We start from the raw sequence: 288,358 nt of genomic DNA on the forward strand, positions 1-288,358 counted from the left end.
TAGTCAAGTTTGATGATCTGATGTCTAAGATTGATCATGGGAAATGTGATCAAGGAGATTAAGCGGTTATAAATTGCTTATAAATAAGGAATTGTTGATAAACAATGAATGCAAGCAAATGCATGCACAATGATGCTACAGTAATGTTTACCGAGCACATAAGCTTGAAGATCTGATTGAAGAACATATTGAGTAGCCCAGCAAGCCCACCAAGGGACAAGATAAGTCTTATGACAAGATTGTTTTGAGCATATAGAATCTGCTTTAGCATTTCAGATGTGAAGTTGCAGATATATTTTATTACTGTTATTTATTTTGTAAGTGACAGGAAATCTCTTAACTGAGTGGACTTAAAAGTCTTATTTGTAAACCCTCTAGCAAGGTAACATTCTAAATGAGTGTTTGAAATCCTTTGACAAGGTCACTTCTAACAAAGTGCAAGACTCTAACAAGTCTGAGGGAAATTCCTTAACCGGGTCACATCTAGCAATGTGTTTGTAATCTTTAACAGGATTAGCTTTTAATCGAGCATACTCTACAAGGGTATATTTCTTAGTGGGTCCGAAATCCCACAGTGGTTTTTCCCTATTTGGGTTTCCACGTTAAATCTGGTGTTAAATGTGTTATGATGTTTTAAGTGTATCTGTTTATGAGTATTGAATGATTTGCAGTCATAGTTGCATATCAGTAAAGGCTACTGAGGTTGAATCTGGTGAATATATTGCATATTGAAGTTTTTATGATCCCCCCCCCTCTCATCTTAACTAACAAGACACATCACTTTTTATCTCACTTCCTTATGTATCAATCTTCCCAGTGCTTCCTTCTTTATTTGACATCCATCTAGATTAAATGAAAGATTGTAGCCCTTATCACACACTTGACTTACACTTAGAAGGTTGTGTTTTAGACCTTCTAAATACATAAAATCATGTCTTAGTCTTTTCACCATCAAGACTCAAGGTACCCTTTCAAAAAAACTTTGCAATTGACTTGTTACCAAGTCATATTGGTCCACCATTCCATTAAAAAAAAACTAAATTTTATTTTATTAGCACTCATGTGATTAGAACATTTGCTATCAATAATCCATGAATTTTTGTCACTTTGAACATGAAATTTGGTTTGTGCAATCATTAATTATTCAAATCTCTAATCTTCTTGTTTTCTTTTCTACACCTTTTTATATTCATTCTTATGATCAACTACAAGTGTTTTCTTTCTTATCTAGCTTAGAGGGCTTCATATAAACTCACTTCTCTAATGTTTTGCATTATGTCCAAAATTGTTGCACTTCTGACATATGATATTAAAATCAAGAAAAATCTGAAAATGTATTTCTTCTTAGAAAGTTATCTTTCCTTGTAGGGAACCTTCTACTATCTACTTCCTTATGACCAAATTGGTTGCAATTAAAATATTAATACAAAAAAGAATAATTGAACCTAGTATAATATGCATGATGTCTTCTTGATATTTGTCTTAAATGGATTTCGTCTTCTCCCTACTAACTTAAATAGAGACATCATCTTCCTCCTTACTATTAGGTCCCGGAGACAACTGAGAGGGGGGAGGTGAATCAATTGTCAAATAAATTCAAACCAAAAACAACTTAACCAACTTAATGCTTAATACCGGTAAACCAGTTCAATATGCCAGTAGACAGTTTTAACAATTAATTGCTATACTGGTAAGGATTAGTGCATCAAACATAAAGACAAAGTCATCCACAACACATAACACCAATATTTGTACGTGGAAACCCTGTAAGGGGAAAAACCACGGTGGGAAACCTTACCCACAATCAAATGATACTACTGCAGATAGTAAGTGTACATAAATGGGGTCTGCACATGCAAAAAGGCCAAGCGCCTAGAGCTCACTGCTCAATCACAAAATGGGAGTCACACTGACTACAATTGGATGGTTAAATCCAATAAGAATGTACTGCTAAAATTAGCATCTTCATATGTTGGATTTAGTATCAGTGTAGTTCTGATTGTCTTCACAAAACCCTCCTTCAATCTTCAAATGATGTTTGTGTGTATAGCTCTGCTTATTCTCGCATATACCTTCACACAATCCTTTTCCGCATTCCACACTTGATCTTACAAATAAGATCTTATATTTATACCATAACCTAAGACCAATTTTAGTAGGTCGTCTCTACAAGATATTACAATAAAATAAATTTACATATCAATTAATACCCGATGCAATAACCGATTCAATATGTCAGCTTAATGCATTTACAACAATAATAAGTCATCTCCATAGCATGTCATGCTGATCTAGAAAAGATAAACCTGTCGGTGTAACCTGGACCTATTTGCCGGTAACAGCAAATATACAAATGCTAATGTGCCAATAAACAAAACTCCAAGACAAAGTATCCACATAATGTCTTCGACATAACAAAGTGTTTTCCATATCATTCCAAGTGTCGATGATCATTATATCTTGCTGGTGTACCAGATACTAGTGACTGTGCATGAGTCACTTGCTTGCCGGTAAATGTTGTTGATTCTCCAAAGTGCCAGAGTTGATAAGTGTTTAGTAGGTGTTGATATCAATGACAAAACCATACCAAAATACCAACAATCTCCCTCTTTGGCATTGATGGCAACACAAGATGGAAAACCCATCAAAGTGCCATAACAGAAATGTCAAATACCCAAAAACTAACAAACTCTAAAATCAAAATACAGATACAGAGAGTAATAATCTCTCTCAAACAACAATCTCTCCCCCTGGGAGCAACATGTGTTATCCTTGTGTTTTTTCATACCAATCTCTCCCCCTTTGACATCAAATGCCAAAGTTCTTACCAAGCCAAGTTCATATATAAAATACCAACCAATTTAGTATACCAACTACTCCCCCTGAGAAGTAGCTTCCCATCAAAGCCGGAATAAAAGATTTCTCTGTTAATTCTGTCGGTTGATGACAATCATCAACTTCCTAAGTCTCTACCGGTGGGGGTATGACCCCGAGCCGATTTCTGAGATATTCAAAAGTCTCCTTAGGCAGAGGTTTAGTAAAGATGTCTACAATCTGCTCTTTAGTATTCACATAAACCAGTTTTATTTCCTTTGCTTCAACATTTTCCCTTAGAAAATTCAGTTTGATAGAAACATGTTTGGTTTTGGAATGTAATATCGGATTCTTAGATATATCAATTGTTGTAGTGTTATCACAATAGATAGTAATAGGTTCCTTGCATTTTACCTTTATGTCTTTCAACATTTTCTTAAGCCATAGTACCTGTGTACAATTAGTTGTTGTTGCAACATATTTTGATTCTGCTGTTGATAAAGATGTACAACTTTTTTTCTTACTCAACCAAGAAACTAGTCTGTTTCCAAGAAAGAATGCTCCGCTGGTGGTTCTTTTTCTATCATCCACATCTCCTGCCCAATTTGCATTTGTGTATGCACATAATTCAAAGTTTTCATCTCTAGGATACCATAATCCAAGATTTATAGTACCTTGTAAGTACTGAAAAATCCTTTTTATTGTTGATTCATGATTTTCTCTAGGATTACTTTGAAATCTTGAAACAATACATACTACATTCATAATATCAGGTCTGATTTGTGTCAAATACAATAAACCTCCTATCATAGATTTGTATCTAGTTGGATTAACAGGAGTAGATCCATCCCTTAGTGATAATTTGTCATTTGTGGTCATAGGTGTGCTTACCGGTTAGAGTTCTCCATCCCAAAATTCTTTAGTAACTCTTTTAAGTACTTGGATTGACTCAAGAATATACCTTTATCAGTCTGTGAAATCTGCAATCCTAAAAAGAATTTTATTTCTCCAATCATAGACATTTCAAATTCTTGTTGCATTTTAATAGAAAATTCTTTACATAATCCATCTTCTCCTCCAAAGATTATATCATCAACAAATACTTCTATAACTAGGATGTCATCATTAGTCACTTTATAGTATAGATTGTTGTCTGCATTACCTTTAGAAAAACCAATCTTCAAAAGATACTTATCCAATCTTGCATACCAAGCTCTTGGAGCTTGCTTCAATCCATACAAAACTTTTCTTAACCTGCAAACCATATCTTTGTTATCTGTCAAAGAAAATCCATCAGGTTGTTCAATGTAAACTTCTTCTTCAAGATCTCCATTAAAAAATGCACATTTAATATCCATTTGATATACTTTGTAGTTCTTATGTGCTGCAAAAGCCAAAAATAATCTGACTGCCTCAATTCTAGCTACCGGTGCAAAGGTTTCATTGTAATCAATTCCTTCTTTCTGAGAATATCCCTTACACACTAGTCTTGCTTTATTTCTGATAACCTTACCATCTTCATTAAGTTTGTTTCTGAATACCCATTTGGTTCCAATTACATTTTTATCTTTATGTTGGGGAACTAATGTCCAAGTGTTATTTTTCTCAATTTGTTCTAATTCTTCTTCCATAGCTTTAATCCAAAACTTATCTTCACATGCCTTATTAACTGATGATGGTTCAATTTGAGAAATAAGACATACCTCTTCATTTGCCAATCTTCCTCTTGTCATAACTCCTTTAAACTTGTTTCCAATTATCTGATCTTCAGAGTGATTCAATCTTACATACCAGGGTGTCTTTGTTTGTTGTTGTTCCTTAGTTACTATGGAATTCTCAAATGATACCGGGGTAACTGGATCTTCATTCTGTACCGATGGATTCAGAGTAGGTTCATTTGTCAAAAATTTTGTTCCCGGTTCAGAGTCTATATACCTTGAAGTTCCTCTAAATTGTTCATCAATCTTTACATTTGTACTTTCAACAATTTTCTGCAATCTTTTGTTAAAACATCTATATGCCTTGCTTTTAGATGAATAACCAAGAAATATTCCTTCATCACTTCTAGGATCAAATTTGCCAATATACTCATCTCTTCTGATATAACATTTACTTCCAAAAATTCTGAAATATTTAAGAGTAGGAGTAATACTAAACCATAGTTCATGAGGGGTCTTACCGGTTTCACCTTTGATGTGAACTTTGTTGAATGTATAGACTGTTGTACTAACTGCCTCTCTCCAATATACATGTGGTAGGTTTGCTTCTGATAACATACTTCTTGCTGCATCCAAGATAGTTATGTTTTTCCTTTCAACAACTCCATTCTGTTGTGGTGTCTGAGGTGCTGATAGTTGTCTTCTGATTCCATTTACTTAATAGAATGTATTAAATTCCTTAGATGTAAATTCTCCTCCTTCATCTAATCTTAGACATTTAATTTTCTTACCAGTTTCATTTTCTACCATTGCTTTGAACAGTTTGAACTTTCCCAGTGCTTCTGATTTTTCTCTGAGAAAAGTAACCCAACACATTATAGAATAGTCATCAATGATTAGCATGAAATATCTATCACCTTGTAAGCTTTTAGTTCTAGCTGGACCACATAAATCAGTGTGAATTAAATCAAGAGCATTATTGGATTTTTCTGGAATACTTTTGAAACTAGCTCTAACTTGTTTTCCAAATTGGCATTCCTTACATACTATATTGTGAGGTTTGACAAGTTTAAGTAAATCTCTAACTGCCTTAATAGTACTGATTTTCACCATGCAATCAAAGTTTACATGACAGAGTCTCTTATGCCATAACCAACTTTCATCAATATGTGCAATTAAGCATGTCTTTTCTTTGCTATTCAAATGAAAGATATTACCTCTAGTCTAATTACCGGTTGCAATTTCCAAACCAATTCTATTCCTGATTTTGCATTTTTCATTTTTGAATTGTAACTAAAATCCTTTCTCAACTAATTGACCAACACTCAAAAGATTATGCTTTAATCCTTCAACATAGTAAACATTGTCAGTGTTATGCTTACCATCAAGAGATATTGTACCCTTACCTTTGATCAAACAAGCTTTGTCATCTCCAAATCTCACTAAGCCTCCATTGTATTCTTGAAAGTTCAAGAATTTACCTTTATCTCCTGTCATATGATGTGAGCATCATGAATCAATGATCCATTCATCTTTTACTTCAACTTTAGCTATCAAGGCATGTTCTACTGGTTGAGCAGTAGGTGTCGGTTGATCTTCTGTTATAGCAACAAAAACCCATCCATTGTCTATCGGATCCTCATTAGAATCATCAGTCACACCTTCATCAGCAATGTAATAATATTTGTCTTTATTCTTCTTTCTGAACCTCCGATATTCAGGGTTAGGCTTGTATGTTCTTCTAACTTCTTCTCTTAGTCTAGCATGTCTATCAGGGCATCTTGAAGCCATATGACCAATCTTATTGCAATTAAAACATTTAAAGGGTGCTTTACCTTCATACTTACTTCCAACTGGACCTTTAGGCATTTTCCTTGCAAATAGTGCTTCAAGTTCTTCAAGTTCTTCATTTTCTTTCCTGCTTTCTTCAAGTACTCTTGCATAAAAGGCTTTCCAATCAGATTTGTCAAATGATGGAGCAGATGATGTTGATGCCTTAAAGGCCAAATCTGTCTTTATAGTAGCAACAGGACCAAATTCTTCAATTTCAAAAGCTGAAAGTTTCCCAATCAATGTATCCCTAGTTACTGATGTTTTAGGCATTGTTCTTAACTCATTTATAGCAGTGACTTTCATTTTATATGCCGGTGGCAATCCTCTTAAAACTTTTGAAACAATTTAATCCTCACTTAAGGTTCCTCCACAACATTTAATACCCAAAACAATCTCATTTACTCTTTCCATAAAAGCAGAAATCCTTTCATCTTCTTCCATTTTCAGATGTTCATACCTGACCCAGAAGCTTTCAAGTTTTGCAATTTTGATTGTGGAATCTCCTTCATTCAGTGTTTCCAAATGATCCCAAATAGCTTTAGCAGTAGACCTATCTGATAGTCCCATGATTTGTTGATCAGATAATGTGCTCAAAAGTGCTTCTCTTGCTTTGTAATCATTTTCCTCATCTTTAGTCAAGTTGGGTGGATTAGGCTGACTCTGAGTAGGAGTAGTGTAACCATTCTTTGTAACATCCCAGATGTCCTTTCCAATGCAATTTAGATGTGTCTCCATTCTGATCTTCCATATGCCATAGTTGGTTCCATCAAGTTTAGGATTGTCCTTCCTAAAATAGTTAGTAGACATTGGATCTCCTCAAGCTGTTAAACTTCTACAAAAGAGGACTAGGCTTTGATACCAATTGTTAGGTCCCGGAGACAACTGAGAGGGGGGGGTGAATTAGTTGTCAAATAAATTCAAACCAAAAACAACTTAACCAACTTAATGCTTAATACCGGTAAACCAGTTCAATATGCCAGTAGACAGTTTTAACAGTTAATTGCTATATCGGTAAGGATTAGTACATGAAACATAAAGACAAAGTCATCCACAACACATAACACCAATATTTGTACGTGGAAACCCTGTAAGGGGAAAAACTACAGTGGGAAACCTTACCCACAATCAGATGATACTATTGTAGATAGTAAGTGTACATAAATGGGGTCTGCACATGCAGAAAGGCCAAGCACCTAGAGCTCACTGCTCAATCACAAAATGGGAGTCACACTGACTACAATTGGACGGTTAAATCCAATAAGAATGTACTGCTAAAACTAGCATCTTCATATGCTGGATTCAGTACCGGTGTGGTTCTAATTGTCTTCACAAAACCCTCCTTCAATCTTCAAATGATGTCTGTGTGTATAGCTCTGCTTATTCTCAAATATACCTTCACACAATCCTTTTCCACATTCCACACTTGATCTTACAAATAAGATCTTACATTTATACCATAACCTAAGACCAATTTTAGTAGGTCGGCTCTACAAGATATTACAATAAAATAAATTTACATATTAATTAATACCTGATGCAATAACCGATTCAATATGTCGGCTTAATGCATTTACAACAATAATAAGTCATCTCCATAGCGTGCCATGCTGATCTAGAAAAGATAAACCTGTCGGTGTAACCTGGACCTATTTGCCGGTAACAGCAAATATGCAAATGCTAATGTGCCAATAAACAAAACTCCAAGACAAAGTGTCCACACAATATCTTCGACATAACAAAGTGTTTTCCATATCATTCCAAGTGTCGGTGATCATTATATCTTGTCGGTGTACCAGATACCGGTGACTGTGCATGAATCACTTGCTTGCCGGTGAATGTTGTTGATTCTCCAAAGTGCCAGAGTTGATAAGTGTTTAGTAGGTGTTGACATCAATGACAAAACCATACCAAAATACCAACACTTACTATCCTCGGTCTTCATAGATTGATCAAATCTTGAACTTCTAGAGTCATTCTCTTCTAGATTATTTGTAATTGTTTTCAAGGGGTGCTCAATAAACTTCATACTCTTATTCTTATCAAATACAATGTCATTTTGGTGTGGGGTGACTTCTAACTATTAATAATCTCATTCAAAATCTCTATGCTTTTTCTTAACTTCAAATTCTTATTTTTTTAACTATTTGCTTTCTCCAATTCCTTTCTCAAGGATACTATACTTGCTTCAAGGTTTTGGCAATCCTTTTCTTTTGCCTTCTATTTTGTTTTCATGGAATCTTTTATCCTTTTGGCCTCTTTTATATGAACTTTTATATCTATGATCAACTAGGGTAGATATTTGCTCTCCTTTTAAATCGACTTCAATTTTTTCTTCTTCATCTCTAGATTCACTTTTTCTACATCACTACCTAATATTTCAATTTCCATAAATAAATCATCTTTTCTTTTATTATCACTCTTGGAGGTGCAATGATCTTAATCATTAGATGTTTAACTATCCTCCTTAGAGTAGAAAAAAAATATTATGCTTCTAAATATTGTTCTTATTATGCTTTCACTTCTTAAAGTTCTTCTAATAAAATTTCTACTCTTTTTCTTCATCATTGCTTACTTTGTAGGAATATTTAGAAGAAAAAAAAATGACATATATTACCACAATTGAAACATTTGAACAGTAACTTACCTTTATATCTATTTTTAACTTCCTTACAAAGTTTTCTTTTTCTCAATCTGATTCATCACTAGGATCAAAATCTTCAAATATTCTTTGAAGCCTTGAAAGATGCCTCTTTTCTTGAGGATCATATCACTAATAATCCTCATCTCATATATAGTTAGTATTCCATGTAATTCATCCATAGTTAAATACTAAGTATCTAGATCTTTAGCTTATTCAACTGCAAAAACTTTTGAATCAAACCTTGGAGGAAGAGATCTGAGCACTATTTTTACAATCATTACTTCTTTCACTTCTTCACCAAGTCCTTTGATGATGTTGACAATTCCATCAACCTAGAGAAGTTATGCAACAATACTATATTCTTCCTTCCTTTTTAGACTTCCAAACTATCCTTGGAAGGTCTTAAGTTCTTCTTGCTTGACCTTGTCATCACCTTCATAGATGTTATGCAACTTTTCCTAAATCTCCTTTGTGGTCCTATAATACATTAACTTGACAAATTTAGAGTTAGATAAAACACATAAAATAGTATTTGTTTCCCTTGAATTATTTCCATAATATTTCTTTTTGAATCTCTTGGAATATTCTTTGGAATTTCATAACCATCTACAACAACTTGCCAAAAATCAAACCTTGGAACCATCAAATTGTTAGTGTAGGTTTTTTTATAGTCATTTTTCCTACACATTATTAAGCATACTTAGGTTATATTAGGATGGTTTATATCCTACATTTACATGTGACATTCACACCCACATTTGGGTGGTTGAATGTCACACCCTCTTTCGGACTCATTTGTCACCTCCCCATAACCATTTGTTTGTCCCTACCTAAGTTGATTTACCACATGTTTGGCATTTGACAAGTAGGTACAACTCCCACCTAATTTTATTATTTGAGAGTTATTATTCTTCTTGGAATTATGTGCCCACATTTTGGTATATAAACAGCACTCACCTCTCCCTTATGAGCTAACTTAGATGAGTTCATATTAGCTCGATCTGTATAAGGGAGTGTTGATCCATATTGTATCTTTTAGAGTGTGATAATATCATCATTATGTTATTGCACCATATTTTATCATTTCATCCTCTCTCTTGCTCTTGTGTAGAAGGTTGATCTTGTTTTTGTAGGTGATCCTAGGAGATTGATTCCATTAGTGACTCTGACATGGTATTCGAGCTTCCAGATCTACAAGCCCCTTTGCGAATTTGAGAGAAATTCAACATTGAGTTTTTGTTGGGTGCAACATTAGCCGAAAATGACATCACGATCGAGTCTAGGAGGTTGAACGAACGAATTTTGATATAAGATACTCCATATTTTGGTGAAAGCAATTTTTTTATAGGTCCCCACTTGCATAATTATGAGTACGTAGGTCCTTGTTGGCCCCATACCGCAAGGTACACTACGTGGTACCCAAGGTACTTACTCTGTAGGCCTTGGGCCTACCGTAGCCCTCTTGGCTCTTGTGCAGGCTCAAAGCCCACGCTACCTTTAAAGGTCATGGAACCCCTGCGTGGGAAAGCGGTGTGACTTCATGCCCCCTCCAATAAAATTCAATTTTTTTAATTTTAAAATTAGGAAAAAAAAACAAAAAAAACACAAATTCATACCTACAAGAATTATTCTCTGTGCTTTTTTTTTGGCTCCCCCACTAAATTTGGTGATTTTGGTGATGTGCCAAATTTGGTTGTAATACTAAACTGCTAGTGGACTTCTAAAATTGGCGGAGTTCATGGCAAACAACTTTTTTGGCAGTACCTTCAAATTTAGCAGCATCCAGCTAAATTTAGTGAAGGTAGTATTTTTGCAAGCTTGTACCCCTCTCCATTGGAGTTTTGCATTTGACACCTCAACTTTAGAGAACAATATCTCGTTCATATAGAGGTATTTTTCTAAGCAATTTTTTATTTATTTAGGGTAGAATCTCACAAGACTTGCAATGAAGGAATTATATTTTTCACGAGTGATCCTATTTTTCCAGAAATCAACATTTCTCCACAAATTTGAAGGACAATCTCATTTTTTTCAACTTCAAACAACTATAAATTTCACATACGACCTCAGATCAATGTGTTTCTTTTTTTGGAAGTTAATAGTTTTCTTAGAACTATCCATTGGTGCTATTTTGAGGTTGTATTTTTGATATTTTATTGTATCTTCTGTATTTGGGTCTAATTTTGGACATTGTAAAACTTTGGAAATCAACTCCAACATTGTAAATGCACTGATTTATAAAGTGCCACCATCATATTTTCCTGGGGGGATCATTGATTGAGTGAATTTGGGGGGGTGATCTTTTTTTGTTTTCTTGTGTTGTGTGATACTACAATGGAGAAAGCTCAAATTGAACTCCTAACTCCATATAATTATGAAACATGAAAAAAATCAGTATGGAATTAAATCTAAGGGAAAAAGGTTGCACAGACTATGTCAAAGAAACTATTCCTACATCTACTAATGTTAATGCTCTTCAAGCATGGGAGATCAATATTGAGAGAGTTCTTAGCTACAATTGTTCACTAGTCTCTTTTGATTTACAATTTCATCTTGAATCATGCCAGACACCTAAGGAGGATTGGGATACTCTTGAAAATTTGTATGGTAAAACTGATAAGATTAGGGGTTATCAGATTGATAATGATTTGATGAAGCTTGATCCAAAAAGTTTCAACAACATCCAAGACTATATCTCCAAGTTAAAGCTACTAAGAACACAATTAACATATTGCAAGATTACTAAGGAGGATTTACAATTGATTTTGAATGTGTTATCCAAACTTGGTCCTGAGTATTCTCTGTTTGTTTATGGCTTTCATACCAACAAGGTTTCTATGGGAACTACATGTGTTCAATGCACTTTTGATGCATTTTCAGATCTTCTAATCTAAGAGGAAGTGAAGCTCATTCAAATGGGCATCATCAAGACTTCCAAGTCACAAGCATTGATTGCGAGTGAACCCAAGGTACAGAAAAAATCAAGGTATCTTGATTAGAAACGAAAGAACAAAAAGAACAAGTCATGGAAAGAATCTAAATCCTCTTCCTAAATAGGGGAATCATCTAAAAAGGAGTATCTCACTTGTGCATATTGCAATAAATCTGAGCATGATGAATATCAATGCTATTTAAAACAAAATATTGATGAGTTGAAACATCTTTTGACAAAGAATAAAATCAATTTACCTTCAACTATGTTGAAGGACTCGTCATCTTCATCTAATTCTAAGTTAGAGAAACAAAAGGGGAAAGCACTGGTTGCAATTGTAGATTCAGAGCAGGGAGATGGATCATTGATTATGGAGCTTCTTATCATATAGCTTCATCACAAGATATGCTCTCTTCATTTGAAACTTGTATGTCACCAAACATTCTAATAGCTAATAATACATATATGTGTTTGTGGGAAAGGCTCTATTGACATAGATGAAGGATCATTCAATGATGTCCTTTGTGTGCCCTCATTGTCAACAAATATCTTTCCTATCTATTAGATCACACATGGTGGTGAAGGGAAAAGTGTTGAGTTCACTCCATATTCTGTGATTATTTGGGATTTGCATAGCAGAGATATTGTTGCAGTTGGGGAGGTAGATCATCAATCTTGATTATACACCTTCTCACATTTTTCCTCTAGTGTTCCTTCAATGGATATACACACTTAGGAATCTAGTGTGGGCACTTTTGAGGAGATTCAATATGCTCAAGTTAATCTTGGTATTCTTTCATCTGAGATTCAAGAGACATGTGTTGATACTTCATCTCCTACATCAGCTTTGTTTCTAACAATACTAGTACTGCTACATCCATGGCTCTTATTGATTCAGAAAAATAGGATATTCATTGTCTTCTAGACACAGCTACTTGGGATGGTTGGTTGACATACATTGCAAGTTTTTTTTTGAGTCATATCTTGCAGACTTGGAGGACACTATTGAGTACATACATATTCTCTTTGATGAAGTCACTTTGTCTTCTTCAGATGTTGAGGGGGAACCTTTTGACCCTCTTATTCTTTACCCACATGATCATTCCTCATAGTTTCACATGACTGTGGCCACTACTGAGCAACATTTGTTGGAGGCACCTTTGTTTTCAAAGGAGATACCTTTATCTCTGGATTTTATTCTACACCCATCTCCACTAGGCTACGGATTGTCATCTTCTGCAATGTGGCCAAGAACACTTGATTTTATGATGACAACTTTAGACATCAACATGGGGACAACTGAGCAGAGTTTAGAGACTTCATATATTTTAGACTTTCTTCCTTCCTTTCAGGAATGGGAAGATAGTCTTCATGCACCTTTAGTTTTGTTTATTCCTAAGGGTAGGAACGTTGTTCGAAGATCATGGTCCATCATCTACATCCAATTTGGGGCATCAACCATTGGTACTGATTACTACTTATGGGAAGGCTACATAGTCTATCTTATCCTTTCTATTTCAAAGGGGATTTCTTCCTTGAATGGGATTCTTCTAGTGTTGGGAAACTTGTTTCTTTTCTTTATTTTGGGGAGGAGTTTTTCCCCACTGGTTTTTCTCCTTTACTCTATTTGTGAGAAATTATTTTGTACATGGGTACCTAACATGGTCTTGTAGTTGGGACCCATATTTGCATCTTTGCATCTTTTCACCCACCTAAGCTATTCTTAAGGGGGGGTGTTAGTGTAGGTTTTTTTATATTTATTTTTCCTATATATTATTAAGCATAATTAGGTTATATTAGAATGGTTTATATTAGGATGAGTGGCATAGTCCTACATTTACATGTGCCATTCACACCCACATTTGTATCGTTGAATGTCACACCCTCTTTTGGACTCATTTTCCACCTCCCCATAACCAATTGTTTGTCCCTACCTGAGTTGGTTTGCCACATGTTTGGCATTTTCCAAGTAGGCGCAACTCCCACCTAATTTGGTTATTTGGGAGTTATTATTCCTCTTGGAATTATGTGCCCACATTTTGCTATATAATTAGCACTCACTTCTCCCTTATGAGCTAATTCAAAGATAACTCAGATGAGTTCATATCAGCAACAAAGAGGATGAAATGTTGAAAAATGGTTGATCTTAGTTTTGTAGGCAATTCTAGGAGATTGAGTCCATTAGTGACTCTGACACAAATAGGCTTCCATCCTTACAATCCAAAAAGAATAATTTGATCCTTCAAACAATGGTGCATTTTTTGAAGAGATGCCTTCTTAAGTTGTTGTGTGTGTCATTCTAGATCTACCTCATTTTGTTAACTTCACCAAGGAACTCAACTCTGATACCAATTGTTATATGCACAAATATATCAAGGAGGTGAATTAATATATACCAATTTTAACTTCAAAGCCTAATGTAACATGAATACCATTACTACATATTGAGAAAAAATCAAAAGAACTATGCAAGTGATAAGCACGCCCATCCAACAACACAAGGGAATACTAGATCTATAGGGAAACCCAAAAGAGAAAAACCATGGTGAAAATTACTGCTCTGATATATTGCCAAAATATAGCCTCACAAAATAATAATTAACTTATAATAATTTTGTATGTATCAATCCACAGGAATTACAACAAATGCTAATTAATTATATTGTTCTATTTGCAAAGAATGGGACTTCCACTCATTTGAGTAGCTTATCAGCCTCTAGTCTAAAATGGGCTAAGCCATTGCAATCAAGGATGTCATAGACATAATTGCAATGCAGATGAAAGGAACGTGAATAATGTGAAGGGCACACAATATACAGAGAGGGGGGGAGGGGTGAATTAGTATATCTAGTTTTCACTTAAATTAATAACCATTAATAATTTCTCTAAGTAAAGATCAAAAATCGCCAAATTAACATAATACAAATTTCATAATGTTGTAACAATTAAACAACATAAGAAAAAAAACATTCTCACAATGAACACTAGATATACATGGAAATCCAAAATGGGAAAAACCATGGTGGGAAAAACTACTTGGATCTACTTCCCAGATCCAACCTCACAAAATGATGAATCACTTACAATCATGAAGCAGGCACCAACCTATTGGAGACACCAATCTCCTATTGAATTTGCAAGCAACAACCCATTGGAGACACTAATCCCAAATACAGAGATTTGAGTAACAACTTAGAGGTGAAACATTAATTCAATCATAATACAAAGAAATAGATTGTGGACCTTCAAATTAAAAAACTTAACTTCCATTGGATCTAGTCAACCTCTAGACATTCTCCTACACAAAAAATGATGTTTTGATAAAGGCACACATAGATCAAGATGCTACACACAAAATCGTCCTCCAATTCACATGATATGAACTTTTATCCTTAGAAGCATACATAGAAATGAATCTAAGATACTTGTATATATGTTACAATTACAATTACACTCATATGTCAACCCAAAATATAAAAATAACATCCACAAGTCGGCAACACAAACACTTTTTAAACAAACGTGTAATAAGTCAAGTTTAATAGCCCACACGCTACACCAAAGATAAGAAAATACCACATAGATCCCTATGTACCCTTATTAGTTCCAATAGTCATCTACATGCTACTTTTGGAGGGTACAAATTGCAAGTTGCTACCACATCAAGTTGGAACTGCAAGTGGTAAAATTACTGGCACAATCCAACTCTTTTCCCCCTTCAAAAATGAATAACACTACATCCCAACTCTAAAAATTATAGGAAATGATGAAATACGTGTAGACATACTCTCCTTTTAAACAGTAGGACATAACTCACAACCATGAAGTAATGTGGATCATCATAAAGTTACCAAAACAAGCTCACTGTCTACAGATGTTCAAAACAATTCCACCAACATGAATGAATGCATAGATATTTTTAATTTAATTCACTATCATAGCTATCAAATGTATTACGTCAACTCAAAATACTCTGATATGACATGACAACAAAATACTATCTTCAACCTTCTAGATGCCACAAAAGTAACCAACATGTCTGAAACTCAAATGAGAACATATGTTCAACAATCTCCCTTAGTGACAACATCCCTTTGACATCAATGATAACATATGTCCAACATAAATGAGGCTATAGATAACCCCCTTAAAGGGATAACAAAATGTGTGTGCCATACAACTCATAATAGGATTATATTGAGGATAATCAACAATCCAATTATAGAGGAGGTAGAGGTTGAGGCAAAAACAACCAAAGGAGGAATGATACCACATTTTAATTACGAAAAATTTGGTCATTATGCAACTAAGGGTTGGGGTTCATAACAAAAAATCAAATACCCCTTTTACAGAGATGAAACCCATGATTTATATACAAATGTGAAAATACAAGATAATTTATTCAAAATGTAGGGACACCTTCTAGGAATGATGACTTACAAATAGGAGCTCGAGGGATCAAAAGAGTGCCACCATAAGGAGTAAGACACTACCAAAGGATGAAAATATGGTCCTCTAATACATATAATGAGGAGTATTTTGGGGAATAATAGGTAATAAAAATAAAGAAAATAAAAAGTGTTGTATATAGAAGAATGAAAAATCCTTACAAGACAAGGGATTGATACTAGAAGGCAAAAACATAGGAAAACTGAAGACAAATATGAGGATTCTAGTTTGAAAGAATGAGATCAGAAATACTTTCAATTATGATAGTGGAAAAAGCTAAATAACATATCTTTTAGCAACAACAAGATGAAGTAGCTTGACTATAACCTACTCCATGAGTTGGAACACACAGAGACATCATATTTTGAGGCACAAGCAACATATAACCATCATGAATTTGAAACAAGGGTTCTTGAGATCACAATTGACTTAGGAAATGTAATATCATGGATTTGAACCTAGTTATATTTCATCATGCATGTGATTGAGCAAGATAGTTAAATTCCACACACATCTCACCATGTGCCTCTTATTGGCTTAAACCTATAATTTTACACTTAATCTACCTATTAAATATTATTGAATAATGGTAGCTAAAGCAACAATAATAAAATTAAAAAGTTCACCAACATAAAAGACATTTATCTATATTGATCTCAAATGTTGTGTGGAATTTATTTCAATCAAACACATGAGATAATCAAACATGTTAACATCATGTTCACCAATAAACTCGCAAAAAACTCACGATATTAATATAATACTACACAAAAAATGGATAAATCTAAATTCATGAAAATTACTAGTTAAACAAATCAATACCATCATATAAAATAATGGCAATTAAATCATGATCGAATATATCCATCTATATCATCTCAAAACATTGCATAAGAAAATAATGCCATGAAATCATATATATTCATTATGTAGAAAGAGTATTACAAAGTCATAGAATGGTTGGGTCTTACAATATTTTTATGTGCCTTAGTCAATTTTATAACTTTTCACTCATCTAGAAACTTCACTACATTTGTCTTAATTGACGTGTTAGAGAATATTTGTTTAATTAAGTGAAGATATTGATTAGAGCATAAAAATATGTCATTGATGAGCATGAAAAATGATTGGACAATGAATTAAAAATTATGAATGATAAGGATTTGACATTAAAAAATTATTAGAGGCAAAAACATTCATATAAGTATCATATTACAGAATTACTATATTTTTCATGCTCACTTGCAAACATTTCCCCCTCATTTCTTGTTATTTTTGACAAATTTGACAAATTTAAAATTTTGTGAAAACAAAAATATTCATACTTATTAAACTCATACCTCTCTTGTCCCCACATACTCTTATTGGTGCAACATTCTCTTTAAACTCAAATAACATGAAAATGGAAGGTTAAAATGAAAATTACCGAATACCTAATACCTTTTTCTAATTCCATTTTTATACCTTTTTTCTTATTTTCATTTTAATTTTTTTATATTTAAATTTTCGTTGCTCCTCTTTTGATATAATGATATCCTTTAATCTTTTCTTATCCATAATACACTTTCCTTATTCACTTTTTAAAGTTTTGCATCCTTTCCCTATCTACTTTTCTTGCATTGTTTCCCCTTTTTACACACTCAACACTTTATATTTTTCTATTTTTCTTTTCTTTTATTTTCCCTAGTATTATTCTTGTTTTCACTTTCTTCTCCATTTAGAATTGGGGTAATGGATTGGAAGAAAGACTTCATTCTTTCCCTATTTATTACATTCTCACATTCTTGCTTTCTCCTTTATCACTCATTATTTTTCCCTCTCTAGTCATAATTAATTAGCAGGGAGCATATAATCTTCCTATCATTGTTAATTTTGTTGATATCACATCATAGCCATACTCAATCTTACTCATGTATGCTCCCAATATCTAGCTTACTTGTTTAGATTCCTATCTAACCACATACTAGTCCATTTATGCAATCTTTGTAACCATATCTTGTGTTATTCCCAGTTTAAATTATCCTTCATGAATCCCATATAATCCATTTCTTATGTTATATGTTATAGAGATAACGCCACTTCCAACTTAATGACTCTCTTTGGCTTGATGGCAATTTGAAATTGAGCACTATAGACATGTGAATTTAATTGCAAAACTTCTCATGATGTATTTTATTTTATTCTTATTATGTGTATTTTGCATATTTGGAGATTTTTCTTGAATATAGATAAATAAATGACATCCAATAAAACTTTTTAGTATCATTTTATTAGTGTCTTCTTATAGAGTATATTACATTTAACTACTTTTTGCTTTAGCATTCTTGATTTGTTCTAGATCACACATATGTTAAAGTAGGGTTAAAATGTAGAGATGAAAAATACATACTTCACACATTTGGGTGCTTACAAGAATTTGAGTCTACTTTTTGGTCAAAAAGTGAAGATGTTTCCCTGTTTTTTAGAATTCATCCTGTTTGACCTAAAAATTTGAAGCACTTAAAGAATGAATCTTGAAAAACGTCAGTAATAGAAAATGTAGTGCTCGAAGTCTACTTTCCACATAATTAATTTATTTTAATACCCAGATCTTAAAAATTAAGGTTGAATAGACACTACTAAAACCTATAGTTTAAAAGTCACTTTTTTCAGGACCATACCATGCCCGTGTACAACAAGCATAATTTGACCTAAATGAAAGTATTTTTTTGAATATTTTTTTTCTGCATATTTTTCTTTTGTTAATTTTCTATTGGGCATAATCATTGTTTTGAAAAATCCTAATGTACGACAAGCATAATTTGACCTAAACTTAACTTTTTTTATTTTTTTTCTTTAAACTTTATAGAATTGTCTCTAGTTTGATGCCATATAAAAAAAATTCATACAAATTAAAGACAAAAATATTATTAAAAAACTAAAAAACCCTGTTATTTCAAGTTTACGAGACTCTTTCATTAGAAATTATTTTAAAAATAAAAGTTTGATCCATTTTTTAAAAAATTACATATTTGGAATCTAGATAGTCTGTACTGTAATGGGTTTTCGTTGTTTAAAAAAATTCTAAAAATTTGGTGTTCATATATATTTTTGAAGTTATTATTTTGTATGCAGATTGATTTGGCCTTCAAGTTGCAAGTCAAACCAGGTTGAAGCCAAAGGGTTGACACTCCAAGCCATTTCCCTAGCCAAAATCTGAAGGAAAAACCAGGCCAAAATTCAAATTTTTTTAGAAACGGGATCTCATTTCAAAAACAAAACATGATCTTGTTTCTTTTAATATTGTTTTTTTAAATATATTAATCTAATAACACATATACATGAAATATAACATTTAAGTATAAGTCACATTTCTCTTCGTCTTTTTCCTTTCTTATATTTTAATTATATTTCATGTATATATTGGCATGATGTTTGAGAGTGGTTTCAGATCTCTAGGAGTTATAATGCAAGTTCTAAATTTTAGAAGGTCTTATAAATTTTCAGACAGTCAAATTCCAGCAATCAACAGGCTCCTATCAAGATTTTCTCACTCTCTCCTTATCTCCCTCGAGCCCAAGACCTGTCTCTCTCTATATTACTCTTCTCTATCCCCTCTCTATATTTCTCTATCTCTCTCCTCTCTCTCCCAAAATCTAGATATATCTCTCTACCTCTCTCTCACATCGTTAACTATCTACACTCTCTCTCTCTCTCTCTCTCTCTCTCTCTCTCTCTCTCTCTCTCTATATATATATATATATATATATATATATATATATATATCTTCCACCCTCTCTCTCTCCTACCCTCTTCTTTCCACTTATTTCCATCTCTCTCTCTCTACATCTTGATCCCTCCCTCTTTCCCTCTCTCCCAATCCCTACCTCTCCATCTCTTTGTATCTCTCTCTCTCACTCTCTCTCTCTCTCTCTCTCCATCTAACTCCCCACCCACTCTATCTTTATAAAATTAGAGAAGGGGGGAGGAAGAGGTGGGTAGAGTGCATGGGAGGTGAGATAAAGAGAGTGATTGGGTACATAGATAGATAGAAAGAGAGGGATATGGGAGATAGATATAAGTAGAGAGAGATTGATAGGTAGATAGGGGGAGAGAGAGAGAGAGAGAGAGAGAGAGAGAGTCAAATTCCAGCAATCAATAGGCTCCTATCAAGATTTTCTCACTCTCTCTTTATCTCCCTCGAGCTCAAGACCTGTCTCTCTCTATATTACTCTTCTCTATCCCCTCTCTATATTTCTCTATCTCTCTCCTCTCTCTCCCAAAATCTAGATATATCTCTCTACCTCTCTCTCACATCGTTAACTATCTACTCTTTATGTCCTCTCTCTCTCTCTCTCTCTCTCTCTCTCTCTCTCTCTCTATATATATATATATATATATATATCTCTTCCACCCTCTCTCTCTCCTACCCTCTTCTTTCCACTTATTTCCATCTCTCTCTCTCTACATCTTGATCCCTCCCTCTTTCCCTCTCTCCCAATCCCTACCTCTCTCTCTCTCTCTCTCTCTCTCTCTCTCTCTCTCTCTCTCTCTCTCTCTCTCTCTCTCTCTCTCTCTCTCTCTCTCTCTCCATCTAACTCCCCACCCACTCTATCTTTATAAAATTAGAGAAGGGGGGAGGAAGAGGTGGGTAGAGTGCATGGGAGGCGAGATAAAGAGAGTGATTGGGTACATAGATAAATAGAAAGAGAGGGATATGGGAGATAGATATAAGTAGAGAGAGATTGATAGGTAGATAGGGAGAGAGAGAGAGAGAGAGAGATAAGGATGTAAGAGAGAGGTAGATATATAGGTCTAGATTTTGGGAGTTAGAGGAGAGAGTGGATTAGAGATTTAGAGAAAGGATAGAGGTCAGATAAAAGTAGAGATGGGGGAGGGATAGGTAGGTAGAGAGAGAGAGAGAGAGAGGGGAGATAAAGAGTATTTGGGAGATAGATGGATAGAAAGAGAGGGAGAGGGGGATAGAAAGAAGTAGAGAGAGATGGATAGGTAGAGAACCAAAGAGAGGGAATGAGGGAGGGGTGGTGAGGTAGAGATGGAGAGAGAGAGGATGGAAGAGAGATGTATGTAGAGAAAGATAAGTTGGTAGAGGGTGGGAGAAAGGTATGTATAGATAGATAGAGATGTATATGTAGAGAAATAGAGGTAGGTAGGGAGTGAGTGGAGGTGTGTCTAGAGAGAAAGGAGACAAAGAGTAGAGACTTAAGGATGTGAGAAGGAGAGGTTGAGAGATAAGTCTAGATTTTAGTAAAGAGAGGAGAGAGTGAGATAGAGAGGTAGAGATGGGATAGAGGGGAGATAAAAAAGGTTACAGATCTATGTTACACTCGGGGCCAACTAAATAGATCTGACTGAAACATCATAAGATATCATAGGACACCTTAATACATCTTTTCACCCTGTAAGACACCTAGGATCCCTTAGTACATCCTAGGACCTCTTAAGACATCATAGGACACCTTAATACAACCTAGGACATATTTTTACCCCATAAGATACCTTGGACCCCTTAATACATCCTACTATGTATCCTTGAACCCTTTTTGACCCCAATGCTACATATGTTTAAATGTTATACATACATGTATAGTTAGATGTTTAAAAGTTTAAATGTTATGTATATGTTCTATATGTTTTCAATGTCCTGTATAAATGTTATACATGTATAGTTAGATGTTAAAATGTTATCCTGGGACCCCTTAGTACATCCTAGGACCTCTTAAGACACCTTGGGCCTCTTAAGATACTTAGGACCCCTTAGTATATCCTAGGACCTTTTAAGACATTATAGGACCCCTTAGTACATGCTAAGACATATTTTGACCCCTTAAGACACCTAGGACCCCTTACTACATCCTGGGACCTCTTAAGACATCATACGACCCCTTAGTACATTGTAGGAGCTATTAAGACTCATATGAACCTTTAGTACATCCTAGGACAACTTTTGACCCCTTAAGACACCTAGGACCACAAGTAGTACATCTTAAGACATCATATCACCCTTTACAACATCTTGGTACATCTTGAACCCCTTAAGACACCTAAGACCCCTTAGTACATCTCAAGACCTATCAAGACAGATCATATGACCCCTCAGTACATCCTAGGGCCCCTTAAGGCATCCTATGACATAAGACGAGCCCTTAGTAGGACCTATTATGACATTATATCCCTTAGTAGGACCTCTTAAGGGGTACTTTGTCATAATAGGTCCACTTAGAGGTATTGTGACCTAATGGGACCTATTATGACATAAGATCACACAATAGGACCAATTATGGCATGAGACCCCACAATAGGACCTATTATGACATAAGACGGGCCTTAAAATGGCCAATTATAATATAAGACCCCTGGTACTTGACTACTATGACATAAGACCCTTTAAGATGACCTTATATGTCATAATAGGTCCTATTATGTCATAAGACCCCTTAGGAGGACCTATTATGCCATAATACCCCTTAAGAGGACCTATTATGTCATAAGACCCCTTAAGAGGACCTATTATGACATAAGACCAGTTAAGAGGACCTATTATGACATTATACCCCTTAGTAGGACCTGTTAAGGGGTATTATGACATAATAGGACCAATTATGACATTATACCCCTTAGTAGAACCTGTTAAGGGGTATTATATCATAATAACACCTATTATGATATAATAGAATCGATTGTCACATAATAGGACCTATTATGACATAATAGGATGGATTATGTCATAATTAGTCCTATTATGTCATAAAACCCCTTAAGAGGACCTATTATGACATTATACCCCTTAGTAGGACCTGTTAAGGGGTAGTATGACATAATAGGTCCTATTATGTCATAAGACCCCTTAAGAGGACCCTTATTTGGTGTGCACCAAATATGTACCTTATTTGGTGTGCACCAAATAAGGCACATACCAAATGGATTTTTGAATTTTTTTTCATTTGGCGCACGCCAAATTTGGCATGTGCCAAATGTACTGCCTTGGAAAACACCAAGCCAAAGGCTTGGATGCCTTTCTTAGGCTTGAGACGTGTTTTCTAGCAACTATTGAAAATTATCTTTTTTGTTCATTCTATCCTTAGGTTTGCACATGTTTCAATGCAATAAAAAAAACCACCATACAATCGTCAAGCTCTCTCTTAGCTATCCAACCATATAATTCTTTTCAAATTTTGATAATGTTAAGGTCTTCATCCATAATTTCTTTTGTTAGTGTGTTTGTTTTTTGTCAAAAACCAACATGTAGTATTTCAGCCATATATTTTTACTCGTTTATCGAATTTTGGAAAAAAAATACTTTTTTAGAAACTAGACTCCATTCTACACAATTTAAAAAAAAAATTGATTAGTTTTCATTAAGTTTTAGGGGGAGCACGCTCAAATTTATGTTTTTCAAGATGTGCCACTTCAAAAATTAGTAAAAAATCATATATTCATTAAAAAATTATCAAAAAAGTATGGCATAAACTCCTTAGTAGGACCTATTACGGGGTATTATGTCATAATAGGACCTATTGTGACATAATAGGACCAGTTATGACATAATAGAACCGATTATGTAATAAGACACCTAAAGATGATCTATTATGACATTATACCCCTTAGTAGGACGTGCTAAGGGGTATAATGTCATAATAGGACCTATTATGACACAATAGGACCTATTATGTCATAATAACCCTTAAGAGGATGTATTATGACATTATACCCCTTAGTAGGACCTATTATGACATAAGACCCCTTAGTAGGACCTATTATGTCATGTAATAGGACCAATTATGACATAATAGGACCAATTATGACATAATAGGACCTATTATGACATATGTAGAGAAAGATAAGCTGGTAGGGAGAGAGAGATAGAGAGGTATATATAGATAAATATAGGTAGGTAGGGGGTGAAGGGAGGTTTGTAGAGAGAGAGGAGATAAAGAGTAAAGAGTTAAGGATGTGAGAGAGAGGTAGAGACATGGTTTTAGATTTTGTGAGAGAGGGGACAAAGTGAGATAGAGGTAGATAAGGGATAAAATTAGAGAGAGAGAGAGATGTTGGTAGGTAGGGAATGAGGGTAAGTGTAGAGAGAGATGATATAGAGTGTAGAGAGTTGAGGATGTGAAAGAGAGGTAGATATATATCTAGATTTTGGGAGAGAAAGGAGAGAGTGAGATAAAGAGGTAGAGAGGAGATAGAGGGGAGATAAAAGTAGAGAGGGAAGGAGAGAGAGAGAGAGGAGAGAGAGAGAGAGAGAGAGAGAGAGAGAGAGAGAGAGAGAGAGAGAGAGAGGTATAAGTGTAGAGAAATAGAGGTAGGTAGGGAGTGAGGGGAGGTGTGTAGAGAGATAGGAGACATAAAGTAGAGAGTCAGGGATGTGAGATGGGGAGAGATAAGGAGATAGGTCTAGATTTCAGGATAGAGAGAGAGAGAGAGAGAGAGAGAGAGAGAGAGAGAGAGAGAGAGAGAGAGAGAGAGAGAGAGGGGGTATAGAGGAAGAGTGCTATGGAGAGAGATGAGTCTAGAGCTCAACAAAGATAAAGAGAGATAGAAAATACTGATAGAAGCTTTTTGATTACTGAAATGCTGATAGAAGTCTAAAACTTTATAAGATCTTCTAAAATCTAGAATTTGCATTATAACTCTTAGAGATTTCAAACCACTTTCAAACATCTTTCCATTGTAGATATGGAAGAGATGAGTCTAGAACTCAAGGAATATAAAGAGATTGAGATAAAGAGAGCTAGAAAATGCTAAACTGCTGATAACTAGAATTTGACCAAGTCTGAAAATTTATAAGATCTAAAATTTAGAATTTGCATTATAAATCCTAAATATCTGAAACCACTCTCAAACATACTGCCAATATACATGAAATATAACTTAAAGTTTAAGTCATACTTAAATGTTATATTTCATGTATATATATATGTTATTTTCAATATATTAAAAAAATAAAAATTAAAAGAAATAGGATCCCATTTTGATTTGAAATGGGATCCCATTTATTGAACAGGATCCTATTTTGTCTTTGAAACGGGATCCCATTTCGTAGATTTAGGCTTAGGACCTTGTTGCAAAATGGGATCTTGTTTCAAATTTTGGAGCCATAATAGACGTGTACCATCATGTTAGGGTTAGAGACCACACGGGACGCGTGTATGCTAGCTCCAAAAAGCCTTATGTCACGACTCCCGACTAACAAGCGATGGTAGTCGGTCGACCCTTTTGAACTGTAGGTTTTTGCATTATGTGCCATAATAGACAGTCCTGGTTCATTTTGAAGCCATAATAGACGCAGTCGTTGATTGGTTCATTTTGAAGCCAGGTTGTCTACGAATCAGCGAAGGTGCAAAAACACGTGATGTTAATCTAATTCGCTGTTTCACGAGGCCATAGAAAAAGGCGAACATGCAATCCATGAATCAGCGAAGGTTCATAACACGCTATGTTAGATGCTTTCGCCGTTTCACAAGGCCAAAGAAAATCTTTGTAACCGTAGATTTTTGATTAGACAGCTAGGATTGGGTTAGAAGTCGCCCCACAGTTAGAAGTTGTGTTAGGTTTTTGCGTTAGGGTTAGAAGTCACGTTAGGGTTAGCCACATTAAGGTTAGAAGTCACATTAGGGTTAGTTGTGTTAAGGTTAGTCATGTTAGGGTTAGTCGCGCTAGGGTTAGAAGTCGGGTTAGGGTTAGCCACATTAGGGTTAGAAGTCGTGTTAGATTTTCGATTGGTCACGTTAGGGTTAGAAGCCACGAACACAAGTCGTGCGTGAATGTGTGAAATCATTTAACATGGTGTGTTAGGCCCGTGGCTATTCTGGCTCCAAAACGGACCTTTCGTACAACGTGATAGCGATGTGTTAGTCAATCACAGTCGTTTATTGTAAAATCAACGATGTAAAACGTGTGACTAACACACGTATTAGTCAATCCGTACTGCCATTTTTTAGCTAGAAGAGACGTGTCCCAATCGCTAGTCAACAGATGGCATTCACCTATGAAGTTGCGACATTGCGAAAGCGCATTACACGCAGTGTTAGTCTTCATCGTTGCTTCACAGTAGTAGGGAATGCATTGAAGGGGTCATGCGTGAAATTGCGAAAGCGCATAATGTGCCCTATTAGTTGATATCAAAATGAAATTTCCTATTAGTTGTGTACATCATATGAATCCAAGGTCTTCGTAGGATAGCATGGATATGTGTAAGTATACAATCACGTCCACAAACTATGATGTAGAATACAAGTACTTAGATTCTAGAATAACATGGAACTTGTGGTAGATGAATTTAGTTATTAGAAAGCACTAAAAAATTAATGCATAGGTTGATAAAAATTGAAATAATTTATAGACGTCATTGTTTGTCTGACAGATTCACATGTTCGTTTTGGAATTACAAGTATCTTGAATTGAAATATGGAGGCCAAATTTTCTTTAGAGACAAGCAAAACACGCGTTGCATTTTGGGGAGGAATAAACGATGATAGGTTGATGAACCCGTTCATCTATGAAGACAACACATTCCTTTCCGCGGTGAAGTTAATCCTTGGACCTGAGTATCTAGGTGGTGGATGGAAGTACAAAACGAATTCAGACATAGTGTCTATGTTTATGGCATGGTGTCTGGAGCTTCGACCTGTTGTGAAAGTCATAGAAATCATGTACAGGTGTGTCAAGAAGGAATGGCTAGGGGGAATGGAAGGTTTATTAGGTTTGGCATGAGACATGGACGACTTTGATAGTGTGGACGGAGCATGGATTCATGTAAGTGAATTCACTCCTCCCTTGCGACTGTTCTTGCTCTAGAGCGCCACATTCGATATGTTGGCATTCTAATGTAGTTTTGTATGACCGGTGAATGGTATGGTTGTCATTGTGGGCAACATCATCTCTTAAGTCTTCACAATCCATCGGTAGTAAGTAGACTAGGATACTGAGGTCAACCGGCTAAGCAATAAGTAAACACGATAAATAGTGAGTAGATCGGGTAGCGGTGAGTAGATTGGCACATAAGAGATCCACCAGCTAAGCAAAGAATAGACCGGTATACAGGAGGAAACCAGCTAGATAGATTTCAATCGGTAAACCGAAAGAGTCTGTAACCAACAGACTAGTAATGTTTAGTTAACATCCAGTTAAATCGGGAGTGATCTCCAGTCAACCGACGGACTTATCGGCATGTTCGACTGTCTTGACAGAGATTCCTGCAATGATTTCAGAGGCATGATTTAAGGCATGATAATAAAATTTTGAAAGGGATGTTTTGGAGGGAAAGTTGATGATAGACTGGGGGGTCAATAAATTCACATATCTCATTCTTTAGATGGTTGTTGTCAAGGTGAATTGAGGTAATGTGAAAGTGTACACAGGGGGAGTTCAAGAGAGTGTAGAGCCAAGTGATAGAGGATTGGTAGAGTGGAGTTCAACAGAGTGGTGACCTAAGTGATAGAGGACCAACAGTGTGGAATCCAAGGATTAGCAAATCGGTAGAGGGCAGAGTTGAAGGTGCATTCAGGAAATCCGTTTTGTGCAGAACAGACACAACCGATGCAGACATAGTGTGATTCTTCAGTGTGATCTAATCAAGCTAATGAGTAGCCACTCTAGCAGATCATCTTTATGTTGCTCTCTAACCATTGCAACTAAAATCCCTTAATAGGGTGGACTTTAATAGGTCCCATTGTAAAAATCCCTTAACCGGGTATCATCTTAATTGATGATTTTAAGGCCTTTGACAAGGCTACCTTTAATAGGGTAAAGGCCCATCATTTTGAACTTTCAGTGGCCCAATGATTATGAAGTTTACCAATAGGAAGTGACTCATCTGAATGTGCCTGCAAACCGATAACAAAGATTGTCAGGCGTGGAATCCGAGAGTTGCAATCGTCTTCAAATTTTTATTTCTCATTACTCTCATTTCTCCATTATGTCAATTAGTTATGAAGAGGTGTCTTGTAATAGTCTGAAGCTTGTTGATTCTCCCAATTTTGTATAAAAGGGAGAAACCAAGACCAATAGAAAATAGAGTAGATCTTCTGAGAATACCGTAATAGTATGTTGTACCTCATTTCAGTGGCGAAATCAATAGAAGAATCCAAAAACTTCTCTGCTCATTTGAAGTGTTAGTTTCAATTTCATTTTGTTTGTTTCAAGAATACAAGTATAACTAACCTGCGTGTTATACTTCATCTTATTCGTGTGGTAAAGCTTAAATAGTTAAATACTCATTTATCTATATTTAATATTTACTTTGGTATGACTTTATAGCACACATCTTTGTCTTCCTAACTAATATACTTTGTATTTCCTTGATTGAAAAATTTTGTGATCCTGTCTAATATATATTGTCCCTACTCTTCTCTAACCCTGTCAAACAACCCTCTTCTCTAACCCTATCACAGAGGGTTTTAAGGCAGTTAATTCACATCCAAGACAATGTTAATTCAATCTGACACACATCCCAATTGAGTTTTATGTTCATTTCATCGAATTACTCATTGAAAATGCACATGGAAGCACTGCCAACGTGACTTAGGTCTCACGATGCTCACCCTGACCATCCATTGCTCTCTGGGTTAGTGTCACCTAATGATGAATATTTTATCAATTATATTAAGGTACACTTCCTGTAACAACAATAGAATAAGAAGGGGACATCACATAATATACTCGATTCTAGTGAAATCAACTAAAGTAAGTTTAGAACACATTCCCAACATATATATGAAAGCAAAGACATTTGAGAAAGCCACATATATCTATTCTTCATATGAAAAACATATATAACCCTATAACCAATTGAAGAGTCACACATCACCTCGTTCAACCATTCATCATACAAGACGTGTAGAAAAGCCACATATAACTATTCAGAAAGCATGAAAAAGTGTACAAGAAACTAGTCATTAACCATTGAAGTTGTTTAAGTGAAGTCAATCACATTTATTGAAAATAACCATTCATGAAGCATATAGAGTGTTTTCTTAAATGAAAGAATTGGATAAAATACCAATATGTCTGATTACAAACAATCTGCACCATTGTTGTCATTTTATTCAACAGGGTTTAGCAATATACATCTAGAAAAGTTTTGTAATAGTACAATCCTCTTATGGAGGCAAAGGTTGAGTATTTAAATCACTTTTGTTTTCCCCAGTGGTTGGAGTAAGGGGAGGCACATCCTTCCCATCATCTTCATCAGTTATGAAGGCAGACACCTCCTCGAACCTCTATTTCTAGTACTGAGCGCGTTGCACACAAACATCTAGCATGCTCTACATCTGGTCACTTATGATTTTGCTTCTTTTAGCGCATGCCTCACGCACTACCTCCTATCTCTCATTCACCATCTACAGTCTACGCACTTCTAGCTCAAGGTCTGTATTCTTATCGTCGAAGTCTATGACCTTGTTATTGAGTTCCATGCATTTCTTACTGAGTTCAGTGCATCTCCTTTTCAGTTCAATGAATCTCCATTCAAGGTCAGAAACAATCCCCTTCAGCCTTTCATTTTCAGCGTGGGCCATTTTGACCTTCTGCATTAGTAGTTCTACACGCATCGCGTCAAACTTCATTTTGTCCATCCCATCGTTCTATTCTGCAAAGGGTGGTGGTGGTTGTCTTCCAAACTTCCCTAAACTGTCGTCAGAGGTGAGAGCAACGAGCATCCCATTCACCTGTGAAGTCATAGCAGACGTTCCGTTCTCCAGAATAGATGTTTCAACGCCCTTTATTTTTCCTGTCCCTACTCTTCCCATTGCCATCCCTACAAACAATTCCAAAAAAGAAGTATCAGTACATAGATAGGGAAGACAACATGAAAAATACATAAAACAATAGTTTATGCCAACACGAAACGAACATGTATCTATTGCATTTTTGCATGAATAACATTATGTAGAATACAAAAGTTAACATGTTCACTAAACTAACAAGTGGGATGACACTTGGGTGGCAGGTTACCTGCCAATTGGGAATCCATGTTTTGGGAAGATAACTCCGTCACTCACCACTCGTCATCCTGCATCCAACTTATTACACATCTGCCATGAAACTATAACACAAGTCTGTTGTACTTTTTAATTGATTTTTTTTGTTATTTTTGTTGTTGTTAATTCATTTCAAATTCAGTGTTCAAAAACAAACAATAACACTGGTATATTGAACTGTCGTAAGCTACAGTGGAAAGAGCACATGGTTCACAATTTCAATCAAACATTCAACTTGATCTATATATGTAAAAGAGCTGCAACAACCCTATTTCTATGCAATAACAAAACCTATGCATATGCAATAAGTAAGATACCTTGAACAAAACTTGAACAATAAACGACTATCATCGAATTTATTCTACCATCCATTATTATTATTAAAATGTTGCGCACCAAAGACAGGTTTCTGAAGTTATTAAAGGGTAGTTCATGGTGTAGGATCACCATGAAACACTCCAACAAATCAAGCCTTTATAGTTATGTTGATTAAAATAGAAGGAAAGGTTGAAAATAAAATACAATTCATTTAAAACAAAAACAATAATTGTGAGGGTTTAAACTATGGTAAGGTACAAGCCATCTCAATATAACATCTCCAAATCCCATCTGAATAGTCTATCAAAACTGAGCTTCCAACACAACATCTTGTTGTAAATATTAGGAAAGAGGAACAACAACACAGATCAAAAAATATTATCGCCTTCGTTGTCTGGTTTGCGCAATGGAGTTGATAGCACTGTAAAATGCTTTATGCTTCTTCTCATGCTTATGCAACTCAGGAGGGGTGATGTCAAGTGATAGTAGCCTCCGACTTACCCATCTGATCATAGGGTCGTGTTTAACATCCTCTTTTTGTGGCTCGACACTTTTGCCAACTTTATCCTGCCACATACAAACGACATCATATGAGTGCTGCCTATTTCATTCCATTGGAATAAGATAAATGATGGAATGAGAAGACAGAGGAAGGGATCTTGTCATCTTCGAAACTTACCGTGGGTGGGGAACAAACCAGGTCTTCAATATGCCACACCACCCACGAGTTTAGGGAATCCGACAAGACATCGATGAAAGGACCTGGGTAAGGCAGTTGGGCATTTGCATCAAAGACTTTCACAATGCAAACTTTAGCACAATCTCGTGGGACTGGAATAGTATGAAAAATTACACCCTCCCCCAGCCCATCAACAATGCCTTCCCAAACCACTGCCCCATCCACTAGTAGCTGGACTTCAACTCCAACAACAATAGCGAAATAGTTGTCTGTCCCAGCCCGTTGCCCCCATCACGATCATGGTCTGCATTTGTACATCCATCATCATTTCCCCCAAAATCTTTCTCAATGCTTCCATCTATCGAATTATGCTGCAAAACGTGACACACTGTACAGGAGTGTAAGTACACATTAAACCCATACGCCTACGAACACTACTGGAACAAGGCTGATGAATTTTACATGACTAAGGCAATAACAAGAACACAAATAATGGACACAAAGGTCACAACAACAACAAAAAAATCTCTGCAGTATAACATTGCCTCTCATCGCCTGTTATGCACAATAAGAGCCCAATACCTGTTCATCTCTGCTCTTATCCTCCAATGTCTACCCCAATTCACTAGATTCCTTTGCAATCTTCTCGCCACTACATGCACTCAAATTTCCATTCAACGTCTCCTTCAACTTCTCCCTCCAAACAAAATTCTGAGGTTTCTCATCCAATACTGCAGCCGACTGCATACAAGAAAGAGTTACTCTATAGTATAACACACCATGTGATGATATAGCACTACATGTCATGCACAATGACATCGCATTACTTGTTCATCTTTGCACCTATCCTCCAACCTCTGGCCCAATTCAGGAGACTGCTCTGCAATTGTCTTGCCATTGCATGCACTCGGTTTTTCAATCGTCATCTCGTTCACCTTCTTCCTCCTAACAGACGTCGGATATTTGGAAGTGGTTTTTGGGAAGCACTACACACGGTGTCATCAGGAAACTGCATCGACTGTTCTTTGCTCCTATCGTCCATCGTCTGCTCCAATTCAGGAGACTGCTTCACAATCTTCTCACCACTATATGCACCCAATTTTTCATTTGATGTCTCCTTCACCTTCTTCATCCAAACAGACAGATACCTAATAGACAACTGAGGTTTTCAACTTGCTTTTTCGGGCACACTACATTCCGTGTCATCCAATACCACTGGACACTCCATGCTCCCTCCACGGACCCCATCAAAATCAACCTACAATGACATGGATGAAATAGTCAACATACTACACAGTGGAGTGCAAAGCATACCATGCAATGAAAACACACATATGGACAGGCCAACAGACAGTCACCTTCGATGAAAAATGTGTGGCCTCATCTGAAGTCGGCCTTGTTTTTTCTGTGACATTCTTCTTTTCTTGCTTCCTCGACAAATCAGATGCAGGCTCATTGACTGGAACGTTTGTTTCAGGATCTATAGTCGACCTTCTTTTTTCCGCAACATTCTTCTTTTTTTGCTTCCATGACAAAACAGATGCACCCTCATTTGTTTTAGGATCTCAAGTTGTCCTTGTTTTTTCCACAACATTCTTTTTTTTTTTGCTTCCCCAATGAAACAGATGTAGCCTCATTCACTGGCATGTTTGTTTCATGATTAGCCTTCGATGCCAGAACCTCCTCGCCATGGCCTGCACTGTCACTTAAACTCTGGGCAGCAAGATAGGATAGCTCAATAAGACATTCTTCAGATGTTTAAAGTAATTTAGTAAACTGTAAAACAATACGATCACTAAAAATTACCTCTGTTCCAATATTCTTTATTTCTGGCAACTCTAAAACCTTCTTCCTTCTCACCTCCCTAATCGGACTACTGTCGTACACTCGCATTGCTTCCTTTATCTCTTCCTTCCCTTTGGTAGGAAGCTCATCATGTTTTTTCTTGCCATATTTCATGCACACCGGTTCAATGACACGTTTTTTTTTGCATACTATGTCGTACACCTATTTGCTATTCGATATTAGACTCCCTCTTTTTCAAGTACATCTATGATTTCTTTGTATGATCCGCGATACGTTCTCCACTACCACACGGTTCACGTCTGCATCGTGCAACCCCCAATAATGGAAGTTGATATTCTCTAGCTCTGTGTAGATTAAGCCTCCCCAAATCCCAAAACTTACGGCCTCAATTGTAGGAACAATGACGAAAGAGACAAAAGTAGTGCAACCTACTATTAATATGTTCTTTTTTGTGATCGGCCTGTTGTTGCGCACAACCAACAGAGACAAAGCGTCACATTCAATTTTGCACTAATTAAGCATTATAAAGATAATCCAAAATATAATGACTAATAGTGGACCTCCTCGTTACTCGCCCCTCCTCCTTGTTCCTATTTGTGAGCGTTGACATAATCACCTTGCCTTTCAGTCTCCTGCTCTATGCTCACCTCGTGCTTGCTACGAACATCCCCTTTTTTGACTCTCACCGCCTGGAGCATCAATATAATCGCCCTCATCTACATTACCAATGGCCTCATCTTCCTCACTAGCAGAGCCACTATCATAATGCTGTTAAACAAAATAGCACACATCATCGATGCTTTTTATGCCCATATATATATATATATATATATATATATATATATATATATATATATATATATATATATATATATATATATATATACATTTCCACTTATAAGTCCCAACTTCCAGCAACCATGTCATGCAATGATGGAAAAAAATATAATGCAATGATAAATAATTACTAGTGTGGTTGTACAATCACTTAGAAGCCGACTTGACAGTGGGTTCAAAATTGGAGACCCGACTCCTGACTCATTCAAATTTGAATCCCCAACTAGTCCCTGACCTGAAAGCCCATCTCTTGATTCTTTCAGATTTGGATCCCCAACTAGTCTCGCATCTGAAAGCCCAACTCCTGACTCTTTCAGATTTGAATCCTCAACTAGTCCTAGATGTGAAAGCCCAACTCCTGAATCTTTCAGATTTGAATCCCCAACTGGTTGCGCATCTGAAAGCCCAACTCCAGACTCTTTCAGATTTGAATCCTCAACTAGTCCTGGATGTGAAAGCCCAACTCCTGAATCTTTCAGATTTGAATCCCCAACTGGTCACACATCTGAAAGCACAACTCCTAACTCTTTCAAATTTGAATCCTCAACTACTCCCGGATGTGAAAGCCCAACTCTCTCCTAGGTATACAAATTGGATCTCCAGTCACAAGCATTAAATAGTGACAACACCAAGGAATACTACATGTTGCATAATCCATTAAAACTACTTAGCTTACAAGTAGGCCGATGTCATGTGTCACTAGGAAGCGAACACGACCAACTCCTAGGAGATTATCTGTCTTTAGCTCCAGTAAACCATAATCAAGATCAATAGTTTCCCTCAACCTTTTTCTCAACGCAATTGACATGATTGAACTAAAAAAGAAGAAGATGCAATGAATATTCTTCACACTATCAATAACCACACATTCACCACAAATGACACAGTCAACACACGACCGATTATTCCCACATTACAATATAAAGTCAACATGTTGTTGTGTTATGTACAACCCAACTAACGGTTTAGCTATAAAATATTCATGACATTCCGTTGTAGAACGTATCTCGTTGCAATTGCAACAAAATAATGACTATGATCCATCGCCAACATTGTCAAAAAGGCTTCATGTGTTCGCCCCATCCAAAATACAACACAAAAACTAGACTTTGTTAAGGATTGATGTAGAAGGATGCAGAACACGCTTAACACATCGGTTGCTTCTATTCTGGCTCCAAAACGGACCTTTCGTACAGCATGTTAGTGACTGGTTAGTCAATCGCAACCATTAATTGCAAAATTGATGGTGTAAAATGAGTGTGCAACAATTAAGATGGTCACTCTATGTCACACAATACATAGGGATTCATTACCATTAAGAAAGTCTTTGAAAATAATTAATGGGTACAAAGACCTCCAATTCATTATTCGGAAGACACATGTCTTTTGAAATGAGTATCTATTCTAAAGGTTCCATCTCTTTGTTGATATGAGAATATTATTAATAACCTAGTCTTAAGTTCCCAAAAGAAAAAAAAAACACTGTGAAGGATAGACACATGAGGAATTCGTCATGCCAACCAGAGACATTTGAAACAAAACCCCAAATAACATTTCAAATTAGAGTTGGATCGTCAAACACATGTAGTTCTCAAACATCACGAACATCGATAATCTAGATATACAAATACACTGGGATGAACATAAACACTCTCATGCAAATTAACAGAATATATACAAATTTATAACACATAGTTGGCAAGAATAAGGATTTCAGGTTTATATATTCAACACTGGTTTCATGACTCAAAGATCTATAAATAATAATCATACTGCATTCAGGTTGGAAAATAATATCTTATTGTCTAATATGGTGCATCTATAGCATAGAATATAAGGCATCATCCAATTGCATTGTTCATTTTCATCATTATCAAATTCAGTAAAAGTAAGGACATTAATATTACATGATCAAGAACTGAAATTTATACATACATTTCTATTGCATAAAAAAATTATATACAACAAACTATATATATATATATATATATATATATATATATATATATATATATATATATATATATATATATATATATATATATATATATATATATATATATATATATATATAACAAGCCCCTTTCAAAAAGTTGCACAAGCCCAAAGATTATTAATAAGGAGACATTACAGTGCAAGTAGTATTAAAGAAGGGAGAGAGAGCAACAACCTGGTAACATCTGGACATTTGCAGGGGGACTGCTCAATAGTCCTTGAAAATCAACAACTTGCATGGATAACTAATGTTAGTGGTAGTCTACATTGGGAAGTAAATGCATTTCAAAAGACATAAAAGGAACCTACATGTTCATATATGAAAATGCAGGTTAACATTCAATATAAACTACCACTAAGTAATATATATCACCTAAATTATGTGTTAATTTGCCATAGTGCCAGAGCTGTGTATATCAACCACCTATTTTGGTACTGTTGTTATGCGCTCAAGGACAAACGCCTCTATTCCGACTCGAAATCAACACTATGGTGCGACTAACATGCAACTTAGTCACACGTTTTACACAATATATTTTACATTCAATGACTGCGATTGAATAACATGTCACTAACACGCAGTAGGATTTGTCTATTCTCGAGCCTTGTTATTGACTAACTCCAAATCCAACACCAATTGGCTTTACCTGCCCAACAAGCCTTGTTATTGTAAATTGCATCGCGTGTTAGCCTTTGTCTTTACCGCTATTAGCTACATCAAATCACAAACCGTACATGATCAATGGTCTGAGAGGTTGTGTCTATTTTGGCTCTAAAATAGATAAATTGTACAGACTGGCAATGCCGTGTTAGACAAAAGCAACCATCAAATGCAAAACCTACGATTAAAAACCTACCACAAACATGGGGTGTTAGTCGCCCCATACTGTTTTTTGTAGCCACAATAGAGGTCTCTCGCTGCGAGACTAACTTGAGTTTCGTGTTAGTCTTTTCTCTGACAAACGTACCAAGTTTTGAAGCCCGTGGCCTCTTCTTCCTATCGAGATGTCGTCCGAACGTGGTTCCTTCATTCGCAAGCTTTTAATGTGCGTGTTATGCACAATAAACTGCCGATAACCACGAAGCATGCCGTGACCATCCTCTGACATGTTCACATAATTTCGCATGGGCCTCGAGGAGGGAAATCGACAACTCAACAACAACTCCACATCACATATCGTGGGTCTAAGCGCCACGACAAGTTGGCATGGTATGCATGTCTTGGAAATGTATGTTGATGCATGTCATTGGTATGATAGGTCCATTGTCGAGCCACAATACACGTAGCTATTAGGTGCCTCCCACATATATTTGCACATATGTTTATTCTACAGTTTTCAAGTGAGATTAGGTGCGTCCAACTTGTGTCGAACATGTCTATTCTGGCTTCAAAATGCGATTATACCAATGACATGCATCGACATATATGAGATGCGTCTATCCTGGCTCCAAAATGGACCTATCATACCAACGACATGCATCAACATACATGTCCGAGAATAAATATACATGCAAATACATGTGGAAGGCACCTAATAGCTACACGAAAGAGAAAGTCATGTAAAATGTTCTGTTTCAAATTGAGCTTCTTTTCGTGGTCTTGACCTCATTTACATGTTATGGTTTGCATTTTGTGTTTAAAATCATTATGGTTTGCCTTTTGATGCAAATAGACTCCTGAAAATTAGGTTGTTGATTGGTTGATGCAATCATTCCTTGATTGTGCGTGACTTGCTCTTGTTTAGGAGTTGATCTGCTGTTTGCTGACAATTAGGAGTTGATCTGTTGTTTGTTTGACGATAGCAAACATGGCACCTTTTTTATCAGCCTAACATGAAAAAGGAAGACTAATGCGCGAACAAAAACATTATTGTTGAAGGGCTCCTTGTTGAAGCAGCCAACGTCTATTTGGCTCATTGTTGAAGGGGAGTTTCTGGGACTGCAGTTTTCTGTGTCATGTTGCGGCTTGGGGTATGTTGAAATCTGCCTCTATAACTCATATTTTTCCTGTTTCGGTTTGGATTTTGTTTAAAATCATCAGGGTTTGCATTGTTTGTTTGTGTTTCTTGTTTGCCTCTATATGTAGCCAGAATAGCTTCAACCTATGTCAAATATTTTCCTGTTTTAGAGCCAGAATAGACGCATACCGTCACGTTAGGGTTAGAGACCGCTAGGGTTAGGTTTTCTTTTTTTGATCTAACGAGTAGCTGAAAATAATGGAAACAGAGCATAATATTTCCATAGTTTCTTTTGTCTATGTTTTATTCTGTCTTTTTCCTCTGTATTGCAGAGGACATGTTTGTTGAATTGCAAGGTCAGAGGATCATCTGCATTACCTTTTCTATATATATGTGTGTGTGTGGGTATTGCTCTGCAAACAAACAATGCAAACCTTGATCATTTTAAACAAAATCCAAACAAAAATAGGAAAAGTACGAGTTATAGAGGCAGATTTTAACATACCTCACGCCCACCACGACACAAAAAACTGCAGTCCCATAAATCTGCCCTCAACAATGAGCCTTCAACAATCAAGCCTTCAACAATCAGACGACCTTCAACAATGAGCCAAATTATACACAGCTTGCCAAACCCCTATATATATATGTGAATATGAAGCAATATACACACAAACACACACACATGCCGACAATTTTTTTTTTCTTTTTTCTGGCTTTTAATGTGCGTGTATAAGAACGAGTATTTCATCTTTAACAACTCTACTCACTATGGAAAACTGACACATATAATTATGGCAATATACATACCTTTCAAATCTTCTAGATCTTCTTCACTCCGCCAACCCACAAATAGCGAACCTTGGTATCCTGACACGACCATGCTACAAAATGATGCCTAATTTTCATAGACAGAACACAAAATGACACAAGATTTTTTTTTTTTTTATTGAATGTCTTTGGGTTTCAAATTACCATAGCCGCCTAAACCTCCACCCAAATCATTGTCCTCTTGACACCTCCCAAGGGCACACTCACAACCACCTCTGTGATACAAAAATGATAAGAAAATTTGCAATCGAAAACACAAGGTTGAGGAAGGAATTATAAAACTATCATTATCTGTTAGGGTTTGAATTTACCGATGCCGCCATAACCCTACACAACAATCTTCAAACATCCCACCCACCTGTGCGCTACGATACCTCCTCCCTGCACATGAAAAAACCCACATGTTAACAGGGGATAACAATATACCCATACAACTCGCGTTATGCATGCGATCGACTTTTGTCCTCCCCTTTGGAGCCACATATATTTTGACAATGCATACCTATAACTCCAATGGAAGTGCAACTCCTTCGCTCAGTGATTCAACCAGGGACATTGTGATGCCATGATCTCATTGGATTTCTTCGAATATTTTCCTCTCCTTTGCGTTAAGAGTTCTACATGCAGCTCCCGTACGAAATATATCCAAAAATTTCGTGAAATCAAGTTTTCATTCAAAATTTTAAAAAATAAAATTGAAAATTGTGCCCATAACACGTGACCGCCGATGTTAGTCACCTCGTGGACGCAAAAATGCTGGTTATCAAAAATGTTAACCGCATGGCCGCCATAATGTTAACCACTTCGCCCGATGTAACCGTCGCATCGCCGTGACATCGATCGGAAAAATGTTAACCGTGAGCAAGTTTTTCCATCAAACACAAAAAAGGCAACATCATCCATGTCATCGCCGCCGCAAATACCTCCATGTCATCGGTTGATCCCAGAAACATCAGTCTCATAGACATTTCGTACTTGAATGGCATGCCTTGGCATCATGTAGTGACATGCCGTTTTGGAGCCACAATAGCTACACCCGTAGCAAAAGAACTCTAGCAAAGTATGTGTATTTTATGTATTAAAATGTATCCATAATTATCGATGCTTTCATTGAAACGTATCTCATGTGAGGTCCTCAGCGTGCAACATCCTCCCACTAACCATGGTCTCTTAATGGAAATGTCTATTTCAAAATTAAATTTCATGGCGCATAATATCTCCACCCAGAAGTCTGTCATTCACTAACCAGGAAATGAAGATGCTAGTTATAGAGAGTGGGTTTCATTCTCCATCCATGACTGCTACTGTTGCTCACTCTGCAATTCGGACAAATACAGCAACACCCACCACCTCTAATTACGTCAATCCTTTCCAAAAGTGGAGCAGTGGAAGATATACAGCACTTTCACAATGCAAGTCCGGGGCAATAGCCTTTGGCATCGGCAGCCATAAACCAAGGACAACGAGAAAGATAACTATGGCCTGGCAAGACAGCACGTATGCTTCTTTCTCTGTCACTCTCTAATGCTCAAACTGGATCTATATCAGATGTATACTTACCTCAGGAAACAGTCTATAATTATTTCAGATTTATATTAAATCATGTACTTCGTGTATAAGCTCTGTATTGGCAATTATATGTGTTTTTAGTGGAATCCGCGTAGCATGGCGGACAATGCACCAGGTCTGTTTTTAAAGTATTGTAGAATTGATATTTGTTCATTTTTAGGTAATGTGATTTCCAATGTTTGATTTTGTTTGTTACCCTCTGAAGAAGTATCTGCAGAGAAATAAATCAATAACTTTTACATATTAGGGAAGGCTTGCCATCCTGTGGCGCTTACACAAGTTTCATAACTAAGATAATGGCCCCTGCCTATACTGGGATCTTTTTTCAGATGTGAACCACTGATTGGATTGGGGAAAACGCTTGTGCTTTTATCATTCACAGAGCGGGGGAGTTACTACTAGGATTACGTATAATTTATTTGAAAGTGTAATTGTCCCTTGTTTGACACTCCAGTAACCAGTTTATACCTTGTGCTTGAACATTGAGATCAGGTGCTTATCAGGTATTTGAGCCCTGATCTTTACATTGTAGACTAATAAAAATAAAATTCCCTGAGTTTGTGTGCCTGTTCACTTGTGCAGTTTTTGTTCTGTAGCTCAAAATCTGCGTTTTAAGCTTCTTCTTGTGAACGATCTAACAAAGTAGGCAGGCTTCATGTTTAAGAGAACAAATCCATTAGGTCATTGAGATTACTTCAGGAAGTTCGATACAAGATACTTAGGCTACCACAGTGAATGGCTTGCGTAGAACTTTATTTACAGGGGCATGACTGCACTGCCATAAATGCATTGGTTTAAAAATGAGCTAAATAATGGAAACTAATCTAGAAAGTATGCTGAACCAACCATTTGATGCGCAGGAACTGCATTTTTGTCACTTCTGTCCCTCGATAGTTCCTACAAAATCTTCAAAGATAAATTGTGTTATTTTGCATGCAATTTCATTATTACTTTCCAGATTTTATATCCCTTCATTACTTGCCTAACCTGTTTTAAAACTTGCATGTTGAAAACCACCTTACTGATCATTTTGACCTCGACTATATTGTGCTAAGTACTCTAAGCAATGAACAATTTATTCCATGACATGGCAGATCCTAGCATGTGTTTATGCTTAGGCCTTGTTACTTTGAATGTTTAATGCATAATGTTGTAATATGGTGGAATTCCTATAATAGTTGTCAATTGTGATTGAGATGCTCGAATTAATCAATGCAACTTTGACTACTTTAAAAAAGTTTAAAATCTATTAAGCTTAATTAATAAAAAGGCTTGGTGCTTTTCTTTAACAATAACATGTAACCAAAAAAAAAAATGGATATGAGGATACAAACAATAACATGTAACAAAAAAAAAATAGTTTAAGATTTATCATTTTAAAATCAATTCCTAGGTTGTGGGGAAACAAAAAACTGATCAATGCCTATTCTGGGTTACTACGACATACATATTCATTTCATAACACATCAATAGACTTAAATGGTCACTCAGGAATCATCAGTTTGTAATAATTCGACCTATAGTGGTAATAGTGTAATCCTACTTCAAAATTCATTTCTAACAGTGAAAACAATACACATGCAACAAATTTGCATCGATAGAGTTCACAATTCTTGATTATTATTTCTAAAGAATTGTTGTATCACACAGTGGAAACAACACACACTGAAAGCATGTATTCATATACGCTTCGGATCAAAGCATGTAGTGTTATTATAGAAAATTGCATAAATGGACTGTTATCTCCTAGAAATAAATACAAAACAACCCCCAAAATCCTCTTAGATTCCTTATATAATTTTTTCAGGTATCCTACAAAATGACTTTGATTCCTCTTTTAAAGGAAAGAATAAAATTGCATGTCATTAGGAGGAGAAGTCGCCTTTAGATCCATCGAACAATAGCTTTGCATGCAATTCCACATGATAACTAGGTGTTTTTATCAGCAACAACATGCCACAGTTCATTTTTGTAATAAATTTGGAGATATTCTCGATTATATCTTCTCATGCAAGTGATATTTCCTATCATGGCATGAAAGTAATGCGTTCCCCACTTCAATTGACGATCAAATACATGTTTTTGAAGTTTTGCAGAAACCCATGGTAGATAGTGATCTTGGCGGAAATTCAGGGGTAAAGTGGTTGTCGCAGGGATTTGAGGGTGAAGTGGATGTTGTGGGGATTTTGGGGTGAAGTGGATGTTTCCCACGAGGGGTCAAAGTTTCACAAAGGAGGTTCTGGCAAAAAAAATGAAGGGAGAAGGATATGGTGGAGATTCAAGGACTTATAGGATACATCCTAAATGGGTTAGTTCTGCAAAAGGTAAATTTGGCTGAATTTGAAAGAAAGAAGGAATGAGTTGGAAGTTTGAAGGATTATAGGACGTGTCCTAGATAAGTTTGAAGTTCCACAAAACCTAAATATACTAAAAGGGGATAACTTTTGCAAAGCAATAACCTTTTTAATTTCAGCCCAATTTCCTTCAAACTTAAAATGGAGATACCTAGTTGAGCATTCTATAAGATGGGAACCTTGGCAACTCTCATACTTGACAAATTTTTGGCTTTTCCATTTGGGTATCTAGATCGGAATGGGGGTATGAAAACTACAAGACCTAATAGTGGTTCTTGTTCGGAGATGCATGTTCCAATGAAAATGGTGAGGATCTAGAGACTTCCAGGACGTAGACCAAAACAAACACAAACAAACCAAATAGGAAGTAAACACACTAAACTATGAGTCAAAGACAATCACAATTGCACAAGACCAAACAAGGGAAAAGACTTAACAAATGTGCATGGAAAAGAGAGCAGATCTCAAGAGAAGTAATGCTTTAGGAATTCCTAATGCTCTGGCAATTCTAGAAACTATCCATTCACATTCTCCAAAAAATAAGAATTTTTCTTATGTGTTCATGACAATATATGGACCTCATCATAATGGATTGCCATGTTTACCTTTGTCTTGAGACCTTGCATTCCACGTCAATACCAAATCACCAACCTGAAATTTCCTAGGAGATTCTTTTTGTCAAAAAGGTATTTGACTTGCTGTTGCTTCCTCAAATTGATTGCCTGAGCTTGCCTCCTCGATTCATCCAATTCAATGAGCTGGTTGATTCTGCATGACATTGTGTCTTCAACATCTTCATCATGTTCCTGAATAAATTTGTAAATTGGCAATAGGTTATTCATTGGTATCATTACATCCAAGCCATATATCAACTCATAGGGTGACTTTCTGTAATGTCCCAATCCAGGTTATTCATTGGTATCATTACATTCAAACCATGTATTAGCTCATAGGGTGACTTTCTGGAATGTCTCAATTCAGGTTATTCATTGGTATCGTTGCATCCAAGCCATATATCAGCTCATAGGGTGACTTTATGTAATGCCCCAATTTTGAGTAGAATTGATTTATGAGCATTTAGCTCAATTTTTCGAGTTTTCCCTTCTTGGTGAGTTAGGGAGAACTCCAAACTTCTTGGAGTGCTTAGCGGTAACCATTGACTTTGGTTCTTGGAAATGAGCTCTATAGACAGTGTGGATTAGTATGACATCTTCAGAAGTGAATTCCGACTTTTGGTGGCATCTCTAAAATCCTTGGAGAAGAAGTCTCTTGTGACGTTTTCACACATCGCCCCATTGCAAATGGGGACCCCCACTTTTTCTGCTTTCTAGGTTAGTTGTGGCATCTTTAGCTATTAACCTTTCACTTGAGGAGGTGTAGTATCTTAGAATGCTAGGAAATGATCAGGTCATATGTCCTGCTTTAGGATTAATTAAGGTCAATTAGTTCTCAAGGCTTAGGAAATGAACGATTTCATGATGATTATTCCATTTGATCATCATCGTTGGCTTGCAAAATCAGAGATGAAGTGCGAAGTTTGATTATGGAGAATTGTCAAAGGAGAATGGAATGCTTGAAAGGAAGATTGGTTAAGGCCTAAATAATCATGAATTGGCTTAAAACATGGCAATTGGAGGAGCAAAATTTAACATTTGATATCACTTCCTTTGACCCCTTAAAAGCCCGATCAGGCTTAGGGTCATTGTCATTGCCCCCTTGACAGTCTGACCAGCTCTTACTCACTTCCTTTGACCCCTTGAAAGCCCGATCAATGAAGGATGCCTTTTGAATTTTGATTGAGGTTGAGTGTTTGATGTTTTTGCAGCGATTTGGGAAGGCCTTGAACTTAGGTGAGCAAAGGTGATATTCCTCATGAGCATTTCTTTTTTCCTCCTAAATCCCTGACCTACCTTATGAGCATTTCCTTTGCCCTCCTAAATCCCCGACCTTCCTCATGAGCATTTCCTCTGTCCTCCTAAATCCCCGACCTTCCTCATGAGCATTTCCTTTGCCCTCCTAAATCCTCGACCTACCTCATGAGTACTTCCTTTGCTCCCTCAAAAGCCCGAACTTCCTTTGCCTAGTCAAAAGCTTGATCCTGCATAAAATCAGAAACAGTGAGAAATCAGACATATAAAATTGAGAAATCAAACATAAATCAGGCCCAAGACACAAAATCAGGCTTTGAAATGTGAAATCAGAGGTCAAGTAAAGGGAATTTATTTCAGATTTTAAGATCGATATGGTTCTCTTTTACATTATGATCAAGGCTTGTTTGCTTTTCAGGTTATGGGTGCAAGGAAGAATGAACTTCATCATGTGAAGAGGATGAGGACATGGAAGGAATCAGCTCCAAGATGAAGGCTCATCAGCTCACATACAACATCAAGATCACACTGTTTGAGAATTCAGCATATGAAGGAGGATCCAAACCATTGCAGCACTCCAAGTCTCAAGGCTCACACAGGGCAGTGGATAGGGTGACTTCCATCATCAAGGAAAACACTGTAAAGCAAGTATAGGGCGTAGCATCAAAGGAAGCCAACACATATGCTTTGCTTTTTCAACATTACACTTCAAGCTAAGGAGGTATATGCAACGCAAGGATGTCAACTTGCTTCATGAAAAGAGAGATTTCATCACATAGAAGTGTGTTGTGCGGATTGCACACCCATCCCCGTCCTTTTGACAGGGACCCCCGTTTTTGTGTGGTCTGCCCGATAGAGAAAGTAAAAGAGGAAGGAACTATACCTAATGCATTGGAATGTAAAAATATGACGCATTGTGTTAGATCTGATGGATCTGCTTGTGAAACCAGGAGAACACCGTGGTGTGGTAAGGATGATCGAGAGTCAGTACGCTTAGATATAAGCTTTGAATCACCATCACACACCGGACTAAAAACTGCTTATCTGGTTAGGGAGCTTGTTGGTCGGTTTCCTGCAGTTGTACCTCTGGCTTTAATATTGAAACAATTCCTAACGGACAGAAGTTTGGATCATTCCTATTCTAGTGGTTTGAGCTCATACTGTCTGGTCTTGTTGATCACAAGGTTTATTCAACATGAACACCATGCTGGTCGAGCAATAAATCAGAACCTTGGGAGCTTATTTATGGATTTTCTATACTTTTTTGGTTGTGTGTTTGACCCACGCCAAATGCGTGTTTCAATTTATGGGAGTGGCATGCATGTGAATAGAGATCGTGGTCAGAGTATCGATCCACTACATATTGATGATCCTATACACGATCCTCTACATCAAGCAAACAATGTTGGGCGTAACTGTCTTCGTATACATCATTGCATTAAGGAATTTTCAGATGTGCATTCTGTTCTGGAAAAGGAAGTTGTCCATCTTCCGAATGTTTCAGATTCAAATGAAGAGGCGTGTGGAAAAGTTCTTCCAAAAATCACACCAAACCTTCCAAAATCGCGCCTCACATTCGCGGAAGCTCCAAAGTTCAAATTGTGCGAAAAGTCTTCAAAGACCGAGAACATTAAGTTTGCAAGATAACCTCATTTGGCCCAAAATCCAAAATTTCAAAGGCTCACAAAATCGGCTTTTAGGCCGAAAATCATTGAAATATAGTCGCACAAAACAACTTCATTGAGCCGAAAATGTCACCCAAACAAGTCGCACAAAAGGCTCATTTGGCTGAAAACCACAAGCAAGCCTAAAGAGCCAAAAATGAAGTAAAAGAAAATTATAGACCATTTGCAACATTGACCCTCATTTGCCCGAAAACCACTTAAAGCTCTCAAATCAGCCTCTTGGGCCGAAATTTGAAACAAAGTTGGCAAATCGTCCAATGGACCCAAAAATGAAAGGCTTTTAAAACTCTTGGAATTAGCAAATTTCACAAAGTCGACTCATAAGCCGAAAAGGAGAGAATGAAAATCGCGAAAGGGAAGCTCTAAACTGAAAACTAAAAAAGGAAGGGACTGATTTCATGTGATAACCCAACAGGCCGAAAAGCTTCCAAGGGCTCAAGTTACCGCAATCAGACCGATAAACTAGTAATGTCTAAATCCGCACAACACGTCCTCATTTGCCCGAAAGTGAAATAGAGGTGCAAACTCACAAATCGGCTAAGTAGGCCAAAATGCAAACTAAAGGCTCACAAATCGGCTAATTATCACTCCATTGCTATGCTTCACCGAGGGTATCTATGCTTGTAGTGGTGATTTGAAAATCATAAGCTCTCCCTTGAAGATTGAACTAAACTTTGTGAAGTTCCTGCTTTACATGGCAAAGCAAAGTCTTCTTGATTTTCACCAAAGATTGTCATCGCTCTTACATTCTTTGAGTTAGAATAGCTTTCTAAACTCTTTATCCCTTTTTCCTTTTTTAAATCAAGTAAATTTCCACCTTCCAACAATATTCAAGCATTCAAGGTTCAACGTAAGTCCCATTGTGATTCCAACAATATCACATCTAACAACTAAGTCTATTTAAGAGCATGTCAAGACTTGACATTCAAAACCTTGGAGTCATCCCATTTGATTACACAGTTTAGCTCTTGGGAGGATTTTGTTCAAGAGAGGATAGAGTACTTAGCATTTTATTCTGTGTTGCATAGTGCATAAAAAACACATCAACACAATCCATTTTTATTCTGTGTTGTATAGTGCATAAAAAACACATTAACAGAATCCATTCTTAATAAGTCACTTAATTGGCTTTGATTATCATCCGACATCTTCAGCACTATCTCAGTGTGATTAGAGTTTGATTTTGATGCCGTTTCAATGCTTTCCACAACTTGGGTAAGATATTGAGTTATTATATAATTAATTCATTTAAGTTGTCCAATATTTGGAAATATTAAAAGGAGAACTTAGTGTAATAGCTTGTTGGAAAGGTGTTAAGTTGTATTTTAAATTGGGCACCTAAGCTTGAGGGTCTTTTTCATGAAAAGTAATAGTTAATTCTTCAAAAAGGTCTTTTTGAGGTAAAAAATGAATTATTATAATTTTCAATTGATTATTTCCCTCTGAAAAGCTAGATAAGGAGGTGTTGGGGCTCATTTTGACATAGACTTGTGAATGATATTGTTATGCAGCTGGAATGAACTTGAGTTCTTCCAAGCTTCTTGAGGACAAAAACCCTCTTGGAGTTGTTGGTTTCAGGGACAAAAACCTTCTAGCTAACCAAGTGATTTTATATAGGGAACACCATTGTGCTTCAAATCAGAGTACCAAATATTGAGTCGCAGATTACAAAATCATTTGTGGATATTTTGTTGAAGTTTTTATGTGAAATAGGAGCGGTTGAAGATTTTTCTTGTCGACCAAACATTTTCAAACAGGCCGTACATTCCATGCTTGACCATACAAGTTCCATTGCAGGTATAAGGGTTTTGATAACTTCATAATTGTTGTTTGGGCACCAATGTTATGTCTTTTCAGGGTGTTCAAGTTGAAGAGGATCAAATGAAGAAATCGCTGGCCCTACCATTTGGTATAGGTCATACCAAATTAAAGAGGAGCGTGTGGGAAAGAGCCAATTGAAGCACCTATGTTTTGGGGCACATTCCTCCTAACTTGGGGTCGCCTTGACTTTATTTGAAGAATCCATGTAATTTTTGAGTGGAGAAGTCAACATATGATGAGATATGTTGATTTTGTGCTTGCTAATCCTCCAACATCAGCAATAGTAATGTTCAGTTTCAGACTTGTTATGCCTGTTCTGTTATATCAGATTGAAATATCTCTTCTTCCAGTGTGTTGAGTTGAAGTTAGGATGTGTCTTGAGTTGTCTTTCAGTTTATAAATGTTTGGTGGTGTGTTGGGTGTGAGTTTGCTGTGATTTTTTAGCGTTTTTACCTTTGTTGCCAGTTTTGGTTCAAACGCAGGTTTGGGCTCTAGGGTTTGGTTTGTGGGTTCGGTCAAATTTTTTAAGGGGGTTGGGTTTGTCTGTACAAAAAAATAAAAAAAATAAAAAATATACACGTGCAGCAGTAATTATCCAAATGTCATAGATTGGTCTCACTCCATTCACTTTTCATTTGACAATTGATGGGTTATTTTCGGCCATTATACTCGTTTATCCATCTTGGTTTGCTTACTTGCTTTCTTAAGTGTTTCCTTTTTCTTGAATTGTTTTTAGTGTGTTTGGGATTCATGTTTGCTGTTTTAATCTTTTTCACCAAATAATTTTCATAGCTCACTTTGATCTGGTTTTGCATGTTTCCTCAATTTGTATAATTTTCTATTGTATGATCTCTTCAACTTCAACAGCAATATCTTTAAACAATATTTGCTCATGGGTTTCAATTGGAAATAGAGATTGCATTGAAAGTGTTAAAGAGTGTTTTAGATCGGTTGATCTTCATATTGTTCTACAAAATAAATAAGAAGAAAACTTAGTTTGTTGTTTGCTTATTCACTGTTTTATTAATTTAAATTTCATTTCAAACAGCTAGATTACAATTGAGGTGGCATCTCTACTCTAAGAGCGAGAAACTTTTACGTTTGATTTCATGGTTTTTTAGCCCATATCCCCTTTAGCCTGTTTTTCTATTGGGATTACCTTAGATTGTATGCACTTTTGTTCTTGCCTCTACCTCCTTGTTATTTAATGACATTCTCAAGGTTGGATCAGCCCCATAGAGCTGGGATGATCCCCCAAGTTTTGCAACCAGGGTTTGTAGCCTTCAACCTAAACATTGCTGACAACATAATTGTCAACTTGTTCTTCAATCTATCCCATCTGCTTGTTTGCTTCTTGCACAGTTTGATGCCCTTAATATCCATTTCTAGGTTGCTGAGGAATTTTGGGGAACAAAAAGCTTGTGAGAAAAGACAATTTCTCTGTTAACAGGCCCAACAAGAAGTCCGATAGGCTAACGCCACCATAGAAAAGCCCTCGAGGACAATTCTGTGGTTTTCAGCTGTATCAATCCATCCTTGGGTATTAAGAACACAACGATTTCTCATGTAGTATTCCTTGCAAACAGTTTCCAAATTGTCTCCTTCAAAGGGGATGTTTTGGGGATGTCTTCTCATCATTCCCATTCCTTAGGGGACAGAGTCATTGGGGTGTGCCTCTGTAGAACTTAAATACATTCTTGTATTCTGTTCAATTATTTTACATCTGTTTATATTTCATTAAATTCAATGTAACAAATAATGCTATGTAGGTCAAGATGGTTCCGATAGAGGTAAAAGATGGTAAATGTTACAACATGATGAACATTGTAAGAGATTTGACCTGTAAATTCATGAATTTCTAAGTTACACCAAATGGTGCAGAGCAATTGATTTAAGTAGTGTTGCAAACAATCTCATTGGGAATAATTGCCAAAGATTCACATAGAACTGACTGTCACTTGTGTAAAGCCTATAGGACAGTTCCATATTCACAAATACAATTTCATTAAATGGTGAACTCTTCATTAGAAAATATGGATGCTTCTAAAGACCATAATTATTTCATATTTTTGGAAGTTATAGTGTGTAGATGATGAAAAATGATGACTCCATGAATTTACTTCGATTACATACAACTAAGAAAGTTCAATGCAGGGTTCGTGCCGAGGTTGATGTCCCACTTTCAGTGGCCTGGGAATTGTGGTCTGACAGGGAAGGCTTGAACCGTTGGATGCCCTGGATTGCTTCCATTAAGGTACTGAGAGCTCATCTACTTTATATAATATTTATCCCAGCTTTTGTTTCTGTACAGTCCAGGTGAGCATCTGCATAATAACTATTGCTGACTGGTTTCCCTTTAATGTGGGACAGATGAAATGAAAGGAACAAGATTGATTATAATATTAAAATTTGTATTGATAAATCCATCTTTCAACTAAAAGACAATCCATATTCCATGTACATCTGTGTGTGCACTTGCAATTTCTTGTGATGAGTGATTAAAGATTTCACCTTACGCATGGCTGAAATCTTTGAAAAAGGTTCAAGTCAGCTAGACACAAACAAATTTAAATGATAATGGACATTTAAATTACTTCAAAACCCCTGAGTTGTAAGTTGAACAATGAAGAAGCTTACTTGTGATTTTGATTGTGTTCCAGTCCAATTGAGCACACAGGCTATTGTTGGTTCTCTCATAGCTTAGAGCACTGTTGATGGTGACTGAAGAATATAAGCTCTGTTCAGAATTTATCTGACATCATTTGTTGTCATGATCGGATTTACTTTGCAAGTGAGTTGAACCAGTTTTAGATAAAAACATACTGAATTACTTTCTGTTGGAAGCCTGTGAAGTCCAATTGTGTTGTACTAAACATTTCTCTTATTTTTATCTTTTATGAATTCATTACAAAAACAGGGAGGATTGTCTTCAATACTAATCTTAATGGACATTATGACTTTTGTACTGTTTGTGTAGGTTATGGTATAATGTTTCTTTAAATTTCTTTTTGCTACTCTTCATGTTTGAAATCTTCCATGTACCTGAACTAGACCAGAATTTTTGATAGATAAATAAATTGTTTAAGGAGCCACTTGTATCCCTGATTGCAAACAAAGAAAACCCTATGCTTTGCAAACATTTTTTCATTGACTGTAATTACTAGGACTGAATCTTTTTTTGTGATATAATAAAAATAAAAAACATATATATTGTAAACAGAGTTGAATATTTTGATGAGAGCTGATAAAAATAAAAATCATATATATTGTTGTAATGGCACCAAAATGTAATGGTGGGTGAAAAATGTGTGAATGAGAGATCAAGAGGAAAGCTACCCTTTCCCTCCAAGGAGAGATGAGAGTTTCACTATGGATTTCCCTTCAAACACTTTTCACGCATTACATTGGAAGAGGGGGGGAGGAATTCACTAGATTCAACCTCCAAAAAAGAAGATAGAATTCTGAATGAAATGGGAATGATAAGTTAATCCCCTTTTCTATTTGGAATGGAAAGGAATCGATTGAATTATGTATTAAGACTAAGTGAAAATAGACGAAGAACTGATAATAACTCAAGATCGGAGTGTGGGATGAAGCTGTGCACCTGGATTTGGCAATAATATGTCGAGTCGAAGCCGCCCTGCGAATTTGAGGAAAAGTTGCTCGGACTGTGGCGAAAGTGTACACGGTCCTCTGAAAAAATCCGCGAAACAAAAACGGTTTTCCACCTCTGCAAATAAAGTCCAAATCCGAAAGTATAGCTGTGCACCTGCAACCTACACACGGAAAAGAGAGGAAAATGGGTTGGGATTAGGGGTTTGCCTTCAAGTCAACCCCAGTTTTGGAATTAACCAAATGATGAAAGAGAGTACTTGCAAGTAAATGTAAATGAAAGACTGAAATGTAAGTCACCTCAAGGGAGGTTGTAGATAGAATGTAGATAGATTTTCTTGTGTGGAATTGAATGTTGGAATGAATCTCCTCTTCAATGGTTGAATCCTTGACTTGAATGCAACACCTAGGCTTGAAGGGAGACTTGAGAATGCTCAATGCTAGAAAGGAATGCTTGAATGCTCTTGAATGCTTGATCTCATGTAAACTTCCCACTCATTCCACTTATGTCAATTAGGGTTAATGAAACTGATTTTCGTCATAGGCCGACATCGGGGAAGTTTTCCCGCTCACTGCAGAACCTTCTATGCAAGCTTAGGAAAGGTCCTGCCCCAAAATAGGGCAAGGACGGGGGCGTCATGCCCCTATCTAGGGGGAACAGGGGCGTGGTGTCCCTGTCCTACCCTTTTCTCCAGGGCAGAGTGCAGATAGGGTGGTGCGAAGGGCAAGGGAGAAGCAGTTTTCAAGGGTTGAGCAGTCTTCGGTCTTTGATCAGGCTAGGGGATTCGATTTCGCATGCGGGAGGACCCTAATGTAGTCGAAAATTGCTAGGGTCGCAATTTTATGACACTACAATTGTAAACAGAGCAGTTTAATGCAATGTAACATAATCACTTTGTGCATTGTTGAATGGTAATTTTCTACAACAATTTTTCCATTCTTTTCTTCATGTTTATATTCATTAATACAACAAAAGAGTAAGATGTTGCAATCTTGAGGGTGAACATCTAATTACAAGCCTTACTTTATTGTACACATTTTTATTGATGACAAGTTCTATATGTTACAAATTCCAGATGAAGCAATTTTGTTAAATCAAAATAAATATTAGCGATTCAATCTTCCAAAGTCTAAAGTTTTGAATGAAAGCTTTTGGGGCAACTTTGTCGAGAAGTAAAGAAATCATCTTTTCATAAGAAATTCTCTCAAGAATTTGAAAATGATTCCACTTCTTAGATGGATATCCAAATATGGTCATGATAGATAGAATTTTGTTGTGATAAATCATTGTGCTTGGTAGAGCTAGAGTATCATGGATGCAATCAATACCTTGTGCATGACTTTTATTGTAAATTTGACATACAAGAATGATAAGTATGACTAGTAGTTGAAAAAATATCGATTATCTTTATTTTATCACTAGTGATATACCTATGCATGATACAAACATTATAGTGGATATTCTTACTTCACTCATCCATGATCATGTGTTGCATACTTCTTACATAAAGAGTGATAGTAGGCTAAATCAATAGAAACAAGATTTGAAAGGAAAGGGAGTGGAGGTGCAAGATTTGAATTGGATGAGGATGAGTGCAATGGAGAAGGGGATGTAGAAGATGAAAATAGAGACTTCCCTTGGGATAACAGTGATGATGATGAGCTTCTACTGGGCATTCTTCTTGAGGCACAATTGTTGGGTTTTTCCCTTGTTTCCCATGAGCCTTTTGGTCGAGTGCTAGTTGTAGAATAGCCTCTATTCTCTTTTGACTTTGGCCTGTAAAAGGGGTTTCTTCCTTAGGTGGTGGCTAGTTTCTCTCCTTCTGTGTAGGTTGCTTTGTCAAATGTTAGGGCTAGATCCATCCTTGCTTAGGGTTGAGCCGAGTTCTCCTTGGTAGGGCGTGAGTCTCTTGGAATGTTGTGATGGGGCTATTGTTGATCCTAGGTCCAAATCTCAAACTTTTTACATTCTGTTTTGTCTTCCCCTATTCTGGTCTCAAATCCTTTACCACCTTGTTTTATGGTTGTGGCCGGTTCATTTTCAGCATTGGCTTGAGTAATAAGGGATTCCTACCTGTTGTGACCTATTTCACACATTGCCCCATTAGAGATTGGGACTTGTGCGGATCACACACCCATCCCCGTCCTTTTGACAGGGACCCCTGTTTTTGTGTGGTCTGCCTGTAAGAGAAAGAGAAAGAGGAAGGAACTATACCTAATACATTGGAATGTAAAAATATGATGCATTGTGTTAGATCTGATGGATCTGCTTGTGAAACCAAGAGAACACCGTGGTGTGGTAAGGATGATCGAGAGTCAGTAAGCTTTGAATCAACATCACACACCGGACTAAAAACTGCTAATCTGGTTAGGGAGCTTGTTGGTCGGTTTCCTGCAGTTGTACCTCTGGCTTTAATATTGAAACAATTTCTATCAGACAAAAGTTTGGATCATTCCTATTCTAGTGGTTTGAGCTCATACTGTCTAGCCTTGTTGATCACAAGGTTTATTCAACATGAACACCATGCTGGTCGAGCAATAAATCAGAACCTTGGGAGCTTATTTATGGATTTTCTCTACTTTTTTGGATGTGTGTTTGACCCATGCCAAATGCGTGTTTCAAGTTATGGGAGTGGCATGCATGTGAATAGAGATCGTGGTTAGAGTATCGATCCACTGCATATTGATGATCCTATACATGATCCTCTACATCAAGCAAACAATGTTGGGCGTAATTGTTTTCGTATACATCAGTGCATTAAGGCATTTTCAGATGCGCATTTTGTTCTGGAAAAGGAACTTGTCCATCTTGCCAATGTTTCAGATTCAAATGAAGAGGCGTGTGAAAAAGTTCTTCCAAAAATCATACCAAACCTTCCAAAATCGCGCCTCACATTCGCGGAAGCTCCAAAGTTCAAATCTTGCGAAAAGTCTTCAAAGACTGAGAACATTAAGTTCGCAAGATAACCTCATTTGGCCCAAAATCCAAAATTCCAAAGGCTCACAAAATCGGCTTTTAGGCCGAAAATCATTGAAATATAGTCGCACAAAACAACTTCATTGAGCCGAAAATGTCACCCAAACAAGTCGCACAAAAGGCAAACAAGTCGCACAAAAGGCTCATTTGGCTGAAAACCACAAGCAAGCCTAAAGAGCCGAAAATGAAGTAAAAGAAATTTATAGACCATTTGCAACATTGACCCTCATTTGGTCGAAAACCACTTAAAGCTCTCAAATCAGCCTCTTGGGCCGAAATTTGAAACAAAGTTGGCAAATCGTCCAATGGACCCAAAAATGAAAGGCTTTTAAAACTCTTGGAATTAGCGAATTTCACAAAGTCGACTCATAAGCCGAAAAGGAGAGAATGAAAATCGCGAAAGGGAAGCTCTAAACCGAAAACTAAAAAAGGAAGGGACTGATTTCAGGTGATAACCCAACAGGCCGAAAAGCTTCCAAGGGCTCAAGTTACCACAATCAGGTCGATAAACCAGTAAAGTCTAAATTTGCACAACACGTCCTCATTTGCTCAAAAGTGAAATAGAGGTGCAAACTCACAAATTGGCGAAGTAGGCCGAAATGCAAGCAAAAGCTCACAAAATCTCCTTGGAGGCCGAAAATGAACACCAAGTCTAAATCGCGCGATTTGATCAGTATGCCAGAGTTTTTTGCATTAGGGGGAGGGCAAAGTCAAAACGTTAAAATCGCGCATTTCCTCTATTATGCCTTAAGTTCACTTGCAGAAAGGGGCCAATAAAAATCATTCATTTCACACTAAATACCCGAGCTTGCAAAAGGGTCTTCATCGCCTGAAAATTGTCAGGCTTGCAAAACAGCTCAATAAACCGAAAACTGAAGGAGGTAAGAATCGTGCAAAGTCCTCATCTGATTTGAAAATCTTCCAAAATATAAGTCCCACGATTTGTAGAGGACAAATGAAAATCACACTTTTTCCTCAAATAGGCCGAAAATGAAGAGCTAGTCGTTTAGAATAAACTCTAAGTTGTGCCAAACCCTCAGGTAGCCCGAAAATCTTTAAGTTCGGTGAAATCAAGTAGAAGTCTAAACTCCATGCAAAATTGTCTTTTTAAGCGAAAACTTAAATGGATCAAAATCTCGCAAAAAGGACTACAAAGTCCGAAAACTCAAAGGAGCTGGGCATTTTAAAATTTCTCCCAAAAACGTTGAGAGGCCCGAAATCCGACTTTGAGAGCAAGTAAAACATGAAATCAAGTCTCTCAAGACACCAGAGTTGGCCGAAAGTGAAGGCGAAGACATTTTATAAACTTAGAAACATCTCGCAGTTCATCTCTCAGGCTTGAATTTCGTCTAAGTTGGAGAGTGAATCAAGACGAAGGATCGAATTTCACATTTGAAGAGATACATTTCACAAAGAGCTTCTCAAGCCTGAACCCCACAAGACAAAGCCCGATGTCGTTTAAAATTTAGTATTTGTCAAATTAAATTAACTAATTTTTCAAATTGATTGATTAAAGGTGAAATTGATTGTTCACAAGTCGAAGGCGTTGTCAGGAAGAACTAGGAGAGCCTAAAACATCGAGGAGCCTTGATCGCGAGCGAAACCAGGAAGCAAGGATGCAGAGCGCAAAACCAAGCATTGGGAAGCGTGCCGCTGGACCCCAAATTGAAGTCCACCTACCAGACTAAAGACCAAGAACACAGAATGCTACCAAATGTGCATCCTCAGAAGAATACACTGCTGGATTTAATTCCAGAATTTCAGTTTCTAAAGACTGAAACTGTTTTATTGTAAAGAGCTGCCTATGGGTCCCGCTCAAGATATTTTAAAACAAAGGGACATAGGCCAGTTATGTTCAACTATTGGATAGACCCAAATTGAAGCCAAATAGTGGTAGGTAGTTGAGATGGTGGTTGAAGGGATAACTGAGAATTGAGTGGGCATGGGTTAAAGCTGCCATGCTTATGGAGGGCAGATTGCAGCCCTTGGATGCAGTCAATCTTGCCTCTGGTTCAATATGTAAATTTTATAAAAGGCAGGATGCCTCTCATTGTAAAGGGTTAGACTCTAGTTAGATAGTTAGATTATTGTTAGATTTTTAGGCAGTTAGAATAGGTTAGATTGTAGAAAGTTAGTAGTATAGAAATGCTGCAGAAATTGTTGTAATAGGCAGCTAAAATCAATATAATGGGCATTGATTTGGTGTTTATCGTCTTGGTTTTCTTCTGTTTGCATGGTTTCTTTCAACAATTTAGATAGATCTTTCTGTTTTGGGTGTGCAGTTATTTGATGGATTCAGGCTCATACCATTGAGGATATGCTAATTGTGTATCCTTGTGGATGGTTAGCCTGAGCGTTTAATTGCGTTTAGTTCAATTGCAGGTGTTCGTCTGAGCTGTGCCAAAATTGGGTGCTTAGCCATTCTCCCGCAGTCTGAAAATATTCCAAGTCCCCTTGAAGATTGCATCGTTCCAACGAGGTTGTGAGTTATCCTGGCCAAGCAGGGATTGGTTATGTTGAATCCGTCTACCCGCATACCAATCTTATTAATTTTAAGTTTCCTAAACCCTTCTCTTTTTCTTTTATTTCCTAGTTCGAGAATCAAATTTTGACCAGCTTGGTGCAAAACGTAAGTCCCCTTGTGCTCTCAGTAAAACACATCAGTCATTGAGTTATCCCGTAGTCAAGAACTGACATTTGGAACCTTGAGGTTGCCCTCTTTGATCAACTAAAACAGCATTAGGGCTTCCTTATACAAGAGAGGATACGATACTCAACGAGATCATTCTATTCTGTGTTGGCTGTATAGAGTTGCAACGATGCGTCTTGAACCACATCAATAGGATCCCCAGTAGTTTGCTTTTTTGGGTTTTGTCTTATCTTTGCAATTTCGTAAATCTATCTTTTCTGGGAGTTTTTGAGTCAGAATTTTTGAGAAGTCATCCCGAGCCAAGTAGAGAGTTCATGTTCAGAACAGTGTTTGAACGTTGTCAAAGTGCTTAGAAGGTTTGAAGGACGAGGATTGCAATTGCTTTGAGTCATTTCTGACAACTTTCTATTTTTAGGAATTTTTGCTTTTTTGCTTTTTTGTTAAATTTAGAATGTTTTGTTTTTGGCACTTTGGGCCCAATCCGGGAAGCAACTTTTTTGGGTTGCTTTTTGCTTTTTTCTGCTTTTTTGAAAGTAGAATTAGGGTTTTGTTCCTTAGGTCATATGATTAGTGCCCATGTTGTCAGAATGGAAAAACTATGTCTCCTAGTACAAAAAGCAAGGTAGAAACCCTAATTAGGTTTTTGTTCTAGATAAACATGGCATGAACATGGTTGATCAAGCATAAAGGTGATGATGGAAGTATGCACATGGCTGTCCAGAGCCAAAGTCCACCCAAATTGGAAGACATGAAGCAAACATTGCAAGAAGCAAGATGGCATGGTACTCTTCCAGTTCGCCCAAGCACATGTAAAGTTGGCAAACAAGCACTAAACTCCGATCTGCAGTTAAAAGGGATGGAAAAGGTTACGCAAACTTCTACATATAGTTAAGCTTAAGTCAAGCATGAGAGACATGGCCGAGTATATGCTGAGTCCACCTTGGCATGAAGACTTCCAACTCAGCCCTGTCCAAAGATTGGCAAACTCCGCCTAGGAACATTGAAGATGGCAGATAGAGCATGAAGTCTGCCCTGTCTAAAAGTTTGGAAGTTGGCACATAAAAAGCAATGTCCAAGCCTCCTAAACTCCGCCCTACCTTGGCACAAGCAGCATCAATTCCGCCCAGCATATTAGAGGCTGTCCAAGAGACCTCTCAAGTTCACCCAAGTTGGAAAGGATAAAAGCATGATCAAATATTCTTCAAGTCCGCCTTGTCCAACAAGACATAAAGTCTGCCATATAGAAAAGCAAGAAATGTTATAATGTAGAAAAGCATGAAAAAGGTATGTCTAAGGAGAGCCTAAGTCCGCCTAGCCAAGAGAGAAAGAAATTTGTCCAAGAGTCTTCCAAATCCACCCATGGCAAAGACACATCAAATGCTGCCCAAGTGTGGAAGCAAAACATGTCAAGACTTCCTTGAACTCCGCCCTAGCAAAGATATTATGGCTAAAACTTTCTCAAGTCCGCCTTGGCATCAAATGCTCAAGGTCCGCCAAGCATATGCCTAAAACATGTGGCAATGATGAAGGTGAAATCAAAGGTGGCAGTTAATGATCAAAGTCCGCCCAAGTGAAGCTAGGAAAATGGCGAATAGAAGACAAACTCCGCCTTCCTAAAGCACATGGCGAGTTGCCTATCAAGTCCGCCAAAAGAAAGCATGGTAAAAGCACAAGGATAACATGAAGTTAGGATGGAGACAAACTCCGCCTTCCTAAAGCACATGGTGAGTTGCCTATCAAGTCCGCCAAAAGAAAGCATGGTAAAAGCACAAGGATAACATGAAGTTGGCGGACTTGATAGGCAACTCGCCATGTGCTTTAGGAAGGCGGAGTTTGTCTTCTATTCGCCAAGGTAGGGTGGAGTTTAGGAGAGCTTAAAGATAATGGTCTTTAACTTGCAGAGCACATGAAAGCTCAAGATGGAGTTCACCAGCAAAAGATTGCAGCCAGAATCAAAGATCAAATCCAAGTGGAAGAATGTCATAGATACTGACCTTGGGAATGTGGATTTCGAAGACTTTAAAAAGAGAATGTATGGCCACAATGGGTAATTGCCAACACCCATTGCTTGCCGGATGATGAGGAATGGCATCGTCCAAGCAGCTGGATTTCCACCAGCTAAAGAATGTGCTGAGCTGATGGTTGAGTGTGCTATGCACCATGATGCACAAGAAAGAGTGATCATTGCACCTGATAGAAGGTTATTAGCTAATCTTTCAGAGTTAGCCGTTCAGGAAGTGTTTGGAATACCAAACTACAATAAAACCTCATACAAAACTAAAGAAGATACCCAAAATTTCTATGATGATCAGTCTGAACTCTGTGCAGTGAATATTAACAAGTCATGGTTGGAAAAGACAAGACCTCAAAAGAAAATGCCAAAGAAGCTGCTACGCCCATACTTCAAAGAGGAATATGGTGACATTATCCTACTGTTGAATAGAGTAATAAGCAACCCTTAGGGTACGCCATTGAAACATGGATGTACTACTTCATTCATGAAATCACCTCGGGAGTCAAGATATTCAATTGGTCCCGCATAATCAGTAACAATCTTCATGAACAATTGACAAATTTAGAAAAGACAGTCATTTTACATGAGCTCTTACATTGTCTACCTGTTGGCCATAAATTATAGATATTCTGGACTGATTTGTAGAGGCATAATTGGCAATGGTGAAAATGAATTCAAGTCTTATGACTATTACCCTTAGTTACAACTTAGTGAAAAGAGCCATTTCAAGCAAGTGAATGATGCATTCCTAATGCATATTACAAGGACACTACAAGGGGAACTCATCAAAGGCTATCTTCTGAATCTAAGAGTTTAATCAACAAGTATGGATTCTGGTTTATCCAATTTCTGAAATTCACATACATAAGAGTTCAAGGTTTTGCCGGTCGTCCTTACCAACTTCCGATCTATCCCACCAACAAAATGGTCCTACTAGAAGTACTTAGACAGTTGGAGACATATCAAGGCTTCAAAAGAATAAGGCAGAAGGCAGCTATTTCCTTCCCATTCTTTATTGGAAATATGCTGGAGTCTTGTCCAATGGCATAGGCAGCTAAAAGTGCCAGGCTAGAGATGCAATGGTATCCCTTCACATTCTATCGGTCCAGAGCTAACTATGATCCTCACGGCAATATTGGGACAGTAAATGGCGAGAGATATAGGCATAGAGTGGACTTAGAAGATTTTATGGGCAGATGCTGCAGATGAATTTGACATCAGGAAGAGACTATGGTTCAGACTACCAGTAAGCTTGATCAGAATAACTCAACTTTTCCGTGTGCCTGATCAGTTGGAAGATAATACTGAATACACTTTGCCACGCTTTGGCGAGAATACACCTCTTCCACCTGTCAGATGGTTAGAACTTGAGCATGCAGACTTGGCTACTTTGATGCGGCCAGTTGTGAAGTATTCTCATTGGTGGATCGATCAACAAATTCATTTGCTAAGATGGAGAAATCTAACCTTGACTTATGACCTAATGGGTGAAGCAGAAGAATGTTCTTGAAATTCAGAAGCATCTCAAAGTGCCAAACTGATTGAAAGTGCGAAAAAGAAAGGAGTAGGAAGCTCTTCAAGAACAAAAGGGAAGACAGTTGTAAATGAAGGAGCCACTCAGAAGAAACAAAGGATAGAACCATCTCGTTCTGCCACATCAGGGAACATAATTGATACATTGGCAGATATGGAGATTCCTTCCCCAGTTCATGGTGGAAATGTAGAGTCAGTCCATCAAGAAGAAGATGAAGAGCCCCGTCTCCTACAGGCACAAAAATATTGGAGTTAGATAATGAAATGGATATTCTGGGCAATGAATTTTGGGAGGGAATGATTTCCGTTCTTCGAGGAGGCCAGAATATGCCATGTGAAGAGAATGATCAGGAAGTGGAAGGCATTGAACAACCTTCAGTTCCTAATTGGCTGAAGGAAAGATTGAAAGAAAAGATACAAGTAATAGAAGTTCAAGAAGAAGATGATATGGCCGACTTCTTGGCTAGATTCAAACAGGTTACTGGAAAGAAGCCAGCCAAAAGGTTTTCCACCATCCAGAGAGATGAAGCCGGCTGTCGCACGGTGCAAATCGCTGTACCAAAAGTAGACAAGGCAAAAGAAGATATTGCTTCTCATGAATATGCAATCATTACAATTAATTTGGGACCAACTACTAAGAGTGAGGAATTTGAAGACTTGAATAATTCAGTTTCTTTCATGAATACAAGACTGGACGAAGAAGTGGGAAAGAAAAGGGAATACGAAAGAGAAGTTGAGTGCCTGAGGGGATACATTCAGCACTTGACTAAGCCGCTCAATCAAGCCAACCAGAAGTTCCTCCACTTTTAAATTCATAGGAGACAGTTAGATATTCTGAGGAAGAAGTAGTTATGGCCAGAGAAACCAAAGAATGGATGGCAAATGGAAAAGGAGCAGCAACATTTGCAAACAAATTGAGATTGACATATGGGCAGACTTCTTTTCTGCTCTCCAGAATTGCAAGCGTGGCAGGAGCATGGACTAATCTCTAGGATATTCAAGACAGGATTATCCCATGCCTTAGAGTATTGAAGGGCATACATAAACAGGAACTGATTAACAAAGAGATAATTGCAGTAGGGGCTGCCTATGATTTTAATGCATGGCATTGGACATTAGCTGCACCCAATGAAGTTCTGGAGAAGGTAAAGGCAGATAGTGCTAAGGCCGAGGAGCAGATAAAAGAGATTCAGGATAAGTTCTTCCTCATAGCTGCAAATGTGCTCGAGAAAGAAACAATCAGAGAAAGTGATATACAGTTGGAAAGCCTAAAGCTCAGAATTCTAGAGATTTTCTTTCCCATCACAAGACTAGTCTTGAAACAGAATTTGGCTAAGGCATCAGAATTCTTGTCCATCCGAGATGCCTTCTAGAAACAGGAGTTGGAGTGGGAGATTGCTTTTGCCTCTTGTGCAAATGATTTGTACGGATGGGAATATAGGATCAACATGTTGCCACATGTCACCATAGAAGAAGTTGACTCAATTGTGTCCAGATTCATTGATCACATTGCTGCCCATGAGGATGAGGATGCACCTTCTTGGGAGATGGCTAACTACGCCACTTGTCTTGCATGCATTGGATATTGATTTTATTTTGGGAAACGCTAATTAGGGTTGTGTTGTTTTAATCTTGACCATTGATCTTAAATTGATCTCGACCATTCATTCATTTTTCATAACTCTATATAAACTCTCATTCTCTCATTTTCATTGTTTTGGAGAGATTTATGAAGTTGTTGCTTAGAGATACTTGAATAATAAAAGTGCATTTGCAAGTATTTGCCTTGAAATCTTGTTGTTATTAAGTGGTTGCATCTTTGCGTATCTTTCTTCAACAGTAGAATAGAATAGAATAGATTTGCTTAAAGTAATTTGCTTTGATTTTGTTAGATGAATGAAGGATTGATAGTTTAGATTGGTGAAACTTTTGCTCATACTTTCTTTGGATGGATGATTTTCGTTCAATTTGTAAAGTTAGCCTGAGCTTTTGATGTGGATGCTTAACTTCGACTTTGAGTAATATTGTTCAATTGTTGGTATTATTCACAAGTATGAAAATCTTGAGCACAACCTTAGAAGATTGCACCCACTTTGCGTAGTTGTCCAAGAGTGGCGAAATAAAGTGTTGCTATTGGTTTCACCCAGTCTTTATCATCTCTTGAGCTCATAGGAATAACTTAGAAGTAACATAGAACTCCTGAACCCTTATCCCTTTTTATCCTTTCTTTTTTTGAAGTCTAAAATCTGAAAATCCAAAAAAAAAACCAGAGCAGTTATTGTTAAATTCGTCTAAGTCTTAGCTTGTGAATGATCTTTTTGTGTGTAAGTCCCCCTTGTAATTCAGCACACACTACCAAGGAAGCTATCCACATAAAGTCGCCCGTTCACACATATAGACCTTGGAGTCACCTTGTGGTCTTTCTCCCAATCTTGGCACAAGTAGGGATTTTGTTCAGGAGAGGATAGAGTATCCTTGGATATTTTATTCTAATGTTCAGTATATGATAAAATGTAGACCAATACTACCCTAGGTTGTTGGTTGTGTCGGCAAGTTGGATGCCCTCACTGGTGTTTGCCCTGGTGGGGATGTGTTGAAGGTGCCCTCTTCTCCTCCTTGTGCTTTTGTAGGTTTGTGGTGTTGGAGTTGTCTCCTCTATTTCTATAAGTGTTCCTGATGCATGGGTGGACAATGCTTCTACTAGTTTGCAGTTTGCCCTCATTGGGAGATTCTTTGATTATAGACTAAACATTGATTTTGGTCATAGTTGGGTATCCAATTGTTTTCCTAGTCTACTACATGTGATGACCTTGATGAATGGTTTCCTGTTGTCCTTTCAATCCTTTGAGGAGTGGACTATTGTTCTTCAAGGTCCTTGGTTTCTTGGTAAGACTTTTCTTCTTTTAGTAAGATGGACTGTTGGTTTTGATGCTACCAAGGTTAACATGGTTCCTATTTGGGTTCATCTCCTAGAGCTCCCTTTGGAGTTCTGGGATGAAAGTATCATTCAAGGTATTGCGGACGCTAATGGGCAATTTGTTGCCATTGACGATGTCAGAAAATCTAGAAAAAGCTCCTTTTTGCTAGATTTTGTGTCTGTGTTGATATTGTCTGGGACTTGGGAACTTCATTATGAGTCCTCTCTATTGTACCATTTCCATAAAGTTGGGTATAGATCTTCATGAAATAGTGCACTTGAATGAGATCAAGACGTGTTGTGGAGTGTCCTTAGTCTCATCACAAAAGGATGGTGATGGAAACTATTGTGGGGACCACATTGCCTTTGGCTATCATCTTCAAAGCCCTTTGGTGTGTGGGAAGGTGATATAACCTTTCAAGAAGGACCACGTTGATGTGGGTAGAGGGTCCCCATGGAAGGTAAAAAGAAAACTTGATGCTATGCTTGTGGGTTCTTTGGTTGAGTTTTCTTCTTTAAATTACGACATGGAATTCCTTTTTGGTTATGCTCCTAATCTGAGCTCTTTGGTGAGGTTTGGATTCAAACCGCTTTGAATGTCTATTCAACTTTTGTTGTAGGCGTTGGGTTGCTTTCTTTGTCCATATCTAGTTCATTTGTTCGATCAAAAGCATATGCTAGTCCTTGTTGTTCTCCTTCAATTTTATTTTGTTGGTTTCAATCTCTCTTCTTGTGAGACTTGTTTTGTTTGCCTTCTTGGCTGCTTTTGGGCCCTTCTCGTGTTTTTACCTTAATCAAGACTAGTATTTGAAACAAAAATGATTGAACTCTGGCTTCTTTGTTGAAGTCACTAAAATGATTCATAGGAGCAAGAATCATCTACATCACCAAAATAACCTTTCACACAAGAGAGAAGCAATGGAAATTCTATGATTCTAACACTCGAGCAATAGTAAGCAATGCGATGGAATGAAGTGTCTGTAGAGGACCCTTGTATATATAGGCAAGGGTGAGACATAGGACAACATGAGACTATGACAAATGTCATGATCACATGACTTGAGACACAAAAAGTACATGCCCTAAATGAACTTAACTAACTAGGTGTACAGAGAGAAAAACACTCGAAGATGGTTTTCAACAACAAGGCTTGACGAGGTATCTACTATCCATGAACAAAAAATCTCATGAATGGAAAAATGGAGAAAACCCTAGAGGGAATAATTCCTCCCCAAAAAAGAGAAAATATGAAAATAAATATTTACAAGTGAAAGAAGTCTAGATGAGCTCTCAAGGACAACTTTCTTCACCCCAATCATTGATTGCAAGTGAAAATAACGGGGTGATGCCAAAGGCATAGTGATGGTGTTTGTGACCTGCTCCTTAGTAGGTAAATACTACAAGTTGAGACCACCGTCTTGGATGAGTTGTTGAATTAAGTGTATGTTGATCTCAATATGCTTGGTTTGTTGATGCTCCATTGGGTTGCATGAAAAGTGTATGTCATCACACCAAAGAGTAGTGGTGTGATTAGGAGGAAAGATAACTTTGTCATCAACTAGCGAGGCCAAAGGATTTCATGGCTGGCTAGTAAGAACCACACTTTGATACTCAAACTTAATAGATGATAATGCAATAGTCGTCTGCTTCTTACAAGACTGTGCAATTAGACTAGAATCGAGGTGGTAGACAAAACTAAAAGTAGACTTCTGATCATCAATATCACTAGCTTAATTTGAGTTAGTGAATCCCACATTTGAGAAGCCCCTAATATGTAATGAATGCCAAAATGAGTTGTGCCTTAGATATATCTCAAAATATGTTAGGCTGCCTTCTTATGACTGTGATAAGGATCTTGAGAGAAATTAAGAGAACACTAATCACAAAGGAAATATTAGGACAATTTTGTGTCAAGTACAAAAGACTACCAATTAATTGTTGATACAATGTAGCATTGATTGTAAGTGTTGTGCAATTGGTAAGTAGTGTGACACCTAACAAAAATGAAGTGGGGGAAAGCTTGTAGTCAACCATGCAAGTATTTGATGCAAATAGTATGCTAATACTAAAAAATAGAAATTCCCTTGAAAGATTGTAGAAGTTGACCAAGCAAGAAATGTAGAAGCTTGAGATCGCTAATATCAAATGATACTATCAATGCTCTTTGAATATCTTGAATCATGGAAATGGAGCTACTCATGAGAATCCATAATGTCCCCTTCTTTGTCTTAGGTGTTTGAGGAAATGTTATTAGCCTATTTTATTCCCGTAAGCTAATTCAAATAATTAAATAAGGGAATATTTTTAATTAATTAAATTAAGTTATCTTAAGTTGTTGTGGGTGACTTTATTCTATTAATTTTATAAAGTGACTAAGTTAAAAAGCAAAAATAAAACAAAGTCACTTTATGGGGGCCACAAAGGTGTTTTTAAATAAAGGTGAATTTTAAATTATATCTTCTTGAATTTTAAATGAGCTGATTTTATCATCTTGGACATTTTTATTTCTCTTATTTCAAGTTTAGATTGCAAGTCCAACTACAAACCCTAGGACAAAAACTGTAGAGGTATTTGTTTTCGAGAATGAAATACTTTCCTCCTAGTCAAATATATGGTGGATTTACACAAAATTCACAATTGTGCTTAAGCAGAGATTTTTATTCATAGTCATCAACATCAGAATACAAAGTACAAATTTATTGAGAACTTGAGGAAAATAATAAATTTATTGGCGGTGTGTGCAAATGTTGAAAAACCTGGAAAATTATTGTGTTGTGTGTGCACGGTGAGATTGGTAGAGATTTGGTGCTATAGGTGCATGTAGAATAGAGGATTAAAATAATTTATATATTTCCTCAAAGGAGCTGTACCATTTGTTATACTAACAAGAAGGTGGTTGAACTTCATCGAAGGCATGAATTGGCTTTGAGAAGGCTTCCACGCAGCCCTAGGTGGGCCCAACAACTACTTGCAGCAGCCAAATGAGGGGTTGCAGCATTATATGGAGTTGCCGTCCCAGTAAGGGAGGTGCCCTACTATCCAAAGGAGCCATATAAGCTCAAGCATTTAGCAAAGGAAAATTGTTGTTGGCCGACTAGCTAGGCAACAAGCGAAGTCAGCAAATAGCATGTAATTGATGAGTTTTTATTGAATACAAATTGCTGTTTGTAATTTCTGGGAACTGCATTCTATAACAGCAGTATAGTGAGATAAATGAAAGAAACAATAATTTTCGTGTGACTTCATTATGGCAATGTGTAATCTGCTCTTCCTAAGCACTATCAACATGGTGACCGTTAGCCTATTTAGCAGGTTTCCGTAGGCTAATGAGAGGATTGGGGGACTCATGGTGACTGTTCAATCCAGTTTATTTGGCCATGATAGGTGTTGCAATGGGCTCAATCAATTGAAAGTTGCATTATGACGTTTCCTGGAGTGGGTTCGGGCATTTTGTCTGCATTTGCTATTTTAATATCAGGCTGGACACCGACTAGGTAGGTTGGTAGTATTTCTATTTTTGGAATGTTGTGTTGATTTTCCTAGGTTTTATTGGATGTATTTTAATGTATATATCTAATTCAATCTGATACTTGCATTCTTGGAATTCTATGTATTCACAAATTGAATAACATTATACTATATATATTCCTTTGGAGAGGCATGTCCTTGAACGGACATGTCTCTCCTTTAATTATAATAATTTAATCAATATTATAATGTTTCATCAATCAATTATTAATTTAGAATAATATAATAGATTAATATTGAATATTAAATTTTATATGATTAATAATAATATAATAATATAACATAATATTATATTATTATTAATCAACATATATTATATGTATTCTAAATGATCATTCGACTCAAGCTACAAACATTAACACTCCCTCTTAGCTAGGAAGGATGATCAGACAAAATGTGTAGTGATCTCCCATGTCAACACTTATGGCCCTCACCATAGATGCACAAAACATAATTAACACTCCCTCTTAGCTAGGGAAGATAAAATCAATGCAAATGCATTAAGTCTAGATTAATTATGGAATAGAAAAAAAAATATTATCTCACTATGATATCAGGAAGTATGGTATAAACAAGAATATCAAGGCACATGATATTCACCCTAACTCAAAAATATCATCTCATGATATTGGGAGTATTTGCATCAACCATATGATGCTCATCACAGGGGACCATAGTCTCAAGGTGTGAATTTGCCTCCGTCGGCAATTCTATCCATGATCTCTCACGTGGATTGCCTCAGTTGGCGATTCTATCCACAAGCTCTTACATGGATTGCCTTAATCGTTTGCTGTCAATGCTAACAGCTGATAGTTATCGGTGTGTTATCCTTGACAATCGATAACTATCGGTGTAGACTAACACACCGAAAACTATCGGTGACTAACATAACACTACCCGATATGCAACCCGATCTAATGCAATCTGATCTAATGCAATCCGATAATATATATTAATCGGAGTCATCATTATGTTAGATCGATATTCATCTAGATACAAGATTCATTAGATAGATGAACATGAGAAAGATGCATAGTATGATTTAATCAATAGTTTGGTCATATGCAAATATAGAATGACTATCAAGGATGATTCAATTGCTTGATGGTTTTATCATAGTTATTGATATGATAAATGATTGAATGAGAGACTTCATTTATCTCTCATTCAATCATTTATCGTACCGAAGCTATTATGCATTAACACTCCCTCTTAGCTAGGTAAGATGAATGTAGACAATATATTCAAGCATCATAATTTAATAGATAGTGATTATTTTAGTCATTCACGAGAATTATACCATCTAATCATTTGGTATGTAGTATCACCTAAACACGTGATCCTGAAGTTCATCACATCAATCTTGCAATTGATAGGATATCACCTAAGCATGTGATATCAGTATTGCCTACACGCAATACTTAGGATAATCATATGAGAAATCTTAATTTCTCACCTTATCCTAGATGTGATAAGTGCACTAACATTTTATACAAATGTTATATCACCTAAATACATGATATGAAGTATCACCTAGACACATGATACAAATGTCCATCACGCCAATCTTGTGATGATAGGATATCACCTAAGCACATGATATCAGTATTGCCTAAACACGCAATACTTAAGGATAATCATATGAGAAAGATTTAAATTCTCATCTTATCCAAGTTGTGGTATGTGCATTAACATTTCATATGAATGTTTTACCACAACACAATCATGGCTTCATCCATGATTCACCAGAGATCCACCATGATAACTGGTTTGGACATTATAAGATGGTCACCTTATAATGTCTCCATACATGTGTTCATTATCTTGAGAGATCGTCACCTCTTAGATATGAACCCAGGAGATAAAATCCAAAAATGTCCTATCATGACAAAGAAGTTTACACATTAAACATGCAAATACAAATTGCAAAGAAAATTACCTTTCTATCATACCTAAACCTTTTCTGAAGTGATCAACCTTCACTCTGAAAGAGGTTTTTTTTGGTCAGAATATCTGCAGTTTGATCTCCAAGGGAAAACCCCCCTACTCGAGGGAGAAGCACCCAACATAAAATGTCTTCTTTATATATCAAATATGTCTAGCAATAATGCAAGATACGGGCCCAATATATGTTGCTTCACTCCTTGAAGCAAATTTCACAAGAGCAAATCTAATTGGCCTTCTTCAGAGGATCGATCTTCTGTAACTAATATATAAACTGCTCTTCACATAAATTGAATGGATCAGAGAATGAGTTTGCATCTTCTATATATATGAGGGAGGCACCCTTTCACAAGGGGTCGGTCCTTAATGACACCATTTGTCTCTTCACAAGGGTGACCACTTCAACATCAACACTCCCTCTTAGCTAGGGAGGAATCCTTGTTAATAATATAGTCATGCAATGACATCCACCATGGCTACTCCTAGAGAGTGGAACATGATTCATCACGGTACTCAACATGATGATATCCATCATGGCTACTCCCATGTATGAGAATGCATATGAAGTATGAACACAAGTGCCCATCACAGAGTTGCTCAACGTGATGTTTTCATCTCATCATGACGTTCATCATGACTACTCCCAAAGGGTGGAACAAGGGCCTTCACCTCAAACTTCTCCCTCACAAAGAAGAGTGTATTAACAAGGGCTTGCTCCTCAAACTTATCTCTCACAGAGAAGAATGCATTAAGCATATTTTCATGATGGTGTGGCTCCCTCTGATATCAACCTTCTGACCTCCTTGTCTAAGGTTGCTTCTGATGAAATGTTAGACTCCCTCTGAATGTGATATCAACCATCTGACCTCATTGTCTAAGGTTGCTTCTGATGAAATATTAGACTCCCTCTGAATCTGATATCAACCATCTGACCTTCTTGTCTAAGGTTGCTTCTGATGAAATGTTAGACTCCCTCTAAATCTGATATCAACCATCTGACCTCCTTGTCTAAGGTTTCTTCTGATGAAATATTAGACTCCCTCTGAATCTGATATCAACCATTTGACCTCCTTGTCTAAGGTTGCTTCTGATGAAATGTTAGACTCCCTCTGAATCTGATATCAACCATCTGACCTCCTTGTCTAAGGTTGCTTCTGATGAAATGTTAGACTCCCTCTGAATCTAATATCAACCATCTGACCTCCTTGTCTAAGGTTACTTCTGATGAAATATTAGACTCCCTCTAAATCTGATATCAACCATCTGACCTCCTTGTCTAAGGTTGCTTATGATGAAATGTTAGACTCCCTCTGAATCTGGTCTCAATCATCAATTCGTTTATAAGCATCAATTTATTTCTCCCTTTAATTCAATTTTATTGTCCTTTCGTCTTGAAGGTATGTCAGAGAGAGATTACAAATAGCTCATAAACTAAATTATCTCGAACAGAAATACCAATGATGGAAGCATACAAGATTTTACTAGCCAATATTATAGCATAAATTACAAACTCAATAATTCATGTGCCTTAATAAAACATGGAATACTTATCTTAAGTTTAAAACATTTCCTTTCATAAGGTGAGCCCATATAAGAAATATCACGCATGAATCATCTCTCATCATAATTCCCTTTGAATGATGTAGAACATTTTCATAATTTTGATCAACACTTTCATTATTATCTGCCACACACAGTCGTTAATAACTTTTGCAATTTACCAAATTTATCCAATCTCTTCAGTGATATGTTAGAAAATCTAATTACAAACATTTCCTCCAAGTTATAGCCAGATCCAATGGTTAAAACATAAGTTATGACATTTTTCCCAAAACTGCTAACCCTAGGTAGGGTTTCAAGTGACCTGCACCAAAGCTATCATATCTTGCACAAAACTGAATCAAATTTGATGAGATAAACATATTTGAAAACTAGAAACACAGATCTTTCCATCCATATATTATAGTCCTCATTTTGAGGCCAACCAAGGGCCGTGCAATGGCATATTTCAGACTGAAAATTCTAAAAAAACTGAATTCTCCAACCCTCTCCAACCTCCAAATTAAACTTCACAAGCTTGAGCTCTAATACCATGTTGATTTTCCCAGGTTTTATTGGATGTATTTTAATGTATATATCTAATTCAATCTGATACTTGCATTCTTGGAATTCTATGTATTCACAAATTGAATAACATTATACTATATATATTCCTTTGGAGAGGCATGTCCTTGAACGGACATGTCTCTCCTTTAATTATAATAATTTAATCAATATTATAATGTTTCATCAATCAATTATTAATTTAGAATAATATAATAGATTAATATTGAATATTAAATTTTATATGATTAATAATAATACAATAATATAACATAATATTATATTATTATTAATCAACATATATTATATGTATTCTAAATGATCATTCAACTCAAGCTACAAACATTAACATGTTGGTGGATGCATTTAATGTGATATCTTGGCAGTTAATGTGGTCCAAATCATTTAATTTAAACAACGTTAAAATTTTAAAGTTAAATTAAAGATTTAACTTTGCATTATTTAATTTAATAAATTAACTAAGTGGGGCCTTGGAGTTATAAGGTGTAATTGAAAAATATTAAATGAAGTGAACATTGAGATATGGGCACCAATATTGGGAGTCATAAGGTGATTTAAAATAAATTAAAATAATGTAACCCTGAAGTGGGTGTGGATTTGGAGGCCTTTATAAAGGCATTTTGGAGGCCATTTGTATTATGCTTGGATTGATATTTTGAGAACAAATTTTTTTGGATTGAACTTTTTCATTCATTTGCTTTGTGAGGACGAAAACTGTGGCAGAGGATATTCTTTTTTTTGAAAGATATAACCCGGAGGATTTACTGGTATTTTCACTCAGGAATCACAGTAGGGCTTCACAATGGTTTGAAACTTCAGATTTTGAGCACAGATCCTCAGGGCAGATTTGAAAAATATCAAGAAGGGAGATCAAAGAGATTATTGGCAGATTTTGGAGTAGATTTTATCATTCCCTTGCTGGCTGTACTTTTCCATTGACTGGCCATACAACTTGTGTGAGGGCGTGGGAATTTGTGGAGGAGGCGGCTAGGTTTTGAGGGTGATTTTATTGCTGTTTGGGGGCATCCAGGCCTGCATTTTCAGAATACATTTAATACGTGGTCATAGAAGGTATATCCTAGGTGTGGCATCCAAATTTGAAGCTCTAGGTTGCTAGCGTTAAAGTGCAGATTCATTTTTGTACTTCCAGATTTAATGGGTATGTTGGAAAGGAATTGTAATGCATTTTGATGATTTGGGTAGTTCATAATTGTATGATATATTGTATTTCCAATTTCAAGAATAAATCTGGCATATTGCTGGTTGTGGGCATTTTTGAAATATTGTATTTGAAATTTATTTCTGTTATTTCATTGCTGCAACTAAAATAATTGTGAAACCATTTCTGCATCTCTGTCTGCTTCTCTTAAACAAACTCAATCACCCAAAAAAAAGGGTGTATATTACACAATGAATTGTATCGATGAAGTTGTTGGCAATTGAATTTGACATTGCGATGAATATTCACATTTTCAATTTGTTCATTGAATATAAATTGCTATTTGTAATTTCTAGGAACTCCATTCTAGAACACCAGAATAGTGAGATAAATGAAAGAAATAATAATTTTCCCTTGACTTTAATATTACAATGAATTGTATCAATGAAGTTATTGGCAATTGAATTTGACATTGCGATGGAAATTCGCGATATCATTTAAATCAAATTGAAAGCAAACCCAGAACAACTAACCTGCAATTGTTTGGTGAAATGTTTATGCACCAAAATTAGTAAAAATTGCAATATTTTGTTTTAAAAAATTTGGCCAGTGCATCACAGATTCAAGTCATCCACATACAAAACAAGTACTAAAAGATCCTTTCCATGTCTCTAAGTGTAAATTGTTGAACTGGAATGACATCAAGAGAAACCTAAAGCAAGCAAAAAGCTATGCACCTTCTCATACGAAGTTCGAGAAAATGAACAACGTCCTAAAATTAACATTCTCATAAGAAAAAAACCTTGACATTCAACGATGTGCTAATGATGGCACAATAATAACCAAAGTAAAATTATATACCTGTATAATGCAAACAATATATCCAATGTAAATTTAATTACTATGACAAAAGGTACATTAATCTAAGATTCAAAAACGTATTTGAAGATTCAAACAAGTTTGGGGTTCTGTTTACAATGTAATGTATACTTCTTTTTCCAAATTTTGAAATGACAAATGCTAAAAAATTAAGGGTGATGATGTCCAAATTTTTCTCTCATTTCCTAATCCTATCATGTACTATTTCATTCCATTCTATCTTATAAATGTTTTCCATACAATTTTTTTTGAAACCTCACTAATATATTTGTTTTTTCTATGGTAAAATCAATGATGGCAAGTAATAGTGGGAAAAACTTCCATGGAAGCATGACACATTGAGTGTTGCCAAGGGCAAGGTCAAGTGCAGTTTTTGAAAAGATTTCTATCATTGGAGGAATCAATTGATTAAAATATAACCTTGCTTGATTACTTGGAAATAATGTAAAGACATGTTTGATGAAAATGAGAATATAAATGGATGCCATGGTTACCAGTTCTGACATGAGAAAAATGGAAAGGAAGAAGACAAGGGAGGCAATGGTAGTGGTGATGAGATCCAGTCCAGATTCATCTTTAGATTCTCTCATTAGTTTGCACATTTGTCATCCACTTTCCTCTATTGATGAGACTCATGAGAGTTCTAGCCTTTTTCCTTCTTCACCCAATTTATTTAGTCCTCACAATGTTCCAAGATCCCAACCAAAGAGAAAGGCCGTGAGGCAAGGATCCCAATGAAAAACTTTTGGTTTTACAATAATTATACCCTTCAATGAAGCAAACAACCCATATTAGAAGGGGCTGGTAAATGCATTGACAATTGTTGGTAAAGGATTCAATGCTCCAATAACTAAGGATTTGAGTGGGTCATTGCTAGAGGAAGCCATAAAAATATATGGATTTTTATTGATGATTAGAAGAAAGTATGGCAAAGAAAGTGTTGCAATATCTTATCAGATGGATGTACAAATGGCCGGAATGTGACTCAACTTTTTAGTGGCTCTGAGTGGTATATTGGTGTTCTTGAAGTTTGTAGATGCCTTTCATCAAATCTAAAATGTTGAGACTATGCAATCTATTGCTTGGGGTGATGTGGGAGGTTGGGTTTGAGAAGGTTGTCTAAATTGTCATGGACAATTTAGGAGAATACAATTTAGGAGAATATGTAGCTATAGTAAGGTTTATCATGGAGAGACATCCCACTATTTTTTGGAGTCCTTGTGCTACAAATCATGACTTGATGTTAGTGGACAATGGGATGATCAAATGGGTCAACAACGTGGTTGAAAATGCCAAATAAATTACCATATTTATTGACAACCATACTTGGGTCCTTTTTCTGATAAGAGACCGCATGAATGTCAAGGAGCTTGTGTGACTGGGATGACATGATTTGCCACAAATTTCTCCATTTTGTAGAGCACTCTAGGTGCAATTGTCTCTCTCAAGAAAATATTTGTGAGAAATACCAAGTTGGTCTCCCCATATTCTAAAAAAACCAAATGGGAGAAGTCCAGTAGAATTATTCTTGAAATAAAAATTTAGAGGAGTTACTTAGGGTAAATAACAATTATAAACATATTTGTTAGGGAATTATCTATTTGATATTTATTTTCTTTTTATCTAATTTCTAACAATTTAAAATTATTTTCAGTTGTTTGGTGACAAATCCTTTAGTCAAGGTTTTGTGATGGGGATGGCATGTAAGTGGGTTATTTGTATGAGGCCATGGATTGGGCCAAAGAGGCCACTTTGTATTATTACAATGGAAACAAAAAAGAATGAGATCATTTGACACATCAATTGCAAATGGACGAACCAATTGCACTGGTTGATACATTCCTTGGCCTGCTACCTAAACCCAAAGTTTTACTTTTCTTATTTGCTTAGCGCTGATGAGGAGGTCATGATAGGTGTTCTTTCATGCTTAGATATGGAAACAAATGAAGACATTAGAGACAAAATTCTTGATGAGTTGGAGGTCTACAAGGGTGTAGAGGGGTTACACTTTCTTTTTTAGTTATAGCCATTCAAAATAAGGGAGACCACTAGTTAGGTTAACAAAATAATTATTTAATTTTTTGCTTAATACTAGAAAGTCGAAAATTGAAAGTTTTAACTTTAATTTCCAATTTTTTAAACTTAATTATTATAGTCTTTCAAATATTTTGTTTTTAGAACCATGGTAAAAAAATTATGGTGATATGATACCAAATATTTAGTGGTTAGCTATTCATGTTTTCTCTAGCCTTTTAGTCCTTTTGGGTGTGAATGTTATTGGAGTCTATTTGAGAGCATTCACACAAAGAAGAGAATTAGATTCACTCGAGTGCATTAATGATCTTGTCTATCTAGTACAACCGTTGACTTTGAACCAAAAAGGTGGAGGGTCCTACTCATGATGGCATCGACGTAGATGACATGAATCCATTTGTTGATTCAACTATTGAAGAACATAATGATATAGTGTTCATTGAGGAAGATATCATTGAATTGGAGAGAGATGCAACAATAGAGGTGGATGAATTGGAGGAAGATGGAGATAGTTTTGTGGAAACGCTTAGTCCTCACATTTGTATCGACCAACCTTCTAATTCTAGGCCCAAAAATTAATTTATACTAGGATGGGGGAAGAGGGGGATGCAGATTTTATTTGGTCTTTTTGGACATGTAAATAATTATATTGCTGTTAACAATTATACAATTATTATTTTTAACTTTGTTCTAATACAATGTATTGTTTGTCTTTGAAACTTTGAAATTTTAAATGTAGGTCTTTTGAGGGTCATGTGGCATGTAATCTTTGAATTATGACATATTGATGATCAAAATAGTTTTTTGTGTTCTCTAAATGCATTAATTTTTGTCTTTTTGTGTAATTGTCTATGTTACCCAAGGACAGGTACCTAGCCAAAATGGGGCCATCTCTAGTCAGAAACGTCTCAGGGACATGGGGATGGGTCGAAAACATCCCCTACTGTCCCCAAAAATTCAGTTTTTTATGGAAACATCTTGAGGACATTTTGCAATTTGTGTAGGCCAATTCTACTCAAAGATCAATAAATTCAAACTATTAAGTTGAAGCTTAAGGTTATGATATGTGAAAGATAAGTCCATCTAACGATTATCATACAGAAAATGGATATCTTGATAACATAGATTATTCACCATTGTAACATACAATGAAAAGCTTTTAAAAAATATATAATAGAATTATACATGTTATTGATTAACTATGTGTGCCCAAAGCCTTGTTCTAAACCTAATACTATAATAGAACTGAAATGGTTGAAGGGATTATGGAAATCCATATCAGCAATTATCAATCAGAAAATGATAACCATTAACAAGCTCATTAGTTCCACTGTTGTCATTCCATGTCAATACATCCATCTCTTTTGGCACACTCTTCTCCCAAGGAAACCTATAGCTATAGCCACTAACATTAGCACCATTACATGGGTTATCTATGCTTTCTCCCTTTATGATGTGCCTAACCAACTTATTGTCATTATCCCACTTAACCACCTACTTGTACCTATAGGGTAGCCGATTGGAAAGACCTCCAAGCTGAATTTATCAAATATGTTGTAGATTCTTTGACTTCACGTTTGTCTAAGATTTCCAATGAGGTTATTTGTTCAATCTTTTCTTAATCTTGGTCTCATTATATAATGCATCCTATTCTTAAGCTTGGGAGTCTCTCTAATCTTGGCAACTCTAGGACTATCATGATTTGGTGTACATTTGTGAAACTTTATGCAACAATGTTGGATATGTAGTTTTCTGAGTACTTGGAGAAAGGTTTCGTTTGTTCTCATGGGTAGGATGGTTTTAGTGGGGATTATCAAACCTTTTACCACATCTTCACACTTAGAGCTGTTATTGAGGAAGCTCACCATTGATCTTCCATAGTCTTTTGTTGTTTAATGGATTTCAAGAAGGCCATCGACTCAGTTTCGAGACCGCTACATTTCCTATGTATGCATGATATTGGGATTTTTGATTCTTTCATTACCATTGTTCAAAGGCTTATTGGATAGTTATTAGGTAGTTTTGTACCTCTCGTGGTCTCTTTGGCTCTATGAAGAGTACCATTTGGGTCAAACAAGGAATTCCTCTCTCCTTGACTCTATTCTACATCTACATTGATGAGTTGGAGGTATTTCTTTGTCAACACGCTCACCCAGATGAAGATTGTGCTTTACATGAGGTGATTTTTACCATGCTTCTTTTTGATGATGATGTTGCTCTTTGTTCTCACTTAGCTTAAGGTTTACAATGACAACTTGATGCCCTTTCCTACTTTTATGATCTTTGCCAGCTTGTGCTCAACCTTAATAAAACTGTGGTCGTGGTTTTCATTATCTCCAAGCATCTTTCCCAATTCTAGTTTATTTAGAAGGGAGAAACCTTGGAGATTACTTCCACTTACACATACTTGGGGGTACAATTTTTTGGTCCCTCCTTAATGAAGCTTGCCTCACATTCATGTCTTTGTAAGGGACATGCCTCTATCGCTATCTTGGAATTCCAATGTGTCCAAATCCACTTTCAATATATCCCTTAAAAGATACTTCTTTTTGAAACCATCGCCAAGCTTTCAGTTATGTATAGCTTAAGGGTTTGGTGGCCTAGCTTTGGATCTATTGATTGAGCTTGTGTTAAGAGGGTCCAAACTCTCATGTTGCAGTGTCTTATTGGGTTCAAGTGTACAGTTTCTCGTTTCATTGTCCAAGTGGAGTTTATTATTCGATTATTTTCTACATACACAGACTTAGATCCATGGTTGACTCTGCTTCTGGTCACAATAGATATCCACATCTGGCTCTTCACCCCTTTGAGAGAAATGCCTCATTGGATCTAGTTTGGCACTATTAGTGTTGGTACTCGGAGGCTAGCTTGCACCTTTCTATTAGCATTTCTATTGATAGACTACCTCCTTTCACGTATTTTCTGGCTGCTCCTCCTCAACTTCTTCCTTCAGAGGAGACCATCACTAGGTAGTACATCTAGGTTACTTGGAGATGTTCTTCTGTGCCACTCAGCCCGAAGCTTGATTTTTACGCTAAGGATTTCGCCTACAAGTTGAAGATGGTATACTTGTCATCCTCACTATCTCCAACATCATTGGTCACATGGCTTAGGTTCCTCCTTGACCAAATAAAGGTTTGTTTCCATCAACTACGGGGTGAGAGAATCATCATCATTTTTCTTGATGTCTAGATTGAAGAGCATTTCATCTTTAGATGACCCATTTATTTTGAGATCTATTGGAGATGTTACCTCTATAGGGACTTAGACAATTATCTCTTTACTTTCTTTGGATATTCAAATCAATGGTGTTAGGCTATTTATCTTTGGGAGGCCATTATCATTTGGCACAGATCCTTCATGCAGATTCTCAAGATTCTAGAACCCCTACGTTAATAATCTCCTTTTAGCACATCTAGGGGAATGGTAGGCCTAAATGGCCTTTGGGTATTGTTACTTCTCTCATAGATGTAGATAGGCCAATGGGATTGAAGAGCATTTCTATTTTAGATGGCCCATTTATTATGAGATTTGTTGGAGATGTTATTACCTCTATAGGGACTTAGACAATAATCTCTTTACCTTGTTTGGATATTCAAACCAATTGTGTTAGGCTATTTATCTTTGGGTGGCCATTAACCTTTGGCACATATCCTTCATGTGTCTTCTCAAGATTCTAGAGCCCCTAGGTTAATCACCTCCTTTTAGCACATCTAGGAGAATGGTAGGCCTAAAAGGCCTTTGGATATTGTTACTTCTCTTATAGATGTAGATAGGGCAATGAGATGACATCTCACATAGCTTCTGCCTCAAGATGTTCCTACGTAGCATCATGGTCTTGTTTCTTTTTGATGACATGACCTAGCTTCTCATTAACTTAGATTTCTCCTCTTGAATCGCCTCTCCAATTGCAACTGTGAAGGATAGATACATATTATGAGATTTCTCATTACAATAGGTGTTACTTTGGTCTTGGATGTTAGGTGTGATCCTAGTAGGGGAACCTCTCCTAGTCTTTGGCACTCCTTGATGAGCATTATCAAAACTTGTATCAGTACCTTCAAATTGATTGACAATGGCATTGGTGACTTCATCATTTCTAGTTTAGATAGTGGTACTTGATGATCTTTTGTTTTCCTCTACGGCTGCTCTTTGCTCTTCGGATTTTTGTTTTCTCATTTCTTGGCCATTTGTACCTATTTGTTGACCACGTGTTTTGGTGGTACCTATATTTCTACTCTTGTTCTTCCTCCCTAGTGGGACCTTTCTAGGTTTCCATTCCTAGAACTCTCTATTGTATACCGTTATTCTCATGAGTCCCATCAATCTACTTTTGGTCATCCATGGACATCAGCATAATTCTTTATTTCTTTCTTTCTATGCCTTGTGTACAAAGTTGGAAAACAGTGAAGACTATTTGGGTGGTAATTGCTGTTTGGAGAGGAAGAAATGTTCTTACAAACCAAATGAGAGATGGTAATAATGGTTAATAGAGCAAAAACATATTGTCCCATTCTCCCTGTGCTTTTAAAACCAAAGCAGCCCCAAATTTTTTATAAAGAGGAGATTGCAAAACAGATTGGTGAAAGGTAACGGAGCCATTGAGGATGTCTACTTTCTATTTGTAAATACAGTTTAAACTTTAATCTTTGATTCATGAGCCAACATCAACATATGCTTAACAATTTTTTATAAAGCTAATCTGAATTTCGATTACAGAATTGGCATAACCTAGAGCTAAAATCTGGATTATTTACTATAAGGGCTGAGAATTAAATTTTTTCCAAGAAATATATAATGTGTAGAAAACTAGAATAGTGGTTCTTTATATAACTCCAAACAGCATTCTCATTGACTGGAAATCACAAAATTCCGAAGGACAAGCTTGAAGGAAAATCTTTATAGAGAAAAAGGGCCGATTTTTGTTAGCACTTTCATATCAATTTAAGATTGAAAGCAAAGTATCAATATTAAAAATGGTCATAACCATCAAGACAAGGTGGCTTCATAAATGGCAATAATTCCATTAACACCAAATGCCATATAAGGAGTACAGAATGTCAAACAAATATCAACTGTTGACAACCAATGCAAGGGAGCGAACTGCCTATGTTCGAACAACCACTCATGGTAAGACTAAGGACCCTCTGTTTATTAGGGATAACACAAAGCATAAATATGGAATGAGAGTCCATTGACCTGAGTTCCATTCTTTGTCAGAGTATTATCAAGAGCTGGATGTTACATATGGCTTCTTTGCCTTGTCTTCAGTCGTTGCAAGACACAGATATAGCTTCCTCAAATCTGCACCTATCTGAAGAACCTGTTATTCTCCTTTAGACCTTTGTTTTCCATTCGTATCTTTATTCTCATCCAATTTATTGTGGGTATTTGATGGCAAAATATATTTTTACTGATGATTTTGTGAATCCTCTACTGTGTTGCCCTTGTTTTATCTGTCTATTTGTTGATATACACAAATAATATCTTTTCCTTCTATTAGAGAGTCATTTTCCTTTTTATGGTTTCAAATTCTCTTAGAATCTGGAGTTCTCTATAGCTTTCTCAATTGAATATAAAATATTTTATTAACAACTTGTGATTCTTTGACTTGAATCCTAAGTTACCAATTCGGGTACGGATACAGAATCTGGTATGGATTCGCAGATTCGGCAATTTTTTTTTCCCTTCGGTACGGGTATGGGTACGTCCGTACACACACACAGACACACACACACACACACACACACACACACACACACACATACACAGATATATTATATATATGTTCAAACATCAAAATTATAAAATATAATTATATAATTTATAAACTATCATTACCATTATTGATTATTACAATGATACGATCCATACAAATATGAAATATACAATGTGACTTTCCATACATAAATGATAAATGATAAATCCAAAATATAGGTATAGAGGTTAAAAAAATATGCACAAAAGTGTTTTTTTATTGTTTAGACTTGGAGGTTAAAAAAATATACAAAAAAGTGTTTTTTATTGTTTTTTGCAGCTTAATGACCTGTGGGCCCTGTTTTTGGGAACCCACAGGCCTTGGTCCGCCTGGGTCTGCCTGGGTTCCCCATGGATTCCTCCCGGGTCCTTCCCAAGGACCCATAGAGGACCCAGCCACCTGGGAAGGACCCGGGAGGAATCCACCAGGAATCAGGCTCGGAACAGGACCGGGGCAGAATCAGAATCAGGACCCAGGGTTTTCTAAGAAGAATCGGTAACTCAGCTTGAATCTGTTTCCATTGAAGTCTTTGATAATACAACTGGTTTGCAACTTCTAAATATTTATCATGATGTGTATCAACAATAGCACATTGCTATCAATTGTATGATTTTGCATTGCTGAACTCCAAAAACGAAATTTCTGCTTTCTTTTTTGTTTATATGACTATTGAGGATAATTGTCAAATTAGCATAAAATTTTACCGAATCTAAAACTAAATTCCAAACATATTTATTGACTAGGTCTCAAAAGATCAACCGGAGATGTCACGGTGGACCTTGAAGTATAATGCATTTGGTCAAGACTTAGAATTTTCCTGGCTTGCTCGTAATATGCAGGTGGGAATTCTAAGCTGGAGTTCTTGATTTGCTTCTAGAAATCCCTTTTTTTGACAATTTAAAAATTAAAACAAAATGAAGATTAAAGGGATGTGAATTTGCTTCTATTGGTGCAATCTTTTGTGTAGAGTTATTTTTTGGTTGTTTAGAGAATCTACATTTTAATTAATGGCATATAGTCAACCAATGAACTCTCATATCTTGCAGCCAATCCAGTATCAGAAAATACATTGGCGTTCTGTAGATGGTCTTCCAAATAGGTAAATTATTGACTCACTTCGACATGAACATACCTATTTTTCATTGTAGAATTTCAGCATGAATCAATTATTTGGGAGTGTTTTTTTATGGTACTACACATCAAAAAGTATGAATCATCTAGAATAACCAGCTATTTAAGAATTGTCTCTCTAGTTTACATCCCCTGTATGGATATCAAACCACAAAATTAATTTGAAGTTCACACTTCCCATGATTGTGGCCCAGTCATCTTTAATGATGTTATAAATAATGTACAAACAATTGCATATAATTTTAAATATGTTTTTCAAAATTATGTGTAGAATTGGTTTTACTCCACCTGGAATTACAGAATGCAACCATCATAGTGGTGATCGAGTGAAAGTGTTTGCATTTCCATTCAAGTCCACAGGAAGATAAAAGTTTCAATGATAATGCACAGGAATTCTTTGTAAACCTATTCAATTCCATGTGGTCATATAATAAATTGCCTTAAATGCAATATAAATGACAATGGAATAGATTCTTTGCACGGTAGATCCTTTGCTATGTTTAGCCTAAATTACCACCAATCTGAGTCCCTGATGACACAGTGACAGTAACCAATAAGTATGCCTTTTGCAATGGAAAGATTGATTGCCAATTATTAACGATGTGTTACATAGCATTGATCTAGTAGATAACAATGATGGCACAAGTTTTTAATCTGTTTCAGTTTGTGATACTTCCGCTAAGTTTTCTCCCTTCTCTACCATACCATTTCAAACAATACCATTTAAAACTGCAGAGACTAAATTTGAGACATTCCTTATGCACTCACTTTTAATCATAAACCAATCAAGTAAATTCCACTAGGATATCATGTCTCCTCAATGCTGTCACAATTGAATTCTGACCTGTATGAATCATTATAACAATATGCATAACTAAATCATATCCACTTCCTCAATTGTTGTAAATTTCACATTGGCATGTTCATGCATCAATTTAGAGCCCCTAAACTTGGTACAGAAATGCAAAATAAGATGTGTTGCAAACACAATGTACACACCTCTTCATTTTTTAATAATGTTGATTTGTGGACCTGCAGTACACTCAGATTATAAATAGAGTTTGGAAAGCCCACTAATGCTATATTATTCCTGTTCATGCAACACAATATTGCATAGATTTTTAGGCATGAGGGTTGCAGAAGCAATTGCAGCCAAGGAGGAACCCTCATTTGATGAAGATGATTTGGCTATCTTGAATGGGCCTTTAGATGATTGTGTCAGCAGTCATATGGAGGAGAACAGGGATTTAGGGGCATTGACTTTCACTTTGCACTCTGTAGTTTGTTAATGTTTTAATTTGTCTTTTACAAGACAACACAAAATGGAATAGTGTGTATGGTAAAACTGTTTTTCAATTAGGAGGGAAACTTTTTGAGATCTAAACTAAACCTAAAACTAAGACAACTATAGACTAAAATTATAGATAAGATAGATAGATATGCACTGTAATGTCCCCTTCTCAGTGATGTGCATTCAGTGGTCCATTGGCCTATTCCAAAGACCCGTAGGCTATGTGGAAAGGAGAATTAGGGTTTCCAACTTTTGTGGAGTTCTGCTCGAGCTTTTTAGGGTTTACCAGGAGGGAATTCTTTAGTTTTGTCTATGGTTTCCTTCTGGGTTTTTCATGAGCTCTAGGGTGGCATAACATGAATTTGATTCTTTGGTGAAGTGAGAGCTTAATATTTTTAGTAAGTTAGGATTTGGCTGTTTGGATGATGTTGTCTTATTGAGATTTCCAAGCTCTTTCTTCGGGTGCGTAGATCATGTTTTTTGGAGGAGTATTCCATGACTCACTATTTTTAGTAAGTGGCAGTATTGAGCAATTCTATTTTTAGCAGTTTGGATAGGGTCCTGATCTTGTAGTAGTTTAGTAGTCTTCATTGCTCAGCTTCATCTTGGATTTTGTTGATAATCAGTATTGGAGTCATAAGTGATTTAATTAAATATTATTTCTTTATCCTAAGGTTTTATATTAGTTATTTTATTACTGATTAATGTTATATTGGGCGACTTAGGAAAAGACATATTTATATCTAATATCAATGTTATATTTTCCTAAGTTAGGCGTTGAAATTTGAAGAATGCATTAAGTTATTGTTGAAGACTTAGGCAAGTTCGAACTAGTTTAATTATTGGTTAAAATGCAACTTGGGCGCCCACCTTGGGAAATGAAATGAAATGTCATTTGGACGCCATGTGATAGTGAAATGAAATGCAAATTGGAGAGGTGAATTTGTGAGCGTTAAAATAAAGGTGCTTGGCCTCCCATTTGGATATCTTGAAAAATTGCATCGTTATGTTGTTGGTTTGGGAATTGAAATCTGAGTTTCGAAGTGAGCCTTCCTAGCTAAGTGCAGTTTCGTACTTGCAAGACAGTACTTAGCTGTTTTCCTTGACCTTTCAGTGATATTTGCGAGTTTGTTAAAGTGTGGGATTGCTGGTTCTGCTGTAGTTCGAGTTTTGGTGTGTTTCCAGGCTGTTGGGGAAGTCATGGCTGAAGCATATTTTCATTCATAAGTCTCTGTGTGACCTCTTGTTGCTTCTGGGTATTGGATCCTTGGTTTTCAATGTCCTAGGCTATTCTTCCTATAAGTTTGCATTGGTTTTCGTGGTGTATTGAAAATTATCTTGCAAATTGAACTTATGCTTTGGTACGCCCTATGCAAGAGGTGCTTTGGGTTGTGTGTCTTGGGTTTGGGGCATTGTTAGTTGTTGTTTATCTATTTTCTATCCTTATCACCTTCTTTGTATCTTTCATTTGCATCTAGTTTGGAGGTTTTCCATTGAGTAGAGAGAAAGATATGAGTGATTTGGTGGGTTTTCAGCTTGCTGTCATAAAATTATAGATTTCCAGAAGTTGGTGTTTGGGAGTGCCTTTCGTAGTGTGATAAGGTTAGTTGATTTGGGAGTGATTTGGGGTGTTTTTGGGCGAGTTTGGAGAGAGAATTGAGCATTTCTTAGTTTCTTGAAGTTGCTGGTCTGCGTGTTATTGATCCTAGGATTTCATAAATTCATGTTGAAGGATCTTTTGGGAGTTAGTAACTGTTTGAAGAAATTTGTTGGCATTGGACAGCATTACTTCTCTATTCTATCTCTCTATTTTATATTGTAAGGTTAAGTAGTAGTACTACTAACCATTTTTGGATTGTAAGCATTCCCACTGGAAAGTGGAAGAGGCTGGCTTGCTGCCTATATTTTGATATTTGTTATTCAGTCCTCCCGCTGCATAAGCGGTTGAGTGATATCTACTTGTAATGGTCCTCCTACTGCATAAGCAGTTGAGTGATGTTTGTTGTAATGATCCTCCTACTACATAAGCGGTTGAGTTGAGCTCGTTTGGTGTGTTCAGTCCTCCCATTGAAAGATCGTGGTTGAGTGATTCGTGTTTTGGGAGTGTTGTTCTCTTGGCTAGTTTACCGCCAAGCTTCTTGATTCACCTGCTGGATAAGTGGAAGGGGCTGGCTTGCCACCTACTATTGTATTCAACACTTCAGTAGATTATTACTAACGATCCCCTGCTACCGTATGCTCTCACCCTCCCAATTTGGGCTCTCGGTGATCAAAAGGTGTAGGGTTCCCTTCAGTTGTTTGGATTTCATTATTCTAACCCTAACGGGTGATTGGTGTGATTGTAATCTTGCTATTGAAAAATCAAAAAAATTAGGGGAATATTATATGCACACCATACAAGATTTCATTTAGGGGGTTTGCATAGTTGTACTTAACAAATAAGATTTTCCTATGTTAAGGATGAAACAACCTTTCTAAACATGTGCAAACAACACCTCTAGGCTGCCTAAAATGGATACTAGCTATTTAGTGCAAACAAGGACTTGAATTTCAATAATTAAATAATTAAGCTGTATACAAAGCCACAACCTAGGTAAGCAATATTGCCAATAAGGTCTGCAATTCTGATATAGAGTTCTGCTGTAAATAGCATAACTTAATGGAAATCACTACACAATTAATGTTCAAACCCTAAGTTGCTGGTATGGGTATGGGAATGGATATGGCTTTGCTGGTATGACATTTTAATAATTTTCCCCTAGATATGGTTACACTTACGATTGTATGTGGACATGTGCATCACTACCTACAGGCATTTGGTGCTGATCAGTAGAATCATGGGGAAGAAGCTTAGTTGCGAGGAGATAAGAAAATGGATCACACAAAATTAGGATAATGTAAGAGAATTTTTTTAATGCCAAAGCAATTTTTCATAGTGGAGTTCGAAATGGAAGAGCAAAGAAATGAAATATTGAATCAAAGACCATTGCACTACAAAGGAAATTTAATATACACTCAATGATGGGTTCCAAATTTTGATTCATCTATCTTGAAACTAGAACAAAAACCCTTATGGTTGAGGCTTTACAATCTATCCTTTGAATGCTGGAGCGCGGACAGTTTGCGGATGATTGGAGATTCATAGGGCAAACCCTAGAAATAGATATGGGTGATGACGATCAGATTTTTTATGCAAGAATTAAGATTGTAACAATCACCCCTCCTCCAAATAGATTGAGTTTGAATACTGTTGTGGGATCGTGGTTGCAAAAAGTTGAAGTAGAAGATGAAAAGTTTTATTGCACAAAGTGCCGAAGAAGAAACCATATTGTGGATGTCTGTAGAATTCCGGTAAAAAAAGAATGGAAGCAAAAATTAGAATAGACTCTAATCTCGGATAAGGAAAAAACATCCGCACCAATTCCTACCTTGACTGTCGATCAAGAGGTTCCAGTCTAGGAGGATTTGTAGAATCAAGGTAAAGAGAAGGGGGAAAGTCCGCAAACAATAATTAATTTGAATGATCAGGCTAATATTGCCACAAAGATAATACTGACAAGTAAGACGGTAGGAGGAGATATGGAAGTTAATTTCCCATCTCAACAGGACTCAGAAGATGAGTTAGACATTATAGAAAATAGAACCATTAGCCAAATTCCTGCAAGCGCTTCAAAACCCATGGCGGTCAAGCTCAAAATTGGAAGAAAAACAAATAGCAAGAAGCGGGTTGAGGATGGCTTACTGCCGGAACAAAAATCAATCAGAACTTACATGACTAGGTTTAAGGGAGGAGACACCTCCCTTGGGGGACAATGAGAGTCCTCACATGGAATGTTAGGGGCCTAAATGCCCCCAATAGAAGGTGCATGATAAAGCACCAGTTAGAAAACCAATTAATTGAAGTTGCTTAGTTGTGTTGACGTGTCTGAAGTCGCATTGCTGCAAACTCCATACGGCCAACGCAGAATAGAATAGCCGACTGATTATCCTACTCTCTCTTGAGATAAGGAAGTCTCTAATGCTGTTTTCTAAGTTTGATCAAAGGAGACTACCTCAAGGTTTCTTTTGTCAGGTCTTGACTGCGGGATCTCTCAATGGCTTGATGTGTTTTTGCTGGAAACACAAGGGGACTTACGATTTGCAACAAGCTAGTCTGCTGTGATTCTCGAATTACGCAATAAAGAGCAAAAGGAAAGGTTTAGGAGATCTAAAACTAACAACATGGGTATGCGGGTAGACGGATTCCACACCAATTCCTGCTTGGCCAGAATAGCTCACAACCTTGCAGGAGCGGTGCAATCTTCAAAGGGACTTGGAAGATTTTCAGACTGGAGACGCACGGCTAAGCACCCAATTCTGGCGCAGCTTAGACGGACACCTGCAATTGAACTAAGCACAATTGAAGGCTCAGGTTAACCACACAAAAGGATACACAATCAACATATCCTCAGTGGTATGAGCCCGAATCTATCAAATACCCGCACACCCCAAAATAGAAAGATCTATCTAAAATGCTGAAAGAAACCATGCAAACAGGATGAAAACAAGACAATAAACACCAAATCAATGTTTATATATTGATTTCAACTGCCTATTACAACAATTTCTGCAGCATCTCTATGCTACTGCTAAGATCTAACCTATTCTAACTCTAAAATCTAACTATCTAACCATCTCACTATCTAACAATCTAACTATCTAACAATCTCTAACCCTTTACAAAAGAAAGGCCTCTGCCTTTTATAGATATTACAATTTTGAACCGAAGACTAGGATGGACTGCATCCAAGGGCCCTGATCTGCCTTCCAGAAGCTGACAGCTTTAACCCATGTGTAATTAATTCTCAGTTATCCAACCAACAACTATCTCAACTACCTGCCACTATTTGGCTTTAATTCAGGTCTATCCAATCTTCTTGGTGGTTGGGAATAGTTATCCACAAAAATATCTTGCACGGGACCCATAGGCAGTTTACAATAAAGCAATTTCAGCTTTTAGGAATTGAATTCCTTGAATTAAATCTAGCTGTGCACTTCTTTGATAATACATAAACTTGCAGCATTCAGAGTGTTCTTTGGTCTTTAGTCCCGGTGGTGGACTTCATCTTTGTTCAGCGGCACGGTTCCCAATGTTTGGTTGCTCTTGCGCTCCTGTATCTTTTCTTTTTCCAGTCTTCAGCGCTTGGCCTTGAATTGCGATCCTTCCTCGATTTGCGTTTCAGGTCTTTGTCCTGGTTCTTCGATGACGTCCTGTGATCAACCAATTTCATTTCATTAAATCAATTTGAAAAATTAAATAATTTAATTTTAACAAACATTAAATTTAATTATGACGTCTGGCTTGAGAAGCTCTTTGCGAGATGTATCTTGAAAATGCTTCTCCTTTCTCTTCGAATGTGAAATCCGATCCTTGGGCTGTTTACTTCTGCGTGATTTTACCTTTGGAGTCTTGGGCGTTTTAAATGGGTTTATGGCGCGATTCTGGAGGTTTGGAGAATTTCTGCAGATTTTAAAACGCTAACTCTCATGCTTTTTTGGTAAATTTCGGAGAATGGAGGGCACTTTTTGTAATTTCATTATATTCTCCAATTTAGTCCCCCAGGGTCCGAAATTGGCGTTTTAAGTGAAATTTCGGACCATTTGGGGATTTTTGCAACTCTTCCAAATATTAAATTTCGGCCCCATGATCCAAAATTGATGTTTTGGACGAAATTCGGAGCTCTTGGGGTTTCGTACAAACTTTAAGCATTTTCGGACCTAAAGCACCCCTTTTGGGAAATTTCGGATTGTTTGAATTTTGCAACTTTATCATCTTTGGACCTCCTGGCGTTTTGGAATTTAAAAGAAAACTTCGGACCATAAGGCGTTTTGGAATTTCGGAGCTAAACGCGTTCGCAAATTTATAACAAACTTCGGAGCTGGGGGGGGAAGGACTTTAGCGATTTCCTTTTATCTTTCATTTTGGAGCTAGGGTCCGAAAACAAGCTCTAAGTGCTTTTCGGAATTTTAATGCCTTTGGAAACATTTCGCGTTTTTTCACTTTGGTCCAAAGGGTCCGAAAACATAATCAGTTAGTGATTTTCGGAGGTGGGGGGGGTTTTGGCAATTTCTGCGTCTATATTCCAACTCGCGACCTTGGGGATGTTTTGCAACTTAAAAAACTTTGGACCCTTAGCCCCTCTTTGCAAACTCTAAGAATTTCGGACCTATCAAGCGTTTTTTAGAATTTGCCCAAAATTTCGAACCATTCAGCATTTTTATAAATTTCGGAGCAAAGGTGTTTTAGCGAACTGGAGACTTTCGCAAATTTATAGCAAACTCCGGATCCTTAAGGCGTCCTTCGTGATTTTGAAGATTTCAGAGTGTTAGCACACTTTTCTGCCTTTGCGGTTTTGGAGTTTTCGCGCTTTGGTGCCCAAAGGCATTTTCGGACCATAAGGCATATTTCGCAATTTTCAGAAGAATTTCGGCCCTAGGGTCCGAAATTGGTGCTTTAAGTGAAATTCGGACCTGAAGGCACTTTTGCAACATTTCACTTTTTCGGACCTCCTGCCAGTTTTGTCAACTTTTTCACTTTTTGGCCTAGGGTCCGAAATTGGACAACTTAAGTGAAATTCGGACCTCTGGGGCATTTTCGTAACTTTTGAACTTTTTCACATTTTAGCCCCAGGGCTCGAAATTGGGCATTTGAAGTGTTTTTCGGACTTTGAGGGTCTTTTCACTTTTCAACTTTTTGGCTTCTGGGTCCGAAATTGAGCATATGGAATATAACATTTAAGTATAAGTGATATTCCATATATACTTTCAGGATGTTTGAGAGTGGTTTCAGACCTCCAGGAGTTATATTGCAAATTCTAGTTTTTGGAGGTTTCCTCAGTTTTCAGAGTTAGCCAAATTTCAGGATCAGGAAATTCTAGACTTAGACAAATTTCAGGGCAGGACAGAAAGGCACAAACTGGGGGGTCCCTATCCAAGACGGGGATGGGTGTGCGATTCGCACAACAAGTTGCAAGAAACCAAACTATCTAAGGAAAAGGCTGTGAAATTTTTTAGCTATTGTCGTGGATGGGAAGGATCTGCAACGAACTCAAATGGTGCTTCTGGGGGGCTATGTATTCTATGGAGACCCAATAAAGTCCGAATTCAAATTTTAAGCGAAGATCATAACTGGATGAAATTAGAAGTAACTAGTCTGGTATCAAATCTTAACTTTTATATTGTATAATGTTTATGGATCAGTAAAAAAAAGGACAAGGCAAAACTTTGGGTCAAAATCTAGGTGGACATGGAGGGGCAAAACAAGAAGACCGTGTTAGGAGGAGATTTCAATTTGATTGATAAAAAAGGTGGCCTTGGCAGGATGGGTCAAGTTCAAACTGACTTCTCAAACTTTGTAAGACAGTGTGGATTGGTTGATATCATCCCAACAAATGGGGAATACACATGGATGAATAGGCGTTGAGGGCATTCTAACATTGCAGAATGGCTAGATCGTTTCCTTATTTCTGATGAATGGGTTCCTACCAATATTCATCCAGATTCAATTATCAAATCAATTCCCATCTTTGATCATTTTCCAATCTAACTATATTTACTACAGGAGACTCGATCAGCGAAAAGCCAATTTAAATTTGAAACAATGTGGTTTCGATGGCCAAGAATAATTGACATCATGAAGAAATGGTGGCTAGAATCAAGACACATAAAAGGCACGGAAATGTTTGTTCAGTGAAAGATTATATTTCTTGAAAGAGAAACTCAGAGATTGGAATAAAAAATATTTTTAAAGAAAATATTTGAGGAGAAAACAAGACCAGAGGAAGAATTAGAAAACCTCAATCAACATGTTATAAAATATGGAATGTCTGAGACAGGGTACCTAAAAGAAAAACAATTATTAACAAAATATAATGAAGTCCTTGCTGGTGAGGAATGTTATTGGAAATTGAAATCATGGGAAGATTGGTTGAAAGAAGGTGATTTGAACACCAAATTCTTTCATAACTTGACAAAAATTAGGTAAGGCTAGAACAGGATCAATCACATTCAAGACAAGCATGGGAGAGTTATTACTAATGGTGTTGACATTGAGGATGAAGGGGTTAAGTCTTTTACAAATCTTCTGGGTGGTGATGACAAATCTGAACAGGTTAATTGTGATTTCATTAACAACATTCCACAACTTGTAACAGAGGAAGACAACCAATTTCTAACCAAGGCGGTCTCTTTAGAGGAAGCCAAAGTAGCCACCTTCCAGCTTGGGCCACACAAGGCTCTTGGTCCTAACTGATTCATAGCGATTGTCTTCTAGAAGTGTTGGGACTTCATGGCTTCAGACATTCTAGGAGTTATAAAAGAATCAAGAAAGGAGGGAGTGATTTTGAAGGATTTGAACAACACCAACATAGCCCTGATTCCGAAGAAGCAGAACACTGTCACCTTTGTGGACTTCCATCCAATTTCTTTATGCAACACGATATATAAAATAATCACTAAATTTATGGCAAATAGGCTCAAGATTTTATTACCAAAGCCGATTTCACTAGAGCAAAGCGGCTTTGTGCTTGGCAAGAACATCGCGGATGAGCTAATAATTGCTCACGAAGTCCTTCATTCAATCAAAAGAGATAACCTCAGAGGTATGATCCTTAAATTCGATGTTTGCAAGGCATATGATAATGTACAATGGAGACTTCTATTGCTAATTTTGGAAAGGTATGGCTTCTGTCAACAATGGATTGATTGGGTTTGGGGTTGTATCTCATCACCCCGTTATTCCATTCTGGTAAATGGGACCCCATGTGGCTTCTTCCAAGGTGCCAGAGGACTGAGATAGGGAGATCCACTCTCCCCTTCCCCTTCATCTTAATGGTTGATTCATTGAGTAAGAAAATCAAAGACATGCTTCAAAATGGTATTTGGAACGACTTCAAGGAGTCCCATCAATTCTCTCATTATCACACCAACTCTTTGCAGACGATACTATATTGTATGGACAAAAACCTATTTCGGAGGTTGCAAACATTAGGGAATTACTTCATCAATACTGCTCAGTCTCAGGATAGAGGCTCAATACGAACAAATCCTATATCTTCTTTTTCAACACTGCACCATCAATGCAACGACGAATAGCGAAGATTCTTGAATTCGCCATTAACAAGATCCCATCCACGTATCTTGGAGTTCCCCTTTACAACGGAACCATGAGGAATAATTTGTGGAAGGACACCATTGAAAAATTTGGAAAGAAAATAGAAAATTGGAAGGGGCGCTAGCTTAGTCTAGTAGGAAGATTAACAATGATTAAATTGCTACTGTCAACCATACCTATATACCTCCGTTCCACTATGGAGATCACCAAAAGTTCGACAGAGGAAATCACAGGTTTATTGAGAAAATTCCTTTGGGATGGAGCAAATGATAGACATCGATTTCTGCTTATGGCTTGGGATATAATTAAGCGCCCAAAGGAATGCGAAGGGGTTGGAATCAGGGACATTCTTGTTCAAAATTGGGCCCTTGGGGCAAAACTAATATGGAGGTTATATAAGGAACCAAAGGCACTTTGGAGTTAGGTGATAAGAAACAAGTACTTAAATATTGATTCCTCGGAGAGGATCCTCACCTTTGCGAATCCCTCTACGGGTTCAACCATTTGGAATTTAGTGTTGAAATGCAGAGGCCTCATCACTGATCACGTCTCATGGAAAATAGGAAATGGAAATTAGGTGAGTTTCTAGTTTGACTTGTGGAATGGGTACAAGCCCCTAGTAGATTTACTAGGAATTTCCAACGTGATTGATACAATGGTTCGGGTGTATGGTGTTACTGTTTCCAATTATATGGAAATTAGTGTTGTAAATGGGAAACCAAAATGGAAGGAATTTGACAACATTGAATTGGAAGAGAAAGAAGCTTTGATGGCAGAGTTGAATAAACGACATATCATTATAAGTTCTGAAGAAGATCAAGTTATCTGGTGTGCCGAAAAGATTGGGAATTACTCCCCAAAATTGGGCTATCCACTTTTGGTTCAGGAGGACAATTGTTGTGAATGACATCATATATGTTTGAACTCCAATATTCTCCCAAAGGCTGGCGCCTTCGCTTGGTTGGTAGTACAAAATAGAGTGTTGATGGGAGAAAGGCTTATGAGCCTTGGCTTGTTGGCCTATATTGGTGTCTCCTATGCAAAGAATAGGCCTAGTCGTTTGCTATACCTGAGATTTCCCCCTTAAAGTTCTCTTTTAGGGGAAAACTTAGGCTTTGAGAGCAAAAATGCAAGAAAGTCCCCTTTTCACTTTTCGGGCTTTTTAACCAAAATGTGCGATTTTGGATTTGACACTTTAAAATACCTCTTAAGATGAAATTCACCCATTTTGGCATTTTTGCGAGATTTTGACAAACTTCACCAATTTTTGTATTTTGGTGAGATTTTGACAAATGTAATGTTCCCGAATCGTATTGGCGAGGGTGGCAAGGTCGTACGGTGGTGTCCAGAGCAGGGTCGTACAGTGGTGTGAGGCAAGGCTGTACGGGTGTCAAGTAGAGGCTGTACGGTGGTGTCAGGTAGGCCCGTATGGTGGTGTCAGGGAAGTAGGTCGTACGGCGGTGAGAAGAGAGTGTGACCGTATAGTGAAGAGGATGTACAGTGGACTTCAACTTGTGTGCGATGAAGGGGTTGGTCTTCCGCAAGCATATCAAGTAATGAACTCTGAATGTTAGGAAATTTGGACTTAGTTGACATGCATGTATACGAGATTATCAGATATGCAACTAGAAGTAATATTTGATTCAACAATGATGTGGTTCCAGATTTGCCAGATCCGGAACAAGTACATAGAGCAAAATAGGGTGAGGGATGAATCTCACCGAAACAACGGATACCAAGTAGGGAGGATCTTCCACCTCCGAAATGGGTGACAACCGAACTCCAACTTGAATTCGCACAAACAAAGAGAAATACCAAATTCGCATACCAACACAAATGACAGACTCAACCATAAATATGGGCTCGGGGAAATTTCTCGAAGGGTTACAAATGGGCCGACACGACCAAACTAAGACTTGACTAATCTAATTAAATAAAGGGCCTGAAATATTTGTTATTAAATTTGGGTCCTTACAATAAAGTATTTTAATTTTATTATTTAATTATATAGGGGACATCACAAAAAACTTCGCCAATTTTGGCATTTTTGTGAGATTTTGACTTGTTTTCTTTTTCTGTCAACATTTGCATTTTTGCCTTAGGTTCTTCTTTGTTCAATTTTCCTTGCAAAAGGGATTGCAGCCAACATTTAAATGCATCCAGGCTGCTAGTCAAATCCCTATTTTCGAGGTGCGAAATCTTTAGGACTTAGGAATCAAGCTAGCTCAATTTTCAGGTCGAATCATCTTTTATAGCTCAAATTCCTCGTTGTTGCAACTCATCTTTGCGAACTCACAAAACTTGTACTCAAGACCTCAACGAGGGAAAAGAACGAAAAAGGGGGGACCCTGTCGACGACGGGGAGTGTGTGCAAGGCATAACACCTAGTATATTTTATTTTGCGTTGACAAAAGTGCAAACTTCCTCAGCAATAGATTTTTCGCTAGAAGGGGGGGGGGGGCGTTCAAATTTGGAACAAGTTGGAACTAGTTGAGCTTTCAAATGCTATACCTGAGATATGCTCGATCTCTTTATATTAAAAGTTCCAAAAAATAAAAAAAATTGAAAACACAAAAAAATAATTCAGACTTAAAATGTGTGGGCAATCGTTATATGAATCCTATTGTAGGGATAGTCCTCCGATGGATATTTCTCAGCTTCATAGGGATTTGAATGCACAACTGTATCCTAGGAATTTGTTTGAGTTTGCATCTCCAGGAAAATGCAGAATCTATGACACAACCAGGCATGATGAGCTGAATTGCTTGACCTTTCTATCAAGGGTGGAGTTAGCACTACAAGAGAAAATTTTCTTTTGGTATGTCAATCAGTTTACTTCATGTGGATGAAATCGCATTGCTGCAAACTCCATACGGCCAACGCAGAATAGAATAGCCGACTGATTATCCTACTCTCTCTTGAGATAAGGAAGTCTCTAATGCTGTTTTCTAAGTTTGATCAAAGGAGACTACCTCAAGGTTTCTTTTGTCAGGTCTTGACTACGGGATCTCTCAGTGGCTTGATGTGTTTATGCTGGAAACACAAGGGGACTTACGCTTGACTGGCAATTCTATGGATAAATTCCCCGGAACCTTTTACGATCTTTCCATCAGATGATATTGGTTAATTTGATGCTGCTTTAGTAGGGCTGCAGATTTTTTTCGAATAAATAAATAAAAAAGGGGGAGAAAAGAAAGGAAGGATAGGGAGAGAGAGAGAGAGAGAGAGAGAGAGAGAGAGAGAGAGAGACATGAACTGTAAATTCTAACTAAGACAGCAAATTCAGTCAAGTAGACAGACACCTCCAGGAAACTAGATTAGACATCATCAACCATTTAGACACAATGCTTGCATAAACTTAGTGCAATCTTCAAAGGAGAAACCAGATTTTCATATTACCAAGTACGATATTAGAATTTCTACATTCATAGTATATATTTGATAATCGAACTGAGCATGAAATGGTCCAGATTAACCATGCGGAAAGAAAAGCAATCAGCTATTCTCTAATGGTATGGACTGTGAAGATTCTATCAGATGCTTGATTGAAAAACTGCCGTGCAAAATAAATAGACATAACTAAAAGCTTTCAAAATTAAGTGAAGAAGGAGACCATGCACTCACAAGGAAACTTAAAAATAGTCTTAATTCATTGTATTAATTCTTGCAAATTCCTTCAGAGCTTTCGCAACAATCCAAGAACTTCTTACAAAATGAGGGAAAACCAGTCCCTTAAATAGGCTTCAAAAAGGATGAATGGCCTAGATTAAATCTAAATAAGTGGCCCAGATTCATCCATAAAGCAGTGCTGCCCATACCCATAAATGGGAGGCAAATATCAACAACTACCCCAAAATGGGCAATAACTACCCAAAAAGGGATAGTTACAACAATTTGGAACAAATCAAAAAGGGGGCACAAAAGTTTTACAATTTGTTGACCAAAAGTCAACCTACCTTTTTGGGACAAAAAGTGCATTTTAAGATTTGGAAGGGAAAAAGCACTTTTGAGAAACTACTTTCTCTATTTCGGTTTCACACTCTTTCTTTAGAAACTGGTCCTCGCCATGCAGGTATTCCCGCCATAAATCACGACCTGCTGCCCGTTCCTTGCGAACGTATTCCTGGAATTTGATACATAACTGGAAGAGTAGACTGAAAGGAGGCATGGGAGGGTGGCGAATTTTGTATTGCATGCCCTCGAGATACTGGTCCACGTGCTTTAAACCGTCCTTCCAGCTGGAGCGATTACGCTCGAAGCATAATATGTCTGAATGGAACTGACCAGCAAAACTCAAGTCTCCAACGGAATAAGAAACCTTATCTGCTCCCAACCTTTCTTCCCAGTCTGGCCGGATTACACTGTCGGATAGGTCATTTAGCCATCTTGAAACCATTGATCGGAGGATGGTCTTACCTAGTTCTTGCATGTTCCCCAGAATTACCTCACATGCGTCACTTTCTTTGTCAATAATTTCCCGGGCGTCGTTCTTCATGGTGATGGTCCAGTACCATTCTTTTAGAACACTGATGCCATGGGGATCTAGGATGTCAGACAATGTGGGAATTTGCGCATGTGTCCAGAAAAGAGCTCTCATGAGGGGAAGGGTAGAGGCTGCCACTTCGTGCATGTGAAGGGATTCCCTCTTTACCTCCAACAGCCTGACTAGAGTGAGCTCTCGATGGAGGGCCATTTCTTTCACCTCCTTAAGGATCTGTTCCCCCTTTTTCTTGATGTCCTGCATCCACTCCCTGACGGCCTTTGCGGTATCTCGAATTCCTTCAAATTCAGTCGTGGTCCTTTGTGCCAATGCCGTTGGGGGAATATGGGATTCGGAGGGATTGTGCAATGGCCGTAGGAGCTGATCTATGTATCCCTCGGCTTGTTCAGCATGGGCCCGGTACATATCCTTTTCCGCTATGATCTCCTCGAGCTGTCTGAGTATGTTTTGCACTGAATCCTTAAATTCTTCCTTTTCCTGCTCTTTTGTAGCTCGTCCGATGGGGACAGTCGTGATGCTATAATCTGCCAGTGTTATTTGATCTGCTGGCTTGTGTACGGGCGGGGTGGCAATATGAAGAGTGCGGTTCCTTTGCTCATCCCTGGTTACTCTAGAATATGCCCTTGGTTTCTTCTTCCCTTTAGCTTTTGCTTGATCCATTCGCGAGAAGATATCCTCTAGATCGATGGGTGCTTTGGTGGCGGCCCTACGCTGAGCTCTGGCGATCAGCCACTCTTGAGGCACTGCCTGGGTCGATGATAGGGTCAAGTTAGCATTCTGTTCTCCTACGTTCTCAACTGGCTGGCCACAAATTCGTAGCTGCCCCGCCATCGGAGGAGTGAAAGAGGGAGGAAGCTCTTTGCTTGCAGCTGAGTTTTCCCCTATTTCGCTGAACAACTGTCTGACATCCTCTTGTGGAGGTTGCTCTTCAGTCCTCTCGGGCTCATGAGTTTCGTCTATCCTTTGTTCTCCCCCGACGGTGGAGTCGTCCTTGGCTATATTAAGGAGTAGCAACTCGTGACGGCTCTGCTGGGTAGGTTCATGCACTTCGACCACCTGGGTGGATGGGATTTCTCCTTCTTCTATTTGGTTACCCAGTTTGGTCAACTCGAGGCCTTTTAGCTCGGTGTCCAGTACATCAGGTGCAGGAGGATCATTGGCCTCGAATGCATCGATGTCGCTCTGGGAAGGCGGAGCAGGTACGCAATCCAATTCTATGGCATCGTCGGACGAACTAGGATCTTTTGAAGATGAAGTGACCTCTGGCCTCTTTATGGGAATCTTCTCCCTTCTTGTTCTTTTGGACGTCCGAGCTCCTTTGCAAGCCTTAGCTTTCTTTTTTTTCTCTGGTTTCTCAGTTGATGTCCCTTCGTCTTCGGAAGACTGAGAGTCAAGGCTGCCCATCAAATGGTAAGTGAACTGGACCCCCTCATGGACTAGCCTCTCAATCTGATGATGTAACCACTGATCTGTGTATCTTGCTGGGGCTACCATAATTGCTTCGAAATCTGTGATTGGGTCTTGAGACCAATCAATGCCTGGCAAGAGGTGTCTTACTGCTTCGAATTCTCGGACCTGGAGGCAATTTCCTGAGTCCGTGAGCTGATCTGGGACCCGACGGTATTCAAAGAGTCGCATCTGCTGCACACTCAACCTAGAATATTCCCATCGCCCGACTTCGTAGTCATCGGAGCAATTTTTCCAATAGTCTTCAACTAACTCCTTTGCTCTGTATCTTCGACTATAGGCCCTTTTTGCCAGATTATCATGATCGAAGTATTTTCTTGGGAAATGGTCTTGGAGGCCATAAGAGGCCAATTCCGCAAGGGACTCCTCTGCTAGGGTAGGGGTCCTCGATTGGACATCATGGCTGCCTATGATCATAGGAAATGTGAATCCAGCCTGCTTGCTTTCTCGAAGTAAGATGCCGGTGGGGCGTGATTGCCTTGCCACCTCCATAAGGATTACTTTGTCGGTTGGATACCGTGGAAGTCGAAGGGGGGCACCATCGAAGCCAGCTATTCGGATGTAGGAAAACCTTGGGAATTGAATGAACCAGGCTCCATACCTCTGCACTAAAATGGTAGCTTGCTCCGAGAGCCTTATGTGTAACCCTCCTTGCATTAGCCTGACCAGGCGCATTGTGAAGGCGTCATTGACGCGTTCATACTGACCAACCGCGTAAGCCGGGCTGTTCTTTTCCCTTTGAGCTATATCCTGGTAGTGCAGCTGCGGGTAGCAATCATAGACTTTCACCTGACCGGGCCCATTCCCGATCTCACCTTTCATTATCAATCCTGGCAGTGGCTGGTTCTTTGCGAACATATAGACCAAATAGGAGGTCATGGTGAAGTACTTCTTTGTTTCGAGCTCAATAAGTTGAGTGTGGATGTTATCGCTTATGATCTGGGCCCAGTCAAACTTAGACTTTCCGGTGAAGACCTGCTCTGTAAAATAGAACATCCACTCTTCAAAGTAGCTGGACTTAGGAAGTCCCATGACTCGGCTGAGTAAGGTGACCATATCCCCATGTTCATTATGAAAATCACTTCTGGGGGTCCTTTTCACAATCCTGGTGCTCAAAGGCCTTTTCTCCTTGAACCATTCTTCGTTAATCAGTGCCTTGCATCGGGCCGGATTCATATCATATGCCCCTTGTGCTTCGTCTATGGTTGTAGCTGTGGGATTATTTGGAAAGGGGATATCAAATGCATCACCAATAGCCTCAGGGGAGAAGTCGGTGATAGTCATATTCTCCAGAAGCACTAATCTGGACTTTGGTTCGTAATGCCGAGCAGCCTCTACTACTAATTCATAGTTCTGGATTGCTAGAGGAAAACCTGTCGCTTGAGCGATGCCACTTTCCACCATCTGCCTAGGCCTGCCATATGCGTTGGGTGAGAAGACCCGATTCCTGAAGTCCTGAATATCAATATGGCCAAGGTCGGTGTCACCAATGTTGTCCCAGACGCTCTGAATCTTCGACTCCCTCAATCCTCCCCTTTGATACTGGTACTTCATCTTTTCAACCTTATGCGGGATGCCTGATTTGGATGCTCGTGAGGTTTCGGCTGCAGCGGGCATTTTTGATGATTCCACCGCCGATTTAGGCATCTATCCTGCACAACCGGACGCGGATTATGAGGTAATGCGGGTTAGATAACAAAAGAAATGCTCCAGCAGGCCGGGATTAATTTAAAGTTTAGTCTGGACATGGAGCAATATTATTTTAGCTAACAGCTTGATTAACTTTAACCGCAACGTATTCTTGAAGACTTGTGACTACGCATTTATACTTATCACTTTTGGATTTTGGATTAACTTTCAACAGAGGCAAAGCATGGAAATTTTCTTGAGTTTGAAAAGAGATGCAATTTCTGGCTAAACCTTGGGAGTGAATTCTAAATTTCGAGTGCTTTGAACAACGTTTTATGAAAAAGAGATGCAGATTTCAAGAATTCAAGCATTGTGATCAAATTTCATGCATTTGTCTATTCGATTTAAGCATTTTTCAAATGATCATACGCGATAAAGCATACTTACTTGATGGGAGCGGATGGCGAGAGATTACCCGACCTCGTCGCGTGAAATGAACGGACGATCCTGTAAAGTTTGAATCCCAACGGTTATCCCTTTGATTTAAATTTTCGCGGTTTGTTGGACGAAAGAGAATTTATCATTTTTAAATGGTTTTACCCTGGGTGATTGGCAATCTGAATTTAAATGATCGGGAGGGGTTGATGTAGTGTTTTACCTTCTTGTTTTCGGACCTTGGAGAGTTTTTTCAAATTTTGAACTGCATTTTCTCTCCAACTTTGGATTCTTTGACGAATTTGGAGGTTTCGAAATTTAAACTTGGTTTTACCCAGCCTGCATGAACTTTGAAGCTTGAACGTCTCTTGCAAACTTGGAATTATTCAACCCGTTGGCGAATTTCGGAGGTCTTTGGGGTTTTAGGCGAGCTGGAGATTTTCGGAGCACTTAGCACACTTCGCAACTTTTCAAAACTTCGGACCTGAGCACCCTTATTCGCATGCTCTCGCCCCTTCAAACTTCGGAGCTTGAACGTCTCTTGCGAGCTGGAGGGTTCGCGATTTTTCAATCTGCTGAGGCTATGGGGGTTGTGAAGTGTGTTTTGTGAATTTAAAACAAACTTCGGAGCTCGAACGCTATTTGCAAGCTTTGCGAAACCCTGGAGTCACGGCGCCCTTCGCGATTCTGGCGATTTCTGGTGAATTTCAGAGCTCGATGCCTATAAAAAACTTCGGACTTCAAACGCTATTTGCAGCTCTTCTCTCCTTCTAACTTCGGAGCTCGACGCCTATTTGCAAGCTTTGCAAAACCCTGGAGTCACGGCGCCCTTATTCGCAAATAAAAACTTCGGAGGATGGGGGCGTTCTTGCGTCTCTCGAACTAAGTGCGTTTCTTTAAGTGTTTCGCGTTTTCGGAGTTGGAGGCATTTTGGCAAATTTGTAACAAACTTCGGAGCTGTTGCCTCCCTCGCGATTTTTGCGTCTTCGGCGATTTTCGGAGCTTTAAACTTATTTGTTTTACCAAGGCGTTTTTGGACCACTTAAGACATTTTGCAAACTCAAAAAAAACTTCGGACCTTTTAAGGCGATCTTAGAATTTCGCGTTTTAAGCCCTTTTTATCCCAAGGTCCGAATTTGGGAATACTTGAGCGATTTCGGAGGCTAAAGCACTTTGGCCATGTTTTACGATTTTCGCTGTTTTATCCCAGGGTTCGAAAAAAGACGAACTTAAAGGTTTTCGGGGCTAGGAGAGTCCTTGGGATATTTCGCACTCTTTCCATCTTTTTAAAAAAAAGCAATTTGCTTTAAGGTCTGAATTTGGGACTTTCGCGATTTCCGAGCTTTCAAACACTTTGCAAAATCGTGTTTTAAACATATCGCCCCGGGGTCCGAAAATAGACGTTTGAAGCGACTTTCGGATCAAAACGTGCCTCTTACAGGCTCCTGTTTCGCCCCAGGGTCCGAATTTGGAATTTAAAGCGATTCTCGGGGCCTAGAGCTATCTTTGCAACATTTTAAAAGAACTTTTGCATTGTTTTCGGACCAAGTAGGGAGCATCCGTTTTTGAAATTTTCGCCCCTTAGACAATTTTGAAAACTTGCACGGAACGTCGAACCTCCTACTAGCCTTTTGCCAGGTTCCACAAATCTGGATTTAGGAGGCATCAGAATACTAAGGCACTTGGCCGGGCAATTCGATCTTTCATCAGCAGGCGAAAATCATCTCTCGCCCAAACCTTACAAAGGTCGGGTGACAAACCTTATGCAATTGGCCTCACAGCTCTGGCTTGGCGGGATCCGCCAATTCCTACCACCTTACGCCTATCTAAGGCGATTCTCAAAATTTCGGACAAAGCTCTTGGCGTTCACGCCCGAGAGCTAGACTAGTCAGGAGGACTCATCGGTTCATTACTTCAACGTCAATCAGTTTACGGATCGGTCACGAACTTGCTCGAAGAGACACGAGAAACTCTGCTCGGAACCTCAGGACAACGATCGAAAGCTCAAAACAGGAAAGGGGACCCTGTCGGTGACAGGGAGCGTGTGCAACGCACAACAGGTGGAGTTAGCACTACAAGAGAAAATCTTCTTTTGGTATGTGCCCAATCCAATGGTATGTGCAGAACGTGATGATTTCAGTATTCCAGAAGTTAGAACTGAATTCTTCACAAGATTGGGAAGATTGATAGAGTCAGTTAGATGTTGAGGATAGGATGTACTTAAGTAAATTTTATTTGCGTTGACAGAAGTGCAAACTTCCTCATCAACACAACATGGTAAGTGGTCATCATCATTATTATCTATTATTTATTAGTTGACATTGCCCATATAATTAATTTATGACAAAGAAGAAATATATATTTTTAAAATAACAATAAATCCATCAAGAGTAGTAGTAAAAATAGGAGTTTATGACAAAAACTAACAATGCTCAACTCACATCATATTTGAGATGCACATTGCCAACAAAGCATGGAAAACTCTCCATTCTTCTCCACAACAAAGTTTGATATTCCTAGCTCTTGGAAAGGATTAGAAACACAAAATAGAACAGCAGCAAGGAATCCTAGAACAACAAACAACACAACAGCAAACTGACACAAATACTGCATTCCAACTTGTTGATGTGTATTTTGTACACTATCAAACACAGAATAAAATACCCAAGGGTACCTTATCCTCTCTTGAATAAAGCCTCCGAATGCTGAAGATGTCGCGAAAAGGATCAATCGGGATGACTTCAAGGTTCTTGTATGTAGGATCTCTACGTGTGGATAAGCTCTTTGTGGTATGATGTGATTTGCTGGAATCACAAGGGGACTTACATTTGATGATTGAACGTCTGATCTGCTTTGAATATTGCTGGAACACAGGCTCTTACTGGCTTTGATTTGAAAAAGAAAAAAAAGATGAGGGTGAGGAAAGAATCTAATCCTAATACTAAGGAATGTAGGAGCAATGATTGATCTTTGATGAAATTCTAACTAGGTCTTGTTTTGACATCCCAGGACCATCTCCACAAGGTTAGTGCGATCTTCGAAGGAAAGCTTTATGATGTTCAAATCATCACTGCAGGCATAGACACCATCAAGTTGATGCATATCAATGAAGAAGCGACAATTGAAGTTAAGCTTAAGCTGAATGATTCCAGTTGACTACACAAGGCAAGTCTGCAATCAACAAACTGCTAGTAGTATGGATATACGAATTTCACCATCAATCAAACACATTTCTTCCACTCATCTAATAACACGAAATCAAATATGAGCAGTATAGAGACCATGCAAATTGTCGAATCGACCCATAAATTTCACCATTTCTTCAATGAAGTTACAAGTCTTTTACAACAACATCTTGGCAACAATCTTTGCCTTCTCTCTCTACTCTACTCTAATTGCTATTCTATCAACTAGCTAATCACCTTCTAACTACTCTCTATCTGTCTTCTATTAACTGCTTCTATATGCCTTTACAAAATGAAGAGTCGGGGCTTATATAGTGCCCATAATACAATTCGATGGCTTAGATCAATTCGAGATCAATGGCCAAGATTCAACAATGAAAACCCTAATTAGGGTTTGTTACAACCATTACATAACATTTAATGCTTGACCAATGAAATAATTGTATTGCTTGGACACATGTCCTCTTTGGAAAATTCCACCAATGAATAGTCGGGGTAGGTACATCGGAGTTTGTGCCACCTTCCATAAGTTAGGTACATTGAATCTGGACACGCTGAGGTTGACCTATCCGACTGCAGAAGTGATGACTGGGATGCCACCTCATTTGACACTTGGTTGATACTCAATTTGGTAACGTTGAGAAGTTAGCTTCAATTAATTCATTTGGAACTATCTGCTTCTTCAACGAACCCTTGCTCTGACTTCTTGTGTCCTTGATGTGCAGGATGTTGATGTACCTCGCCTTGGAATACTGAACTGGAAGAGGTCGTCCTTGTTGATGTTTGATTGAAGAAAGCCATCCTTGTCGATGCTAGACTGGATGAGGTCACCCTTGTCCTTGCTTGATCTTCTTGGAGGAGACCGTCCTTGATCTGGCTTGATTTTCCAACTCCGGGATCTCCATTTGATGCCTACACAAAATATTAAAGTTAGTCTTTTGAGCATCAAACCTTAAAGTATGAAATTTAAGACCTTTCAAAGGTAAAACTTAATATATTAATTTGAAAAAGTCATGATATATCAAGAATTACACATTTTCAAATTAATAATGAATGGAATTTGGATCTTCAAGACTTAGACTTTACAAAATTGCAATGGGATCACAATAAGTCTTGAATAAGAACTTCAAAAAAGTAATTCTTCATACCTTCCTTTGAGTATTAAACTCTAAGAAATGATGCAAAAATAGATGAATTTCGCTAGGCAAAGTGTAGATCATAGCCTCCCTTGGATAAAATGCACCTCCTTTAGCTTGGAAAAGAACTCCACCTTCCACTAGCTTCTTCAAGATCTGGAAATTGGCCTTAAAATGTCTTCAAAAAATCTGGAAATTATCCTCCAAACTAGCAAGAAATACGCCTCTCCAATAGCCTTCAAGATGAATTTCGCCCTCCACAAGCTTCTCCACACTTAGTAGAAATTCGCTCCACTCCTTTGGATTTCGCTCCTCAAATTGCTCTCCAATTTCGCACTTGAAAGGATGATTGAATGATTTGAATTGTGAAACAACACCTCCAATATATAGAGCGCTCACCTTCCACTTACCCATGAGGCCGACCTAGCAAAAAGCTGAGATAATAAATAAAAACTCAAAAGGAGTAGGCCGACTTGTCAAAAAAAGGCAAATAATGCCTTGTGCGCTCCACATTTAATTTTTTAATTTAAAAAAAAATAATTTTAAATGCCTTCACAATAAAAGTTCGATTTTTTAAGGCCTAAAATCAATTTATTAAATGCCAATTTAATTAATTTTTTCAAATATTCCAAAGTTAGCAATTTGGCATCTAATGCGATTTGGAGGATATTATTGCCCAAATATGGTTAAAAAATAATGAATGCCATTAACTTCGCTCTGGTCCCTTGGAGAGGGATAGGAGCACTTTTCTCAATCTAGGCCTTGCATTCCTCATTTTCACGTTCAAAACTTCATCTAGGCATTTAAAATGGCATTTTTGATTGGAGTCTTGCATTTAATTCACTTGATCTTTAGAAGGAACGTGCCTTAGGACATTTTCGCCCTGGTCCCTCAGTGAGGGATAGGAGCACTTTTAGTATTTTAGGCTAGGATTCTCAAATTTTGAAGTCAAGTCTTTGTTCACCATGCTTTAGAAGATCCTTCCTATCTCGCACAACCTTGCCTTAGCATAATCTCGGAGGGAAATTATTGGTTTTGTAAAAATCGCCCTGGTCCTTCAGTGAGGGACAGGAGCACTTTTCCCTTTAACCTTCAAAATTCACCATTTTCATGCCTTCAAAATCTTCAAAAGTATCAAGTCATGTCCAATTATCACTTCGGGAGACCCTGCACAAAACAAAATAGAAAAGTCAGTGACAAATATGCATTAAATAACATTTTCGCCCTGGTCCTCCAGAGAGGGACAGGAGCACTTTTGTTGATTCAAACAAACTCCTTCACCTTTCTAAGCTAAAACCTCTTCAGGCGGGTGGAGAAAATCACTTGTTTTCCATTCATATCCAACACTTGGCCTATTTTCACTACAAGATGAGGGAATTCAAAATTTCGCCCTGGTCCCTTGGAGAGGGACAGGAGCACTTTTGCCAATTGTCATCAAAATTTGCAACTCTTGCATCTCAATTCCACCTCGAAGCATTTTAAACATCTTTTCAAACTTGCTTGTTGACCTTGATTTGTCTAAACTTGGCGAGAAGAGCTAGATAACATGTTTTTTGCCCTGGTCCCTTGGAGAGGGACAGGAGCACTTTTGCAATTTCAAGCTTATCCGTCCTCTACTAGCCTTCCAAATTATCTTCAATGGGCAAATCATGTCTTCTTCCATTCATTTCAATCACAAACTTGCCTTGGCTTTGCAAGAAATTTACACTTTTTGGAAAATCGCTCTGGACCCTTGGAGAGGGACAGGAGCACTTTTTGGAAAATCGCTCTAGTCCCTTGGAGAGGGACAGGAGCACTTTTTACATCTTGGTGTATTTCCTTGTCTTTTAAACCCTCAATCGCGTCTAAGGCATAAAACATCATTGCTCCCTCCTATCCAAGTCAAGTTTTGCCATAAAATCTCAAACAAAGAGGAGAAACTTGAAAAAACGCCATGGTCCTTCAGTGAGGGACCGGAGCACTTTTTGTCATCTGGGTTGATTTCCTCCTTTGTGGACCACTTAAATTATATTCAATGGACAAAACATGCTTCCCTTGACCTCTTCAAATCGTAAAATTGTCTTGATCCTGCAAAAACAGTGCAAATTTGAAAATCAAGCTCCGGTCCTTCAGTGAGGGACAGGAGCACTTTTTGCCCTCTAAGCCAAATTGTCTCACTTTTCATCTCGAAATTCCTTGGCTAAGGAAGATATCATCTTGTTTCACGCTATGAATAAAAGTTAATGTCCAAGAAAGGTCTGAAATTGTGCATATAAAGAAAATCGCTCTGGTCCTTCAGAGAGGGACAGGAGCGCTTTTACCTTTCTAGACAAAAACTCCATCATTTCATCGTTTTTGATCAAGTCTGGATGCTCTATCATGTTCATTTCGTCCTCCATGCCTTTGATGTTTCAATTTGACCAAACAAGGCCAGGAATGACTCAAATAAGTCTTTTTCGCCCTGGTCCCTTGGTGAGGGATAGGAGCGCTTCGCCTTGGTCCTGTGGAGAGGGACAAGAGCGAAATGCGCTCTGGATCCTCAGTGAAGGACATGAGCGCTTTTGACTTTTTGAACTCTCTATCAGGATAATTTTTATGGAATATAACATTTAAGTATAAGTGACTTATACTTTAAGTTATATTCCATATATACTTTCAGGATGTTTGAGAGTGGTTTCAGACCTCCAGGAGTTCTATTGCAAAATCTAGTTTTTGGAGGTTTTTCAGTTTCCAGACTTAATCAAATTTCAGGATCAGGACATTCCAGACTTAGCCACATTTCAGGACTAGGACATTCCTCAAGCCGGACCTGCTATCCATGTGATCTCCTGGGCGACACTCAAAATGCAAAGGCCAACTGACAAAACCCTAAAAGACCTAGAAAACAAACCCTAAAAAGCAAAAAAGGCAGGGGTCCCCATTTGCAATGGGGCGATGTGTGAAAACGTCACAACACAACTACACTTCACCTACAACCTGCAACAAATGAAGACACATTGAATAGGTTAAATGTTTTGCAAATCTGTGAAGCTCCGATGCAATCCTTGAATGAGAATGCCCTTTGAATCAAGGGGTTTTCATCTACAAGCCACAATCCTCTATGGGTTTCGTCTACAGAAGGATACTTGAACACAAAGTTCTCTAGAAGATAAATATGCATAAGATGAAATGATTTCCCAAATGGAAATGTTACAAGTTTAATATGTTGCAACCCAAGCTTGGGTGCCCAAACCCCCATGTCTGATTTTGGAGGGAAAACAAATTAAAATAACTCTTCAAAACCATTGGCTTAATCATAAATGGGTGTCTATACTCAAAATTTAAAAGTTACAAGTTACATAACAAGGTCGGCCCTAAAGGCCTTACAAGAAATGAATTATTTTATTTTATTTGAATTGAGCGATTTATCGATAAAATCAAATTAACTAAAAATGAGACATGACATACAAACATATGATTGTGTGAGTTTTCTGTCTTGATTTTCACTTTTGGCTTTTTCACCATCTTTTACCCTATTTTTTTTTATGCTCCATCAAGTCAGCTTTTCATTTATTTTAATAGATGCATTCTATGGCCAGGGTTACCTTCCTTTATTTGCTTCCTCTTGTATTTTCCTTGCTTCATTGTTTTGGGCCTTAGTCGTACTCATTGTTGTAGTTGCTATGATTCTTTTCTTTCCTTCTGCTGTTCTCTTGTAAATGGATATAATTTGAGTCCCATTTACGTATTTTGGTTGGTTGTGGACATTTATATGATTTCTAATTTTCTTTCCCCCAATTTGTTGTATAGAATGTCTCAAACTAGATTGGGTGTCTTAGTGTAGCATTTGTGTTGCTTTGAAATCTCAATGTAATATTGCAATTCACTTTTGATATAGTTAATAAAAATCACCTCGAACTATTTAACTGATTAAATAAAACAAAAACCTTCTAGTTATCACATTATAACTGATTAATATTTGTCCTCTATTAAATTTTTGGACTTGTCTTCGTTTCAGTTTTTATTGTTCCAACAGAATCTTGCACACTGTCTTTTACACTTATTTATAATGAATATTAGAACTCTGCTTCAAATCTGATAAATGTGGATTTTGGAGTTTTTGTCAGACATGAAATAGAGAAGGAGTTTTTGGTTTAGAAAAGAGATATTTTAAATGTTGTTAGGAATAGAGTCCAATACAAAGGTTTATCATTTATCTTATATATTAGGAAAATCCTTTGTCGATTTAACTTGAAGCAAAAATTCTCAAATATTTCCCCCTAAAGACAGGCCTAGAAAGACTCCAAATGCTTGAACTTCTGAACTCTTGCACAGAAATCCTGGAAGTGTTCTACAATAAAAGTGGAGGCAAGAAATAAAAAAACTTTATCAGGTGGCACTCATCATTTACATGAAAAATGGTAACATTATATGTTTCTAAGCCAGTTATATCGAGGAAGAAAAAATCTGCTAAAAATCTTGCAAATCGCGATTTATCGGGAGTCATTTGTCCTACCGATTTAATCTGCAGAAAAATCGTGATTTTCGCAGGAAAAAAATCGCAATAAAATTGCGAGAAAATCTTTAAAAATCGCGTCTTAAAAAAGCGATTTGTTTTTTGATGCAACAAGACGATTTTCTGGCATTTAATCTGCGGTAGTTGTGTTCTATTAGGCGGTCGATGTGGTGATATCTCTGTAATGCGACTGTGTGTTCGAGCAGGAAAATTGTTTTGAATCTCACTGTGACTCCTCTCCTGCAAATCCGTTGTCCTGTCAGTGAGTCAATGACCACGTTTGTCCACGACAAGGTAGGTTTTGTTTATATTTCAAGTCTTTTGTTTTAAATAAAATTAAATATCTTTACATTATGTTTTCTAACTGATTTTTCTTATTTTATTTTTTATTCAATATTTAAATTAGATTTTTAATTATAGTACATAAATTATTTCATATGTTAATTGTAATATATTTTTCCGTTATACATTAACAATACTTTTAAATTTAAATAAAATATTCAAATTAAATTTTACTTATAATACAATGATATAACATATAAATTTTAGTTTTTTTTTTTTTTTTTATATATATTAATATTTAAATTAAATTTAAACATATTTAAAATGTAATATTTTTTAATTTATTATAATATTGTTTTTTTGGAATAGCTGGTTGGAATGTTACGTTGCTAATATTTTAAGAAATTATATATTTTCAAATGTTCGATAAATTTGCCGATTTATTGCCTGATTTTTTCCCAATATTTTGCTGATTCCCGATTTTTTAAAAAATTTTCGGCCAAAAGATTTATTGCCGATTAAGATTTTTTCATCTTTGAGTTATATAATAAAATTTTGAAACTTATATGAAAATGTCAACTCAGTAAATTTTATTAGTACTTGATTCTATTATTAATGCATTTTGTGCGGAAGCTAACAGTAGAATGTATGAATTTCTAAAAAACTAAACATAGGACATCTGATCGAGGTTTTTGTTTTTGAACGCAGAGGAGCTGTTCGCTTTTATCCTAGAGGGCCATCTTCATGTGGAATAGAAGTGAGTTGCATCATATGGATAATTCGAGTGGTTACCTGTTATACAAACAATTTTTATTAGTGTCATGAATTTGTATATTATGATATTCTGCTAACCAAGTTGATACATATTACTAAGTAGTATTGACAACATGCATGCCTCTGTTTGAAGGTTCTATATATTATTTTATTTGGAGCTGAGGTCAATTTGTTATCGCAGGTTACTGTATCATATGAAGTTCCTGAAATCCTTGCAGGCGCTGCTTCAGTAAGTACAATTCTTATCATTTGGTTGACTTTTCACAATTATAAACTCAGTTCTTATTATAATGCCTTAGCAAAATTTGCTTGGAAAAGTGGATTTTACTGCAGTATTCTGTTTAGTTTTGGACAAAATTTTGAATAACAAAATTTGCATAGATATCAGTGTTCTGTGGGTATGACTGTATTTGTCCCAGGGTTGTTTGGCAGTACTGGGGACAGGGATAGATGTCTCCTTCCCAGCAAAGAAAATTAAAATTTTTGGGGACATCCCTGGGACTTCTCCCTAAGGTGGGGGTGGAGGAGGGCAGTGTGCGGCCTGCCAACCTTGTGATGTCCCAGGACATCAGAATATCTCCTGCAAGTGTCAAATTTAGACACTGCAAAAAAAATGTCACTCAAAAAAATTATTCTAATCCTTTATGGGGACCTATTTTATTATTCTATTAATGATATAATATTTCCACAGTCAATGTAATGTAACAAAATGATTCTAGTTGAAATTGTGGAGTTATTTGCATTAATGTTCTGGATCATACTTTGTGATCCATCATTGGGAACATGGGTAGCAAACTCACCAAGTGTAGTCTGAAATGTTGATGCAAAAAATTCTATATAATTTCAACCAGAAGCATTTTATTTCATGAAGTTATTATTCTACTCTTCAACACCCTAGCGTGTATTCAGTTTTTTGTTTTTTCTCCTTTTGTTAATTGAGTTGACATTCATTGCTTCAAAGATCCTTCTTTTGTAGCATCTTAGGACTTGTCTCTCAATAACCAACACAAATCATCACAGGCATGCAATTTATCATGTCATTTCTTTGTATAAAAAAGATCTAATTCTTATAGTTGTTTAAGCACACAAATAATCTACAAAGGGGTTGATCTTAAAATGGATTTAACTTTTAATATGCATGTTGATCGTTATTTATATAAAGTCCGCGTATTCAGCCCTCCTTCTAGTGCCAATTCCGTTGACGTGCTTTTTATGACTACGTCGAACACAGAATAAAGTTGCCTAATGGTCACTTCACTCTCTCTTGATAAAAGTGCGATTGCATGCTAAGATTGCAAGAAGTTCAAACAATCCACTCCAAGGTTCCTTTATGCTACGGACGTGACTCAGTTGGTTGATGTGATTGTTGGTAATCCAAGGGGCCTTACGTTTGCATCATTCTTTCACTTATTTGTTCTGGCTAGAACTCCATCATCAGATATGGCAATTCTGCGATGCTTCTGCTTCTGCACAGACTCAGCTGGAATGAACATGAATTTAAAGGGGAAAGGGTTCAGAAAGATCTAAATCTATTCCTAAGGACCATGATATCAACAGTTAATGCTTTGGTGGACAAATTCCAAACAAACCAAGCTCTGCTTCGCCAAGATAAACTACAACTCCACAAGAACCGGTGCAATCTTCTGAGGATGTTGAAGGATTTTCATATTGAGAAAGTGCATTTGAATACCCAACACGACGGAATCCAAACGACCATTCACAATCGAACTTAGCACAAATTTGGGGGTTCAGGCTAACTTTACACTGCAACTTACAATCAACAAGATGCAAAAAGTATGAACCATGGAAATTCATCAAGCACCATTACATTCTCCATTGAAATCCAAGCACTTTATCTAACAACTGAGAAAATAAAATTCTACTCTAAGCGAGGAAGGTGAAACCATGCAAGTTTTGAAAAAATAACTTAAGTGGACACCATCAGAGAACAATGTTTCACTATTATTTTCTCAAAAACTTATCGCAACAATTTCATACAAGTCTCCCTCCTTTTACAAATGAGGGGGGTCACCCCTTTATATAGACCTCAGGCCTTGATTACATGCAAACCCTTCCTTGAAAGATTCTCCACTCAAGATGCAACAAGGTGGGAATTCGCAATAAATACCCCATAAAGCCCATATACAATTAATTACAATCTTGCCAAAAATGGCACCCAAAATAACATCCATTGCGCATTAAAATGTACCACCTCTTTCAAATTCGCCCAACATGTGTTGAATATTCATCCATGCAAAAATACCCCATTACATCATAAATTCTCCATCATTTCCACATGCAGCGGCTGCATGCAAAAGGAATCTGCCATAAATTCAACATGCAATGATTGGGTCACCATTTGGTCAAATATTCCAATAATGAATGCGCCACTCTACTGCCATGTGTTCAATAGATCCTCGCCATGCAAGTGGACCCCGCTATCGTATATCCGCTTCTGCCCATCTGGAATTGTTGGAGAAGGAAAATTCGATTCAAGAAGAATTTTCTTGAAGTCTCCTCAACTTTCCTTGCTTGAAGAAGGTTTTCCATCAATTTTCACCATCTCCTATTTTTTAGAAATTTTCCACAAATTAGGGTTTCAAGTCCAGGAGGGAGAGAATTCTCCTACGAATCCAAATCCATGAAAATTTTCAAATTTGGATGTGATTTGATGCCCGAGAATGGAGTTTTTCAAAAAATTTCTCAAGGGGAAATTTCTTATTCAGCTCATCCCTGATTCCTTCCTTGCCTTAGAAATTGCTTTTTTAACCTTCAATTCATCTCGGCGTGAAATTCATGTTGTGAAGGAATTCTCCTTTGGAAAGAAGTTTGTTCCTTACCCTTGAGGAAGGAAATTCTTCATGCCTTAGCCAATTTTTTTGAGTTTTCAATCCTGAGCGTGGAATTCACTCTTCATGGTGGAATTCATTACTTCCAAGCCTTGGAAGAATTTTCAATTTTCCTGAGTGGGCATAGGATTTTAATTTTGATGGATAAAATTCTTTCTTTCATGTTCTCCATGGATACCTCTGTTTGGCCTCTATATTCTTCCTTAGGTGTTATCTGCACTTCAGAGAGGGAATTTTAAAGTTTTCAATGAATTCCAAGGCACTCTTACTTTGGCGCCCTTCGTTGATGCGTGGCGCAATTCTTCGTAGGGCATGGAATTTTGATGTTTTCGTGAATCCTCCATGATGGTGTGAGTTTAGCGCTCTTCCTAGGCCTAGGGCGGAATTTTCCTTAAGGCAAGGATTTTTTACTTTTTTGATGCTTTCCAAGGACACCCTTGTTTGACGCCATTCACCTGGCATGGGCCCAATTTCTTTAGGAGGGAGCAATTCACTAATTTCATGAACTCCATGGCTCCTATTTGGTGCCCTGTGTACTTCTTGGGTGCTATTTTTCACCGTGCATGGAACTTTGCATTTTCCATGCTCTCCATGGAATGTCTATTTTGGCGCCCTCCATCATTACTAGGCGGATTTTGTTTTGGTCATGGAACGCACACCTTTTTCAAACTTTCCTTGAACACTTCATTCCTTCCTTCCAAGCATTCTTCAATTTGATGCCTTCCTTTACTTCCAGGCGATATTTGGACTTGGTCAAGGATTCACTAACTTCCTTGCGCATTCCTAGAATTCTTGAATCTGTCGCTCTTCATAGTGTCCAAGCGCCATATCACCTAGTAGGAGGAACTCACAATTTTGTCCATTTTCCATGACACTTCACTCCTAGCGCCTTCCTTTCATCTTGGGTGCTAACTTGCATTGAAGAAGGAATTTCATTGAATGTTTAATCCTTCATGAGACTTCCATTTGGCGCCCTCCACAGTGCTAGGGCGGAATTTCACACTGAAGGAGGAATTCATACTTTGCTTGAATTATCCACCATACCTTGAATTTGGCGCCCTATGACCCTCTTGGGCGGATTTTTGACCTTGTCATGGAATTCTCTATTTGTCCTTCCTTCCATGCTTTCTCCTATTTAGCGCCCTCCTGAGGAGTAGGGCGGAATTTGACTGAGGTGAAGGAATTCACAATTTTTCAAACTTTCCATGTTGACTTCATTCTGGCGTCCTTTGACCTTCTTGGGCGGATTTTTGGTGGTGAGGAGGAATTTGGCAATTTCCATGCTATCCATGGAGACTTTATTTTGGCGCCCTTTGACCTTCTTGGGCGAATTTTGACCATGAAGGAGGAATTTCACACTTTGGAGTTCTTCCTTGACTCCCTTAGTTTGGTGCCATGACCTCTTCTTGGCTTGGATGTCAAATTGATTTGCTGAAGCATTTTCACGTTGCTTTCCAGACTTGGATGATTCTTTGAGCTTTCCACTTCAAGACTCGATGCCAACACTTAGCCATTTTGACTGCTTTCTGACTTTCTGACTTTCCGGAATCGGAAGTAGTCATGGATGCTTGATCTTCATCACCTTGCTAGAATGGTCTTGCTAGAAATAAACTTTCCAAAAATAGAAACTTTCAAAACGTCAGCGTTAGACCCCAAAACAGGACACAGTAATGACTTAGTATAAATAGAAACTTACTAAAAATAGTAAGTTTGATTTTTGGCAAAATGAAGACATTCTGGGACTCAATAAAATCCCTAAAAAATAGGAATTTTCTAAAAATAGAAAATTGCTCCGTTTTCACTCAAATTTTATTGGGAGGTTCCTCGAAGGGTCCTGATACCAGTTGTATGCTTGGTTCTCCAAAACCCTAATAGAAACCCGTAAAATCTAGGACCAAAGGCAGAAACCCTAAAATTGACAATACAAGCCCTAGACTTCACCAAATTCACTCAAACGAAAAGAAGACTTGATCAATTTAACCCCCAAACACTTGCAAAGCCGAAAGACTAATGAGACAGTTGTGAAAAGACCCAAAAACGAAAGCCAAAAGACCAAGAGGGCCTAAAATGTAGGTGTTCCCCATCTGGAATGGGGCGATGTGTGAAAACATCACAACAAGACCAAGGGCCTAAATTTTGGAATGGCAGCAGGGTGGCACAAATACATATAATACTTGAAAAAACAGTAATGAAAAGATATATAAGAACTACAAATGAAACTTTGGGAAACTGGTAAAACTACTAAACAATAAACTTTAAAATCGTTAACACCTTGCAATGATTGCATTACACATTTGAATTTTGAAATAAACATTAGCAATGAAAATGTTGAATTCAAATTTTATATTATATTCAAAATTTCATAATGATGATTGCAGTGACAAATGCTAAAATAACAAAATGGAGTGAATTGAGCCCTCTAATCATCCCCAAATCCTCATCACTAGAATTGCTGGACTCCACATGCTCAAGCTTCTCCAAATTAATACCAACCAGCCCTATGTGTCTAGCATCATCAACTTGTGTTGGCTACTCTAGCTCTACATCCCACTATGATGCTAAACTTTCCTTGCACATAAGTGTGTCATTATTAATGAGACACAAGACACCGTGTACAACCCTAAGCTTCTCTACCCTCCTAGTGTTAAGGTTGTTCTTCTTAATGGAGTTGATGAGCCTATAAGTAGACTAGTTCCTCTCAGTACCAAAAGAACTTAAAACCAGAGATAGCAAACAAATTGCTAGAGAGGTAGTCAAAAAAGTCAGCCCATGCATATTCCACCACAAAAAGTGGGTCCTCCTATGTCATAGTTTCCTTGTCTATCTTGGCCTCCTCAAAATAACCCCTAGGCGTAGCAAACTTTTTCTACTCAATACGAATGATATTGGCCTATGTAGAATCACATGTCTTGTGGATGGCCTTTTGTTAGGGCCCTAATATTCTATTTAATCTTATGACCCTAATATCAAACATTCCTAATTGTTGGTGTAATTTATGTCTCATAATCACACTTTACTTAAGTTGACTTAGGGAAATGCATTTCATAGTAGTTTGCATATGAGACACATAGGGAAGTTGCTTGTAGGAGAAATTCTACCTTTTGTGATCTTATCTTGTTGTTACATTTCACCTTCGATGGGTGATCCACCTCTTGTGGAATATTTTATTATCTCTCCTACCTACTTCCACCTACCCTTGTTTCTCGTTGAGCCACATGTCATGTTTGTGTGCTCACATATCCATATGGCCTTGCCTTTATAAAAAGGCTCATCTTACATTATACTTAATGATCCAATTGATAGTATTTGCATCTTGATTAGAATACAGTTTATTCTTATTAAATCTTTTCTCTCTCTTATTGTGCTATTCATTGTACTCTAGATCTTGGCTATATTTGACAAATTCTTACATGGTATTAGAGCCATTGAGGCTTCATTGAGTAGTCTATTTGGAGACATTTTGGAGCAATCCATTTTAGATTTGAGGAGCTGCACATTTTGGGGGCATCCTACAACAATTCCGACCTCACTTTTGTGTCTAGGAGGCTATTTCTATGAATTTTCAGTATAAATTTGCTTATATTTGATGAAAATCAATTTTGGAGCCTTGGAGGAAAAAATTAGCCAATTAGGTATACTATATAGATTTATTTTTCAAAAACAAAAATAAACAAAAATAATTTTTTTTATGTAGTTTTGTCATTTTTCAAATTTTTATTATCTGCAATTTTTTTAATTATTTGTAAAGTTTTTAATAAAAAAAATTAAAAAAGAGTTTTTATGGTGGGTTATTCCCCCCCGATACCATATTGCATATTTTATATTTCTATGGCCACTGTTTCTGACAACTGTTGCAGTTTTCCCGCCGATTTCTTTGCCGACATTGTCCACCCTATGCACAGCCAACCCCCGCATCCCTTTCTTAGTCACCATCTGGGATGCTCTGTCAACGGCCTCAGCACTACTGTCGCCGACATTTGGAAATCATCATTGGTTTTCTCACCAATCGGACAACAACTTGATCCCGCCATGTGTTCGCCATCTATTCGCCAAGACCTGCAACCTCCGTCCACAAAGCCACGTTGCGGGAACCTATTTGCGAACACTCTAGTGAATTGGACACGTGGCAGCCTTGCACTGCACCACACTGAGTTTTTTTACTCAGACGCAAGGACACGTGGTCGTTTCCTACTGGCCAACGTAGTTTGCAATGCAGCAATAAGGACGACCAGTCATCGTTCGAGTCAGTCGACATGTAGACACATAGACATTGGCCACCTCGATGTCCATACACCATGTGGCAACACCTTATTAGCCCACTTAGGCAGCCGTACAAACCAGTTAGCTACCCAGTCATCTGTACGTCCTACCACATTAGACTGACACATCAACGACTGCACTGTATGAAATCCTAGTCATCGTCACCACATCAACGTTCGTATAGTACATATGTGCCACGCAGTAGGGGGTGAAGTTCTTTTGACAGGTAGATAGGCGTCAAATTTAAGCCTGTTAGATGTTGACGTCAGCCATTTTTTGAAAATTTTCAACCCCCTCTCCATTGAGCTTTTGATTTTGCAGTCCAACTTTGGAGACCCATAACTTGGTCATTTTGAGGCCTTTTTAAGTGCAATTTTAATTATTTGGGCTGATTTTTTGTGCTCTTTGCAGTGGTGGTGATGTTTTTTGTTTTTGGTAGACAGATTTTTTCAGAATTTTTAGTTTTTCACAATTGTACCTGTCCAATCCTTGATTTTTTACAACTTCAGAGGCTTCGTTCAGGCTCATATGACCTCCTTTTAGGTGCCATTTTTTCAAAGTGCATAGGTTTTTGTCTACTTTCACGTGGTGCTATCAAATTTTCACCATTTTGAGTAGAAATTGTACTTTTAGTATTTGGTCATTTTTGGTTTTTTTGGTACTTGTAGTTTGATTGGATCTCAGTCTAGATCACTTGCAGTATTTGTTTGAGTTTCTTATAGTCTATTTGAGGTAGTTGTAAAGTTGAAATCAGAAGTCCACTTTGCCATTTTTTGCAAGTGGCCCTTTGTACATGCACTAAGTTTTAAGTGCCAAATCATCATTTTGGGGGTGGGTTCTTTGATTGAGTGAATTTGGGGGGCGGGGGGGGTGTCTTGTGTGATTGTTCTTCTCTATATCTTGTGTTTTTTTATTTTGGTGCTATGGGTTGTCCAAAATTTCCACTTTTAACTCCACATAATTATGGATCATGGAAAATTAAAGCATGGAGTAAGTTAATGAAAAAATGACTCATTCATTATGTAAATGGAACAATATTAGCACAACTTGATCCTAAGGCTGATCCTATTGTTCATGTTGAATGGCTCACTAAAAATTCTATGGCTTTTGGAACTTTGATAAAGTATGTATCAAATGACCTCATTTTTCACATTGAGAAATGTACTATAGTTAAAGAGGCTTGGGATATTTATGAGAAATTGTATGGTCAAGTTGATGAGATTATAGGCTACAAGCTTGATGGTGAACTCACAACATTGGATCCCAAGGATTTTGATACAATCCAAGATTATGTCACGAAGGCAAATGAGCTAAGAGCAAAGCTTAAGGATTGTGGCATTGACAAGAAGGATGCTCAATTGATTTACAACTTGTTGGACAAGCTTCCATCAGAGTTTGTAGCCTTTGTTTTTAGCTTTCACACCCATCAATTGGCTCAAGGTGCCTCATACACTCCACCATCATATGATGCATTCACTGAGATGTTGATACTTGAGCAATCAAAGTTGAACAAGATTGGGATTCTCATTTCTTCAAAGTCACAAGCTTTGGTGGCTGAAAAAGGGAATCAAAGCAATCAAGGAAAAGGCAAGAATCAAAAGTAGTCTAAGACAAAGCCACAACAAGATAGAGCACAATCATACTCTCCACAACAAGGTGATTCTACATCCTCGCCTAAGGGGAAATCATATAAGGAGAAACTTTTTTGTGCATATTGCAAGAAGTCAGGACATGATGAATGTTGACATGGCTAAAGTTGCGTTGCTGCAACTCTCTCCAATCAACGCAGAATAGAATGCTAAGTATCCTATCCTCTCTTGAGATAAGAAAATACCTAATGCTGTTTTAGTTGATCAATGGGGACGACCTCAAGGTTTCGATTGTCAGGTCTTGACTACAGGATAGCTCAACAATTTGATGCGTTTTGCTGTAAACACAAAGGGGACTTACGGTTAGATAGTGTAGACGTATAAAAATGACCATATTCCTAAATGAATATTTTATGTTCATTTCTCTATTTAATTAAATCTAATTTAATTAAATAACCCGTATTCCTCTATTTAATTAAGTAAATTACTCAATTAAATAGGATAAATTCATTTTATTCAATTAAAGCCCTTGTCGATTTTTTAATTAAATTCAAATTTAATTAAAATAGTTATCCTAAATTAAATAAATCTAATTTATTTAATTGCAACCAAAATGAATTAAATTCAATTAAAACCTATTTTCCTTCACCCACTTACAAAATCCTACACCTCCCACTTGCATCCTAACCCTCTTTCTAACCTCTTCTAGATTCTTCTAAACCTAATTAATTAACCCAAACCCATCCATTATCCCTTTTCCCTAAATTTGAGGAGGTCACTTCTCAAATTTGGAGTAAAGTCTTCAAATTGCATTAAAGCCTTCATCGAATGCCCCCAAATTTGGAAGGACTCTTACAAATTTATCCCCAAAGTCTTTATAACCATTAATGGTTAACTCAACCCTCTTACATGGTTAAAGAATTTTCATAAAGTCAACCTCCATCTAACCCAAGGGTCTCATCAAACATTTATTGTTTTGACCATGGTTATCCTTAAACCTTTGCACAAGAGTTTATCCTTTGGGTAAAAGCTTTATCCAATGGATAACCCTAACTTAACCTTAACCCTTAACCTCTAGGGTAACCATGAGGTCTTCTCAAGCATTTAATGCTTCTTACATCTCCTCTCAACCAGCTTTATGTTGACATTTGTCACCATTTCATTGGTGCCAATTGCAAACATGGATTCCCAACTTTCAAACTCAACGCTTGATTAACTCTTTCAATCCTGGCCATCCATTGCCCTATTTTTGTTATAAATAGAGCTCTCATTCCTCCATTTTCATCATCCAAGTCTTTAGCATCATACTTATACTAAAATCCATCCAAGTTTTAAATATCATTTATCTCTTTTAAATAGGAATTAATCTAAATATGCAAATTTAGAGTATGTTCCTTATCATTTAGCTTAATCATAGACAAATATAGCATGCTAGGATAGTCTTGTTTGCTAATCTTGTCATCTTATAACTAGTTTATTGCATTTATAGGATCATGCATAGCTTAGGATGCATTTCATCTTAAAATCAACAAAAGCATGCCTAAACCATTTTGCTCAGTGATCTGAGAGCAAAAACATTGGTTTGAGGGACCGTGCAAGATAGAGAACCATGGAACCATCCTTGGGAAGTTGAGCCATACTTCGTGACTCCGTAGCTTGCACCAAGAAGTTCTGTGGGTGTGTGAGCAAGGCTCCATACAGCTCCGTTTTTCACATATTGAGTTCTATCGGCCCGCTTTTCCCGCATACATTTTTGGCGCCCACCGTGGAGCATTACTCCATATATCAAATCGGTTTTTAAATTTAACCACTTTTGCAGGTCCGCGGGAAACGAGAATCAGCGCGTGGAAAGCATTCCCTAGCGCATCTGGTCAACAGCCTGGCGCATCCGGTTTACTGTTCAGCGCGTTGGGTCCATCATCTAGTGCATAGAGTCTGTTTATTAGCGCATCATAATACTAACCTTTTCTTGTAGGTCTCGACGCGGGAGAAAAACAGAACAGCGCTTCCGGAACACAGAGTAGCGCATCTCGAAAACAGCATAGCGCATCACTGATTTATTTCAGCGCATCACTGATTTATTTCAGCGCATCACTGTTATTTTGTAGCGCGTATAGTTTGTTCTGTAGTGCATCATAAATAGACAGAAATAAAAAAAAAATTAAAATCTGTAACCGAGGGTAAAATTTAGACTTGTTGAAGTCCACCCGTCATCTAACATTTTTGGCTTGTCCTTTTGCAGGATTCTAACAATTTTATTGCAGATGGGAGCTTAGTTTTAAAAATATTAAGATAATTAGAATTTTCACTAACTTAGTTAAGTTAGTTTAAAATTTTGAACTTCTTTTATTCTTAAAATTGAACTCACTTGTTTTTGTTTGGGCTATAAAAAGAACCACAAATCAGAAAATTTCTTGCTTTCATAGGAGAAAAATTTATTTTGGGCTTTAAAAAGAACCATACAAACCTTCCTTTTTGCAAAATTAGCTATAAAAAGAACCTCACCATCCTTTGGTGTATAAAAGGATTCATTTCAAAATTTTTGCAAAGGAAAGAACCACACTTAAAAGCTTTTGTTACAATCGAAGGAGGGAAGTTATTCCCCTTTTGTCAGTTTCCTTTTGTTATCCAAAATCGAACTTTTGCTTTGTTGACTCGATTATTTTCCTAGATTAAATAATCACTGATTTGGGGAAAATAAAATTAACACCATGCTTTTTGGAGCAACATCTCTCAATAGAAGTTAGCAAATCATTTGTCTTGAAAGTTAAAAAGAAAAAATTGTTTGCCTTGTCTCGAAAGTGGAAGGAATATGCTCTCCCCTTAACTGGGTGATCAAAAATCCAGACCACTCTTAAAGCTTTACTTCAAGCAATAAATCCTTTAGTAGGCCTGCCTTCCCGAGGAGTTGGAATCAACTCTTAAAGCCATTTATGGCCGGTGTGAAGGGAACCACCTAAGTGGGAAACGACTTTGACGCCAAGTATTCCAACCCACTATAATCAAAAGTGGAAAGTGACGAAAGTCCTTTTCAACGGTTACGCGCAACGATTAGCCTTCCCCCAGTATCCTCGAGATACATAAAGCCTTTGTTCTAAAGGTTGGGAAGCCTCCTGAGGGAGTTTATCACTGACGGCCGAACAGGAAGCCTGATTACGAACCATAGAAATAGAAACCTTGAGCTTAGTCAGTAACCAGACATTTATAACATCATAGTACAAGGGTGGGGAAGAATCCGCCCCCAAGATCACTCACCATATATCTCCCAAGATAACTACTCAATTGTGAAGCAATTCACTTTGAGTTAATTTCTGGCAAAAGGCAAAAAAACGAGCACCCTCTAGGGGGTGACACGGCTGTTTGAGCTGACGGAGTATCGAGACTAGTGGGCTATGATGTTATTTATGACCTTTGAATAAAGAGTCTTCTTGAAGTGTATTATTCGTATCCAAACCTGTTAAAACATTGGGGATTTGAACACATCCTCGCAGAACATACACTTTTTGTTAGATCAGGCAAAATGGTTGTCTTTTTTGTGTTGTGCTTGCATTTACTACTTCAGAAAATCATCCATTAAGACTGAAAAATTCACAATCAAATCCGAAAATTGCAAAAAGCCAACCAAAGGAAAAATCAAGGCAGTTTAGCGCGTGAGAACAACTTCTTAGCGCGTAGGGTACATTTGTTAGCGCATCAAAACGTAAAGTTAGCGCGTCCAGTCAAAACAACAGCGTTTTATCCAAATTTTCAAAACAGTGTTAAACAGTTAGCGCATCTGGAAAGTAGCATAGCGCGTTGAAGCATCAACTTAGCGCATAGGAGTCACATTTTAGCACATAGGGTTTAACAGTTAACGCGTCATAGACCCATACTAGCGCATAGCTTTTTGAGCCAGGTAGAAAACAAAATTTAAGCTGTCGAAAACTTTAGCGCGTAGCAGGGGGCAGCCTAGTGTGTGTGGTCCTTTATTTAGCGCGTGAGGTAAATTTGATAGCGCATCGTGTCTCTGTTTTAGCGCGTGACCAAAATCAGAAAAACAGGGGGCAAAACAGTGAGGAATTTTGAAAATTTAGAAAACATCTTTGGAAGCCTCTTTTCATCAGCATCATTTTTCGTCAAAACAGAGTAGCAAAAACAAAGCTGTAAAAACTATTTCTTGAGCAAAGTTTGTGTCAAACAAACTTTGTAAAATCCAAAACTGATCGCACGATAAAACATATCTATCCTATCAAAATCCGGAAACGTCATCACAAGTAACAAAGGGGTCCTTTATCATCTCACGGATTTCATCTCAAAAACATTTGTTTAAAACCTTAGGTTGTCAAATCAAGTTTCCATATCGGGAGACTTTATCCATATCATTTGACACGCTTTGTCATGAAGGGGCATCTAAACCTTCACTTTGATAGAGTAAAACTTGAATATTCAAAACAAGATTAACTGAATCCAAAACAAATCAAAGGAAACCATTGATCACTTATGCATGACTAATCCCCATATTCTGAGAAGAAAGAATATTTATCGTAACACCACGTTAAGGAAACAACCAAGTTTTTCCAAATTTATCAAGAGAAACAAGTTTTTATACATCAATCGTCAACTCTTCAAATTTCATCGAGTATTCCTTCATCACGTCAAACGTTATATCCAAAACAAATCCAACGAATTTGACAAAGAGCCTTTAAAAACTAGGGCATATTGTCAAAAATCCAAAGTTACCCTGAGTTTCTGGGACGGGGACGGCGGGACGCGTTTCCGAGACGGCAAATTTTTTTGCCAAATTTGGGGACAACGGGAGACGACAAAGGGGACGGCTATATAAAATATAGGAAAAATTTAAAATATATAGGAAAATTTCAAAATTCTAAATGTTCATATGAAAACATGGATAAAGCATGCATACATACATTATATTCATATGAAAACAATAAAACATGGATATAGCATGTGTATGATACTATGAAAAGTTGAAAACATTTTAGAATGTAAATTCTGAACATACAACATTGTTAATACTCAATAGACAATATGCAATTATGCATTCATAAATCAGAATTTCATTTCATTCACATTGTCAATATGCATATCAATAGACTCGGAGGTTAAATTTTCCCTACTTCTATCGACACAGTTTCCCCCCATATTTTTCAACGGGGGTTTGGGGGCAATGCCCCCAAGGTGGGGTCAAAGGGCAGCGCCCCTTGCGCGCTCCCTGTCACGATATAGGGCGGGGTTGAGGGGCAGCGCCCCGAGAGGCCAAAAAAACTTATTCTTTAATAAAGGCGTTGGGTGTTATTTTTCTATTGACTCGCCGAGTTTGGAGATTTTCTAAATCTTTGTGTCAAAATGCCCAAAGGCTACACTGCTGCCATATAGTTTCATTGTCAAAATTATGAATTAAATTAATAAATTTAAAATTTAATTAATGTTATCTTTTAATTTTTTTAATTTTTAATAACAATTTGAATTAATAAGGGGCTTCTATTAGAAAATTTAAATAAAAAATAAAAAATACAACTTTTTAAATTTTTTTTATTTTTTTTAAGGGCTTTAGAATGGGGGACGTCTGGCTGTCCCCGGGACGGATTGGGGACGTCCCAGCCGTCCCCAGCCGTCCTCGGGACGTACGGACGTCCCCCAGAGCTAGGGCAGGCGTCCCCCCGTTTCGGGGACGTCCCCTCAAAAAACAGGGCAATTTGGGGACAGGGGGAAACGTCCCCTGGCCGTCTACAAGTCCCCGAAACGTCCCTGGGACGGGGACGGGGGTTTTCAGGTTGGGGACGCGTCCCCGGTAACTTTGCAAAAATCCGCTTTTAATCAAATCATAAACTGTGGAGGAAGGATCAATCCGACATTCTTGCCCGACGAGTGTATCACTTATAACACACCCCGACTTGAACCGCCAACCCTCGAGCAACATATTGAAGAGGATTTTGTCCCCTTCGTCACTGAAAATTTCTACTAAAATGCCCGTTACTCGCTCTCAACAAAATCAACAAAGCGAGGCACAAGCAGAATCTAATATGAATCGAAGGTTATCAAATCCTTTTAAAGGTCCACACCTAGAGGATACTGAAATTTCTGAAGAGCTTCTTCAAGAATGCCAAGAAAGTGTTTCATTCCAAAAGCTTGTAGAAAAGCTCATGGAAAATGACAAAGAAAAATACTTGCTCATGCTCACAAGCAAAGGAGTCAAACTCCCTGAAAACTTTGAACGCGACCTCAACATTACGAATATCAAGAACGACAATGGGAAGGGGAAGCACGCGACCCTGAACAAGATATCCCTGATCAAAACATACCAGAACAACATACACCAAGACAAAACATCCCGGATCAAAACATACCGGAGCAACATACACCAAGACAACACATTCCTGAGCAAAACATACCGTTCCATACACCGTTTCAACCCAGGATCAATACAAGGGAAGAACTTTTCCCTTAGCAAAACAATGCGCCTTTGGTTGCCTATACTCAACAAATGCAAATGTTACAAAGACAAATGCAAGATATGCAACAAGGGACAACAGTGCGGTACTCATTAAACGAAATTTGTCCTTATCCTTTTGACAGAAGATTGCACATGATCCCTTTTCCTCCAAACTCAGACGTACCTAAATTTGACAAATACGATGGAAAAAGTGATCCTCGTGATCATGTCAGAGAATTCTGTACCATGAGTCTTGAATTTGCTCATGATGACACCTATCTGATGAGGTTATTCCCAAGAAGCTTGGGAGGACAAACAATGGAATGGTTATCCAAAATTACACCGCCTGTCAGATCGTTTGATGAATTGGTTAACAAATTCATAACACAATACTCCTATAACATTCAACATGCTATAACCATGCTAGACGTCTGCAACACCAAACAGAAAAACAATGAAACATTCATGATATTCCTTCAACGCTGGCGACGTATGGTATCACGATATCCTCGAGATATTCTTGAAAAGGAGAAAATGGAAATCTTCATCGACAACTTGAATGGTGAGATGAGTTTCAGGCTCAAGCTTCAATGCATACCGTCTTTCGCTAAATTGATCGAAAATGACATTCAAGTAGAGGAAGCATGTGTCAAAAAGGGGACGCTCAAATTCTTCAAAGAAGGAACAAATTCATCAAACTACAATAACCAAAACAACAGCAACTTAGACAAGTCTCGATTCTGGACTCGAAACAAAAACGAAGGCAACAATGAATCGCATGATCCAAAATCCAAGCAACCAATATTCGCATTATCTGGAAATCCTCAAGCTACGAAAAATCCTAAAGGTGCTAATCCAAAGGCTCACACATATGCACCAAACACCAATCAAGGTCAACCCAACGCAAACAATACCAACGATACTCAAAACAAAACCACGAATCAAGGACCTAATAACAATTCGTGCGATAGCACTAACAATTTCCAGAAACGTGTCTTCACACCACTGGGACAATCACTAGAGTCAGCATTTAGAGAGCTTCTGGCAAACAAGATTCTCTCATTGCCTGCAATCAGCAACTATGAACCCCAAATCAAACCACCTTGGTGGAATGACTCACATTATTGTGATTTTCATCGTAACAAAGGTCATCGAACGAACGATTGCATGAGATTGAAAAACATTGTTCAAGACATGATTGATCGGGGTGACTTAACGGTAGATGGTCTCAAAACAAATGGTGACCACGGAGCCTTTAAAAATCCTCTTCCAAACTACAACAAAGATGGAGCTTCAACCTCAAACGATGCACGTGGAGCTCGTATCAACCACATCTACAATAACACCATCAATCACATATCAGCTGAAGACCATCAGGTAAATGTCATCACAATCCGAGACAAGCATGATCATGAATCCATCAATGTAACCACCAGAGCTCAGAAATGTGTCTTGAAGGGACATACCACACCTACAACCACTACACCAAAAATCCAATATGATTTAGTCAGCCAACTACCCAAAACTCCGGCGCAGATATCTATACTAGAACTACTGAAACTGTCACCAAAACACAAAAACATATTGGAGCAAGGGCTCTTGGAAACAAATATACCTCAAGATCTGGATGCAGACAGATTTCAAGCCATGATCGCTCATATGACAGGGCCTCATAATCTCACCTTCTCCAAGCATGATAAACTTCCTTGAGTCATCCGCATAACACTCCTCTCCATATTGAAGTCATTGTTTATAAACACCGAGTAAAAAGAGTCTTAATAGATGGAGGAGTTGGACTTAATATATGTACTTTAAAACTTATCTGTGCATTAGGTTTCTCAGAGGAGTCTATTGATCCCCGTAAAAAGATTACCATAAAGGCCTATGATGATGAGGAAAGGTCATCTAAAGGAACCATGATGTTACCCATTCAAGTTGGACTAGTGCAAAAAGATACTATGTGTCAGGTCTTAGACATAGACCTCACCTACAATATTTTATTAGGTCGACCCTGAATACATGAAATGCAAGCAGTGCGTTCTACGTATCACCAGTGTGTCAAATTTCCCTATAACGGACAAGAGGTCTCCATATCTGCTGATCACAATCCATTTCAACATTGTAATGCAATGGGGGCAGCCCAGGATAGTTTGGTTCCCCATAATAGGGAAAAATAGAGATCCTCAACATCAGATCTATAGACGGCAAAGCCCGAATCATTACCTAGAGATTTGAAGCAGAAAATGCAAATCGGAGAAGAAGGTATGGGAGAATACTCCTTGGAACCCATGTGTTTGGCCAAATTACCAACATCACCCAGATCTCATGGATTGCCTATTACATCAACACATCAGGTAACTCAGCCCATCACCAAAATTGATGGTACCTTCATCCAACTAGGCACTCTAGCACATGAATTAGAAGAAAAAGACATTCTTAGCTGGTTATACAAAGATGAGGAAGAAGATAACAGAGCAGTTGGTTTGGATATAGTTCTACCAACACACCTATATGGAAAGGGCTACTTAATCATGCAACAAATGGGATATGACGGTAAAGGACCTATTGGAAAACGCAAAGGAGGAGTCACTGAACCCATAGATCTTCCTTCACAGCCCAATAGAGACAAAACAGGATTGGGTTGTAAACTCACTTTCCTATTGAGAAGGACACCACGCATAACTCCAAAACCTCAATGGAAAGCAAAGAAGAAGTACAAAGAAGAATCCTGGCAGGAAGCACTATTTGAGTCAGCATAAACAATCCGCAAGGCACGTGAACGTCAAGAACAGAAGCAACATCAGGAAAAGCTTCTACGCCACAAGAAGGCCATATCTGCAGCAGTAGCTCATATTCAAACACCAATATCTCAAAAACCAATAGAAACATCTCCTGATACTGTTATTCCTCCCCAAGGAGGCATAGTCTATGAATAAATACAGAAAGTAGAAGTAGGATCTGACATCGAATCAACAAAAACTATCAAACTGGTATCCATCATCAAAGATCTATTTTCACCCTACAACATACCTGTTTACAACACTGATAGAATCTGGGATGATGCCTCAGAGACTGATTCCAATGAATATGAATGGGGTAGCTGCTCAAATGCTACTACAGATATCACTGACAATACTGGTACCATATCCCTTTCTCAGGAAGAACATAACGCAAAAGATAGACCTCTTGAATTTGGACCGCAGAATATCTACGACGCCAAGGAAAGTGAACAGAAACATTACGAACAAATCTATACGGAAGATGATACCATCGAAGATCTCGACGAAATCCTTGACTTCTTTACCAAAACCAATCACGAGGAAACCTTTGTCTTGACACTTACAATAGCAGAACTTGATCCACCGAATGATTCCTTACCGCTTGTCTTTCTTGACCTCATTGACTGGGACGAACCCGAAATACATGATATACCAATTTTCCCAGACGATGAATCTATTATCCATTACCTATGTACCGTTAACCCAAAAACAGGCTCTACCAGTGAATGAAGTAATGATGTCTACAAACCAGGGAGTGCCAAGTCTCTCAGTCGCAAAAATGAACCAAATAAAAGATCTGATGCTGAAAACCAATCAATGGCAGCTCTAGATCACAAAAAAGTAAAAATAAAGGACGCATCTGCGAGTGAAAACCTTTTTAAGGCACCTAAAGATGGGAGACTTGACACTCTTCTAGAACACTTTCATGAGCGATCATCCATATTGATTGAGTCCACTCAATCAATCAACATTGGTACCACAGAGGCAGTCAAAAACATACACCTAGCAGAATCTTTGACAGAGGAGGAAAGATCGGCATTCCTCATCTTTTTTAAAGAAAAGCAAATTAACTTTGCTTGGTCATATGTAGATATGCTCGGAATTGATCCACACTTAATCATGCATCACTTGTCCATCTCTCCAGGAGTTAAGCCAGTCAAGCAAAAACTACGAAAGATGAATCCACAGGTGGCACTCATGGTCAAAGCTGAACTAAAGAAACTATTAGATGTTGGATTCATCCGACCCATCGACTATGCAGAATGGATCTCCAACACAGTGCCAGTATCAAAACCAGACGACAGTATCAAAATCTGCACTGATTTCAGAGATGTCAACAAAGCTTGTCCAAAAGACGACTTTCCTTTACCCAGTATCGACATAATTGTAGATCTCACAGCAGGCCATGCAATGCTCTCACTAATGGACGGTTTCTCAAGCTATAATCAGATAAAAATAGCCCCAGAAGATCAAGATAAAACAGCGTTCACCTATCCTTGGGGAACGTACTGTTGGAATGTTATGCCTTTTGGCTTAAAGAATGCAGGGGCTACTTATCAAAGAGCAATGACAACAATCTTTCATGACATGATGCATACATTCATGGAAGACTATGTGGACGATCTGCTAGCTAAATCATTCACCAGAGCAGAACATCTCGGCATCCTAACAAAAATCTTTGATCGATTGGAGAAATTCCAAGTTCGGCTCAACCCTAAGAAGTGTGTCTTCGGGGTTACATCAGGAAAGTTACTAGGCTACATCATCTCAGCTAAAGATATTGAAGTGGATCTAGCAAAGGTACAAGCCATTATGGAAATGCCACCACCAAAGAATATCAGTCAACTCAGATCTCTACAAGGACGACTTCAATCAATCAGGCGATTCATCGCTCAACTAGCTGATAAAAGTCTGCCATTCAATCATTTGCTCCATAAGAATGTACCTTTCAGATGGGAGACCAAGTGTGCAGAATCTTTTTATCAAATCAAACAGTATTTGATGAACCCACCAGTTCTAGTACCACCAATCGCAGGAAAGCCCCTTATTCTATACATTTCAACAACAGATATATCACTGGGGGCACTGTTAGCACAAGAAGATCAACAAGGAAAGGAACGCGCCATCTACTACATCAGCAGGACATTGAATGGCTATGAACTCAACTATACATTCATTGAGAAGGCTTGTCTAACAGTAGTCTTCGCATCTCAAAAGTTCCGACATTATATGCTGGCACACACAATTAAGCTAGTAGCAAAAATTGATCCTCTCAAATATCTACTCAGCAAGGCAGCTCTTACTGGCAGATTGGCTAAATGGGTCATGATTCTCAGTGAATTTGACATCCAATACACCGAACGAAGAGCCATCAAAGGACAAGCAATTGCAGATCAACTAGCTGAAGCACTGCTACCAAGAAAACAAACTATGGAGATTGAATTTATGGACAGGGACGTTCTTGCTATTTCTACCACACAATGGACCCTATACTTTGATGGATCCTACACCCAACATGGTTCAGGTGCTGGCATTCTTTTCATCACTCCTGAAGGGCATACCATACCAAGATCATACCGGCTTATGTTCCCATGCACAAATAATGTGGCTGAATATGAGGCATTGGTTATAGGCATCAAAATGGCCGTAGAATGGAAAATCACAGAGTTAATGGTCTATGGAGATTCGCAACTAGTCGTCAATCAAATCAACAACGACTATCAGACAATGGATGACAAGCTACTCCCCTACAAGCGAATGGTGGATGACTTCAAACAGTATTTTGTACACATCACCTTCGAGCAAATACCAAGGTTGAACAACAAAGCAGCCGATGCCATGGCTACTATCGCTTCATTACTACAAATTCCAGAGCAATAGAGTTGTTACGAGTTCCTGGTAGAGCAACTGTTCTCCCCAGCCTATGACCACTCTGAATCCCATGTTGTCTATGCCTTAACTGATTCGGATTCACTTTTATATGGACCGATATATGATTATCTAAAGAACAATATCCTACCCATTGACTTATCCCGTAATCAAAAACGTAAATTTTATCCGCCAAGCCGCCTGGTATACTCTTACTGCTGATACTTTATACCGTCGAGGTCTAGATGGTACTGTTTTTCGTTGCCTTGATCATAATGATTTTGATTCCGCTTTACACGAGCTTCACGAAGGTATTTGTGGAACACATTCAAGTGGGACTACTGTTGCTAAAAAGCTTCTAAGGATGGGATACTACTGGCCTACAATGGAGAAAGATTCTTACCACTTCGCTAAGAAGTGTCCTAAATGCCAGATCCATGGCAATCTGATACATGCACCAACACAGGAACTGCAGCCATTTACAACATCCTGGCCTTTTTGTCAGTGGGGACTAGACTTGGTCGGAAAAATTCATCCTTCATCTTCAAATGGACACAGGTTCATTATAACTGCAATAGAGTACTTTACCAAGTGGATAGAAGCAGTCCCAATGACCACAGTAATTGGAAAGCAAATTGTCTTTTATCCTGAACTATCTGATTTGCAGATATGGTATTCCAAATTCCATCATCACCGATAATGGATGACCATTCAAAAACCAAGATGTCCGAGAACTATGTGAGCAATTCAAAATACAACATCGGTTCTCTACACCATACTACCCCCAGGGGAATGGTCAAGCAAAAGCATCCAACAAAACAATACTGAAGATTCTCAAGAAAACAGTAAATGATGCAGGCAAAGATTGGCATATACAACTCAATCCAGCACTTTGGGCATACAGAACCAGCATCCGTACACCTACAGGAGTAACACCTTTCTCATTGGTCTATGGATCCAAAGCTATTTTACCGCTGGAAGTAGAAATTCCATCTCTTAGAGTATCTCTAAAAGGCTTAATTCCAGATGAAGAATATTGGGTCAACCGACTGCAAGAACTGGAACTATTAGATGAAAGACGTCAGCATGCTTACACTCATCTCAAAGCATATCAGCAACGCATGTGCAGAAGCTACAATCACAAGGTCATCCCTCACAACTTCAAAGTTGGTGACCTAGTCCTCAAAGAAAATCCAAGAAATCAACAAGATTGAGAAAAGAAAGGGAAATTTGAACCTTCAGTCTATGGATCAGGTGCTTATCAACTTACAACTTCAGAAGGAGATGTGCTTGACGAACCAACTAACAACATTCATCTGAAGAAATACTACACTTGAGTAGTCTAATGCATGGAAAAAAAACAAAACAAAAAAGAAAAAACCAAAAAAACCAAAAAAATCAAAGAAAAAGCAAATAAAAAGGTACAATAAAAGCAACTGGTGAAAATCTGGTAACAGGCGCTATTGTGAAAGGACAGCTCCTTTATCTATATCCACATCCTTATCTTTGCAGTAAAGCACTATCGGCCATCGCCCAACGCTTAGCAAGTATCCAGTCAGGACATACTTAGCGTAGTCACTATCCTGGTTTATCCATATATCCTCTCATCGCATTTTACCATGGCTTGGTAATCATTGTACATGTTCACATCAAGAGGTGCACTCAGCTAGGGGCAATAAATTGTCAAAACTTACAACACATTCAAGACATCAAGACTATTGGCAAAACTCAGAAACATCACATCCAACAAACAAAAACTTCGAGACATCGCAGAGCAAAACATTGGATCACTAAAACAAGAATCACAAATACCAAAGATGGATGATTTTCCGAAGTACTAACTGTTGCATTATCGCATAAAGTCTTGACTATTTTTGCATTTGAACTTTTTTAAATTATTGGATTCTCTACATTTTCTCTCTAAATGCTTCAAAGCTAGAGATCATGGGAAAACTTCAATATTTTCTTAAATCTTCTGTCTGTGAGGCGATCACTTGTACTGTGTAAATACATGTCTCGAGACGTGATACATCGAATATCACTGAAGACATGATTCCACTTTACGCATACAAATGGTTTAAATCTTGTCTGTTTATACGCAATCCGCACTCTGGTCGTCCTGGTTCAATTATACCTTGACGCTTGTGCCATCTTGCAAAATCAAACATCATGTAAATTTTTCTTAGGTAAGCAAAATAACATATGGTTATATCAGGATGACAAATGTACAATGAGGATGCTCCAAAAAAACAAAAAAAAACAAATAGTTGCATATCATTTTAAAATAGTTGCTTATCATTTTAAAATAGTTGCATATCATTTTTAGTTACATATCATTTTAAATAGTTGCATATCATTTTTAGTTGCTTATCATTTTAAAATAGTTGCATATCATTTTAAAAGTAGTTGCATATCATTTTGCATATCAAATCATACATCTCATTTTCAAGATACATCTCACATCATTATCATTATCATACATCTCATTTTCAAGATACATCTCACAGCATATCAAAGCATACATCATACATTTACATCATGCATCATATCATTTATCTAAGCATTGCATCATCATAAAGTAAAGAAAAAACACATAGAACATGCATCCATATAACACATCACATGATCAAGGAAAATGATGTCATCTATATATATCAAAAATGATCAAAATGTACAAAATCTGTCATGTCTGTGCCCAGTGCAAGCAAAACAATGATCTAAAAATAAAATAGAGACATCGTCTCTCAAGTATGACTATTTCTTGAGGGGGATGGTCTCGCAGCTGATGTCCCAGCTCCTGGATCTCCAGGAGGATCTTGTCTCGAGGGCCCCGTCACGCCTTTGCTCTCTGACTATGTCCCAGTCTCTCGAGATCGACTTGATCTCGCCTGCGTGAAGCTCTGTACTCTGCGCTCCCTGGGCACGGCATCCTCGTAATGGCGTCTATAATACTCCGCCTCCCTCACTCTCGAGGACAACTCTCTCATGATATCTCTCATCGGGCCCCCTGCTGTCGCTCTCTGAATGCTCGCTACCAGCTGCTTCGCCCGACCGCGTCGCTGTATCTCTGTATCTCGCTCTAGAGTCAGCTGAGTAATCTGACGTTGCTGCGTCAATAGCTGTGCTTGCAGCTGCTGAACTATCAACTGCAGGGTCCTGATCTGAGCATCCTCCACATGTGTCGGGACTCGGACCCGTAGGGGCACCTGTGAAGGGGTACCCCCTATCCCTCTGCCTGTCCTAGGTGCTGGTGGAGGTAACTCATCAGTCCTCCTCTGTGCTGGCTGCCTCCACTCATCTGTCCCTCCCACCGCTGCCATCACCTCTCCCACTCTCACCTCCTGCCTTGCTCTAATCGCCAACCCTCCTCTCCCCCTGTCCATCACAGCTCGTCGAACTGCTCTCTCCACTCAGCCTCCCCCATCTCTACCCCTATCTCCTCTCCTCCCTCGATAGCCTCTCCCCCGTCGTCCGCCTCTGCCTCCATCTCCATCATCTCCATCTCCCCCAACATCCTCCTCATCATCATCGAAGGCCGGCTACATCTCAGGATCTGATATCCTGGCAACAACACGAGCTGCAAACAAACCAGCAAACTTATGGGTCATCCCTGCGTCTAATATCTCGGGAGCATAGTCCCATATTTGACCCGCTAAGCTGGAGAACTCCTCTACAGCTGCTCTGCTATCAATGGTAGGACCCCAATCAGGTACGTCCTGTCTCTGATGCGCATACAAGCAGGTCCCCTGTGGTATACCCTGTTGCCGACCATATTGCCTCAAAACCCTGCCTACCTGAAATCTCTCTATCACAAAGGGCGTCCGCCCTATCAAAAACCGACTCATAAACACAAAAGGCATCTCTAGCCCATCCTCTGCCCAGACCTCACAATCTGTATACGGTCGCCAGACGACCGTATCTATATCATCCAGGACCCTCCTCCAATGCTCCAGTTTGCCCAGCTTACGCTAGACAACTAGACCCCTGTAACCATAAGCATATGCCCGCCCAGCAGGCCTGTCTCTGTCCACCAGTGGTCTCGCTGCTGGAATGTGCTCCTAGCACCATACCTGTAAAAGTGTCACGCCAGCTGACAAACTGTCGTAACCCAGATACACAACCTCATGAAGGTCCCTGTACAAGTGGGCTAACATGGCTGATCCCCAAGCAAACCTGCGGCTCTGAGTCACCATCTCCTCGAGAACCAATCCCCAACCCACAAAGAATCCCTTTGACCCGCAATCAGGACAAAGAAATCCACCGATGAACCCTGCTAGTACTGACGGGAGAGGCGCATAGTCTAGATCCAAGAACTCCTGCCATGGGATCTCATACCCACATACCGTCTCATCATGGAAAATGCGCCGCAGCGCCTCAGTACCACCCTCCTCCGTCTGCTCATATGGCAATAAAGCACCTGCTACGGGAATCCATAAGATCCTATAACAATCCTCTGGAGTGACTGTCATCTCACCGGTAGCAAAGTGAAAGGTGTTCGTATCACTGTGCCACCTCTCAGCGAGTGCTGTGTCAACCCCAATTTTAAAATTAGAAAATTTTGAAATTTTGGCCTTTGAAATCTTGCGTGTGATAATTGTTGGCCTAGAAAGTTTCCTATCGTCCAAAAAGGTTTTTTTTTTCCTATCATCCAAGAATGGAATCATGTTGATATAAAGAGTTTCCAAAAGCAAAAACTTTTATTTTGTTAGACATCAAGGTAATGAGTATTCATCTCGTTCAAAGACAACGTTCCATTTCAAGTACTTGTGGAATCAATTCCAAGTGTGGACAAAGATATGTTGGATTGATCTTTATTGCCAAATTGACTTGAGTTTCTAGCACAAGTTGTGGAAAGTTCATCAAATGCCAATAGCAAGAGAAGGTTAACTCCAATCGGCCTACTGCTGAGCTGAATAAAGAATAAAATAAGCCAATTCAATCAACTAACAAGCATACATGAAACTGCCTATGTGGAAAACTTCGACAATAGAAGGATACACTAACGAGTTAGAGTGAAGGATGAAGGGGCCGATATGTATTTGCAGTAGGTTGGCAATTTCATTCTATTTGCACCATCATCGACAGTTCACCTAAGTTTGCAAAGTTGTAGGTTTGTTAAAACACTTTCGAGTGAGAAATTCATCATCGGCGAGCTGGTTTACTTTCAAAAAAGGCCAATATACTTGCATGTGGCATGTTTCCAAAGTTTCATTTATCCATCAGCAAATTTTGTCTAGTTTCCAAAGGCACCGAAAAACATTTGAAGAAAACTTAATGGTAGCTTGTGCTACTTTTAAAAGTCACCGGTATCATTTCAAAACAATTTGATATTTTGATAATAACTTCTAAGTTGGCGAAGATGTTTATGCAAACCAATGATGGAAGCCGCAAAGAATAAGGTAAGTGGTTCGATGAGTTCTATCTATCGGCCATTAATGGTTTTTGAAGAACCCACCAATGAAATAAAGAATGCTATGCAAGCTCGATTTATCCCATTATCCACTTTAACTGGTAACTTTCTTGGTGGTTTGATATGAAAGATGCTAGTTGGCAAATATAATCATCTCATCGCTTGGTTAAATGTATCAGCATGTTGGTGAAATGAATAAACAAGCCGACACACGTAAGTTGTGAAGATAGCTCGTAGTTGGAAAAGGCTACTCGGCATGCGCTCCATGATAGGAGTATTGTGACACAAAGTTAGTTTTTATAACTACCTCTTAAAGATCATTCAAAGTAATATGTTTTCTTTTTAAGAATGTCGATAGACCATGCATGCCATCAGCTTATGTGTTTTTACAACTCCAGTTGCAATGAATGGAAAAGATATTTTAATATGTATGGAGACATGTATGGCATCGATGAAGAGTAAAGGAGAGCCCAATATTCATTTCGCAGGTTATAGGCATCCATCAAATCATCAGAAATTATAGTTACAAAGTATGCAGGTTGATACATGCACCCAAAAAATGGAATCAAAGACAGGCCACAGGAATGGTTTGGCAGAGAACTTCATCAAATGTCTGCTCATAGCACATCGTGATTACATGCATAATGAAGAAGCACAGTTAAGGTGCATAAACTATTTTCCAACTTACCAAAAAGAAACATAATCTCCTAAAAGAAAAGATTGCAGGGAAATACACAAAATGGATTCGTTGTGCATGCCTCAAAAATGATCAAGCAAATGCAGCGCACATATATTATTGTTGGAATTGCTCCAGTTGGCGTGTATGCAAAATGAGGAATCATAGACAAAGCATCGAAATCATTTGACAATGTAGACATGGTTCTTGGACAGTTTGGCGACATAACTCAAAGAAATGTGGTCTCATGACAAGCAAAGATTGTAGAATATGCACAAATCGATTTGTTAAAATTAAGAAGTCTTTAGAAATTTTCAAGTTGAATCAATTGGTGGGTGTAAAACCAAATTCTTTTCCAATATTCTTTCCATTGATGTCAAAATGGAAGACTTCGAAAAACATCAAAAGCATTTGGGGACAATAATTAGCAGATTTTTATCAATTTTTGTAGTTGCAATGCCTTGGCCGATACGTATGCTGAGTATTCAATTTGCATTCAAACCCGAAGTTCTCTCTCCATTTAAATCGGTAACTGCATCAAACTCACTTATGCATGAAAGATATCGGTAAGTTGACCAAAAGGATAAACAAGCCGAATATAAATATCAGCAACCAACTTACAGATTTAAGTCATGTTTTGGTTGTTATTGGCAACTTGGCAAAGTTGATCAACATACCGATACCTTTCTAATTGGAAAATCGCACCTCCATAAAGCTCGCTTGAAACCCCAGTTGGCGGAAGGAACTTACCACGTGGCCATGAAGGAAGGCGGAGTTTGGTTTCTAACAACTTCCACCATTTGCTTTGCATGCCGATAAAGATGCATATCGTGCTACCCAACTCCACTTGCACTTGGAAATATTAAAGATGAAATATTGCGTTTAGACCAGTGTTCCACGGATGGTGGGGACGGGGAGACGGGGGGACGCGGGGAGGGGCTTTGGGGCCAGGGGGACAAAGGGAAAAAGTTTCGGGGACGGGTTTCGGGGACGGGGAGACTTGGGCCTGGGAGGGGGAAACGTGTTTCCGTGGAACACTGGTTTAGACGTGTATTCTGCAGATTATCGATAGCAATAATTTAAAAAAAAAATCAGTGAATGAGATGCAAGAGAGGTGAATATATGCCTTGCGTATCTATCTACATATTATTTGCAGCTGAAACAACTGCGTGAGCATTACATGAATCCTCTGACTCGGTGAAAGACGTAAAATCCAGAGTTAAAGCTTGCTATTCCTCCTCGTGGATATGGAGAAACGAAAGTCTTGCAGAATGTATCGATGATGCACAAGAACTACGCAGCAATGAATGGAGTCATCAGATGTTCCAGAGTTTCTCAGAAAGGATACTATCTCATGGATAGCTGTGAATAGCAATACGCCACCTTCCTTAGCGTCCTCACTCCTGCATGTAGATATGAAGGCTTTATAACAGTGCGTTGAGGGATTTGTTCAAATATTTCAAAGAAATACGATCATTATTGAGTTAGGTTTTGAGCATGAAAGGCCAATATTCTCTCCACCGGTGCAAAATTCAAGTGTTGGAAGTGGCTATAGACATTTATGAAAGCATAAAGATTAAAGTTTTGATTATAGTCGTGTCAACGTGCCTGTATACAAACCAGACAATATATGGGGTTGGGATAATTTATTGAACACATCACCGAAGCCTCAAAGTTTCAGTAACATTGACATAGAGGAATTCAATATAAAGGATCTGCAAAAATACCATCATGAAGTACAAGGCTCAGGAGTATGAGTATGCCCCGATGATCAACACCATGTTTCCGGAGGTTCATGATACCAAGATTGGGCATATTAATTTGCAGGAAATCAAAAAGTTCTTCATGGAAGGCGACAGATCGAAGTTGTCCTGTAGAGTGGCAGGAAGCGGCTTGATTGAAGCAACATGTTTTCCCATAGCAATTCAATGTACAGATTTGATGATGGAATGCTCAAAAAGATATAATCCAGATGCAAGAGAGATAAGAGCTGCAGATGGATCCTTAATTGCCAAACTTGATGGAATTTCAATAGCTATTATTCTTTGTTTGCCATATAAGGAAAAGTTCACTCACATCGATAAGCAAAAAGCTTACAAATACTTCAGCGATAATAGAAGCAAATGCCTCAACAATCTGGCTAAAGAATGGATGGTTGCACCACGAGGAGGACAGTCTCAGCTTCCAAAAACACTCCATCGTTCTCTTTTCATCAAAGGAGGACAGTCTCAGCTTCCAAAAACACTCCATCGTTCTCTTTTCATCAAAGAAATTTGTTACTTGATTATCTTACTCCATAGAGTGATAGGAAGTCCTGATTCCACTGAGTTCGAAATGTGGATGTACCTCTTCATAACAGTCATCTCTGCCGGTAAGCAATTCATTGACTGGGGCCATTTCATCAGCAACTGCATACATGACCAGTTAGTGCACTTCAAAACTAGTCAACGCTTCCATATGACCTCTTACTTGATATATGCTATTGCTAATTTGAGGTCATGGCCAGGGTTAAGTACTAATGGTGTCCTGAATCAAGAAACTCAAGTTTACCATTATTACAAGCAATTGCAACTCGAGGAAAGCTTTGTGTATTTCAGGCGGGTGAATGATGCTTTCACAATGTGGGCAGTAAGGTTATTACAAGGAGACATTGCCACCAGAATATCAAAGGAAGCCGCTAAATTGATAAAGAAATATGGAAGTTTCTTCATCCAGTTCCCGAGATTTACCTATCTTCGAGTAGAGGATTTGAAGGTTATCCACACAAGTTACCCAAATATGTTGATGATAAGCTCATTTTAGTTGAGCTTTGTCGCCAATTGGTTTCAGTTCAAAAGAAATGTAGAGATAGAAAGAATAAAGGAGTAGCCTTTCCTATTTGTCTCGGGCACTATAGATGTGAGTCAAGTTCAAGAGCAGATGAGGCAAAAAAAGCTTTATCTAAGATCAATTTGTATCCATACCAGATGAGGTTCCCTTTTGATAGCAAGGATTATGTCAAGAGCAGCTTAAAGTTAGGTCCTGGCTATTTTCATTTTCCTAATCTTGAAGACTTTTGGGAGGATTGCGAAGATGAGTTCGAGGTTAGAAAAAGAGATTGGACAAGGTTAACTTTGAAGCAAATGAAAGATTTCAAGATGGATTGGACCATAGAAGGCATTGAAGATGATGGATCTGATTTGATTGATCCTATCTATTTTGAGCAAGTCCAGTCCCAGCCACTTCCTAGTTTGAATTGGGCAGATCCGGAAATGAGAGATGTCAGAGAAAGAACAAGTTTTGTAATCAAGAATTCTGAAGCCTGGATTAAGAAGAAGATTACTCAAATGACTGCTACCAGACCAACAAAGGAAACTCCAAGAAGGAAAGGAAGTCAGCTTGAGAGCTCTACGTCACTGCCTTCTTCCCATACTCCAGCTAGGGATACTCCTTACCAGAATACTCAAGGAAGTGATGGAGATGAAGACCCTCCAAGGAGGAACAATCTTCAGAACACATGTGGTGATGAACCCCGACAAAAGAGGAAGAAATCTAGAGTAAAAGACATAGAAGAAAATTCTATTGCAAGTCAAGTAAAGGATCAAGATCCAGTGGAAATTCTGGATGACACAAGATTTGATGATGGAATGCATTCCATATCTCCCTCAGTTCCTATTGAATCCCTACGACAAGAAGCACAACAAAATACTTTAGTCATGGATTCATCATTTCCAAGCAATCCAAGCGATCAATTTGAAGAAATCAGAGAGGTGACAACAACAATGGTAGCAAGACAAGAAATCATCCAAGAGTCTACAGAAAATTCTTCTTTCCCATGGTTAGAACAAAGTCTATTGAAGAAGAGGAAGGTAGAAAAGCTAGTGGTACCTGAATTTAGTAGCATATCTGATCTCTTTGGAAGAGCTGAAAAACCGAAGAAACTCAAAGTATCCTCAAGAATAAAGACTGATCCAAATTCAAAGAATATGTGCTTAGAGATTGCTCAACCCATATCTGAGAAAGATACAAATGAGGCCACCTCTGCGGACTTTGTTGTGACAAAGATTGATATGAGACCTTCTTCTCATGAGTTTGATATTCAGAACTTTAATGTGATGGCAGCCAGAATGGTGGAGAGAAGTGAAAAGGATAAGCAATCCAAGGATCAATTGAAACAACAAGTGCACACTTTGTCTTCTTACTTGAAATCCGTAGTTGATACCTCCACTATGCCACTAAGTGTAGATCGCCAGCCAATTATATTGACACCAGAAGGAGTAATTGAAAGGAATGTTATGGATAATCTTCAAAAGTACCAAGCCTATGGAAAGGTAATTGAAGGTTGGGTAGAAAAGGTCAAAACTCTTGCATGCGATTTCCTAGTCCAAGCAAAATCTATCCATGATGAGGCCTTAATAAAGAAAAATACTATTGAGAAAGACTTGAAGAATGTCAAGAAAGAGGAAACAACTTGGAAGGAAATTGTGAATGATTTCAAACAAATGATAGAAATTGGAATGGACACCCTTGCAACTAAGAAAATCCTGCCTAATAATGAAAAAGATTATCTAGAAATATGGATAGAAAGCATTAACTGGAAACTAGTGATCATAGATCAAGTTTCATCAGAGTTAGAAAAGCTCATGCTTTCATGTGATCAAGTGTGTACCAAACTCCAAGGACAACTCACTGCTCTTTTCCCAGATGTGACATTGATGGAAGATTTGCAAGTGTTACAGAATAGCTTCCAGAACATGGTAGATCAGCAGCTTTTTAATAGGACAAACTTCAATGAAAATACCATGGAAAAATTGATTGATATTTACTCTTCCTTGAGAATCTCTATGTCTTAGATACTCAGCATGGTGACAGAACTAAGTGGCATTCATAGAAACTTGAAGACATGGAAAATGAGGATAGCCAACATCCTAATTCCTAAAGGAAAATCTGTCACTTCAGCCATCCGACTTTTCAGAATCTTCAGAGACAAAGGACCTGGACAACATAATGTGCCTACAGAAGCGACAGCCTCATCGGCAGCGCAAGGAGTTAGCTTAGAATAAGTGCAGAGTTGCATTTTGTATAGTCTTCATTTTTGTTGTGTTACTCGCATCATGTTTTTGTCTTTCTTTGTAAATAACTCTCATGATCGAGTTTCCTTTCTCTCATCTCTGTTTCTGTATTGTAATAAAAGATAATCTTGGCTCTTTTCATATGAGGTAGTTATCCTAAGTTCTCATTTTGGGTAGTTATTCTAAGTAGTTATTCTTCCCAAAGTTGAGGAAGTTATTTCAAGTAGTTGAGGAAGTTATAAAGTAGTTATAAAGGTGGTTAGGGTAGTTACCTCAGGTGGTTACCACTTTACCTATATATACCTCATTATTATTCAATGTGGGGGATTCCACTTTTTCACAAGCTTTGTATAAGAGACTTGGATAGTGTTATTCAAGCAATTAAGCAATAAAGATCAATTTGGATGTGTGTTCAACTTATTCTCATGGGTTATTATCAATGTTCTTATGTTTAATTGATGATTACCTAATGCTTTCCCTTTAACATTGAATGTGAGAAGTTTATTTCAAGTTGTGGTATCTCAAACTTGATTATATGGAATTTATTTTAATCTAGATTCATACCTTATATGGCGTTCAATCTTTCTTTATTGTTCGTTCTTTAAATTTTTGAAAAAATCCAAATACCCCCATTATACGAGGGAGCTGCCCCTCTCAAACGCAGAGAAGAATTACCATTTCTTTGTGATTCTTCAACTGTTGTGAACGCTTTGTTGCTAATTACAGGGCAAAATAGAGTTTTTCAAGAAAGTTTCTTAAAGCAACAAATCCGTTTACCAACACGCTGTAAGTAAACCCCGGTTCACAGTGAACCGAGGCATGTCCAACAAAGATGATAGGCCACATCTTTCTATCACATCTAGGTCAGCTTGTGCTAACCGTGGAATCAATGTCCAAGGTCTAGAGAACCGCTCCCGCGACTGCACCACTCCCAATCGCTCCTGTCAAAACGCAAAACGAGTTCAATATCAGTGTCCACATCAAAACAAAGATATCAAAATCAAAATCACATCAAAAACATGAAACAATTTGCTCATCTAATCAAGTTCCACATCATATCATTCCATATCAACTTGTAACACAACTCAAGTTTTCAAAAACCATATCAAAACTTGTAAAACAACTCAAGTCTCCACATCACATAAACTTGTAAAACAAATCAAGTTTCCCACCCATATCAGCTTGTAAAACAACTCAAGTTTCCAACCCATATCAGCTTGTAACACAAATCAGGCTCCATACATTGAACTTGAAATAGTGCAAATCAAATCATGGTTCGATCAAAACATTAATATATCTACATCAATAACTTGAACAATCGCAAATTAAACCAAGTTATATCAATACTCATATTGGACAAATTATCAAAAACATGACAAAAGATCGAGCAAAATGGCAAAAATCCACCTCCACAGGCAAAACTAACCTTTTCCTATGAAAACTTTCACATTCAAAAATCACTAAAAATTGCAAAACCCATTCCCTGCGCTCGCTAAAATATTCCATGTGCTACCCTGTTTTTTCCACGCGCTATTATGTCTACCCTATGCACTAGACTAACTCTATGCGCTATCCTTTTTTCTCCATGCGCCACCCAACCTACCCTAAGCGCTAAAACCGACCTATGCGCTAACCTATCCCATGCTTGCGCTACCTATTTAACCCTACGCGCTAGGTCTAACCTACGCGCTAAATCCCCCTACCCATGCGACCCCCTGTGGACCCTATGCGCTAGGTTTGACCTATGCGCTACCTTTTTAACCCGAAGCGCTACCCTATTTTCATCATGCGCTAACCTAAGACTATGCGCTAACCTAAAACTTTCATGCGCTAACCTATTCATTTTCGGACGCTACCCTAAATTAATACCCTATGCGCTACCTAATTTATCGTATGCGCTAAACGAAGACCCCTACGCGCTAAAACGTTAAACTCGAATTTCAAAAATAAAAAACTGACTAAAAACGATCAAACTCAAAATAAAAAAGGGGTCAAAAGGGTTGACTTACCGGCGGTCCATATGCGACAGGTCTTTGATGCCTCCGAACGTGCTCAAATCGATGCGTGGAATAAGGAATAGGCATTTTGTCTTCTATCCAAAATTCTCTTTCTCCAAAGTCAACAAGCACAAATGAAACAAATCAAAGCACTTTTTCCCTTTTATAAAAAAAAATGAAATTAGGGTTAGTGAAATGAGCATGTAATTTGCTCGCGGTCTCCCTCATACCCTAAAACACGTCAATTATCGGGAGATGAATCTATTTCAATGTTTCACCTAGCCAAAATTTTGCGCCGCAAAAGCAATTGTCAAATCAAATCAAATTTTTCAAAATATTGATTCATCTCCCGAGGGGGCATTATCACCATCGTTTATCAAATTTGGGGCATCACACATCAAATCTGGGGCACGACATAAAAATCCATAAAAGAAACGGCATCGATCATAAAATCACAACAACACATCATTTTCTTTGAAATAACATGTGCACACACGTCACTTCAAAGAGGGGCAAAATGTAGATGTATAAAAATGACCATATTCCTAAATGAATATTTTATGTTCATTTCTCTATTTAATTAAATCTAATTTAATTAAATAACCAGTATTCCTCTATTTAATTCAGTAAATTACTCAATTAAATAGGATAAATTCATTTTATTCAATTAAAGCCCCTGTCCACTTTTTAATTAAATTCAAATTTAATTAAAATAGTTATCCTAAATTAAATAAATCTAATTTATTTAATTGCAACCAAATTGAATTAAATTCAATTAAAACCTATTTTCCCTCACCCACTTACAAAATCCTACACCTCCCACTTGCATCCTAACCCTCTTTCTAACCTCTTCTAGATTCTTCTAAACCTAATTAATTAACCCAAACCCATCCATTATCCCTTTTCCCTAAATTTGAGGAGGTCACTTCTCAAATTTGGAGTAAAGTCTTCAAATTGCATTAAAGCCTTTATCGAATGCCCCCAAATTTGGAAGGACTCTTACAAATTTATCCCCAAAGTCTTTATAACCATTAATGGTTAACTCAACCCTCTTACATGGTTAAAGAATTTTCATAAACTCAACCTCCATCTAACCCAAGGGTCTCATCGAACATTTATTGCTTTGACCATGGTTATCCTTAAACCTTTGCACAAGAGTTTATCTTTTGGATAAAAGCTTTATCCAATGGATAACCTTAACTTAACCTTAACCCTTAACCCCTAGGGTAACCATGAGGTCTTCTCAAGCATTTAATGCTTCTTACATCTCCTCTCAACCAACCTTATGTTGACATTTGTCACCATTTCATTGGTGCCAATTGCAAACATGGATTCCCAACTTTCAAACTCAACCCTTGATTAACTCTTTCAATCTTGGCCATCCATTGCCCTATTTTTGCTATAAATCGAGCTCTCATTCCTCCATTTTCATCATCCAAGTCTTTAGCATCATACTTATACTAAAATCCATCCAAGTTTTAAATATCATTTAGCCTCTCTTTTAAATAGGAATTAATCTAAATATGCAAATTTAGAGTATGTTCCTTATCATTTAGCTTAATCATAGACAAATATAGCATGCTAGGATAGTCTTGTTTGCTAATCTTGTCATCTTATAACTAGTTTATTGCATTTATAGGATCATGCATAGCTTAGGATGCATTTCATCTTAAAATCAACAAAAGCATTCCTCGTTCTTGCATTTGTCATCCTTAAACCATTTTGCTCAGTGATCTGAGAGCAAAAACATTGGTTTGAGGGACCGTGCAAGATAGAGAACCATGGAACCATCCTTGGGAAGCTGAGCCATACTTCGTGACTCCGTAGCTTGCACCAAGAAGTTCTGTGGGTGTGTGAGGAAGGCTCCATACAGCTCTGTTTTTCACATATTGAGTTCTATCAACCTGCCTTTCCCGCATACAGATAGAATTGGTTTCGCAGAGGTTCCCTAAGATCTTACAGTTTGATTTCATCAGATTTATCTTTGGTATGATGCTGTTTGGACTTCAGCTTTGGTAAAAAAAATAGGGAAAAAGGAAGGGAAAAGAGGGAGAAAATGCCTAATTAATCTACCTAAAATAACACCCTCAAGCTAATAGACAAAAATCTTGCAATAATCATTTTTTATTTTGCTAGCAATTCGCACAACTGCATAAAATTGATGCAATCTCCAAAGGGGAAACGGATTTTCAAGTATTTAAACATAAACATTGAATTTGAAAGATTCATACATTCCATGTTAAAAAACCGAACTAAGCATATTAACAAGTTCAGACTAACCATGCAGAGGAACTGGCAATCAACCAATCCTTAATGGTATGAACGAAGATTTCTATCAGATATCAACTTGCACATATTATTTTGTAAAGCAAAATGCATACATAAATTTAAAGAGTGAAGAAATAGACCATGCACTCACATGAAACCATAACAACTTTTATTTCCACTAAGTTTGAATATATTTCTGCAAAGCTTTTGCAACAATCCACAATTTCTTCCTAAAATAAGAGAGAAACCAACTCCTTTATATAGAGTATCAAAACAAATGAATGGCCAAGATTAAACTTAAACAAGCAGCCCAGAGTCATCCCTTAAAACAAGGCTGCCTATAACCATAAATGGAAAACAAAATATCATCACCAACCATAAAGTAACTAATAACTACCAGCTACCAAACATAAAGCAGCTCCAAAAAGTGCACTTGCACGGAGCTCACAAAATTTACAATGACTTTGGTAGTTGGGAAGGAACTTTATGTTAAAAAAGTGCATTTTAGAATTTGAAAGAAACATATATTTTCAAGAAAGCACCTTTTCTTTCCCTGAAGTAGACTCTTTTTCCACAAATTCGACCTCGTTGCGCAAGTACTCCCCCCAAATATCTCGATCCGCTGCACATTCTACCCAAATGTAGTCCTGGAATCTTATGCACAACTCGAATAGTTCGGTTGCTGAAGGTATAGGAGGATTAAACATTTTATACTGAATACCCTCTAGGAGGCTATCTACATTCTCCAGCTCTTCTCTCCAATATAATTTATGATCTTCAAAACACAATATATTTGCCTGTAGCCCACTGGCAAATTCTAGGTCCTCCGTGGAGTAGGTGACTTTGGTTTTTAGCTTGTCCTCCCATCGTGGTTGTACCTCATTAACCATCATACTACTCCAACCAGGGACCATTGATCTGAGGATCTTTTTACCAAGATCATTTACTTTTGTCAAAATGTCATTGCACTTATTTTGCATTTTGTTGATGTTATCCTTCGTGTCATTCTTCATGCTGAGAATCCAATACCATTCTTTGAAAGTATTGACATCATGGGGATCTAGGATAATGTGCAGTGCGGGGATCTGAGTGTGGGTGCAAAATAGAGCCCTTATGAGGGGCAATGCCTTGGCAACCGCCTCATGAGTATTAAAACATTCTTTCCTCAGCTTACACATTTTGATAAGAGTGGATTCCCTATGGAGAGCTATTTCTCGCACGTCCTTGAAGATTTGCTCTCCCTTTTGCTTAATGCCTTGAATCCATTCCCTGATGGCCTTGGTGGTATCACGCACTCCGTCAAATTCAGCTGTAGACTTTTGTGCTAGTACCAATGGGGGAACATGGGATTCAACGGCATGCTGTAGCGGTCTCAACAGGTGATCTATGTACCCTTCAGCTTGCTCAACACAAGCCTGGTACATATCTCTCTCAACGGTCATTTCGTCCAGCTGCCTGAGCATATTCTGCACGAAATCCTTGAATTCTTCACTCTCTTGCTCTTTGGTTGCTCGCCCTATTGGGATGGTCGTGACATTGTAATCAACCAATGCAATCTTCTGCTGGTTTGTCTGCAGGTGGGGTAGCAATATGAATTGTGTGATTCCTTTGCTCATCTTTATTGATCTTGGAGTAAGTCCTCAACGCTTTCCTTCCTTTGGATTTTATTTCTCCTATTCGAGAGAAGATATCCTCTAGGTTAATTGGTGGGTTGACAGTCGCTTTCCACTGTGCACGAGCTATTAACCAGTCTTGAGGGATGGTCTGTCCATATGTAATTGCTAGATTCCCACTCTGTTCTTTGGAGGCCTTAGCTGACTCACTGCTTATTCGTAATTGATTAGATATAAGAGGAATGGGTGCAGTATCTAGTCCTTTACTCACGACTGAGTTCTCTCCTACTTCACTGAGCAACTGTTGGGTATCCTCTAGTAATGGCTGGTCTTCAGTCTTGGTGGGTTCTTGAGTTCCATCTTCTTTCTATTCTCCCTCAACCATGGCGTCATCTTTGTTGTCGCTTTCCTGCTGCAATTCATACCCGCTCTCTTTCGTGAACTCTTGTTTACCAATCCCTTGATCAGGTGCAATCTCTCCCTCCTCGACTTGATTTCCAGGTCCATCCAAACCAATGATCCTCACCTCTACTTCTTGCGAATTTTGTATTTGAGGATTATTTGCCTCTGATGCAACATGATCATTTTGTGAAGGTGGAGTGGGCCTGTAATCAAGTTCAACCACATCATCCTCCAAACTGGGGTGGGTTCTTGAGTTCCATCTTCTTTCTATTCTCCCTCAACCATGGTGTCATCTTTGTTGCCGCTTTCCTGCTGCAATTCTTACCTGCTCTCTTCCGTGAACTCTTGTTTACCAATCCCTTGATCAGGTGCAATCTCTCCCTCCTCGACTTGATTTCTAGGTCTATCCAAACCAATGATCCTCACCTCTACTTCTTGCGAATTTTGTATTTGAGGATTATTTGCCTCCGATGCAACATGATCATTTTGTGAAGGTGGAGTGGGCCTGTAATCAAGTTCAACCACATCATCCTCCAAACTGGGGTCCTTGGATGAGGAAGTAACTTCTGGCCCCCTGATTGGGATCTTTTCTCTTCTTGTTCTTTTTGATGTTCGACTCCCACTATTGGCGCTTGCTTTCTTTCTCTTTTTTTCAGGTTTCTCAACCTCTTCCTTTGGCGCGCTTGAGGTTCCTTCGTCCTCTGAAGATTGGGAATCGAGACTACCTATCAAATTGTATGTGAACTGGGTTCCTTCATGGGTCAACCTCTCAATTTGTTGGGATAACTAGTTATCTGTGTACCTTCTTGGACCTTCCATGACTGCTTCAAAATCTGTGATTGGGTCCTGAGTCCAATCAATAGCTGGCGGGAGGTCCTTGACTGCTTCAAAGTCCCGGACTTGCAAGCAATTTCCATAGTCCGTTAATTGATCTGGGACCTGGCGGTACTCATAAAGCCGCATTTGTTGAACACTCAACCTTGAATATTCCCGTCGACGGACCTCAAAGTCATTAGAACAATTGCTCCAATAGTCCTCTATCGATGCCTTGGCCTTGTAATGCTTGCCATAGGCCTTCTTTCCCAATCCCTCATGGTCAAAGCATTTCCTAGGGAAATGCTCCTCTAAGCAATAGGACGCCAATTCAGCAAATGATTCTTCAGCTTGCACCGAATTCTTGAAGTGCGTATCAAGATTACCCAAAATCACGGGGAAGGTGAACCTTGATTGTTTTTTGTCTTTGAGTAAGCTACTTGCTGGGTGTGCCTGTCTTGCTACCTCCATGAGGACTACTTTGTCTGATGGATAGCGCGGAAGCCGGTATGGTGTTCCCTCAAAGCCTGCTATTTTGATGTAGGTGAATCTAGGAAACTAGATGAACCATGCATTGTATTTTCGGATCAGGGTAGTAGCCTGTTTTGAGAGCCTTATATGCAATCCTCCTTGCATTAATCTAACCAGGCACATTGTAAAAGCGTCAATAACATGCTCGTACTGACCAATTGTGTATGCAATGTTATTCTTTTCTCTTTGGGCAATGCCATAGTAATGCAACTGAGGGTAGCAGTCGTATACTTTCACCTGATTCGGCTTGTTCCCAATCTCACCTTTCTTAATTAATCCCGTCAGCGGCTGGTGTCGAGCAAACATGTAGACCAAGTAGGAAGTCATGGCAAAGTACTTTTTTTCTTCAAGCTCAACCAATTGTGTATGAATATTGTTGCTAATGATCTGAGCCCAGTCGAACTTAGACTTCCCAGCGAAGACTTGCTCAGTGAAGTAGAACATCCATTCTTCAAAGAGATTGGATTGAGGAAGTCCCATGACCCGGTTGAGTAAGGTATCCATATCACCATACTCATTGTGAAAATTGCTTTTGAGGGCCTTTTTACTGATTCTAGTGTTTGGTGGTCTTCTCTCGCTGAACCATTCTTCGTTTATCAAGGTTTTGCACCTAGCAGGATTCATGTCATAAACAACTTGAGCCTCATCAATAGTTGTGGCAATGGGATCATCAAGAAACGGGATATCAAATGCTTCCCCAAGGGCTTCAGGCGTGAAGTCAGCTAGTACCATCCCCTTCAATACCACTAATCTAGTTTCCGGCTGATAATGTCTACCAGCCTCAACCACTAATTCATAATTTTGCATGGCCGGAGGGAACCCAGTTGCCTGAGCAATGCCACTCTCCATCATCTATCTGGGCTTGCCATAGGCGTTAGGAGAGTACACTATGTTCCTGAAATCCTGAATATTAATATGTCCTAGGTTTGTATCTCCTATGCTGTCCCACACACTCTGGACCTTTGACTCCTTGACAACTCCTCCTTGGTACTGGTACTTCATTTTTTTCGACCTTGCGGGGAATGTCAGCTTTGGAAATCCGGGATGTTCTAGTTGCGTCAGGTGCTTTTGAGGACTTTGTCGCTGATTTAGGCATCTATCCTGCACAACCGGACATGGATTACGAGACGAGATGAAGGCAAAAAAAATGGGTTAGCAAAGCCAGAAGACGACGTTAGCGTTAAAATTGACGATCAACAAGGTAATCGAAATTTGAAAACATTGCTAAAACGCGACATTTAATTAATTTAAATCTGATCGTCCGGGAGCCAAATGCAATTTGAAGCTGAAAATCAAGTTGGCTTGGTTAATTGCTGCTCTTGGATCGGATTTTCAAAATGTTACTCCTGATTGCTAATGGCGGAAAGTTGCAAACGTTTTGGCTTGCGACTTGTTGGTGTCTGTTTTATCATTTACCAAACATTAGGATAGGATACCCGAAGGCATTCTATCCTCTCCTGCAAAATCACTACTGATTCCAAGGTCTATATGTGCGAACAAGCAACTTTAGTGGCATAGCTTCTTGGGTATTGTATGCTGAAATTTCAAGGGGGACTTACATTGACAAGTATCTTGAACTTAGATGGATTTAGCAATTTTAGGCTCTTCTTTTTTTTGGGGGATTTTCTGGGATTTAGACTTTCAAAAGAAAGGGAAAAGGAGATAGGGTTTGAGAAGGCTAATCTAAACCTACGAACTCTGGAGACGGTATCAACTGGGTGCTCTCGAGAAACCAAACCTTGCTTCGCCACAATAGGGACAACTACACAAGGCTAGTGCAATCTTCAGTGGGTTGTGCTTATGATCGAGATGTTGGGATGCACAGGGGATGGGCTCAGACTAACTTTGCACGGTAGAATGGAAATCATCCATTTACCAAAAGTATGAGCGGAGATACACCATCAATTGATACTCATCAAATCCTTCATTCAAATTAACAACAGGGAAAGCAAATCTAAATTAATTCTAACTAAGTGTTGAGGCAATTGAAACCATGCAAATCATTCAAATAATAGAGATTACAAAGCAGCGCACATGCAATATATTATCTGGAAATGACCTTAAGCAACAATACATCAAAAACCTCACACTCTCCAAATGAGAGGAGGCAACCTTATATAGTTCTCAAAAAATAAATGAATGGCTGAGATCAAACAACGATCAAGGGCCAAGATTGAAAGACCTAAACCCTAATTAGGGTTTCCCGAAACATCACTAGTTCAAACAAATGGAAGAGTGACAAGTGGCGCAATTGCTAATTTCACTGAGGTGAGTGGCCACTTTCCTCTTTCAAAGATTCAACGTATCTGGACACAATGAGCTTGACCTCCTCCATGGTGACACTTGGCAAATCGCCAATCTGGAAGTCGATGAGGTCCACATCATTGGCACATGTGGCAAGGATGCCTTCCCAATCCACTGCTTGGGTGAGGAAGTTGTCATCGATGGAGAGGATGTTTGCAATCTTTGAAAGATCGCGTTTGTCAATCATCCCTAAATCCCGGAAGAAGCTCGCCTGAATCCTGGCTCTCAGGTTCTCTGCTTGTAAATGCTTCTCCCTTAGGTTTTCCTTCTTCCAGATCTCTGACGCCACACGGAATACCTTGCCCAGGATCTCTCTAACATTTGCCTCTGTCTCAAAACACTTGGCCTCGGATTTCTTTAGAACCTCAATCCGAGTGACTAGAGTATAGTACCTTGTGCCGAAGTTGTACCTGTCTCCTGTTTGTATGACGCCTGCATCCACTAAGCTCCTCTTTGACATGCCTCGAATAACCTTCAGATGAGGGAGTATTTCATTCTGATTTTCATCCACCTCCCAATTGGATGCTAGATCCTGGATACGATCAATCAGCAGAGAAGTTGCCTTGTGTGCCGATACTAAGTATTCCACCAGGGTGTCAGCACGGACTGAAGCGTCTGAAATCCATTCCTTTTCTTGAGTGTACGAGCCCTTCATATCATCATAGTCCTTCATTGATCCCTGCTGAAGAGGCTGTGGTGGAGTAGCCAGGACTTCACGGTTGAGCGGGCTGGTAAGATTGAGAACATACTTCTTCCACTGTTGGTTCTCTTCTTCCACTTTCTTTCTCTTTTCTTTTTCATGAGCCAACCTCGTCTTTAGAACGTTGCAGGAGTCATCAAAATATTGGATCTCTTGGTCCTAGGTAGGCTTACCCATCTCTATGGTGGTAACGTTGTAATCATCTACGGTGACATTGTCCCTAGTCTTCCCTTCTTTGGGCACCGCTATCTGGACTGTCCTGAATCCGGCACTGTCTCTCTGAATCAGGGATAACTTCCTGGCTGGTTTGGGCGGTTTAGCTATAGCGGGTTCATTCACCTTCTCCAGGAATGCTGCGGTGACCTCCTCGGTTGAGTGGGCCTCCTTGGGAACCTTGGCCTTTATCCTTGCTCTCAGCCAATCCGGAATGGCTGATTGTTCTATAGTGTTCCGATCAAACTCATCATCTGCCTCTCCCAGGTTCGCTGGTATGCCATCCAAGAAGATTGTAGGTGCTTCAATTTGCCCCCTGTCTGGACTTCGGAAGACCTTTTCCACTACTTCCTCAACTGGCTGGGAAAGCACTCTTACTTCATCATCAATCACACAGATGTTCATCTCTTGCTCCCCAATTGCACTCTGATCAGGCGCAATAGAAGCAGCACTTAGGATGGAGTAACTTTCGCTGGATTCTCTTCTCTTACCTACAACCCTTTTCCCTGTGACCTTTGTGGAGCTTCCACCCAACTCCTTCCTCTTTCGAGACCCAACACTTTCTGGATTTCGAGCATCAACGGCGGAGGTACAAAGGTTGACGGACAGAGTATCATCTACTCCCATTAATTCATAAGTCAAAGTCGTACCTTTGGCCTTCAACTGTTTTGTCTTTTCAGACGCCCACCACTTTGAGTTCTCAACCACCGACCTCATGAGGTCTGCTAGATCTGATTTCTCTCCCTCTGTCCAATCTATTAAGACTAAGGGTTCATTCTTCATCTTTTCAAAGCCCGACTGCTGAAGTTCTAGGCTTTCTTCTACCTGATCAGCAACTCTGAACACTTCCGTTGCTCTCACCATACTCAAAGGAATTCTTGACCAGAACCTCTTCCGGATCTCGAAACTATCAGCTGCATTAGCCCTGTAGTCTTCTAGATCCAGTCTGTGCTCAAACGTTGTCCCTTCGATCTTCTTTATCCTATGGAATGCATCGAAATCTTTTCTTGCCTTGTACTGATAGAAGGGATACTAGGCCAGTTCTTTCTCAGCGGTGGCTGCAGCCTGTGATGATGGACATGTTTCCAACCCTTTACCAATTGTAAGTGAGGACGTCCCTGCCTTCTTCTGCTTATCCCTTTGAATCACTATATACTCCTCCAATTGCCTCACAACCTCGAGCAACACCACTCGGTTGGTAGGGTAAGCTGGAAGCTTGTATGGAGGCCTAGAGAATCCCTGAATTCGAAGGTAAGTGAACTTTGGATATTGGATGTACCAACACCCGAATCGACCGATGAAGTCCATAGACTCTTGAGAGAGCCTCTGGTGCAGGCCACCTTGAAGTGTCCGGGTAATGTGCATCAGGAAGGTATCATTCACCCTTTTGAAATGGAACTTCTCCTCCATGTGGAGCTGGGGATAGCAATCATATACTGGAAATTGGTTCTCCTTGTTCCCGACTTCTCCTCTACAAGTGAGACTTCTGTACCTGTAGGTCTTGGCCAAAGAATAAAACAAGTAAGAACTCATGCAGAAAGTCCTATTCGCCTCCAGGTTCCTGTTGACGTGTATTTTGTACACGACCAAACATAGAATAAAATACCTAAAGGGTACCTTATCCTCTCTTGAATAAAGCCTCTGAATGCTGAAGATATCGCAAAAAGGATCAATCAGGGTGACTTCAAGGTTCTTTGCTGTAGGATCTCTACGTGTGGATAAGCACCAGTGGTCGTTGTAAATGCTGTTTCTTCAAGGGGTCTTACGCACTTTCTGAGAAAGCTGGTCCGTGTCACTCTCGTTCGACTGCAGGAACAGGATTTTCCTAATACTAACAAATTCTCAAAAAAGATCAAAAGATAAGGGTTTCAAGAGATGAATGCTAATCTAATCCTAAGAATGACTCAATGTACGCTGGACTTGGTAAGATTCTATCAATTTCAGTATTGCCAAGGAATTACAACTCTACTGGAATTGATGCGATCTTCTAAGGTGATTAGTGATTTTCAAATCATCGAAGATTATAGATACTATCATAAAGATACATATCAATATTTCAACAATGATTGAATGTTTAAGTAATCTCAATGTCTCCAGTTGACCACACAAGGCGTCCTTACAATCAGTAAGAAGCTAGTGGTTTGGATATGAATCTCACCAAAGATCAAGCACAACACTTAGTCCTTCAAACTTAAATACTATTTCGACTGATAATGATTCAAGAAGATAAACAACCATGAAGATAGCCACAAGTATTGCAATAAAACACCATAACTTCAATATTTTATTGATCTCAAAGCCAAATGGACAACAATTGTTCAAAATTCTTTCTTCACTACTCAATCTTGCTACACAATAACTTTCTCTCTAAGCTCTTCTAATTTCTCTCTCTAATATCTAATCATCTAATCTTCTTCTAATAATCTTCTAATGACAAAATGAAAATGAGTGAGGGTATATATAGCATCCTCAATTACAATGAACGGCCCAGATCGAAAGAAGATCAATGGCTGAGATTTTGACACCTAAACCCTAATTAGGGTTTGTTACAAAAAGTTCCCCTTTTAGATGAACATTATTAAATACATAGCCAAATATTTAATTGGCACAAAAGTTGAGGAAACATAGACCAACGATAATTAAGATGCCACATCATCCTATAACAACTTTTCATCTAGAAGCTTGTTCCCTTTCCTATATTCTTTCTTAGCATATCCAACGAATTTGGACACAATTCCTTCAATCTCAGCAATAGAAATCTCAGGAAAATTCTTCATTCGTTCCTCCAAGTGAATGACCTGATCAAAAGCAGTGAGAAGAGCTGTTTCCCATCCAGGTTCGAGTTCTTTGATCTTCTCAATCAGGAGCATGGTAGGGAACATCAGGTCTCGTTGCTCATCTGTGATGACATTTTCCTCTTTGCAAAAGATGATCTTGACTCTCTCCTCCAACTCTTGGATGTCCACATCTGTCTCAATCTCGATCCGCCTGCCAAGGATGGTACACAATACTTCAAACACCTTATCTTGAATTGGATGGATGATACCTTCAACTTGACTGCATTTGGTGCTGATGTCTTCAAAAAGAACCTCTTTCATCTGGAGTAGAGCTGACCACTGTAGTAAGTTATGAGCTCCTCCATCCATTATCTTTTCTTGTGCCAGGATCCGTCTTGGTGTTTGTCTTATTACTTGCAAGACAGGAATGATAACATCTCTAGTGTGAGCAAAAGCGGCTACAGTTATCATTAGATTATGAATAATCTCAAGGACCTGGATAGCTTGATGAATTGTCTTCATCATTCTTGTTGCAAATTCAACAGCTACCATGTGGGATTTATCAATCCAAGAGCTCATAAGCTGAACCAAGCTTTTGACCCTTTCTGCTTCGCCAACCGATTCAAGGGGAAGTGCTTGTAAAGGAGATACTGCTGGATCCTGACGTCTCAAGGGCTGATTGAGATGACTAAAATAGCCTCTCCAAGCACTGACCTCTCTTTCAAGCTTCCTATTCTTCTTCATTTCTTCCTTAAGTTTGTCTTTAAGTGCTTCAAATGAATCGGTTGCTTCTTCCATTGCTTGCTCAGTAGTGAGTGGACCAAGCTCAAAGGTTTCTAAGTCATACTCATCTGCAAGAATCTCACCTTCATACTTGTCCACTACTGGTGTAGCTATTTGCAATTTTCCGGATCCTGTCTCATCCCTTATCACCTTGGACATCTTTGTGGCCTTCTTCTTTTCAGTTATCTCTTGAGAATTTCCTATAAGGCTTTCTAAATCAATTACATCTTCTTCCTCCTCAACCACAATTACCCTTGTCAGTCTCTCTTTTAACCAGTCCGGGATGGCAGATCTTGTTTCTCTAACTTGTATTTCTTTAGGCAGTGGTTCATCTTCTCGGAGAGGAGATGTTGCTTCATCATCCTTCTTCTCTTCATGCAGCTCATTAGCATCAACTTGGGGAGATTGACTTGATGAATGTTGCAGCGTCTGTCCCTTCTCTGGCTTATCATTTTGCACCATGGATTCCATAGATTCATCAACTTCAGGTACCATCTTCTCTTGACCTTCCCCTTGGCTTGCCTTCTTTTCATGTCGAGAAGATGTGCTTGATGGGTGATCTCGACTGGCCTCTTGTTTCTTCTTGGAAGATTCCCTTTTCTCAGGTCTTTCTTTCCTCTTTGCACCTCTAGGATGAGAAGTATTCTCACTCAGGCTTGCTTCTCCTTCTTCTGATCTTGCCTCCAAGGTAAAAGTCATCGATACGTTCTGCTCTCTCAACTTCTGATGTTGTACGTCCACCCATTTGCGAGTAGATGATAAAATAGGGGCCATCAAAGCTCTCAAGTCCAAAACCTCGGGCTCATCCCAATCTATCTTCACTCTTTTATTTTCTTTGTCATAGGACGACTGGAGGTATCTGCCATTATCTTGGGCTTGATCAGCTACTCTATAAACTTTGCATTTCCTGATGAAATCTAAAGGTAGTCTGGAATGCATCTTTCTTTTAACTTCTAAATCACTTGAGAGATTCATCCAAAAGTCCTCCACCTGAAACTCATGTCTGTACTTCTTACCAACTATCTCCTCCATATAACCATGAGGATCAAAATTCTCCCGCGAGGCAAAGAATGTGAATGAATACAAGGATAATTCCTTCTCTGCATCTTTCGAGGCTTGAGTGTGAGGACATACCTCAACTGAACTCCCCAATATGATGGGCACGGGAATTCCATTTCCATGCTTGTGTCTGGATACCTTTGCATAAGTTGTCAACTGTCTGGTTACCTCAAGTAGCACTGTCCTGTCTGTCGGATATCTCAGCAACATGTAGGGAGGTGAAGGACACCCATGAATTCTGATGTATGTAAACTTTTGAAACTGGATGAACCACGCACCATACTTCTTCACAAGTTCTTGTGCATTTAGAGATAGTCGATTATGAATTCCACCTTGCAATATCCTAGTGATGTTCATCGTGAAGGTATCATTGACTAACTTGTAGTCACTTCTAGGCGGGTGATGCAGATGAACATAAGAGTCACAAACTCTGACTTCTCCGGGTCCTCTTCCGATCACTCTTCTGTGAGGTAGCCCTGCATACTCGAAACTCCTGATTAAGGCATATATGACATATGAGCTCATATGGAATGATTTGGTAGGCCTTAGTCTCCTCAACTGCACATCCAGACTATTGCTAATAATTCTGGCCCAATGAAGCGTTCCTTTTCCTTGGACTATCACTTGGATGAAGAAGAACATCCACTTTTCGAAGTAGAAGGCTTGAGGAGCCCCTGTAACTCGATTGAGCAAAGTTATCAAATCTCTATACTCCTCCTGGAAGTCGATCCTATGTGGTGTGTTGGGAATCTTGTTTAGGCGAGGTCGACTTTTGAGCAACCAATTCTTGTTGATGAGATTCAGACAGGTATCAGGATCATCCTCATACATTGACTTGGCTCCTTCTAAGCTTTTGTAAATCATATCTTTATGCTCTGGAAGATGAAGAGCTTCACTTATAGCCTCCTCTGAAAGGTAAGCTAAGGTGTTCCCTTTTTTGGATACGATCGACCTTGATTGTGAGTCATAGTGGCGGGCACACTCGATCATCAGCTCATGACACTTGACTGCTAGAGGGAAACCTGCCGCCTTGATGATGCCACTTTCAATTATCTTCTTCGCAACAGGTGATGGCTTACCAATGTAGGGGACCTCTCGAAACTTCTTCACATTGAAGTTTCCCAAGTTGGTATCTTCGATATTACTCCATTTGGACACGATCCTGGTCTCCAATTCGTCATTCCTCTAATCTTCTTTGATGAGAGCCGGGCGACTAGTAGATGCTCCTGCCTTTGGAGTCGCCATCTTGACACCTACACAACATTTCAAAATTAGTTCTTAAGCATTATATCTTGAAGTGTAGAAATCTAGACTTAAAAGGAAGATTTAAGATTTTAATTAGGAAACTTCATGATAAATCTAGAGTTATCATTTCCTAATTAACCATGCCATACTTAGACTTTTCTAAAACAAATGTCTAAAAATCAAACCTTGAACAAGGGTGTTAAGATGATTTTGCCATACCTCCTCTTGAGTATTAAACTCTAAGAAATGATGTAAAAAATAGATTTCGCTAGGCAAAGTGTAGATCAAAGCCTTCTCTTGGATGAATTGCGCCTCCTCTAGCTTGAAAAGAATAAACTCCACTTCCTTCTAGCCTTCAACACTTGAAAGAAATTCGCTCCAAACCAGCTCTATTTCGCACCTCCAATTAGCTCTCCAATTTCGCACTTAAAAGGATGATTGAATGATTTGAAATGTGAAACAAAACTCCTCCAATATATAGAGTGCTCACCCCTTACTTCCCCTAGGCCGACTTGGCAAAAAAGGAGGTTAAAAAATAAATAAAATTTCAAAAAAGGGAGCCGACTTGGCTAATAAAAGCAAAATAGTGCCTTGAGCGCTCTATTTTTAATTTTAATTTAATAAAAAATTAATTTTAAATGCCTCCAAAGTAAAATTTCGATTTTCTCAAGGCTTAAAATTAATTTATTAAATGCCAAAATGCTTTTAATTTAATGCTAATTTAATTTTAATTTTCCAAATGCCTCAAAATTAGCAATTTTGGCGATTTGATGCAAATTGGGGAATATTGATTTTTAAAACAAGGCTTGATGAAACTCCATGATGATTTCGCCTTGGACCCTCTCTGAGGGTCAGGAGCGATTTTCCATTTTTTGCTCAAAATTAGCATTTTTCAATGTCCAAAATCTCTTCAAGACATTTCAAATAGGCTTTCTCACTGACTTCCAGACTTTGCTCTATCCAATTTGGGAGAAAAAGTGCAAGTTTGATGTTTTTTGCCCTGGACCCTCAGCAAGGGTCAAGAGCGATTTTTTCAATTTTGACTAAAAATCTTCACTTCCTCATCAAAACACTTTCTCACCAAGCTAGGTTATGTTTTAGGCCTCCAAAATAATCAAGAAAATCTCCTTCTAAATTTTTCGCCTTGGACCCTCAGCGAGGGTCAGGAGCGATTTTTGCAAATTGGGCTTAATCCATCATCATTTTTTCTTGAATTTTTGTTCATCACTAGGTAATGACCTTGCTTTAACCACTCCATCCAAATTTTCTTCGTTGTTGCAAGGTAAAATGAGAGTTTTCAACATTTTCGCCTTGGACCTTCTCTGAGGGTCAGGAGTGATTTTTGCTTCCTAGCCCAGGATCATCAACTTTTCTAGGCAAATCATCATTCATCATGCTTTTGGAGGTCTTTTCATCTTAGCCTATCTTTGCCTTAGCAAGATTTTGAAGAAAATATGCAGTTTTTGTGATTTTCGCCCTGGACCCTCTCTAAGGGTCAGGAGTGACTTTTTGGTTTTAGGCATATTTCTTCATTCTTTGGACCTCAAATTACCTCTAAGGCATAAAACATCACATCCTCTTCTTATCCAAGCAAGATTTTGTCTTAATTTTTCAAAGAAAGGAGAGAATTTTGGAAATTCGCCTGGGGCCCTCAGCAAGGGTCAGGAGCGATTTCTATAATTGGCTTCAAAATCCTGACTCTCCACGATCCTTCTTCACTTCCAGGCAATATAAACATCATTTCAAGCTCATGCCTAGGCTGGCTTTGCTCCAACTTGGAAGAAAAGGTCCAATATTAGGTTTTTCGCCCTGGACCCTCAGCAAGGGTCAGGAGCGATTTTCCCATTTTAGCTTGATTGCCTCTTTTGTTGATCATCAAATTATATTCAATGAGCAAAACACACTTCCTTTCATTTATTCCAATCATAAAAATCACTTTGACTTTGTAAGAAAAATGTACTTTTGAAAATTTCACTCTGGGCCTTCAGAGAGGGTCAGGAGCGATTTTTATAGTTGTGACCAAAATACTTCATTTTTCATCTTAAAACCTCTTTGCTAAGGAAGATGTCATCTTGCTTCATGCTGTGAATAGGTTTTTCATGTCCAAGAAAAGTAAAAAAATATGCTTGCAAAGAATTTCGCTCTGGACCCTCAGAGAGGGTCAGGAGCGATTTTACCTTTCCTAGGCAATACTCCTTTATCTCATCAAGTCTGGATACTTTAACATGCTCACTTCACCCTCCACCATGCCTTTGACATCTCAAATCGACCAAATAAGGCTAGCAATGACCCCTATAAGATTTTTTGCCCTGGACCCTCTCTGAGGGTCAGGAGCGATTTTCTTGTTTTCAACAAGGTCCTCCATCATTTCAAGTCAAAACTCCTTCAGGTGGGTGGAGAAAGTCATTCGTTTCCCCTTCATACTCAAAACTTGGTCTCTTTTCACTGCAAAATGAGGGAAATTAAAATTTCGCCCTGGACCCTCAACAAGGGTTAGGAGCGATTTTCCCTTTAGCCTCCAAAATCCATCACCTTTCTTGTCTTCAAAACTTCAATCGCCTTAAGTGACGTCCAATCATCCTTCCGAGAGACCCTGCACAAAACAATTTAGAAAAGTCAGTGACAAATATGCCTAAACAACATTTTCGCCCTGGACCCTCAGCAAGGGTCAGGAGCGATTTTACCCTTTTAGGCTAAACTGCTTCAAATTTAAGTCTCAAACCACTTCACTTAGGCAAAGTTAGGTCACTTTCAAGGCCAGGAACCAGTTAGCAAGTCCATCAAAAACAAGAAATTGTACTTAGGATAAAGTTCGCCCTGGACCCTCAGCAAGGGTTAGGAGCGAATTCTCTGTTTCAGGCATCATCTCACTTTCCAAAAATTGATCAAAACTTCCCCAGGCAAGAACACACAATTTCTCCTTCAAAAATGCTAATACTTAGTCAAAATTGCGAAGGAAATCCAGTTTACAAAAAAAATTTCGCCCTGGACCCTCAACAAGGGTCAGGAGCGAACTTGACATTATCAAGCTCTTGATCTATTTCATTCCCTGTTTGACTTAGCCCACTAAACTCTCTTTCTTTACTGACCTTGCCTAACTGACTCAGACTTGGAAACAAACTGGACTTGACTTCAAAAAACCCTTCTTTCAATCAGGACCTAACCTGAGACCAACTCTGACTCCCCTGAAAGGTTTACCTCATTTCAACAATCTCAATTCTTCAGGAAGACACTTAACATTTTCCAAAATTTGATTGGACTTAGCTTGAATGATACCAAAAAAGAACCCCCTAAGGTTTAGCCCTAGCCCAGACAGACAACTCACTCACTCAAAACCCTAAAAAACGGAGAGAAGAACAAGCAGAGAGAAAGCAAAAACAAAAGCAAAAAGAGGGGGTCCCCATTCTAATGGAGCGATGTGTGAAATGGTCACAACAGTTCCTTAGCTGGCTGTCTAGGTTGTTGCTGATCATCCAGGCCCAGTCTATCATTTTTACTCCATTGATTATTTCATTAATGAAATAATACATCTAGGGTTCGAATGGAGCTCCCTGAGGATTTCCTATTATTCTATTGAGCAGGACAATCATGTCCCCAATGTCCTCCTTGAAGTATGCTCGTACTAGGCTCTTTCTCTGGACTTTGGAGGCGCCCTTCCTCGGCTTGTCTAGCCAGGAATGGTTAACTATGACATCATATTCCTCTAGGTGGTCATGGTACAGACTGTCAGCTTCGTCCTTTGTCATATATACTGCGTTGTGGTACTCAGGGATCCCGAAGGCCTCTCTGATGGCCTCATCGCTGACATTCGCCAACACTCTTCCATCAGGTGCAACAATATCCTTACTGATGGGGTTGTAGTGTTTGGCACATTCGACTGCTAGTTCATTGCACAGCATGGTGGGGAGGAAGCCAGCAGCGTGCACGATACCACTCTTCATCATTTTCCGCGCAATGGTAGTAGGCACAAGGTTGTCCAGACCAAACATTCGCTTCTTAAACTCCCTTAGATTGATGTGTCCGAGGTTGGTGTCACTGATGTTCTTCCACTTGGAAGTCATCCTCGACTCTGGAGGAGCATCTTTGTCTACCTGGAATTTCATAATGTCTAGGGCCTGCAGGCAAACAATGGAAATTTAAAAGTTAGAAAATGATTTGCAAAGTTTTGAAAATAACGGGGCTGCGAAATGGCTAAGTGTTGGAAGATTTTCCATTTTTTATTCTCATACTTAGCCATAAAAATCGAATTTTCACCTTAAAACCCTCAGTCTTAAGGCTAGTTGTGGTTACCACCAAGTGTCAAAACTTCAAAAAAATTTCATACTAAGCCAAAAAAATGATTTTCTTCCTCCAAAATTTTCGAAAAAAAATCATTTATTAAATTCTGGAAAATATTCAGAAAATTGACAATTTTAATTTCACCTCTGACTTGGATAGAAGTAAGGCTGGAATTTTCTCCAAAATGTTCAGAAAATTCAGAAAAGTTTGGATGATTCTTCCTCGTACTAGTTGCCTTTCTCCAGAAATCTGTAAACCTTCTGCCAAAAAATATTATGCCACTTCCAGCAATATCTAGAATTTTCTCCAGATGATCTTCAAACTGACATACTTTACTAAGCTCTCCTCAGTAACTTTGAACTTCTTGGTGTAATAATGAAGTTGATAATGAAGTATTTGTAGACAAGGTTAAATCTTCAAGCAAAACCCCTAAAATCATCCAACTCATACTTCTAATTCTTAAAAAAAACTTTCCATTTTGATTTAAGTTTGAAGATATTCATCAATTCTCCAATATTCCCTTTCAAAAAAAACTTTCCATTTTGAATTAATATCTCAATAATTTTCCAATATTCTCTTTTTCCAAAAAAACTTTCCATCTTGGATTTATTTTGAGGATTTTTAGATATTTCTTCATTTTGGATTTAATTTTGAAATCCCAGTGGATTTTGTGACATCACTGGCATCTTTGTTTGACTTTCCAATGCGTAGGTGGATTTTTGAATTTTATCTCCATCTTCTTCAAATTTTGGCAGACTTTGGATACCTCTTCAAGGTATGGCGGAGTTTAGAGGGTCTTCCCATACGTATGGCGGACTTTGGAGCATCTCCTTCATAGGGCGGACTTCAGGCATCTCTCTCACCTCTTGAAGACCTTGGGTGGACTTTGGATACCTCTCCACCTTGGGCGGACTTTGGAGAGTGCTCCCACATGCTTGGGCGGACTTTGATCACTCCTCCTCCTTAGCCTCCCAACCTTGGCGGACTTTGGAGAGTGCTCCCACATGGCCTCCAAATGCATGGCGGACTTTGGCTAAGGCACCTTCATGGCCTCCATTATTGATGTTATTTGGCTAAGGCATTGGGGCGGACTTTAGGCTTAGCTCCCAATGCCTCTCTAGCCTTGGCGGACTTTAGACTTGGCACCCACATGACCCCTTTAGCCCTTGGCGGACTTTGGTGGAGGCCCCTTCATGGTCTCTTCAAACTCATGGCGGACTTTTATGAGAGCTCCTTCAAGACCTCCATCAAGGTGAGAATTTTGGCTAAGGCATTAGGGCGGACTTTAGGCTTAGCTCCCACATGACCTCTCTAGCCTTGGCGGACTTTAGACTTGGCACCCACATGACCCCTTTAGCCCTTGGCGGACTTTGGTGGAGGCCCCTTCATGGTCTCTTCAAACTCATTGCGGACTTTGATGAGAGCTCCTTCATGACCCCCTTCAAACTCATGGCGGACTTTAGGCTTAGCACCCATGTGACCTCCAAAGGCATGGCAGACTTTGAGGTGAGCACCCATGTGACCCCTTAGACCTTGGCGGACTTTAGAGTGTGCTCCCGTGTGACCTCCCCAAACATGGCGGACTTCAGGGTGAGCACCCACACAGCCTCCTAAGGCATGGCGGACTTCAGGCAAGGCTCCTTCATGGCCTCTCTTGCATCGTGGTGGGGTTTGAACCTACAAAAATACTTCAAAACCCTTGTTAGCCAGACTTGAATAATTTTCAGAGAAATTTCAAAATTTCACAGTTTAATCTAATTTAATCGGATTAACTTGAAATTTGAAATCCATGCTTAGGTGGATCATCTGAGGCATCACGCCCTCTAAAATCTAGGGATTTGGCCTTTTAGGTCAAAACTTGGATTTTTTGAGTTCCGGTCGAAGCTGGTCAGTGGTGCAAGTTTAAACCCTAGGTTTGCACCTGAAAAAGCAAAAAGCCTAAAATCTAGGGATTTAGCTTTTTTAGGTCAAAACTTGGAATTTTCGAGTTCCGGTCAAAGCTAGTCAGTGGTGCAAGTGTAAACCCTAGGTTTGCATCCCGAAAAAGCAAAAAAGCCTAAAATCTAGGGATTTAGCTTTTTTAGGTCAAAACTTGGAATTTTCGAGTTTCGGTCAAATCTGGTTAGTGGTGCAAGTGTAAACCCTAGGTTTGCATCCCGGAAAAGCAAAAAGAAGACATCCCTAAAAAATAGGAAAAACTTTCTAAAAATAGCCATACCGGGGATCGGGCTAAAAATTCCAAAAACGAAACTTCCTAAAAAATAGGAAAAAGCAAAAAAGCAAACTTTCTAAAACTAGAAAGTTGTCCAAATTCGTCCAAATCGATTGCGATCTTCGTCCTTTGGCCTTTCTAAGCACTCTGGTGGTGGTCACACTTCGGAATCACATAACTTGCAAAAACTAACTTTCAATCGTCAGGGCCTGAAATGCTCTGAACTGGATAAGGCTTGGTGAAACTGCAGCAAAAGGTCACAAGATACTAACAAAACCCTAGAAAGCAGGAAAATCAGAGGGTCCCCATTTGCAATGGGGCGATGTGTGAAAAAGGTCACAACACGACTCAGCATTTGAATGTTTTGATCATTGTATGCTGATTGTTTCGAGAATGCACTTTGAAAAGAGTGTTTTGTGTTTTTAGTTTAGACCTGAATTTTCCAAAATTTCTCTATTTGAAATTTCAGTCTAAAGGTCAATTTCACCAGTTAGTTGTTGTTGCATGTTATGTTGATATTTTCTTAAATTATAACCTTCAAAGTTTTCACCTTTTCACTTACACTCTAACCCTAGGCTAACTATCATGACCATTTTTCACAATTTTAATGATTTGAAGGAGAAATTTGAACTTACCTAGTGAAAATAGCTTTGTCCAATGGAGAATGATTTTCGGTCAAATGCTAATGTTTGTGCGATCTTAGAATTTTTGGACGCTTTGGTAAATGAAAGGTTAACCCCGCGATTTTGCAAAGACTTGAAGATTCTTGGGAAATGATGGTTTGCTGCCTTCGCAAAGACTTCAAACGCTCTCAACAAACCATGCAGAGGAATTTTTGAAAACTTGAATGCTTTCACAAACCATGTCCACTGCGTGATGTAAAGACTTGAGTGCTTTCAGCGAGAAAGTTTTCTTCGCGCGATTATGGACATTGAAGGTTCTCGGGTAAAGAATTCCCTTCGCGAGACCTTTTAACTTGAAGATTTTCGGCTTGATGAAGACTTTCTACATGACCTTGGAGATTTTGAAGACTTTCGACCTTCCCCTTTCTGGCTAAAAGTCCTTCCTTTGCGTGATTTGCATGATGAAGTTCTTTGTTTTATTTTTCGGATCATTAGCAAATAACACAATTTCCTATTTGAATAAGTTTCAGGCCAAATGACCTTTTTGCGCGATGTAAAGACTTGATTTCGTCTTTGGCATTTTGCGAACTCTTTGCGAGATTTTGCGAGATTTGACTTCAACGCTTTTCGGGTCATGAACTTGTGATTTCCAAATTCAACTTTTCGGCTTACTTGGCTTGTTTGTGAGACTTTTTACTTTGTTCCATTTTCAGGAAAGTCGAAGATTTTGTGCGATTTTGGGTTTTGATCTTTTGGTCTTCTTGGATCGTGGTTTTCGGCCTAAAGAGATGAAACGCGAACTCATAATCCATTTTCGTCATGAAATGAGATATAGCGCGATATGAATGTTTGAAGTTTTCGGGCTATGAGTCTCTTCTGCGAGACCTTTTAGTCATTGAAATGAGAATTTTAGGTGAAGGAGTTTTGCAAGATTTTTAAATTAACGCCTTTTCTACCTTTTCGGCTTCTTCTCACGTTTTGGTTATTTTCGGCCGATGAGAAGACTTTGTGAGTTTAGACGTTTTTAAAATCTCTTGGGCATTTTCGCGATTTAGACTCTTGTTTTCGGCAAAACTGAGCCTTTTGTGCGATGTAAAGACTTGATTTCATTTTCGGGCTAGTTGGCTGAATTTTAATCTTCCCCTTGCACTTCGGGCTAATAGGCCGACTTTCAACTTATCTCTTATTTCGGGCTAGTAGGCCGATTTTCAACTTATCTCTTATTTCGGGCTAGTAGGCCGATTTTCAACTTATCTCTCATTTCGGGCTAGCAGGCCGATTTTTCCTTCAGTGTTTTGAATTTCGGTTTTGAGGGCCGAGTTTTGGGTTTAGGCTTACATTTCCCTTAGAGGCTGAATTTTTATCTCTGGTTGCATTCAGACTTGAATTTTGGCCTACTAGGCCGACTTTTAAATCTTTTGCTCAGGTTTGACTCATTTTATCGATTTTTTGAAAACATTATGCTCACTCATCCTCTTTACTTTGCAATTCCATCAAAAGGTAAATTTTGTTTTGCCTCAAGCATTCTTGCTTCAGACTTTAAGCTTACTGATGAGCAACGTCGATTTGACAATACTAGGCTCTTCATTCATCTTCCCCTTTACAAACGAAATTGTGATCATCCTCCAAGGCAAATTTCCTTCATCCCCTTAATGCCTCAAATTCCTAATTGCTGCATCTTCTCTGTGAATTACCAGAACTCCCTACTCAAGACCTGAGCAAGGACAAGACGAGAAAACAAAAAGGGGGGGGCTGTGTCGAAGACGGGGAGTGTGTGCAAGGCACAACAATGAACACCATTGTTACAAGAAGGATATTGATGAATTGAAAGATCTTCTTGAGAAGAATAAAATCAGTTTGTCTTTTAGAATGTCTACTTCAGCTTCTTCTTCCAAAGAAAAGGATAAAGGAAACGATCACTCTTTTGGGACAAGTAAAGGACAAGCTCTTTGTGCTACTACAAGTCATGATTTAGGGAGATGGATTCTAGATTCAGGAGCTTCTCATCATATGGCATCTTTGCAGTCTATGTTCTCTTCATTTGAGCCTTGCAGCATGCCATTGATTTTGATGGGCAATCATAGATATATGAATGTGATTGGGAAAGGATCTATTGCCATTGGGGATAACTCCTTCAATGATTTGTTGTGTGTACCTCATTTGACAAACAATCTTCTTTCCATTTATCAAATCACTCATGGGGCAAAAAGGAAAACTGTGGAGTTCACACCTGATTCAATTATCATTAGAAACTTGGAGAGTGGAGCTAACATTGCAATTGGGGTGGTGGATCATGCATCTTAGTTGTACTCCTTTTCACATTTTGGTCCTATTGATGAGATTGATTCTTCACATGATGATTCAGATATTGAGAACTTTGGGTACTTGAACTTGGGTGTTCTCACATGTGAACCCGTTCTTGAGCCTTGCATTACATCTCCTATGGATATCACATCGACTCTTTATCCTTAGAGGAGATATGTGAGTATTTGGATCTTGTTCTACATTCATTTTCACTAGATCTTGGAGTGCCTTTTTCAACAGTGTGGACTAGGACACGTGATTTTGAGGGGGCAACTTTCAGGATCGACATGGGGACTCAGAGACTCCATACATCTTGTGTTTTTTTCCTACATCTTCTCTTCATGATTGGGGAGACTTCATGGATACACCTTTGATTTTGTTTCTTTCTAAAAGGAGAAACGTTGTTCGACAATCGTGGAGAAGCTTCTTCATTCAGTTTCGAGCTTCTACCATTGGTGTAGATTCTACATTGAGGGGGGGGATACTTGGTCTCTCTTCTTCTCTCTTATGGAGGGGACCTTTTCCTCACATGGGGTTTTGTCCTTCTCCTACTTTTTTGAGAATTCTTTTGTATAGTTTTCATCTCTCTTTTGGGGGGGAGTTTTTTCCCACGTGGTTTTCTCCCTTTCTCTGTTTGTGAGAGATTGCATTGGTTTGATTGCTTTGCATTTGTACATGGGTACCTAACATGGCTTCGTAGCTAGAACCCTTCTTGGATAGTTAGCTTGAGTCTACATTCCCCTAAGTTGCACTTAAGGGGGGGTGTTGGTGTAAATTATGTCTCATAATTACACTACACTTAAGTTGACTTAGGGTAATGCATTTTATAGTAGTTTGCATATGAGACACTTAGGGAAGTGTGCACATAGGGAAGTTGCTTGTAGGAGAAATTCCACCTTTTGTGGTCTTATCTTGTTGTTACATTCCACTTTCGGTGGGTGACTCTTGTGGAATATTTGATTATTTCTCCTACCTGCTTCCCACCTACCCTTGTTTCTCATTGGGCCACATGTCATGTTCATGTGCTCACATATCCATATGGCCTTGCCTTTATAAGAAGGCTCATCTTACATTGTATGTAATGATCCAGTTGATAGTATTTGCATCTTGGTTAGAATACAGTTTATTCTTATCAAATCTTTTGTCTCTCTTATTGTGCTATTCATTGTGCTCTAGATCTTGGCTATATTTGACAAATTCTTACACTAATTATATATTATATATTCCATTATTCCTAAGTATAATAAGTTAAGCACTTGTGGCATGCTTAACCTTAGCATTAGTTTTACTTACTACCTTAAATACTCTTAATTAGGATGAAGGGGTATAAATAAGGTGGAGATATTTCTCCTATGTCATCATATCATCAAATATTGAATTCATGCATTATTATCTAATTATTGGAGGTCACTCTCTTGAAGTGGTTTGCTATTTTACAAATTTTTACATTTGTTTACATGAAATATTATAACAAGTATCGGAGCAATGATTTGGGGCAACATTTTTGTTTTCACCGTAACTTACAGACCAATACAAATTTGGATTTGTATTTTTTTGGGTTTTGATGTGTTAGATAAGCTCTAAGAAAAATTAAGACTTTGAAGGCAAGTTTTTTGAAAGTTATTGATATTTTATTTTTTTCATTAATTTGTTCTATGGGCTGTAATTTTTGGATTTTTTTTAATTTACATTTTTTGGAAAGATCATAAAAAAATAGGTAGGGTTAGTTCTTTGTAATTTTCTATTAGATATAAAATAAGTTCTTTAATTTATTAGTCAAAGCTAGTCAAAGCATAAAATGTTAAAACTTGCCATACTGTATGTTCTAATTTTTTTAATGGTTACAACTTGCATTAAATACTATCCTCCCTTAATTAATAAAAAGGAATCTAGAGTTCCAAATAAAAGCACACTTTAAGTCATGTCGTTTTTACTTTTAGGATGAAAGGACTCTTATGAATATGGAATCCAACAACTCTCTTTATTGTTTGCCACCTAAAATTGAGGGGATACTTCCACTGAAATGTGAAAAGGTGGTACATTTTATCAAGGATAAATTATTTCACCCATTTGCAACATTTCTAAATGAGGGTTTATATAGGTTTCAATAAGAATTACTATCAGAATTGAGGGGCCTACAAAGCCACCGAGGTGGGTACAAGCTTAACAGACAAACTCATGTAATAGGACAATTATTTCAAGGTCCAAAATAAACATACCCAAATAAATATACACAAGTTTGATGGTACATATGTTTGATGTAGAGCATCCAACACACTCAACCAACTAGTGAGATCTTTCTCCCAACTCACCTATTCAATTAGGTGTCAACCCTTCTCTAACTCACAAGACCCCTCACAGGTTCACTGGTTACTCACAAGGCTTCCATACCCCAACAACACACCCACGCTTCTCTACACACCTCCAACCCTTGACATATCCTCAACTAGGACAATACAACATGTTTGGGCCTCAATCCAACCTTTCCAATTCTCAATCACCATCAATACCCTTTTGTAGCCACTCACTCAACACGAATCCTTCACTAGGACTCCAACCTCCACTCTCATCATGTAATGAGTACTCACAAACCCCTATACCCCTCTTGACACAACCTACAAGGGTTTCTCAACTTGAACAAACATGGTTCTCTACCCCCCCAACCACCCAAGAGGTCATAACAATGCTCAATGTGGATTCATTGTTTTTATGACAGTCATACAAATTGTAGGGACAGTCATAATAACCTGAGCCAACACCTTTCTCCAGGGCTTCCTAACACTTCCAAGGGTTACTAAGGATGTAATGTCCCCTTCTCCGTAGTGATTAGTTCAGTTGGCCGTTAGCCTAGTTCAGAGGCCCGTAGGCTAGTTAGGAGCAGAAATTAGGGTTTCCTATTTTCTAGGAGGATTCTTTGGTGTTTTTAGGGGGTATATGTGAGAGTTTGACAGTTTGGATTCTAGATTCCTTCTGGGTTTTTAGAGAGCTTCAGGATGGTTCGACATGCATCTGCATTGGGTGACTTTTTCCAGACTTACTATTTTTAGTAAGTGCGATGGCTGCTCAAAATGTGGTTAAAATCACTTTGGAAACACTTAGTATTTTTAGCAGTATGATATTTTTAGTAAGTACTATTTTTAGCAGTTCTATTTTTAGCAGGATGTCAGCAGGCCTGTTCAGATGGCTATTTTCGGCAGGTCAATTTGAGCAGTTGGTCTTATAGCATTTTTTGGTGCTATTCTTGGCAAGGATTCTGCAACTCAGCTCAGTGGCTATTTATGGTAGTATTATTTTGGCAGGATCCTGTATTCACTCAGATGACTATTTTTAGCAGTTCAGTTCAGAGCCCCAACTCAGTTCAGTTTTGGTGATTCCATCACTTCAGTCTCCGGCTCAATTTGGCAATAATCAGTATTTGAGGAGAAGGTATTTTTAATATATTAATACCTTAAGCATGAGGTATTAAAATTTGATTATTTTATGAATGGACGACTTAGAAAGAGAGAAAATATTAATTTTATCCTAAGTCTATTTGGGCAAAATTTGTATATGACTTCAAGGGGGTCGTCATGGTGTTAATAATTAAATTATAACTCAAGGCAAATGGGGCGATTTTCTAAGTATATTGCCTTAGTAATATTTTTTATTTGGAAGTCATAGTTGGGCACCCACTTTACACTTTATTTTATGACACTTATATTTATTAAAAAGGGCGATTTTGGGTGAATGTGAATTGGGCGAAGTTGTGAAAGGAAATGAAATGAAATGCAATGCCAAATGTGGATGAAATGGAATGGCATTTGGTTTGGGCGTATTTGGAGTGCATTTGAATTTGAATTTGGTTGGCAAAAAGTTATAAATAAGTGACTTGGGCTCTCATTCTGGTATCTCAGACAATTTACAGTTATGCTGTCGGATTAACTCCAGACAATCTTCGAGGGTGAATACCTCCTAGGGCTCTTGACAGACTTTGAGTGTGAGACATCACTCCTAGCTATGATTGGATCTTCTGAATGTGTGGTTCGATTTTAGTGTGCATTTTCAGATTTTCAGTGTGGTGTGGATTTTAGTGTTGCTGGTTTTTGGTGTGGCTGAAGCGAAGATTCGATCGTATCTCCCTGCCTGTGCAATCGATTATTTTGGGTAATAGCTCGTTGGAAGCGGAGCTGGAGGGCGATCATTCTTCTACCTTGGCATTTCTTTTGGTGTTCTTTCTATTTTTTGGCAGCAAATTGAACTTTCCAGCTAGGCCGTACCGTCTCTTGGCTGCCTTGGGTTGTGTTTTGGCTGTTTGTGGTGTTCGTAGTGCAGGTTTGAGTCTCTGGTTGTATCGCCTTAGTCATAGCTTTCATTTGCTTCCGTTTTTGTGTCATTCGGAGTTGATTTGGAGAAGTTATGAGCATTTTGGGGTGTCCGTAGCTTGCTGGTCTGCGTGTTATTGATTTTCAGAATTTCATAGTTGTGTGTTAGAAGAGTTTTTTGGTGTGAGTAGTCTAAGTTGGTTTGGGAGTGATTATCTATTATTGTTGCAGTTGTTGGACTTGTTATGGCACTTGATTCTTCATTCTATATGATTGTAATGCTGGTTAGTATTACTAACAACAAAATTATGTTATTTCTTAGTCCCACTGCATAAGTGGAAGAGGCTGGATATGCCGCCTATCTTTGGGATAGTGATATTTCATGTATTGATAATCCATAATGTGCATTGTAAAGCTAGTTAGTAGTACTAATAGCTATCTTTTGGATTATTGCTTGTAGTCCCACTGCGTAAGTGGAAGAGGCTGGCTTAGCTGCCTATTATGAATATTTTATAATACTGTCCTCCCGCTGCATAAGCGGTTGAGTTGATTGTAATGTTGTCCTCCCGCTGAATAAGCGGTGGAGTTGATAGTGAATTTCATTTCTAGTCCTCCCGTTGCATAAGCGGTAGAGTGATTGTTTCTCAGTTTCTTGTATTATCCTTGGCTGGTTTACCGCCAAGTGATCTTCAATATTCTCCATATCCTGCTGAAAAGTGGAAGGGGTTGGCTTGCCGCCCGAGCATTGTATTATTTCCAGTTATTTGAAGCTAACGATCCTCTCAATACCGTATACTCTCACCTTCCCATATTGGGCACTTGGTGATCAGAATGTGGATTCACTGTTTTTAGGACAGTCATACAAATTGTAGGGACAGTCATAATAACCTGAGCCAACACTTTTCTCCAGGGCTTCCTAACACTTCCAAGGGTTACTAGGGACTCCGACACAACTTCACCAATTGTCCTCCACTCATCAAACTTACTCATTACATCATAATCTCAAAATCTCAGTCCACTAGTTCCTTAGGACATCAGCATACCCAGTTTTGGGACAGTCATAAAATGGTGAATATTTTGGCCAATCAAGGGCCACAAACACTTGATTAGGGTCTGCACTAACCCCTCACACCTCTCCAAGCCTTCAACCAACCTTTGGGAGCCCAATCTTGCATGTATATCAACCCACACATCACCAATTTGCTGCCATTTTCAGACTGAGACATAAAAATCAGATTTTTGTGTCACCCTTAGCATGTGCCAAAACTAGTAGTGAGCCCTGCAAAAGCATTTACATGAAATAACATAATATAATACAGTTTTCCACCCATTTTGGGGGTTTTACATTAAATAGAAATAAAGTTTTATATCTTTTTATGCTTGCTGCCAGCCCTAGGTCGGGTTTGGACAGTTTTTAGTAAAATTGCTATAATTTTCTCAAAACCAAATGAAATTAAATGAAACCAAAAGGGAAATGTTCTAGATTCACTGCTCTTTCATATCCTATGGATGATCAAGGCAGTTGAATAAAGATTAATGGTGAAAAACACGTGAGAACAGACTGTAATATTTAGAAAATTCAAGAAAATTGTAGAGAACTTAAAGCTTTTTATTATTTTCCTCAATGAGATCATCAACCAACCCCAAACTCAACATGGTAAGGGCCTTTTAAACACTTTTCAGACCTCCCATCGGTTGTAACCACCTTGGAAATCAACTTCACTAACAATCACTTAATTACCCTTTTCAAACACAAAAGTTGCTTTGACAACTTGTTGACAATTTTGACAATTTTGCTCCAAATTGCACCTAGACTTGATCCATGACTCCCATGACTCAATATTGATTCAAATAGGTACAAATAGTCCACAAAGACCCTTACATACCATAAAACAACAATTTTGACCCATTGAGACCTATTTCCCACAAAATGACAACTTTTGACAATTTGACAATTTTTGAGCAATATTGACAACATGACCCTACCAGGACTTAATCTAACATTCAATGGTCTTAATGACCTTATTACATCACATATGGTCTTTCAAACCTTATTTATCACTTTCCACTCTTCAAAACACAAAGGTTTCATAATTTGCCTCATAGAGACTTAATGGCAACTTAGGTGCTCTTGCACCAATATGTAGCTTGATGGATAAGTTTCATGGAACAATATTTTAAACTCCATAATATATTTGATGATGCAATGATTGACATGGCTTCACTAAATTTGGAATCTGAACCTTATCGAGGGTACCAACAGATGATGAGTGAAATCAAGGGAAATTACTTAGCTGGAGATAATTTACCAATTACTTATTAGCCCACTGTAAGCAACCATGGAAGGCAAGCCATTTACCCAACTTTCAAATTTAAAACAAATAGTGTCTGTAGCAAAATATAATGCTGAACATATGAGATTGACAATTTGAACTTAAGATGTGACACCTCATTAAAGGATACAGCTCTACATCAATGGACTTAATGAAGAAATTAAACATGATGTCTATTTGTTGTAACCTTGTATAGTTAGAAAATCTATACAACAAGCATTACATATTGAGCAACAAAATCTCACCAAAAAAGATCACCATAGGGCCAAACCATAGGATAGAAAGAGAAAAATGACACTAATCCTATTAACAAAAATGGGGCTAGCTTCTTTAACTCAAGATAAATAACTAAGCTCTCTTCTCAACAAGAGGCAAAGAAAAGAGAAAAAGGTCTATGTTTTCATTGCGATAGAAAATGTTCTAGGAGCCATAAATGTGGTAATAGTGAGAAGAGACTAATGATTATTGAGATAGAGGTTGAAGAAGAGGAAGAATTAGCTATAGAAGAACCAAATATAGAATTGGAGCATGAAAATGTAGAAGAAGAAGACAATGCTAGTATCTCCTTACATGCATTAAATGGAACAAGAACACCACAAACACTTAAAAGTGTCAAACACTTAAAAGTTAAAAGTGTCAAACACTTAAAAGTGTTTGGTTACATAAAAAAGAGTTAGGTGATAGTGTTGATTGATATAGGTAGTACACAACTTTTTTGATATTAGATTAACTCATGAGCTCAATTGTTTTGTCTATCTAGTCTCTGACTTCCAAGTCATGATAGTTGATGGAAAACAACACTCTTGTGGTGGTAAGTGCCATAGATGAAAAACTCTTACTTGGCAATAACTCTTTCGCCCAAATTTTTTAAAAATTCTAGACTCGAGAAAAATTCGGCAATAACTTGGCAATTTTATCAAACATTTTATATAAATAAATATTAAAAATATTCTTCAAAAACACATATTACTAAATTTGTTGAGCATATTATTAATTTTCAGTATATATAAATCAAAATTAGAATTTAATACATACCATAGACCAAAAATCAAGTTCAACTCTAAATGAGTCATAATGCCTTTTCCAATAGCCATGCCATATGTAGAAGTTCTCTCATCTAAAGAGATTTTTGGCAAGTTGTTCAATAATAACATCTAAGTAGGCACACTGAAGAGTTATATCCCAGTTACTTGTCACCCCCTCATTGTAATCAAGTTTTTTATTTGACAGATTCCAATAACTAATGTGGATTTGGGAGTTGAGATCCAATGAGGAGGGGTAGTGCCTCTCATGGGGGTCCGGGGGCAATGCCTCCAATGGAGACAAGGGGCAGCGTCCCTTGTGGGGGTTTGGGGGCAATGCTTCAACAGGTTCAAGGGGCAGACAAGCCCAAATTAAGGCCTTTGAAACCTTTACCACCAATGAAAATTGTATTTTTTCAATTGCAAGCAAGAAAAAATAAATTATATGAATTTGGAGGAGTTTTTAATACAAAACTTGCAATTTTTTGCATTTACTCAGGAGTTTTATAGGAAAAAATCATTGAGAGTTTTTCAAAATCTCATTGGAGAGTTTTTGGGCCACTAACTCTTTTGGCAAATTGACTCTAGAGTACTCACAAGTCAAAAGAGTTTTTCATTTATGGTAAGTGCCATCATATAAAACTTTCAATTGGAAATCACCATCTAGATTCACAAATGTTGGCTATTCCAATAGGAGGAGCAAATGTAGTTTTAGGAGTACAATGGGTTAAATGGTTGGGAACAAATTCTAATGGACAAAATTATAAACTTATAGGAGTAAAATCCCCACCAAGTCAAATTATTAGCTCCCATAGGATGGAAAAATTACTTAAGAAAGCTTCTTATGGTCTAGTTGTACAACTAAATTTTGTAGAAGCACAAGTTGTGAGAAGTCAACATCCACTAGAGCTTCAAGACCAGCAATTTTTTTTCAAGAAGCCAAGGGTTTACCATTATCAAAAAATTAATACTTAGAAGCATTCCTCGTAACGTCAGACCTTATCATTATCCTTATGAAAGAAGGCACAAATTAAAAAATTAGTCAAGGAAAAGTGTTCAAAATGATTCGTCCTAGCAAAAGTTCCTATTCATCTCTAGTGGTTATGGTTAAAAAGAAGGATGAGTCATGGGGAATGTGTCCTAATTATATGGAACTCAATAAGCTCACTCTTAAGGATAAGCTTCCTATTCCTATTATTGATGAATTACTGATTGCCCTAGCCGCAAGGAGAAAGGGGCTGGTTTGTAGGAGTATCTTACCTTATTTCAACGAAAAATTGATATCCTGGTGAATGCTATGAGTAGAATGGTTAAAAATTAAAATCATTGATGGCCTAATGAGGAAAACAGTTGTGGGAGTTGTGATAGTCAAGACTAAGTTCGATGTAAATAAGAAGAAAATGAAAAAGTGGAGGGGCCAGTTGAAGCTTCGAAGAAGGTGAGAAGAAAGTTCCTACTCATAGTGTGTCTGAATGGGAAGAAACTCTAGATTCTATGGTTGTGGATTGGAATACTCTTTGCTAGAGGTTCCTATTGTTTTGTCAGGTTTTCTCTTTTTTTGGTGGTGGTACTTATGCGGAGCTTCCATGCTCTAGATCTTTTTTGGAGGTTTCTTTGTTGTTTATCTGCTATTTTGTTGTACTAAGTTGCTTTTGTGTTGACTAGCTTGTTCTACTAGTCTTCTCTGTTAGTTGTTCTGTTGCAACTCTGTTCTTCTTAGCTTTGTAAGGGTTGGAGGACCTTCGCCTACTTAATTTAATCAAAAACATGCTTTGTGTCCATATTAGGGTTGTGCTATCTATAAACAAAATCACTCCTCCAAAACTCTTAAGTATTCATTTCAATGTCCTAGTCTCCTATTTACAATTTTTGTGTGTATAGCTCACAACTAGTTATTTGGGATTGTAGAAAATTCTAAAAAGTTGAGTGCAAAATGCTATTCCTTCCTCCCACAATCTTTGTATCATGATCCTCTATTTCAATGTCAAAATACCATATACCTCTATGCCTTTTCCATGGATGTGAAGGAGATATGCATTCACTATCATAATGATACCATGAAATTCAAGGCCACAAAAATGACATTCCATAGCAAAGTCGCCCCTAAATTAGTAGTTTTTTTTAATTGTATCTTGACAACAACTTGTCATAAAGGGGTGTTCTTATTAATGGGACCCTTGGCAAATCCTTTCAATAGCTTGGGAGGGTAATGGTAGCACTCTGAATTGAACTAGCTTCCTTGGACCTACCTTGACCCCCCTACATTTTACTTTGTCATGAGGGAGTTTGAAATGAACTTGTCACTCTACATTTTCCCTTAGGCTCTTCTACACTTGATGAAAAAATAGGAACTTGTGGCTATTAGAATGTGCTAGCAACCCGCAATTTCATTGCAATAAGTGTTATGTCATGCTCATCATTGCCACTTTGCTAGCACACAATCTCTATATCTTTGCCCTCTATTTTATTGTCAAAATACCATATACCGCAATGCCTTTTTCATGAATGTGAAGGAGATATGCATTCACCATCATAATTCTGTAATAGAGTTCAAGGGCACAAAAATAACATTTCCATAGAAGAATTCACCCTAAACTAATAGATTTGTTTAATTGTATTCTTGAAACCATTTGTCATATAGGGGCATTCTTATTGAGAAGACTTTTGGTGAATTCTTTCAATAGCTTGGAAGGGCAATGACGGCACCCCCAATTGAAATAGCTTCCTAGGACCTCCCTTGACCCCTATATTTTACTTTTCCACGAGGGAGTTTGAAATGAACTTGTCACTCTACATTTTCCCTTAGGCTCTACTACAATTGACAAATAAACATGAACTTGTGGCTATTAGAATGTGTTAGCAACCCACAATTTCAGCGCAATAAGTGGTGTGTCATGCCCATCATTGCCAATTTGCCATCATACAATCTTTGTATCTTTGCCCTCTATTTTAATGTCAAATACCATACACCACACTACTTTTTCCATGGATGTCAAGGAGATATGCATTCACTGTCCTAAAACTACCAAAGAATTTAAGAGCACAAAAATGATATTTGCATGCAGCAAAATTTCCCCTTAAATTAGTAGATTTTCCTAACTGGATCATGGAAGCAACCTGTCATACGTGTCATTTTTAGTGAAGGGACCTTTGGTGAATTCTTCCAATAGCTTGGAAGGGCAATGGTCGCACTCCAATTGAACTAGCGTCGTTGGACCTCCCTCGCCCCCCTCATCTATATTCTCAGATTGAATTTTGATGTTTGGATTGCAAGCCTTCTTGTTGTTTCTTATGCTATAAGAATCTGTAGTAACACTATAAGAATGAAATTTATGGTTTACCTTTATTGCATAAATTTAATGCGAGGACATAAGGCACAAGGATATTCCTTTTGTTTTTCTTACTTAAAGTTGAACAAAGAGAAAAAGTAGAGGCTACTAAAAACTTGCAGTCCTTGTTCCCTTGAATTTGAATTATTTTGTTTGATAATTGGTTACCCCAAAAGTAAAATACTGAAATTAAAAATCATTAACAAACCATAATCAATAGTTCTTCAATTAAGTATTTCACTTTTGTTCTTTTTACTTAAGATCAAACAAAGCACAAAAGAAAAGGCTGAATATAGATACAATCCCTATTTGACTATCCGAGTAACAAAACTAAAGCTATATTAGTTGAAACTCTAAAATGCAAGGAGTATCTTTATTTTCATTTTATTTATGCTTTTTTAACTTCAAACTGCATTGCAAAAGAAAAGAATGCACAAAACTTAAATGAAAATTATTTATAAATAAATTATATTTAAAGAGGGGGCATTACAGTCCACCCCGCCCAAGATTGCTTGTCCTCAAGCAATGTCAGTTTTTATTTTCTCAAACTGAGTCATCTACTAATATGAGGATCCCCCAAATCAACCTTTGGGAATTTGTAATCTTTATTGTGATGTAATTAGTTTCTTTTGTACACTCTTAAGATAATTTAGGATTGGAGGTTCTACACCAAGTGACATCTCTTTCATTATCTTAGTTATGCCAACTTGTGCTAACATGATAGACATGCTGGAAATAAATCAGGTCTAAACTAAACACAAAGCATATAGTGGATATATGCAAACATGGAGCATACACACAAATACATGTATTGTTAGATTCCTTCTCATTAACTAGAATGATTCCTTGATTCATCTTTACCTTGCAAGATGGTAGGATCATGCTCTAATACCATTTGTAATGTCCCCTTACTAATTTTGCCCTAGAATTTGTGCTAGAATCACAATTGTAACAAATCAGGGATAGGGTTACATCTTACCAAGTAAACACTTTTTTAAATAATGTGATCTTGGATTTGAATCCTGCAATCATAACATAAGCAACATATATATATATATATATATTCAATCATAAGGGTTAGACAAGTTCACATCATATTCATATATTATCAGTATTATTATATAAGCATATTAGGGTTTGGAGGAAGAGATGATGGGTCCATTCGAAGCCATTTCTACACTAAGCCCAAGACTGGAGTGAATGCGAGAGCCCTCTTGGCCTCGGCGGGCAGTCAATAAGGACATCCACTGAGGTGGCCAACTTAGTGGGTTGCTTGTACTTGCTTTCCCAATCAATATCTCATCTCCCTAAAGACAAGTGCCATATTGCGGAGTTGGGCGGGTGGTGTAGGAGCACCCTCATGCTCAAAATGCTCAAAATTGGGTTTTTGTCTTGTTTTGTGTTGTTTTATATAAATAAGGTCATTTTGGACCATTAGAGATCATATGGGATCATTTTGTGAAGTTTTAGACCAATAGGGTAAAAGATGTAAAAGTTGTTCAAATATTGTCAAAGTTGTAATGACAACTTTTCAAAGTTGTAATGCAACTTTTTGATATGTTGTTAAAGGGTAGTTGTAGGTTGGTGGGGGGTGAGAAACTAATTGTTATGGCATAAATATGTCTTGTAACCACGACCTCACGGGTTGATGAACTTTGGAATGAAGATGTGAGTCAATTTGGAGCAATTTTCTTGTGTTTTCCTGCAATATTTCTGCTATTTCATTTGGTACAGATTGTACAGTGAATTTAATGACTTGAGACCTATTGGAATTGAAAGCCATGTGAATCTACTATCCATTGCTCTTGGTCTCATAAAATTTCATCTAGTATTTTGAAAGATATTACATTTTTTGTATAGACAGATTGAAAGATTGTATTTTTCTGTGTTAACAATCTGCAAAAAATGATTTGTACGGACTGTTATTGGTTTGGAACCAATGGGAAAGGGTGGATACATGAGTCTACTTTCATATGCCTTTGGTTTGATGAAATTTTATTAAGTTTTGCATGAGTTATGCTATTTTTAGTGAGAGCAGGTCCGAGATGAAGCTAGGGTTTCCAGAAAGACAAAAAAAATCCATAACTTCCTTTTACACCGTTGGATCTTGATAAAAATTGGAGGAAAAATCTGTATATATGTTATCTTCAATCTCACTGAAGCGATTGGCTTAATTATTTGTTTTGTGAAAGTTATTAATGACTGTTATTTTTAGACTACAGTATGTCAGTTTGAAAATCTAGTTCACTAAGGGTTTGATGTTATATTGTTTTGTTTTTGGTCTAATCATTGGAAGCACTGAATGCACATGAAATCCAGCCAAAAGAGGATGTGAGGAGTTGTCCAAGTCATTGTTTGAGTGTTTGAAATAAACTTCTTCTTGTATGGCCTTGGCCCATTGAAAGTTGTCTTCCTAGAATGAACAAAACAAGAATTGTCATACCAATGAATAGTTGCATTGTAGAATGTCACCAAAAAGGAGTTGTCATGATCATTTATACCTCACAACAAATGTTTCCATGTCATTTGAGATTTACAAAGCCAATATGGTCAAGGATTCCAAGTTAGGCCAATGGTAGTGGTCTAGGGAAGAGCATCGGGTTTGCACCTTTATTGGAGTTGGTGAGAACCTCTAAAAGTTTTGTGAATTTGATAGGTTATAATTTCTTCATCAGCATCAGCGGGGGTTGTAAGTGGGTTCCTTGGCTCTTTTACCTAACTGTCGTCTAGTCCTTGGAGCCATTATGGTCAACTCTAGGATGACCTACTTACTTAGCCCTCTTCAACCCCTTTTGCTTACACCCCAAGCCCTTCCTACAAGATGGGATTCAGACAATCAATCATATCTTATATTCTATAGGAACACAGACTTAAGCATTATCTATTATGCATAAGCATCAAGTGATTGTATGAAGGATAGTGCTGAGGAAGGCAGATCTGATATAGTATTAGTCTGTTGTATGATGCCTGATCTGAGAATGAATTCACTTTGGTTTATATGCTGTTCAACTTCTATGAGTCGATCTTGGACTGAAGTGCTATTATGCTGAATGCTTTGATCTTCCTTGGCAAATGTATTTATTTACTGACTGTGCTTGGAATCTGATTCTACTTAAGAGATTTGGTGATGATCCTCGTCCATTAATTGCTTACTCTTTTTATACCTTCATATCTCACTGAGGAGACACATCTCTTTGAAAAGAGACATCCATTCAAACGGGTCATGTCTTCTCCTTGCTGTCTTATTATTCAAATCAAATCTGCACTTTTCATTATTCATTACAATGCTTATTTTCTATTCCCCAAAATGATCCCCCTTGGACGTATTCCTCAAATGAACTCTTCTTCCCTTTATATCTTCCCATTTCTGCCCTTTCCTTTCTACTTCCATTAATCCTTCCTTGTTTCACATGCACCCTTCTTTCTTCTTCCTCCCCCCATCCTCCTTACAAATGAGGTTCTCTTCTCCCTCTTATAACTCATGTTTGGGGGAGTCACAAGTTTTCATTTCATACCTTTTGACCATTTATTAAACTTAATTGAATTTTAATTTTATTCTTTTATATTTTAATTTTAATCTTATTTTTATTCTTTTGTATTTTAATTTCATTATTATTATTATTTATGATTAAATCCTATTGAAAAGGGGACATTACATAGGCTTACAACTTCCCTTAGTTGTTTGAATTTGTAATGTCCCCATTTCTATGCTTTCTTGTTCTGTGAGCGTTGGCTCAGTTTTGGAGATTTTGTGGCATCTGGCGATGGTTTGGAGTTTAGTTGGTGACAACGCTCTTTGTTGCATTCTAGGTTTTTCTAGGTTTGTTCTCTTTAGTCTTAGGAGAACATTGCTATTTATAGTCAGTTCTCATTTCCGCACCAATCTTTTTTAGGTTTTTTTCTGGTTTTGTTCTACTCTACATTTGGAGAACACTGCTATTTATGGCATGAGCTTGTTTCGGCACTAGTCTTCATCCTCTAGCATCAGTTATGTTTCAGCATGATCGATTTTTGTTTCTGGTGTGTTGGCAAGTTTTCTATAAGGTGGTTGATAATACTTTAATATTTGCAATCAAGGTTGAAAAACTCAGACTCGGCAATGACTCGGCAAGGCCAAATTTTTTTTAAACTTGGGACTCGCCAAAACTCGAGGAAAAACTCAGCAGTACTTGGCAACTTTATCGAACATTTGAAAATACATTTAAAAAAAAAAAATTGTTCAAAAACACACATTTACAACAAATTTGTATAACATATATTGATTTCCATGATATATAAATCAAAGTTTGAGTTAAATACATAGCATAAACCAAAAAATAAGTACAACATATGAATAAGAGTTCAATACATTTCAATGTATCATAGTGACATAGAGTCATAGACCACAAAACAACAACCTCTGAAATTCTGATTACATATCAAGTTCAAGTTTTTGTATCAATGAAAATGAGAAATCATAAATTATGCCTACGACTAAAGCTCAAAAAAGATTGTTGCTATTGGGGGAGTGGTGCTAAAGTAGTGGCAACATCCTCAACAGGTGCCTCTGTTGCATGATCAACCTCGTGCTCCTCCTCACGTGCTGCCACTTCCGCATCCCATTCCTCTCCTACCCTCTCCAACTCTCTTAGCTGCTCATCAGTAAGGAATGGATCCAAATCATTATCAACATCCTCAGGAGCAACAACCCATTCTGCTGCATATGGATCAATGTCGTTCAAGTCACGTGCTTCTTGTGCATGTTGCCCTTGCACCTTCTTCTCATGCAATCGAATGTTGTATCACACATAAACAACATCATTCAAGCGTTGTTGAGTCAACCTATTGCGCTTTTTTGTGTGGATGGCCTCAAAAACACTCCAGTTGCACTCACAACCAGAAGCACTACAAGGCTGCGATAATATGCGGATGACAACTTTTTGAAGATTAGGTGCTGTGACACCATAATCTTCCCACCACAAATTTGCAAGGATAAAAAATGCCATTTATTATTTGTAAAGATTTTAATAATCTTAAAGAGAGAAATAAATGGTAAAATAAAATTAAACATTTATTTGTTTTTACCTGGTTGTAATGTGTCTCTCCTACGTTTGCAATCAGGTGAAGAAAACAATGGCCCTGTGGCCTTCTTATAGCTCTGCAAGTCATCAAGTATCAGGTCTTGAAGGTTCTCATCATCAACTAATCTCCGAATGCATGTGTCAAGGCCAATTCTAACCTTTGCATCTACTCTAAAACTTGGGGAGTAAAAAAACTTGGGATTCAAGAAGTAGGCAACATCATGAATATGTTGGTGGAGTTGATGGTTTGACATCCGATCAATTATGCACCATATGGGTTCATACTTGGTCTTGTTTGACGCATACAAGTGTTGAATCGCCTCTTCGGCCTTATCCATGGCCTCATATAGATACCCCATGGACTTATGATCCCCATCCACCATTCGTAGCACCCTCACCAACGGTTCCGACACCAGATATAAAAAATTTAACAAAATCAGCAGATTGTAATATTAAAAAATTAAATAATAAATCATCAATTAAAGTTTCAAAACTTACATTGATGATCTCCACCACCATCTTCGCAAAATTAGAATAAAAAATGGCAACCACAACCTTCTCTGCTTCAGGCTTTGTAGCATAAGGACTCCCTGACCATCTTTCAGTCACGACCATCTGCTTCAGGTTGGGCAATGTAGCAAGTATGCTCTGCAATGTGAGGAAATTGGTAGCAAAGTGTGTGACCCTCGACCATCCGCTTCAGGTTGGGCAATGTAGCAAGTATGCTCTGCAATGTGAGGAAATTGGTAGCAAAGTGTGTGACCCTCGATCACACAAGATCCTTACCATCAATGTGCTCTCTCATAAGATTCAGGACCCATGTGTGATTGTAGATGTATTTGGTGATATTCCTTCCATCTTCAACCACTTTCTTTACCCAACTTAGTTTCCCTATGTCCTCAAGGAGCAAGTCATGACAATGGGCAGCACAAGGGCTCCAAAATAATGTCGGATGTCTAGCCATTAGAAGTTTGCCGACTGCCACATATGCAGTTGCATTATTAGTCACAACCTGTATGACATTCTATACTCCCACGTTCATCATCACCTCATCCAACATGTTGCACAAGGTCTTTGCATTCTTCACTTCATTGGAGGCATCAATTGATTTTAAAAATACTAACTGTCCCCTTGAAGCAACTAGAAAGTTGACGAGTGTCCTATTCCTACCATCCGTCCACCCATCAGAAAGAATGGTGCAGCCATTCTTTTCCCAAATACTCCTTTTCTCTTCCACTAATGCGTGAGTGTTTTGGACCTCATCTTGCATTAACAGTCCACTAATCTCATAACGAGTTGGGGACTTGAACCCCTTACCTGCCACAGTCAATGCGGTGAGCAATTGTTCCCAAGATGGAGTAGAAACAACATTTAACGGAATATCGTTGTTGATCCAAAATCTAGCACACGCAACCTTTGCTTGTTGGTGAGCCTCTTTATTCCATGCAATGCCTAGCAATCCAGGTTGTGCACCAGGAGTGTTACGTGGAACAAAGTAGTTTTCCATATGGCTGCCCACAATTCCCATTCCTTGTATCCGTGGCCCAAGTGAAGAACTAGATGCCCCCACATCTGTATGTGACCCTATAGAACTCAAATCTGCTCTTGGGGCTACCATTGATTCTGCTGTTTTCTTTTTTGTTTTCCTTCCTTTGATCATATGCTTCAAACGTTGCTATTGCATCCCTCGTAGCCTCTTTAGGACATTCCTTACATTTTTTGGTATCTCGGCATTCAATCTATGCAAGGTGATATTTGAACCTATTAATGCCACCTTTTATAATCTTGGTGCAATGGTTACAAATGACGTCTCCTCTTGTTGGACCTGGTGTCCCATGTTTCCAACAAAGATCTCTCTTTTTGCCACCACCTATAGAACTAGATGAGAACCTAGCAAAAGGGAGAGACGACATTTAGAATTTTAGAGAACATTGTAAAACTATTAATAACTTATTATTTTGAATAACGGTATTAAAAAAATCAGATTGAAAAAAAAATCACAATATAAAAAAATAAAAAACTTATAGTCACAATTCTTCTATGTTACTCGGGGATGTGTCCTTGGTATTTTTTTTAGGCGTCCCTGTTCCGGGGATGTCCTGGGTACAATGGACTCCTAGGGGACGTCCCCATAAATTCTGCATGTAGACAGTGAATTCAACAATAACTATAAGCAATTTGACTTTGACTCTCAATTTAACACAAATTTGCCATAAGAACTTTGTTGGTTCTTATATGTTAAGGTTCTATAATGTATATGTGCATGTTTTATCCATGTTTTCATATGAATATTTTAAATTTCCCTATATATTTTAATTTTCCCTATTTTTATATAGCCGTCCCCTTTGCTGTCCCCAAAATTGACAAAAAAAATCACCGTCCCGGAAACGCGTACCCCCGTCCCTTGCCATCCCCGTCCCGGAAACACGGGGTAACATAGCAATTCTTTTAAAATCTTAGTCTTATACAGTCACAAATTCACAATACTGTTAAAAATTTAAGAAATTAAATTATTAATATAGTGTTCATAAATTAATAGTATAGTGTTAATAAATTAATAATAAATTAAATTTTAATAATACAGTCATTGTAAAGTGTAAAAAAATTAATTATACTGTAAAAAACTTGTTAATAAATTAATATTACTGTAAAAAAATTATAATATCATAATGCTATAAAAAGTAAATTGTTAATAAAAGTAAATTGTTAAACTATTAATAAAAATAAATTGTTAATAAATTTATAATATCATAATACTGTAAAAAAATTTAAAAATAGTGTTAGAAAAAAAAACTTATAATACAATCACTAAATAGTAAATACTATTAAAAAATTGTAAAAAAATTAAGTGTTAATAAATTAATAATACTATAAAGAAAATAAAAAATAGTGTTAACAAAAAGAAAAATTTAGAAGAACTGTTCAGAAAATGAACCTGGAATTTGAAACCCTTCAACCCTAGTCGCTCGCAGACCGGATTTGCCAAAAATCTTGCCCTAATGGCATCGCGTGGGTTGGATTTGCTGCAAACTGCCCTAGTCGTGTCGTGTGCCTGCCGTCGTGCATTCTTTTTGGGCTCTCGTCACTTGGAAAAAAAGAATGTAGAATTATTTTGGTTTTTTTGACTAAAAACCTTTTTTATTGTTATTCGTGCCGATTTTTCAAGCGGTTTTTCCGATTTTTAGCGATTTCAAGTGATTTTACTGGTTAATAGCGCGACACGTTTTTTTGTAAAAATCGGTGCTAAGTTTAATGGCGAGTCACTCGCACTGGATCAGGGCTCGCGAGTACTCGCGATTTTTTCAAAAGTGCACAGAGTTTCTCAAGCTTGTTTGCAATAAAGGGATGTTTTATTATTCACTTAGTGTATAAATATTAAAAAGGTGTTTTTTTGTTCCCCAAGTTGGACGCCTTGGAGATGTTCAAATTCTCTTTTCGATGTTTTAAAATTGTGTTTATTAGAGGAAATAAATGTTCAAGCTCAAACCAATTGTTGTTAATTATTACATTCTTTTGACACGATTGTAGTGGATTCCACAAATTTATTGTTTTGTAGTTTGCCAAGTGTATTTTGTTTTGATCAATGTATCCACAATATACCATCTAGAGTTAATATTTTGAGAGGTTTTCCACTAGCATGTAGCTTGGCATATTAGTGTATTTTGTTGTGTAGTAATTTGCAAGTCTTCTTTTGTAAATGTTTTGTCCATTTCTTGTAAGTATGCATCTAATTCACCAAATCTAGAGAACCAAGGTAGCTTAATGTGTGAAATCCCCCTTTGAATATGGTACACTTGTTCTGTTCTTTTGGGGAAAAGAGCTAGGCTATCTTTTTCTTCTTTTGTCTTTTTCACGTTTCTCCCATTTGTGGTATGTTGTACTTTTTTAGATAGCTTATGCACCATAAACACTCTTTTAAACCCACAAATCTTCCAAGATGTTATCTTTGGTTCTTCCTGTTGCACATATGTGTCTTTGTTGTCATTGATGTCAAACCTATTGTTGATGATTATCGATGGTCTGATTGTTGGTGGTCTGTCTAGCTATTGGTTTGGTGCAGATGCACTATGATGTAAGTATGGATGTATTATGGTTCAATAGTATTGTAATGTTGGTGCTAATGGTTCGTAGCATAGAAGTAATGTATAGAAAAAGTATACGGTGTAGTATTTTGCCTGACATCTTATTCTAGTTTGTGTTCCTAATGTTTGATTGTATCCAGTTGTTGGTCCGGATGTCTATTTGATTGGTGATATGCTACAAAGTTATTTACAAATTGATGTTGTGCTTTTTGGAGGGATTAGGATGATGACATGAGGCATTTCTAAAGGATTAATGTTCCTTATTTGGTCCGAAAGTAGTGTTGTTAGCTCTATTGATTGTTTTGGTGAACAATACCATTGTCCAAAATATATGTTTGCACTAGATATGTTTTAGATGGCTATGTTGATTACTATAGAATGTTTCTGATAGCATGATTTCAGATTTTCAGTTGATTGGATGGTTGTTCATAGGTGACATTATTGTCTATGATCAGTTTTGGTATTGTTTTAGGAGTGTGTGGACAAATGCGTTGATTTCCTTGTCTTGATATTGCTTTGAGAATGTTGTGGATCAATTGTTATTATTCTTAAAGTGTTGTTCTTCTGTAGTGATGGACCGCTTATTATGTTTCTGGGTCTGGATTAAGATATTTTGAGTTAAGCAAATTGGTTTGTATTGGCTTATGTATTTTGGTCCGAGTGGTTGCGTGTAAAGTCTTTTTGGTGATATTTGGAGGATGTGTCTACCGACTTGGTGTGAACCCTCTCACGTCTTCTTTACCTTCTTTATGAAATGTTTTGGGTCGATGTTATTTACACGCTACATTTTTCTTTGGCCGACCTAATAGAGATTATTGTTGACCCGGTTGATATATAATGGATAGACTAGCTATGTTCGTAGGAGAATAAAATATGTGTATGTGTAGAGATGTATGATGGATGCATGTGTAGAGATGTATGATGGATGCATATGTGAGATAGTAAGAAGTATGGTGCAAATGTGAGGCAAAATAGTGGTTTGGAAATGTTGCAGAGTAGATAGATGTGCATTGATCCTTGGATTGTTATCAACGTATTGATAGATGCTATTTTCTATGCAATTCAATCATCATTTTGTATTTGGACAGTCATTTTGTATCTTGCCTTGAAGAAGTGATCTCCAGTCATGCAAGTTCCTTTACTGTATCTTGCTTTAAGGCAATGCGCCTTAGCCTGCAAGTTCTGAGCAGTGAACTCCCTGGCCTGTTGCCTAAAATATTGTAAACAATTATTACATATTGTGAGTTTGATTCTCACCGTGGTTTTTCCTAGTTTGGGTTTTCCATGTAAAAATATTGGTGTTCTTCTGTGGATGCATTTGTTGTTTATGTTGTTTATTTTCATGCATGTTGATTTGAATGGATGTCATAGTTTAAGAAATTTAATCTAGTCAAGTTTTAGTGTATGTTGAGTCAACCTCCCCCGCCCCCCCCCTCTCAGGGTCCGGTAGTGTTCAACACTTTATAGATTTGAGCACTTAGTACACCTTCACTATCAATGCCACATATTTGCTTTTCAAATCAATTTCTCCTTCACTGTTAGGATCTTCATTTGTATCTCTTCTGGGTATCGTGGAAATGGAATACATCAGCTTTGTATTATCTTTATCTTCTACTAAGGAAATCTCCTCTACATGTATGAGTTTTCTTAATTTTCTCGTAGAGGAACTTGAATCACTTTATTGTCCTTTGCAAAAGATATTTCCTCTTTTCTCGAATCATCTATTCCATTTGCATTGACAAACCATTGAAATCCTAGTAGGGCTTTGAATGTATCAAAAGGTTCTATCATTGCTTCTACAAAAATTACTGTTAATTTCATACCTTGAACATTCACTTCTACATTCTTCCAAGTACCAATGGTTTGCATGGATGAACCAGCAACCAAGCTTATATTGTAGGGAGTGTTTGTCAACTTTGGCCTTCCTAATTTCTACCAAGTTTTTTGTGGTATTGTATTGATATTTGCCCCCAAACCAATCATAATTTGTTTGACCTTCTAGTGATTGATGTGTGTTGTTATTAATAGTGGCTTATTCTTCTAATCTCGGTTTGTTTGCATTTTATGAATTTGTGGCTAGGTGTCTGCTTGTTCATTCCAATATTTACAAATTTGGTCCATTTTTTTCAAGAGGTCCTTTTGTTGTACTATAGTGGAAAGTTGCTCGAGTGTGGTAACCTCTTCTGAAAAAATAACTTATTTTTTCATTTCATTGTTAGTGATTATTCTTTTTTGTATTCTCAACCATTCTATCATGGTTTTGTTTACTTGGATGAAAGTATTCTATCTCTTCTTCTTCATTGTATTCTTCATCCTCTTTATTGTTTAGGATGATTTTATTTTTGGTTGTATTAGTCCCTTGGTAGGTGATTACCACAAATTTGTTTTTCTTATTGTTTGTTATTTTGTTTTTAGTTTTCTATATTTTATTTCCTTTTGATAATCTTCTCCCCAGGTATCTTCATCAGTAGATGTATTAGAGGACCCAACTCTCTTGTTCTTACATCTCCATGTGCCTTGCATTGGGTTTAATAGTATTTTTCTCATTACTTTAGCCCCTTACTTGGTCCTTGAAGTTCATTACTCTTATATTTTGGCGAGACATTCTAAAAATACCATTCAATTCTCTCACAAGTGAAAAGATCATGGTCTAGATTCCATGGATTGCACAATTCTTCTTCTAATCTGTCCAACGTTTTGTGGCATAATGTGTTGGTTTACCACACTTAAAGTAGTTTGCATAATCTCTCCTATGGTTTCCTCTTCCATGTCCTTTGCTTCCTTTATAATGGAAGGATCTATCATCCTCATTATAGTTTTGTGAAGGAGTGTTCCACAATGAATTTGCATTTATATTAGCTCTCCAATGAGGTAATATATAGCCATGATCTTGTGTGTGTAGGAGATGTTTGATCTAGGTCTCTATCATATCCATAGTTTATAGGGCAACGAGGTTTATTTGTTTGTTTCCTAATTTATAATTTGGAACATCCTCAATAGACAATTATCTATTTCATGATCATCCCACTCACTGTCTTGTTGAACACTCGGCAAGACTGAGGGGGGGGGGGGGGAGTGAATCGGTCTGGAACTTCAAAATCAATTATTAATAAACAACATTAACTTAGCAATAATACATTAACCATCGACACATAAGTATCAAACATCAATACATGAACACCGAATTTATGTGGAAAAACCACAGTGAGAACCTAACTCACATTATGTATAACAATGTTTACAATGTTTTAGGCTTATTGTCAAGGAGCACCAACACCTGAAGGACTTGCAAAACTAAGACACACAACCTTAGGCAAGATACAAAGAGGACTTGCTCAATTGAAGATCACTTCTTTAGGACAAGATACAAATTGCTATAAAAGGACTCACTGTCAATCAACACCGAATGAAATAGCTGAATTGGAATTGAGAAGGATTCTCCTGAATATCAAATTCTCTTTGAACAACTGGATCAAGCAACCAACATCATGACAATCATCTCTAACAGTCTTCACTGTCACACCACAATGTCTTGCACAATATATCACCTTCTTAGCTCTTCTCAAATTGACTTTCGCATCACCACAAACTCAAATCTACTTGCAAATCATTCGCATACACTTCTCACACAATTCACCTTCTTATTCACACCACATTCATCCATCCACACATCTTAAATATGAGATACAACATTGAAATCCTTATTAAGGTTCAACCAAAATAGAATAAGGAATATCACACAAAACAAGCCACCCAGAGCTAAAATACTTAAATCAGTCCACTCTAGGAGAAAGAGGGAACCAAAACATATTGCAATACATTCGTCCGTGATTGATCCAACAATCTGCACATGCTAACACATACTTCAAAGGTGTTACCAAACGTAATGTGTAGAAATAATAATCGGTCAGCCATTTAACCTTTTCCAATGCAAAATACTCAATGTAGATCTCCACACACCATGATAAGACCCAAAACATCTTCCAACACGTCCAGACCAAAAAATTATGATCTACTAAACTGCAACACAATTAGCAACGTATTTGGAGGGCACCAAAAGCTTTTTGGACCATCTTGAATACGGGATGACACAACCAACACCAAAAACATTAACTGCAACATAACATATAATTCCGCAAGAACCAAAAGCATATCTAGACCAACATCTATCTGGATAACCAGATTTGACATCAATGACAACCCTACAAACTCATGCTATCAACAAACTCCAACAATGCATAGTCCAAAAAATATTAATTGAAGCTTTTCTGATACTTTGTAGATCTACTCTCAAGGAAGCGACTCTCTTCTGACCTTGTGCCTTTAGACAATAATAACTCATATGGCCCTTCCTTGAGTAGTAAGAACACCATATGTTCTATTTACCTTTATTTGTTTCTTCTTTTACGATTGTCTCCTTGCAAATCATTCAGTTGCTAACAACATTTTCTCTAGTACATCATTGTCTTTTTCTTTTTCTCCTCTCCTGCAAGTTTGTGCCTCAATGCGATAAGCTAGATTTATCACATATGTGTAAGTACCAAAGACTCTTCCATCTAGTGTTATTCTAACACATCTTTTCTTAGTGATCCTACAAAATCAACCTATTTTATCCTCATCAACTCCCTTTATATGCCATGTGGATTCTAAGATAAAAATATGCTTTGCAACTTCCGTAGTATCTTTGCCGAACACTAGTAATTTGATTGATGGCTCCATATTGTTTTTAATTTCTTCTTCTTTTACTTTTTAGTGGAGTGTTGTTGCTTTTTTCTCTTTCTTCAGGTTTCTTACTACTACAAGCATGTCTTCTCTGCCTTTGTCTCTTGCTAATTTGGTCTCAAAATATTCCTTTCCCAAAATCTCTTTGTAGTCGGTTACAATTATTGTTGTAGACTCTTTTTGTCTTCTTGCAATGCTTCTTGAATGAAATTTCTTTTTTCTTTATACAGCATGGGAGATGGGTTTTGGTTTGAGGGTTGTGGCTTTTCATAGTATCGCTTCATCTTTAGAAATGCCCTTTTGTTTGTGAATGAAATTTTATTAGTAATTGTTGACAATTCTTTTCCTAAATTAAACATGGCCTTATTTCTTTATTCTATCTCTTCTTTTCTTAACTTTTGCAAATTCTTATTAACTAATAGTTCCAAATATTCTTCATTTACAGATAATGGTTTTTTGAGATTCTAAGGAATTCCATGATTTTTCTATTCGATTCTTGATAAATCTAGTTTTATTAGTGTTGTTTTAGTGAAATATGGTAGTGTTGGTGCCTCGTTGATTCCACAACCATCTGTCATGTTCCTTTGTTGTTCATTATATATATCCTAAATGAAGCAATTATTATTATTAATTAATATAATAGTTAACAATGAATGATTATTTGAAATTAATATATTTATTAATATTTATTATTAATAATATTAATATTATTATAAACATAATTAATATATTATAAATTATAAACAAATAAAAGTCATCACAAATGAGTTGACTCATGGTTAAAAGTAACAATCCATTTGATTAAAGCACTGATTACAAAGACAAATAAAAGGTGGTAGCAATTTCACGAGTGTTCGTGATTACTACAGCAACTATGATTGGTATATGAACAGCGATTCATATATTAAGACGACTGTGTACATTATGATGCACAGCGATTTGAGATTGATTCTTGTATAGAACATACTGAATACAATGAAAACTTGTGGTATGTGGCAGATAGAACTGGAGGTTGATCAGAACAGCAATCTATGAATCATTCATAAATGAATGCAGAGCAATATGGGAAGATTATTTTAAAAGAAACTCGATATATTGCCGACCTCACTAAAGCAAGTTAAAGCCCATCAGTAAAGAAAAACGCGGCCAAGACAAAGTCATGTTTCTTAGGAGACAATCAACGATCAATATCACAAGGAATTGTATCAAGATAGCTTAATGGGTAGTTTATCTCTAAAATTGTTTATGAAGAAAGATGGACAATAACACAGCGATCCACTATTAATATTAATAATAATAATAATAATAATATTATTATTGACAGCCGAGTTACTTATTGTAGGGAACCATTATTATTAATAGTGATATATTTATGATTTAACAAAGTCATTTATAAATAAATCGGTCTTATTAAAAGAAAACGATTCTGTGAAGAAATGAATCGGTTTAGTTAAAACACCGATTGAGAAAAGTCATATGAAACAATTTTGGGAAGAGTCATATCTTTCGAAAGAATACATCGATGGTATTTACTAAAAGAAATTAGTTAGCGTGAAGAAACATACTAATAATTAATACATCAAATAAATAAAAGGTAATAATTATTGTGAACATCTATAAATAAAAATAGGGATGGGTGTGGCCCTTGAAAGAAGTTTAAGGTGTGTCTTTTGGTTATAAAAAGACAGACCTGAGATCATTGTAAATATATACGTACTGTGCTATGAATATGGGTGTGGGGGAAGGAATTGAAAATTATTGGAAGTTAAGAGCAGATTTGCTGGAGAAATATTTTCAGATTTAAGAGTAGATTTCTTAGAGGAATATTTTCAGTATTGGGGAGATAGAGACTCACACGTAGAGCAACGGAATACAACAAGATAAAGTCAGCAGTCAAATGGACTGTTAGAAACAACACAGTATGGTCATTGGGGACAGTGATAAGTATATAGGGCACTGCATTATTAATTTAGTATAAGTATTAATAACACAACTAACAATAATAATAAAGACAGACTTATTAATAATGATTGTCATGATAATTAAATATGGTTAATAAGAATAAATATAATATGGTACTGTTAAAAATGCAATAAGATAAATGTAATAAGAAGATGTTAATAATAAAAATAATATAATATAATATCATTAATAGAATATAAATATAATATGATATAGTATAATGTTGTTAATATAATATAATGTTGACAATACCCTTGATAATGTAATATAACATAATGATGGTGTAGGTTCTAGACCAAGCTTTATTTGACATAAATGTCCTCCTATTGTGATCCTAGGACAAATATAAGAGGGTCCCTGTAATGCCCCGCCAGGAAACCCCGAAGGGATTAGCCAAAAAAACAAGAATAGAGTGCAATAATTTTTTTTTTTTTTAAAACTACACCACATAAGATGCAACAAGATATCAAGGATTCAGAATTACAAAGCGGAAGACATCAACTAACACCTAAAGAGTTTCCCAACGAGATTACTTAAATTTCACAATTCACTTAACTCACACAATTAATCCAATAAGCTGATTACCTTAATAATTAGAAAATTCTTAATCAGGATAATTTCTTTCAGAAAATGGAAATATAAATCACAAGCAAAGATTCATCCATTAAGATCTATTCATAATCTTCATTCAAGCTTTTCATTTAAAATTACAAGCCAAACATCTAATATTCTAACACACTAGAATTTCATCATACACATATGAGATTTTTTCAAGCATACTAAATTTTCCCTAATCAACAACTGAATATATATTCCATTACTCTAAGTTACATTATTTCACATTCCAATTTATTGCATTAGAAAAGACGATTGCATACATGCATCTACGATAAATCTCATCTAAACCACTTATGCATTCGATCAAAAGGCATTCAAGAAAGGACTGCATATAAGCATTTAAAGTTAATTCAATTCATCCACTAATCCATTCTAACATAAGCTAATCATACATGATAAAGCTGAATAAAGGAAACATAAGAGAATAACATCGCATAACACTATAATGATCTCGGAGTTCACCCCTAAAGGGCTACATCTCCGGGTCTGCTCAACTGCAAGACCCCTCTGATAATTAATAATGTTAAGAATACAAGAGGTTACACCATTACAATCCGACCATCAAGGCGAAACATAAACAATATACAAGCGACCGCATCGGTCAATAAATACATAAACGATCCCTGAAAAGAACAGGATCCAGCTGAACATAATCAAAGCTAATACAAAGGTCCAAGAGAGCATCCATAAAACTGAGTCATCACCACCCAAGGTCTAACATGAAACCGATACTCACAAGGGCAGAGACAAAAGGACGACCCACCAAGGTACTCCTAACAGGACAAAATGACAACACACTAGCGAACGTAGGGACAAGTGTCATCACACAACCTGGTATGGTTACCATGGCAGGTCTTCATAGGTCCCGACCCCATACACTGGGTTACCCTGGCAACCTAATCCGAGCCTCCGGCCTATCCAAGTCTCATGTGGACCCACACATCCTCTCGTGAAGACAAGGATGATGGTTTGCCATTTCAGGCCTTCCCACAGCATGTCGAGTCTATGCTAGCACTCGTCCCATGTGTGAGGCATATTTATCTTACTTAGAAATTACATTCTAATCTACTGTTAGGTTATCACTTATTAGACTCACTTTCGACGGGTTACCCAGCAGCCACTTTGGGCGCGGCCCCCAATCGAAAGCCACTTTCCCATACGACACTAGACTATACTCAGACGAACTCAAAATCCAAGGAATACACATGGTCAGACTAACGGAGTTCAAGATGGAGAAATCCACCATTTGGTCAAACATGACATCATACGAGGTACACTGACAGACGACACTCAAACTAGAGACCTGACCAACTAAGGTCAACCACGAATCAACATTCGACCCCCACATAGAGGATATGACCAAATACGACACAACCACAAAACAACAGTCAACTCAAAACTGAGGACAGAAACAGGTACCCCAAGTCAATCCATACGACAGGGACCTATCAAACAAAGCACTCTTGCCATTTCATAATTTAAAAGCGAATACAGAAATTAAACTCGCATAGGTAATATTCAACAAATACAATCTTTCCGAATTGATCTAAACATTAAAAGTCGATCAGGTTTTCTACATGATCTATATCAGATTACAGTTATCTACTTCATCTAGGAATAGTTTGATTCTTGGTTTTCTAACTCTCTAGGGTTCACAGCATCGAACAGACATATTAAGCCATAATGAGTTCTTAAACCAAATTCATATTAATAAAATTCAGGTAACCATTAATCAATAAAATAAGATATTAAATCTCCAATTAAAACATCATTGACACACTGGTTCGACATCAACCTCTACAGTTTCATATTTTTCAATCCCAGATACACTATACAGATCACGAAAATATAAGTATAAAAAGGGAATCCAAAATTAACTATTAATTAAAGAGTATATTTATTATTCCACGATAAATGAAATATACACAATTAACGACTAAAAGTGCACAATAACCCAGTTAATTATTAGTTAATATATAATTATTAATCCTTATTAATAAAATATATTTCACTAATAATTATGGCATTACACAAACCTCAAATTAAATATCGATTATTTTATATATATAAATTAATGCCCATTAATAATATATATAAAATAATTAATAAATTATTGAAAACTTTATTTAATTAATTTAGTTTTTTAAACTAAAAAAAAATAATACAAAAAAGCAATTTAACAAGGGGATGGGGGTTTCCACGTGGACTCCACGTGGTCCCCCAAGGAAAGCCCACGCAGCCCCCAAAGGGGAAGCGCTGCTTCCCCAAGGGAGCACGCAGCTCTCCCCAAAGGGAGCGTTGCTGTTCCCAAAGGGAAGCACGCAGCTCCCTTGGGTGCGCAGCTCCCAAATTACTATATAAAATTTTCATTTTTTTTTTTAAATGATTATCATTTTCAAACAAAACTGCCTACTGTGTTTTACACAGTCTAATAAAAAAAACAGTCTCCCAGAGACTAACAGAATTTTTTTTTTTTTAAAACCAAAACCCCATTGATATATTTTTAAACTACCCAGAACAGGGAAGGGCAAAATTTCTCCAACAACCAACAGCATATTGGCCAAATAAGATTGATCTTCACAAATTTAACATCTAATCTGCCAAACCCCCAACTAAATTTCAAATTTTATTTATTTTAAATCATTCTTAGCAAACCAGAAATTGATTTGAAAACAAAGAATGAAATCAAAGAAGGATAATTTCAAGATCTTATTCCCATTCTACTCCAATAATCAATCAAACCGATTTTTCAATAACAAATTCACTTCTTTCAACCAGAACAGTACATTCTTTGGCAACAAGAACACAATTTAGAATCCTACCTTCATACGCAATCCTGGTAGAGATTTGCTGAAGAGCCCAACCTGCAAGCTCAAGAATTCCTCCTCCTTCCAGAATCCCCCAAATTTCAACCAACAACTTTCCCAACAAAATATTTTCCAAAAATGCCCATCCTCTAAAATTTCCCAAAATTTAGGTTATATGGAAGAGTTGACCAAAATTCCATTTTTGGGAATTAAAATTTTTATTTAAAAGTAATTCTCAAAATTAATTCTTTTCTAACTATTACAATTAAATTGCTTTCCAATTAAAAATCAATTTTCTCACTCAACTGAAATTTAACCTTTCTAATCAAAAGCCAACAGAATACAATTTAATCTATGGCAATTAAATACAAAACTTTCTTTTTCGACAGCATACACAAAATGCATTTAATATTCAAAGTCAGCTATTTAATTGAACTTACTCCCAATTTAAAACGAGCAATCCAATATCAACGAAAATCGCATAACGAAATCCCGATTAATCAAGTCCATTAATCTCTAATGCACGAATACATATTTAATCAAAATAATTACTAAGGACTAATTAATCAATTTAACCATACACACCAAGCACGCAAATCGAGAAGGTCAATTAAACAGACGACTCGCAAACCCAATCAAGAAGGGAACACCGACGATGGCTGACGATGCTCACTTGAGCACGACGAAGGTCAACTAGGGTCTTACGACCACCTAATCCAACTCTAATGATAAAAGAGGTACACTCAAACCTGCAAATTCAGATGAAGACAAACCTCACACTCATGCGGTGTTGTACTTGAAATCTCCTGCAACCAAGAGTCATACATGCATACATATATAAAATTTAATGAAAGCGTTAGTCCGATATCAATACCACGAAATAGGAACACTAAACAACTTGCATACAACTAGTGTGGGAACCCACATCAATAGCTATGCGTTAAATCAAACATCTGACTATAATCATAATATTAAGATAAACTGAACAAGATTAAACCGAGATTAGAAATTGATTAGGGCAGGGGTATTACAGTCCCATTAGGGAACATTACACCATCTACCAATAACTTCCTTGATGCCTCATAGCTTTCTATGCTCCCTTTTAGATTTGTTTTTTCTTCTTTTGCTTTGTCTAGATGGGAAATCATTGTTTATGAGTTTCCCATTCCTCTTCTTCAACTACTTTTTCTTTCCTCTTTTCAGCAATGGCCACATTAGTGCACTCAACATCACCCACATTGGCACTCTCACATCATCCACATCGACACACTCACTCTCTTCTTTGCATTCTTCATTCTTTTGTAGTGCCTTTCCTCTCTTTCAACATTCTGTCTTTGCCTCCTTTCTTTTGTTGTGTTTTGGCCTGACATGTTAATTTTTTGTGTGAACTTAATTCCTTCTTTAATTTCTCTAGTTTTCTTGTTATCTCATTTTGCCATTAGTGTTCATGATTTGGTGTTACATGACTCCTTTATTCCATCTCATGGTAGTTTTTTTTATGTATTTTGATAGGTCACATCTTTTTAGGGATTTCTTTTGGAGATTCCCCCTTTTCCATTCTCCATTTGTTGGATTCCTAATCCCCTCTCACAAGGTTGACACCAAGGAGACAATACTGCAATCTATAATAAAATTTTCATCTTTCTTTCTAGTATCCTATCTGAATCAAAAATTCAGTTTTTATTGATTTCCTCGATACTACCTAATTAGGCTCTCGACAACAGAACCAATGTTAGCAAGAAAAATGGAGAATCAGAGATTAGAGTTTTGTACCCAAGTATTCTCTATAAGTGTTATTTATACCCCAATTTTAGTAGTAGAAGAGGGATCAAAGTTAATGTATAACACAAAATTAGATAAGCTGACAAAATAACTAAAAAACAAAAATATACTACATAAGCATTGGTCAATTTCCACATACACACTTCCAACATTTCATTGTACATCTTGTCTTTCATACATCTATTTGAATATACATTTTTTCTTTCTTATTCTCTTATACTCCTATTTCTATCTAATACTATATTATAGTATAATACTTTGTTACATTCTTCTTTGTCCTCTACATATATTTTTCTAATGGGATGTGCCCCTTACAATCTATGACTTTTCTTGAGGGTGCCTTATTGGTAGGAGCTCCACTACCTTCTTGTGGTGGTTTGTGGCAGGTTTCCCTGCTCTGTTTTGTGCTTTCTTATTTTCTCTGCTAATAAGATAAATTACTCTTTAGTGGGTGAGGATTCTTCTTGGATGTAGCTATTCTAATTGACATGGGAATTAGGAATTAAGATTAACCAGCAATGTCAACTTTTGGCTTTATTTTTCCTCTTTGATTACAATGTTGTTGATTGGTTGAATAAAAAGCAAACCGCTATTGTACTTTCCAAAATAGAATCTTACTACATAGATGTGACGGTTGGACTAGAGGCAAAGCGGATTACAGATGCTCTTGGTAACTAGAACTTCAACAACAAAAACAAGGTTAAATTTATTTATATTGAAAACTCTTAACATCCCATCCATATGAAGCGCATAGATATTCAAGGAATAGTTATGACACCAAATTTGGTTTGGTCTCCCTTATAGAGTTAGATCTTTGCACTCAATGAGATCCGAGATGCCATGATCTTACAAGAAGTAGCTAAACCAAGAACATGTTCAGTTTGAGTATTGAAAGTCTTAGAATTATGTGGTTGACATCCACATGAAAGTTTTGATATATACTAAGTACTTAAGTTTTTTTCAATAAGAGGAACGTTAATGTAAAGCACATCATTGGTAGTATCCACATATAATGAAATAGGGTGTTAGTACTCTTTATTTCTTCGTATTTTCTTAGTGGTTAGTTTGTTACTACTCTATGTATTGATATATTCTTGGTGGTTAATGTGTTAGTACTCTATTTCTTAGTATTCTCTTAGTGGTCGATTTGTGGTCTTAACAATTAGTTTAATTATTATTACTTAAGGGATTATTTTTTATTTCAATATTTGTGTGTTTATGTTCACAACTTCACCATTTTTCATGAAATTGTTTTTTTAGTTTAATAAAATGACGTTCAATGCATTTGACATCTATTTGAATTATCTATATTTTTCTTAGCATTATGTGGAATAGAAAAAGAAAACATAATTTAACCAACAATCTTTTGTTACATGTCTTTAATGCTAAATACATCTGTATATTTAAGGTTGTATTTTCATGCAATATCTAGTTTTATCTTGAGATTTGTGTCCCATTTATTCAATCACAAGTATTTAGTTGACAAGTGTATAATACTAGATGCTAAAATTATATCAGTTGGATTACCATAAAGTCTTTTTTGGAATGTCTTGGTCACTCCTAAGTCCAAAGAAGTTTGAACTATATTTTTTTTTTTTATGTTTTGGAATCTCTTGGACTTATGAGTCAACCATTATTTCAGGCACTCTCTCCACTAGTTGAGAGAATTCTTCAAAGTGATTTGGATCGTTTTGCATCATTTGCAAAAGCTTACCAATCTAAGTTGCCAATTAAATGAAATTTATTCCATTACATAATAGACCTTGTTGTTTGAAGGTGTAATCAAGATCCACTAAGTTATCTACAATGGATCTTATTCTAAGGTTTGATTAATGTAAAATTATTCTATTTTTGATGGTTTTTAATTTGTGTATCCTTATTTATATTTGTAAGTATATAAAAATAATGACAATTCTTGAATTCTGGAGGAAGGGATCTTAGAATTCAAATTTTGTGGGAGTTGGCTCTTGTACATATTTTTTTGTTTATTCTTGTTTATAATTTAACTCTACTAAAATAATGACATTCTTAAATTTAAAGGAATTGTCAATCCAATTAAAATTGTTTTTGAATAAGTGAAAACAGGTTTTGAAGGGCCCTTAAAACCCTTTACAACAATCTTTTACATTAGATTATTAAATAGATATAGCATTGAAAGCCCAGCAAGATAGAACAACCAACAATAACAGGGACTACTCCAAAAGACGAGGCAACCCATACAAAGGATGGGCCAGTAAAACCAGCCCAAACAACCAACTACAAGGACCCTCAAGATTTGCAATTGGCCTTATGGGAACGAATAGTCATATCAAAAGAAGGCGTGGACGTCTTTGAATGTGTCCCCTTTACAGTAATCCATCCTTCTTCAACTTTAGTTTCCACGACTATCCAATCCGAAGGGCCCAACACCAATCTTTCCGGACTGGAAAAAAGAGTGTCAGCAGAGGGAGCGACAATCGTTGCGGGCACAGAATCACAACCAACAAATGGGGCAAAAGTTGTGCCAACACATTGTGAAACAACCGGCAGGGTAGGAGACAACAAACCATTTTCAGTAGAAGAGACAACAACTTGTTTAACATCTTTAATCACAGGAACATCCGTAGTGGTGTCCGAAGAATTCATTGCCAATAAATAATCCGAGCCAGGCAAAGCAGAAACCCCAACACCCAATGATTCATTAAAAGTCTCCGAAGATTTCTTAACCGTGTAATGCTGGAAAGAAGCCCTCAACCACCATGAGGCAACAAGATTTTTCTTCGCAAGCCCACAATTCCCAAGCACATGATCGGTTTTAAAGCATCTACGACACCTAAAAGGAATACCTTCGTAATCCAGAGATTGGACCCAACTGCCAAGAGAGGAATTAATGGCAATCTCCGCTAGCAGTCCTTTAGAAACTTCTAGCTCAACTAGGATGCGAGCAAAAGTAGTATGGTAAAGCTCAAAGGAATCATTATCCACCATAATGAAGCTCCCAATAGCATCACCAATCTCCTCAAAGAGAGAATCAGCCCACAAGTGGAGGGGATGGTAAGGAAGCCTAACCCAGACTTGAATTTTGTTGAACTTCTCAGAAAGGGGGTTAAAATCAATGTGCCAAGGTTTGGCCAAAAGCGGCATTTTATCTTTCTCATAGAAAAAGCTTTTGCATAGGATTTTTCTACTTTCCTTGGCATTCTCGAATTTAGCAACAAAGAAACCTTTAGCCATAGGGAAAATGTGAACAATACCCGAAATGGGAGGATCTCAGTGCTGGGAGATCCATTTGTGCAACTCCAGGACGCTGGGCCAGATTCCCTTAAATCTACAGATAATGCTATGCTCCGTAAAAATCTTCACATTGTTCTCTATCTCTCGTTCAAACGCCTCATTCACATTGACGGAGGTGACACAGGAAATGGGGATAAACCCTGAACCATCCCCTCTGCGAAAAGAAGGATCCCTCGAAGCCCGAGCAGAGTTTGGGCGCGATCCACCAACGACCACCAAAGCGCAAGATGGGCTAGCGCACATAGGGTTGGCCGTAGCTCGATCCGATCCGACGGGGAGAGCAGTAGCAATAGGTGGCGAGAGTTGCAGGTTCAGGCGGGAGTAGGAGGCCATGGCGGTGGGCGGGAGAGCGGAAGAAAACAAATTGTAATTAACAATTGATAATATAAAAATGTTGAATAAGGGTTTATGTAGTGATATGAGATGTAATTTTGAAATTAGAAATTATGTATTACCATTGAAATTAGAGATGTATTAATAGAATATAAATTTAGAACTAGTAACGTCAAGGGATATCACAATGGAAATTGATGTATTGATAGGGCAAGCCAAGTTCAAATTTTGACATTGCGATAATATGATCTATATCTAATTTAATGTGTATGTAATAGTATATTTAGAATGATAATTTTAAAACTAATGTACAAAAATTCAAACTAATAAAATAAACTATTATAAACAAAAGAACAAAGCTGACATAATTATTATATGCTTAACTAATTACTATGATATGCAAAATAAGAACTTCAACTAATAATAAAAAGCAATTACTATTTTTTGCATACTAATTATAATAATAAATGGATTCTCATACATTTTATAATTTAAAGATAAAAATTTATTTATTTGTCATAACATTACTTAAATGCACTACATTTATTTTATATTAGTAAATAAATATTTTTTTTGGATAGAAAAACACATAAATGAAAAATAAATATTTATTAACTCTAAATGAAATATAAAGAAGTTTTTTCTTTTTCTTTTTAAATTAGATTTTAAGATTTACACTCAATTTTCCTTCTTAGAGGATGATGAGGTTACAATAAAAGACATATCTTTGGATTTTTTAGTCAAGGATAAAGGAAAAATAAACTGAAATGTAAGATCAAAAGTCATAAATACTTAAAAATTTGTTATTTTTTCGATATTATTTCATGCTACTTTATTTAAATAAGAAACTATGGAATAACCTCATTTATCTTGGATTGTTTCAAATATCTTAAACAATGAGCTTGAATAATTATACACGCTAATTTCTCTTTTTAAAAGGGGGATTTTGGATTATTTAGGGAATGAGATTGTCTTCGTTGATCCAATATGAATTGCTATCAAATTAAACATACATAATATTATAATTTAATGTGTGTCGTTATTATGGATTGCCATTCAAGTCCTTTTTCAAATTATTTTATTTACAATTATAAACTCATGTTAAAAGTTCATCTTACTTATATAATTGTTTTTATTATTATTAGTTTATTAAGATTGAAAGTCATAGATAAAGTAAAGAGAGCATAAAATTACAGTATTCATTTTTTAGATTAAAATAAAAATAATGTATAAAATAAATAATTAGAAAAGTGAAGAACATAATATTACATTATAAGAATTATGGTAATTTTTTTATATTAAAGCAATTCTTCATTCAAATTATATATTATATGGGTTTTTTTGTGATAGATTGAAATTTATAAATAAAGTGAAGTTTTATTAAATTGAATTATATTATTTATTTTATGAGATTGAAACGAAAATAATGTAAAAAATAAATATTTGAAAATATAAAAAACAATTAAAGAATGAGTTATGCAAGACATATGATAGAGAAATCAAATACTATAAAATTGTAGAAAAATGGGGTTGTGTGGCTTTATGTTAGCTTAATTTACAAGATTGCATCCCTAAATTTATCTTCAACACCACTAAGAATATTAAGAGACTATAATAGCACCTTTGCATTAACTCATTACTAACAATGTTATGCAAATACCAAATAAAGTTTATTGACACTTGGTTTTAATGTATATATCATTTCCATATCAAACTATGGAGGATCAAAGAAGCCAATTTAAGAGAGCATTGGAATATTGATCAACAACTAGATCCACCAAATGGGCAAATATATTAAATTGTAGTCCATCTCAAAAAAAATTGAATGAGGGATATCTAACTTCCATCATGAGTGATGGAGCTTCTCCCTTATCATCCTTAAATGCATTATATGCCTACCAAATATGTGCATCATCTTAATGGTGGTTGTGCAAGCTTGTCAAATATGTGATTTAGAAGACACTATTTGTTAAATATGGGTGATACCACAATAACAAGTCCCACTTTTAGCCAAATTTGGGACATCGAAATCAACATTTTTAACTAAATCTTCACTTTCTAACACCTATAACAACTAACTTGTTAAGACTTTGAAGATGATATGAACTAGTAATTTGCGAGATAGGATTCTCGGGGATTTGAACCCCAACCTCTATATTCATAGAACGAAGGGGGCAACCTACTAATCCTCTATATTGCCAGATTATATACGCAATATGATTAGGCCTACGTCTAATTAATTCTATTGACAGATTACATACGTAACCTCCCTTGGGCTTAACCTATACTTCCACATTGCTAGATTATATACGTAACCTCCCCTGTAACTCAACATTTTTTACAAAAAGGATAAAATTATAATTTTTAAAATATAGATTTGTAACACTATTTAGTATGTGGATATTTTTTCTTATTTTTTTAATTAATTTTTTCAAGTCATGGTAATTTTAATTTGGACATTGGTATATGTTGTAATGCATAACTTGTTTTATATGTATTGAAATTCATTTTTTTTGTTGAAACAAAAACATCAATGCCTAATGGGAAAATATTTTTTAGATTTTCTTTCATTACTTTACTAATTTTCTACTCGTGCTGAACAAAGACTTGATATTTGGTGAAAAACCTATGTTTTGTAAAACATAAAAAATAACTATATAATAAAATAAAAATATATTAATAATTATACTTGTTGGAAAGCTCATTTTGAGGGGCTACAATATTGCAAATTATTAGCTTAGGGTTTGCAATTGAATTTTGTGAGGAAAAAATATGGAAGTGATTGAAAGTACCTAAGCAAGGACTTTCATTCAAAGGACCTTTGAACAAAGGTACCTTCGAGCGAATATATTACCTTCAAATGAAGATATCTTTGCTTGAAGATTTCTTTAGGTGGCCAAAACAATATAAAGATTCCTAATTACCTTCACTTGAAAGTGTATCTTTGTTTGAAGGTCCTTGTCATTTTTTTTTCTATTTGTTCTAAAAAAATTGGTGTTACAAGTTTGGGACCAAGTATTGTGGGATGACCCATCTAACAAAGTCTATTATGGTAGATACAATGACCACCATGTTTGTTGCATGCCTTAGAGTTTTTCAAAATCAAACAAGTTGGAGGGGCTCCCTTCAGTTTTCCATTGTCCTCAAAATTTTCTTCTTTTTTGCAATAGCCTTTTTATTAGTTTTCAAGTCTACATCAATCAAAAGTGAGTGTTTAATATGTGCTTGAGTGTTTGATGGTCATTCAAAATGTACAACTAGATTTAGGCCGAATTTAGTTGATTCATCTACTCATTTTCTATGAATGCAACTCAATTGAAAGGATTTCTTTTTGTCCCCAAAAGTTTTAAATTGAATGGATAAGGCAATATTTTTCTCTCTTATTTATGAGACTTCATTTCCTATTGTTTTTATGATATTGTATCTAATTTTACTATCTTCTAAGTATATTATTATGTTTCAACTTGTCCCCTTAAGGATGTCTTGTGTTAGCAATGCTTACCTTTGAAAAATTATCTTCCTTTGTTACAATACTACCATCCTACGTTTTTCTATGAAAGTGATTCCCAAATGATCTCTTGACACTTTTTTACAACTTTAATCTCCATGATCTTTGTGGTGGCCCCATAATTGTTTGAATTCAAAAGCATAGTATCCATTGGAGTACCTCTTGTTGTGCATAAGAATGCATATTGTTGAATTTGTCCTTATAATAACAAGCATAGTCCATTGTAAGAAACAAAAAGCACCTCAAGTTTCATCAAAAGAATATTTATGTATCTCTAGTGTGGAATTTAGGGGTGATAGAAATGTGAGTAGAGAAAATAGGTCCAAAAAGCTAGTCTAATAATTAGGGAACCAAATTTTAGGCATGACAAATTTGGGTGCAAAAGAATTTGATGTCACATATTTGTATTCTAGTGTGAGAATTGTATATCCATGATAATAAATCAATAACATTAATATTAAAGAGATGAAATGAAGTATAGGTGTAAATTTTGAGTGATAACTCAAATTTTTTTATTGAAAAAATAAGGCCATTTTAATGGAAAAATCTCTCAAATGCTTAAGAAATTATAATTATACCAATTATCATGTTGAAAATAATATGTGGCACCTATTTATAGCTCAATTGGGTTGAAATAATCTCATACCTCTTAAGGAGGTTGACTAGTAAAAAGTAAGAACTTTCACATGATTGGGATGAAGAATTGTGGACACACTGCATAAAATCATTTATAAGCCATTCATATATATGACATGTAAATGTCATGACCCTTCTACTTAGCCATCAACTTTTCTATATATGATTTTTTTAAAATTTGCTCTATTTTTTGTAATCCTTTAATGTAACATTATATAACTTGAATATCAATATAATATGTATCATAAGAGCATTTATGAAAATGAATAATACATCACATTTTCTCAATAAAATAACTAATTGCATGCAATAGGTAAATACAATAAACAATAAACTTGTGTATTTGTTCAATCCCAATAAGTGAATATGATTGCATGCAAGATCTATAGAAACACAATACTATAAATCCATTTTGCACCATCATGAATATGTTTTGTGATATGTGGTGAAATGGTATTAGCCTGATAAGTGTCATCCCATAGATATCAAGAATTAAGTGACCATACTATAATAAACATCTAATCATGTATATACATTTTTAAACCATGAATTTTTACTACTCTAGTAATCTTAGTTTATTATCATGAGTTAATTCCACAAGTTTCTCATAGGAATCCATCTTATTACTATGGGTTAGGTACCCAAGTATCTCCTATGACTTGCAAGTTAGGGGACAAGTCTATTCTGGCTCCAAAACGACAGTACGGATTGACTAACACACGTGTTAGTCACACGTTTTACGTCGTTGATTTTGCAATAAACGGTTGCGATTGACTAACACGTCGCTATCACGCTGTACGAAAGGTTTGTTTTGGAGCCAGAATAGCTTCGGCCCAAGTTAGGTACACCATGCTTTTGACGAGTATTTGCAAACAAAGATCAACCCTCTTAAGTTTGATGAATAGAGATTCATAATATATAAATTTTCTACCACTAAATAAATGATTATGTGACAATTTATATTTAGATATTTTCTATTTGGTATAATATAATAAGATAAAAAAATATGCCACCTTGGGTTTCAATATAATACTAATAAATATGTGTGAATGTGATCCATCTTGTGATATATTTGAGTTCCCCACTAGTATTACATGGTTACTTGTTTTCATCGTTATTTTGACAAATAGTTCTAGATGCATGTATTTGATCCATAAATGTCTCCATGTCGGTAATCACATTTAATATTGAAATAACCTATAATCATCACACATTTAAAATAGTTGTATAATTGAATATATTCTCATGCAAAACTATTTAGGTTTAACATATACTTTATCCATTTATGTCTTGATATTGGTAAGATCACATTCAATAATGAAGTAATTTATAATTATCAGACACATCATTAACATAATAATGTGATCATATTTTCCTTTGTAAAAATATTTAGGTCTTGACAACCATTGAAACTATAATATAGGATCTCATTATCATAAAATAAGATTGCATTTCTCATTTCATTCATGGAATCCACCTTCATTTTTTCATTTTTTTTAAGTTGTAGTTGGTAAGCTTTATCTATATTTTAATTTCCCTTAGATGACTATATGTATATTATTATATTTATTTGGGTTCTCTAACTTTCCCATGAGATAAGGACTACTTTAGTCGTGCCTAGTTTTAAACTTAAATGATAATATGTATAGTTTCCATCACTTTATTATAATCAATTAAGACATTGAAGTTCAATGAAACCTATTAATTTCAACAAATAAGGATCAATACTCCATTTTAAAAAGGAAAATATTCAATTACAATCACAATTTGAGTTTATTTATGACATATTTAACATTATTTTCTAAGTTGTAAAATTTATACATTTTGGATTTATCACACACGCCTAGAAGATACCACACTCAAATTCATCACATGTTTAGGGTTATCATGTTTGATTTAGTTAAGTGTTCATTCATCTAACCCCTTTTTGTTTAGAGTAGAACAATCACTTCAAATAATAATTATTCACAATAGTAAGGCATTCTCTACTTGATATATTTTTTTAATTTCAAAATAAGACAAGTCATAATTCCAATTTGACCATATCTAATGTCTTAATTTTGTGTTTTTGATTATATAAGAAGGGAAGGACCCTAATCCTAAAAGTTACAGACACAAAACAACAAAAACTAGGCTATACTAGCTTAGATCATGTAGAAGTTGATGATCAACCATAGGATCCAAGAATCATCTACAAGAAAAATACCTATCACACAAAAGAGATCAAGCAAAGATAATATGCTCTATAAAAACTAGAGAATTTTGTATTATACGCAAAGAATTACTGGAGATTCAATTACAATAAATGAATGAATCCTTATAAAGGATGAATGAAACCCTAGGTACAAACCCTAATGCTAAAATTATGAGAACTAAAGCCATGCAAAGTAAGAGCTAAATTAAGCTCAACTACATGTAGAACTAAAACTAGAAAAGTAAACTCTAGATAATAAAAAGGAACAAAAGTTTAGCTTAAGTGAAAAAGCAATAGGACCTACTTAATAAATAATTAGATAATTGTGTTAAAATTACACCATCCCCTCCCCCCCCCTTTAAGATTAACTTAGGGATAATCTAAAGAGTTAATATGTTTGCAAAAACACATGCATGAATGAGTCCCAACTAAGCCTGATTAGGTACTCATTTACAAACCAATGCAAAGCAATGCAACTCACATCAATGATGTCTCTCTAAATGGAGAAAGGGAGAACAACCACATGGGAAAAAACCCCTCTCCAAAAGAAATAGATGAAATGAAATGAAAAATGTAATACATGTGATTAAGATGAAGGACTCCAAGTGGCCCCCCAAGTATTGAATTGGTCATATAAGTACAATAAAGATTCTCCCCATAGGAGAGAAAAGAAGAGACAATGTATCCCCCCGATACTGAAGAAGCTCTAATGCCAAAGATGAAGGCTCGAGGATCAATGCTTAAGATGATCCAAGAGCGGAAAACCACGTGTCTCCCCTTAGGAAGAAACAAATCCACTGGCCAAGGCTAAAGCAACTCCACAAAAGGATATGGAAGGAATAATCTCAAGATGGGTGCCATGGAAGACTGCTCAATTGTCCAACTATCTGAATCATGATGTGCCCAATCAATTGAAGCTAATCAAAACAAATATGAAGATAATTAATGAAAAATGCTCAAACTTCCATCAAAGAGGTAGTGAAGATCCTCAAATATGTCCCCAATGTTTGCAATATGTGACTCAACAAATAGCCTTACAAATTCTAGCAAAAAGTAATCCCACAAAGTTAAAACTAGAAGGTAACAATCAACTCGCTGAACTAAATTAATGGGGGCTATGGATGAGCCAATACCAATCTGACCAGGAACAACAGAAGATGATGAAGACTAAGATGGTGCCTCAATATGAGTGCGAACTGGGAGAAAATCCTTAGATCCATTTGGGCATGAAATACTCGTGATATACTCTAGCATCTCAAAAGTACCACTATCATAGGACATATGATTTTCACGCGCAAGAGAAATGACACAATTTGTTGCAAGATCCTTTGGAAAATGGGAGATATGAAGGTCTCCAAAGATCTCTCAAAGGGGAGTCCAAAGTGTGCAGGGAGATTCAATATCCATCAAAGCACACATAGTCTCAAGAACAACACTAGAACCAATCACTCCTACAACATGGTAATTAATGATCCTCCAAGATACTTAGCCCTCTCTAAATCTGGTTGGGGGACGAGTCCATAGAGATAGGGCAAAAAATCAAGCCATGTAATATGTGTCAAGATGCGCTTTCGCCAAGACTCATAATTGCCCTTTGTCGGATTGATAACATAAGGATGAACTGGAAAAACCAATAATACCTCCTCAAATGAAAATATTAAACCCCAAGAATCTCAAAACATGGAAAGAAAATCAAATACAACCCTCTCCAACAAACAAATCCATTCCAAGTGCCAAAATATCCAATAATTGAGCATAAAGTGAAAACACAAAAATATCAATAAAATATACCTAGAGAACAATCTAGAAAAATAGACCTGAGATTTAGATACGACACTCTGAGATCTTTCTAACGATATTTGGTTTTCAAAAAACAGAGTCCAGATGTGCAAGATATGGCTCTGAAAGAAAAAATTGGAGGTTAACTTGGGAGGCCTGGTACTAAAAAATAGTGCAGAATCATATCAAACCACCTACAAAATTAGATCGATGCTAGAACCAGCTTTCTGACAATATCTTGTCTGCTTGATTCCGACTGAGCCATATGACGAAGTTATGAGAAAAACACTGATTGCTACTTTTTAGAGTAAGGAAGCCAAAAATAGAGAAACTCTACTAAATTTAGAAAGGTGCTAAATTGAGTTGGTCTACCAAATTTAGGTCTTCACACCTAATTTTCTGATGTGACAACCTACTTTGCAAGTTTTTCCAAAAATAAAAGGTACGATATGCACTTTTTGAAAGATTAGACCCCTTTGACCTGTTTTTAATAAAACTTTGACCCCCTCATAAATTTCATGAATTTTGTGAAAAAAAATTGAGAATTTGAAAATTCAAAGACTTGCGTGAGAACTTTTTTCACTTCCAATGAAGATTGGGTAGAGGTGTGTATGCAATACGGATGTACGTAACTGTACAAAATTATGTAGCTTTAGTCAAGCCTTCAAAATATCTCACAATTTTTTCTAGTGATGAATTTTGGAATTTGGATAGACATTTTTGGGGTTCTCAACCTCTCTAAGCATGATGGCAACCTCTATCTTTCTCTAAAGTGTCCTGATTTTTTTATCTACCCCTAGATTTTGCCTCGATTTTTGTGCCCTTAGCCAAATTAACCCAAAATTTCAACTACTCATATTTTGATGAAACAATAATCGATCTTACAATTTTTTGATGTTGCAAACGCGATGATAGTCTCTGTTTGAGAATGTAGATGGAGGACATAGGGTGTTTGAATCAAAGATTCAAACTTGTTTCCAACATCCAACAATGGAGATACTTGCAAATAACACACATGCAAATACGAATATCTAATGTAAAAACACACATGCATGCTATTAAAAACTTACTCCATTGCACTCCTATTCCTCAAGATTTTGTGTTTTTAACAATATTGCTCTCAAAAGCACACACAAAAGGCTACGAGGAAATGGAGATTCAAAATGCAAGATGATTGAAAGAGAAAGCGAAATGAGATAACAAGAATGCAAAATGCAAAAGATGAACTAAATGCTAGATAGATTGAAATGAGAGAGGGGCTCGATTAAATAGAAATTATCCGGGTGGATCCAGATCGTGGGATGAATATGGGATAATGTTAGATTAGTGATATAGGAAGAATGAGTGGTAAGGAGAGAAGATAGGTGGTAATGGGAAATGGTAAGTGGTAAGAAGTGTTTATTGTTTATTTAAATACATGGAATGGATAAATAATGAAATGTCTTTATTTAATGGATTTAATGAATTAATGATATAAATATATTAATAATATTATGGAGAATGAATACATTATAATATAGTGAATAATGGATAATGAAAATAATGGATTAATGATATGAAATTAATATAATGAATAATATAATGTAAAATGAGAAATTAATATTATGATGGATCTACCTTGATGATGATTAGAAAATTGAGATTTGATAAGAGGGCACTTTTTAATGAAATTTTTTTTGTGTCTATAGAGACCAATGTGCACAAAAAAATTACCTCAGGTTGGATTCCTCAAGAATGCAAACATGAAGGTGATAAAAAAGATCTAATACCATGTAGAAGTTCATAATCAACCATAGGAGCTAAGAATCATTTGCAAGAAAAACACCTATCACACAAAAGAGATCAAACAAAGATAATATGCTATATGTTGAGACATGGACCAGCTAGGACTCGAACCTAGGACCTTCCATACGCTGTTGGAGTGCTCCACCATTGAGCTACTGGCCCCTCTTGGACCAGTCCATCGTTGGTCTAGGTGTGGCTTATTTCCAACACCAACAACCCCCCTTAAGCCACACCTCTCGTGTGCTTGGGGCTCCTAGCTTGGACTTGGCTCTGATACCATGTTGAGACATGAACCAACTGGGACTCGAACCTAGGACCTTCCATACGTTGCTCGAGTGCTCTACCATTGAGCTACTGGCCCCTCTTGGACCAATCCATCGTTGGTCCAGGTGTGGCTTATTTCCAACACCAACATTGTAAATGTTATTCAATTTTCAATTCAAGATACAAGTTATATTCAAGGTTATCTTTTCTTTCAAGTATGTGTTATTTCTTAATATAATAAATTTGATTATTGTTTGGTATGTTGCAGATGGAGAAAGAGCATTTATAAATTTCGATGATTTTCCTTCATTTCATCAATCGATCGATATATATATATATATATATAGAGGAGATCAAGCAATACCTTGACCGGTCATGTCTATTAGACATGACCGATCAAGATATTACTTGATCATGCCTCTTGAAACCGATAATCTGTGTGTATGCATTTAATCATTAAACCCGATACTTAATCGGTGTGTAAGCATTTACCATCAAAACCGATACCAATCAGTATGTGAGCATTTAACATTAAGACCGATACCAATCGGTGTGTTAGCATTAACAATACACCCGATACCAATCGATGTGTTAGACCTGATACTAATCAGTGTCCTGTGCATTATGTTTAGTAACCGATGTTAATCGGTGTTAGTTAAGAACCCGATTGTTAATGCAAGGTTATATATATGAATCGAAGGATACGATCACAACTAGATTGTGTATCATGCACATAATATATAATAGATGAATCATGATCATAATGTCACGTGTATATATATAAGATGGAATCTTATCATAGTCTATCGATGAGATAGATGATTGAATGAGAGACTTCATTTATCTCTCATTCAATCATTTATCTTACCAAGGCTATCATGTATCAACACTCCCTCTTAGTTAGGGAAGATAAATGGAAGACAACATATCTAGTATCACATTTCTCATTATGGTCTTATAATCTTACTCTTTAAGGAATCATATCACTTAGACATGTGACATTAAGTATCATCAATCATTTGATACAAGAAATCACATCACCTAAACACGTGACATGAAGTATCACCTAAATGCGTGATACAAACGTTCATTACATCATATTGTGATGACAAGATATCACCTAAGCACGCGATATCAATATTGCCTAAACATGCAATACTTTAGGAATAAGTACATGAGAATAGTTAAATTCTCAATTTATTCAAGTTGTGGTATGTGCGCCAACATTTTATCCAAATGTTTTACCACAACACAATCATGGCACATCCATGGCATACCAAAGATCCAACATGATAATTGGTTTGAACATCATAAGATCGTCACCTTATAATGTCTACATACAAGTATTCATTATCTGAGAGATCGTCACCTCTTAGATATGAACACAGGGGGTTCAATCCATAAAAGTCCTAACATGACAAAGAAGTTTACACATAAAACATCTTAATAAGTATAGGAGTACAAAGCAAATTAAATTTCAATCATACCAAGACCTTTTCTGAAGTGCTCAACTTTCACCCTTGAAAGTGGTTTGGTAAGAATATCTGTTGTCTGTTCTCTTGTACAAATGTATTCCAACTGGATCATATTCCTATCTACCATGTCTCGTACATAATGATATGAAATCTCAATATGTTTGGATTTGTCATGAAACACCGGATTCACTGAAAGTTTTATACAACTTTGGTTGTCGTGATGAATAACTGTAGGCTTCATTGGTTCACCGAATAACCCCACAAGCAGCTTCCTAAGCCATACTACCTCTCGAGCAGCCATGGAGGCTGCAATGTATTCGACCTCAGTGGAACTCTGTGCTACTGATGACTGTTTTCTGCTAATCCAGGATATCATGGCTGAACCTAAACCGAAACAACATCTTGAGGTGCTTTTCTTGTCAGTTACACTTCCAGCCCAATCTGAATCTGTGAATCCGTGTAGATCTAGTTCAACTCTCTCATATTTGAGACCAAGTTTTAGGGTACCTTGTAGATATCTCATGATATGTTTCACTGCTACCAGGTGTATCTTCATTGGTTCACACATAAAATGACTCAAAGCATTAACTGCATAACATATATCTGGTCTCGTATTTACAAGATACATCAGGGACCCAATCATTTGCCTACATAGAGTAGGATCCGAGGGTTGTGATTCTGTTGCTGCTTCCTTAAGTTTATGAAGGTTTGTTTCCATTGGAAAGGTCACGGGTCTGCAGTTTAGCATTCCAAATCTCTTCAAAATGTCCAAGGTATATTTACGTTGGTTTAGTATAATGCCATCAAAATTCTGCCATACTTCCAAACCTAGAAAGTAATGAAAGAGTCCCAAGTCCTTCATATCAAATTCTTTAGCAAGGTCGTTCTTACATTGATCTATGAGGTGATCTTTTCCTGTGATTAACAAATCATCAACATATAAAATCAATATTAGCATATCACCTTTGTTTTGCTTATAGTAGAGATTTGGATCTACATCATTCTTTGAGAAGCCTAGCCCTGAGAGATAAGTGTCAATTCTTTCATACCAGGCACTGGGAGCCTGTTTAAGCCCATAAAGACTTTTCTTGAGTTTACATACATGAGATTCTACAGATCATGAATCTCAAACCCTTCAGGTTGCTCTAGGTATACTTCTTGTGTAATCTCCCCATTAAGAAATGTTGTCTTTACATCCATCTGATGTACTTTCCATCCTTTTGTTGCTGCAATGGCTAAGACTGTTCTTACTAAGGTATATCTAGCTACATGTGCAAAGGTTTCTTCATAGTCAATTCCTTCTTTTTCTGAGAACCCTCTGGATACAAATCTAGCTTTGTGTTTCTCAATGCTGCCATCTGCAACTTGTTTGATCTTGAAGAGCCATTTGGAGGTGACAACAGATTTCCTAGCTGACCTAGGAACAACCTCCCAAACATCATTTTTCATAATGGATTGGTATTCCTCAGACATGACATTCTTCCATACTTGATGTGTAAGTGCATCTGATACATTAGTAGGTTCTGCTTTTGAGAGATCATTCATGAGAGCTAGTGAGTTTGTTAGGCCTTTTACTTTCTCTGAAGGTTCCTAAAGGAGCAACATACTTTTGAGCTTCTTCTACAGTTTTGGTGGCCCATAGTGGTCTTTTCTTAAAAATTTCTCTAGGTGGGTTTTGAGTTTCACCTACATTTTCCTCAAGACTCTCCCTCTGAAGCTCAAGAGCAGGGACTTCCTCTATGCTAGGGGTAGGGATATAGACTTCAGGTCCTATTGAGCTTTGGGCTCTTTTGAAGGCTAAGTCTTCTTCAAAGATTACATCCCTACTTAGTTCAATATTCCTCTGACCAGGTATATAGATTCTATAGGCCTTAGAGGTTTCACTATATCCTACAAGTATTCCCCTTTTTCCAGAAGGCTCTAATTTTAATATTTTCTCCTTAGGTACATGAATATAAACAGGACATCCAAATATTCTAAGGTGGTTGATATCTGGCTTTGTTTTAGTAAAGACTTCCTCAGAGGTTTTAGCTTCAAGATGGGAGTGAGGACATCTATTTTCTATATATACAACAGTGCTTGTTGCTTCTGCCGAAAGATTGGTATTTAGATTCTGATCAAGAATCATGGTTTTGGTAGCTTCTACAATTGTCCTATTTTTACTCTCAGCTACCCCATTTTGTTGAGGATTATAAGGTATAGTAAGCTCCCTTTTAATCCCAGCATTTTTACAAAAATCTTTAAACAAATCTGAGGTGTATTCCCCCCATTGTCAGTTCTTAAGGTTTTGATTTTATTTCCTGAGTAGTTTTTTGTTAGTGATTTAAATTCCTTAAACCTATTAAGGATCTCTTCTAATTCTTTACATTTCAGAAAGTAGATCCAAGTTTTCCTGGAGTAGTCATCAACAAATATTACATAATACAAAAGTCCCCCTAAAGAAGGTACGAACATAGGTCCACATACATCAGAATGAACTAACTCTAGAACTTTGCTTGTTTTCCTAGTACTATTTTGAAAAACACCCTTAGCATTTTTACCTAGGGCACATCCCTTGCATGCCACTGAATGATATTGCTTTAACTTAGGTAGGCCTGTGACAAGGTTTCCCATTGATGATAAAGCTCTAAAATTCAGGTGACCTAGTCTTCTATGCCAAACTTCATCAGCATCGATAGTTTCATGGATTAGGGCTAGGTTGGGCTCTGTACACAGCTCATACAAATAGCCTTGTCTTTGAACAATGGTTTTAGCTTTCTTGATAGATGAATTCTTTGGCCAAGCCAACACTCTATTGCCCATGAAGGTCACTCTGTACCCATTATCCTCTAGTGTTGATATGGAGACTAGGTTTCTCTTGATGCCTGGGACATATAGTACTCCTTTAACTTGCAATGATACACCCAACTTTAGTTTGATGGTGCAGGTTCCAACTCCTCTGACTGGATGTGTGAAGTCATCTCCGATAGTTACTTCCTCATCATTCTCCTCTATCATGGAGTCTAGCACTTCTCTAAACCCTGTGATGTGTCTGGATGAGCCACTGTCGATCACCCAGGAGTTAACCTTGTTTGATGGTTGGTTTGTAAGTGTTGAGTAGAGTACATACTTCTCGGAGTCATCTTCCCCTTTAGATTTTCCTGCTTTGGCAAATGTGGCTTGTTGTTTGGCTCTTTCCGGACATTTGGCAACATAGTGTTTGAATTTGTCACATCTGAAACATTGAATCTGTGAAAGATCTTTCTTGAAGGTGTTCTTGCCATGACGACCTTTCCTCTTCCTAAATTTTTTCTGCTTGCTTTTCTTATTGGAGTTTGTATTTAGGACTTGAAGATCTTCATCTATATTCTTTTGTTTGATCCCTTTCTTATTTAGCCTTGATTCTTCTTGGAGACAATCTGCCTTCAGCCTTTCAAACTTTGGAAATTTATCCCTTGCACTGATGCCTTGGACGAATGTTTCCCATATACTAGGCAACCCATCTAGAGCAATGAGTATTAATTCTTTTCTCTGGATCTCATATCCAAGGGTTGCTAGTCCATCCCTTAGGGCTGATATCCGCATGAAGTAGGCATTGACAGACTCCCCTTTGATCATAGCTATATGATTTATTTCTCTTTAAAGCCAAGGTTCTACTAGCATTTGATATCTCAAATGCATCTTTAAGTGCTTTGAACATGTTGTAGGCCATTTCATGTTTCCTTATGATGGGCATAATATTATTCCTCACCCCATCAACTATGATTTTGATGGCCTTTTCATTTCCCTCTATCCAAGTTGCTTTGTCAGGTTCAGTCTCAGCATCTGTAGTTTCAGTTTTTACAAATGATTCAACTTTATTTTCTCTTGGAATCATCTGAATTCTGAACTTCCATGCTGAGAAGTCATCGCCTCCTCCAAGTCTATCTTCGAATCTGATAGTGCTAGCCATTAGGAGAAATGTGATGTTGAATATATGCTTGTCTTGATGTTTCCACAAAATAGAATAGCCTCAAGTTCGATTTAACTATAGCTCTAATACCATGTAAATGTTATTCAATTTTCAATTCAAGATGCAAGTTATATTCAAGGTTATCTTTTCTTTCAAGTATGTGTTATTTCTTAATATAATAAATCTGATTATTGTCTAGTATGTTGCAGATGGAGAAAGAGCATTTATAAATTTCGATGATCTTCCTTCATTTCACCGATCGATATATATATATATGCAAACATAGGAGATCAAGCAATAACTTGATCGGTCATGTCTATTAGACATGACCGATCAAGATATTACTTGACCCTGCCTCTTCAAACCGATAATCAGTGTGTATGCATTTAATCATTAAACCCGATACTTAATCGGTGTGTAAGAATTTACCATCAAACCCGATACCAATCGGTGTGTGAGCATTTAACATTAAGACCGATACCAATCAGTGTGTTAGCATTAACAATACACCCGATACCAATCGGTGTGTTAGCATTAACAATACGCCCGATACCAATCTGTGTGTTAGATCCGATACCAATCGGTGTCCTATGCATTATGTTTAGTAACCGATGTTAATCGATGTTAGTTAAGAACCCAATTGTTAATGCAAGGTTATATATATGAATCAAAGGATACGATCACAGCTAGATCATTTATCATGCACATAATATATAATAGCTGAATCATGATCATAATCTCATGTGTATATATATAAGATAACTGGAGTCTTATCATAGTCTATCAATGAGATAGATGATTGAATGAGAGACTTCAGTTATCTCTCATTCAATCATTTATCTTACCGAGGCTATCATGTATCAACACTATACAACAACCAGAGAACTTTGAATTATGCATAAAGAATTATTGAAAAGACAATATAGAGATACAATTACAATGAATTAATGAATCCTTATAAAGGATGAATGAAACCCTGGGTGCAAACCCTAATGCTAAATTAGGAGAACTTTAAGGCAATGCAAATTAGGAACTAAATTAAGCTCAACTAAATCTAGAATTTAAACTAGAAAATAAAACTCTAGATAATAAAAAAACAGCTAAGTTTAGCTTAAGTGAAAAAGCAATTAAAGGACCTAATTAATATATAATTAGATAATTGCCCTAAAATTCCTCCAACAAATCAAACCAAAAAAATATTACCAAACTGAGGACTACCAACTAAACTAAAGGAAGGCATGAAGTCCTTAAGTAGAGTTCTATAATGATGGCATAAAAAACACACAACCCTTGAGAAAATTATCACTAAAAATATCATGCACTTAGGCCATAACAACGAAAAATAGACACCTATACCAAATTATATAACAACAAAACAACCAAAACAGAAAAGCAAAAGAACCATTTATATTTAGAACTATAGATAAGGTTATAATTTATTCTCATAGCATCCAATACGTCCATCTATCCACTATTTCTTCTTTTTCTTGTGTCATTGCCGTCAAGAGACTTGCCTTATTTTTTTATTTTTTATTTTTATATATCTTTGATTGACTAGAGATTATGCTCATCACTACTTTGTTCATAATTTCATTAATGATTGATAAAATGCTACCTATATAGAATTTTCCATAATTTTGAATATCTCTACCATATTAGTTGTATCAACCCTTGACTCTAGGTCAACCATACGAACATGCGGATCAACATTAGTCTCTTTGTCACTTTTAACCTCAACAACATCTAATTTTACTTCTTCTTTCTTAATCTCTTCTTCCTGTCCAATCTTTATCTCATAATCTTCTTCAACATTCTCCTCTTCATAATTAACCTCCTCCCCATTATTATTATTATTACATGTGCAGTCTTTTGAGATATCTTTATCTTCCTCCTCTTCCTACTCATTGTTTTCCACACTTGTCCTCTCTAGACTCTCCTCCTTATTGTGGGGGTTAGACTCGTCCTCGATAGACTCCTCTTCATCATCTCCGTGAACAAGCATTTTTCCTTTCTTATCTTTTCCTTTATCTTGTGAAGCAACCATGGCAAGACAGACATACCTATTGTCTCTTGAATGACAAGAACCAGAGCCCCCAACATAGTTCCCTTAGTTATTCTCCATTTCCATATCATCAATAATTTCTATTTTACACTCTTAGCCTCTTTACCCTTGTAATCCATTTTTCCTTTTTTAGAGGAACCCAAGAGGAGAGAAGAGGGTTTTCTCTTCTCTAGTGTAATTTTTAGCATTTCTTCTTGTAAAAAATGGGACACAACTTCAATTTTTAGAGGGCCCTTTTTACTTATAGCATTTCCCCTTCTAGACTAATTTTTTTTTAGGAATGTGGGGTTTACTCTCTAAAAGTTCAATCTTAACAGAGTTACCCATAAGAACATGGCTAGGTTGCAGAACACAAGAGAGCAAAAATTTGTACATTGTCATTATTAGACCTTGGTGCAAAGGAGGAGAAGCCTCATTTTCAATACAATGTTGGATTCACGAAAGAAGTAAAAGGGGATATTAATATTTTCCTTGTGACAAATATGGTTTAGAATAGGAGATTGGTACCCATGCACAACCATAAAATAACTTTTCAAATTAAAAAATACCCCATGAAATGTAAACATACCAAGCCATATGACATTAGAAAATTAACCATGTCAGCCATTCTAGAATCACTCTAGTTTCTCCCCCTCTTCAAAGAACCTATCAACAAATCTCTAATACAAGTACTCCTCTTAGCCACCTTAATTCCTTTACATTTTAGCCCCATTGCATCCACAATTAACTACGGAGTAACAAAATAAATGTTGTCAATAGTAACCTCCCCCATAGTCTAAAGTTGCAGAACTTTTAGGTAAGCACATCATTGTATCCCTTCATTGCTAGGAAGAATGGGGTTAACCCAACCTTTTTAAAGAGATCCCAAAGCTCCACATTTTGTTGTAGGGATTCACAAGACATCAACTCTAACCTTTTCCTTGGCCCACCCATAATACTTGAAGATAACACATTGACAAAGACCCTTTCAGACTCCACACTAGTCTCCTCAATACAAATAGAAAAAGACATTAAGTTGTAACCGTTAAGATTATGAACATTACATTTTCCAAATAGTTTGGAAACCCACAATTGGTTCTATGACTCCATCGAATAATAATTACAACATAATGATAAAGGAGATGTAAATCATGCAGTAAAATAAATTCGCATACACATAAGGAAGGATGGGACTCCCCTTATGAATAATAAAATAATTATTCAAACTGAAAATATTTTAAATGTCATTATGATTATTAAATAAAAGGATAGTGTTGGTGTAATAAGGTGTTGTACCTTGGTTATTCTTCACCGAGGTCCTAATTACACATCACTTAAACTTACTTAGGGACCACATGAGAGATTTTAGGAGCATCTCTACTTTAGGTGGCATTATCATGTTACCATTTCCACTTTATGTGGTGTCTCCACCTTTAGTGCTTTTATCACATTATCATATCCACCTTTCATGGTTTCACTTTTTCACCTTAGGTGGGTGATCCACCTTTAATGGTGCTAGCACACTATCACTTTTCCACTTTAGGTGGGATGAAGGTTATCACTTTTTCTCTCATGTCATAATATTACGACACTTGCCATAATCTTAATCACTCCAATGCTCTCACCTTGGCCTATATAACCAAGGGGTCTTTTGTGTAAATTCATAATTGATTTTAGTTGGATAAATTCTATTGCATCATTGATATGACTACAATTTATTCTTGTCACATTCTATCTTTCTTGTTGTTGTGCTTACCATTAGGCCTCTAGATCTTGGTTGGCTACCTTCATAGCCAAATCTTACAGATAGTATGATCCTAAAAATCACATAATCCTCCATACTGGCAAAAATTGAACCAATAGATTGTACTTCCTATATCTGTCATAGTTGTCACTCCAACATTACCCTTCTCTCTCCTTGTTCGGTCATGTTTGTCTCACATTTGAAATATATTTAGAACCAAGTCTCATATTTGAAATAATCTTTTTGATTTTTCGCGAGAGTCGATCGTAACCCCAATCACGGGGGCTTCACTTAGTGAACTTGGGTTATAGTACGTGCGTTCATGGCATGCTAAAGAATCCCCCTATTTTGAAAAAATATTGCCCTAAACTCCTTTTTTGTCACCCCCTCCTAATACATAGTCTGAATTTAAAAGCCCCCTATTTTCACCAAATATTGTATTTTTTCATTGTCAGAATTAAAAACCCCTCTATTTTCACCAATAGGCAATATATTGCACCCTCATTTTTGGGATTTTAAACCCTCCATTATGAATGCACGTGATATAATATTGTCTAGTCAGTGAAGCCCCTGTAACCCCAATACACCCATTGTGAGAAGTGTATTCCTTCATTTGAAATAAAATTAGCAACCCAATTACCTTCTCAATAGGTATGACTGCTTGTGGATTCAAGGAATCTCCTAAGTAAACATTTTTACTCACCCATCATATCCCTTATCTACCAAGGACCATGGAATTCCCCTTTGAGAACATCAATGATCAATTTAGAATCTCCTTCGATAAAGATATGATTAACTCCAACTCTTTCACCCTCTTTATACCCCACTAGGTAGCAGTGAGGCCTATGCAAAATTGTTAGTACATACTTCTAATTTATTAGCATAGCCTTCAATTAAGATGATATCTTTTTCTTTGGTTACTCCTCCAACACCTACCATCATAGGATTTCCTTTTGAGCATCTGTTGAAATTGAGTTTAACCCATCTTTCATCAGGAAAAAACCATTTTGTATTCTTCCTGCTTAGGATTTTTATCCAATTTATTCTAGTTAGATCTTTTTTTATTTCCCAAGTTTGTTTAAATTTTAATTCTCTGTAGACACCTAAAAATGTCTCATTACTCATACACTAATTATTCGTCTAATTAATTAAGTAATTCTTTAATTATTTTATTAAGCTAATTACTCTTCTAAACTGGCTCAATTATTATTATTCATTTTTCTCTAAACTGGCTCAATTATTATTATTCATTTTTCTTACTAATTACTAATTACTAATTTCTATCTATTAATCAATTCATGATCAACCCCCTTTCTCAAATATTAATTATTTAATTAATTACGATTATTTCTTTAATTAAATAATCTTTATTATTTAATTAATTCTATTTGTAATATTTAAATAATTTCATTTAAATTTATTTATTTATTCCTCTAATTATCCAAATTCAAATTTCAAATAATTCCATCTAATTTCATTTCTCTCAAAATTCATAATTCCCCAAATGTGGATTTCAATTAATTTCATCTAATTTCAAATTAATATTTCACCAAATTTGAATTTCATCATATTTCAATAAAATTTCATGTGCATTTCATCATTCAAAAATCTAAATTCAAATCCAAATAAGAATGAAAATCAAATTCAACTTCAAAATCCTACAACAAGTGTTGAAATCATATCTGAGTGATCAAATCAGTTGACTCACCAATCACCCATTTTCACTCCAAATCGCCTTTTTTAACTAATCAACCAATCCACTTATCTCTTCAATCCATTCACTCATCTAATCCATCAAGTCAGTCAACTGATCAATCTATTAAGTCCACTATCCAATCTATCTAGTTGACAAGTCAATCAATCTGAGTTAACAAATCGATCAACTATGTTAACTAGTCAATCTAAATCAGTTATCTCTCGATCAGAACTTAAGTTTAAAATCCCTCCCCATATATCTTGAAAATCTATAAATTCAACCTCATTTTCTCCAATCAAACTAGATCACACTTTTCAAAGCAATTGCCAATCTATGCAGGAATTTCAATGCAATACTTGAGAGCCACCCACACAATTTCGGAGAAAAACAATGGAAGCACAAATCAAAAATAGAGAGTTTTACTTAGTCTAAAGCTTTCATTTCTTTCAATTTGATATTCTATTGTGTTATGTTTGATTATATTTGATTAGTTAAAGATTTGTGATTGTCTTTACCCCCTAATCAGATTTAATTTTATTATATTCAAGCATGGAAATGTTCTCTATAATAAAAAAACAACACTTTTGAGAAACCATAATCCCCTACATTTATATTCTATTGAATTTGCAATTTTATACTCATGAACACATCTATATGTTGTTTCTCTTCTAGTCCCTAAAAATTATATTATTCTTCTCCTCCCATAAACCCGATCAAGCAAAAGGAGAAATCTATCTCCACAAATCTGAATTGATTGGGTGAGAGAAAGACAACTCCAACCCTCCACAAACTCTTTTAGAGAGTGAGGGAAGACCCAATCAATTGAGAGAAGGACTTGAGACCAAACTTCTCCTAAGAAAGGATAGTTAAAAAATAAATGCTCAACATTCTCAACATCTTCATACCAAGGAGAACATCTAGTGCTATATTAAAAACCTCTTTTATTAAAATTATCAATAGTAAGGAATTATTATGAGCAGTTGTGCACTAGAAATAGTTAACCTTAGGGATGAGTTTAGAATTGCACATTTTTTTCCTATCAAAAAGACTAGGGTTAATGAGAGGTTTTTCCAACAAGAATGATCATACTTAACCAAAAAAATACAAGAAGGAAGTTTAGTCCAAATCTATTCATCATATATGTTTTGATAATAAAAGAAATAGTTGTTGATTTGTTGTCGTAATAATTGGATAGCACTAGCCCAACCTTTCTTTCCTCCCCCCTAAGAATTATACCCCCATCATCTATTCCCAAAAGTCCTTCCATCTTGGCATTTCACCATCCCACTTAATGTATCCTTCAAGAAATATGCCATCCATTCTTATAAGAACTGCTTTGATTAGATTAAGTTCATTAAAGGAGGAGAGAGCAGGGCCATTATTCCATACGTCCTCCCAAAAAACACTTTTGACGTCATTACCAACTCTTCTTTGGAACCCCTGTTTGATGATATTTTTGAGTTTTAACAAATTATTTCAGATGATAAACCCACTAGATAAATCAACAAAAATAAAAACTTTCCTTGATCATCATTTCTCAAATATACATCCAAAATTTAGTTCCTTCAAGAAAATTCCATTCTATTCTAACAAGGAGGGATTTGTTGATTTTTTAAAACTTTCTAACTCCTAAGCCTCCAAAAATTTTAGGCACACAAACCTTTTCCCAACTGAAAAGATCTAATCTATAATGTTCTTTGATGCCTATCCAAAGAAACTTCCTTTGTATTTGTATTTTGTGTTAAGTACAATTATTCATTTGATTTCTCGAAGACTTTATAAATAATTTAGGAATACCATACCATTTCATATTAACCAATAAGATTGAGGTGTATTATTAAGATGTTGGCAATGATATCTCATAGTTTCTTTTCCATTTTAACATAATTTATACTATCTTGTGTCTAATGCAATACTAAAGACATGTAAGATTATCTACCTCATTCAAAGTGGAATAATAAACTAAATTATATCAAATAACTAACAATCGTATCATGCTTCAAAAGTAATGATAATCATGATTCACAATTGAATACTAAATAAGATGAAATTCTTATATCATGTTGACTAATTATCACCCTACTAACTATATAAGTATTCATATAATATTTTAACATTCAATAGAGCAATATTCCATTATCAATACTAATCCATGGAGGAAACTATTTAATTCACTCCATAACATATAAATTATCCATGTTAATAACATCCAACAAAAGATATGAATCAAATCAATCAATCCAATCATTCATAATCCATTCACTAGTTCTTGTCATTTTTTTCTAATCAAGGTTACATAATAACCATGTTTTTCACTATTGTGTGTCATCTTATAGTGATGATCTAAGGTTTGTTGAAAACAAGGTGAAAAAAGCTTGTCATTTTCACCTTTTTATGTGATTGCAATTTTGAAAATCAGATTACAAAATCTGAAATACTAAAGTGGTTACAATATTTATCACAATATAAAAATCAGCAACCAAATGAGACACCATGTTTACATAAAGAAACTCTTTTAGGAAAAAATTGTACCACATAAAGAGAGCTGGTATATTATTATTCTTCAAAAGAGAGAATTCTACAACAATACACTTCACTCTACTTCTCCAACCAAACTTGGCAACACCTAGATACTTTAAAATGAATCATATAAAACTAATATGTCATGGCTCTAATTTATAGAAAACTGAGGGAGGGAAAACCATAGTGGTAATCTTAAATAAGAGGTAAAAAACTACTTGCAAAAACTCACATCTAGGAAAGTGTACAACCATGAGAGTAAAATATTAATTAAGTGTAAAGCCATGAGACGATAAAATATTAATTTCCTTCAAATGGCTCCAACATGGATGTCTAACACATAGCCACTCAAATCTTTAGCTTCTTGTATTCTTTGTAAGTCTCCAATTATTCTTCATATCTCTTAATGGATAACCTTTCACTTTTCAATCTTGGGTACCCAAAGCATGACTCTTCATATCCCAAAGAGGATGCCTAAAAGAGGAAATATTATCCATTTTGACTTCTCCTTATCATTGTTACATATTCACCTCTTAAAAATTCAATTACAATTCGTCATAAAATATAAATATTAAGTATTTTTCTCTCATGTCCTAGGGAACACTTTCCAATGAACATGGAGACATGTGAATGGAATAGGATTTGCAAGATTAATGTTACCTTATCTTAAGATTCTCCCACTTGATATTATACATTGGAATTACATCCAAGAGATACATAAAATAATAAAATTAAGTATAGTGATCACAGCCCATGGCCTTCGTGCGCCAAGAGAACTTTTCTATGATCATTAGCTTCGAAAGAGAATTTGCAACATTATCCAAAGAGTCAACATTTTCTATCAAAACCTTACCATTATCGCACAAAATGATACTAAACATCAACATGTATAGTATGAGCATGATAAATGGGATTATTGGCCAAACAAATAGCACTCTAACTATCACATCTAATCCTCATAGTCGTGAAATCACAACCAATTGAAATAGCAAGTCTCTATATGCCTATTTAGAGGCATGTGTAGCATCCACATATTCTACTTCAGAGGTGGACACAAAAATTATGGTCTATCTCTTACTCATCCAACTCATTACTCCTCTAAATGAAGTAAATACATAGCCACTAGTGGACCTTCAACTATCCAAGTCACTTGCTCAATCTGTATCAATAAATGCATATATGTCTAATGAATTAACCACATCAGCAGTACCATGATAAAGAAAACATTAATTAGAAGTACACTGTAAATATATAAACACCCTCTTAACACTAGTCCAATCCTCTCTACCAAGATTAGATATAAACTTGCTTAAAACTCACACTACTTGGGCAATATTTGGTTTAGTGTAAACCATTGCATAAATTAAACTTCCAATGGCACTAGCATAAGGAACCTTTGATGTATCCTCAAAATCATCATTAGAACTCAAACACATGTCTAAACTCAACTTAGTACCAATCAGAAATGGAATGCTAACTTGCTTATAATCATGCATATTAAACCCCTGCAAAATAGTAACAACATACTTACTTTGGCTTAACCAAAGATTTCTCTGAACTCAATCTTTGTTGATCTTCATCCCAAGAATATATTATGCAGGCCCCAAGTCCTTTATATCAATTGTTCCATAAATATGAGCCCTGATTTATCAAATCATCACCTTGCTATTACCAAAAAACATGTCATCAACATAAAAGACAATCATTAATATCTAATCATCAATAACCTTGATATAAACACAATGATCTTTATCACTCCTTATATAGCCCAAATTCAATGCAAAATCATTGAACTCATGGTACCATATCTTGGGTGACTATCTCAAACCATACAAATAATTATTTAACATGCAAACCAATCGTTCTTTTGTTTTCACAACAAAATTGTTAGGTTGTCGCATATAAATATCCTCCTCAAAATCCCCATGCAAGAAAGAATTTTTAACATCTATTTTCTCTATCTAAAAATAACAAGCAATGCCAATAGACAATAGGAATCTAATAGAAGTTAATTTAGCAACATGAGAGAAAATTTCACCAAATCCAGCCCTCTCTCTTGGAGAGTAGGCTTTTGCCACCAATTTTTCCTTGTACCACTCTAACTGTCTATCTACTCCAAATTTATTTTTAAATACCCACGCGCATCTATTAAACTTCCTGCATTTGGTGAAACTAACAAGATCCTATTGTAGCATTGTAAATTATATCCCTATATAATTTTGTCCTCACAATGCTTCATAGCTGCTTTGATTACACTCACACCATCCTGGAATCTGTATTTTCAACTCTTTCTCTAACTCAGCTTCAAGTTTGTGTCATGATTTGATATTCTATGTGCCCTGGTCCTCCCAAAAGGGGCCCAAAATTGGACCCCTCAATGGTCACTTCTTATACGCAAAAAATCTAGCTTTGTGTCACTCTGCTTTAAAAATTCAAATGATTATGGAACGGTTAGGTATAAAAGGAATCCTAACCCCCTTATTTTGTAACCTCTATAAATATCTCAATTGTACTTGGGAAAAATCAAGCCTAAGTGAGTAGGGAATCAAGCATTGAAGGAGAGGTCAATTCAAATTCAAGCCTAAGTGAGTAGGGAATCAAGCATTGAAGGAGAGGTCAATTCAAATTCAAGCACTCAAGATGGCATCCATGATCAACATTCTACATGACACACTGAACCCTTGTATGAGGATTCAAGTAGGATTTATCAAGGTATCAAGTTCAATTTCAAGAATTTTAAGATCTAGCCTTTCCCTCAAAAGGAAATCATTCTACTTCAATTTAATTTCATTTGCAAGTTCAATTATTATCTCAATTTCAAAGTTAATTCCTAAACCATGGTTTAACCTAGGTAAACCCCCAATCAACAAACAAATTTATGTCATTCTATGTAAATAATTTGACAGAGAAGATGACAACAATTAGATTCAACTTTTGAAGGTGCAAAAAGCGGAGGAGGGGTCGCTCAATGCTTCCTAGTCCTAGGAATTTCTGACAAGCTTCTGACAAGAGATTTTGTGCATCATTTTGATCTTGAAAATATTTAGTTAGTTTGCATCTGACAATTGGAGGACCAATTCACCCCACACCTCCTGATCTTGACAATTCAGCCCAAATTATCTATAATAGGTTCTGATCTATTTCTCATCCTCATATTCAACTTTGCAGCTTTGCATGACATGTGAAACTCACTATCAATGTTATTTTATGTCAAAGTCTCATTGTTTATCCTAGAGCCCAAGTTGACTAACCTTTTCCATGTGAGTGTTGGTACTTCCTCTAATCCCACACCTAAAATACCTAACATCATGGAGACCCATTCACGTCACAATTATCATGATGAGGATGACTCTCCTACTCGAGTAACAATTGATCAAATGGGAAAAAAATAACCAAAATTTGGATGATATCCAAAATTATGAGTCAAGAATACTCAAATAGTGAGGCAATCCCCTTGATTCAAGGACTGAGGAGAATGATTCAAAATGATGAATATGGTGTGGATGTGTTGTGTGGCATTTGTAATGTCCCCACTTTAGCAGTTGACCAAGCATATGTGCGTTAGCCTCGCTCTACATGGTCCCAAGGGCTAACGAAGGGTTTAAAGGGACCCTGGAGTGTTTTGGCCTAGTCATTTCCAGTTTAGGCCAAAACGGAGTTGATTTACTTAGTTTCAGGCATACTTACTATTTTTAGTAAGTCAACAAGACACAGTGGAGGCTAGTTTTGGTGATTGGATTCGATACTCCTTGGCGAGAGCTTTCCGACAAGTTATCAGTCGCGCTATTCGGAGTCCAATTGCTAGTATATTTTAATGCCTGAAGTGTTATTAAAGTAACAATTAATTTAATTGTAAAATATTAAAGTGTTACTTTAATATTTATTTTATGGGGATGTGTGCAAATCAAAGGGGCATCCAAGGGAGACATAAGTGAATATTTTAATATGTTTTATATTTTACATGTTTTATCCCACATTGCTTAAGTGAGTTGGGTCGCCCCTTGGAGAAAGAATAAAAGGACGCTTTTGTGGCTTCATTCAACATGTTGAATTTGAGAAGAAATTGATGTGTGAGTTGCAGATCCTTTCTTGGCATTAGAGGACGTCTATCCTCTCGTGTGACATTCTAGACGTCATTCCCTTGGGGTTTGGCCTTTGGAATCCATTGCTTTCAACTTCATTGACAGGCAGATTGGGTGCATTCTGGGTGCATTTCCAGCTACAGGCAACAACACTATTTGGGTGTATTTCCAGCTACGGGCCGCAACACTATTCACGCGAGTGCTATTAACGTGGTACTATTCATGTGACACTATTCACGTGGGTACTATTCACATGGCACTATTCACATGACACTATTCATGTGACACTATTCATGTCATTGTAGCAGCAAGATTGGAAAACATTTGATGGAGCATTATGTCAAAATTGCTGGAGTATTTAGTGAGTTGAAAAATCTGCTATGTATTTGATTTTAATAATTCTAGAAATAATATCATTTCAGCAGTAGTTCAATCTTCATGTTGCACATTATTGTAATTTCCTTCTAGTTCATGTTTTTATGATTTCAAATCTATGCAAAGACTTAAAAACAAACAAACATTTCATTTCCGAAGCCATAAGAGTTTAAACATTAAACGGAGAAATAAGGAGTTGGATGCAAACTGTTTGACTTAAATCCTATCAGTAATTGGTTTAGTTTTTGGGCATTCTAGGGTGTCCATTACAGTGGTATCAAAGCTTGTTTTTCCTGCCATCTTGTGAGGGTTTCATGCATCCAACACATCAGTATTACTTGAGGAGAAACAGGTCAAACACAAACCTACAAAATTCACCAGAGATTGAAGAGGAGGGTAACCCTTTTTCAGCACCAGCCATGGGTGACAGAGATGGGGAAAGGGGAGAACCTAGCACTAGGGAGATGCTCAGTGATCTTGCTAGGGGTCAGAGGGAGCTCTAGGCTACATTACAGCAGATGGCTATAGCATTTATACAACATTTGACGAGAGCAGATCAAGGCAATAATGCCAACCGAGGTAATAATGGCAACCAAGGTAATAATGGCAACCAAGGTAATAATACCAATCAGGGTAATAATGCTAATCAAGGAGGTGGACAGGGTAATGGAGGTAATGGAGACACATCGGTTAACAGGGGAGCCAGGACATATGCTAGAGCAGGTTCTTCTACTACGAGACCACTCATGCCATAGTTTCCTCCGAGACAGAATGATCAGAATAATGTCGGTCCTACACAACAAGAGATTCAAGATATGATTATGGATGATTGGAGGGACTCTAGCGATGAGTTATAGGCTGAGATGACATTCGGGGAATATATGGATGTTAGACTCAAGAATATGCCCATGAGAGGAAACCGACAACAAAATTATGAGATGAGGAAGAAGTTGGGAAAGTTGTCTATTCCATACTATGATGGTACAGGGAAGGCTTCAGCACGGACATGGGTCTAGAAATTAGATACTTATTTCCAGCTTAATCCCATGCTTGAGGAGGATGTGATTAAGTATGCTGCATTGCACTTGGACGGGAGTGCACACGAGTGGTGGCACCATGGTATGGTCACATTGGGCCATAATCAGATAGACACATACGCAAAGTTCACTAAGAGGTTGATTGATAGGTTTGATATGAAGGATCCAGAACTCCATTTCAAGGAGTTAGCTTAGTTGCGACAGTGGGGTCCTATCGACAGTTACATCTCAGATTTTCAGAGACTATCAGTGTTGGTTATAGACATTTCGGAGAGGAGGTTGATTGTACTGTTTGTGGATGGATTGTTAGAGCCTCTTCGTGGTTGGGTGAAGGGACATGATCCCCTCACATTGCAGGATGCCATTTGGAAGGCGAGAGATCTTGCACCTTCCGCTTCTAGGAGTAAGTTCACTCCTAAGGATCCACACTTCAAGAAGGATAAGGATAATAAACCTCTACATAGGGATTCTCAGCCTCAGAAAAAGGAATCAAAGAGGTTAGACAATGAGACACTGAATGAGTTGAGGCAGAAAAAACTATGTTTTCAGTGTAGGGACCCGTGGGATTTATCTCACAAGTGTCCTCTGAAGGCTAAGGCCAACCAGATGGAGTACTTCTCTGCTGAGGAGTCACAGTCAGAGTCTGATGGTGAGAGCAGTGCTAGTGAGGAGGGTTCAGGGAATGAGAAGTCCCTAGCTAGATTGACAGGTGCTCAAAAGGCAATTACTTTTAAGGTGTGTGGTACCATACAGGGACAGAAGGTTGTTGCTTTGTTGGACACTGGGGCCACACATAATTTCATAGATTCACAGTTAGTGGCTAGGAGAGGGTGGCAAACTGAAGAATATTCAGGATTCCAAGTCATGGTAGCTAGTGGTCACAAGTTACTATGCACACAGAAGATTACAAATCTTCGCATCAGATTGGGAGATGGTTATGAGCTCCAGGATGAGTTCTATGTTGTGGGCATGGGTGATTATGATGTTATCTTAGGGATGACTTGGATGGCATCGTTGAGAGAATTTACTCTCAACATGGAGAGAGTAGAGATGAGGTTCCAACATGAGGGCAAGACCGTGGTACTAAGAGGATTATTAGATGGCAATTGTAGGGTAGTTTCTTTGAGGAGGATGGAGAGGTTGTTCAGACATGATGATGTTGAGTGGGCAACGGGGTGCTTGATTATGCCAGCATCACCAGAACCACAAGTTAAGAGTCATTCGCCTGATATGCAGGACATCCTTGATAGACATGCCAAAGTATTTAGCAGTATTCCACATGGCGTTCCTCTAGATAGGGGAATAGAGCATGTCATTGAATTAGAAGAGGGGGCTAAGCCCATTATGATCACACCCTATCGTCATCCTAAGAAGCACAAGGATGAGATAGAGAAAGCCATCAAGGAGTTGTTGGAGATGGGGCACATTAGGCCAAGCAAAAGCCCTTTTGCTTCAGCAGTTGTTTTGGTTAAGAAGAAAGATGGAACAATGTGCATGTGCATTGACTATAGGGCCTTAAACAAGAAAACCATTAAGAACAGGTACCCCATTTCGAGGATAGATAAGCTGATAGATGAGCTACATGGGGCATGCGTCTTCACAAAGATAGATTTGAGATCAGAGTATCATCAGATCAGTATGAGGGCAGAGGACATTGAGAAGACAACTTTTTGGTGTCACTATGGTCATTTCGAGTTTCTAGTTATGCCATTTGGGCTAACCAATGCTCCTGCTACTTTTCAGAGTTGCATGAACCAGGTGTTTAGGGGGAAATTGAGGAGATATGTTTTGATTTTCTTTGACGATATTTTGGTCTTTAGCAAATCATGGGGGGAGCATTTGCAGCATCTTGAGGAGGTACTATCTATTTTGGAGAAAGAGTCCCTGTATGCCAAGGAGTCTAAGTGTGAGTTTGGGATGACAGAGCTTTTGTACCTTGGTCATATTATCAGTGCAAAGGGAGTTCGGGTGGACCCTGAAAAGATTAGAGCTATTGTTGATTGGCCCACACCTACGAACCTTACTCAGCTTAAGGGGTTCTTTGGCTTATGTGGTTTTTATAGGAGGTTTGTTAAGGGGTTTTCTCAAACGGCTGCTCCCTTGACAGATCTTACTAAGAAGGGGGCCTTCATGTGGACAGAGGCAGCACAGAGGTGTTTTGAACATTTCAAGCAAGTGATGTCTTCATGTCTAGTTCTAGCTCTACCAGACTTCACAAATCCTTTTGAGCTTCATAATGATGCATCAGGTGATGGGATTGGAGCTGTATTGATGCAGGAGAAGCACCCCATCACTTTTGAGAGTAGGAAGCTCCAAGGTGTGGAGAGGAGCTATTCTATTTATGATCGTGAGATGTTGGCCATCATGCATGCCTTGGCCAAATTTCGATCCTACTTGGTTGGAGGGAAGTTTGTGATCAAGACGGATCACAACAGCATAAAGTATTTCATGAGCCAGTGAGACTTGAATGACAGGCAGCAGAAGTGGGTCACTAAACTGTAGGCTTATGACTTTGACATTGAGTTTGTCAAAGGGAAGAAGAATGTAGTAGCAGATGCCTTATCCAGAAGACCTCACATTTGTGCTCTTGCAGAGATTTCAGGAGATTGGAGGGATAAGATTATACTAGAATATGTCGAAGATACTTGGGCTCCTAGTTTGATTTCAGGTACTATACAGGATGATCGCTATGAGGTGATAGATGGATTGATCAGATTTCAGGACAAGGTTTATTTGATTCCATCATCACAGTTGAGAGAGGTGATATTGAGGGCATTTCATGATGTGCCTACAGCTAGGCATTCGGGGGTCTTCAAGACCTACAGGCAGATCCGAGAGCGGTTCTCATGGAGAGGGCTCAAGGATGATGTTCAGAGGTATGTCAGGGAGTGTGCAGTTTGTCAGCAGAATAAGGGAGAGTACACATTTCCTGCAGGTTTACTACAACCCTTGCCCATTCCGGACAGGAAATGGGAAAGCATTTCTATGGACTTCATCACTGGTTTACCACGAGTGCAGGGAAGAGATTGCATTTATGTGGTGGTAGACAGATTGATGAAGTTTGCTCACTTCTTTGCTATTCCTTCTATTTACACAGCAACTCAGGTGGTAGATTTGTTCTTTAGAGAGATTTTTAGGTTGCATGGGCTATCGAGATTTATTGTTAGTGACAGGGACAACAAGTTCATGAGCGCCTTTTGGCAGGAGTTGTTCAGGCTGTGCGGTACAAATCTTACACCTAGTACAAGCTACCATCCTCAGACAGATGGGCAGACGGAGATAGTAAATAAATGGGTGGAAGGTTATTTACGGAACTATGTGACTGCACAACAAAGAGCTTAGGTCAGGTGGTTACACATGGGGGAGTATTGTTACAATACCACATATCACATGACCATCAGGATGACTCCATTTATGGCATTGTATGGGTATGAAGCACCAAGCTTCATGGATTTGGCTTTGGGGGACAGTAGAGTGCCCAAAGCCAAGGATCTGTTGTAGGATAGTCGGGATATCCTGAGAGTGCTCAAGGAGAATATACAGCAGGCTCAGAATCAGCAGAAGTTGTATGTTGATCAACACATGGTAGAACACAGTTTTGAGGTAAGGGATATGGTGTACTTGAGGCTACAGCCATATAGGCAGTCATCGCTCAAGAGGAGTAGAGCAGAGAAGCTGAAGCCTAGATTTTATGGTCCCTACAGGGTGATTCGTAGAGTGGGCGCAGTCGTCTATGAGCTTGAGCTTCCAGAGGGCAGTCGGGTACACAATGTATTTCATGTGTCTAGGCTTAAGAAAGCCATTGGTCAGAGTGTAGTACCTTATGCAAATTTACCCCCTTTGGATGAGGAGGGGATGCTCGTGTTAGTACCTGAGGCTATTCTGGACACCAGAGAGAGGAAACTCAGAAACAAGATAGTGAAGGAGTATTTGGTCAGATGGAGAGACCTGTCGGAGGAAGATGCTACATGGGAGAATGAGTAGGTGATACAGCAGGCTGGACTGAGATTGCTTGAGGACAAGCAATTTCATGGGGGGCGGACTATAATGTCCCCACTTTAGCAGTTGACCAAGCATATGTGCGTTAGCCTAGCTCTACATGGTCCCGAGGGCTAACAAAGGGTTTAAAGGGACCCTAGAGTGTTTTGGCCTAGTCATTTCCAGTTTAGGCCAAAACGGAGTTGATTTACTTAGTTTCAGACATACTTACTATTTTTAGTAAGTCAACAGGACACAACGGAGGCTAGTTTTGGTGATTGGATTCGATACTCCTTGGTGAGAGCTTTCCGATGAGTTATCAGTCGCGCTATTCGGAGTCTGATTGCTAGTATATTTTAATGCTTGAAGTGTTATTAAAGTAACAATTAATTTAATTGTAAAATATTAAAGTGTTACTTTAATATTTATTTTATGGGGATGTGTGCAAATCAAAGGGGCATCCAAGGGAGACATAAGTGAATATTTTAATATGTTTTATATTGCACGTTTTATCCCACATTGCTTAAGTGAGTTGGGTCGCCTCTTGGAGAAAGAATAAAAGGAAGCTTTTGTGGCTTCATTCAGCATGTTGAATTTGAGAAGAAATTGATGTGTGAGTTGTAGATCCTTTCTTGGCATTAGAGGACGTCTATCCTCTTGTGTGACATTCTAGACGTCATTTCCTTGGGGTTTGGCCTTTGGAATCCATTGCTTTTAGCTTCATTGACAAGCAGATTGGGTGCATTCTGGGTGCATTTCTAGCTACAGACAGCAACACTATTTGGGTGTATTTCCAGCTACAGGCTGCAACACTATTCACGTGGGTACTATTCACGTGACACTATTCACATGGGTACTATTCATGTGGCACTATTCATGTTGCACTATTCACGTCATTGTAGCAACAAGATTGGAAAACATTTGATGGAGCATTATGTCAAAATTGCTGGAGTATTTAGTGAGTTGAAAAATCTGCTATGTATTTGATTTTAATAATTCTGGAAATAATATCATTTCAGCAGTAGTTCAATCTTCATGTTGCACATTATTGTAATTTCCTTCTAGTTCATGTTATATGATTTCAAATCTATGCAAAGACTTAAAAACAAACAAACATTTCATTTCCGAAGCCATAAGAGGTTTAAACATTAAACGGAGAAATAAGGAGTTGGATGCAAACTATTTGACTTAATTCCTATCAGCAGTTGGTTTAGTTTTTGGGCATTCTAGGGTGTCCATTACAATGGTAATGATTCAAAATGATGCATATGGTGTGGATGTGTTGTGTGGCATTCATATTCAAAGTTTTGTTGAAGCTCATGGTTATTCTCATCCTACTAGTCAAGTTGATTCCTATGCCTACATCCTTGCCTGGTGTGCCTACACATACATCCTTTATCATGACTACCTCTACACAAAATGGTAATCCTACACATGTTAGCTATAAGGGGCTGCTGTCTCGGGGAGATCAGTAGGCTTCTGGGGTTGTAAGTCCCTTGTTATTCTCAGCAGGTGGAAGTTGTGGTGATTGACAAAGGGTTAATGCCAAGCTACAGTTGTGTGAGAATTGGACAAAAAACTTATATATGGGGGTCGGTTGAAAGAATAGCCGAGTGCCAGGAGTGCACCAAGGTGGTCTGCGGTAGACACCTCCTCCTAGGGGTGAAGAAGAGTAACCCTGCCCTCTAGTCTCAGGGAGATAGAGGTCCTACATGGACATTAGGGGTGAAGTAGAGTAACCCCGCCTTATCATTGGATGGTGAGGTTTACTGGTGGATGCATTCTCATGGTCCCTATCTCAGTGAAGCGGAGTAACTGAGCCAATGTTGGGGATGACTCCCGGGGAGTTATCGATGACCCGAGGACTAGGGAAGTGAAGTACCTAGGCTCTTGCGAGAAGGATGATCGTGCAATGGATTGTCCCGGTTGGGGAAATGGAGTACCCAAGATCTTGTAAGGGGGATGGCCGTGTAATGGGCTATCTATATCGGAATGTTGGAGCTTGAGAGTTGGGAAAGCTATGTGGGTTGAGTTGCAGAGCCGAAAGTCCATTTGTCTTATGGAATAAGTGGGGTGATGTGTCGGGCACGCACCTAGCTTACCTGAAGTGGGATTTGTACTGAGGTCCGGGATCTCAAGGCCCTAGAGTGGGGGTCAAATGTGGCATTAGGGACTGGGTTCCGAAAGTGTGCTCATGTGGAGCCGAGCCATGAGGCAAGTCCAAGAGGGTGACAAAGATGGATGAGTTGCATGACCGAAAAGAGGACATGGTCCATAGGTAAGTTGTTCTGGGAGCACAGCCGAGTTGAAGGTGAGTTCAACAACCAAGGATATTGGTTTGGATCATGGAGCGAAGAGCTTGGTGCCCAAGTAGGAGTGCAAGGTGTTTTGTCAGTCTAAGAGGCTTAGACTGAGTGTTTGCATGGAGCTGGTTATTGTGCATAGGATGTACAAGGAACCGGGTTCACCAGTGAAGCCATGTAGGCATAGGCCAGGGGCCCAAAGCAGTGTGACTTAGAGTCCTCATTCAGGAAGGGGTTCTGAGTTGTGTACTGGGTAAGCCGTCGCGGGCTCATGAGAGAGTCAGTGGTGCACCAGGTTGAGTTCCGAAGGAGACAGGGTCTTCGTGGATCAGGAGTCTATATGAGAAGCTATCGCCAAGGGCGAGGTGCAGTGGTATCTGTACTAGTGTTTCAAGAGTGGACGTTGATCTAGGGGCAGGAACTTGTAATCGGATGCTTGGGAAGTATTCAAGATAGTGACCAGCGACAGAGTTGGAATTGTTTGTAGATTGAGCTAGGGGCCGTCTCTTCATAACAATAAAGCTATCTATTGCCCCAGTGTTGTGTTCATTGTGTGGAGATGGACAAACAGGAAGCTAGCTCAGGGAGTCTAGTCGTCCCATGAGATATGTTTGGTGCTCGAGGGTTCAGAGGAGCTGAGGGAGGCCTACATGGGGCACCAGTGCTGTGGGAGTACTGGGCATGCTCAGGGAGTGTGCAGAGTTGGAGCCGGAGGACTTAAGGAGTTCCGAATGGGTCAGTATTAGTAGTCAGGGTCTTATGGGGGACTCAAGAAGACGAAGGCATCGAAGAGACCTGTAAGCTTGTACCAGGGGTGCAAGGATGGTACGACAAGATAGTGCTAGAGTAGAGTCAGGGACTTGAAGGGAGTGCTAGGAGCATCAGGATGAAAGAAACCCGCGAGAGGGTTGGCATGCACTTCTATTCCGCATGGGTGTGTGTTAATGTGGTCAGGTGGTGGACACTTGAAAAGGTATGGCGTAGTCTGGAAACAAGAAAGGACTTGTCCGCAATGGAAGTCATGAGTAAGGTTTGCCAGTGCCGCATGAGGTTGGACCTCCTTTGGAAGGAAAAAGCTTGTTTGGGCAGCAGGTCGGTCTAGCCCCGTGATATTAGCCATGGGGGCAATCCTATTAATCAATGTTCTTGCATACCTCCTTCTGTTAATCTTTCATTTGTTTCCCAACCATCTCCTATGCCAACTTATCATAATGTTCTCCCTCCTTATTCTCAACCTCCAACTACCTACAACAACATTACTCCTACATCACAATACAGTGCGTTCAATTCCAATTCATCCTGATGTAGGAGCATCTGAGTAGTTCATCCGGTTGGAGCAGTTAGCAGTGAAATTTCTTGGAGATTGTTGTGTTTCTTCATGTTTGAGAACTTAGAGTTGCGGATTTGGATTTAGCGCCTGAAGATCGTTATCTTAATCATATTTGAGATTCATGACATTTGGATTTGATTTCGACGAGATATCGATTTCGGTATTGGTCTGGTATTGGTGTGTTCTTACCGGTTGGTCTTGCAGTGAGTGGAGAAAAGCAGAATTGGGTTGCGGATGGTTTCCGTTACTTCCGGATCATATGGGAGTGTTGTTTTGGACCTGACCAATGTTCTTAGAGGTCCGCGCGAAGTCTTATGCATTATTGGAGGTGTTCATGGTGACTTGGGCCGACATATTATTGTTTGCACATTTCATTATGAACCGATAGATCTTTGGACGAATTGATCGAGTTGTTGCATGCAGATGGTATAAAGAGGAAGATAGGAGATTGATTTAAGAAGACAAAGGTCCAAGGAAGAAAAGATTGAGAACAAATGTAGTTCCTGAAGAGATTCTGGTCTACGGGAACTGAAGTCCGGAGGGACTAAGGTCCAGATCAATGCAGACTGTTATCAGAGGTTGAATTGTTGAGCTCGTGATCTGCGGATCATAGATTTGAGTTCTAAGAATTATTTTGTAATCCTGGGCTGCGGTCCAGCATGTGTAAATCCTGAGGGCATATGTAATCCATTAAAGTATTATAAGGATTTCTCTTTTTATGTTTTCCCCGGTTATACCTTGTGTTGTGTAAACCGGTTATCGATATCTTTCATGGTGATTGTGTTATAGGCTGCAAGGCGGGGTTGTCCTTCATTGGACCTCCCTTCCTTGTCTACATCAAGTGGTATTAGAGCGGATTATGGACCTGTTGATGGATGAAGAGCTAGTTGTGAACCGGTTGGATGAAAAAAAAACTTGAAGCAACTTGAAAACTTGTTTAGATCGTCGAGCATTGAGGAAGTACAAGGCTTGCAAGAAGGCCACCGAACCTACGAGCATGAGATTGAGGCAATTGACAGGTGGACTTGAATAGATCACCGAATTGAGGCAGGCTGCAAGGTTGTTTGGTCGATCGTTGATGAGAGGCAACTGGAACTTGTAATCAAATCATTGAACTTGAGGCAGTTACAAGTATTTGTGAACAAATCGCCAAAACAAATGTAGTACCCTTTACCTAATCAGATTCTAATCTCAGTTTGACCTTGGTTTGTTTACCATGTTGTAATGTTATAGTCAGATGTTATGATTATTGTGCGTACTTGTTATTGTGGTTTTTGCATCAATTCTTATGTAAGTTTATTTGTTCTCCTAATTTGTGTTATATATGTGTGTGTGTGTGCGCGTGTGTGTGTGTGTGCAGGAGATTGCAGGTACAGTATCGCATAGGTACGAGGTTCATCTCCACTTGGGTTCGCAGGTTTGAGTGTACCTCTTTGATCCTTAGAGATTGGATTAGGTGGTTGTAAGACCCTCGTTTTACCCTTGTCATGCTCAAGTGAGCATCATCAGTCGTCCATTAGTATCCCCTTTGGTTGGGTATGCGGGTCGTGTATCTGGTTGGCTTTCTTGGGTTGTGTGTTTTGCGTGTGGTAAAATTGAGTATTTAATTTGATTAAATGTGCTTTTACATATTAGTAATTAAGGGACTAAATTAAATAGGACCCCTTCTTTTGTGATTAATCATTAATTAGAATTGCTCAATTCCTGTTTATAGCAAGTTCGATTTAAATGGTTGATTTTAAATGATGAATTTATTCAGTTTATGCTTTTTGAAAGGAAAGAAAATAATTTAACCTCTTTGGCATTTTGGAAATAGAAAGGTTAATTTCATTTTATTGAGAAAATCAATTTTTAAAGGAAAAGCAAGTTTAGTATATTTGATTTGTTAAAAAGAATGATTTTTCATTTTATTTAAAAGAAAGTATTTTAAATCAAAAAATGAGAATTTTGGTCAAACATTCTTCCATTTAATCTAGGTTTGAAAAATATTTAGGGAGGATTATTTTTGGAGAGTATTTTTGAAAAATATTTTTGGAGAATGATTTATGGAGAAAATTTTGGGCATTTGGGGGAAGAAGGATTTATGGAGCTTGCAGGTTGGGCTCTGCATCAAATCTTTTTAGGATTGCTGAATAAGGTAGGTTTCTGGTTTATCTCTTTGGTTTCTTTGCTAAATAGATATTTTATGGATTTTGAAGGTTTCTGGTTGTGTTTGTGATAATCTCATATATTTTGGAAAAAAATAGAAGAGTTGTAGTTTAATTTTTGAATTTAAACCCTCCTTGCTTCCTTTCCAAACCTCCAGATTACATTTTTGGTTGTTCAAATTGGTTGTTCAAAATCAAAAATTGGGTTGGCTGTTTACAATAAGATTTTGTTGAAATCCCAAATATATTGTATTCAAATTCAGTTTTAAAATGAGATCTTTGTTGTGCTTGGTAGAATGGAGGTAGAAGCATGGTTAAAATTTTACCAGTCTAGTATTTGGGGCTTTTTGGTGTTTTCTTTTTTTGCGTATATATATGTAAATCTTTTGTTTAATTCTGGAAAATATTTTCAAAGTTTGTTCTCAGAAAAAATTCTGAGTATTGTCTTATGTTAAAAATGATATATTCTTTTTGGTCTAAGAGTACCCAGAGGCTGGGGCATTGGTTTTGTTGTTTTTTTTATAAAAATAAAAGTCAGAGAAAAAAAAAATATTTATTAAATATTTTGGGCTATCGAGGGAGGGGCGACATGGAAGCCAAGGCCCTCCACCCATGGTTGGGGAGAGTCGAGGCTTCCCCATACCATGGGGAGAGGCCTGGCGGTGAGGCCATGTCGTGGCCTCCACTCAGCCGAGGCTGGGTGGAGACCACGACATGGTCTCCCCAGCCTTCCCTTGGGAGAAGGGGAGGCCCACGTGATGTCCACGTGGGTCTGCCCTTTTACCTTGTTACTTTTTGTTATAAAAAACAAATTAAGTTTGTTTTTTAAATGTTTTTTATTATTATTATTAATTTTTAATTAATATATTTTATTAATAATATGTTAATTGCTAATTACTAATTAATGTATATATATATATATATATATTAATTATTTTAATTTATTGATTAATGTGTATTATTAATTATATATTAATTACCATTATTAATTCATGTATATATTTAAATATATATTAATTGTTGTTAATTTATGAATTTATCAATTAAGGTATATATAGTTAGAGATATATATACTAATTAATATCTTAGGTTTGTATATTTGTTTAAATATACGCAAGGAAATATTTTGTTAATTGGGAAATGTTTATCCATTTTTGGTTTCTTTAAATGTATATTTCCTTTATTCGAAAAGCGTAACTTAGTTCTAGAAAAGATAAGTTAGATAAATTATCTTCGAACCAATACAAATGATGTTTTATTTTGAAAAATGAATATCGTATTTTTAGTTGATTAATGTTTATTTAATTATATTCTTGTGAATTTGGTTTGGAAACTCATGATGACGTATTTATGTTATTGTATGATGCAAATGAACTATAGTGAGTTAGTAAACCATGAACATCATGTACCTAGACAAGGTAGACAGATTGCAATCAAACTTAGATCCATTAGAAAACTGGATCAATTTTAATGTTTAAACAATATGGAAAAAGATTGTCTCTTCCGATTTTATGCCTATGCATGTTTAATTTTCTATATTCGCATTTGCTTAAGAAATGGCAAGTCCTTGATTGTGATTGTTGGATATTGTCGTATGTTGATTTGGGTACCTACTTATGTCCATGATCTCAAGTTTTGATTGTTTTCATGTGATGGTGTTGTATCCGGTCATGTTTTTTATGCGAGTGTTGATATGTTGGTATGTAGTTAACCATAGCTGGTCGGGTCTCTAGTTAGAGTACCGTCAGTCAGTGCACCTCGTATGAAGTCTTGTTTGACCAAGTGGGTCTTCCTACCGTATTGAACTTCGTGTGCTTGTCCTGGTGTATACCTGAGTTTTAGGAGTTCATTGGTTTATGGTCTAGAGTCATACGGGAAAGTGGCTTTCGAGTGGGGGCCGCGCCCAAAGTGGTTGCTGGGTAACCCATCGAAAGTGTGTCTAAATAAGTGATAACCTAATAGCATATTAGAGATTTTAGTTATTGAAAACACCAAGTAAGATAATTGTGCCTCATGCATGGGATGAGTTCTAGTATAGACTCGACATGCAGTAAGAAGGCCTAAAATGGCAAACCAACAACCTTGTCTTTACGAAAGGATGTGTGGGTCCACATGAAACTTGGATGGGTCGGAGGTTCGGAATAGGTTGTCAAGGGAACCTAGTAGATGGAGCTGGAACCTATGGAGACCTGCCATGGTAACCATACCAAGTTATGTGATGGCACTTGTCCCTTATGTTCGCTAGTGTGTTGTTTGTGTTGTCTTTGATAGGAGCATTGTTGTGGAGTCGTCCTGTTGTTTATGTCCTTGTGAGAACCTGATATTCATGTTAGACCATGGGTTTCTTATGATGGGTTGCGAAGACTTAGTTTCGTGGATGCTCTAGTTGATCTTTGTATTTGCTTCTTATTATGTTCAGTTGGATCCTTTCCCTATTCAGGGATCATTCATGTATCTTTTAGACCAATGTGGTCGTATGTATTATTGGTTTATGTACGCCTTGATGGCAAGATGTAAATGATGTGAACCTTATGTATTCTTCACCCTATTATTTCATCAGAGGGGTTTTGCAGTTGAGCTGACTTGAAGATAAAGCCCACTAGGGGTGAACTCCGATATCATTTCGGTGTTATGTGGTGTTTATGTTCTTATGTTTCCTTTTTAATTTAGCATGTGTGGATGACATTATGGTTAAAATGTATGATGTGGATTGGATGATGTTAATCTTAAGTGCATGTATGTAGTCATCTTATTAAATGCAGTAATTTGGATCATGAAGAATATAGATTTGAATAATGGAATGTATTCAGTTGTTGTTAATGCAATTAAAATATGCATGGAAAGTATTCATTAGTTTTTAATGAAATTAAAGTATGCATGGAAATTAGTTGCATGACATATGTTTTAATGTAAGAATGGTCGAAATGGTTGGTTAGATTGTAATGGATGAACTTAGTCATGTTATCTAAAATTTTAACTTACTAAAAGAATTTATCCTTTGTTTAAGTATTATCTCGCCATTAAGTTAATCAGCTTAATTGGATTAATTAGTGTAAGTTGAGTTAAGTGTTAAATTAAGTAATCACGTTGGGAAACTCTTTAGGTGTTATTTGAGTCTTCCATTGTGTTATATGAGCTTATGATAACTCATTGTATCATTATGTTGTGTTTAATTTAAAAATATATATATTTGCACTCTATTCTTGTGTTTTAGCTTTATCCCTTCGGGGTTTCTTGGCGGGTCATTACGACAAATTTGATGTAGCATTGGTTATCAAGTGATGGGACTCACTTTTCAATTAACCCCGAGAGCCTGATGCAAGAGCATCTGAGTAGTTCATCTGGTTGGAGCAGTTAGCAGTGAAATCGCTTGGAGATTGTTGTGGTTCTTCATGTTTAAGAACTTAGAGTTCTGGATATGGATTTAGCACCTGGAGATTGTTGTCTTTATCATATTCGAGATTCATGGCATTTGGATTTGATTCCGATGAGATATCAATTTCAGTATTGGTCCGGTGTTGGTGTGTTCTTACCGGTTGGTCTTGCAATGAGTGGAGCGGAGCAGAATTGGTTTGCAGATGGTTTCTGTGACTTGTGAATCATATGGGAGTGTTTTTTTGGACCTGGCTGATGTTCTCGGAGGTTCGCAAGAAGTCATATGCATTATTGGAGGTATTCATGGTGATTTGGGCTTACATATTATTGTTTGCACATTTCATTATGAACCGGTGGATCTTTGGCTGACTTGATCGAGTTGTTGCTTGTGGATGGTATAAAGAGGAAGATAGGAGATTAATTTAATAAGATGGAGGTCCAAGGAAGAAAATATTGAGAACAAATGTAGTTTCCAGAGAGATTCTGGTCCAGGGGGACTGAAGTCCGGAGGGACTAACATCCAGATCAGTGCAGACTGTTACTGGAGGCCTAATTTTTGAGAAGATGATCTGCGGAACATAGATTTGGGTTCTAAGAATTATTTTGTAATCCTGGGCTGTGGTCCATCATGAGTAAATCCTGAGGGCATATGTAATTCATTAAAGTATTATAAGGATTTCTCTTTTTATGTTTTCCCGGGTTATACCAAGTGTTTTTAAAACCGGTTACTAGTAGCTTTCGTGGTGATTGTGTTATAGGTTGCAAGGCGGGGCTATCCTTCATTGGACCTCCCTAAATTGTCTGCATTGAACATCCACTGAAGCCACTATTTATAACCTAGCTCAAAGTGTTTCATCCTTACAACAACAATTGGCTTCTCTAACCCAATCCAAAATCAATGTGTGCACATATGATTTAGCAAGCCCGATATCCAATGAGATTGTCCGTGTGGTTTCTCATAAGAATGTGGAGATCCCTCAATTAGAGTTATGCCATAGAAAATGTGTTCCCTTGACTCATGCGAAGACGTTTCAAACCTTGTGTCATGATTTCTCTCATGATCAAAGACTCATGAAGAAATTATTTACTCAAACCTTTAGAGATAAAGCTTTACAATAGTATTGTTCTTAGCCTCCTTATTTCGTCGCTTGTTTTCAACAATTGGATGATGCTTTCATTCAATAATTTCAAAATAACATTGGTCCTAAAATCACTTTGATTGATTTGATTCTTTGTAAGAAATGAGTTAAAGAAAAAGTGACTAATTTTATTAGTAGATATAAACATTTGCATTCACAAATTGCTTATCTTGTGTCTAATCATGATGTTCAAATATTTTTCATTACTAATTTTCAAAAAGATATTAGAGAAGCTTCTATTTTCTGAGTTTTCATCTTTCGTGCAATTGTGTGTAGTGCTTCATATCCATCAGCTTCAAGTGAGCCAGTTTGAATCATCTTCTTTAATAGCTCCGGTTGGTAAGAATGAGAGAATTATACAATCATTTCCAAAGTTCAACAAACACAACAAAGGTTTCATTAAGATAATTGATAACTCTTCCAACAACATCAATACACAAGTGGCAGCCATAACACCACGTGTGGACCCTTTATCCAAATACTTTAGAAAAGAATTAAATCCTCTTTTTAAATCATTGCATAGTATAATGTTGAGGTTGAGTATGCTATTATGTTGCAACTCCCTCCCATCAAACCTATAGATACCTCTAAGACTTCTACAACCTTCCTTTGACCACAAATTGTTTTTCCAATACCATCGTCAAGCAGGTCATGATACTAAAAAGTGTTATAAGTTGAGGTATAAGGTTCAAGGCCTTATTGCTAACAATACTATATCCACAGATGGTGTTGATGATAAAGGAAACAAATTCATAGCACCTCCAAATCTTCACAAACCCTTTGCCTTCTCATGCCACTAATATTGTTGAGTCTAAGCCACTTACATTTTCTCCCAATTATTTTGGTATAGAGCCCAGTAATGTTGTGAACTTCATTGAAGAGACTAAACCTAAACCAGAATTATTCATTAGCTTTTATCCTAGTGAGACTATTGTTGCACTTGATGAACCATTATAGATTACGACAAATATTAAAGACAAGCTCTCATGAAGGGTGCTCATTGATCCAATTTGTATGGTGAATGTTATTACTAAAGTACATCTTTTTACTAAACAATTACATCAAATTATATATGACAAATCTGATTTTATGGTTATGTTGCATGATGGCTTCTCTTGTCCTACTATTGGTTCTATTACTAGATTCTTGTTGACGTTGGTAATAAGTGCTTAGATGTTACTGCAATGCCCCGCCAGGAACCCCGAAGGAAAACCCACAACAAGGGTGAAACAATTTTTTTTTTTTAAGTATAAACATCATAAGTGCATAACACACAACATGCATGATAACACAAGCAAAAGACTTACACTAGAATTCCTTAAGGGTTACCAACGAAGAATTAACTTCATAAGATAAATTCCACAATTACCATTAATCCACACAATCCATCATAACTTAATGATCACAAGAAGCCATAAGCAAATATAGATACACCATTGAAAGATTGAAAGGATACAATATAATTCCACTTCATTAAGCATTTACACATTTCATAATGGAACTGATAAAAACATCCCAAACATAGGATTATAATGCTCTTCCAATACATAGCTTCTCAATATACATAAAAAGATACAACAAGACCAATTACAAGGTTACAAAAGATCAATGATACAATGACCACAAGGGTCTCCAAATAACTGTAATCTCCAAATCATGAGATAAGCATGACCCACGATCCACAGAAACACCTGTGAAGCCAATCCTCACATGAAGATATGAACAAGAATATCTGATGGGAAGTGGCACTACCACCCGACCATGTAATTCCCAAAGTGGAATCATCCCACTGTTCTAGGAGATAGCTGAGGACCCTTAAGCAAGCAAAAGAATGACATGATCGACAAAACAATACAACACCATGACAGCACAAAGAGACTCCACAATAATCCAGGTGACTCAACATCACAAATACACAAATGACTCAATATCACAAAACACAAGTGAACCGCCATCACACACACAAGTGAACCTAAAGAGAGAGTGTCATCGCATAGCTTGATATTTACCTCGGTAGGCCCTCATAGGTCCCGACTCTCTATCCTGGTAACCTCTCCCGAACCTCCAGCTCCAACTAAGTCTCATGCGGACCCTTCCAGCCTTTCGTGAAGACAAGGTGGTCGGTTTGCCATTCCAAGCCTTCTCACTACATTATGAGCCTCAATACAAGCACTCATCTATGCACGAGGTACAATATCTTTGTTAATGTTATGAACTACCCACCTAATCAATTAATTAGATTATCACTTATTATCTGATTTTTGCTAGGTCGTAATGCCTACCACTTTGGGCGCAACCCCCAAGCGAAAGCCACTCTCTCAAAGGACACTAAACAAACATGGTCACTCCCCGAGGACCCTATGGCGAAGCAAACAACCATAACACCACTATCCAGAACAAGTGGTCAAAACGCTGACATACTGACTCTTGGCTAACCATAAGGAAAAGGCACTACATGGTTAAGACAACGAAGCCAACATATATCACTTAGTCAAAGGTACCAAATACGCCACCACAGGACGACTGAACCACAAACCAGAAATAACCCAATATGCACTTGCAAGGATAGCTAATTCACTAAGTCCGCACTCAGACAATCTTTAAGAAAATCAGCATCATAAACACTTGCAACATCATTGTTTGAAAATAAAACACTCTTTTACCATTCAATTTCCAAAACAATATTCCATCCAGGATAAAATTCACATCATATACTCAACCGAATAACAACATGAATTCTCATCAGGCATTTAATTTATTTCCAGAATACATCCAAATTAACCAATTTAAATTCCTAATTCATGCCTTGATTTCCATAGATAAATTTATTAAACGACATAATAAAAATCATATGAAAAATCATCATTTTCATTTAACACTAAAACCACTTTAAAATACATTTCATTTTATAAAAATTAACTTTATTGCACTAACTGGTTTGTGTCGGTAAGGGTACATGGTCAAGTGGGGTCGAGCAAACCCGTCGAGGCAACAGACACTACCTGCCAGTAGTACTTCTACCGCTAGTAGCAGGCCTACCGACCGGTAGTGTTGCTACCGTCGGTAGAAACTGCTACCAACCGGTAGCAGTACTGTCGACCGGTAGTACTATTACCGCTGGTAGCAGCCACTACCGACCGGTAGCGATACTGTCGATCGGTAGTACTGGTACCTACGGGTAGGAGACACTACCGACCCGTGTGGTGGGACTAGCCCGCCACAGGGTAAGGTAAAGTCCACGATAAACAAATAAAATACATGCCATCTAAAACATTAAAAAACCATACGCCCAAAATCGTTAACACAAGAAACGATTCATTTTCGGGTTATTTCACGAGCACACACATACACAGTGCCAAATCCAAATTTCAAATGGATATTTACCAATAAGGCAAATGGTGAAATGAAACCCCACAAGAACTCCAAATCTTGGGCAACTAGATACTAGAAAGCACACAACAAGCTAAATCTAGTTCATTCTTTCCAAATAGAAGAGGTATTTCCAGAAGTTGATTTTCAAGAACACAACATATAGCAAATAGAGAAATGAACCATTTCTTTCCTAAATGCAAACATATGATACGAATTTCACAGAACCAACAATCATAGACACTCTTTCTTCCATTCCAAACATTCCACAAGAATCTACAGGCAAATTTGCATTTTTAAACACACAGGAAAAAACTAAAATATTCAAAAATCAAATTTCAAAACAAGAAGAGAACTTCCAACCTTGAAGCAATAGCAAGCAAAGAGATGAAGAATTTCCAATCTTGCAAACCAGGTCGAATTTCCAGCTCCTCTAGGAAGTTTTCCAGAATTTCTCTCTAAAAATTCCCCTCTTCCTTCTTCCTGGTGAAATGCTTAGGAATAGAAAAAATATGTTTTAACCTAAACTTTCTAGGTTAAAAGTTTCCCAACCAATCAAATTTATTTAAAAAAAATAAATAAAAGCAATCAGATTTTCTCTTTTCCAAAAACAATAAAATGCAAAAGTCAAAAATGAAAAAAGGTAAAAGAAAAGATTTTTATTTTATTTTCTATTTGTTCAACCTTCACCTAATCCTAGGGAGGGAGTTCAACTTAAATCACCAAAATTAAAAATGCTTAATAAAATTGACGATTCAATTCCTTTCCATGTTAATGATCCTATTGTGATTAATTTGGATGATGATATGGACGATGTTAATAAAGTTATTGGTGCTAAAAATGTTGATTCTAATTATATGTATGAGCTTGTTGAAATTAATCATGAGCTATCTTCACACTTTTCAAAATCATTAAACCTAGCTCTTAGTGACAAACAAAGTGACACATCATTAGAGCATGGTTTGTGTTTGGAACTTGCATTAGCTCCATCTATCGTTCTTGTTGTTTCTCCTCTTGCATCTTGTCCACCATCCCTAAGTGATGTTAAGAAAGATTGGTAGAAGGATGATTTGTTTGACTAGATTCATATGTGCCATAGATTTTTATGTGTTTTCTTGTATGTAATGTGCTTCCCTTGTGATGTGCTACTTGATATGTCTTTATGTAATGTTAGGTTCTCTTTGGATGGCCCTTGTTATTCCTTTGGTACAAGGTAATTAAGAGGTCAATTCTATTGCGACATTATTCTAATTGTATCTCAATTCTTTGATATGTTGTATCAATGTTGTGTCGTACATGTGCTATTGTTTGTAAATGTACCTTTGTGTTGTCTACTTGGGGATGATGCAAAGTGTTGAGGTCTCTTTTGAAGTGCGAAGAACTAAAACCCTAAACCATCTTTATAGATTCATAATAAAAAATTAAAATTAAAATTATATTCAATGGATTCAATTGGATTGTTTGTGATGATTGTACATTGTTGTTCTTTGGCTATTTAAAGTCGTTATTTGCTCATATAACTACTATAGACGTATAAAAATGACCATATTCCTAAATGAATATTTTATGTTCATTTCTCTATTTAATTAAATCTAATTTAATTAAATTACCCACATTCCTCTATTTAATTAAGTAAATTACTCAATTTATTTAAATTAAATTCACTATACCCATTTAATGAATAAATCATTTTATTCAATTAAACCCCCCCTATCCACTTTTAGTTAAATTCAAATTTAATTAAATAGTTATCCTAAACTGAATAAATCTAATTTATTTAATTTCCCCAAATTACAACCAAATTGAATTAAATTAACTTTATTTCAATTAAATCATATTATCCCTCCATCCACTTGCATTTTCCTACATCTCCCACTTGCTTCTTAAACCCCTTCCTAATTTCTTCTAGACTCTTATAATCACTTCCAATTACCCTAACCCATCTCCTAAACTTTGTCACATCCCTAAGCAAGGGGAGGTCACTTCTCAAATCCTCAAAGTCTTTGATAACCATTAAAGGCTTCAAGTCTTCAACCACTTAATTTTCCAAAAGTCTCCCAAACCATTAATGGTTAATTCAACCCTCTTACATGGTTAGAGACTTTTTGCCTAACTTAACCTACATCCATCCCAAGGGTCTCATCAAACCTTTAATGCTTTGACCATGATTATCTCTTAATCATTTGCACAAGAGTTTATCCTTGGATTAACTCTTAATCCAATGGGTAATCTTAACTTAAGCTTAACCCTTACCCTCTAGATAACCATGAGGTCTTCTTAGGCATTTAATATCTCCAACCCCTTCTCTCAACCCAACCCTATGTTGATATTTGTCATCATTTTATTGGTGCAAATTGCAAATATGGATTCCCAACTTTCAAACTCAACCCTTGATCAACTCTTTCAATCCTGACCATCCATTGCCCTATTTTTGCTATAAATAGAGCTCTCATTCCTCCATTTTTATAATCCAAGTTTGTAGTATCATACTTATGCTCAAATACATTCAAGCTTTCATTTCATATATGCTCATCATTTAGCCTCTCTTTAAAATAGAAGTTAATCTAATATGCATTTTAGAGTATTTTTATTATCATTAGCTTAAATCATTAACTAATATAGCATGCTAGGATAGTTTTTTTACTAACCTTGTCATCTTATAATTAGTTTATTGCATTTCTAGAATCATGCATAGTTTAGGATGCATCTCATACTAAAACAACAAAAAAGCATCCCTTGTTCTTGCATTTGCCATCTCTAAACCATTTTGCTCAGTGATCTGAGAGCAAAAACATTGGTTTGAGGGACCGTGTAAGATAGAGAACCATGGGACCAACCTTGGGAAGCTGAGTGATATTTCATTACTCCATAGCTTGCACCTAGAAGTCTTGTGGGTGTGTGAGCAAGGCTCCATAGAGCTCCGTTTTTCACATATTGAGTTCTATCGACCCGCTTTTCCCGCATACATTTCTGGCGCCCACCGAGGGGCCCGACCCCATATATCAAATCGGTTTTTGAATTTAACCACTTTTGCAGGCACGCAGGAAAAATGAATTAGCGCGTTAAGTTAACTGTTTAGCGCATCCGATTAATAGCCTAGCGCATTCGGTTTACTGTTCAGCGCATGGAGTCCATAATCTAGCACATAAAGTACATCTATCAGCGCATTAGATTACTAATTTCTCGTAGGTCTCGGTGTGGGAGAAAAACATAGTAGCACTTTTGGCGCACAGAGTAGTGCATCCCGAAAACACTATAGCGCGTTAAAACCTTATTTTAGTGCATCGCTGTTATATTGTAGCGCGTACAGTTTGTTCTGTAGTGCATCACAGACAGAAAAGAGAAAATTAATTTGCAACAGAAACTAAAATTTAGACTTGTGGAAGTCCACGGAATTCGCCTTTTTGCTAACAAATTGATTGGTTTTCTATAGGTTACTGACAGTTGACTGCAAATTTTGAATTTATTCTATTTAGGCTAGAATTAAAGTAGTTTAAATTTTTACTAACTTTTCTAAAGTTAGGCAAAAGTTCAAATTTCTTTCTTTTCTTGCTTAAATAAAATTGAACTCACTTTTATTTTGGGCAAGTAAAACAAACAACAAATCAAAATCTTTTCTTGCTTTCCTAGGAGAAAATTTCTCAATTTGGGCTCTAAAAAGAACAAACAAAAAATTCTTTTTCGCAAAAATAGAGCTTAAAAAGAACCTCACCATCCTTTGGTGCATAAAAGGATCCACTTTCATTTTTGCAAAGGAAAGAACCTCACCACAAAAGTTTTGTTACAATTAAAGAGGGAAGTGATTCCCTTTTTGTTTACCGATTTTTATTTGTTGACCAAATCAAACCTTTTGCTTTGTTGACGCGGTTATTTCCTTAGATTAAATAATCATTGCTTAAAATTAAACACCATGCTTTTTTTGGAGCAACATCTCCCAGTAGAGATTAGAAAATCACTGAATTGAAGGTTTAAAAAGAATTTGTGATTGTCTTGAATCGAAAGAGGAAGGTATATGCTCTCCCCTTAATTAGGTGATCAAAAAAACCAGACCTCTCTTAAAAAGTTTTCTTTCCTTCAAAAGCATGTTACATCCTTTAGCAGGTCTGCCTTCCCGAGGAGTTGAAATCAACTCTTAAAGCCATTTATGACCGGTGTGAAGGGAACGACCTAAGTGAGAAATGGCTTTGACGCCAAGTATTCCAACCCACTATAATCAAAAGTGAAAAGTGATGAAAGTCCTTTTCAACGGTTGCGCGCAGCAATTAGCCTTCCCCCAGTATCCTCGAGATATGTAAAGCCTTTGTTCTAAAGGTTGGGAAGCCTCCTCAGGAAGTTTATTACTGACGGCCGAACAGGAAGCCTGATTACGAACCATAGAAATAGAAGCTTTGAACCAAGTCAGTAACCAGACATTTATAACATCACAGTGCAAGGGTGGGGAAGAATCTGCCCCCAAGATTACTCACCATATATCTCCCAAGATAACTACTCAACTGTGAAACAATTCACTTTGAGTTAATTTCTGGCAAAAGGCAAAAAAACGGGCGCCCTCTAGGGGGTGACACGACTGTTTGAGCTGACGGAGTATCAAGACTAGTGGGCTATGATGTTATTTATGACCTTTGAATAAAGAGTCTTTCTGAAGTGTATTATCCGTATCCAAACCTGTTAAAACATTGGGGATTTGAACACATCCTCGCAGAACATACACTTTTTGTTAGATTAGGCAAAATGGTTGTACTTTTTGTGTCCTGCTTGCATTTACTACTTCAGAAAATCATCCATCAAACCTGAAAAATTCACAACAAAAATCCAAAATTTACAAAAAACCAACCAAAGGAAAAATCAGGGCAATTTAGCGCATAAGAGCAACTTCTTAGCGCATGAGGTACTTTTGTTAGCGCATCCAACCATCAAGTTAGCGCGTCGGTTCCTAACAGTAGCGTTTTATCCCAAAATCAAACCAGTGTCAAAACATTTAGCGCATCAGAAAAACAGTCTAGCGCGTGAAAGCATCAGCTTAGCGCGTGGAAGCTAAACATTAGCACATCAGGTTCACAAGTTAGCGCGTAACAGGCCCAGGCTAGCGCATGACCTTTTAAACAGGTAGAAAACAATTTTTTTAAACAGTCAAAACTTTAGCGCGTGTCTAGGGGCAGCTTAGCGCATGTGGTCATAATTTTAGCGCTTGAAGTAATTTTGGCAGTGCATTTCATCCCTGTTTTAGTGCGTGATCAAAAACATATAGATAGAGGAAAAAACAGTGAGGAATTTTTAAAAAAATTTGAAAACATTTTCAAAAGCCTCTCATTATCAAACAACATTTTTCACCAAAACGAAGTAGCGAAAACAAACCGTTAAAACTATTTCTTGAGCTAAATTTGTGTTAAAACAAACGTTGTAAAAATCCTAAATTGATCGCACGATAAAACATGTCTATCTTATCATAATCCGGAAACCTCATCATCAGTATCAACAAAATCCTTTACCATCTTACGGATTTCATACCAAAAACACTTGTTTAAAAATCTCGAGTTGTCAAATCAAGTCTCCATATCGGGAGGCTTTTATCCATATCATTTGACACGCTTTGTCATGGAGGGGCATCTAAACCTTCATTTTGATAGAGTAAGACTTGAAATTTTCTAAACAAGATCAACTGAATCCAAACAAATCAAAGGAAACCATTGATCACTCATGCATGACTAATCCCCATATTCTGAGAAGAAAGAACCTTTATCATAACATCACGTTGAAGAAACAACAACCTAGTTTTTCCAAGTTCATCAAGAGAAATAAGTTTTTATACATCAATCGTCAACTCTTCAAATCTCATCGGGTATTCCTTCATCACGCTAAACATTATATCCAAAACAAATCCAACGAATTTGACAAAGAGCCCTTAAAAACAAGAGCATACTGTCAAAAGTCTGCTTTTAATCAAATCATAAATCGCAGAGGAAAGATCAATCCGGCATTCCTGTCCGACGAGTGTATCACTTATAACACATCTCGACTAGAACCACCCACCTCTGAGCAACACATCGAAGAGGATTTTGTCCTCTTTGTCACAGAAAGTTTTTACTAAAATGTCTGTTACTCACTCTCAAAGAAACCAACAAAGTGAGACACACGCAGAGTCTAGTATGAATCGAAGGTTGTCAAATCCTTTTGAAGTTCCACACTTAGAAGAGACTGAAATTTCTGAAGCACTTCTTCAGGAATGTCAGGAAAACCCTTCATTCCAAAAGCTTGTAGAAAGGCTTATGGAAAATGACAAAGAAAAGTATCTGCTCATGCTCACAAGTAAAGGCGTTAAACTTCCCGAAGATTTAGACACAAACATCTTTAGAACCGGATCTTGACAATATGCATATCAAGAACAACAAAGAGAAGAAGAAACTTGTAACTTTAAACAACACATTCCTGAGTAACATATTCCAGAACAACGTATACCAGAAATGCGTATACCCGAGCTAGAAACTCCAGAGCAAAATATACCATTTAACACACCTTTTCAGCTGAGAACTAATACAAGGGAAGAACTTTTCCCTTGGCAAAATAATGCGCCTTTGGTTGCTCTTACTCAACAAATGCAAATGTTACAAAGACAAATACATGACATACAACAAGGGACAACAGTGCGGTACTCTTTAAATGAAATATGTCTTTATCCATTTGATAGAAGATTGAACATGGTGCCTTTTCCTTCAAACTCAGACGTTCCCAAATTTGATAAATATGATGGGAAAAGTGATCCCCGAGATCATGTTCAAGAATTTTGCACAATGAGTCTTGAATTTGCTCATGATGACACCTATCTAATGAGGTTATTCCCAAGAATCCTGGGAGGGCAAACAATGGAATGGTTATCCAAAATTACACCACCTGTCAGATCATTTGATGAATTGGTTAACAAAATCATAACTCAATGCTCCTATAACATCCAACATGCCATAACCATGCTAGATGTTTGCAACACCAAACAAAAGAACAATGAAACATTCATGATATTCCTTCAACGCTGGCGACGTATGGTCTCAAGATATCCTCGAGATATTCCTGAAAAGGAGAAAATGGAAATCTTCATTGACAATTTGAATGGTGAAATGAGTTACAGGCTAAAACTTCAATGCATATCGTCTTTCGCTAAATTAATTGAAAATGGCATTCAAGTAGAGGAAGCGTGTGTCAAAAAGGGAACACTCAAATTCTACAAGGAAGGAACAAACTCATCAAACTACAATAACCAGAACAACACCAACCTAGACAAATCTCGATTTTGGACTCGAAACAAAAACGAAGGCAACAATGAATCATATGATCCCAAATCTAAGCAACTAGTGCTTGCATTATCTGGAAATCCTCAAAATACGAAAAATCCTAAAAATGCTAATCCAAATGCTAACACATGTACCAAACACCGATCAAGGACAACTCAACACAAACAACACCAATGATACTCAAAGCAAAAACATGAATCCAGGACCTAACAACAATTCACGCAACAACACGAACAATTTCCAAAAGCATATCTTTACACCACTGGGGCAATCACTAGAATCAGCATTCAGAGAACTTTTGGCAAACAAGATTATTTCTTTGCCTCCAATCAGCAACTATGAACCCCAAATCAAACCACCTTGGTGGAATGATTCACACTATTGTGATTACCATCGTAACAAGGGTCATCGGACGAACGATTGCATGAGATTGAAACACATGGTACACGATATGATTGATCGAGGTGACTTAACGGTAGATGGTCTCAAAACAAATGGTGATCATGGAGCCTTTAAAAATCCTCTTCCAAATTATAACAAAGAAGGAGCTTCAACCTCGGATGATACATGCAGAGCTCATATCAACCATATCTACAACAACACCATAAATCACATATCAGCTGAAGATCATCAAGTAAATGTCATCACCATCCGAGATCGGCATGATCATGAATTTGTCAATATAACAACCCGAAATCAGAAATATGTCTTAAAAGGACATACGTCACCTACAACTACCACACCAAAAATCCAATATGACTTAGTTAGCCAACTACGCAAAACTCCAGCTCAGATATCTATACTAGAATTGCTGAAACTATCACTGAAGCACAAAGACATATTGGAACAAGCACTATTGGAAACCAATGTACCTCAAAATCTGGATACAGATAGATTTCAAGCCATGGTCGCCCATATGACAGGACCTCATAACCTCACATTCTCAGAGCATGACAATGCTTCCTTAAGCCATCCACATAACACTCCTCTCCATATTGAAGTCATTGTTTGTAAACACCGAGTAAAAAGAGTCTTAATAGATGGAGGAGCCGGACTTAATATATGTACTTTAAAGCTTATCCGTGCATTAGGCTTCTCAGAAGAGTCTATTGATCCCTGCAAGAAGATTACCATAAAGGCATATGATGATGAGGAAAGGTCCTCTAAAGGAACTGTGATATTACCCATTCAAGTGGGACCAGTGCAAAAGGATACTATGTGTCAGGTCTTAGACATAGATCTCACCTACAATATTTTGTTAGGGCGACCTTGGATACATGAAATGCAAGCAATACCTTCTACGTATCACCAGTGTGTCAAATTTCCTTCTGATGGACAAGAAATCTCCATATCTGCTGATCACAATCCATTTCAACATTGCAACGCAATGGGGGCAGCCCAAGACAGTTTGGTTCCTCATAATAGAGAAAAGCAGCGATCTTCAACATCAAATCTACAAACAACAAAGCCTAACTCTTTATTTGGAGATTTCAAGTAGCAAATGCAAATCAAAGACCAAGGTATCGGAGAATACTCTTTGGAGCCTTTATGTTTGGCCAAATTGCCAACATCACCTAGATCTCATGGTTTACCTACTATATCAACACATCTGGCCACTCAGCCCATCACCAAATTTGATGGTACCTTCATCCAATTGGGCACTCTAGCGCATGAATTAGAAGACAAAGATGTTCTTAGCTGGTTATACAAAGATGAGGAAGAAGGTAATAGAGCAGCTGCTCTAGACATTGTTCTACCTACACACCTGTATGGAAAAGGATACTTAATCATGCAGCAAATGGGATATGACGGTAAAGGACCTATTGGGAAACGCAAAGAAGGAGTCACTGAACCCATAGATCTTCCTTCACAGCCCAGTAGAAACAAAGTAGGATTGGGTTGTAAGCTCACTTTCCTATTAAGAAAGCCGCCCCCCATAACTGCAAAACCTCAATGGAAAGAAAAGAAGAAGCACAAAGAAGAATCCTGGCAAGAAACACTCTTTGAATCAGCAAAAACAATCCGCAAGGCACAGGAACGTCAAGATCAGAAGTTACATCAGGGAAAGCTTCTAAGCCACAAGAAGGCCATATCTGCAGCAGTAGCTCATATTCAAACACCAATATCTCAAGAACAAATAATATCATCTCCGGATACCATTATTCCTCCCCGAGGAAGCACAATCTATGAACAAATACAGAAAGTAGAAGCAAGATCTGACACAGAATCAACAAAAACTATGAAAATGGTATCCATCATCAAAGATTTGTTTTCACCATACAACATACCTGTTTACAGCACTGATAGAATCTGGGATGATACCTCAGAGACTGATTCCAATGAATATGAATGGGGTACCTGCTCCAATGCTTCTACAGATATCCCTAATGATACTGATTCCATATCCCTTTCTCAAGAATAACATAACGCAGAAGATAGACCTCTTGAATTTGGACCACAGAATATCTATGATGCCAAGGAAAGCGAACAGAAACATTATGAACAAGTCTATACGGAAGATAATACCATCGAAGACCTCGACGAAATCCTGGACTTCTTTAAAACTAAGAACAATCATGATGAAAACTCTGTCCTAACACTTACAGTAGCAGAACTTGATCCACCTAATGATTCCTTACCACTTGTTTTTCCTGACCTCATTGACTGGGATGAACCTGAAATCCATGATATACCAATTTTCTCAGATGATGAAACTATTATCCATTACCTATGTACCGTAAATCCATAAACAAGCTCTACCAGTGAACAAAGTAACGATGTCTACCAATCAGGGAGTGCCAAGTCTCTTAGTCGCAAAAATAAACCAAATAAAAGATCTGATGCTGAAAACCAGTCAATGGCAGCTCTAGATCACAAAAAAGTAAAAATAAAGGATGCATCTGAAAGTGAAAACCTTTTTAAGGCACCTAATGATGGGAGACTTGACACTCTTCCTAAGCACTTTCATGAGCGATCACCCATATTGATTGAGCCCACTCAATCAATCAACATTGGTACCACAGAAGCAGTCAAAAACATACACCTTGCAGAATCTCTGACAGAGGAAGAAAGATCAGCATTCATCATTTTCTTTAGAGAACAGCAAATTAACTTTGCTTGGTCATATGCTGATATGCCCGGAGTGGATCCATACTTAATCATGCATCACTTGTCCATCTCTTCAGGAGTTAAACCAGTCAAGCAAAAGCTACAAAAGATGAATCCACAGGTAGCACTCATGGTCAAAACTGAACTAAAGAAACTATTAGATGTCGGATTCATCCGACCTAATGACTATGCAGAATGGATTTCCAACATCGTTCTAGTATCAAAACTAGATGGTAGTATCAGAACATGCACTGACTTCAGAGACGTCAACAAAGCTTGTCCAAAAGACGACTTTCCTCTGCCCAGTATCGATATAATTGTAGATCTCATAGCAGGGCATGCAATGCTCTCACTAATGGACGGTTTCTCAGGCTATAATCAAATCAAAATAGCCCCCGAGGATCAAGATAAAACCGCGTTCACCTGTCCTTGGGGAACGTACTGTTGGAATGTTATGCCTTTTGGCTTAAAGAATGCAGGGGCCACTTATCAAAGAGCAATGACAACAATCTTTCATGACATGATGCACACATTTATGGAAGATTACGTGGATGATTTACTAGCTAAATCCTTCACTAGAGCGGAACATCTTAGCATCCTGACAAAGATCTTTGATCGATTGGAGAAATTCCAAGTCAGACTCAACCCTAAGAAGTGTGTCTTCGGGGTTACATCAGGCAAATTACTAGGCTACATAGTCTCAGCTAAAGGTATCGAAGTAGATCCAGCAAAGGTACAAGCCATTATGGAAATGCCCCCACCAAAGAATATCAGTCAACTCAGATCTCTACAAGGATGACTTCAATCAATCAGGCGATTCATCGCTCAGCTAGTAGATAAAAGTCTACCATTTATCCATTTACTCCACAAAAATGTACCATTCAGATGGGAGACCAAGTGCGCAGAATATTTTTACCAAATCAAACAGTACCTAGTGAATCCACAGTTCTAGTACCACCAGTCGCTGGAAAGCCTCTTATCCTATATATCTCAACAACAGATATATCGTTGGGAGCACTATTGGCACAAGAAGATCAACAAGGAAAGGAACGAGCCATATAGTATATCAGTAGGACATTGAATGGCTATGAACTCAACTATACGTTCATTGAAAAGGCTTGCCTAATAGTGGTCTTCGCATCTTAGAAGTTCTGACATTATATGCTAGCACACACCATTAAGCTAGTCGCAAAAATTGATCCTCTCAAATATCTACTCAGCAAGGCAGCTCTTACAGGCCGATTGGCTAAGTGGGTCATGATTCTCAGTGAATTCGACATCCAATACACAGAAAGACGAGCCATCAAAGGACAAGCAATTGCAGATCAGCTGGCTGAAGGACCACTACTAGGAAAACAAACCATGGAGATTGAATTTCCAGACAGGGACGTTCTTGCTCTTTCTACCAAACAATGGACCCTATACTTTTACGGATCCTACACACAACATGGTTCAGGTGCTAGTATTCTATTCATCGCTCCTGAAGGACACACTATACCAAGATCATATAGGCTTATGTTCCCATGCACAAATAATGTGGCTGAATATGAGGCATTGGTTATAGGCATCAAGATGGTTGTCGAATGGAAAATCACAGAGTTAAAGGTCTATGGAGACTCACAACTAGTCGTCAATCAAATCAACAACGACTATCAGACAAAGGATGACAAGCTACTACCCTACAAGTGAATGGTGGATGACTTTAAACAGTATTTTGTGCACATCAACTTCGAGCAAATACCAAGGTTGAACAACAAAGCAGCCGATGCAATGGCTACTATCGCCTCATTACTACAAATTCCAGAGCAACAGAGTCGTTACGAATTTTTGGTAGAGCAATTGTTCTCCCCCACCTATGACCACTCTGAATCCCATGTTATCTATGCCTTGACTGGTTCAGATTCTCCGTTATATGGACCAATATATGACTACCTCAAGCACAATATCTTACCAATTAACCAATCCCGTAACCAAAAACGTAACTTTATCCGGCAAGCTGCCCGTTATACCCTTACCGCTGATACTTTGTATCATCGAGGTCTAGATGGTACTCTTCTTCATTGCCTTGATCGTAATGATTCTGATTCCGCTTTACACGAGCTTCATGAAGGTATTTGTGGCACACATTCAAGTGGTACTACTCTTGCTAAAAAACTTCTAAGGATGGGATACTACTGGCCTACAATGGAGAAAGACTCATATCACTTCGCCAAGAAATGTCCTAAATGCCAGATCCATGGTAATCTAATACATGCACCAGCACAGGAACTACAACCATTTACAACATCCTGGCCCTTTTGTCAGTGGGGACTAGACTTAGTTGGCAAAATTCATCCTTCATCTTCAAATGGACACAAGTTCATTATAACTGCAACAGAATACTTTACCAAATGGATAGAAGCAGTTCCCATGACCACAGTGACTGGGAAAAAAATTGCCTCTTTTATCCTAAATTATTTGATCTGCAAATATGGTATTCCAAGTTCAATCATCACAGATAATGGACGACCTTTTAAAAACCAAGATGTACAAGAACTATGTGAAAAATTCAAAATCCAACATCGGTTTTCTACACCATACTACCCACAGGGAAATGGTCAAGTAGAAGCATCTAACAAGACAATACTAAAAATCCTAAAGAAAACAATGAATGATGCAGGCAAAGATTGGCACATCCAACTCAATCCAGCACTTTGGGCATACAGAACTAGCATCCGCACACCTACAAGAGCAACACCATACTCATTGGTATATGGATCAGAAGCCATTTTACCCCTGGAAGTAGAAATCCCATCTCTCAGAGTCTCTTTGAAAGGTTTAATTCCAGATGAAGAGTATCGAGTTAATCGACTGCAAGAACTCGAACTATTAGATGAAAAACGCTAGCATGCTTACACTCATCTCAAAGCATATCAACAACGCATGTGCAGGAGCTACAATCACAAGGTCATCCCTCGCTACTTCAAAATTGGTGACCTAGTCCTCAAAGAAAATCCAAGAAATCAGCAAGATCAAGAAAAGAAAGGGAAATTTGAACCTAAATGGTTGGGTCCCTATGTCATCATATCAGTCTATGGATCAGGTGCCTATCAGCTAACAACTTCAAAAGGAGATGTGCTCGACGAACCAACTAACAACATCCATCTGAAGAAGTACTACACTTAAGTAGCCTAGTGCACGGAAAAAGCCAAAACAAGCAAAAAAATCAAAAAATCTAGAAAGAAAAAAAACAAAAAACAAAGTACAATAAAAACAAATGGTGAAAACCTGGTAAACAGGCGCTCTTGTGAAAGAATGGCTCCTCTATCTATCTCCATACCATTTTATCCGTACAAACACTATCGGCCATCGCCCAACACTTAGCACATATCCATTCAGGACATACTTAACGTAGTCACTATCCTGGTTTATCCATATATATCCTCTTAACACATTCCACCATGGCTTGGAAATCACTATACATATTCACATCAAGAGGCACACTCAGCTAGGGGCATTAAAATCGTCCAAAACTTGCACACATTCAAGACATCAAAACTATTTACAAAATTCAGAAGCATGGCATCCAACAACCAAAACTACGCTTCATTGCAAAACAAAACAAAACAAAAAATTCACAGAAATACCAAGGATGGATGATTTTCTGAAGTACTGAATGTTGCATTATCGCATAAAAATCTTGATTAGTTTTGCATTTTGAACTTTTTCAATTATTGGATTCTCTTCCTTTTCTCACTAAATGCTTCAAAGCTAGAGATCATGGGGAACTTCCAATATTTTCTTAGTCTTCTGTCTGGGAGGCGATCACTTGTACTGTGTGAATACTTGCCTCAAGACGTGATACATTGAATATCACTGAAGGCCTGATTCCACTTCACACATACAAATGATTTAATCTTGTCTGTTTACGCAATCCGCACTCAGGTTGTCCTGGTTCAATTATACCTTGACACTTGTGCTATCTTGCAAAATCAAACATCATGTAAATTTTTCTCAGGTCATTATGGTTCAATTATACCATTGTGCTTGTATAAATTTTCAACATATCCTCAACAAACCAATGCTCAATGATGATACCTACAAAGAAAGCAAATAACATATGGTGGTATCAGGATGACAACTGCAGAATAAGAATGCTCAAAAACAATTTAGTTGCATATCATTTTACAATTAGTTGCATATCATTATCATACATCTCAAAGATATATTTCACAGCATATAAAATCATACATCTCATTTTAAGATACATCTCACAAACATATTAAAAGCATACATCCTGCATCATACATTATATCATATATTTAAGCATTGCTTCATCATCACATAACGAAAAGAACACATAAACACATCCATCCATATAAACATACCACATGATCAAAGATAATGATGTCGTATATATATATATATATATATATATATATATATATATATATATATATATATATATATATCTCCAAAAATGATCAAAATGTACAAAATCTATCATCTCTGTGTCCAATACAAAGAATACAATGATCAAAAATACAACAGAGACCACGTCTCTCAAGTATGACTATCCCCTAACAGAGATGGTTTGGCTCCAGATGTCCCCACCCCTAGATCTCCAGGGGGGTCCTGTCTCGATGGCCCTGTCACACCTTGGCTCTCGGACCGCGACCCAGTATCTCGAGATCGACTGGATCTCGACTGTGTGAAGCTCTGTACTCGGTGATCCCTGGGTATCGCAGCCTCATAATGCCGACGATAGTACTCTGCCTCCTGAGCTCTCAGTGATAGCTCTCTCAAGGTGTCTCTCATCGAACCACCCGCCGCTGCTCTCTGCACGCTCCTCCGCTCGCCCTCTCCGCTCTATCTCTGTGTCCCGCTCAGTGGTCAACTGCGCAATCTGCCGCTGATATGTCAAAACCTGTGCTTGCAGCTGCTGTACAGTCACCTGCAGGGTCCGAATCTGTGCATCCTCAACATGAGTAGGGACCCGAACCCGTAGCGATACCTGTGCAGGGGCATCCCCTCTAACTTTGCCTGTCCTCGGTGTTGGAGGTGGGAGCACATCTGTCCTCCTCCTCTGTGCTGGTCGAATCGCCTCATCAGTACCCCCCACTGCAGCTAGAACCTCCCCCACCCTCCCCTCTCCACTGGCTCCAATAGCCAATCCGCCTCTCCCCCTGTCTATCACCGCCTGTCTGACTACTCTCTCCACACCTCTATCTCCTCTCCTCCCTCTATCTCCCCTCCTCCCTCTAACTCCTCTCCCTCGTTGTCCTCCTCCAACATCTCCATCATCCTCATCATCTCCCTCTCCCTCCTCATCATTATCATCAAATGTCGGCCGCATCTCCTCGGGATCCGATATCCTGGCCACTGCCCACGCGGCAAACAATCTCACAAACTCATCGGTCATGCCTGCATCCAAAATCTCAAGGGCATAATCCCATATCTGGCCCGCCAAATCGACAAACTCCTCCACCGCCACCCCACTATCAATGGTCGGGCCCCAATCTGATACGTCCTGCCTCCGGCGTGCATATAAGCAAGCCCCCTGAGGTATACGCTGTTGTCGACCAAACTGTCTCAAAACTTTGGTCACCACAAACCTCTCAATAACAAATGGGGTCCTCCTAATCAGATATCTTGTCATAAACACGTAGGGCATCTCCAGCCCGTCCTCCCCCCACACCTTGCACCCTGTATACGGTCGCCATGTGACCGTATCGATGTCATCCAGCACTCTCCTCCAATGCTCTAGTTTGCCCAGCTTCCGCTGGACAACTAGACCCCTGTATCCATAAGCATATGCGCATCCAACGGGCCTATCTTTGTCTGCTAATGGCCTAGCAGCCGGAATGTGCTCCTAGCACCATACCTGTAAGAGTGTCGCGCTAGCTGACAAACTGTCGTAACCTAGGTATACCACCTCGTGTAGGTCCCTGTACAGATGGGCTAGCATAGCCGATCCCCACACAAACCTGCGACCCTGTGTGACTATCTCCTCTAAAACCAGCCCCCATCCCACAAAGAATTCCTTTGACCTACGATTAGGACAAAGGAATCCACCAATAAACCCTGCCAGTATTGATGGAAGTGGTGCATAATCAAGGTCTATGAACTCCTGCCATGGGATCTCATATCCGCAGACTATCCCATCATGAAAAATGCGGTGAAGTGCCTCTGTGCCACCCTCCTCCGACTGCTCATATGGTAGTAGTGCACCTACTACTGGTATGCACATAATCCTGTAACAGTCCTCTGGTGTGACTGTCATCTCACCTGTGACAAAGTGGAAGGTGTTCGTGTCGCTGTGCCACCTCTCTGCGAGCGCTGTAAGTAGCCCCCGGTTCATAGTGAACCGAGGCATATCCAAAAGGGACGTCAAACCGCATCTCTCAATGATATCCAGGTCGGCCTGTGTCAACCGTGTTATCAGAGTCCAAGGCCTGGGAAATCGCTCACGCGACTGCACCACGCCCAATCGCTCCTGTCAACCAGCAAAACAAGTCCAATATCAGTTTCCACATCAAAACAAAGATATCAAAATCAAACTCACATCAACAACATGAAACAATTTGCTCATCTACATCAAGTTCAAAATCCTATCATTTCATATCAACTTGTAAAACAACTCAAGTTATCAAAAACCTTATCAAAACTTGTAACACAACTCAAGTCTCCAAATCACATAAACTTGTAACACAACTCAAGTTTCCCACCCATATCAGCTTGTAAAACTACTCAAGTTTCCAACCCATATCAGTTTGTAACACAAATCAGGCTTCACACATTGAATTTGAAACAGAGTGCAAAAACAAATCATATTTTGATTAACACAACACATTGATATCCATGCATAACTTGAAACATCGCAAATCAAAACAAGTTATATCGACACTCATATTGGACAAATCAATAAAACCCATGACAGTAAAACACAACAATTTCACAAATCACCTCATCTCGCAAAATTTTTCCGGATGCGCTAAAACAAGTTGTCTACGCGCTAAAATCTACCCATGCGCTAAGCTGTTTTTCCTACGTGCTATTCCATTCACCCTATGCGCTCGACTAACTCTACGCGCTAATCTTTTCCCCTCATGCGCCACCTAACCTACCCCATGCGCTAAAACCTATCGATGCGCTAACCTATACCTCACTAGCGCTACCTATTTGACCCTATGCGCTAGGTCTACCCTACGCGCTAAAACCCCTTACCCATGCGAACCCCTGTGACCCCTATGCGCTAGGTCTACCCTATGTGCTACCCTGTTGACTTGACGTGCTACCCTACGTTCGGCATGCGCTATTTTCACTCCCTGCGCTACCCTAGACTTTCTATGCGCTACGCTATTTTGTTTCGGATGCAGCCCTAAAATTAAGCTTCATGCACTACCTAAATTTTTGTATGCACTAATTTGCGACTTTGACGCGCTAAAATGCTAAAACTGAATTTCAAAAATCAAAAAATGACCAAAAACAACAAAATCAAAAATCAAAAAAAGGGTCAAAAGTGTTGACTTACTGGTGGTCCATATGCGGCAGGTCTCCGGTACCTCTGAATGCGCTCAAAACGATGCTTGGAATACGGAATAGGCATTTTGACTTCTCTCCAAATTCTCTTTCTCCAAAGTCAACAATGCACAAATGAATCAAATCAAAGCCCTTTTCCCCTTTTATAGGAGGAAAGTGAAATTAGGGTTAGGAAATCGGGCATGTAATTTGCTCACGGTCTCCCTTATACCCTACACAATGTACATTATCGGGAGATGAATCAATTTCAACATTTCACATAGACAAAATCATACATACCACACACAAATCATCAAATCCAATCAAAATTTTCAAAATATTGATTCATCTCCCTAGGGGGCATCACGCATCAAATCAAATCTGAGGCACGACTTGCAAATCATAAGAACAAGACAAAAATTTCATTTGATCATAAATCATGATAAAACATCATTTTCTTTGAAATAACATGTGCACACACGTCACTTCAAAGAGGGGCAAAATGTAGACGTATAAAAATGACCATATTCCTAAATGAATATTTTATGTTCATTTCTCTATTTAATTAAATTACCCACATTCCTCTATTTAATTAAGTAAATTACTCAATTTATTTAAATTAAATTCACTATACCCATTTAATGAATAAATCATTTTATTCAATTAAACCCCCCCTATCCACTTTTAATTAAATTCAAATTTAATTAAATAGTTATCCTAAATTGAATAAATCTAATTTATTTAATTTCCCCAAATTACAACCAAATTGAATTAAATTAACTTTATTTCAATTAAATCATATTATCCCTCCATCCACTTGCATTTTCCTACATCTCCCACTTGCTTCCTAAACCCCTTCCTAATTTCTTCTAGACTCTTCTAATCACTTCCAATTACCCTAACCCATCTCCTAAACTTTGTCACATCCCTAAGCAAGGGGAGGTCCCTTCTCAAATCCTCAAAGTCTTTGATAACCATTAAAGGCTTCAAGTCTTCAACCACTTAATTTTCCAAAAGTCTCCCAAACCATTAATGGTTAATTCAACCCTCTTACATGGTTAGAGACTTTTTGCCTAACTTAACCTACATCCAACCCAAAGGTCTCATCAAATCTTTAATGCTTTGACCATGATTATCTCTTAATCATTTGCACAAGAGTTTATCCTTGGATTAACTCTTAATCCAATGGGTAATCTTAACTTAAGCTTAACCCTTACCCTCTAGATAACCATGAGGTCTTCTTAGGCATTTAATATCTCCAACCCCTTCTCTCAACCCAACTCTATGTTGACATTTGTCATCATTTTATTGGTGCAATTTGCAAACGTGGATTCCAAACTTTCAAACTCAACCCTTGATCAACTCTTTCAATCCTGACCATCCATTGCCTTATTTTTGCTATAAATAGAGCTATCATTCCTCCATTTTTATAATCCAAGTTTGTAGTATCATACTTATGCTCAAATACATTCAAGCTTTCATTTCATATATGTTCATCATTTAGCCTCTCTTTAAAATAGAAGTTAATCTAATATGCATTTTAGAGTATTTCTATTATCATTAGCTTAAATCATTAACTAATATAGCATGCTAGGATAGTTTGTTTACTAACCTTGTCATCTTATAATTAGTTTATTGCATTTCTAGAATCATGCATAGTTTAGGATGCATCTCATACTAAAACAACAAAAAAGCATCCCTCGTTCTTGCATTTGCCATCCCTCGTTCTTGCATTTGTCATCCCTAAACCATTTTGCTCAGTGATCTGAGAGCAAAAACATTGGTTTGAGGGACCATGTAAGATAGAGAACCATGGGACCAACCTTGGGAAGCTGAGTGATACTTCATTACTCCATAGCTTGCACCAAGAAGTCTTGTGGGTGTGTGAGCAAGGCTCCATAGAGCTCCGTTTTTCACATATTGAATTCTATCGACCCGCTTTTCCTGCATACAACTACCAAAACTCCCTGATAGGAATAACCCCTAAAATAACTAACTTTTTATTTAATATATTAACCTAGAACTAACCTAATTAATGTAAAACTCCAACACTCCCCCATTATTACATTAATTTAAACAAGAGTGGAACATTGCAAGGGTCTTGAACCCAACACTTATGGAGACTTTGATGAAGCACCTTCACCAATCCTCCTCACTGACCTAGGAAACACCAAACTAACTACATCAGTGGATCTCTTGATTGTAGAACCTGCAACCATTTGCACAACATGAGAGAAAATAAAAGTGCTCTCACCCTCATGCATAATGAGACACATTTACTCCAAAATTCCACATCTCCGTAGAGTGTGTCTAATTCCTCCTCTAGTGCTACGCATGAGATGTCTTTCCTCCAAAAGTCCACATCTCTTTCGAGTGTGTTTAACACCTCTTCAAGTGTTCTAGAAACAATCACTTCTCTGTTGCACAAATCACCAACCAAATGTTTGTAAATGAGACACCTTTCCTTTGAAAGTCCACATCTCCTCCAAATGTGTCTAATGTCTCCTCAAATTCTCAACAAATCACCAATCAAATATGAATACACTAAGTGCACCCACAAGAAAACTCCCCCCCTGCCTCCTCCCCCTCTCCCCCCCTCCCCCCCTCCCCCTTGCTCCTTGAAGGGACACATAATGTCAAGCCCCCTCTTTTCTTTAGGGACACAAATGTGAAAGATTGTTCCTCATGTAGTGAATCATCCCTAAGTGAGAAGCTAGCTTGGGATGATAGTAGACCTCCAAACTCCATTCCCTCCAACCTCCAATTTAACCTTGTTACACTTTAACCATTCAATGTCACATTAAACTCTTCAATAATACAAACATATGAATTTTTGAAGGCCTCATTATGTGCAGAAAAAATAATCTCTGACATATGTGTTATCATATTCAAATGCTAAAAACAATGATGTTGATTTCAACAAATAATAGACCCATACACTAATCAGCTTCGTACCTCCAAATAAACATAACCATGTTTTGAACTCCTCACTTAAAATCCCATAAATTTCACCAACTCACATATTCACTACAAATACACCATAAAGAATGCCTTATTTCTCCACCTTAAAACCAATCACGTTTTGGGAAGTTTACACAAATACAACAATCATAAATTGATCACTTTTCTTTAGAATTAAACAAGTCTTTTACACTCACTTCACACCAAAATTTGTTTTATCCTTTTCAATGAGAGACTAATCACAATTATATTACTTGTCAACACCACTTCTACCTTTCTTTAAATTTTTTGAAGATTCTACATTCGAATTGGAATGGAGTGGATATTCTGCAGAGAATAACTGTGCTTCCTCCTTCACACGACTGTCATTCCTTTCTATTTTGCCTTCAATATCTTCACTCATCAAATATTCCACATAAAACTCATAAAAATCTTTCATTCAACCATAAATTTGAATGCAATTTGTAGTAGTAGTTTAACTTCTAAACAAATGATAAACAATGTCCACCGCTTACCTCATTTACTATATGCCCAAGCACAGAAATCTGGTACACTCTTACACTAGTCATTTATTTCTTGTGCTAGTGATGACAAGAACTATCACCATCATTATCTTTTCCTTTCGATATTCTTATTTGAACAAGCCTACATCATTCCTCAAAATTCACAAGCAAAGAAACATTTTCTGCTCTGATAACATATGAAGTGGGAAGAACTAAAAACCTAAATCATCATCGCAGATTCATAACAAAAAACTAAAATTATATTCAATGGATTCAATTGGATTGTTCGTGATTATATTACATTGTTGTTCTTCATTATTTGTTCATATAACTACCAAAACTCCCATAACCTTCAATTTAACCAGTTATTTATTTAATATATTAACCTAAAACTAACCTAATTAATGTAAAACTTCAACATCTTTTTAGTCTCTTCCTTGTTGGCCCAATAAGACATTTGTTTGTTAATATTATGTGCTCTTCTTCCATTTTTCTTGTAGTTCCACTACCTTTGGGGGATGAGGTCAATTCAATGCAATTATTCGTGATATACATTATTTATCAAAAGGGCATATGACCCTGACTAGTGGATCCCTTATGTGTTTTTTCCTATATGTTTTGTGACCATTTCCCTTTTATTTGGCCTTTCTTGGGGCATATCATTGTGGCAACATGCTTATCTTTTGGATGCATGTATGCTACCTTAAAGGAATTTCTTTCGGTAAGGCGTATGCAATCGCTTTAACGTGGGTGCATACAGTCCACTCAATGTTACACTTCATGCACACACCACGAGACTTAGTTTGTACACTTTTGATCACACACCATGATATGTTTGGTACATGTAATAACCATTTTTGCAGTCAATTCAATTCAATGTTTAGGTTACTTTGCAAACTAAATCTTTTGGTTTGTAATCTTTTGCATTGATTTTTTATTTCAAAACTTTCAATCTGACATGACTCATAGTAAGCACACGCCTTACTAGGCCAAGAACAGTCATGCTCTTTCCATCCTCTTCATGTGTTGCTCATTTTATCTCAATATTAGATTGATAAGATCCTAAGTCCCTAGGGGCTTGGTTTGTCTTGTCTCTTTGGTATCTTGGTGAAAGTTTTTCAATACGACTTTGTACTTTATCGTGTTTATGGGCATAGGCTCATACTCTCACTAAAGTGTGGGCTAAATATAGCATCGTAAATTGTATCCCTATATATTTTTTGTCCTCACTTAGGCCTCACTTTGGCATTATGGCCTTCAATGCTTTGTACCTACTTTGATTCTACTTGTAGCATCCTGGAATCTATATTTTCAATTCTTTCTTAGGAGCTCTAGTTCAAGTTTGACTTCTAATTTCCCAAAAGGGGCCCAAAATTTAACCCTCTATGGACACTTCTTGTAGATCATAAATTCGGCTTTGTGTTGGTCTACTCTAAAAATTTAAATAATTATGGTACTGTTAGGTATAAAATCAAGCCTAAACCCCTTATTTTGTAACCTTTGTCAAGATCTCAATTGCACTCTATAAAATTCAAGGCTAAGTGAATAAGTAATCAAGCATTCATCAAGCATTAAAGATGGCATCCATGACAATATTCTAAACCCTTGTATGAGGATTCAAGAAAGCTTCATCAAGGTATCAAGTTCAATTTCAAGCATTTTCAGATCTATCCCTCAAAATGAAAGCATTCTATTTCAATTGAATTCCATTTCCATGTTCAATTATTATCTCAAATTCAAGGTTAATTCCTAAATGACATAGGTAAACCCTTATCAAAAAATATTTTTTGTCATTTCGTATAAAGGAAATTGACTTAGGAGCCAAAAGAAAATAATTCAAAAAAAATAGACAACAACAATCAAATTTGGCTTTTGAAGGCACGAAAAGTGGAACACCAGGTCACCCCACACCTCCTTGTCTTGGAAATTTCCGATGAGCTTCCAACTGGAGATTCTGTGTGTTATTTTGATTTGGAAAATATTCAATTTGTCTGCATTTGACAGTTAGATGACCAAGTTGCCCCAGTCAACGTAGTCTCGACAATTTAGCCCAAATTTTCTATCACAAGTTCTAATCTATTTCCCATCCTCAGTTCAACTTTATAGCTATGCATGAAATATGGAACTTACCATTATTGTTAAATATGTCAAAATCTCACTATTTGTCCTACATCTATCATTGCAATTTAAACCTTATTCAAATGCAATTTCAACTCAAACAAGGAGAACTAATCTTATTCATGTTTAGTCCTTTTAGGTTTGGATCAATAAGAAATTTTTCCCTTAATGTAGGATGGCTCCATGAAATTGGTCTTTATTAATCTACTTTGTGAAGTCCTAATTTCACCATCTCACACCTAGATGTCACAACTAGCCAAGCCCGTCATATCCTCCTACATGGCTTGCATCCAAGACTTGAACTTTCCTTCAAAGAGAGAGACTCCCTAAAAGATCTAGGTTTATCGCAAGTATTCAACCAAGAAAATACACAATAGAAATCTGGTAGGCTATACTTGTCAAATTGGATTTTTTCGCCTTGTGGACCTCCTCAAGTTAGGAGTAATGGGGTTAACCTATAAATATTCCTTTTTGTGCTCATTTTGTACATCATATAAACTCTTTGAACCCTCTTCTTCTCCATCCTCAAATCCATCTAAATATTCTTCCGCATGTGCTTCTTTTTGCTTCTCAGTCTTTGTTTCAAAGTGCAGTGTCTTTGTCTTTTCCTTTGGTTGCTCTTCACCCGAGTAAGCTCTAAGTTCTCTTAAAATGACATATCTATTTAAAAATATCATTTTATAGGTTAGAGGATTCCAAATCTTATATTCTTTTAAACATTCTCACCATATCCCATGAAGATGCATGTATGATCTTTTGGATCCAATTAGATTGATTTTGTTTAGGCACATGAACAAAATCCTCACAACCAAATACCCGTAAGTGAGAAATCAATGGCTTTATATACCTATGAACACTTCATAAGGATATTTTTGAATAAGAGGTGAACAAGGAGATTTATTAATCAAATAACAAGCGATACAACAACTTCTACCCAAAAGTATCTCTCAAGCTTAGCACCACTTAACATGCTCCTAGCTCTTTTCATCAGGGTTCGATTCATTCTTTCTACCATCTCATTTTATTAGAGAGTGTAATGAGTAGTCTTATGCCAAGCTGAATAATACTTGCATGCTTACATAACACATCAAATTCTATAGAACAATATTCACCCCCATCGTTAGATCACAACAATTTTATCTTATTGTTTGATTGCTTCTCAACTAAGGCCTCAAACTATTTAAAATTAGTGAAAAAATAAGATTTAGAATGCTTACAATAAATATGTGTATCTTAAGACATCATCAGTGAAGGAAATATAATATTGAGATTTAGCCAAAGATCCAACATCCATTGGACCACATATATCTGAATGAATAATTTCTAATTATTACTTTTTCTTATAAAATCCTTTATGAAATGATGATTTATTATGTTTACCAAAGACACAATGCTCATAGAAATCAGTTTTATAAATAGAATATTAAAAAAAAATATCAACCAACTTTCTATTTACTATGGTCTTAAGACATTTTTCACCAATGTGACTCAATTAATCGTGCCATAACATACATGCATATTCAGTGTCAATTACATTGGTAGAGTTAAAAAAAAATAGAGGAATTTAACCTAAATAAAGTACCTATATGAGATCCTTTAGCTATCACAAAAATCCCTCTTAACAACCTACAACCAAACTTGTCAAATGTTACATGGATTCTAGAATCAATCAACTTAGATTCAAAAAGAATATTTTTTGCAAGTCCTAGAATATGCAAAACATTATCAAGAGCTTTTATCCTCCCATCACTAAAACATAACTTTACCTTTCCCTTACCAACAATCTTGTTTGTACTACCTGTCACCAAGGAATGCATCTCCCTCATCATATGATGTGTAAGAGGCAAACAACTCCTTGTGAGGAGTCATATGGTAGGAGCAACGTGAATTGATAAGCCAAGCATTATCACTAATAGTGTTATCTGAAATAAACAAAGAATTGTAATCATCATTCGAGGACTTTTCCATGGAGGAATCAAAACCAATCCTTGAAATAAACTAGGATAAGGGGCTTAATCCTTAGGAAGGAAAAACCAATTCTTGTAAATGAGTTACTCTATAGGGACAACATGCTTCCAATCACTTGGAATAACTTAGATCCAATTAACAATAATAGAAATCTTGTTTGTACTATTGTCACCAAGGAATGCATCTCCCTCATCATATGATGTGTAAGAGGCAAAACACTCCTTGTGAGGAGTCATATATGGTATGAGCAACCTAAATTGATAAGCCAAGCATCATCACTAATAGTGTTATCTGAAATAAACAAAGAATTGTAGTCATCATCCAAGGACTTTTCCACGGAGGAATCAACATTATTTTTCTTAAAATTTACATCCATTCTTCAGATACCCTCTTTGACCACAATTCTAACACTTTACTCTTTTCAAGGTTCTTAGAGAATCCTTTGGACTTATCCCTCTTTGTATCCCCTTCAGACCCTTTCTCTTTGGACCTAACTCATACATGCAAGGCATCTTAAGAGCCAACATTAATAGAATTTTTCCTCATTTCCTTTGAAAGAAGTATGGAAATCATACTATCCATCTTTGGCTCTACATTACCACTAGTAATGGCAACAATTAAATTTCCCTAAGATTTAGGAAAATAGAAAATAAACAAGATACATTTATTTTCATCCTCAAATTTAACATCTATTGATGCAAGTTGACTTACAATCATATTAAATGCATTTAAATGCTCTGTAATATAATTGAACCATCTTTCATTTTTAAAGAATATAACCTTCTCTTGAGATATAACTTATTGGACAAACTTTTAGTTTGATAAATACCACTTATCTACTTCCACAACTTGTATGAAAATTGTTTTGTGGATACATTCAAGAGGACGAAATATATAAGACATAACCAAATGGTTCCCCTTTCCTTCTTGTCCAAATTCTTCCAATCTTCATCAATCATGATAGATGGCTTTGTTTCTTGTGAAACTGACAACCATTGATCTATTTCTTTCAAAAGATCCTCCACTCCAATTTCTAAGTCTCATAGGCAATGTCATTGAATTTATCAATATCTGTGTGAGAAGTAGAAGCCATGGTCTACAATCCTCTTCTCAAATATGCAAAATATCACACAACAAAATTTCCCACTACAACAAAATAACTTCAACACTTAAAGAGAAAGGAATTCCCCTTTCAACAGAATCATTACTCTTATACTAAATGTTGAAAACAAGATGAAGAAAGTTTGTAATGTTAACTTCTTTATGTAATTGCAAATCTGGAAAACTAGATTACCAAATCTAAAATAATAAAGTGATTTCAAAACTCATCAGACTATAAAATTTAGCAACCAAATGAGACACCAAATTTACATGGAGAAACCCTTTTGCCAAAAAGTCCACTAGAGAAAGAGTGCAAGTATATTATTATTCTTCAAAAGAGATAATTCTACAACAATACACTTCACTTCACTTCTCCAACCAAATCTAGCAGCACCTAGATACCTACAAATGAATCATACAAAATTATTATGCCATGGCTCCAATTTATAGTAAATTGAGGGAGGGAAAATAGGGAAAATAGTACTAGTTACTTGGAACAAGAGGTTAATAACCACTTGCAAAAATCCACGCTTATGAAAGTGGGTAGCCATGAAACATAATAAAATATTAATTTCCTTGAAATGACTCCAACATGGGCACCTAACCCATAGCCACTCAAATATTTAGCTTGCCAGATGTTCCATAACTCCCTAATAACTTTTCAGATCTCCCAATGGGTAACCCTTCACCTTCCAATCTTGGGCGCCCAAAACATGACTCTTCATATCCCAAAGTGGACACCTAAAAGAGGGAATCTTATCCATTTTGACTTATCCTTATCACCATCACATGTTCACCTCTTGAAAATGCAATTACATTTTTTTATAAAGCACAAATATTAAATATTTTTCTCTCATGTCCTAGGGAACACTTTTCAAGGAACATGGAGACATATGAATGTCATAAGATTTTCAAGGTTAGTTCCACCTTATCCTAACAAGGTTATCATATTTAACACAACTATTAACTTGTTGACTAAATCTAAAGTGAATGTATTGATGTACTATGTACTATGTAAGCTAGTTTGTGCACATATGTCAATGTATGGAAAATAATTCTCTCAAGCTTATATTCTAATTAAAAACTCTACTACATTTCCATATTAAACATAACAACTACTCTAAACTAAGCATTTAAAATGATAAATAGTCATTAAACCACAACACTATAAATATAGAAATTCATCACAAAATCATTTACTTTATACATTATAAAATTAGGGTTTTCATTATGTGATGATGTATCTAACTCAAAATTTTCCTAGGTCTCTGAATTTAGGGATTATTTTATAATAGGTTAAGAGTTAATCCTATGTCTTGAATATACACTACCATTAAAAATACTAATTTTATAAATTCGAAGCACAAATTTGATCATGAATCTTATTTAACTAAATATTTAATTTCAAGTCATGTTTCATATTTGACTTGGCTTATTAGGCACAAATTTGTCATTTGACACACAAATTAAGTTGTGTGCATGAGATGAAAATATACATATTCTTAGACATGAACTACAACTAAATCCACTAACTTGGACTACCTAAGGATGACCCCAAGGGATTATAAAATACCTCTATAAACACCACTCATAGGTGTTTTCCAAATTTTTCAAGATAAAAAAGGCCCAACTTTATCTTTTTCAAGAAATGAATAGCATCCAATGTCTCACAGTAATACTAACAAGAAATTGATCCCATTGTAATACAACAACTGGAATTGGAAATCATGTCATTTGGAAGAAGCCAGCTCTACTCCCAATCTCCCCAGGTCAAAAGCTAAAATTTTCTTTGATTCTCAAGAACCACATTATCTTTATCTCTAATGATTTGGACAAATTGATATGGTGCCCTACGAAGAATGGAAAGTACTCTATCAAGGAAGGGTATAAGGCAATTCATCAAATGTCTGTTCAATCCTATCCACAAAGAGCCTACAATTTCTATTGGAACAACAGTGTTCTTCCCAAGGCAAGGATGTTTTCTTGGCTTGCTCTACATAAGAGAATACTCACCAGTGAGAGACTTGTTAAATTGAATATTGCACATCCATTTGCTTGTGTACTTTGTGGTGAACACAGTGAAATGTTAGATCATCTCCTCCTCCAATGTGATTTTGCTCACTATTGTTGGATGTTTGTGCTTGATAAGCTTTCCTTTAACACCCTTCTTCCAGATAATGTATGGGATTTGTTCCAGTCATGGCTAGTCTTATACTCATCCTCTCTTTTTGCATGTATTTGGAAAGTGATCCCATCCATAGTAGTATGTTCACTTTGGTGGGAAAGAAATAAGCATATTTTTAGAAAGAAAACATCTCCTCTTTCTAATGTTTTCAATTATATTGAAAAATCAGTATCAGAACTGGTTAATGCTCATGTTTCAAATCAGTTCAATTTAAATAGGGAATTTACTTCTTGGGATGGTCAAGTTATTAATTGCTAGAAGGGCATCTCTATTCATGTATCACCTTGTTTTCCGAGAGTGAGAACTAGTAAAATTGGTAGAAATAAAGTGAAATGGTGTCCTCCGGATTCAATGCATTTCAAATTAAATTTTGATGGCTCCTCTAAAGGGAACCCAGGTGATGCAGGGATAGGAGTATGCATAAGGGATCACATAGGATGTGTTTTTTCTTTGAAATCTAATTTTATTCCACTAGGTACTAACAACTTTGCAGAGGCATATGCTTTACTTGAAGGTATTCTACTAGTAAAAATATTGAACATCTCTTATATTCACATTGAAGGCGATTCGACTATTATTATCAATGCTTGCATAAAGAGAAATATTGATAATTGGCAGATAAGATATTTACTTGAACAAGCATGGACACTAATTGATACATTTACAAACTTTACCATTTCACATGTGTATAGAGAAGGGAACCAAGTTGTAGATCATTAGGCAAATATGGGAAGTTCCAAGGAGGAACTTAATATGATGGGTCCGAATTGTGATTTCAATTCTTATCCAATTCTTAAGGGGAAAATTTTGGAGGATATGGGTACAGAATAATATTACATATAGCTATGCAGTGGTCTTTTTCATAATGATATAAATTGGTATATGTGGTATTATAAGTGCAGGGTCCTCTGGTTTTGTTGTATCTGTATATTGTGAAGGGATGTTGATTTGAGAAGCGTGTTGGATTGTAAGTTGGATAAATGCATAAGTGAGACAGATTGTGGACTGCTATGTAAATGTGTACAACTCTCATCATGTTTTGGTTCAAACTGCATCTTGTTCAATATATTCCAGAAAGCATTCGATACTGGGGGATGTTTTATGGCACTCAGTATTCTGGACATTATAAGATATTGTATTTTTTGGCATATTTGAGATTTAAATCTCACAACCTTTCTATGTATTGTAGAGAAAGGATCGAAGTTTTTCTTACTGGTTATTTTCTCTGAGAGCTCTTTGATTCAACTTTATATAATAAAATATATTAAGTGGCACTGCCACCTTTTTCAAAAAAAAAAACATTGTCATCCCTTAAGTCAACATCTAGATCATGTTTTTGATTAAGTAAAAACAGGTTTTAAGGGACCCGAAACCCGATTACAAAATGAAAGATGAGCATGAAAGAGACAAAACAAAATAGCTGCAAAACACCAGCACAAAAACCAGCAGCTAAGAAAAAGACAGCAAGAAGCCAACAAGAAGTTGGCTCTAAACCCAGTAATACAAATTACTTGAAAACTTTAATAGATTCCTCAGCATTCTGAACCAAGAGCATCATCGCCTTGGCCGCTTCCCTCTGGTCATTTCTTTCCTCTCTTAGCTGGCTATCTTTCATATTGATCTCCATCCTAGTAGTGTTATGCCTTGTTCTGCGTCTGGGAGTCTGGTGGGTGGTGCTAGAAGTTGGAATATCATCAATGATAACCAGATTTTTATTCTAATTTTTCCTTTCCAAATGATCCACCAAAGCATTCATGTTCTGAGATGAAACTTTGAGGACTTGGAGGTTCATGAAGTTTTTTAGAGCCTTCTCGATACGGGCAACCCGGGTGTTGATGTTGTCTTTATCTTCTTCAGCCTGTTCTTTCAAAGTTCTTATAACATCCTCCAGTTGTTTCAAATCCCCTTTGATCAAATCTTTTTCCTACCAATCCTCCATCTCGATTTCCTCTTCAGCCTCACTGGTTTCCGTCTCATCATTCTTTTTTCCAGAGTCCTTAATCAACTTATTAATCTTGTTTTCCAACTCCCTCTGTTTACTTTGCATGCTAGTAATGTTGTCGACAACCCATTTCTGGAAGTTGAAGGACTCCAGAGTACAGTTACAGGCGGTATTCAAGATGGTGTTCGCAAAATCCCTACCCTGTTCAGTGCCCACAGAGTTAGGGTTGTCATCCTCCTTAGAATTCAGAGCAACATTCCTGTTGTCTGAGCCCATAGGGTTAGAGTGAGGGTTTTTCAGAGTTACCCCCTTCATCCTCTTCACCAATGTTCTCATCCTTTTTATACTCCATATCAGTTTCAAAATCCTTACCCTTTTCCTCCTCCACATCACAGTGCTCCTCCATTTCCACCTTATTTGTGTCATCTTTCCTTTTTTTGTGGGTAGAGGCATTAGGCTGATCCTCATCCGAATCCGAATCTTTGCCGCTCTCAGAGATATGAGCATTCGTGATCAGAGGGTCACGAATTAAGAAGAATTGAGACTTAGTAACATCTATATCATGTTACTAAGTCTCAATTCTTCTTATTAAGCATTTACTCGCTAATTGGAAGAAATATAACACTTATTTTACAAGATGAGGTAAGATTGCTTTTCCCAATAATTGTTTCTATTCTTTTGAATTTGATTAAACTCTATAATATCAACTAATTCACATGCCTACCTTGTTTACTATTTAAAAGTTTCACTATATAGTCCTCCAATACATTTTTCTTGTCTATTATTTTTCCATCAAATATGTCTCGACACAGGGTTGACAAAGTCCTTATATATACTTTTGTTAATAGCTTCACAAGATCTTCCAAAAACCCACAAAATCACTCTTTCCATAGTATACATATTTTTTTGGGTAATTTTAAAAGGTGTTATACATGTGTGTATGCATACATATGGTTGGGTGTGAGTGTGTTTGTGTGCATGTGTGTGTCAAACATTAATGGAATTTAACTCCTTTTTATCATAATGTCTTATCAAGTTATTTTTTTAATACTTTTCTAAATTCTATTTATAAAAAAAAAATTCTTAAATGTTACAAATATATGCTTTCATTTGACTAGGTAGTGAATAATGATTAATTATTATGAAACTAAATTAATTAATTAATTTGATTAATACATATAATTAGTTAAATTGAATATATTTTTTAATGATAGATACGGGGTTATATAGTGAGGTCTTACTCCACAAAAAAAATCAAACAATAAGTATCCTAAAATCTTGTTATAACTAATCATATAGTGACATGAAAGACATGGCGTACCATTTTTGTGGTGTGATCTAAGAATCATATGGCCCATAGATTTTTTGGGTGAAAATTTTCTTATTTTACACATCTATCCAGCCTATTGAACCATCAAGTCATCATTATACTTTGATGTTGTTGGGGAAATAGAAATAAATAGATTAATTATATCCAATAGAAAATTACTAATGTTATCACCACTTCCTCATTCCTTAGCATGTGCCAAATCGAAGGGCCATGAGGTCTTACTAGCTTTATAAGGTGTTGGATTGGGGATTGTAGAAACTATTGATTTGGAGCCTCTAGCTATAAATATAGAAGAAGATTTCAAAGAATAGTTTCCCTATTAATTCTTTGGAGATGACAACAAAGAAGATAAATCCAACCCATTAAAAGATTAAAGAATCATATTCTTAATAAATAAATAGAATAAACACACTCATTTCCACCAAGTAGATTTCTTATATGAGGATGGCTTACCATATTGACAATCAATATCTATATTATTGACTTGGAAACACTTGTATAATATCAAAATGAAATATTTTGATAGTCGAATAGTTGTTTTCACACCCAATCCTTAACCTTGAGCCAAACTTCATTCGATAGTCCTTCAAAATGTCAATAATTGGATACATGTTGCAATAGAATGAACTTGAACATCTGTAGCATGTTCAACAACCGATAATATTCCCAATGCCTTAACAATACCATGAAATTAGAGATCAACCCAAACTAAAGAGGAAGATGGGGAATGTATACCTATATAGACATAAATGAAAAGGCCTTTGTTATTAGATAAAGGCAAAATCAAAGGCTTAACCAAAATGAACTTTAATATTCCATAATTTTACATAACAAAAAAAAATCTTGAGCAATGGGATAGATTTCAATAAAATTCTTAATAAAAGAGATCCATTTATTAAACATCCAAGCATCCAATCAATTGAGCTAGGCTATATTTTTTTTAATTTACAAATCAAACCACTTTTGGAATGGTTCTCTTGCTTACTTAACAATTATCTCCTTAATGTTATGAGTGGATGATACCCAATATAGAGGACTATCAAGCATATGCATATGTTTTGCAATCATGTAAACTCACCCCGCTATACAAAGGTTCACAATAAGAAATAGTTTATGTAGATTTTTCTTCTACCTAATAATAATCCAATTGCATTCTAGGGTCCACATCAAATCTCTAAAGGGGGCAAATGATTAGAGACCAAGGCAATGTCACTAATAAATGCATATAACTAAACAATGCTTGCCACTAACAAATACAACAAATATTTGCATTCATATATAAAAGCTATAGTTTTAGGGTTTGATGAATGCTAAATGGAACAACATTTTAATTAAAAATCTATTCGATAAAAAATTATTGCATCAAATCGAAAGAAAAATATAGACCATCAAAATATAATAATTAATTTACTAACTAATAAAAATTTATTTAATAAATTTTATTTTATTATTAATTATGACTTATATGTAAAAAAATTAATTATTATTATCCTAATTATAAAGTACATACAATAAAGCCACATGAATGTAATGAAATCTTGGTAAAATTGTTTGATTTCTTCACTAGTAAAATTTTTTTGAATCCTAGATCTATAGATGGAGCAACTACTTTTTGTTTGGACCTTCAAGATCCCTAAATTAATTAGTCCACTAACATCTCAGTTATTTCTCAAAATTTTAAAAGCAAGTCTAAATATCTATAATTTTATAGATATCATATATGTAATAAAATATTTAATCAATCTATGTAAAATAATTTGACAATTTAATATGTCTTATTGGGAAAATATTTCACTCAATTTCAATATATTTTTAGATGAGACTAATCAAATAAAATTATTATTACAAACTACAAATTAATAATTAAATTTTTTATTGCAATTGAAAAATAGTGAGTTTTGAGGCGACGCGAAGGAGCGAAAATTTGAACCAGAGACAGATGCAGCTTGATGAGAGCATTGCACAGCGCGACAATGGGCATGAAATCACCACCAAAGAAGCATGAATCTAGGATCGAGAGGCAGAAGAGGCCTTCCCATTGGAAGCCATCCAAATACAGGCAACAAAAGAGAAGAGGAGGGCTTTGAATCCTGAGATCCAACAAAACCCCTTTGCAAGTAGAAATGGAACTCATGTTGATCGTAGCCTAAGGAATTTAGATCAAAAGCACCAGTCGACACATATTGCACAATGGGTTTTTGAAGGCGGACGATGGGTCAACAAATGTTTTCCCTTGAATCAAGAGCGACAAAAAGTAGACACACGAATGGGAACTAGCCAAAACATGGGGTTCATACAAAGAAATAAAAAGCAATCGGGCCCCCCATGGATACAAAAATGGGAAAGAAGTCTTCGAAGGCCAAATATGGAAGGTAATAATCTTATGGTGAGTGTTGCAGAAGATCTCCAAAGACATGGATTCAAAAAAGGAAGGAGTGGGAGGTTCGGGCAAACAGAAATACCTCCAGTGGATCAATCAAACAACTGGAGAACCAACAATCCTATGTGTCCCCCCACACCAACTAGGAGTGGAAAAGGAAAACATGTGGCACAAAAGATGGTGGCCCCTCTCGAAATCCTGAAGAACTTAAAGGTAAGCCCTGTGAAACCCCCTCAATTCGATTTATTTGGGAGAAACTAAAATTAAGGAAATTAGGGAAAAACTTCAAAATAAAGGTGTGTTTGTTAAATGGGGTGGGGGTTCCTAGGGCAGAGGTAATTTTGCAGATTGGTGTAGGGAACAGTGGGGTATGAGCATTCAAGTTAATACTCTCCCAAATAACTATTACTTGATAGAGGTCATGGAAGAAGTCGATCAGTGGAAAGCTTTAAACAATGGTCCCTATATGTTGGATGGAACAAGAGTCAATCTGATCAATTGGTGCCCTAATTTCAATCCCATGACCCATACCTTAGCTGGGAGCCCGACTCTGGTAAGGCTATATAATATCCCACCAAAGTATTGTAATATAGAGATGCTTAAGGAAATAACCAAAAGCCTTGGAACTTTCATTTCAATTGACGATATCTTGGAGGATAGAATATGGGGGAGCTTTGCAAGAATATGTGTAAATGTAAGCCAGATCTCGACCATGCCAACATGCATTAAAATTCATGGAGAGGGGGAAGTCTAGACTCATAGGATTGAGAGAGAACATCAAATGTTCTTGTGTCCCAAATGCTTCTCTAGAGAGCACATTGGTCTGGAGTTTGAACTAGTAGCTAAAATAGCGAAGGCATATCAATGCACTCAAACAAAGACATTGATTCATGGGGTTGAGAAAGAGGAAACAAGTTGGAATAGACAATTCAATGATCCATTAGTTGAATTTGTGGAATCCTTGCTATTAAAGGATGAATTGAGCATGAGTGATTCACGGATGATGTTATCTATAGATTAAATTATGGGTGTCCCATCCTTAGACATCAAAGAAAACACTGAATCAAGCACGGAGGCAGATACAATAATCTCTACATATCTAGAAAGCCCCAGGATGAGAGGAGGTGCTAATGAAACACACCTGCAAATCCTGCTGATGGAAGCTAAATCATTTCAATCTAAAATTGAGCTCTAGATCAAGGATCTTCCATCATTGTAGATGGATTGGTCTGGAGTGAAGAGTAGGGAGGAACTTGGAGACTCATCAAGCAAAGAGGAGGAAAGGATTGTGGCCCAATTTTCACAGGAAAAATCCCATGACAACCTGAACAAGCAACCTATGGATGTTTATGAGGAGAATCAGAATGCAGTGGTAGGATCAAAAGTTGTTGTCAACGATATTCTAAACAACTTAGCGGAAGAGATAATAGATGAAGATGCGGATTCAAAATGGGAAGAAGAGGTGGAGAGTGGTGGTGAAGAGCTAGGATATTGTAATGATAAGGGATTTGAAACTACTATTTCCAAGATGAGTAGATCAAACATTAAACCCAAGGGGAGGAGAGGGTGCAAATCAAATAAAGATAAACTGAAAATGGTAGTTATGGCTACAGGTCAAACTAAAATTAGAATTGGGAAGGGCATGTCCCTTCCTCGGGGGAAATGAGGATCACAACTTGGAATGTCAGGGGCTTAAATACCCTTGGAAAATGGTGCTTGATCAAGCGTCAAATTGATGAGGCAAAAGGGGACATTTGGCTATTGAAAGAAACAAAATGGAGTAGGGATGAAATTGACAAAAAGATGAAGGTCTGGAGATAGTGGTCAGGGTAGTTTGTGGAAGTCGAAGGTGCATTAGGGGCATTGGCATCATTTGGAATCCTCTAACTGTTAAAGGAGAAGTTTTAAGGGAAGGAAGGAGTTGGAAACATATAAAAAATGACACTTTTGAATAATAATGAAAGTTTTTTCATCATAAATGTGTATGGACCGATGGCTACTACGAAGAAAATATAGCTATGGCAGCATATCTCAAGCAGATTGGAGTTCAGCTGCAATGAGAAGGGTAACATTGTAGGATATTTCAACACCACTTTAAATACACAAGAAAAGTTGGGAGGTTTACAAAAAACTATTATTATACAAAGATATGTTTCAAAGTTTTGTGGACATTAAGAATCAACTCATGGACATCATCCCGAAGAATGATCTCTTCACATGGATGAATAGGAGGGAGGATTTCACAAATATAGCTGAAAGATTAGACAGATTTCTTATGTTTGGTGACTGGAATCAGCAGGGTTCTCCTTAGGAAACAACCATTCTTCCACTATCAGGGTCAGATCATTTTCCTATGCGGTTGATAGCAAAATTGGATCACCTAGGGGTAGGCATCCCCTTCAAGTTTGAAAAAATATGGATCAGATATGCCTACCTATCAGAATTGATTGCCAAGTGGCTGATAGAAATAAACCTGGGAAACAACTCATTCTTATAAAAATTAAACAATAAGCTAAAATACATCAAGACTAAACTCAAAGAGTGGAATACAAAGCAATTGAAAAATATTTTTGCTGAGAAAAGAAGAGTGGAAGTAGAACTTGAGGCAATAAATGAAAAAGTGGCTAGCAGAGGCATGAATAGTATGGATTTTCAAAAAGATGAGATATTAAAGGAAGAGCTCAACGAGATTTTAAAAAGGGAAGAGATCCACGAGAGACAAAAATCTAGAGAAATATGGCTAAGGGAAGGGGATAGAAATATCAAATTCTTTCATAGATCAGCAGTTGCTAATAGAAATAGGAAAAGAATCTTTGAAATCAAGAGAATGGATGATGGTATATCCCAAAACACATAAGAGGTCAATAGAGAGGTAGTAATCTTCATTGAATCAATTTTATATAGAGATAGTCAAGTGGATAGACATATTAGAGATAAAATATTGGACTCCATCCCTTTGGTAATAACCGAAGAATAGAACAAGGACATATA

General features: G+C 37.2%; 2 protein-coding genes across 5 annotated transcripts; one reads left to right on the forward strand and one right to left on the reverse strand.

Moving 5' to 3' along the window:
* Nucleotides 1-39,836: 39,836 nt before the first annotated feature.
* On the forward strand, nt 39,837-202,601 carry LOC131063576 (uncharacterized). Of its 4 annotated transcripts, none has more exons than XM_057997434.2 (7): nt 39,837-40,233; nt 50,188-50,287; nt 81,906-82,001; nt 82,209-82,261; nt 110,553-110,601; nt 110,800-110,847; nt 111,038-111,218. In XM_057997434.2, the coding sequence occupies exons 1-7, from the start codon at nt 39,989-39,991 to the stop codon at nt 111,128-111,130; spliced, it is 684 nt and encodes a 227-aa protein (XP_057853417.2). In that variant the 5' UTR covers nt 39,837-39,988; the 3' UTR covers nt 111,131-111,218. The 4 variants fall into 4 exon arrangements, with proteins under 4 accessions (XP_057853417.2, XP_057853416.2, XP_057853419.2 ...); XM_057997433.2 differs by lacking the exon at nt 111,038-111,218 and adding an exon at nt 202,317-202,601 and having other exon boundaries at nt 39,839-40,233; XM_057997436.2 differs by lacking the exon at nt 111,038-111,218 and adding an exon at nt 189,872-190,140 and having other exon boundaries at nt 39,839-40,233.
* A 341-nt stretch (nt 202,602-202,942) lies between these two features.
* LOC131875118 (uncharacterized) lies at nt 202,943-203,797 on the reverse strand. Its single transcript, XM_059219144.1, has one exon. The coding sequence runs from the start codon at nt 203,795-203,797 to the stop codon at nt 202,943-202,945; it is 855 nt and encodes a 284-aa protein (XP_059075127.1).
* Between the last annotated feature and the right edge of the window lie 84,561 nt (nt 203,798-288,358).

The sequence above is a fragment of the Cryptomeria japonica genome, chromosome 4 (assembly GCF_030272615.1).
Source record: "Cryptomeria japonica chromosome 4, Sugi_1.0, whole genome shotgun sequence".
NCBI lineage: Eukaryota > Viridiplantae > Streptophyta > Pinopsida > Cupressales > Cupressaceae > Cryptomeria > Cryptomeria japonica.

What these genes read in the sequence shown, in the direction of transcription:
- LOC131875118 (XM_059219144.1), bottom strand. Translation starts at nt 203,797, where the DNA reads ATGCCGCTTTTGGCCAAACCTTGGCACATTGATTTTAACCCCCTTTCT.
- LOC131063576 (XM_057997433.2), top strand. Translation starts at nt 39,989, where the DNA reads ATGAAGATGCTAGTTATAGAGAGTGGGTTTCATTCTCCATCCATGACT. An exon ending in ATGGCCTGGCAAGACAGCAC is followed by an intron (nt 40,234 to 50,187) that starts GTATGCTTCTTT and finishes AGTTCAATGCAG; the next exon opens with GGTTCGTGCCGAGGTTGATG. An exon ending in TCCTTGCAGGCGCTGCTTCA is followed by an intron (nt 110,848 to 202,316) that starts GTAAGTACAATT and finishes CCATTATTTCAG; the next exon opens with GCACTCTCTCCACTAGTTGA.